Genomic DNA, 282,573 nt, shown 5'->3' with positions numbered 1-282,573 from the left:
ACCCTGTATACATATAACTAGCATATCGTAAACAGTCATAAGAGATGATAAAAATAACTTGAAAAAACTGGCATATTGGATAGAATGTTATTCAAGCTTGTAGAGAGCGCTGATCAAGAAAGTCCTCTCTTTATCTCTAATGTATATTCTTGAGAAGAAAGCAGTACAAAAAAAAAAAAAAAAAAATAAAAATAAAATAAAATAAATGAAATCTTAGAGTTTTACGTCCCACGGATATGCCAGCTAGACTAAAGGAGACGGTGATGATGAGAAATGAATGAAAATGGTGGAATAAAGAAAGTGGGAGGAAACGCGAGAACCCCGAGGAAATGCATGCACACGGTGTTTGTTCACCACAAAGTTCACTTGGCGGGAGCAGGGTTTGAATCCGGGACCCCATGCACCAGAGGTGAACGCTCTACCAGTGAGCCACCGCGGCCCCAGCAATACATAAAGATGTTAATCTAGTATTCAGTATGTCGCGCAAGGGGAATCATTACGTAAGAAAATAAATGGTCACTAAATTATATCTATACTAGCAGAAGTGCCAATTCTTTGTATGGCAAGAATAAAAGTCAGACGTACAATTTATTATTTAGACATATTTAGATACACTCTATATCTCCGTGTTAGAGGCTGATGGTGGAAGATGGAACACCAACATTCACCAGTACTTAAGCGTGATGGTGGGGAAAATTCTTTTTCTTATCACGTTATGTGAAACAGATTATTAGTTATACAAATCATGGAAGATCGTCTGAACTATGGCACAGTAAACAAGCAATTTAAAATAGACCAAAGAATTAACAACCAATAGAATTTTTAATTGTGAAACGAACAGGATAAACCTATTGTTGTGTAGTTACAATTAAATTTACTAATTAAATGGGTTAACATAGAAACAACAATAAAAAGTTGAAACTAATGTGTTATTAGAATCATTTCCCCTCTAATGTCATTTTATGCACGAAAACTAGGATAGAGTTAAAGAGCGGAGTTTAGCTTGACATGGGTCGGAGTAGGAAGAGTGAACCTCATTACCAACATCATAATTGCAATCAGCGCGGTGACAATAATGGTGCAGGCGGACAAAATAACAAATATGGTAAAAAGCGTTGGGCGGCCTTTCGAGCAAAACCACAAGAGAAACGTGATGATGGAAACAGAACACGTAATAAGTACAAGAAACCAGAACAGAGTAAGATGAATCCACCTCTTTCTGTAGATGCATCTGAGCCCCCTCGCAAAAAGACTAAGAATGAGCCTGGCCCTAAATCAAATGATTCTAAGACTCCTGAATCTCGTGCCTCTCATACGAGAACAACTGATGATGAATACAAACATTGCACAGATGACCAATATGATGAAGATGAGGAGGAGGATGCTAGTGATCCAATTGTATTTGATAGTGGTGACGAAAATTTTTCAAGTACTGATGAAGACGAGGCTGTCCAAAAGTTTGAGAATGAACTTTGGCACGAATTAAACAAAAGTAGCAGTGTTGGATCTATCGGGAGTGCCGAAGACTTGGACCCCATGTTTGAACCTGGTAGCTCTTCTGATGATATTGGTGGATACAAATCCTCATCAACATCGCCACCAGGATCCGATAGAGGTAATAAAAGTCAATGCATGAAAACATCAAAGAGTGATATCTTCCTTTTTCTCAGTGGCATAAGAACGATCATTAATTTAAAACCGGCAGATCAAATTTTCAGCTCTGATTCACTGAAAAAGCATCTTGGACCAGATGCAGGAAACGTTCTTCTGGGAATCAGTAAAGGTATCGAATCCGGTACCAAAATATGCCTCAACGCCACAGTACGTTCTATGGTTGACAAAGAAGAAATACAATTCCCTGAATCACACAAGGTCAGCAAAGATGATGCAATACAAGGAACAACTGAACGCATTATGTCTGACATGGTAAGCAAAGGAAATATTAAAGCATTATTAATACATCTGCTGGATTCTCTCTTAAGCAATGACAGCTTCCTCGACTTCGTTGTGGATCTAAGTAACTTGGTTTAAAATCCTAAATTCAATGAAATGCACCGCAACGTAAAGAGATAGGATATTGAAAAGAAATGTATATAAAATTCAGCTTATAATGACTTTTTTAAAAAAAAATATAAAAAATAAAGACTTAAATTTACTTTAATAACAACTAACAAGTTGTTTTTTTTTTTATATAAGTTCGGTGATTTTTTTTTCATTTTCAGTAAATGTATTATATTTCTAACTAATATTGCCCACGAGAGGAGAAATTTATTGTCTTCTATTTTCAAACTCGAGAGAAACGAGATGGGATAATAAATTTCTTGAGTCTCGTGGGGAACATTAGTGCACCCAAATCTTACATCTCTAACGCAGTTATAGAGATTTAAAATATTTAAAAAAGAAATAACAATTGATAAAGTGATTGTAGGGTCACAATCAAGAGCATTTATCAACGTTTAAAGGTACGCAAGTCATTGCACAATAAACAATAAAAAATGTGCTTTAAATGTTATATCGCATGCCTTGTGAACTATTCTTGAAGGATTTTGATTACTTCTAGGTAAAACAAGAAATTCAACCAGGAATTTGTCAAACGAAACGAGACGAGAAAAGCTTTCTGAGAACCGAGATGAAACGATAATTCGAGAAAATTTATTAGACGAGATGAGAAAACTTTATTTCTCGCCTCATCTCGTCTCGTAGCAACACTTTTTAAACATTAAATCAAGTTCATTCCGTAACATGAAAGAAAGATCCTACCTGAAACAAAAAGGTTAGCTGAAGACCGTGATGCGTGGAAGCTTCTGAGTGGCGGCAAGGAACCTGCCAATAATTCAGTGCCGTGCCGTGGTGGGGGCGACGGCTCTGAGCGCCGAAGTAAAGGGGCGCAAAATTCGGGAGGAAAAAGAAAAGAAAAAAGAGAGAGGAAAAATTACTTGGAATATTTTACATCAACAGCAGTATTTTTCAATCTAATATTTAATTTGCATGTGCATATACCATGGTGTAACATAAATGCATGTTCAAAAGGGACGAGTTGATTGCGGACATCCAAGTAAGTAAAAATGTTGCTATAAACATGGGTCCGATGCCGCTTCGTTTCCGAGATACAGGGTGTTCAAATGTCGAGTCCCTCCAATGGCTCACTATGGGAAAGTGAATGGAAGTGTTCATTATTACAGGAATAATACAATCAAGTCGAATTATGCCTGTGCAAATACATTTACACTAACGTAGAGAATGAAATTGATCAACATTTGAGGTTATTGGGTTGCCGGTGTTGCCAACCTGGTGAAAGTGTTATGTTTTCAAATAGCACTAGACATCCACACGTTAGCATATGAATGCTGACATCAAAACCATTCCTAAACAAGGGACAAATTCCACTTCGTCTGCGAAAGACAAGGAATCCAAGTGTGAAGTATCCGTGAATACACATTCAAGACTTTTTTAAAAAAATAAGTTGTTTAATAAGGCACTGAAAAGTGTTGGATTTTGTAACACTCTAACACTTAAAAACATAATACTGAGTGATCCTGAAATGGACACCAATAATTAATTTTGGTCTAGTCTATATTTACGTAATACTTTCAACAGCGAGGCTATATGAAACGTGGGCTTACTAATTAACGTGGAATAAAAATAAAAAAGTCTAGTGGCTAGCGCGAGTGTTTTTGGTTCTTGTAGTCTCGGGTTCGATTCCCGGTAAGGGTCGATTCAGGTTAAATTTTCAGGGGAGTTTATGGGAAAAACGTTAAAAAATATAATTGCAAAAGTCTGATGCCAGTGTTTTGTAAGCTATTGACAAAATAATAGAAAGACAGGAAAGAAATTCTCTTGAGAACTGAAAGTGAACAATGTTTTCGCATTTATGCTTAATTTGCTACTAGCGTGACACATTAAATTGAATTTAATATAAATATTAGACACAAAATTCGCTACTTCACGGTTGATAACATGGTAAATGCTAGGTATTGTTAAACATTAAACGTAACACCTCAATTTTATATCAATAAATAACTTAAATGAATAAATAACAAGACAGAACAATACTATTAACCTATATTTGCATAGTATATAAATTAAAAACACGTTGTTTATCATAACGAAAAATGGCTGAACCGTTTGAAATGAATTTTATTAACATAGTTAACACCTACCTCGGACTGGGTTGTTGTCACGCCATTTTTATTGAAATGCGTATCCAAACAGAAGAGAGAGGGTTAAAATGTATGCCAAAAATAGAATCTCTCACGTTTGTGAGATGAAATATGATACATAAATTCCTTATTTAAAACGAGTGTGCACGTGTCCGACCGTGTTTAGAAATTTCGGTACTAAATGGAGAAGAGGTGCAATTTGTATCGTTTTTGCTCAATATTTAAGAATGATGACATCGAGATTGTGTCTTGTCTTCACAGCAAAACGGATGAAGCACTTGAAATTATCTTTTAAATATACGGTATTTAGCATTTGGTCCAGTCGGATTCATTAACACATATGTCGTAAGAGGAACAGATGGATATAAACACCTTATTTTAAAATATGTGAGCCCATCTTCCGTTGTCCTTAAAAATCCACTTTTGAGGGGGAAATGGGGCAAGTTCCAAATAAGGCGGTCAATATGTAAAAGTGACGTCGTGTTTGTCTGTCCGATCATCACGGGAAATCAAATCAGCCGTTTGAAATAAATATTTGAATACATTTAATACTTGGAAGAAAATGGTTAGCTGACGTTCACTAGAAACTTGACAAAACTTCGATACAAATTAGAGGATAGTCAGCTATGCCTAAATCTAATATTGTAGGTGGAAGTGAAAACGACGAACGAAGTAACAGCGGATTAAAATTTAGCATTAGAAGTCATTGAAAAACAGAATGTGATGCGCGAAAACGAGAAAAAAAGAAAAGGAAAAACGTAACGTTGCCGACGACAACACACTGGATGGTGCTTATTGAAAGACCCATAAACGCTATTCATTAGCTCATTCTTCACGGTTTGGATTGCAAGAAATAAAACTATTTCTTCGTGCTAATACGCCTCTCAAAACGAAATTTTATATTTCTGCAAAATTTCTTTTTCTCACATGACTGGATATTTTTTTAAAAAAATTCTATTGTGCTGAAGAAAACAAAAACATATGACAAGCTGTATTTGACCCCATGATCTTTACTACATGTTGTTATTCATTACATCAGCGAGACGTTGTTTGCAATGACACTGATACATTGAGTGGTTTGTTCGAGAAAGTTGCTTGTCTCGATTTTGTTTACTCTTTAGGTTTTTCGTAGAATACATGAAAAAGAAATACATTTTTCGCTTAGATATCCAGAAATCCTGTTTTAACTGATCAGAAAACAGCAATCTACTGGTGAAATGATATGGGGTAATGTGTAGCATTTTGTTTTCACGCCATCGATAGCAGCAAGGGGCACATGAATTACATAAAAAGGGAGTGTGTTGTTATGAACTACTAATATCTTTTTCAAAAAAAAATCTACGTGTTACTTCGTAGCTCAGGGGATAAGTGAGAGATTACAATACACAAGTTCGCACGATCGAGTCTTGTCCACTGCTATTATGTTTTTTTTTTCATTTTCATTGTTTAACGGTGAAAGTGACGTAGATACATTTTCATTGGCATTCAAAAAAAAAAAAAAAAAAAAAAGAATGGAAGGGAAGGAAATACGTAGCCCTGAAAAGGGCTGTTGTTTATATATAAGCGTCTAATAGGAGGTCCAATGACCTTCTACATCGATGACTGCCTGGAGCCTTCTGGGCATGCTTTCGGTAAATCTGCGGAGAAAGCGTTCACTACGGGAGACTTCCTCCCAGCTGTTTTCAACGATTTCCCATAGTTGATTTTTTGTGGATGGAGGCGGGTTAGGCCAGTTCTCCTTCACCACACTTTTGACCTCTGCCCATACTGTCTCAATTATATTCATATCGGCTCCACGCGGTGGCCAATCTAGGACCTCTAAATCAGCCTGCTGCGAGAGCCAATTCTGAACTAATTGACACATATGAACCGGAGACCTGTCGTGCTGAAACTGGATTACTCCATCGGGGTAGATAAAACGCACAGATGGCAACATAACATCCCGAAGGATATGTAAATATTGCTCATCTGTAAGACGCCCCTCTACCCTATGGAGTACTCCAAGACACTGTGATGTCATGAAACCCCAAGCAGATACAGATACGCGTCCACAGTGACGTTTGTTGAAAAACGTATCTGGGATCATGCCTGGAGCCTCTCGGACGATACACGACTACTGGGCCATTATTTGAGGAAGAAAATGTGCATTCGTCTGTGAAGACAACATGTCTCCAATCACGGTTCACATTTTCTTCCGCAAACTCAAGCCGTCGTCTTATATGCTCTTCCGAGAGGAATTCTTTCACCGCAGCACGACGGGCGTGAAGATTAGCTTCCCTAAGACGCCGTACAGCAGTATCTCGAGAGCCTGGAAAAGCTGATGCGTGCCGAAGTTGTCTGGCGGTCATCTTGGGATTAAGTCGCGCAGCAGCAACAAGCTGGGCATCCTGCTCAATTGTTGTCACACGGCGCCTACCACTACCTCGGCGCCGCATAGTTTCTCCATTCTCTCGAAAACGCTTTATCCACTTCTGTGCTGTTCTTGGTAAAACTCCACACCTTTCAGCGGCTTGTGCAGCGCAAGAGCCTTCTTGCACTAAAGCAAGAACACGCTCTTTTCTATTCTCAGCCATTTCTGACTTCTACCCTTTTCACGAGTTGCACGTTGAATGAGCGCCCCTTTTAGTTGAAGCTATTAAACGACATGCGCAGTTGGTTACTCCAAGAGCTAGTAAGATCGTAGTTTTTATTTGCTAAGAGGCAGAAAACACGTTATTTCGATATATGTTGTTTGACTACAAGGGAGCACTTCACAACTGATTACTGAGTGATAAGATCTATGGTATTCTGTTCAACTTTCCTTTAGGCAATTTTAAACGTAATAGACAATATTTGTCTGATCTTGTCAGTGCCTGAGGCAGAAGACATAAATCGAAAATGTTATGTTGAAAACATTTTCATTGATTTTGTTTATCTCCTATCCGTTTTTGTTACGATTGCCTCCTTTAGAAATATCAGCTCTCTTTTTTTGGCCCCTATAAGGAAATGCTATTGCGGTTTTCCAACGTTCAATATTTTTGGCAAAATTAACACTTTCAAATAAAGCTAAACAAGCATATGTTTCACAGACAAAACAATATGTAAATTTCTACTTTCCAGTTAGGCAACATTCCTTCTAAAATTGCAACTATAGTTTGCATCTCAAGTAATAGGGTAAATGTGCCAGTAGTCGACCATTTAAGGAGATTTTCAACTTTGTTAAAATATAAAAAAATCATTTTTTACTAATAACTTTTACTGCATATGTCATTAGAAAGAACAGTGTTTAAATTTTACGTTTGTGTAGCTCGCATAGGAAATCTTTTATACATAATTACACAGGAAAAAGAAAATACCAGAAACCCTGAAAAAAACAGTAGTCGGCCTATGAAAACCAAAGGTCAGCCATTACTTTAATCAGTACTCAGCCACACTATAGAATTGACTTTTTTAATGGAATTTTAGAGATCAATTCCTCAGTAGCAAATTAAGGGACAAATATATTGCACTCAGAGTTCCTACAAAGAAAAACTACGTGGAAAACAGGCCCGCAACTAGAGGGAGCTAGGGGGCCTGGCCCTCCTAAACTTTTCGTGGCCTCTCCAGACCTCAACACAAAAAACACAATTTAGATATGTGTAAGAGATTTTTAATGACTTGCCCCCCCCCCCAAACCTCTGTGGCTAGAAGCAGGCCTGGTGGAAAATATATTGCGATACAGGAAAAAACACTTTTTGTATGATACTTACCATAAACTAAGAAAAATGTGCCTCGGCCTAGACTAGCCTATTTAAAACTAATATATAGGCCTATTTATATTTACATTTATATTTACATTGATATTTATATTTAGCTATGACATTAACCCTTTAATATGAAGTTCATTAAGCACATTCAGGACACATAAGCACTTGTTTAGCAGGTTCCTCGTACGATAATACACTGAGGCACGTGCATTTTAAGTGGTACCAGTGATCACAAAAGTGACACCCAATATATTTAAGTGTATCGTTCTCAATATCACTTATGAATTCTTCTTCAGGCCTTAGACGGCATTTCAACAACTTCTTGCGTCTCGTCTTTTTAACTACTAGTGCTACTTGGCTTGACAGTCCTTTTTTTTTGTTTGACTTAAAATTTTTACTTTCTTTTGTATTCTCTCCCTTTTTCATTTTAGACATTCCTCTTCTAGTTTTCTTTTCTTTTCATTCTTTACCATCTGATAATTTCTCCATGCTTGGGAGGATATTGCACTTTGAACTTTTTCTCTGGGCACATGTTTGGTAGTTTTGTTTTTGATTGGAGCTAGCCAGAAAAGATGCTAATCAAATCCAGATGATATGGAAGTATTTTACGAAGGTTTTCTTTGAATTTCTTCTGAGATCATATGGAGTTATTTCTGGCTCTACTGACTGTAGAAACAGAAGCAGACCTTTCACCTTGCGTCGCTTCAGTACAAGATGCCATAACGGATATGTTGTTTTCCTGGTTTGAGTCAGACGTAACGTCTATTTCTGATATCGAAGATATATTTGTAGGCTCTAGACGGCCAATTGCTAAAATTTGGTATGTTCCAGGGCTAAGATATCGAGCATTTCACTAGCAAGTATCTACTGATAGCAGATCGATTCTCTTCGGACAGAACAATAGCCTTATATGTGTTCATTAGTGTAGAATAAGAAGACTCTTTGGATAGAGTATCCTCAACGCTCCTGATTGCAAAAACATCTGACACTGAGTCTATTCCAGTAGATGTCTTTGGACTGGTTGAAAGAAACGCTAAATCACGCGTTCTTAAACTGTTAGACATATTTTCCTCACGCTCATAGTGAGTTAGAATGTAAATATTTATGATTATTCTGTATTGTTTCGGCAATCAGGCAACTCTAAGAACAGAGCAGATAAGAACAGATAATAATAATAATAATAATAATAATAATAATAATAATAATAATAATAATAATAATAATAATAATAATAATAATAATAATAATAATAATAATAATAGTTGAAGAGCAATTGCAGCCTTGGAATTAAAAACGTGCAGAAACGCGATATTGTGCGGAGTAATTTAAAAAAATAAATCAATTAGATATGGATAACCCTTACTTCCTCATAGCTACCTTAGATTAAAAGACTAAGCTATGATCAGGGTCAAGGGCGTCGATCCTGCTAGGGCCGGGGGGCCCGGGCCCCCAAAGCTTATGTAGGGCGTATGCTTAGGGTAAAATAAATACTCATTGCCTGTCCTTTTTAAATTTTAGAGAAATAATTCAGACCAGCCATAAATCCTTAACCTTTTTTTCCTCAGTTCTCGAAAAATACAAGAATTGAAATGGTTACAATACCAGACTAATATTAAAGTACGGGACAAAAATAAACGACCAACATCGTCATAAGTTTTAATGGCATTTTTGATCGTTTAATTTTGTCCCGTACTTTATAACTGTATTATACTCGTATGATGCAATTAGTGACATCATAACAGTTACTTTTTCATTAAATCGTTAGAAAAGTCTTCTACGTATTAGTTAAGTGTCTTAGTTGTATGTCATGTGTCATTTAAATTGAATGAATGATAAGTGGATGACTACTGGAGTATATGTATCCAGTAGTCGTCCGTTGAAAGTAATGGGGGGCTGACCATTGGAAATTGAAGTGAAGAGTCATTTCCAGTAGTCAGCCCCTAATGGCTGACTACCGGAAAACGTTATCAAAAATGCAACTTGTAGTCAGCCGCCCTTAAATTTTATTTCTACGCAATATCTTGTTTTGTATCATAAACCACGAATTTTTGATAAGCTACGATACATTCATGCATAGAAAAAGCAATAACTCATGCTATTTTACAATAATATAATTTTAACTTAACTTTGAAGTAAAGCTTCTTATTTTTTTATTAACAAAATGCGCACTTTGCTCACTTGCATCAGCAGACCTCAAATGATAATTTTTCTTTTCTGCCACGAGGAGTCACACCAGGCCAGAACAAATGAGGTTGAATACTGGAGCTCTGATTTAAGTTGTAGTTGATTATTTGTTTGATAACAAGCTACTGTATGTTTATTTAATATGCTTTTTACTGAAAAATGGCTGACTACTGGAGACGGCTGACTTTAGGCACACTTACCCTCCTAACTAACTAACTAATTCTATGGCCTATGGAACCCGGAGGTTCAATGCCGCATTCACAAAATCTCTCCACTGACTTCTATCCTTAGCTAACTGGATCCAGTTTCTACTTTGTATTCCTATTTCTGCGAGATCCACCTTAATATTGTCCTCCCATCTGCGCCTAGGTCTTCCTAATTATAAGCTCAAGTAATATGTAACATAACAATAACAATAACAATAATAATATCTTAGTATCAAACTTTAAGCGATTTTTATATGATGCATATATTCATGAAAATAGTCACTACTTGTTATGTACTCATTTGGTGTTCCCCTAGGGTTACTAGGAATTGAAATCAGGATCTCTGACTGTGCAGTCCAGTATGCTAACTGTATGACCACAGAGCACGGATCTGACAAAAAACATTTTCATAACGTTTTGCTACCCCTCCTTTTCCCGTATCGATTAAAGTGCCATCCGTGAAGGAATTGTTTTCAATTCTGGGTGAAATCAGTCACTTTTTTCTGGAGAATCGAAATGTCCAATAAGAAATGGGGGTCCCACTTTAAAATTTTAAAGTTACCTCTACCGCCAAAGGGAATGGGGATAGCGGATTTTGTTTGGTATAATTGAACTATACATATAAAGCAGAAACATATATTCTCATTTTGGGCGTGTGTTTTCAATTTGATATTAACTTAGAAATCTTTGAACTTTGGTAGTGCTAGCATTTCCATAGTGTCATCTTCGTATACAAACAGATGATGAATAAAAGTGACAGAGGTTTGAAAGCTGACAGTTTATCTGATTTTGTTTTTATAACCAATTCAAATGTTAAAAATGTAACGTTGTATTTAGAAAAAATAAAATATCCTTATATTGAAAGAAAACCGGACTGGGAACCGAACCGTCAATCATTACTGTAATTTCAAGCGCCTCGCTAAACCCACTTATTTTCTTCTTAATTTACGTCGCGAAAGGCGGCCCCGAAGTTCACTTACCAAAGTCTACTTTCCCCTTATCAGTACTTTCTGTATATTTCCTACTCGGTTATACACGTTTTACAGTAACCTTGAATGATAGGGACACAAACACAGACACGTCGAGAACATTTAAAATTCCAAAAGTTCTCCCACCGGGAATCAAACCCGGTACCCTGTACACCACAGACACACATGCTAGCCACTAGACCACTCAGCCAAGTTATAAAGCCGGGTGTTTTAATAATTCTACTGGAAATGCACGAGATATGCACTTGTAATACATTGAGTGATTTATTCAAGAGAGGCAAAGCACTTTACTTTGAATTCATTTCTTGGTTTCGTTTCTACTGTGTTTATTCTTTGTATTTTTCGTACACTACTTGAAAAAGCAAATACATTTTTCGCTACGGTGTCCAGAAATACTATTTTAACTGATCATAAAACAGAAATCTTTCGGTGAAATAATATGGGGTAATCTGTGCTATTCTAGTTTCATACCGAGTTCCTTCGTAGCTAAGCGGTTAGCATACGCACCTTTGACGTAAGAGACCCGGTTCGATTCCCAGTGTGAGCTCATGTGGTTCGGATTTCACGCTAATCAGTAGGTAAACGTCTCATATAACCTCGATGCTGAAAGGGATGTTAAAATCAACTCAGCATTATTTTATACCATCATATGAAGCAAAAGGTAGACGATACTATCCTGTTAAAAGCATGCATTTATTTCTTTGGCACATATTACAAAACATCGGACTATTTGCGACACTTCAAGAAAAATATGCTTTATGAATATTAAGTCGTTTCAAGCGTTCAAATCGCTTTGTAAAAATCCAGATTATGAATTGCAATAACTTTTTACGTTGTAATTAAAATTACAGCATATATTGTTTTCTATCTGTCTCACACACTTTCTCTCTCTCTCTTTCTTTCTCTATATATACACACCTGTATATTACAATAGGTATCAGAACATGAATAATTTTCATTTTGGACGTGTGATTTAAGGTTGGTATTCAAATCAGAAAGTTGTTCCCATTATAACAATGTTAACGTTCCTCATTTTAGCGTCTTCGTATATAAATGATGACAGGGCGGACAAATGTAACAGGCTTTGAAACGTGATAGTTCATCTGATTTTTTTTTTCAAGCACTTCAAAGCAGAACTTTATATTTAAAGAAATGTTTCCATATGTTGAAAAAAATCAAAACTGCCGGGAGGCAGATTCGAACTGCCGCCCTTCGATGCTAGACTTTTAGGAACACTACTAAACACGCTTGACCACCGAGACAATTCATGAAAGAATATGCTGTAATAATGCTCATATATCGCTCCAAGCGCACGTTCACACCTGAAGTTTTAAATAGTCATTTTCTCCCTATATCAGTAATTTCAACTGAAGATATTGACTGATTTTGCATATTGGAACTGTGCATGAAGTGTGAATTGCATATTAAACGCAGAAATACGTAGTTGACTCTTCAGTTCATGTTTCTGTTCAATAGCTTCACATGTTAGTGAGTGTTACCTGTGTCATTTTCCCTCTTTTTTCCCACGGGATATTCTTCGTGTAATTATTTGACACACTAAGGTTTCATAAGATTAAAGGTTTTTTGCTTATAATTTTCTTATTTTGCTTTATTTTTTCTCTAAAATAATAAATAATTATGCATTATTACACTGCTTTGTTAAGGAAAGCACAAAGAAGCGATAATATAGTCAGAAAAGCGAGTTATTAATGAAAATGTGGAAGTTACAGTATATGCGAACTTTTTTTTGCGGATGAGGATACAGTTGGCCAACCAACTAATAGATGACAGTTGGCTAATCACAGTTGGCCAATGATCATTATTCTACAATCTACCAACTATGGTGTGGTTGGGCCAATGTAATGCCTACGAAACACCAACGTGAAAAAAAAGGCCAACGATCATTATCCTACAACCTGCCAACGATATAAGTTGACCCAACGAAGTACCTACGAAATGCCAACGTGAAAATCACGGTTGGCCAACCGTTATTATACTACAATGGTACAACGATGGTTCAACAGTTTGCAAAACAAAGCGCTAACAATATCCCAATGCGCAAGGCAAGGTTGGCCAACAATCATGACACTACAATGGGCCAACGATCATTAATTGCCCCTCATACTCAACCACCCCCTCTCCTCTCGCTCTTTTGCCATGCATTTCAGGCGCTTCTGTAATGCTGTGCAGTACTCTTTTAGTTGTGCTTCATATTTTGAGTGTCCCCGGTGGATATATTACTGGTTATACGCTCGTCGCCTTGTAATCAAGAGGTCCCGGGTTCGATTCCCAGTGGGGACACAAATGGTTTGGATTCCAAATAAAACTGCAGAAGGTCCCTTCCATCATCCCATGCAAGACAATGGCAAAGCACCATGGGTTCACCTTGCTCAGAGACCTTCGGACGGAATACCCATCATGTTTGTGATCTGCGGTGTAGTTAATTAATTTCATTTCAGTAAAACGGCTATATAATTACATCTACCTCGACAGAAGAAGTGTTTCCTTGAGTATATGTGTTGCTGAAATTAAATTAATAAGCTATAGGGGAGGGGGAACATTGGTACGATTTTTACTTACCCGAGATTTTAGAATATATCGTCAGTTAGAGAAACATTATTTTTTTCCTACTTAAACTGTGAATTTTTAGCTACATTTAAAATGTACAATATTGTTTCTGCTAATGTCTTACCTGGAGTAAATTACATTTTATGAAAGGTCTGCAATCTGTACCAATCTTCTCTATGTAGGGACGGATTGGTACTGGCTTGGGGCAGATTGGTACGAGCAAAGTGAAATATCACATAGACTTTTTGATAATACAGATAACGTAGTTTTTTTGCTTTATTTTTCCATGAAATATTTTGAGATATAATATTCTATTAAACTTCCAAAAACTCAAGTATTTTAACAATAGATTTAAGGACCTACAGCAGCAAAAATGGAAAATAAAAACATGTTTCATAGAAAGAATGTGAAGATTTGTAAGAATCTTTAGCAATTCAACAGATCTAGTTCAACCTGTTACAAAAAAATTAAAAATAAAATCAAAAGCCCAATGCTTGCTTGTGAAAAACGTACTATAAATGTGAAGTTCTGTTTCTATAAGGAAAAATAGAACTAAATAATCCAAGAGCTACCTACAGTTTACAAAATTTTGAATTTTTTCATACCTCAACTACTAACTGGAAAAAGCACTATAATTTTGATTCGAGAATCCCCTTGTCTCCAAAGGAGGCGGAGCTTTGTTATTATAAAGGTATCCAAGAAAAGTCTGTCGCTTTTTCACCCACAACCTTCGAAGATCGATATGTCACCTCCCTAACAGCACAAGATGTGCTAGGCATGTGGCATTTTGGTGTCCCAGCTACGTTTTAGGTACCCGAAATTGGTACATACAGGCACGTAGCCAAGGGGTGGGTCCGGGGGGTCCGGACCCCCCCTTCTGAACCAGAAATGTAAAACATTAAGGAAGGATGAAACAATATGAAACGAGAAAAAGAAGAATCAGCGTTAAAAATATAAAACTACAGCAAGCGTTTCGTTACTCTTTCTTATGAGAAGCTTTCTGTGGAAGAAGCAGGGGGGAGTAAAGTTAAAAATTGATATTATTGTAACGGAGCATTCCGAATTCCATGTATTTCCATGTTAATCCTTTGGACTACAAATGACAATCGAGAAACCGGTTCGATCAGATAGACTCTCAGAAGAACTTAAGAAAATCTGAAGATGATTCTTTTTCAGTACTTCTTATATTCTTTTACTCGAGATTCTTAATATTTCGTTATTAAAATACTTACTCCTCATTTTATTGTCCTTAAAACATATCCTCATTTTATTGTCCTAATAAACCAATATGGGTATGTCGCCAGCAAAATAGTTTAGATTGATCGAGCCCCTGGTGTGTAACCAGAGTATTTCATGTCATGCCCCATATTACGAAATCTTGGCTAAAAGAACCAATATATGTTTACAGTAAAATAGTTTAGAATGATCGAACCCCTGGTGTGATAACCGCAGTATTTCGTCACGGACCCCCCTATTACGAAATCCTGGCTACGTGCCTGGTACATATGATAATCATGTGCTAAGTATGTAATTCAGGTACCAACAGTTTTAGGTACTTGTTACGCCTAATTGATATTTGCAACTATGTACCACAAATATAGCATTTATATACCTGACTCAGTTTCGCACTCTAACAGTCATTTGTTTTTATGTCGTCACTTGGGACATATATCTGTCATGTTCTAGGTATGTCCTTCAAGTGCATACTGTTTCAGATACTCCTAAATTTGTTGCTTTTTTTTCTAAAAGACTGTGTACTAGAAGCAACAAACGCATCAACTTTATTAGATGGCAACTGTCGCCGATCATTTGAAAGTGAATATGGAAGAACCATGAAATAAAGTAAATAGACACACGTCATTTTGTTATAAAATTACATGGCGAGCAGATTTTATCTGGTCCCAAATGGTTATCGTCGAATATACGCGGTTAAAGGAGCACTCTGATCAGCCAAATTATAAAGACCTCAATAATTTATCCCTCTACAAGCGACATTGTCTTCATCGCCTGCGTGGCCAAGTTGCCGGTGGCAATAGCCGAGTGGTCTCGGGCGTTCGGATTCGGGTCATGAGGCGCAATCTACTGGGGGTTCGAATCCCCCTGAAGAGCAAGGTCGGAATTTTAACTGTCCTGGATCTTTCTGTGTTTGTGTCCCTGTCGCGTTTGGATTACGCAGAAATTGCGCGAATTGCCAATGGCAACCAGTATCCCGGTTGGGACGAACTTTAAAAAAAGTCGGTAAAGCACGCGGGTAGTAATCCAAAGGTTGGTGGTTCACGCCCACCCTGGAGTACATTTTTTTTTTACTTGTTTAAAGTGTTTTTCAGACTCACCTTAATGTAAACACATTATGAATATATGCGATTTAACATATTTTGGGGGAGTAATTTTATGGTTCATTGACTCTTACGCCATGAGGAACATAACTAGAACATACTAGGTACGTTCTCCAGGTATCACGCGGTCAAATGGTAAACAAACTGTTGCACCAGGACACTTTAGGACGGTTGAGGGATGTTGTGCGCAGAAAGAGGGCTGAATTATGGGAAAACCAGACTTGGATGGTGCATCGTGCAAACGTGCTACTCAGGCTTCGCTTCTTATCTGCTGTTATCTGGCAAAACATCAGTCTCCGTTGTGCCCCAACCACTCTACTCTCCGGACATAATTCCAGCAAACTTTCTCCTGTTTCCGAAATTTAAAATTACTTTGGAAAGACGTCGTTTCCAAACCATAGAGGAGATTTAAAATAATGCGACAAGAGACTTCCGCTCCATCCCAGAAAGTGCTTTCCAGAAGCATAAAAAAAAATTTTAAAAAATGGAAGAAACGTTGGAAAGGGTGTATTGACAGTACAGGGGAATATTTTGAGTGGAAAAAGTGCTTAAAATGTTGCACAATAAGAGATTAAAATGTTATGGCGAAAGTTCGGTTTCTTTTTGAACACACCTCTTATGTATCGTGATGACAATCAGCAAGGGGTATTCTAAAGGAAAGATTTCTTCGATTAGTGTTTTCAGTATCTTAGTCCGTGTGCGAGAAGTTAGCCTGCTTCCGGATTCGACAATTTAGAGCTTGTGTTTAGAGGTTGAGACGTATCCTAGAGATTTTTGTTCACGCAATGCAAAACTTGCGTTTTAGTTTGCACTAGCATAGTAATTATAATTCCTTTTTGCATTCTCGTCTAATAGAATGTGAAGCGTCTTCAGTGACTAAAAGATTTTTTTAAAGCATCAATTGTTTGATTTTGATAAATGAGTGGTTACTGGAATGGACTTCTGTTGAGAAAAATTCGTATTCGAGTCAAACTTGACGAAAAGTTTTAATATGATTGAATTTCAGTTTCAATCCATAGGTCAGTAGAGCAAAGAAGATCTCCTGTAGATAAGAAATAACATATACTCGAATGACGAAGAGGAAGGGGACTGGAATATGTCACTGAATGGAGAAAAAGATTTACGAGTTTATTTCCTTCAATTGTTTTAAATTTGGTACCATTTTCTAATTCAAGTATGATCAGTGTTTTATCTCTCCTTGCATGCAGTATATAATAAGCAGATATATTACACACACAATTAATTATAATGTTAGTGATATATAGTGTTCATTGGGCAAAACACTCCAAACAATACAGATTCATCTTGGCTTGCAGAAATGGATATCCTTCATTTTTATTATAATTTGGCCGTGAAATAAATGCCTGGGAGATATACAACCCCTATATACAACAGTGGTATTGGAATGTGTAACATAGGATATGATGCTTTTTTTTTTTTTTTTTTAAGAATTTCAACACTTCCAGTGCAACCCTAAAAATGTAATAAAGAAACAACGGCCACATTTTTTAAAATTGGAATCGACACAAAATTTGGAATCGACTAGTGAAAACGGTATATTTCTAACACCTGTGGTTTTTGATATTTCGTTGCCGAAAGGATTGGAGACAAACATAAAACTTTTCTTTGGAGCCACCGACAAACCTAGCATTTTAATATATAGGTGAGATATGGTATCAAATGCTTTACTCAAATCTTATAATGTTATCCCAACATGAAGATTAACTTCCAAATTTTCCAGTACTTCTGACACTATATTTTCCATGGCTTTAGTCGTGGAACGTCCAGGCCTAAATTCAAATTGTATATTATGAGTTTTTTTTTTCATATTTTAACATTTGGTCCTTAATAGATTACTTAAAAATCTTAGATATCATTGGCACAAGGAATATTGGACGATAATTAATAAGCTAACTTTTATTTTTCTTATGAATCGGAACTGTAACAGTCAATTTAAGGCAGCCTGGAAATTTGCCTTCAAACAAGTATCCAATTGAGTAAATATACCAAGGGTTCGGCAACTACATTTCTTATTTTAGTATATTGTTAGGGAACCTATATATTTTCTTACTATTCTAACCTTTTAATTTGTTGACCACTGACAATATAATTCACATCATTCTTGTTTATTCGCATATCTTCTGTCAAACGTTCGCGCCTGCCTCTTTGCTGTGCCCCTGTCCTGACTCGGTAAGATAGCATTTTCGCTTATAGTGATCAGTGATCACCTATATCTACTGGTTTATCTTTTTGCACAGTCGTTTTATGGCATACATCTGGATGAACATTTTTAACCTTTGGGGAAGCCCTCTTACAGTTAATCTGCACACTTGAACGCAACTCCTACCCTAAGAAATAACTTCTAATAAGTGAATCTCATGATGAAATAATTGCATATATTATAAGAAGATAACATAATCATTTCTCATTATCTTATTGTAATGCAGTTTGCACGTATATTATCGAATTGTAGGCAATTAATTCCTTATGCGACAGGAATCAAAAAGCATATATATAATTTGACTGACTACTCTTAACCTGCACTCGATATTTCTGTATATGAAGTTCTCAAGTTAATATTTATACCTATCGTTGCTTTTTGTAATTCAACAATAACTAATGGCATGTATGCACTGTAAGTACATAAATCGTGTATATTGTCAACAAGATTATTTGCAATATATTCCAGCCCAGGAACTTGGTGTTGTTTATTGGGATAATGTACACTTTGAACATGATATAAATATGAAAAAAAAATCATAGAAAGATATATGCTTTATATATTGCTTTATAAATCTCTAGTAAAGCTTTTCGCACCGTTTTTTTTTTTTATTATTATTTATTCAAGTATGGAAGCATCAAAGAACATGTTTTATGGGCATTTTGCAGTCACGTGTGCGATGTCTGGGGGCAGTGACGTCACAAACAATGAAGGCGGCTTTTTAAAAAGGGTAAATTTTAGAGCTTTTTTTTAAAAGAAAAAAATTCGTGACGCATCCCTATTAATCTTAGAAACATAGCTTGTACCTCGTTGGTTTCGTTATAAAGCAGTTTCCAAATGTAGCACTCAAATTTCCCTATTATGTACCAGAAGCGGAAAAATCCCGCCCGAAGCGAAAAAAGAGATTTTTTAACTAAAATTTGCTTCTGGGGAAATTTTCTCCCCTCAGGTACACGATAAGGATATGCAAGTTATACCGTTTGAAAGGCCGATTCATGCCGAGCAAGACGAGGTACGATTTATGTTTCTACAATGATTAGTCTTTATGCTTAAGGCGATTTGATAGAAATTGACTGAGAATGTATTATCGAGGGAAAATTGGTAAATCGGCTATAGCGTCAAGACTATTTTTCCCCGTATATTCTTTGTTCCTCATTATTTTCACAATGAAGCAAAGTTTTTTTGGTACCATTCGCATGTGCGTGTCATATACATGAGTGTAGAAATTCGCGATAAAAGAGGATTTTTTCTAAAAATCCCTTTTTCCCACTTTGAACAGGAATTTCTCGTATTTGGTACGTAATAGGAAAAATTGACTGATGCAATTGGAAACTCTGCTTCATTAAAATAAATAAATACATAAATAAATAAATAAATAAATAAATAAACGAGGTACGAACCATGATCCTAGCGTCAATATTGTTGGTACTGTAGCTGCTTGACTGAAAGCCTAAAAAAAATAAAAGGGTTAATTCAAGACAAAATGACGTCAGTGCTGACCTTAATTTTATCAAATAATATATGAGCAAGAATCTTGTTCATGCTTTCTTTTATCGTGCTGAATGAACCCTCTTAAGAATGTGTGAAATCAGAAACACACATAGAATTTCATCAATATAAGTTGAAATTCCCAATGTGGTATATATATATATATATATATATATATATATATATATATATATATATATATATATATATATATATATATATATATATATATATATATATATGTATATATAAGGTATTGTTGGAGGGAGGTTTAAATCTGGGACCTGTCTGGTTACGCCAGCACTGTGAAGTCAATCTGTGCATGGTTTAATCTGGTGCAACATTTCAGATTTTGCCAGAAGTAGAGCAAGATTGTTCACTGACATAGAGTTTCACGTATTTTATGAATATTTTAGTATACAATTTATTAAAAAGCTCTCAAATACACAGGGCAAAGACCCGTGACTTCTTTTAGAGACAAATGTCAGTGATTGGCAACACTGGTCACGCGTATCATGAGTCGATTATTTGTTTGTTGTTGTTTTACTCTGCCATCCTGTTATCTGCTGACACGATATAACGAGTATAATAATCTTGATTTGAGACACTGAATATGGGTATTTTACTTACGGGTAATTATAGCCAAAAGCAGTTTAAAAAAAATATATTATTAAAATAATTGTATATGTGTTATTCAAGAAATATTAAGTAGATTAATTACAGCAATTGAATGTTTTTATGTTTTATGTTTTTCATCAATTGAATGTGTAGCTTAATTGCATGTAATAAAGTGTTCTCGAAATTAATTAGAATATAAGTGGCAGCTGTAATGCGCAATAAAATAGAAAGTGTATGTGGTTAAATTAGATAGAGGAACTAGCATAAATTAAGTCAAATTGTGTTTTTCAATTTTGAATCTAACATGTAATTTAATATGGAAACAATAGTTAATCTATATACATATATATAAAGAAAACAAAAATGGCAACGTATGTGGAACGGGGTGCGGTATAAAAACAAAAAATAGAAAAGTTTGGGAAGGACATTATCAAAGTATAATGACGGTTATAGCATGTGTTTTGTTTAGCGCATAACGCAAGTAATTTGTTTTTATTGCACAGTTGCACTTCTATTGTTTTCATTAGGTAACTCGTGTTTTTGAGATGACTGTAACTTATATTCGTTCTGGGATCATAAGAAGTTATTTTATTTTGGACGTAATTACTAGAAGTATTCGATGTAGAAGCTATTCTTCGCGGATTCAGTGTGGTGCAAAGTTACATCCATGTACTTCATTTATTTCTCGTGAAATACATACATCGAGCGTTTTCCATAAGAGACGAAAGACAGCAGAGGAAAGAAAGAACAGAAATATTATTCAGTATACCCCTAAAAGTAAACAAAAAAGTGAAAAAGTAGTTGGAATATGGAATAATATGACTGTGAGTGAATTGGCTCGCGTTTTAAACAAAGATATTGACACTGTTTTTGAAGCCATGTTGTACGTTCAAAATGCAGAAGGTTACAATTCAAAAAATTCTATAATTGATCAACCGCAAGTGATAAAAGACATAGTAAAAAGGTGCGGCATGAGATTTACGATTATACCTCCACCTGGAAGCGAAATTATAGAAAATAAAAATAAAGATGTAAGCAGAAGACCACCACCGGATTCATCAGTATTAGTTAAAAGACCACCTGTAGTGACTATAATGGGTCATGTTGATCATGGAAAAACAACGTTGTTAGATACACTCCGAAATACTTCTGTAGTTGAGACGGAGTTTGGTGGAATAACTCAACACATAGGTGCATTTTCTGTGAGATTAAAAGAGGGTGAAAGTGTAACATTTTTGGATACTCCGGGTCATGCAGCATTTAGTGCAATGCGTGCTCGTGGTGCTAATGTTACCGATTTGGTTGTGTTAGTGGTTGCCGCAGATGATGGAGTGATGGAACAAACAGTAGAATCTATCAGAATGGCGAAAGAAGCAGACGTTCCAATTTTAGTAGCTATAAATAAAATTGACAAGTCAGGTGCAGATATTGAAAGAGCGAAGAAGATGCTGTTGGAACACGGTTTGCAGCTGGAAGATTTTGGGGGCGATGTACAAGCTGTACCCGTATCCGCGCTGAAAGGTACAAACTTAGACACACTTGTCGAGGCGATAATCCTCCAAGCTGAAATTATGAATCTTCGTGGAGATCCCAAAGGAATGGTGGAAGGTGTGGTCATTGAATCCAGGACTGACGCTAAGAGGGGAAAGTTATCAACAGCTATAGTGCAGCGGGGAACATTACGTAATGGTTGTGTACTTGTAGCTGGCAAAGCATGGGCAAAGGTTAGAGCTATGTTCGATGACAGCGGACGACCTATTAAGGAAGCGCCTCCATCGTCTCCTGTAGAAATATTGGGTTGGCGAGAACTTCCATCAGCTGGTGATGAAATGCTAGAAGTAGAATCAGAACGAAGAGCACAGGAGGTTATGAAGTGGAGAAGATCAGAAGAATTTGAGAAGAAGGCCGAGGAACATTATATAGGAGCTATGGCCAAATTGCAAGAACATCTTAAAGTGTATAAAGCGAAGCTAGAAGAGAAGCGTCGAATGGGACGATTTAGAATGAAACCAACAGGTCCGAGGGAAAAGGAAATTAAGGATACAGATGATGGGCCAACGCTGAATATTATAGTGAAAGGTGACGTAGATGGTTCCGTCGAAGCAATTTTGGATGTTCTGGAAACTTACAATTCTCATTCGAGTTGTAAATTAGATATCGTTCATTATGGTGTTGGTAATGTAAGTGAAAATGATATTGAGCTGGCAGAGACTTTCAAAGCAGTTGTGTATTCCTTCAACGTTCAAACACCTGATAAAATTAAAGTGTTAGCTAAAGATAAGAAGGTGTCCGTTCGTCCTCATAATGTTATTTATCGCTTAGTGGATGATATCAAGAAAGAAATTAATTCTAGACTTCCTGAAGAAGAACAAGAAGTTATCATTGGTGAAGCAAATGTCCTTCAAGAATTCATTGTAACAGAAGGAAAAAAGAAGGTTCCTGTCGCCGGTTCTCGTTGTACCAAAGGACTTTTGAAAAAAGCTGCTAAGTTTAAATTGATCAGAGGGAATGATGTAATTTATGATGGGAAACTAATTTCGATGAGGCATTTAAAAAATGAAGTGGATTCCATTAAGAATGGTGTCGAATGTGGCCTTATGTTAGATAGTACGCAGATTAGGTTTAAACCTGGTGATACTTTAGTGTGTTACGAATTAACAAGTGTTCCTCAGGAAACAGATTGGGATCCAGGATTTTAATTTATTCTCAGGTTATGTAAAGAAAATGCCATCCCTTTCTGTAGAGTGATGATGGTAGTTTGAGTTCAGTTGCTCGTAGACATTCTGCAAAGATTTCGGCAACATGCAATATTGACGTAAGAACAAACAGTTTGAGAGTAGTGAAATGTATAAGTGTAATACTCTCACGTTTGTGTTTCTAATATTTGTGATTCACTCATATTGTTTCATTTCCCTGGTGCGTTCTTTGGTGACATCTAAAAATTGCTACACTGAAAACATACGCGAAACTCCTCTCAGAATTAGCTGTTAACTTTACTCCTCAAAAACTTTTTTTTTTAATTTTTATTTTATTTGATTTATTATTATTACTATTTTTTGTGTGTTCTTGACTTCATAATGTTCGTCACTAATCTTAAATCTAACCTTTCTGTTAATAAAGCAGTAATGGAATTTCATGTAACCGTTGGTCACTTAAACATAAGAGACTTTCTGGAAACAGTATGATTCAAAGATTAAATGGGTAGCTGTCTTTTAGTTTCTCCTGCAATCTTGCACATCCAATGTTACTTATGTCACAAAATATAGCTGAGCGAGCGAAGGCGGTCAGCCGCAGGGCTCGTTGTTTTATACACACACAACGTCTTTATCACAATTCAGGAAAAAAAAAAAAAAAAAAAAAAGGTACTCGCCTCTGGAGGCGTGAAACGAGTTGGGAGAGATTATACATGCCATCCTATTAAATGCTAACTACTAAATTTAAAAACTTCATCCATTTTGTACACGGAGAAATTCTAGATATTTGTAAATTCACATTTATGTTGCTGAGATAGTTTTTCTGTTGTTATTCAGTATATTGAGAGGTCCCATGTAGCGTAGTCGGTAACGCTTTTACTTTTGATGCAAGCACTCTCGGGTTCCATTTCTGATGGGGGACGCTCAGTTGAAAACGTATAACAACTTTATCAGGCCAGCTGTCCTGAGTGAGTTTTTTCATGGAATTTACTAATATACACAATGCAGATGTCAACATGGTACATAACACATACAGGTTCCAGGTCGCTTGCTCCTTTCCCCGCATAGTAAGCTCGGCGAAGGATGTTATCCCTCATACGTAACGGGCAAGCAGCACATTGATGGCATCTCTCTAAATATATGGCACATTGGTTTTTCACTAGTTTTCGAGGAATTAAATTACATACTTCTTTCATCAGGAGAGATCCACAGGAAAGGAAAGATCTTAATAATAAGTGCAGTTTCGCAGTTTTTAGATGTCACTGAAGGAGGTCAGAGAACACTGAAACCGTATGAGTAAATCAGAAATTCGAGGTGCAAGGCAAAACTGTTCTTAGTCCAGCATAAGGCCACCGGCACTTACTGATCCTTTTGAACTAGATAGACAGTTCTAGTACAATCACCTGCATAAGTGCAATTTACGCTTTTTCTTTTGTTCGTAATAATGAATAAACCTATCTACCGTTAATTATACATCAGTAAATAGTGTTAATTTGGCCTTTATTACGAATGAACAGAATGATTGATTAATGAACTAGAAAGACGTTCCAAATTTACATAGATCTAAAACTTTATGGCTTACACAAAACACCAATCAAGTAGTGAATTTCTTCATAAATGGATTCAAATGATGTCTGATTTATATATATATATATATATATATATATATATATATATATATATATATAGGGCGTTTGATATCTTTGTCACGAGCTAAAGCCTCAAAAAGGTTATTAAAAAAAAATTTGCAAAATATATTAAACCCGATATAATAATTATCATGTTTAGCAAATTTTGATGAGCAGTTATTTCGTTCTTAGGCACTCTTAAAAATATATAAACAGAAATTTCATAGGAACTTAATTTACAATATACTTTTTTTAAATAGCAACACAGGGACTTTCCCGTACTGTTATGGCTAGCACACTTGCCGTGATTGAATGTGTTTACAGGTTCGAATCGTGCTGGAATATTGTGTCTTACATAGAAACTAGGTAGATCCCACATTATAGTATGTTCTGAGTTTATATATGATAAACAAAGGAAAAAATCGATTTTGTATCTCTCTCATTTTTTTTTTTTTTTTCACTCTGTATGTCATATATTACTGAGATTCTTCTACCCAATGGTTAATAATATATGAGATCCCTGTTATTAGGATCACTCCTTAATGTCAAGAATTTGTGCGTAAAATGATTTCATTTGTAGGAAATATCTGAATTACCTGTTCAAAATGTTTGCAGGAGCTGCTTTATATATTTCTTTCTTTCAGTGAATCTTCAATTCGGTACTGTGTACAGAAGGTCGTTTCACGTGTATGGTAACTTGTTTGGACGATGTGAAAGTCTTGTCTATTAGCTATTGCCTTTTATCTGAGTTTCCACTGAAGGGAACTGCGTTGAAGAAAACTGATCAAGTTTCAGTTTTTGTTGGCAAACTTACCATCGAGTGTACTTGGTTGTCGATATCCCAAAGCTGGTTTCAGCAACGGAAACTGACAAAAATCCATGGGAAAAGCTTCCGGAAATTTAATATCAATATCTGTAAAAGAGAGTGCGTGAATTCTCGTGACATGTGTCATTCGATTCATGTAAATTACCATTGACTTTAACTTATGACTTGGTGTCTGGTCCTGATGAATGACAACGCGAGGTGTGTCGTTGCCATACGGGGATGAAATCACATAGCGATTCCAAAATGTTCTCATACTGAGTGGCATGGACTGAGCTATTTGTTCACTGCGTAGAGAAAGTTTTCCATTACCCAGGTATATCAGTGACCACTAAAGTCGCATGGAAAACTGTCAGTACATTCATGTATCTAATCAGAACGACGTATGGATTTATTCTTTGCCGAAAGTATAAATTTCCGACTTTTCCCCGCAAGATGGTGTTCGTTCAGCTTTAGCTGTGCGTTCGACTAGTGCGTTTTTCTCTCCATGATATATGAGGGACCCAGCATGTGAACTCGATTCGTTTAAGGGATCTAACGTCCCTTTCAGCACTGAGGTTTTGTGAGACTTGACCCTGAAGCTTAACGTAAGATCCGGACTACATGAGCTCCTGTCGCTAATCGAACCCGGGTCTCCCACGCCGAAAGGTAAACGTTAACCGTAAAGCTACGAAGGAACTCTTACATGAATTCAAGCATGATGTTTCTTTACAAGTTGTAAATTTTTTCATGGGAAATGTTTTACTGCGTTTTCTATGTTCTGAATAAATGAGTTTCACATCACAGCAAGGAACGCGATTGTTCACATCAGGGAATTGCCTGGACTTCCGACCTGTACAGTGCTCATTATTAAAAGTTCCAGCAACAGGAAAGGTCCAGTTTTATTGTGCTGATAGACCTGCCTTTTTCCTCCAAGACTATACAAGTGACATGGACCTCCAATTAAAGGTGGAATTTAAACTTTAATGCGCTCAAGTTGCAAAATTTTCCCTTCGAGATACGAACCCGGAAGCCCGTGGACTAGAAAATGAAATTAAATCTTTAAGTTTAACGTCCCACGGTTATGCCGGTTAGGCTAAAGGAGACGCTGATAATGAGAGATGAGTGAAATGGTGGAATGAAGAAAACGGGAGAACCCCGAGAAAACCCATGAGCACGGTGTTTGTCCACCACAAAGTCCACACGGCGCGAGCTGGGATCGAACCAGGGACCCCAAGCACCGGAGGTGAACGCTCTACCACTGACATTCCCCCTCCCGTGGACTAAATCAGCAGAGGGGGCCCGTTTTATTGCAGTTCAGCACTGTATTGTTTCCTTTTGACTATAATTAAAACCAGTTTTGGAAAGAGCGGAAATATAGCCCTCTCAAAAGGCTAGGCTTTTCGGAACCATATGACCAATTTCAGACACCAGAGCTATTTACCCTGTGATTCACTGTGTAGCACTTTTGAACTACCCTTAGGTGACGCCGCGTAATGTAGTCGCTAACGTTCTCGCCTTTCGTGGGAGCGGTTCCGGATTCGATTCTCAGTGGGATACCCAGTCGAAGACTTACAGCTTTTTAGGCCAGCCATGTGAGCGAGGATTTCCTTTTCTTTTCTTCATTCACATTAGACAAATGCGAGATGATACCTTTCCGTCCTTCAACCTTCCCTAGATAATGTGCTCGCCGAGGGACGTCATTCCTCACACGTGACGGGGTTAAGGGCATAGATACCGATAATGCCGAAAAATATGTATAAATAAAATCAAACTACTCTTATAACAGATTCCTTTGTGCACACTTGCTACTACCAAGTGTTCGAATTTGTTACCGTAAACATGAAACCGTTATAGAACACAGTTTTTTTTTTTTATTTATTTATTTATGAATATCGATGTTTTCATTAGTAGCTCTTTACGATTCCATATTTAATGCAGATATATACTTGTTTGTAGTGTCAAACATTTACTGCAGGGATATTCAAACAAGTGTGTCAATACAAAACACTAACTCTATGGCCTATGAATCCAGGAGACTCAATGCCGCGTTAACAATACCTCTCCATTGGCTTCTGTTCTTAGTCAACTGAATCTATTTTCTACTTTGTATTCCTATTTCTGCGAGATCCATCTTGTCCTCCCATATGCGCTTAGATCTTTCTAATGTCATTTTTCGATTGGATTTCTAGTTAAAACTTCGAAATCGTTTCTACTTTCTTCCATTTTAGCTACGTGACTTGCTCACTTGAGCCTCCTAGATTTGATGATCCTAACAATGTTCGGTAAACGGTAAAAAATTATGCGGTTCCTCATGAAACTTCCACCATTCCCCACTTCCGTTCCTGTTAGGTCCGGATATTTGTCTCAGGATTTTTTCCCCAAATAATTTCAATCTGCGTTCTTCCCTCAGAGTAAGCGACCATGTTTCATAACCATAGAGCACAACAGGCATGATTACCTTTTATATTTTTAAGCTTCAAATTTCTCGACAGAATTCGCGACAACAAAAGATTTTGAACTGAATAATAACACGAATTTCCTTCTTAAGGTCGACATTTAATTTCTTCGTGAATATGATTTTGGTCTGTTAACATTGATCCTAAATATTTGAAAGTATCTACTTTGTCGAAAGTATTATTTGTTATTTTGACACATCCATAATTTGCAATTTTGCGATCTTGGCGAACTTCCTTGTATTTAGCTTTCTCTGCACTTACTTCCAAACCCATGTCCCTTCAACCGTTTAATAAAACCTTTGCATTTCTTTCGATTGTTGTATCATTCCTTATTATATTTACATCATCAGTATATGCCATAATCTGGTGAATACCATTCAGTTCTAGGCCCTGGTACCTGTCTTTGATTTTCGTTATAGCGTACTCTAGAACAGAATTCAATAATAATGGTGACAGCAAATCTTGTTTCAGGCCATTCTCGACGTGAAAACTCGTGGATAAGAATTTTGCTACTCGAACTTTACTTTGGGATTCGTTTAAACACACCTTAATTAAACTAACTAGCTTTTTCGGTATTCCAAATTCTGTACGAATGTTGTACAATCCTCCTGACCGAGTCATAGGCCTTTCTAGAATCAATAAATAGTTGATGTACAAAGATATTGTGTTCCCATTTCTTTTCATATATTTGTCGAATGGTAAATATCTACTCAATAGTTGATCAATTTGGCCTAAATTCGCGGTGATTATCTTCAATAATTTCTTCTGCATATGAGGTCAATCTTGCTAATAGAATATTTGAGAGGTTGTTCAGAAATATTTAGAAAGATTCACAGAACACTTAAAAGGAAAAGTTTCTTAAGCACGGCAAAACGTATTTTAGTCTTGCAGTAAAGTAAGTGTAATATACTTATATATTAGAGAAATGCAGACAAGAACCTATATATTGGTTATAAAAAAAAAGTGAAAATGTGACACAGGGCTGAGGATCAAAACCTGGTTCTTCAGCCTGCTCTGTTGTCAATTACTCACTATACTATTCAGTCCTTTTCAATGTTGAAGGCGGTGCTCAACGTCTTAGATCATGTAGCTGTGAGCTTACCATTACCAACATTTTTTGTGTTTGTTTGTTTGTTAAACCCAGGGAGTATTTCTGAATTGTCATATTTATGTCTGGGTCTGAGAGGTAAACTATGCCAAGTCACTGGCCGAAATTGAGTTATCATATTTTTCTTTAGTTACATTAGTACGAGTGACACTAGAAACGTTTTGAGATGTGGACAACTGGAATGCAGGAAGTGAACAATTTTTCCGTCAATAAACAATCGACGCAATTCAAACAAATATTGTCTTGCAAACACTTTTTCGCTTCTCCTGTGGAATTAATATTTTATGACATACTAGTTTACTTCTCAGCCCCAGATATATGTATAAAATCTGTGATGTCATATATGTAATTCAACCGTTGATATGTAAATGGTTTCGTTCACTACATTTGTCATTTGTACAACCCACATAATCCATGAGATAGAGCACTGCCCACAAGAATGAAAATGCATAGCTGATCTGTGATGTGTCTGAGTAGCGTAGTGTTTGGAGATCAGTCTCGTGTTTTTGCTATGGAAATCAGTGTAAGGTATTTAAATGATTTTATTTTCACATGAAACTATTGAAAAATCAGGCATACTGACTATTGAGCTGTCAAGCGATTAAAATGTGGTCCCTCTATTGTCGAGTATATGCTGTACTACGGTGCTACCAGCGATGCATCAGTTCTTTTATTAGTGATTTAATTCCATACTTCATCTTCTTAGATAAAGGTAATTATTTTGTAGTAGGAATCTGATATTCTGACAATATTTTGCATAGCGATCTTTTCCCTTGAAACACTTTTAATCGTATGAATATACAATAACCAGTAGGAATTGATACTTCTCAATATATATTCTTTAGTCGATAGCTTCGAAGCAAATGACCGATTTGAGTATACAACTCTTTTTGTATATAGGACTTAATCCCCCGTAAGTTATTAAAATGTAAACTCAAAATGGCGTATTTGCTTCTGAGACATTAATATAAAGCACAAAGTTGAGAGTAAGTGTACAATTTTAACTAATACTTACCTGTTATGTGACCTGGAAGTCCTAATCGGATTGTTATATTCCTGGTATAATTTCAATAACCAACCCAGTCTTCGACAGCTAAACACCAATAAAGAGCTACGGCTTCACAAATATTTTACATACCGGTATGTGAAAGAAAAACTAAGTTGAATAAAATATTAAAATATTTGTGAGCCGAAGCTTTTCATCAGCGTCTAGCAGTCGAAGGCAACAGGATTGGTTGCTGAAATCGTATTAGAAATATAACAATCTAATTAGGATTCCCAGGGCACATAAAGGTGATCGTTAGTTAACAGGTGTGTAGATTGTGTATCTGTTACGGTATGTAATTTACTTTTCGACTACAAACTGTGATTAAAAGCAGAAAATAGTTCGTTGTAAAATACCCATTGAATTGTGCATTCTTGAATGAAGTAATTACATAGTTACGGGCTTTATTCAAGTTCAAGTGATAATTAACTTCAAGAAATTTGATCTTCCGTATGGCACCTGACTAGAGGCGCATGTGCCTATAGACGCGAAACAAATTGAATTCACCACTTTTCAGGAAATAATCTTTCCATAGAATAGTAATCTTTTAGTATTCTTTATATACTTTGTATTCTTCCTTATTAGCAATTATTACTGGCAAATTTTTAAGTTTGTAGCCAGAGAGAATTGAAGAATAAGTATTAACAGAAACTTGTTTACCGAATAATAGTAGAATTATATACTATGAGAAGCCAGTATGAGTTATAACGTAATCTTAAGCACTATGCAATACAATTCATGATGATCATATTAAACAACAAAATTGTATCTGTTTACTACTGTGCAAGTTCTGTCGTATTGCAAATGTATGCAGATTGTAACTGTTGTATATTTTTTTTTAAAGTAGTTGACCTGTTCTACGTCAATTGTCTGTATCATTAGTCATTTTGTATTATACTATATTAAGTCCAGTTTTGTAATTGTGTATTCTTCTTTACTAACTGATTCATACTAGCTTTGCTATATTGAATAATTTACACTAAAATACAAATTGCTGAGGAAAGCAACGTTTATTATAAAATAATAAATGTGTGATAGTTTCGCCAACTAACTGAGCATATTGGTCTTTACTGTTTTTCAATAAAACATAAGGGCTGTTTATTAAATTCCCAAATCAATGCTGTAAAAATATAAGGACTGCATATCAACTATTCGTGCTTTCTCCTCTTCAGAATATTTTCGTGCTGCACCTACTGACCGATTTCAACGTTGTCGCCATCTATGGAAACAGTAAGGAAAGCCTGTTCTGGAATGCGCAGTGTTTCCTCGTCGTGTTGTTCTGGCTGGTGTCCAATCGTTTCTCTTTAACACTTTAAGCGCCAAGGGTCAAAATCAGAATTTTCCTCTTGGGACCAACTACATATTTTCTATTTTCCCTTATTTGGCCATGTGCATAAATTGTATGCACAAAAAGTTTTTACCTGTGGGCCATGTGCATATATTTTCTGCATGATTCAGTGTACTGATTATAGGCTTGTGTAGAGATTTTCTACACAATTATCGTTGAAACAGATGTAGAAATATTTAGTACTGGCCCCTGGGAACAGCATATAGTGATGGACCATTAATTACTCAAAAGTTGGTAGCACTGCAGGCAGTCAAAGTTCATTGTTGTTAGAAGCTACATTGTAGTGCATTTCAGTTAACATTACGCTGTTGTGAGAAGCACCTGCTCCGTGTAATAATTCTTTTTCACCTCAATATGGCAAACGAGGACGCAATAAGAGATATTTTGCAAGGAATGGAAAGTGATATGAGTGACTTGAGTGAAGATTTATTTAGTAACATCACTAATTCTGATGATCCTCCTTTTTCACCACCCGAGACTGTCAGTGATTCTTCTAGCAGTGAAGAATATGAAGATATCCTTAAGCCATGCCGGAAAAGAAGACGTAGATCAGAGAATGGTGAATCAATATTTAGTGGCCATCAACTGAATTATTCCGAAGCAGACCCAAAGGAAACCGAATCTGGGACTAGTTCCACAAAAGAAATTGTGTGGTATCCAGTGTCTGGAAACTTGCACGAGTTCGAATGTGATTTCGATAGTGGTGTGACGGGCGAGGTTATTGACATTTTGCAAGGTACAAAAGACGTTCTAAAGTACTATGAGCTATTTGTTGATGACTCAGTATTGGAATTAATTGTAACTGAAACGGACAGATACACAGATCAATGTATTACTACTCACATTGAAAACGAAACGTCAACTGATCATGAACGATTGTCCATGTGGTATGATACAGATAAGAGTGAAATACTCCACTTCTTAGGTTTGATTTTATGGATAAAAAACCAAATATCAGGAAAAACTAGTCTAAAAGCCCACTATACGAAACTGGTTTGAACTACTTCCTAGTATGTTTCATTTCTCTGATAACGAATCAGTGAACAAATGTAACCGAAGGCATAAGGTCAATCCCCTTATTGCCATGCTGAATGAAAAATTCAAGACTGTGTATATACCCGAACAAAATTTATGTATTGATGAGACAATAGTACCGTTTCGAGGAAGGCTTAGTTTCAAGCAGTACATACCAGGTAAGAGACACAAATAGGGACTGAAATTATTCAGGTTTTGTGTCAAGGGTGGATACACTTGGTACATAAAACTCTACGGAGGAAAGGACGCTAAATCAACAAATCAAGCTGTGTCAACAAAGATAGTGATGGAAATGATGAGTACATTATTGAATGCCGGTAGAACGTTGTTCACAGCTAATTTTTATACCAGTGTTGCTTTGGCTCAAGAACTCAACAGCAATCAAACACATTTGATAGGAACCTTGAGGGAAAAACGGAAAGGAAATCCAAAACCAGTAGTTTCAGCGAAACTCCAAAAAGGTGAAATGATCGCTCTGCAAAGCCATACCAATGCAATGTGATTGTGCGGAAGTGGAGGGATAAGCATGATGTTTTATTTCTTTCCACCAAAGATGTGCCAACCATGACAGAAGTTACATACAAGCATAACAAGAACACAAGAAAAAAACTTCCAATTTTGGAATACAATGAAGCAAAGTCGTATATTGATGTATCCGAACAGATGGCTTCTTATGCAACAACAACACGGAAGGAATGAAGTGGCACCGAAAAGTAGCAATAGAACTACTTACTAACACGGCTGTAGTTAATGCGCACGCAATTTTCAAAAAGGTGACGGGCGGAACTTACGAAATTACTGACTTTCGTGAAAAGCTTTCCCTTGCTTTGATATTTCGTAAGAAGAAAGAAGACACAGTTAATCCCGATGGGCAACCTTCTCCAAGAAAACACATTCTTCAAACATCAGATTAGAAAAGGCGTCGTTGTACAGAATGCTATACGAAGCTGTCTCAGAGTTTCGGAAGAGCACATGCAGCGAAACACTCTAAGCAAGTTTTAACCTGGTGTCCCGGGTGTTCAGAGGACAAAACGATTTGCCAAGATTCCTTTTTTGAAAAACACATTGTAAGGTTGAAAAACTGAATATTCCCTGCTAACTTTTGAGATAAACTGTGATTTGTTCTTATATTTTCTTACCAGAAAATCTTTGTTATCTCTTGGTCTATAAAAGTTAAGAATGAATATTTAGAAAAAAATCAGAAAAATGTACTTGTTTGAAATGTTGTCTCCTAATACTTTGTAATTTCGAGCACTATAAGAACTGATTTAGCCAAACTTTTGAAATAAATTTATCGTAAATTTCAATAACATGAAAATTTACTTCTCAATTTTATCCCAGGGGCCACGTGTATATAATTTATGCACACTCCTATTTTCGCAAAAATCATCATAAAATATAATCAAATGTATAGAACAACAACAAAATTAATATTTTTTTAGCAAACAAAGAATAAAAAAAGAGAGACCCGAAACAGAAAAAATGAAATTTATGCATTGGCCTCCAGGAGAAAACAAAAGTGTGCATAAAATATATGCAATGGCCCCCAGGAACAGACCAAGTGTGCATAAAATATATGCACATGGCGCTTAAAGTGTTAAAGTGTATTTTAATATTAAGAACAGAAAGGTCATTGAGCTTAAACTGTACAAGTATAGAGGACGACAGGGGTGATATTTTTGTCCAGTAAGTTAGACATCTTTCCTGCAATGCAACGTGGAGCATTGTCATGTTCAAACATCACTGCCTAGTTCTCCGTTCGTTTATGACACAAAAAATCGCGTAACCGTTGTTACATAGCTATGTAGATTCCTTATTGACACTTTAGCCACAAGAAATAAATTAATGATACACGATCTCGCACATGTCAAAAAACACAAGCAGTGTTACCTTCATTCTCGATCAAACTTGTCTGGGTTTAGGTTTCGGGGATAGAGGTGGCCTCCATTGATACGACTGTACCTTAGTTTCAGGTCGGATTATGATTCAACAGTTATACAATTTATGAATCAAACTTGTAATGATACTGGCTCAAAATGTCGTTGGCAGTTGTTTCCTCTGATTCCCGCTGATGGGGTCCTGTGTAATAATCCTTGATAAAAATTCCGCCGATACGCACCGCTTCCCTAGGTCTTCGTATAGGGTTTGCTAGTATTTAACCATGCCGCAGTTTCAGAGTCAGTTCAACGATTGGATATCTCAAGTGCACTGACTTGAGCAGTTTTCTTTTCATTCCGGGCGACCAAATCGGGAATCATCCTCCCCAGATACACATCCAACTTGGGAACATGGAAACTACTGAAGGGTTGTGAACTACTCATTGATGCAACACTGAATGCTACTTGTAACATTTCATACGTCCCTGTAGCCCTTTTTCCAAGTTTAAAATAAAGTTTAACTAGATTCACTGTCCCTTTCGATCACCCATTTCAGAATCCAATACGGATCACACAGCATGCAGTCACATCTCTTCGAATATTGCCTGAGCTCAGGTAAACGATGACGCTGTGACGTCACCATAAGATGGTACATTAAAGATTTCGAATTACAATTAATAATTTTTGAGAGAAAAAAATTGGGAATTAAATGAACAGTCCTTGCAGAGTGCATTTTTTCCCATCGTGTCAGAAGTAACTCTGGGTTGGGACGAGAATAGTGGCTGGTCGTGTTCCACTCCTAGAGCCAAGGTGACAAAGTAACTAGTACGACCCAGGTGAGGGTGGGATTTATTTATCCAGCTGTATCTCAGGATCACCCAACTTATGTAAAATGAGTAATTGGGCATACCATCACGGGAAAGAGGATACAGGCAGCTGGAGGGTAATGCTACTCTATCGTCTCCTCTAAATGCTACTACATCGTCGTCTCTGAATGAATTAAACTGTGGTGTCTTGCTTTTACGTCGCACTTAGGGCTCATTAACATGTCCAGTATTAGGGGCACATAACTTAAGTTTGACCCCATGTACAGTATTGTTCAAAAGTGATACTAATAACGAAAGCTGGTTGCTGCCTTTCTTTCAAAAGCACTGTGACTTGTAGGTATTCTATCAACATAGCACAGCTTGTAATAATTGAGACTATTTTAAATGTTTTATTCGTGAATTACTTGGTTTTAAATCCATTATACTTATTTTCTGAAATGCTGTTGAACAATTATAGTAATTCTGAATATAAGTACAGTAGATTCAAAAACAAAACACGGATGAAAAAAGAAAGCACAATAATCAGTGAAGGATTTATGAAGTTTGGGACCCAAGTGCAGTATCCATTTTAGGCCCTACAATATTATTATTATTAAGCTCGTGTTTTCATATATAATATACAATGTACCCGATCATTACATGGGAAAATTCTTTTTTAAAAAGAAAGAATTTTTACTTTAACTTGAAGATGTGAATTGAATATGCTATAAAATAAAAATACACTGTAAAATAAAATACACTTTTGATTTTGAAGAAAACTCACCTACAGTTTGTTTCTCCTTGCTTTTCCGGCCGCAAATTGCTGTGTGAGTCCCTCAACTGCTATCCAATGGTTTTTATTGAATTTCTAATAGCAGTTTTTATTCTCTTTAAAACACTAAATGAACGCTCTCCACTTGCATTGGGTGGTAGAATGCTCATAAAAATTTTCAAAGCAATATCGGAAAAGAAAATTTCGGAAAAGAACTGTCAAATGTTTCTTTCGAATAAGTTTTAAGAAGTCACCAATAGATTTTATTTCAAATTCTTTCAAAAGTTCTAGAAAATGGACACATTCTTCAATTAGTTCACTCGATAAATCTTTAGGGTAATTCTTCACAATATTTCGAGCATTTTTTTTAATGCATTCTAAAAGAAGGACCCTAAGACGGGGTTACTGTGCACATCAGGGGTAACTTTGCACAAAATATGAAAAGAGTTGCAGTCATCTGTCGGTAAAACCATGAACTGTAAAGTGCCACCGTAAGATAGAACATCTAACTTGTATTTTGCTACAATGTTGACGGTTAACATCAGTTCTAATTACCCGGAGGGTTTGTTGTTGTAGAGGTATGGAAAGCATTCACTGTAAAGGCCAGGGTTGGCAAAAACTATGGTTTTTATTGAAAAAACCAAAAAACCCGTTTTTTTGGTTTAAATAATTTACTCTATGTATTTATATTAGATACGGACAGAAATTAGTTTGTTTCGCGTTGGTGTTATTAAGTAACAACAAGGTTATGCTGGAAGGGGTCATATAAGCTTAAAGCGGAATCCAAACCGCTTCTCAGCCCCCGCCAAGTGAACTTTGTGGTGGACAAACACCGTGTGCGTGGGTTTTCTCGGGGTTCTCCCGTTTCCTCCCACTTTCTTCATTCCACCATTTCATTCATTACTCATCACCTTTAGCCTAACCGGCATAACCGTGGGACGTAAATCTCAAAGCTTTTTCCAAACCGTTTCTCGTCTTCCGTCCAAGAAAATTGTCCATTTGGACACGAAACCGGGACTAATTGGTCACAAATGCAATTGCAGACTCACTCACGAAGGACTCCTGATAAAAATACGTTGTACTGATCTTTACATAGGCCTACTTGTTAATATAATTGTCAAGAGTCATTTCAGAAGGGCAAAAAGATAAACAGGTACACAAGTAAAAACATTATACAGAATTATATATAAATCGGGAAACTCCCGCCTTAGCCATTGGGAAAATCCTGTTATTACTTTAAATGTATTTTAACAAACAAAACACAGTTCTGACCAGAGCAGAATGAAATATATTAAAAACTATACTTACAATGTGTTACAGTTTCAAGGACCTAACGTCCTCTTCATCAGACACCAACACTCCTGGTGTCTGATGAAGAGGACGTTAGGTTCTTGAAACTGTAACACATTGTAAGTATGGTTTTAATATATTTCATTCTGCTCTGGTCAGAACTGTGTTTTGTTTGTTAAGCTACTTATCCAGAGCCATGGAGTTTGTTCATTAAATGTATTTGTATGTAAAATTTTAAGGTCAACATATCATAATCACTACGCTAAAACTAAGGTAATAAATTACAGATTTGGTATGTAGGTATCATTCAATAAAATTAAAACAAAGTCAAATCCAAGTTGATGTTGGAATCTACGTAGGCAGTTGATAAATTTTGCCAATTTCTATCAATAAGAAGCAAGCTTGGCTCTATAAAACAACAGATAATTTGGTTTCATTTCGTATGTTTAGGCTTAACATCCTTATGAAATACCAAGGTTATCACGGAGAAGACTTTCGCTTAAAGGGACACCTCGAATCGCTACTTGGTTTACACTTGAAAGATGGGTTGTGGTTCTACCGAGAATTGAACACGGGACCCCTTGATTAAAAGGTGAAAAGTAGATAAACGTAATGCGGATGGTTTAATATGTGGAAACGTCACCATTAAGTTCACACGATTTAAAGCATTTTTCGTTTTTTTTTTTTTTTTTTTTTTTTTTGTTTAAACCAGTTGGTTTTTCTGAAAAAAGAAAAAAAAACAGCTGGTTTAAACCAGCCAACCCTGGTAAAGGGCAGCAAAATTTGAAAGATGTCACCTACAAGAATTTCCTTCAAAGTTAAGTCAGTTTTGTAGAATACTACTGTGTATAATGGGACTTCGAAGCAATAGTTGAAATTGAAGTGTGAAACTTTTAAAGTAATAAGAAAATAAAACTGGGAGGAGGCGGTTTCAGCCTCTAATCGGGGTTACTTTGCACCGTTCCAAAGTAACCCCTTAAATATAGAATTACTCCTGCTGGTACGTCCTGCCTTCTAATTTTAGGTAAATTTCCTATTTAGGTAGATGCTGGAATGGATTTCATATTGGAAAATAAATTTCGAACAGTGGCGGATCAAGAAAAATAGTTTGAGAGGGACTTTCCCTCAGAAAAACTTAATTTTTTTAAGAAATCACTATACTTTTGGGGGAGTGGGGGCTTGAAGCTTATACGCATAGGAATGACTAACATTAGATTTAAAAAAAAAAAAAAATGCAATCTGGTTGGGCTTCAGCCTGAAAGCCCCAAACCCCTTAGATATTTCACTGATTACGTTTGGGATGATATTCTTGGACATAATAATCAATTCATGGGGATTTTTTTCCTATTCCTGAAGGCATTTTTGTGGGGTATATGCAAAGCTGTCAAAATGTGATTCCTGTACCGGTACCAGAAAATACATGATTGTCTTTACAAATATCGATAATTCATACTAAGTACTGACACCGGTACCATCATTCTAATATCAATATTTGTAGACTGCATGCAGCATATGCCCCACAAAAATGCCTTCAGGAACAAAAAAAAAAAAAAAAAAAAAAAAAAAAGTGAACTGATTTGCCTTGAATTGTTCATTATGTCCAAGAATATAATCCCAAACGTAATCAGTGAAATATGTAAGGGGTTTGGGGTTTCAGGCTGAAGGCCAACCAGATTGCATTAAAAAAAAATCTAATGTTAGTCATTCCTATACGTATAAGCTTCAAGCCCCTCCCCCCAAAAAAGTATAGTGATTTCTTAAAAAAAAAAATAAGTTTTTCTGAGGGAAGTCCCTCACAAACTATTTTTCTGGATCCGCCACTGTTTATATTTCAATAACTATGGTTCATTATGTTTGTAAGTTGCATGCGATTTTCTTCTTTTTTTTTAAATCTGGTGCAAAGTACGTTACGGTACGTTTAATTTATCGAGAAAAAAAAAGTAAAGTATCAAATTCATGGTAAACTGCTGATTCCTTTCCAATTCTGTTTCCTATTTGCAAATTATCAAATAAGTTGCGTTTTTGAGTAGTTCCCATGACCTCCCCCCAACCCCAATCTATCCACTGACATTTGTATGTAATGTTATGGTAGAGGACTCACTTTTCATCCAGCCACCGTTTTGCCCAGAAATGGCTCACGTCTGTGTCGAGTGAGCAAGGAATTGCAATGTTCACTCGCTGCTGCTTTTGTTGAGGCCTTTACGTGTGGAATACCCATTTGCCTAGTTTCACACATACTCAAGGTCTTGCAGATGACGATGAATGGTCGAATGGATGACATGGAGTCTGCTGGTCAGTTCTTGAACGGTTTGCATTCGGTTTGCGTTTCTCACTGTTCGTGGAACATCGTCGAGCTGTACAGGTCTCACTTCGTGTGGCTTATCGGTGAGGCTGGTATCTCCAGTTCCAAACCTCTGGCACTTCCGTACATCCACAGCTCCCTGACCATGTTGTAAGGATCCCCACCTTCAGCGCAAGCACATGTTACCACAACACGTGCTACTATTTACAAACACCACAAGCAGACGAGAAACCAACCAGGAAGACACGAAACCAAAGCGACGGAGTCCGAGGAGGAACCAGCCACCAGAAGACATCTATAAAGGCGAATCCTGAAGAGAAACGAACGATCAATTTGACCGCTGATCAAATAATTACACCCGCTTCTGAGGTCGCTTCGTACTAGGGAGTTCACCTATACCTAAACCCGAGGTCGCTTTGGACTATGGATCCTAACCACCACTAAACCCGACGAAGCTGCTTTAGCTGAGGAGGTTTTCCTGCAAGCTCACCTAAACCCCGCAGATGCTCTGGAGACTGCTTTGAGCATAGGGGCACCGTGCAAAACACCTTTCTCCTTCATCTTGGTCACTATAAGGAAATATATTACATTGTTCTTTGTAAATTCAAAGATAACTGTATTTAGATTTTATAATAAAATTGGTGAAGGGGAAAACACCCGGACCGTTATTGACTCTACCTCAAAGACATTACAATATTAAATATTGATGTTTCGTGTCGCTGCGCTGGCTGAATGTCCATGTTGAAATTCATAGAGCATGATACGTGCAATATATGATCCTCTGATACTGCCATAATCAAACAAATCATAATTCCAAAACGTGCTCGTAAACCGTTCTCGTTCTACACACTGCTGCAAATCAAGTGCCCTATATGACATAAATATGGAATGTGCCGTCTATTCCCCTATTCGCTCGTTAGATAACATCATTGCAGCGGTCATCGAGAAAACTACATTGCTTATGGGATGAGCTGATAGATCTGGTTTCTTTGTCTAATGGCATGTGCATCAACCGAGTTCAAATGAACGTTCATGTAAACGACTTCAAAACTGAACTTTCTAACTTGAATGTAGTTCAAGGAATTTTTTTGCACCATTAAAAATCTAACTAGGGAAGGTCTCAGGGAGTAACTTCATAGTAATATTACGCTCATTTTACTCCTTTTCACATATGAAACAATTAGGTTACCGGAGAAAATCCTTGATCGCAAGCATGTTCGAATTATGATTTTTAGAAGTTCAAAATTGAACAGATTTTGCGCAATGTTTGAAATAACTTTTTTAGACAGACGCTTTGTTTTTACTATCGGAGCGTGAAGAGTTATTGGGTGGCCAATACACTGGTGAGGTCAAAACGTACGCGTTTTGCTGGGTGTCACTTATTAGGTAGGGGAGGAGGTGAAAGGTAATGGCATCCTGCCACTTTCAGATTGCCTTCCGTTTCGCACACCGGCTCGTTATGTTGATACAATGTATTGGCCACCCATGTTCGATTGTGTTGTCTATGAAATATCACGTTTTTCAGAAATTTTCCGTTTTTAAGCATGATATCGTACTGTAACTGTAGTTACAAATAATGTAACAGTTCTAACGTAAATGTTTATCATTATTTTCGTTTTTATGTTTATACACCGTTTCTCATAACCACAAAACGGTTTAAAATATAACATTTCTTTGGAGCCCCATGACTGGTGAACTAATTGTTCAATACTTATCTACAAACACCGCGCTCGTGGGTTTTCTCGGGGTTCTCCCGTTTCCTCCCACTTTCTTCATTCACCATTTCACTCATCATCACCGTCTCCTTTAGCCTAACCGGCATAACCGTGGGACGTAAAACGTAAAGATTTTATTTCATTTCATTTCATTTCAATACTTTGTTTCATATTTTAAAGAAATATCTTTTTTTAAACCGAAACGTTAATTGGTATGCAATTTTTATTTAATCAAAACTCATGTAGTAATAATTCTTCAATACAGCTTTTCTTTATTTATATTGTATATTTTGTGAAATTGCTTGTAATAACAGTCAACAGTTTACAGAATACAATTTCTATACAGTAACATACTGTACAATGTTCCGATTGTTCAATGCGTCTTTTTGTAACTACTTATTATGTTACTAGATTTGTTAGCTATTATACCTTGGTCGACAATATATATTACGACACTATTAATTATAAATCCAAGGCGTTCTTCATTGAATTTAGTGCTTTTGGCGTGTAAGACCCGGGTTCGATTCCCGGCGGGAGCTCATGTGGTTCGGATTCCACGTTAATCAGTAGGTCCACGTCTGATATAGTCTCGCTGCTGAAAGGGACGTTAAACTCAAAATCCACTCAACTCATTGAATTTAGCATACCTGGCAAAGCGTTTCGGAGACAAATGCCATTCTTCAATTTGAAAGTGGCCACACGGGAAAGTGATATTTGAATGACAGTGCAGTCAGATCGTGGTGGCAATATATTTTTATCAGCATAACGACCCAGTGTGCAAAACAGGAGGAAATTTGCAAATTGTAGGACGCCATTTCCCTTTACCTCCTCTCCAGTAAGCGACCTTATGGAAAATGCGTACATTTTGACCTCACCACTGTGTTAAGCACCCAAGAAAACCCCTTGTTACTAAAAAGAAAGCTCCTATCTTTTTTTTTTTTTTTTTAATGGTTACTTCAAACTTTTTACAAAATTTGTTCAATTTTGAACTTCTAACGCTCGTAGTTCGAACACGCTTGCGATCAAGGATTTATTCGGTTGCCTAATTGTTTCATATGTAAAAAGGAGTTGAATGAGCATAGTATCGATATAAAGTCAGAGTTACACCCCACGACCTTCCTTAGTAAGTTGAATACATTTGGGTCGATCCTGGAGACTAACCAACATTAACGATTTTAAACCCCGAAAATGGCCGTTCAAGGTTAAACCTAGTTCATCCACCGCTTGATCAAAGCTTACCGTTGAACGTTATTCAGTAATTGAACTTCATTGGTGCACACGGTCTTTCTTGTAAGAAAAAAAAAAAGTTTACACCACCCTTAACCCGTCCATATAATTGAAAATACTGAGCTGAGAAATTACTGTTCAAGTCCTATGCATAAGCACTGGGAATACGTTTCAGTGTTAATAGATGATAAAGTAACATTATGTAGCACATAGTTAGAAAATAAAACCTTTCTGCTATTTCTCTGTGTCTCGCTCCTCTTCTTTTGATCTCAGTTTAAAGTTTGTCAACAATTGTGTAAAAGATCCAAAAGGCATCCTAAAGACGATCATGATACTGATGGCTAAGAAATCGAACCCAAAAAGATGTGAGGACTATAGAACTATTAACATTATATCTCGTGCAGTAAAAATTTTGCTTCGAATTCTGAACAGAAGGTTGTATGGAAGAACAAACGACAAAGTTGAGGAGGAACATTTCGTGTTCAGGAGAGGTTAGTGCACAAGAGATGCAGTTGGATTATCAAGGGTAATCTGTGAAACGTGTATAGAAAAAGAGAAAGAGGTGTATGTAATACTTATTAATTTAGAAAAGGCTTTTGACCGAGTGAATTGGAAATTGTTGTTGGAAGTCCTAAAGAAGATGGGTTGGAATGGAAAGATCGAAGACTAATAAGAAACTTACATATGAACCAACAAGTAAGTATTAGAATAGAGGAGAAAATGACAGAGGAGAGTGCAATTGGAAGGAGAGTTCAAAGGGTTGCTGTCTCTCACGAACAATATTGAATATATATCTAGAAGAGAGAATGATTAGGTGTATACGGTTTGCAGATGATACAGCGCTTGTTGCGGAATCTGAAAAGAAAACCAATAAGATGTTAAAAACTTGAAGGGCTGTGAAGAATATGGGATGAAAATAAATGTTAGAAAGATACAAGCCATGGTGATTGGAACAAAGCGGTTGGTGTCAAATATAGAAGTAGGAGGAGAGAAAATAGAACAGGTGACTAGTTTTGGATAACTGGATAGTAGTATAAGTGATGATAGGAAGTGTGAATGGCAAATAAAAGCAAGGATAGGAATGACGAAAGAAGCCTTTAGGAGGAAGAAAATACTATTTTGTGGGCCCTTGAATAAAGAGCTGAGAGAAACATTCAGAATATGAGACGTGTTAGAGGGTATGGTGGTAAGAAAGGGAGAAGACGAAGGAGACGGTCAGAACAGAAAAACCATACGTGAAGACGAAGAGGTTAGTGGAAGACCGTAGAGCATGGAAGCTTCTTAGTTGCAGTGACTTGCCAATAATTGCAGAATACCTATGATGATGATGATGTGTAAAAGGTGACGATACAGAATTTATCTGTGGCATTCAGACTTCTGATGCATCTCCATCATTTGCTACCTTCTTTTTGACACTGTCACGAATTGTAGCTGCCTTATAATCAGTATCTGGTAGCATTTCCTTTGCATCTACTTCGGTCTTTCAAATTCATATCGCAAAGAGAATGCTTAGCTAATAATGCATACAAGTCCGCACATGCTTTTAAGTTCACATCCTTATTTTGTAGAACTTGGCTTACTGTGTGAAAATTCTGCAAAATCTCATTCCAAAAATTCAACAAAATAAAAGATGGGAGACTGCACTAAACTTTCTTGCTCCAGTTTCTTAAAACTAAATCATATTACGCTGCAGTTACTCATAAAACATTTCCTTTTGAAGTACGAACAAAGAAGGTTTTTCGTAGAACTTTGCCGCAGGAAAACAGCCCCAAAAGTATATTACCCTTTGGATTTTATTTTCGTAAGAATGAGTTGTGTCATATGATAGAGTAATAAATAAAATATTTGTTTATAAAATACTTAAAGAAAATCGCGTGAGTTGCATTTGCATAAACTCAAATTAATAAATAAATAAACTCACACTCAAAGAGTAAACTACGATATTTTCATATAAGTGATTGAAACAATATTATAGTATTATTAATGAAATATTTATGAAGTAAATATGAACAAAATCGCCTGACTGCGATGGAAAAATATCCCTACCCGTATTTATTGGAAGAGATGTACCATAAGGATCTACGCTTCCTCCACTTCATTCTTCCACCGCTTGCATTCTTTACGTTATCGATACACCAGTACTAAATCCAAATACCATCCATCTTGAAATTTACGCTGGTGATAACAGCTTATTGGACTTCATCCCACAGGATTCAAACCATCCTTCTGCACCTGGAAGTACAGACTAAAACATTAATGAAGCGGTGCAAGAAATGGCAACTTGGTATTAATGCAAATAAAACATAACTTTTGTCTTCTTTTCATAAAGATTAAGGTACGTTGAGTTCGCTTTCTTACTCTCCATGTTTCGGTCACATATATCAACCCATTACCCAAAGCAAAATACCTTGGACTACCTTCGACATAGACGAAGTCTCAAATCACATACACAATATCTCAAGAGAAAATCCCTTAATATTATGCATCATGTCAAACATCTAAAGAACCGCCATATGTCTCCTGCAGTTATCAACATACTCTACAAAACCGTCATCCGATTTAACATCCCCTATTCACTTACAGTAACAGTGACTGGTTTACTAACTCCACTTCCAGAATAATAATAATAATAATAATAATAATAATAATAAAACATTAAATTCACTAGTATTTCATTAACTTTATTTTGTGAGGAGGAGCACAGTGGCTTAGTGGTAGAGCGCTTACCTTTGGTGCGTGGGGTCCCTGGTTCGATTCCCGTCCAAGTAAGTTTGTGTCCGTGGGTTTTCTCGGGGAACTCCCGTTTCCTCCCACATTCTCATTCTATCAATTATTCCGTCATCGTTCACTTACTTTAATCATAATGTTCCTTAGTCTAAAGGTCATAATCGTGGGACGTTAAACTGAAAGATTTCGTTTAATGAGGAGAACTTCATGGATCTCCTGGAATTACTCTTCAAATGTTAATATAAAAATAGTTAATTAAAAGAAAAACCCTAACTAGTCACAATAAACTGAAAATTTTCAATTTGTGTGTGCACTGTATGAATTGTCGAGTGATCCATGTGTTCTGGGCTGACTAACAATCTTTGCCTCCAGTCCTTCCTCAGCTGATGCAACACCCTATCCACCTTCCTTTCAGACCTCCTTACTTTAACACATACATACACATTATATAAAACTCACTGGACAAAGTAGTCTTGAATAAACGTTATTAACCTCCCTCTTGTCTCTTCAGGGAGATAAAGTTTTATAACAAAATCACCTGAGTTAATTTTGAAAAAAGAATCGTCCGGAAAAATATCCAAGAATAAACTACCCATCGCAGACTTCGTTTTTTAAAGACAAATGAATTATGCCATATCGTCAGGTTATTAATTAAATATTTATGCATTAAATATTAACATCACCTGAGTCGTTATTGAGAAAATAGTCCATAAGAATAAACTACCCCTCGTTGATTTTTCCAGAGAAAATCACTTATATCACAGTATAAGGCAGTGGCGGCTGGTAATATATGTTGCATGGTTGTGCAACCGGATATTTTTTAATACTAAAAATATTTTTAAGTGTTAAAGTAGTGTATCAATAAAAAATAAACCTTTGCTCTTGAGCGCAAAACAGTATTTCATGCATTTCTGAAAAAATTCAATTAAAAAACGGAAAGAAAGATAGAGATTTACGTTGCCACTGGAAGCAGTAACATTGAGCATATGGCAGCGAGCTCCTATCTCTTAACATGGGGAAGTGGATTTATACTTGCAACGCTCCTATCTTCCCGTATTGGTCCCTTACGGTTGCATTTTCTTCCGCAACTGGTCAGCTTCTGTAATAGTTATGAATTCCTCCGCTTAGCAGCGCTTGATTCAATTGATAGGGTGAGGAAGATACAGACGCGTAGAAGAAAGAAGTTATTCACAAAACATAAACTCACAAAGAACAAATATAAGTCTGGTGGTAGCAGGGACGGATCCAGGCTGAAAGTTTGGGGGCGGTCGTTCGAAGTCAATAGATTTTATTTAACATTTATAATACAAAGGTGAAAATTCTTGGGATAAGATTTATTTTTAAAAAATCCTATTCTGGGGGGGGGGTCAATCGAGTCTCCAAGAAGAAAATGTCTTACTACTGGTCTAATTCCTAGCTCTGTGTCTTTCGTGCACATGATTCCGTGTTCGATTTCCGGCGGAGAGCATAAATTAATATCAAATCATTCACTTCCAATACTCATTTGTCTTCTTTAGCCTAATTTGCTGGAATGTTAAACTTTTTTTTTTTTCATTTTCAAAGGAAAACATCTTAGATTTCATGCTTCTTTACAGACAAAAAAAAAAAAAAAAAAAACGTGGTTCCTGAAAATGGACTTTTTTTTCGTATATTTATACAAAGAAATGCTAACAAAATGCATATTGTCGGAGGAGAGAGGTGTTTCTGGACCAGAAACACTAAAGAAAATATTTGCGGTAGCGATGCTTTCTATTCAGAGAAACTTGGCGAGCAGCATTTCAGATTTCAATAAAGTCATAGAAAAATTTGAAGCCCGAAAGATCGAAGAAAGACCTTCCATTCTAAAATAATGCATAGTTTATATAATTTAATAATTTTGTTTAACTGCGTGCATGCAATTTTCTTGCTTTTTTTTTCTTCTTGTCGGATTAACGCCATCATTCATGGCTTACAGCACATACTATATATTCGATTTATCTCGTGTTCAATAACATGAATGTAGAGGTTTTGTATATAAATAGTGTATAAACGTACATTGATAGTGGTTGTTTGAAAAAAAGGAAATAGCTTATATATTAAATTAATATTAGAGAAATAATTTAATCAATAATATACAAATAGATCTTAAAAGACTTTCCTCTTCATATTTCCTGAATATTTCTTGGATAAGGCTCAAGAATGCTGGGGGAGGGGAACACTTGCGCGTACCCACATACCTTTGATATTGCAACATTGCAACTGGTGCTTGTACAGACTACGAGCCGCTACTGGTATAAGGTTGTTACTGAAATAGTAATACACTAAATATATTAAACAAATTGTTAGAACCGTTTTTAAGGAAATCTTAATTTAAAAATGGGAAGACAAATATGGGAAGATAACTGTTTAGTTCAAGGATCAGATTCATAGTTGGAATTTCTTGCATGTGTTAACTATCCAGGCATCTTTCGGGAATTTGCCGGGCCTGAGAAGATGCCATTTGATTGTATAAAGGGGCCTCTACGCCCATGGTCTGCAATTTACAACCATAAAGGGGAAGGGAACACGAGGAAGATACCATTAAGGTAAACAACTGTCAAAGCTTCCTTTGTAGAGGGTTTTGTTCCAGGGCGCTGTTCCCCTTCCCTCTGTTGCCCCTAAATAATCTTAACAGTCAAGTTACAAACTAGCATATTCAGAAACATTCATGCTAGTTCTTGTACGCATAGTTCTTCGATCATTCCTAGTAACGTTTTTAGCCTCAACACCACTAATATATACAGTATATAAATAGCGTAACTCACTCACTGAGTTTTGCCACACGAATAAGAGAAACAATTCCTAGCAACTGTTTGATTGTTGATGTTTTAAGAAAATAAATTATAAAGCAACAATGATGATCTTAAAGAATATTAAAAATTTTGAACATTAAAAAATTCCTTTCTATTGTCTAGTTTTCAGTTTAAATTGATTGATAATATCAAGTATAGGTTTTGTCTGTATTGTAAAGCCATTTTCTTTAGTAATTCATTAACATAATTTCCGATTATAATATTTTATCTCAAATTTTATAAAAAAAAAAAAAAAAAAATGCTAATGCAAGTACGGTATTTTCTCCAGAATCCTAAAACCTTAGAACGTGGAATACGGTCGGAAATCTCGAACAGATTTTGCCTGGAAGGTGAACGCTTCTTTGAAATCCGAACACCCAAACACAACATTTCGTATGTTTTGGCATACATTTCCCCTAAGCCAGTGGTTCTCAAACTTGTTGTTACTGCGACCCACATTAAATAATAAAAAAGTATTCTGTGGTCCACGTACTTTTATTCAAATACACATTCACATTCTACGTAATGTTAGTGTGTTTCAAAGCAATTAAATTTAATAAATCATATCTGTAGCTTATTATTTCCTAGACTAAAAAATAGGAAAAAAATATATATGATATACAAAAAGTTATGGTATAGCAAAATATTTGTACTGCTGTTCATCATGAGACGCATACGATGCATGTACTTGTTTTCGATATTAATAATTGCATTGATATCCACGCTGATACGAGTTACTTTCAGCCGCAAGGAATTGGACACTTACAGTTGGTTTCTGTATTTAGTCTTTATCTCCACGATTGCTGAAGACCCAGCTTCAAATAAATAGGAAGAACTAAATTGGAGTAGCACTTTCAAAGCTTCAGTAGAAAGTTGTGGATAGGTTTGCTGAACAGACAGCCAAAACAGTGCCAATTTCTTGGGGTTGAAATTCGTATGAAGTGAGCTATCTTGTGATAGGACGATTAGTTTATTAGCCTTGACTGATATTCAAGTTAAAATGCCACTGACAAATGGGTTTGCAATCCACTTCTGTTGCTTACATTTTTCCTTATCTTCAAGAAAGTAAGATTCAAAATTTTCTTTCAATACCTCCAAATGTGCGGGTATTCCAGAAATTACGGAGTCGTCTGGATTCACTTCTTTTTCGATTACGAATGTTTGAAATGTTTAGAAACAGTCATAATTGTTGTTTTCAATGTTATTCTTCCACAAGACTTCTCCAGGAAATTAAAGAACACTGAATTACTCATTTTAAAAATTAAAGATGTTTTGTTTTTACAAACATTAAATTTCCAAATTTGCTATCAGGAGGTACAAGGAGGAGCTGTATTTATTCCAGGTAGTTCAATAACAGTCCGTATGAAAGATTAACCTGAAATTTATTTTGGAATGTTGTAAACACCCCGAGCGACCACGAATGTTACAAAGTTAAGCTCGATTCTTATTTTAATAAAGCAAAATTTAGTTGGTTTATTTTATCGTCTTGTAATGTAAATTTTTCAACATAATAGCCATGTTGGTATTAGAATATCACTCGGTGATGATAGAGCAAGTGTAACGTAAATTTCTTTTTCAATAACTTTATCTATATGAAATTATACGCATGCGCATAGATGGTTAAAGTGTTTCCATGGAAAGAGCTAACATTACTTCCGACGCAATGCCCTTCCCTGTGACAGATTTTGACTCACACACTTTCTTTCCATCCTAACCCAGCATCTCTACTGACTATACAATAGGGCAGGGCTTTGAGTAACCACTTACTCTACAACTCATTAACAAATGCTTCCAATTTTCATTTTATGAATAGTACTTTACAACATGTTTCTCCATCAAAATAAAATTTTCATAATTGAAAGGAAAAACACGTGACCCACCAAAAACTAACACGCGACCCACACTTTGAGAAACACTGCCCTAAGCTTCGTCGTTCAGTTTGTTGTTGGAAGCTTGAGCGAAAGGCCTTTGTGCGTCTCGTAGCCTTTGTATCTGTTTTGTTAAAAATATAATGACAACTTAGAATATTCGTCATGAGCTTTAAGAAATTCATTTTTATTCAAATATTATTATTTGTTAATATTTACCTTAAAACAGCGTATTTACGGTTAAGATCATTCGAGTTCGTGGAACCCAGAAAGAGATTAACCAAGATTCTATTATTTTAAAGGGAGAAACTTCTCTTGGAACTCGAACATGGTTCTATAATGGATTTAGTTCGTTCTCCAGGGCATCACTATACAAATAATTATAAAAGGTACGAGCGATCACACGAAACTTTCTCACTATATTACTGAAACATTTATTTGTGAAATACTAACAAAATTATAAGGCGTTTTTTGGGGGGGGGGGTCGGGGGGTGGGGAAACCGTCCAAAGAAAACGCATAACCGAAAGTAATCTCTCTCTTGTGAATATTTTCATAACAAGTAATTAACTTAACATAAATAGGTTATTAATGGAATATTTTTTATGACATATGAACAAGGTTAGGTTAGGAAAATTCGACTATCGGCATCGGGAGGAAGAAAATAATGAGGAAGGAAAGAAGCGACCTCGGACCATTATGGGAGGCTTCATCCTAATATTTGCTTGGTTTTGAATCAGGAATGGCTCACTCAGGATTACTGGCATGTAAAAGCTTTTACATTTTTCGACCGAGTGTCCTCAGTGACAATCGAACCCGGGACCGCTCGCACTAAAGGCAAGAGCGTTAGCGACTACACTATGCGGACCCACGAAATATGAACGAAATCGAGTGAGACGTTTTTGAGAAAATTACCCGAAGTAACTCATCCTAAAAGTAAACTACCTCCTTTTCGTGGACAAATGAGTTATTCCGCGTTGTATCTCGGTTTAAACCGGTTTCAGCTTAATAATCTGACGGCCGTTTCTCGCAGATGCAGTTTATTTGAAGAGTTCTTCTCCAAAGAACTTCCTTATCATATGACAGGTGTCTAGTATTACTGATTTTTGTAGGTTTGTTAGGAAATGTTTTGAGTTATCTGTTCTAGTTGTGTTACAGTATTTTAGGGACAATTGCTGTAATTGAGATAATCATTGGTCTTACTGTAATTTTCTAACATTTCCGTAACTTGTTGATTTCTTCAGCCAGGTCTTTAATTTTGCTTATTTTCATGCTATGTTGTACGTATTTGTGGTACTTGTACATCTGTTGGTTACTTCTTGGTCCATTTTATTGATAATAGTGTTGTCGTGTCTGTTTGCAGGTACCGTTACATCCGTTCTGATTTCTCGATCCCGGTAAAGTTAGCATTTATCGTTTTTAAGTACTGAATTTGGCTGTTATTCGTAGTACTGTATGGCTTAGTAGCGGTGATTAATTCCATGTTATATGCCAAAAACTGGTGAATGTTTTTGGCAGTATCGTTGGTCTTTTTAGATACTGTATGGGAGCCATTATATGGCATGAGCCTGTGATGTGTCTCCGCATTTTCTGTATTTTTCACCCGGTATTTCATGCTTCAATATGTATTTATAATAGTTTTGAGTTGGTAGCATTCAGTCCTGAATAGCCATCATAAATCGTACTGTTTCAGAAGAGAGTCCAGTTTTCTTGAGCCAGGCAGATAATTGTTGTTTATCTGTGTTAGTGTCCTCTAAATGATTGTTAAAGCTTCCATATAGTTCTTTTGCTTTCTATTTGCCATGCTTTTGTTCATCTGATTCATATTGTGTGGTGAACTCTGTCATGGCTAGATGGAATGGTGTAGCTTTTCTACCTGCATCACATATTACATGAAGTTATTATTATTATTATTATTATTATTATTATTATTATTATTATTATTATTATTATTATTTTTATTTATTTATTTATTTATTTATTTTCCAAAATGGTGGAGTATTATTAAAAAATCTACCTTCATACTTATTAGCCGTACGTCAATGAATCTGGGCAAAAACATATTCTAGCATATGTAGTATTTTTCAGATGCCTTTTGTACAGATACCTTACCCTGGGGCCCTAATAGAGGCGCCCAAATTGAAAGATATAACATTTTCAGGAAAATTAGGAGAAATCTATTCGAACTTAAGGATTGTAGCACATGCGTACGGTATCATTCGTAAGCCTGCTTCACTCTGAAGACAATTATATAGCAAAAATGAACCTAAGCTCATTAGAATACAAACAAGAATTTTCTAAGTGAATTTTAAAAAAATCAGAATGGCGGAATATTATTTCGAAGAATTTCTTGTCTTCATACGCCAATGACACTGAAAAAAATTAGCCTCTTATATATATATATATATATATATATATATATATATATATATATATATATATATATATATATATAATTTTTGGAGGTACCAGTTATGCATTCCTAAGTCATATATGTGGTACCGAAAGTCTGATTCATTCTGAAAACTATGGCATACCAACCATGAATTTAATAGATTTGGGGTAAAATAATTAGGAACAGAAACTTTCTATGTGAAAGTCTGTAATTTTCCTTTAAATAAATAAATGAAAAGGTTGTGAATTTTTTCTTTCTTTATTTTTTTAGTGTAATGTCCCACGAGGTTAAGTGGAACAGTGATGATGATAAATGAAACGGTGAAATGAAGAAAGTGGATAAAAACGGGAAAACCCCGAAAAAGCCCACACATGATGTTTGTCCACTTGGCGCGAGCGTAGAAGCCTTACCGAGCGTGTCCAAGTAAGCACGAATGCGCATTGTAAATATACGTATGTATTCTTTACAATATCTATATCTATCTATCTATCTATCTATCTATCTATCTATATATATATATATATATATATATCCTGATAATAAACGGCAAAGTCTTAGTTTTTGAGGCACTCTAATCCTAATGATAAAGTCACGTTAGTAGATGCCGCTATCTGCGCTGTTAAACTGCGAGCAATTTACCGATTTGAAACTGATAGTAATAGTAATTTAAATTTTATTAGGAGAATACGCACAAAATACAATTAATATGTTTCTAAATAGAAGTCACTGGGCAGGAGGAAGCTATAAGGAAGGTCACGTAGAACATCCATCTTTCGCTCCCGGTGACAATCCGGTCGAGGAATGGTCACCTTCTTACGCAAGAGAAAGGTCAAAGTAAATGTTAGGCGCTTTTTCTTTTGGTTTGAAACCCATCGTACACACAGCTTATGAAAGTTCAGTCGCTAGGTGATAAAATCATGCAGCAAAAGGAAGGTCTGTGGAAACTGACATGAGAGTTCGGATATTGTGAATCACTAGTTTCCAGAATAGTTTACTACCATTGATGCTATTCAGGCAATTCGCTAGAACTGGTTGTTAAAATATTCCAAGTTCGCAGAACCGTTTGTTATACCCAGACATACCGTAAACACATATACATCAGCTAGCCAAAAGAGAAAGAAGGGAATCAAACAAATTTGTAAAAACACCTCTATACTTTTCCCGTTCGCTTGCATTGTTGTGAAAACGAACAACGTTGAATTGTTTCAGTTCAATGAGCAGATAGAAATTTGAATATGATACTGGGATTTTGTCTGGGGTACTGGGATCTGTGAGTGTAACGAATGTGATACGTATCTAATGTCTATTACGTATGTTACCTACCTGTTTTGAATGACCGATATCTTCATTAATTCCAGAGACATACGCCTTCGAAGCAGTGTGTACCAAATAGAATGGTCTTTTCATCGACTTCTCAATCGATTGCTTGTCATGACTCATACTATATATATAGATAGATAGATATAGATATAGATATAGATATATATACAGAATCGGCTGTTAAAAAGTTAGAATAGCGCCACTGCTTACTGCACACTTTCTACTAATTTGGGCGCACCATGGACGGTCGGCCACTACGGTGTTGGTCGAGCATTGGTAATGCGTGCTGTAAATTGTCAGCACCATCTTCAGATCACACCTTCACTGATGACATACACTCCATTCAGTTCACACAACTGCTGTTGAATCTCTAATGCAATAGCTTCTTAGCGTGGAGATACCTCATTATCGCGTACCTGGCACTCGGCTGGAGATTATATGTGCAATCATGTTTACTGTACCATAATTTTTTCACCACATACTCCATGTAATTGCGCTCTCGCCAGATTATAGCTACGTGTTTCGCCTCCATTCTGTACAAGTAATTCCCGCTGTGACCACTCGTGCCATCTTGGAGCACTTTCGGAACTTACTCTCTGGATTAATATATTTATTCATTGAAAATTCATGGCTTTATGTTAATTCTTATTCCAATAAAACTGCAATTGAAGGAATAGTTATAAACTATGTTAGTTTCGGCATTATATCAACACGTTCATTAAGTACATTATGTAAGTGAAAATATGCCTGATGAAAGCGTTGTTATATAATGCCGAAATTGTAACACAGTTTTAATATATTTCACCCATTGATATAAAATTTAATAGTCTTTGAAATTTTTAGATTTATTGTAGTGTAGATTGAAATTATCAAATATATTTGTAACGAAAGCCGTACAGCATGAGACTAATTTTACTTTTTGTAGATCGGTGATTGTTTGTTACCGTTTCATCTGCATTTATCATTTGTATAGAGTTCCTGTAGCAAGTTGAGTGATAAAATGGACCTGGTAATATTTGCAGAATCTTTGTTTTGTGGAGTTAGCGTTCTTCTTCCATACTGCGGCTATTAAACCAAAGGTAAAGTGGAATCCGAACCACTGTAATATATTCAAATTTTTAAATGATCTTTCACCGTGAATCAAACCGAGACGATGTATACCAAAGATACACACGCTAGCTATTAGATCAACAGGGAGGGCTGTATTTGAAGATAATTCAAGGATAGAATTAAAGAAAATAAATACATAAATAAAAACTATAAGGATCCTATAATATTGCAGACAGCAACAAACTGTTTCAATAAAGCTGTAGCATCTTCGTCAGTATAGATTGAAAACAAAATACACTTAACTAAATATTTCACTTCACATTATAAAGTTTTCTGTACGTTACAGATGATTGAAACCATGGGTGCCGATCCTGGTGGACCGAAGGGACAAGGCCTACACCCTGAACTTAGCTTGGGCCCCACATTAATATCTTGTTAGGTGTGATAGCTGACAAACCAGAATGGGCCCTCCAAAAGTCATACAGAAATCGGTGCTACTAATAGAAACTATACAGATGGAATACAAGAGTCCCTGAACTATATGCAAGTGAAGTGATTATGGATTCCTTTAATTTAAATAATAATAATAATAATAATAATAATAATAATAATAATAATAATAATAATAATAATAATAAAATAAAGCTTCAACTTGTAATTTCCATCTTAAGTGAATATTTTTTATATGATTCCATATAGCACCAAAAGCTTCCAACATATCACTGAACATAACGTTGAACAAATACTGTATTCTTGATGTGTTGGTTTCTTTCCCACCCATTGTTAATCTCAGGTAGACCACTTAGATACACCGCAAGAGACAATTTGGGCATAAATAAAAAGATAAATAACATAAAGAGATAAATTTTACGAATGAACTCAATCATTTTTTAATTCTGACAAAATTCATGATACGACCAATGGCAAATTTCTGATAGAACCTCCTGAGGTCTAAGTTTCTTTAAAACTATTTGTTCTATGATATTTAAAGATTACACTCACGAAATGACCTAAAAGCACAGAAAGAATTAAAAATTTTCAGCCCACTGGGTATGATTTAATGTAGAGTTCTCTTCTCTGGGCCTTACACGAAAAATACATAAGTATGTGCCTTTAACAGGACATTTAATATGAAGATTTTAATGAAGGAAGTTCTCTTTCCTTAGCACTGTATTTTATATTTCTCTCTAACAAAACGCAGTCAATACTTTTCAGATATTACAAAAACATAGTTTTGTTATTTCACCAGTACTTACTTTCAATTTCAATAATAGTACTTAATTTTTATATTACTGTTTTCGTGAAAATTCAAGAAACAATTTCTTGTGGGCTCCAGGAATAAGACAGTGTTACACTCTATACAATAAATTCTAGGAAGTTGATTATACTTCTCACATCGGCATCTTGGATAATATTTTTTTCTCCCTATTACTCATCACTTTCGAAAGAATCATCACCTATGTGAATTAGTGTTTTTGCGACATTAATTTTGAAATTGAGAAGCTTCATTATCTACTTTATTGGGACTGTATGGGTTTTACAACCTGTCTGCATAAAAGCCAGCTGTTCACAACCAATAAGTCGAAAAGACATTAAAACATCTGTATTGTCAGTTTTTGTCTTCTGACTGATATTTGATCAAAGGATAACATGCAATCACATCATTAGACACTCCGACTGCATACGCATGAGAATGTCCAGTGAAAAATGGGTACCCGGAAACTGAATTGCACTTCTGTAGGTACTTTATATAGCGGGGTTTTCTACTATAAAGATCGCTTCAGATGGCCCTATAGAAGAAATCAAAGAGCGTAAGGTCAGGTGATTGGCCATTCCACGTTACGGTGACAGGTCCATTTCTCGGGGAGTTATGCATCGAACCATTGACGCACCAACCCTATAATTGGGAGGAGCCCCATCATGTTCGAAAATAAGAAGGAAAATCTCGTCTGCGTTCGGAAGGAAAGGAAGCATATTCCTGCAGGAGCGTGAGGTACTGTGGTGTCCTTAGAGTAGCGTCCATGAAAAATAGACAAATGATGTGGGTGTCCCATGCGCCACACCATACCATTTGAAGGACTGTTTCCTATGCGGGTCAACCCAGTTCAGATAATTGCTACCCAATATCGACAATTATATCGATTGATCTTCCCATTTAAACAGAAATGGACCTCATCGCTGAAGAGTATGCCACGTTTAAACGAATGATCCAGTTCGTATTGGTTAGTGGCCTAAGTGCAGAACTCTACCTGTCAATCTTGGTCATCCTTATTTAGTTTATGTTGCATATGAAGCTTATAAGGATGCTAGCGATTGGTATGAAATATCCGGACAATGAAAAACTGGCTGATACCACTTTCCAGTGAGAGACGGCAAGTACTGTGTTTGGACATTCACAAACGACGCTAGAAACGTCATTATCGTCTCCTCATTGATGGCATCTTTGGTTACCCACTATGCCCTATCTTCCGCTTTGCTATTTGACATCACATACACAACTGTGTTATGTGATACTGGATCTCTGCAATGTTTCTAGAACCGCGTTCTCCGGATACTAGAATGATTCTTTTTTTTTTTTCCTTCTTTCTTTCAGAGAAATCTTAGATCACCTGCAACAATAAGAAATTATGTCATTTTCAAACTTTCAGCATTCATAACATACAAATCATACAAGGTATGAAATATATAACTACTCCTTTAGATTCTAGATCTTAGGCGGTTGTTAATTGATATGCATTTGAAATTTCGCACTTGCATTCAAGATGGCGGCCATAGTCGCAATGTACCATATAAGTTGCGGACTTCTCTACTACCACCTTCCATTAAATTATTTCATTCACATTTTCTCTTCATGTTTCAAAATAAAAGAGAATCTAAAAACTTTTAACTCAACCTGCACAATATGAGGGTATATCATGTAAGTACTTGCAATTGCAGATACAAATTAGAATTTTCAGAGCTCAAAATTCCTATTCCTTCAAATACTGTGACAAAGATAAATTTCAAATGAGAGGGAATACATTAGAATCTGCTTCGTAAGTACGTACGTTGTATTTAAAATTCTTACAAATCACTCAAACAGTAAAAAATTGCTGTGTGATGCTAATGTACATATAAAATTGTAATTGTGAACACGGTAATGAAATTTGTCTATATTATTTATTTCAAATTATACTTGGTTCGTGACTTTTGATAACCAATTAAAGCCCAATCTAGAGAGGATTATACATTACTAGAAATTCTACCTTGACTTACACGATACGCAATTCGTAGACAAAATAATTATGTAGAATTAAAATTAATAAACCAGGCAACAAGCACAAAAGGAATTGTTAAATTCCAGCATCTGTAAAGACTTCAAATATATATCTTCCTTTTGAGGTTCATGGGACATTTCTCCGTTTTGTTCGGAGACCTCTTTGATTACACATACTATACATCTATCTGAGTACAACAGATACTTTAGCTAGTGGCAAAAGTGAAACAAAACATCCAAGATAACCGGAAAACATAATTCGTATCGATAGCGTTGCCAGGAATGTAAAGAAATAATATTTAATGTATGTAGAGACCTCTTTACGTGAGGTCTCAGGAGAGTACTACGTAAAATAAATTAACATAAATAAAAATGAAATGGAAGACGGTGATTATGAGAAATGAATGAAATGGTGGAATGAAGAAAGTGGGATGAAACGGTAGAAACCCGAGAAAACCCACTCACACGGTGTTTGTCCACCACAAAATTCACTTGGCGGGAACAGGGTTTGAAGCCGGGACTCCATACACCAGAGGTGAACGCTCTACCACTGAGCCACCGCGGCCCCTAACATAAATAAATTAAATGATGATCATAGTAATAAGAATGAAATACGTCAGTAATAATAACAAGAATCTAGTTTTTTTTGTCCGTTAAAGTGAAGACATATACCATCTCGAGATTTGTCTATTGCATTTAGGTTTGCTCAAGGAAGAATATTTTTATGAATTACAATTTACATACATAGTATAAGAGTTAGTGGCTGCACTAATTGTTAGGTAAATGGGGCTAGACCTGGCTTCAAGGAGAACATTTAGACTGACAATAAGAGATAAATCTCCCTTGGACATGATAGAAACAATATACATATATACACTCGACTATCCGGTCTTGTTTAAAAAAAAAAGTAAGGAAACTGCGTAATAAAACGAGGATTTTTTAAATAATCTACTGGACCGTTAACATGATATCTTCTGCTCGCATAAGTGGAGAGATATTGCGTCGAGGAAGAGGGCTAAAAGAAATTTTATTTTTATGTTATATATTTATTATTATTATTATTATTATTATTATTATTATTATTATTATTATTATTATTATTATTATTATTATTATTATTATTATTATTATTATTATTATTATTATTATTTGTAATAATTTCTACGATACTGTACCTATACTAAGAAATTATAAAATCTAAATAAAGAGTTGGTTTCGGTACAAAAAATGTGTTTTTAATGATTTGAGTGGGGCAGGAAATGAGTAATTATACAACTTCGGCCTATCCAGCATGCCCTTCCGTCACATTAGAAAGCTAGAAGAAATGTGCTTCCATCTATTGCAGATAATTGATCCTTTACACTTACCTTAAATCTAATATAATGCTAAGCTGATTTGTTTCTCAGTTATTGTACCTAGGTAGTTCTGTTCTATCTGACCAATATACCAGGTACTAAAAACATGTGAATAAGTACATAAGGGAATTTAGCTTGAAAATTATGGGATGTAGCATTGTTCTGTGTTAGCTGTACATAAATATAGAGATTCTGAAGTGCGTGGCATCTAGCAATGATTTCTAGAGTGTAGAAGAGAATCTAAAGAAAAGAAACTCAGACCTTATAAATTTCTATCTAGTAGATATTGTTTAGAAATCTATAAAGTTTTTGATGATGTATGTTTAATTTTACGTTTCCTTTTTTCATTTTGGCATTAATGATTATTTTGTGTGTCATGGGAACCACAAATTACGTTATAAACTAAAGTTATCTATAAAATTGGAAAGTTTGCTATTTATTTGTTTTGTATATATTAATTTTGTATTAATTTGGAATATTTTGTAAAATTGGAAGATACATCTTTTCGACGAAGTTCGACCAAATCACTTCTTAGTATTACTGTTTAATTTTATTTCAGAATCCAGGATGATAGCGAATCGTTTCATGCTGATAAGGCACATACATCAACAACTGAAACAAAGTTCCAAAAGAGCCAGTCCGTTCAAGATGATTGAAGATGGGTTGGATAGGAGAAGCCCAGACTTTGTAACCGCTAAACAAAAAAGTCAGGCTGCATTTACGAAGTATCAGGAATTGTTGAAGATCTGTAGTTCTGGAGGTATATTTAGTATGTCATAAATTGTTAGGTAACGAAAAGAATCAATATATATTGCAACAATGCATTCTAAGTACTCTCAATATATGGAACTTTTTTAGTCTAAATCGTGTGGAACTTTTATTTAAGACTTCGTCTGATTTGAGGATCGTTTCTGGTATGTGCTGTTTATAATGAAGAATAAATCATTACTTTCCACTAATGCTTTATCTTCTGGAATTAAATTTGCCAGTATTCACTTTGGACATGTTATTATACCAATTCCTACACTTTTAACAAGTCGTCTAACATACCGTCGTTGTCTGTAGATTGCATCTTGCTTTTGGCATCAACCGCAGAATAACGACATCGAAGCATACGTTTGCTAGGGTTGAACTCTGTGAGAGACAGTTCTCATATTCTGATGAACAACAGAGCAGAATTTGTCGCTACAAGCAGATACGACGAAAATTAAGCTATGATAATAGTGCCGAAGTGTGCTTTAGAGGAAATAGCACGTCCAGGACTTTGTTTTCCTAAAGGTACTCACCATGAACTGCTAGTCTTTCAAACGGCTGTAAAGACAAGCGTCAAAATCTGAACAAGTGGAACGAAACTCAACCCAAGCAACGAATCCGTATTACACCATCTCTTTTACTGCCCAACATAGCTGTAAGAATACGTTGCACAAATGTTCAGTGTTACTAAATTACAAAAGATACCTGTTGCATTGGTATTTAAATACACAGGCTTTTTAAAAGTTTTCAGAAAGACAGAATTCATTTTTTTGCATACCATTTCTTGCATGAAATGATCCGTGCTCTCTATTCTGGCTCGTTGCAATGTTGATATTTTAATTTATTAATTCACACAACTCCTAAGAACCTCTGCCAAGTGCGGAATTCTACCTCTGAGCTCCACGAGGAATCAGAGAAGGTAAATTGGTAACTTCGAGCAAGCGTAAATAGACTGCTAGCATTAGCGTTTTTCTTGACAATTAGCAGGTCCTATGTTCAAATCCGCATTCTGTCATTCTGACTTGAGGTTTTCCCTCAATCCTACTAAGCGAAAGTTGGTAATTATCTTTAAAATAGAGTTTCTCGAGAAATTTGCTCCCCTTCCTATTTTTTATCTTTGTGCAATACTGTGTTATTCTGATTGTACTCTGTGAGTAAATAAAAGTGTGCCATATTAGTTTGATTTCCTTCTGATGCGCGATTTTCCGAACGTGTATTGTATTTAACATCGTAACTGATATAAGCGGAAGATCTCGTTAATTTGAACATACATTCTTAAGCATATCATACTTCGATTAAGTTTCATATAATGAACGGCTTTCTACAATCATTTAAATCAAGGTCTTTTGGTCAAATCAGTCAAAGACAAATTCATTGTCTTTTAAACATGACTATATTAGTGTTTCGCTGAGATGATGAAAAACTGAATTCGCACTAGAATGTTCTTATTTTCATTATTAGTACTATTACCTTAATATAATAATAATAATAATAATAATATTTTCCAGGAAGTGAAAAGGATCATCTTCGACATACAAAGCAGAAGAAAAAACTTTTTGTACGAGACAGACTGAAGAAGTTGTTTGATTCAGGAAAATACTTTGAACTATCTGCAACAGCAGGGCTTGGTATGCAGTATGGAGATATTCCTGCAGCAGGAGTTATTATTGGTGCGGGTCAACTGTTTTATATATATATATATATATACAATTTGAATGGTATAAATAATTTGATATATATATTTATCTCACATGTGCACTCATTCAGGAAGTTTTCACATTTATGACTAGGAATGTTTTACTCTTGTACTTGCTCGTTTTGTCCTCTGTGCTTTGGTATGAGATAAAGAGTGGCGAAAGAACTTGAAACGTAGAAGCAAATTTTGAAAGACGAATCGTGAGAACTGTTTTGTCTTACTTGAGTAAGTACTTTGTTGCTTTTAGACAGGTAAGCGGAAAAAACAATAAAATTGGAAAAAGAAATTTTATTTATTTATTTATTTATTTTAAAAAAAAAAACTTAATTAGTGATTTCTGTTGCTTTGGCAAGTTTCGTATATGGTAAGTTTGTACTGAAGATATATTTTGCTTTGTACCAGTAAGACATTCGAGTAATTAGTACAAATCCTCAATACCAAAATCAGAAAAAAATGTATTAATAATGAAATGTGTATTTCATATTGAAGCAGCAAGCGGTAGAAATTCAAATTATTTTAGATTTGCGGCCTTAGAATTCTGACATTCTAAAAATAAATGTAATATTCTTTGCTTTAAAAACAATTATGAAAAGAGTAGTTTAAAAAAAAAAAAAAAACAATAATTACCTGCATCAGTTAGGTAGTGATCAAGTAGTGAATTAGTGTTTTAAAAAGATTCGAAGATAGATATAAGTTTAAAAAGTTTTCTTTATCTCTTTCCTGACACTAATACATGTAACTATGATGCTAGTACTGCATATTTCGCCGACTTACTCATTTCGCCGCCGACGTACTCAAATTGTCCTTCCATTCTGAAGTTGTTTACGAAACTAATTCCATCGAACGGAAAGAACTTCTATCGCTGACTATACATGTGTCAAATGGCCTGATCCATAGAAGTCGATCCGTGTAAGTTGTATTCAAGAACGCATATTTAGTATAACAGATAGCTTAAATGTACAAGAATCATCAAACAATCATCAAAGAAATTAATAAATAATAATAATGACACACTTTAAAAATGATGTGGGGATAAAATATTTGTCTAAAGTTAGGGTTTCAAGATTTAATACTGCAGCACTCTAGCTCAGCAACATAATGTAGAATATGAATTTTATCATTAGTCTAATTCCCGATATCCCAGCTCGCACCGTGTGGACTTTGTGGTGGACAAACACCGTGTTCGTGGGTTTTCTCCCACTCTTCATTCCACCATTTCATTCATTTCTCATAATCACCGTCTCCTTTAGCCTAACCGGCATAACCGTGGGACGTAAAACTTACAGATTTCATTTCATTTCATTTCTAATTCCCGATAATTCAAAATTTATTAACTAGATAAACATATAAAGCTGAAATAATAAATTTTAAAGAATTATTTAATTTAGTTTTTCTATGTATTAAATTTCAGCAATTGGAAAGATCGAAGGAATTTATTGCTTGGTGACAGCGAATGATGCAACAATAAAAGGTGGCACCATGTTCCCAGTGACAGTTGTTAAATATATAAGAGGACAAGAAATAGCCATGCAGAATAGACTACCATGCATTCACTTAGTTGACAGTGGCGGAGCGTTCTTGCCTTTACAGGTAAGAAACGTACAATATTGTTTGTTTGGTATTATGTTAAAGTATGGAACTTGATTAGTATTGTGGTATAACGTTACATAATTTCTACTTGAAATCTGTCTTTAAGATCGCTTGGATAGGGTAGGTAGTAAATTCAAAGGGGTAGAGATACATACAGTCTTTGCACTGCCATATTGAAATGGGAAAATTCCACTAAGTGAATGAAAGAAAGTACTACGAATTTGTTTTCTGTTGCATTGTTGCATTTGATAATTAACGTTACTCCACATAGTGGATGGAAGAAAGCAGTAGTTGCTTAGTCTTTCATTATTGCGTTCGATAACGTTATCCGCGTAGTGAATGGAAGAAAGTATTACGTATTTTCTTTCTCTTTCATTGTTGCATTTGATGGTTAATTAGATAGTAATATGTATTAAGTAAGAAGTTCAGGTCGATTAATGATCATCCATGTTGCAAGTAAATGGTGAACATGAAACTTCAATTTGCCATAGTGTTAAAGTTACGGATCCGTTTGTATCTTACAGCATTTCAATATTTTATGACAAGTCTTTCTCAAGACTTTTTTACGCATAAGTCAGCGGCGTACAATGACCAAATTTAGCATCCCAAAATGTTCAGAAAATGTCACAGCGGCATAATCTGTTCCACTTCGTGTCGCCATTACTTCGGACTATTGTCCTGCACCGAACTAAAGAATAGAAAGTGGGATCTCCTCCCATTTTTGAGTACTTGTTTCTGGCAGACCATAGATAAATAGAGAAAAAAGAAGCTGTCCTAGGGGAGACCATTAAGGTATTCCCTTCCCTATTTGACCTAGGCTAGATGTTACATTGCCTATTTTTACTTTAAAAGTTCTATTTGGTAAGTAATTTTCAATCCATCTAATTTAAGATAACGATAGGCCTATGTTTGATGACTTACTTAGAAGTAATTTGTGATCAATGGAGTCAAAGGCCTTTGATATATCGATATATATATATATATATACAACATTTACCTTAAATTACTTTTTAGTGCAAAGTATGTAAAATCTGTTAAATGGATAAGATTTGTTGCAATTGATCTACCTTTATAGAAACCATGCTGTGTATCGCTTAAAACATTCTTTACATTGAAATATAAATGTGTACAATTAATTCAAAAATCTTAGAGAATACGCTTACTAAACTAATAGACCTATAGTTTTTAACAATCTCGATCGCCAACTTTTTATATCGAGACAACATATACTTACTTCCATTTTGAAGAAAATACTCCATCTTTAGTGATGCGTTACATATGGTTACTAAATTTGACGTTACTTCATTTCTACAGGCTTTAGTGACATAATATGAAATGTTATTAGGTCCAGGTGTAGTACTCCCCTTAATTTTTCTGATTGTCTCAATTACTTCTTTGTGTGTGATATATGGAATACAAATCGATATATAATTACTACATATTCTGTCAATTTCATGACCTTACATTTTTTATTTTGATTGTAGTCAAAATTAAAAGAATTGCGAAATACAACTTTAAAACATTGTGCTATGTTTATAATTTCTGACACTGATGTATTATTATACTTTATCTGTTTTGGTATTTGTTTGTGTGATTTTTTTAATGTTTTCCAGAAGTATGAACTGTTTTTACAAGTACTGTTTCCCAACATTAAGAAGTAAAATTTTCTATCCTCTAGGTACTTACTTCTTTTTCACCATCTTTCTTAAATCGGAGTACGTCTGGTATCATATTTTATTATTTGATTGTTTAATGTTTACAAAATATTTTGTTTTCTTATCTATTAATAATTTAAGTTTTCTATTCATCCACAAGTTCTTGTATTATTATTATTATATTATTATTATTATAATATAATATATTATTATATTATATATTCGGTACATGAAAATCGAAAACTCATATATTTGTCATACAAGTTTTCAGATATTTTATCGATATTGTTGGTAGATATATCGATATTGTTGGTAGATATATCGATATTGTTGGTAGATATATCGAGAAATGAATGTCATCAATTTCATTTATTTTGTTTATTCCGTAATTAGCGTGCAAGAAGTCAGCTTTCTGAAGCCATAATTGCTGATCTTTTTTTTATTATTATTATTGTTTCTTATAATATTCCGTGAATATACAAATGACAATTACAATAATAAGTGATCGTTTATAACTGCATCAAGATTGCATAAAGTAAAATGTATTTTACTTGAAAGAAAATCTACAAAAACGTGCTCTCGACACCACCTTTTCTTTGTGGAGTCATCCCAATTAGAACATAGGTTAGCATACGCGCCTTTGGCGTGGGAGACCCGGGTTCGATTCCCGGCGGGAGCTCATGTGGTTCGGATTCCACGTTAAGCAGTAGGTCCACGTCTCATATAGCCTCGCTGCTGAAAGGGACGCTAAACTAAAATCAACTCAACTCAACCAATTAGAGCATATGTAGAGGCCACCTTAAACGATAGCATTGGTGTTGTAAATATATATTAAACCCTAAACGAACGTAACGAAAATTTGTAAAAGACAGGAAACTTAAGTTTTTTAAATTCTGTCGTGATTGTGACAGTTCTGGTATTATGTAATAGTTACTATTGTTTTCAAAGAGAAATATACCGTATTTCTTATCAATAATATCCGCATTACGTATAGTTAAACGTATATTTCATATGGGATAACACTGTAGTATTGTTCCCTTCTTTCAGGCAGATATATTTCCTGACAGAAAGCATGGAGGTCGTGTTTTCCGAAATCAAGCTGTGATGACTGCAAATGGCATCCCACAAATCGCTGTCGTATGTGGGAATTGCACAGCAGGAGGTGCTTATATTCCTACCATGTCAGAAGAAAGTATCATCGTACGTGATATAGGATCGGTGTTTCTTGGAGGTCCACCATTAGTGAAAGCTGCAACAGGGGAAATTGTCAGTGAAAATGATCTTGGAGGAGCGGATTTACATTGCAGGTTTCATTATAACTAATTAATATGATGGAATGCATAGCAATACTTAACACATTCCTCTTACCTCAAGCATCCAGCTAAACATACTCCTATAAACTGTTTCGAAGCACTCCTCACTCCGTCATCGGCTTACCAAAATAACATTGGCTGCTACATAAATAATGGTATATACAAGTCTCTCCTTATCTTTCCTATAAACAGAATACGGTGGAATAAACTTAAAAGATTGGTAGTAAGTTCTTCCTCTCGTCCCAATTTTTGTGAAATAAAAACTCTTTAGGACTTCCGTTCACTCAGAAATAATAGCCACTCAACCTTTAAAGCTGACCAAACAGTAAGGAGTACTCCGAAAAAGTTCGCAGGATTGTGTTTTACAGGACGATTGAAGTAAGAAAAATGTTTTTTAAGCACTAAAGCATCATTCTTAATATAATTGAAAGGATCCCTATTTCAGTCAGTAGCGGAAAATTCAAAGCTATATATTTGTGGAATCTTATAGTCAAGCCAATGTCTAAGACTAAAAAGGGCAGATGTGTAATATTTAAAATTTCCGTATCTCTTCTTAATATGAGCTGAGCTGATTTGGACACTGAAAGCTGTGTTGGTAAATGTGTTTTATAATTTTGTCAATACCTATGTAAATGATACAGGTATACAAATTCGAATTTTTCATGTGATTAATAAAGTGTAGTGGATCTAACAATACTGTAATGGAAAAAGAAAGAAGATCCCTTTATCAAAGTAAGGAAAGTAACTTGTCTTTATAGATGCAGAACGATTAGAGAAAGGTTATTCTCTTATACTTGGTGACTGAAGAATACGTTAGGACTGTCTTGATCGTATCTTGAATTACGATAAGAATTGTTTTGCTTCCTATTGTCTGACCCATCATGCACAAGGAAAGATTCCACAGATATGAAACGAATATGTAGTAAGTTACATAACAATGTTTAGATAGAAAATACTCTGAGAATTTAAGGAAAATTAATACACTTGAAGAACATCGAATCCTGCAGTTAGTTATCATCAGTGTATTAAACCAAATTAACTAGCTCGTTGGTCTAATCTCAAGATCCACAATCTGGTGGAGAACGTTGGAACCTCTCTTTTGAGAGTTATCTACTAGAACTAAGTTAGAAATCAGGAACAAACATCTAAATAAATAAATAGTAGTTTACCAAGTGATTTGAATTTCCAGTTACTTTGTCTCAGTTTGAATTCCTTATTTCTAAGTCATGAAATATTGAAATATGCTGACTACCACCATCTAATATCCTATTGTACACAGAATTCTTGTTTTTAGTATACATTTATATAAATATGGCTGGCTATTATAAGAATTATATTACTGACTACTAACTATTACTAACCAGTATCGTAAATTCCAGCATTTTTTAAATTATTACTTTTCATCTCCTTGGTCTACCCGAAAGGTCTTTTTAGTGAAAGCTTTCCATTTAGAACTGAATATAAAGCTCCTGAATATTTTCAATGTGAGGGACGTACCTCGTTCGTAGAATACTTCTCAATCGTAATGTCCATATCACTGTGAATCACATATTTTCTTAAATCTTTTTCCTTTTCAACTTGTTCTTTGCCTTTACTGATATACCCACTACTTTACTGAAACCGAAAAGGCTTTCCCTATCTGGCCCAAACTTGGTACTAAATGGTCCCAAATCCTCAAGTTCTCAATACGAGAGCTAGTTTCTATACGCCACCGAAGAAATTACAGAAACCCAGATGTAAATTTCGTTATATGTTCAACATCATTCTAATTTTTTTTAACATTCCTCTGGAAATATAAAACATATTTTAACATTTTGTTTATTGTGATTTTTCCAATCTAATTTCATTCTTAAATGCACTCGCTATGGAGCCTTGTTGGAGAAACTCTTTGTATCGTCATCAACTAGGGTTACCATATTCTGAAATGCCAAAATTGCGGACACACTTCCACCTGGATAACTGTCTTATAAACATTGACTATTTAGAATATTCAACCACTACTGGTTGATATGCTGAAAGTATATAATAACCACAGTAATAAAAAAAATCACTTTATGCCTAAGTTTAACCATTTAAATATGACAATGTGTTCACAAACCACTAGCATACAAAAGATGCTGTGGCGGCTTAGTGATAGAACTCTCACTTCTGGTGCGTGGGGTACCTAGTTCAATTCCATCTCACACAAATTCCGTGTCCATGTTTTTTTTTTTTTTTTTCTCGGAGTTCTCTTGTTTCTCTCCTACTTTCTTTACTTCACCATTTCGTTCATTACCATCATCAGCGTATTCTTTGGCTTCTGAACATATAAACTTAAAAAAGGTAGCAAAGCTCAACAGAAAGAGCATAGATACGGAAGGAACAGAAAAAGAACGCGCTACAAGAGCGATTGCCAAGCAAAAATAGCCAACATCTACATTCCTCATTGAGCGATGTTACCAGTAGGGTAAACCACTTTAGGAAGGAGGTAACGTGAGCTTAGAAAATATGGACGGAAATTTTTACTCTCGAAATACGGAGATATGTACATGAATGCTGACGTATGGTAACCCTAGAATCAGCAATCACTGATACTTCTTCAGCTCTAAAATTTCTCATTTACCTGTCTCAGAACCGTAGCCACTGACAACAGTACATTCGACCACACTTCGCGATCTCATCCACTCATGAATAAACTTTTTAATGTGTGTTAAGGTGGTCTTTTTCAAACATTTTTGACTAACGACACACGTTACTGAACACCTACAATATCGTGACACACTTACATTGGGTCAGAATTGAGCATCGTTGTTCTCATTCCAGATACTAACTGGTACAGTCTGTCAGGAAGTTGATTTTAACTTATTATTAAAGGCTTCATAGTAAAAATAAAAATGCCCTATTAAATCTAGATTTATAAGCTTTCTTAATGGCATAAAATATATATTTAAATCCTAAATTTCACAACAAGTCCCATAGGGCTGTTTGATACACCGGTTGGGAAAGGCTTGGATATGGAATTACATCCACCTTTATATGTATGTATATATAGATATAGATATATATATATGTAGAGCCTTCGAAAAAAATGCCGGTTTTTAAAAAAATATGTAACATTGAAACCTTTTATGTTAACTGTTTGGTAACTGGTTAACGTAAGTTTCGTTTGATACCCGCCAGAATGCGTAAGCATATATATATATAAAGAATTATAACTGATTGAAGTTGTAAACCCTATAAAGAATCACCCCAGCGTATATATTTGCATGCTTGCAAAATTGTCCACTTTAGTTTTGTTTATTAAGCGTCTCTTCCATTTTCTTCTTTTTAGATTAAGTGGAGCAACGGATTACTACGCCGAGACGGAATCCGAAGCATTTGAGTATTGTCGCTGTGTAGTGGCTTCTCTCAACAGGGCAGAATACGAAACCAACAAAATGTATGACGAGCCATTGTATTCACTAGAAGAATTGGATGGTAATAAATTAGAGTTACTTTGGAATATGTTAAGGTTTACTGTTATCTTATTCACCTACAAACATGTTGAGAAATCAGTAATTCTTGAATTTTTGAAAGGTCCATTGGAGTATAGAAACTTGCGTATAAATGTGGAGAAAAATATAGTATGTATAAACACAGTGTAAGAATCATGAAAAAAATAATTAAAAATCTGTGGCGTTGTGCCTTTTCAGAATATTAGTTGATGAGAAACCTCATATATAAACCAAATTATATTGGTCGGCCTACCAGCAGGATTTTGAAAATTGTTTGATTTTATTTTATTTTCAGTTCAGTGCTCTTTTCAGCAGCGATGCTATATAAGAAATGGACCTACAGCTTAACGTAGGATCCGAACCACAAGAGCTTCCGCTGGGAATTGAACCCGGGTCTCAGTCACCAAAGGCGCGTATGCTAACCGTTTGGCCACGAGGAAAATCATTTGGAAAATGGGAATGAGTCGTTAGTTACTTGGGGAGGGTAAATCAGGATACATTACACATTTTGTAGTAATTTTCTAGCATTATAATATTAATGTCTTCATGAGAATAAGTGTCTTTGATATTGTTAATTATTAAAAATGCATTGATTAATTAATTCTAAATTAAGTCATGAATGCCTCATTAAGAATTATGAGTACAATGGACGTACGTTGTTTGCAATATATAGGTTTGTTCATTGTCGACGATCTACCAATCAAAAGTAATAAATGGGCATTGTAGTTGTATTTCCTGGAGTCCTGATCACTAGCATGATTGAGACGTCCAGACTTACAAGTGATTTTTGATAAAATTATTGCTGATGTAATGTGATAAATAATTAAGAATACTCCTGTCAGACCTATTAACTAACTACGAAATTCATACGATATCACTCAGGATTGGCTTTAATATAATTATTGTATTATTTGAATTTCATTTATGTTGTATCGTTATACAATATTAAGTGCTTGTGTATTACTTTGCAGTATATGAGGCTTAAACGAAGTTGTTTATTATTATTATTATTATTATTATTATTATTATTATTATTATTATTATTATTATTATTATTATTATTATTATTATTATTATTATTATTATTATTAAAAGGTTATTATTTCATAGTTAAGAAGTACTAATTATCTTTTGTATTAACTTCGAAGTGAATTATTGCTTTTATAGAGTTCAAAATTTGCGTTCTGGTTTCGCTTGCAGGTTTTTGTTATTATTATCATTTAAAATGTAGTTAGTTAACTAATTCTTAAGACTTCAGGAAATAACATCGGTCCTTGTAGATTTGACATTTCATGAAAAGGGCGCAATATAAGTGAAAGCAAGTTGCGTTGAGGTCAGATGAATTTACACCTGTACATTGTACCAAATAAATCCTAAGTAAATACAATCTATACTATAAATGGTCTGATCTTGTGAAGTGCAGCTGGATTGAAATGAACTGATACAAGGCTAGTATAAATAATGATCTCCATTTTAAATACATGCAACTTTCTCACGCCTAATGAAATTCAAAATTGGCGTAATTATAAAGAAAATTATAATGAAGGAATGGGCAGTTACAGTTACATTATAAATTTGATATCAATGTGAAAGTTGATACCAATAGGGACAGAAGTACAAAAAGATTTATTGCAATATAGCATAAGTACAATATGAACTTTCTCCCTAGAATCGTTTCTGCCCAAATGTAACATTTCGTAATGAATTGATGCAAAGATTTCTAAGATACGTGCCGTCATATTTGCGGTAAGGATGACATGTAGACTTTGTTGTTGACGAATCCTCACAGAAGAGAGAAGAGAAAGGGAAAGAAAGGGCTTAGAAATTTGGAAGGCAAAGAAGAAGCACAATTTAATCATGACTAGCACGAGTAACTTGTGTGTTTTGTAGTTGATCGTTGAACTCACTCTTGACATCAGTGACAGCGTAGAGATGGATGTGCCGTCCTGTTTTAAAACGAGATCTGGAATTTCCTTCCAACTACGGTATTACTAATGAGTGTAGAACGTCCAGATATGAATTTTACAGTTTTTCCTTATCATTTACTCATAATGCTGTACGCACCCCGACCTTCGCCTATGATGTTATCTTTATGGGATTATTCTCAAAGATGGTCAATACATGCAACCATTTGAACACTATCGTGGCTTATTCATGAGGGAGATTCAAGTTCATTGCCCGGTGGAAGCTCATGTGGTTCAGACCCCACATTGTATTACGTCTCTATATAGCATCTGTGTGTACTGTAAATGAAGTGCTAAACTCCTATCTATCCAACCAACATGCCATCCTTACCAGAGACTGTGCTTGATTACATACCACAGGATTTTTTGCAGAAGGGTCCAAATTTTGTAGTCTTTTGTTTGTTTTAAAAATCATTTATGGCCTAAGCTCCAGATAGGAGAAGGGAAAGGACAAGCAAAGGACACGCCCAGAAGTTAATTTCTGTGGTACCATCCCAGTATTCATGATACAATTTCCAGAAAAAAAAAACTTTTATATTTTGTTGACAGCTAGTAGCATAATAATATATATTTTTTAAACAGAAATTAGAAGCGCAAATAAATAAAGGAGATATTGGAGAATTAAATTTAGAAATTATTGTTCTATCTCGGAAATTTAAATCAAACTGTTGATTCATTTCAATTCCAGGGAGAAATCATGGCCTTCCCCGTTGCATCCCTCCTCTAGCGAATGTCCATGATTGCAGCGTGTCTGGAAGAAACGCGGTTACAAGTTTGCTATATAAGACAGTTTGCATTGACTATCTGTGATTACCGGAACAATTACTCTGTCCATTGATATTATAGCCTGCCACGAAAAAGTAAACCTCGTGCTCTTCATCTTCCAATGAAAACACAAATCTCGTATTCTTTCTTTTCCGTCATTGAACTCTCGATCAGTAGAATGTGTAGCACGTTCTAACCTTCCCGATTCTCCTTGTAGTATTGTGGGCCACGTTGACTCAGTGGTAGAGCGTATACCTCTGGTGCATGGAGTTCTTGGTTCGATCCCAGATCCTGCTAAGTCAGGTTTGTGGTGGTCAAACACCGTGTGTGGGGGTTTTCTCGGGGTTTTCCCACTTTCTACATTCCACATTTCCTTCATTTTTCATCATCGTCTCCTTTAGCCTAGCCGGCCGTGGGTCGTAAAACATAAAGATTTCATTTTCTCTTTGTAGTATCAATATACGTGTCGTAATCCATTTAAATAAAAGTAGAGCGTGGCTCGTGTCTTCCTGGATATTTGTAGTGTTTGCCAAAATTGCTCTGTATATTGTAATATAATATCTTGTAGTTACGGGTTCATAAATGGCTAAAGAAAGCGGATAATAAATGCAAATGAATGGCAATCAAATAATTATGGGATGAAAAGTTGAAAAAAAACAAAAAAACAAAACATAAGTAGCTGCAGAAAAACTCGATTTTTGATTTTGTCCTCTTCAAACTCCATATATGATGCAATCAGTATTAGGGTGCGCGCATACCTTTTTCCCAAAAATGAATACTCTACGAGTCATTAGGGAGGTGTGTGGTTTCCTTTCACACTCTCATTCCACCAATTATTACATTATCATTAATCGTCTGTAGCCTAAAGGGCATAAACGTGCGATGTAAATCTAGAAATTTCATTTTCATTTCTACGAGACAGTAAAAAAGAAAATATTTAAGACGTTGTTGTGTCTTATTTTTTAATTATGTTCCAGCTCTGTCTGCCCTTGAAGAAATGGACAAGAATATTGTGTATCAAGTAATTGCAAGGCTAGTGGATGGAAGTAGATTTCATGAATTCAGAGTGAAATATGGAGAAAACTTAATTGTAGGCTTCGCTCATATATGCGGGTAAGAAGGAATGTAAAATCTTTTAAAATAATTTATGTTTAATGTTAGATGTATGCTATGATTAATACATACATATGCAATATTTAATAATAATACAACAATTTATTATATAATTAAAAATAATAAGTCGAAACTATTGTTGAAACATAAAAACAGTTCTATAAATTTCACGTAGTATATATATATATATATATATATATATTGTAAGGTTCCGCATGTCTTCACACCGGGCTGTAGCCATGTGTTTATTACACATGTTGGCAGTAAATAAATACAGCGCAGACGACAGTACCGAAGAGGAGTCGCCAACCGTCGGCAAGATGGAGATCAACGAAGGTAGCCGACATTTTAGGATAAAAGACACCAGCACACTTCAAGAATCATCTATCTCTCCAGGTTGATCAAACCACCAAAGCCCTAAGGCGCCCGACCATTGGGAACACCTTACCCTCTCACGACGCTTGGTCAATTGAGAAATACCTTTCCTAAAAGCCCTACGACACCTGGTCATTGGATTTCTTTTCTCTCACGACGCCCGGTCACCGAGAGACACCTAATAGAAGGTATATAGGGGGAAAATGTTATTTTTAAAATTCGTTTTGTTTACGTTCTTCTTATCTCAAAATAAAACAAATTCGTTCCATTCCTATTCATTTTTCTTAAAAAGCTATGAACCTACAGTTTAACGTAAAATCCAAGCCATCACAATGCATTCAATACTCTTTCACTAGGAATCAAACCAGGACTACATATAGCGAAGGTGCACACGATAATTACTAGGCCAGCGAAAAGCCTACTTATAACATTGAGAACGATACTTGGAAGCTCTCTAAGCTGTTAATAGAGCTTTGATAGAAGCCATGAATATGGAACAGTCCCTCCTCTTTTAGGTTTGTTTACAGAATGCAATACCTTTTGTAAAAGTCACTGAGTATTCTTCCCCTGAATACACCATTGATTAAAATGTATTGTTCTTGTCTAAAAGTTATACACTTTTATACAAATTCTGAGTTACTTAGTTGAGTATATGGTAGATAGAAGTGAAAAATTTAAGACGTAGCCTCTTAAGTGGAAAAGTAGTGTTTTTAGTAGACAGGCATATGATATGTTCCTTTCCTTTTACCATTTAGTTTTACTTTCCCCTGTGTTACTGTCACGTGCTAAAGAAGCCTGTTTACCTTGAAACATCATGGAGAAGTTAATTAGTAAGTTGGTAATTTTTTTCAGTTGGGAAATTCAACTGTTGTCAGTGAACCAACACTTAATACTCACTACATATTAACAAGATAATAAATAATTTTAAAAACTTTAGCAATTATTTTGGACGAACTCTGTCTCTTACATGATATTTCTTGTCCCTCGGATTAAAGCATCTTACGCCTTTGAAACAAGGTTTGTCAAACGTTTGGGATTTCATGTTTCTTTTTGCATGCAAGTACGATATAATGAAGAAAAAATACACTGATTGTAAGCTCCTTTTTCTAATGAATTTATCATTTAATAGTCTGACGCAGCTAATGACCGCAAATTAGGTTGAAAATTTAGTAGGATAATAAATAAATAAAAAAATAAAATAAAATAGTACGGGCCACCGCAGTAGACTTTCTTGCTTCAAATCCTTGAGTTAAATCATGTTATGCTGCAGTTATTAATGAAACATTTTCGTGTAAAATACAAACGAAATTATAAGACGTTCTCGAAAAATTTCGCCCAAAGAAATACATCATCAAAATGAACTACTCCTTGTAGATTTTTCAATAAGAAAATGACTTATGCCATATATTAGGGTTATTAATGAAATATTTGTGTATAAAATAATTTTTAAAAAAATCAGAGAAGTCGTGTTTCACAAAACTGTCAAGAAACTCACCCTAAGAGTAAACTGCCACTTCTGGATATTCTCATGGAAGTTATTTATGCAACATTATAGGAATATTATTAAAATATTTATGTATGAAATGTGAGCAAAATTGCCTAAATCGTTTTTTGAGAGAGTAGCCTGGAAAGAAACTGACCCCAAGAGTAAATTATCCTTTGTGAGTTTATTCGTAAGGAAAAATTTTCGCAACATTATAACGTTATTAATAAAATATTTATTGATCTATGAGTTATGTCGTTCATAGTATTAATGAAGTATTTGGTTATGAAATATGAACAATATCGCCTGAGTCGTTTTTGAGAAAATCAAGACAAAAACTCATCCCCAAGAATAAACTATCTCTCGTACATTTCTTTTTTCAGGGCGTAGTGATGGTGCTTATCCGGGATAATCAGAATCACATCACTTATCTTGTCCTTCAAGTCTGTCAGATTAACTGGTTTCTGTGCATCACTGTGGTCTTTATGTTCTCGCCAGTAATCAAAAGGTAGAAGTCTCGTGATCTTGTAGGCTAAGTGGAGTTTTGTTTCGGTGCCAGCAAAAATAATAACCGTTGGAACTGTTGAAAAACCTTAAATGATCTCGACGTCAAACAACGTATTTGCGTTTATTGTACTAAAAATCTCGTCCAAATTGATGAGTTCGTTCCGAAGTTATTTGCAAGAGAAACTCTAGGTGTAGGAAAACACTTTTGCTGACCATTTACATATGATATAATAGGAATTAACTTACGTTTTTCGCGTACAAATTTTTCCCGGTTGGTAATTTGATCCAAACGTGTTAAAGCGGGCAGGATACGTCACTTTTATGGAAGCTATGCGCAGGACGCATAGAGTAGTTTGGAATACCTTGGTAAAGAGACTTTTGTATAAGCTAAAAGAATGAGAAGGTAAAATAAAGATTGCTTTTAGAGATCCATTCTTGATTGAGTTGAATGGTACAAAGTAGGAACCAATAGCAGGCTTTTGTGTCTGCAGAGATGAAGTTCAAGTTTCTTAATTTATAAAGTTAGTTATGTATACTACCATGCATATATATATATATAATATGCAAATTAATTCGAAAACAAATGGCAGGGGAAGTGGGTCTAACTTTTTATGATTTAGAAACTAATCTTTTTTGTTTTATTACAGGATCTTAACAGGGATTGTGGTCAACTGTGGTCCACTGACGTTCAGAGATGCTCAGAAAGGCGCACATTTTATAGATTTATGTAATCAAAGAGACGTCCCACTTGTATTTCTACAGAATTCACGGACGTCATTGAGAAATGGAGATCCAGTAGATGATGCTATATTGTTAAAAGAAAAAGCTAAAATGATTTCGGCTCTTTCAACAGCAAGTGTTCCGAAATTAAGTATAAATATAAAATCGTGCATAAACGATGATATTTATACTATGGTAAGTTAATTGGTATTTTACAGTAATACATTAAAAGTAATATGTATAGTCTAAATTACCAGAAAAGAAAAGCTTGTAACTTTATAGAATGCCGTAGTATTCAATATTACTGTTTTGTACCCAGTAGTGTAGGAACAGGAATGGGAGAAGGCGAGGGAAGCAATGTCATAGAATGGCACATTTCAAGAAGCATTAGAACAAAGAATATTTCGGAATTTTAGCTCATACTATTACTAAATTCACTGAATTAAGAATAACATAGCTAAATAATGTACCCATCGGTTTTACGCCTGTAAAATTTATCATCAAAGTCTTAAGTTTAAAGTCTCTAAACAAGTTGGCCAGCAATTATTTTCACAAAGAGCATTTCAAAATATAGAACTGAGTATCAAAAGTCTTAAAATGTATATATTAAGAACAAAACTTGGTATAAACACGCAAATTGTTTACATATTTAATTTTCTGTTTGCAACTTCTGTTTGTCGATGTTGACTGACGAAGATTAGCATTAGGATTAAGTAGAGATTTCTAGGATTTCGCCAGCTATGGCCGTGTTTGGCCGTCCTCATCGATCAGACTACCCGGGAAATTGGGGAAGAAGAAAGCGGTCTGGGACCATTATGTTAGGTATCATTCCGACATTTGCCTAGTCTGAATGAGGAAAATCTCACGAAGGATAAAAAAAAAAAAAAAAAAATCGATTCTCGTTGGGAGCTCATGTGGTTTAGATCCCATGTTAAGCTATAAATCCACGAGTTCATATGACTTCGGTGTTAAACGGGACTCTAAACTCCAAATAAATCAACCAGCCAATTAATCAATATTAGTTCATAATTGAAATCCCAGATTGTAATCAGTATGTTTGCTTAGATTTTCGTTTGCAATGTCGCATATTCAATATAGCTAATATTCTCAACAATATAGTATCTGGCTCTGACAAGGATGCTATAATGTCATTTGGAATTTATGGGAGGCTTGGGAAGTTTGCTAGTAATAGTTCTAACTTAAATGAGATTTTTTTAAAGTTTGTGTGTAAATATTGATTTAGTTTCAAAATAATATAATGATAATAATATTATTTTGTGTCCTATTATTCAATTACTATTCAATTACTTTTTTCTGCATTTAATAACATTTCAACGTGTCTCATTATACTTAAAAGAAGAAAAAGACACGTGCACAATTTTTCGCGACTGCGAAAGTAACAAAGATGTCAGGCCTTGAACCTGACATCTTTGTTACTGTTTCCGAAGATACCCGAAGTTGGATTAGAAAATTTTTAGCTCGAAACAGCCATAATCGATACGCTCATTCTTTTTGGAATAGGGAATACGTATGTATAAATCAAATATATCACTTCCATAAAAATATAAAATTGTTAGAATAATTTATTCGTTGGTTGGATGAAATGTATCATACCAAACAAAACGTGATACTTTACAAGAAAAAACTGTTCTAAATGTTTTATTTCTCTTTCTTTATTTTGCGGCCCCTCTGAGTTCTGCGCCGTTGGCAGTTTGTCTTGCTTGTCTAGTCAGAAATCCAACTCTGATGTGCCTGCTATGTCATTACAGTTAAAACAGCATTCAAGTACTTGAATCTTTAACAATGAAAAAAATAAATCCCGGTGAATTTTTTTGGCATTTACAATTCGTTTGTAGTAAGCTATTTGAGGGTCAGATTACGGTTAATAGGTGGATAGCAAAATTTCGTGTATCAGAAAAGAACAGAACGACTGTTGAGGATAAACCTTGGAGTAGTTTGTGTCTGGAATGTGGATAAATGGGCATATTAGGCCTATTTTAACCTTTTTATTTAATAATTACGACCATATTATGTGTGGAAATGATTGGTTGAAATCTACACGTTGTTTTAAGAATTTGTGAATACAATGCGAGCGATTCTATAATTAATGTATATTTAATCTACGATATTACTGAAACAGTTCCTAGTGGTCTTGTAATCCATCTTGCACTCTCAGAGTGCGACTGTCGGATCTCAAAATATGTTTCAAATCAATTTTCAATGTGTAATAATTGTAATTTGTATGTATTTAAGAAAGGTTTTCTTTACGATAATTAATACTATACATATTGAAACAACGTTACAATTCCCAAAAAGAGAAAAGATTATCAGGTTTCTTTAAATCAAAATCTCTTTTTGGCTTATCTCAAAATTGATGTTTTAAAGTAACAAGAGTCTTATTGTGGGCGTGCGGCTTATGCTGTATAGGTTGATCTTACATGATGGTCTGCGCACCTACTAACTTCACTGCATTCAAACCCCAGTCGTGCTTCGGAGAGCACGTCAATAATAGACCCTATCATTCATAACCTTGGTGTAGCATATGTAAGTAAACAAACACAGAAATGAAACTTTTTTAATGTGGTGCGTTGACAGTACTCAACAAACTCATCGTTTTTGTCTTAATAATTTTTTCATAAAATGTTTGTTTCTTTTAGTGTGGTCCATCGTTCCAACCAAATTTTTACTTTAGCTGGCCGCTTGCTGAATTTTATGCAGATAAACGTCTCAAAAATGATGGAAAACATGATTCAGAACAAGTTTCTGCGGAGAAATCAAGTAGTAAGCCTAAGAAAACTAAATCTCTTTTCGACTTTCCAGTGCATACTTCATTATATAACGCTGCACATGTATTGAACGATGGAATTATACTGCCACGGGATACGAGAGAGGTTTGTTATCAAATTTATTAATTTTTCCTTCTTTTTCAACTTTATCTGGATTCTGTCTTTGTCTGATTTTATGTACATTAAAGATACAGCGAAATCTGTGAATAACTTACACTAATGGTACATAGTTATTTGTGGGTAAATTCGAGATGCCCGTTACGGAGAGGTTACACAAATTTAGATTTCTCATAGCGCATGCAGTAATTGTATGCACTATATAGTGAATATGTTAGTTGTAAATATTGGCTAATATCAAAATGCTGCACTCAGTGTTCAAATTACTGGAGAATATGGAGGAAATCCTCATCTATAAAGAACATAAGTATCACTGGAAGATGTATTTATGTAGGCATATACTACAAAATACACTGCAAGTGTATATTTTTTTCTTAAGCATCTCATTCTCCTGTAATAATTCCTTTAATTTACATACTGGCTGTATTAAAAGTAAAACTCATCGAAAGATTTCTTTACTTTTCAAGGATTTCCACCGAAACGTCATTTATTTTTGACAAAGAAAAAGATTTTTTGTGCTCTTTAAGCCAAATTTTTACCACTAACCTGTTCTGATTAAAAAAAAAAAAATCGTTCTACATGAGGAGGGAAAGTGGGCTTAATCTGAAAATTAAAACCACGTTATTTCGATTCTACATATCATGAAATATAAGGATCTTTGTTTCCATTGCCCTGCGAAGCATGCTTTAAAATACAAAATTTCATATTTTGCCTCTCTCTAGTTGTAATTTTGTTTTTATCCTACTAAAATTACTATAATTCACTTAAATTATTATTGTAAACAAATAAATATAAAATAAATAAATAAATAAATAAACAAATAAGCTCTGGTGCATATGTATTAAAACCTTTGGCAGTAGTACTACAGATTTTCTTAAGTATTTTCATACTAGAAATATCTTTTAAAATTGTCTAGATACTTGAGTAATAGTGAACTTGTTGCTTCAGTTAGGTTGTATGATGGCAGTGTTCAATTCTAGTGCGAGTTAATCCCGAGCTTGATTCCAAGCTGTATCTGTTGAACAATTTTTCCGTGGTTCTCATTCATTGTTAAACTTAGTTTCAACCATTTAACATATTGCGTATGAAAGTGCGTATGTGACTTTCTGTTTGTAATTATCCTGTGCAAAAATATGCGAATTTTGATAAAACGTGACGAATATCTTCTTTGAGACTTAGTAATTATTCCTATAACGTGAGGTTAAAAATTGATCTCAACGATAAGAGGATGGATTCAACCCCAGCTTAGAAGTTGACTCATATTGAGATGTTAGACAAATTGATTTATTGTGTGATGGCATGTGTATCATGTAGGGCTGAAACGTCAAATATACACACAGGAATACCTCGGTTATAACGGTTATTGTTGCCACGAAAAATACCGCAATAATTGGGATAAATAATATGTATGAAATGTGTGGTGATTACCAAGGATTTTTCAAATCTATTTTTATATATGTATTAGGTAAAAAAAAAAAAAAAAGACAGGTATTGAACATGTTAAGTAAAAATATTAAAATTATTTGGAAAAAGATTATTCTTTAATATTCATTTATATGTAAGGAGTACATACATACAGCTATTCTTTCTTGAGTAAAATTTGATGTAGATTTGTCAGATTCGTGGACAATTTCTGTAGACCGTACCTCTCGTGAAAGTTTGGCTTTGGGTATCCCTTCTTCATTCTTGTTTATTACATGTAACTTTTCTTGTAAGCAGATCATTTTACGTTTCTTGTAGATATTTGTAGACCTAATATCATCCTTGTTTCCACTAACAAATCATTGTAGCGGTAAATAAGAATAAAAAATAAAGATCCACATGTACTTCAGACAAAGGCGTACAGTTACTGGTGAGTGTTGAGCAGATGCTGTTTAAAAAAAAAAAAAAAAAGAAAAAAAAAAGAAAAAGCCACCTGAAAAGAGTGGAGATTTTAGCTAAATGTAATTATGGTTGCATATGTAATGGGCTACACCTCGCGTCACGATAATGCGAGTTTGGAGTTCAGTAATTATAAGTTTGAGGGAATTCGTGTTACTATTCGGTTCAAAATCTCTTGTCGTCGCCAATTCTGTCGAAGAATTTGAAGCTTAAAATATATAAAACGATAATCATGCCTGTTGTTCTGTATGGTTGCGAAACATGGTCACTTACTCTGAGGAAAGAATATAGACTGAAAGTATTTGAGAACAAGATCCTGAGACGAATATTCGGACCCAAGAGGAACGGGAATGGGGAATGGCGGAAACTTCATAACGAGGAACTACATAATTTATATTGTTTACCCAACATTGTTAGGGTCGTCAAGTCTAGGAGGCTTAGGTGGGCGGGTCATGTAGCTAGAATGGAAGAAAGTAGAAACGCTTTCAAAGTCTTGACTGGAAGACCCATCGGAAAACGACCATTAGGAAGACCTAGGCGCAGATGGAAGGACAATATTAAGATGGATCTCGCAGAGATAGGAATATAAAGTAGAAACTGGATGCAATTAGCTAAGGATAGAAGTCAGTGGAGAGCTTTTGTTAACGCGGCATTGAACCTCCGGGTTCCATAGGCCATAGAGTTAGTTAGTTATATCAAATTATAAATTTCTATGTTCAATGTATTCCTGTTCTTAAAAAAAATATAGAAATAAAATAAATTGTATAACAAAAAAAATATCATAAAACATTTTTTAAAAACAATGAATCTGATTTTTCTGTTAGTACCTAGTAGTTTACATTAGCAACAAGGTACGTATTAACCTAAATTTTACTAACTCATTATTATTGCCATTATTTATATATCACTTTTTAAAATTACTTTTTCAGATTATCGCATTGTGCATGGATGTAGCTTATCAGTTCAGAATTCAAGATTACAAAAGAAGGTCTGTTGTTAGGATGTGATGAATGTGTCTTATAATGATACTACCGAGACTTCTGTGCATACATCAGAATATTGCATACGGGTGAGATCTTAAACCCTGTAGCAGAAGCACTTGGACTGAAGGTGCACTCATGAATTTTATCAGTCATAGTACTTACTTTTGGTCCTAATTTCTAAAGAATTATTGTTACAGATTGAAGAATTTTATTTTGAGCTAAGTGATACTCAGAGTTTTGAAAGTCTGTTTGTTCTTTAAAACAACCAAAACTTAACGTAGATAAAGGGCAATTAAAAGTGAATGGTAAACGTCATTTTAAAAAAAAAAAAAATACATAGAGTATTGACATAAGAAAATGCTAATAGGAGTTGGCAAACTTTCATTTGTAAAATAAACGTCGAAACCTGGTTTCCCTGTTTTCTCAGACCTGCAGACACTTGACGAAGGTACTTTGGTATTCCATTAACAAGGTATTTTAGCGCTGTTTTGGCTCGGTTAGTTTATTTATTTATTTTTAAATTTCTAAATGTTTGATTATTTTTCTCTGATTTTAACCACGGTAACATGAGATCCCAGAAAAAGCTGAAGGTTGAGTCAGCAAGCTCAACGATTCTGCAGGAGTTAGAACCAAATGTAAATAATAAGAATTGAATAGAATATTTGTTGACGAATTTTGTGAAACATGACTGTAATATTGAGTTAAACCAAGTGCCTTTTATTTGATAGGGTTTTAATCTGTGAAAAGATACCCTCTTGATTGACATTCGATCATCACATTATCCGTAATGTAATTTCTTATTATCCGTCTTTCAAGCATAATACGTCATCATCATCAGTATTTGTAAAATGAAATGGACTATCTGGACACATTGTAAAAGGATATACTTCACAATATTCGTCCAAATTGAGTTTCCTCGAAGAACTAAAATTCAAAAGTTGGAAAAGGCTTTCCGACTAAGCACATTGCTCTATTAAAAGTTAACCATCGAGGAAGTTGACGATAGGCTGAGTGTATACAGGGCGTCATTTAGGGGGACAGGAGGGACAATTGCCCCCCCCCCTCCAAGAGTTTGAGGAATATATATACTTTAATTGATTGTCTACTGATATACTAGTACAAAACGTAAAAGTCTTATGTCAGTGGTGCTCTTGTCTCTCTCAAGCAAAGTCTGAAATGACGCCCCTGAGTTTATATCAGGTACTAATAAGCTAAGTATATCAGGTGTTAATAACCACAAACGAGAAAATAAAATCTTCCTACTTAATTTTATGACCTTAAGGCCGTCTCTAACGTTTGGAGCTGGAATCATCAATCCCTATATAATAACATGGTAAACTTCTTTCCAAAATATTATGAAAACTATTTGTCTTATGCAGTTCAAACTTTCCCAGATGTTAACCTACTCCAATACTACATGTTCACTTTTTTATTTTTAAACTAGCTCTTATAGTTTATAATTATTATTTTTTATAAGTAAATATGGCAGCGTTGTAAGCAGGCTTTCTTTTCCTGTTCGTGGAGGTGCAGATACGTGATCCATTCACATCATTGTTCCTCGCTGATCTTCAAAAAGTTGGTAGGGGAGGGAAACAAGTTACGAAGTGAGATAAGATCGTTTATCTAAAAATAAGGAGAATGCATATCTTCGAAGTTATGTTAGTTGACAACCTGACCATATGGTCGCAAGAACAAAAGCTTGCGGGAGGTAAGACTGGCTGCAGTCAGAAATGAGAAAATCTTATCTACCTACACATCTTTTTACTTGTATTTTGTAACAAGTCTTCTTTTGAATTGTCTTCTCTTCAAAATTTGTTCAAGATTGGTCGAGTGGTTCAGGAGTTGTAAGGTTTTATTTATTTTTATACTACCTCCTCCATCCCCTCCCCTTAGTTCTACCTACAAAGTGAATAGCCTAAAACCAGCCCAGCCTCGAACCTCATTCATGTTAGAAATTTGATCCAGATCTGTCGGACGGTTCAAGAGATTTAGTCACATAGTGATTTTCAATTATATTTATATATATATTATAAGACAGAACATAAGTGATTTTATTAATTTTTAAAAGAGGAAAAGAAAGATAGGTAAGTAGTTAGTGCCCGGCTTATAAACACTTGCGTCGGAAGTAGATCTTCACATTTCACGCTCACCATATAATTTAATTAAATAGAGAGACAGAACGAGGTGGACACTTTTTTTTGGGAAAATTTACGGATAAAACCTGTTAACTCAGAAACGAAGAACTTATTTATGTAGGCGGATAACTTGTAACTCATGTAACTGAGATACAACAGTAAAAAGTTTGTTCCATCACCATGATATTGTTCTATATGAACAATGCAATGAACATACGTATTTAGTAAAATTATGAATTAAAATTATTTATGCATTGATGGACTAAAAATTATGAAAACTATGTTTTGATCAGTGGCATATTTAGGGGCTATGGGGCCAATACCCCCAGGAATAATTCCATTATTACGTTTTCGCATCATGCGTACAACACAAATGATGATATGAAAGCAATGAAGAGAATTTATCTACGTTTAAAATATCCAAGTCATTACAAAATTTATTACAATAATAAGTGTGGGTGTTCGTATATTACATATTCGTGTAACAATCGTGACGCGGAACGGTTGTGAAAACTCCTAGTTGAAATTAACAAAAAAATAAGATATAATTTTTTAAACATACATTAACAAAACGGAGCAATAAAATTTCGAGACAAGAGCGAAAGGAAGTCTTCAAGGATCGAGACGAGACGGGGCCTATTAAATTTAGGAGACGAGACGAGATGAGAAAACCTTACTTTTTGTCTCGTCTCGTCTCATGATGAACATTATCTAAACGAAGCAGATATCATTCTTACTTGTAGTGACTAGCTGGAAAATGTTGGTGCATTTTTTGCAAGAATAATCGATTTTATGGCATATCAACGCTATTATTGGGTATTAGCCAAGAATAAAACCCTGTAGAATGCATTAGGTTATTATTTAGAAATGAAATCTTTCAGTTCTACGTCCCACTGTTATACCGGATACGCTAAAGGAGACTGTGATGATGAGAATGAACGAAATGCTGTAATGAAGAAAGTGGGAGAAACGTGAGAACCCCAGGCGTTTGTCTACCACAAAACTCACTTGGCGCGAGCTGAAATAGAGCCTTGGACAACACACACCAGAGGTGAGCACTCTACCACTGAACCACCGTGGTCCCCGTTATTCTTCATGGCATAATTACTGATGTAAAAGAATTTTTTAATTTCTCAGATTCTTAATCTGTACGAAAATAAATTTGATGAATAATATTTCTTCTATCTGGACTTATTATACTTCCAAACTATGTTGTGCATAAGTATCGGAAGTCTCATAGAACGGCTCTGCATGTTGACAGGTATCAGACGAAAAGCGGTAAGAGATATCGAAAAGAATTTTTCGGAATAGATTTAGCGTCCTAAGAATAGGTTCCACCTCCTCCGTCAATCTTCTGTATAAATCGGAAGTGATAGAGATCAACTACTTACGGGTCATAAATCAAAAACTATAATAGCTAGCGACAAGCGGAATTAGAGAATTGATTCAACGTCTCTCGAAAATGTACCATTTCTACCCCTATCTTTCTATCAAAACCGGAACTGGTAGAAATTTACTACTACTTCCAGTTTCAATATTGATTTTCATAGAGAAAAGACGATAAGATATATCGAGAAGCAGTTTTCTGTGGACTCCATTTAGCACCCCAAAAATAGGTTCCATGTCCGTCTCCTCTAACAACCTTCTATTTAAACCGTAAGTGGTAAAAATCGACCACAACCAGTTTCAACATTAATGGCCATAAATCAAAGACGGAAATAACTAGCGACGAGAGGATTTGGGAAATCGATTCAACGTCAATAACATTTATCACCTCTACCCCTATCTCACTATTAAAACCGTAAGTCGTAAAAATTTACTACTATTTGTGGTTTCAATATTGATTTTCATAGAATAAAAACTGTCAGAGAGCTCGAAAAGTTTTCGGAAATTCGAACGACGTCTCAAAAATAACCTCCCTTTCTTTCGTTAACCCTGTATTGAAATCAGAAGTGGTAGGAATAAGCCATTTTCGGTTTTAACATTGATCGCCATAAAAATAAATTGGTAGTAGATAGCGACAGTTTTCGAAAATCGATTGAGCATCTCAAGAAAAATACCATCTTCACCTATCTCTCTCTACTGAAACCGGAAATGGTAAAACAATTTCACTTTCAATATTGATCCCCACAGATCCATAGAGCTCTCCCGGACCTATGTGGATAGCATACACGTCTTTGGCGCGGGAGACCCGGGTTCGATTTCCGGCAGGAACTCTGTGGTTCGTATTCCCTCGCTGTAGGTCCACGTCTCATATAGCCTCGCTGCTGAACGGTACGCTAAGCTGAAATCAAACTAAAACCAAATCCATAGCTCCGTAGAGCAAAATCGATAAGTGATATCATGAAGCATTTTTTATTATTATTAATGTTAACCCACGATTTTCTTCTGTCTCACCAGGCGAATATCACGAGGATGATATACTTCCCACATATGCTCTGCCTGATTACCACATTTCCTTGTCTTTGTTATTAATGTTTCGGTATAAAATGGCCTTTCGGCTCCATCTGACATTTCGTTTTCTAAAATAAATATTAATTAATACATTTAAATTTACTCGTCAGTTGTGTGTGTGTTTCTAACACAGCAGAAGTCTATTTCTCAAAACTACTCGTCTTGTAATATATATATATATATATATATATATATATATATATATATATATATATATATATATATATATATATTTGGTCTAGGAATTAATTCGTGCGGTTGGTACGCACACATTGAAGCTGTAGTACAAACACAAAATGCATAAATACCTTAAGAAAAATATTGTCCATCGCTAGCCACCACTTTCGCCCATCTGTCAGGCAATGTACGGATTCCGTGGCGAAAGAAGTCCTCATCCTTGGAAGCTATCCAGTCAGAGACCCATTTTTCGATATCTTCTGAAGAAGTAAACCGCTGTCCAATCAAATCGTTGTTCATGCAATCGAACAAGTAGTAGTCCGAAGGAGCAACGTCTGGTGAATACGGCGGGTGGGGTAAAACTTCCCATCCGACATTTTCTAAATAGGTTTTGACCGGTTTTGCGACATGTGGGCGAGCGTTATCATGTTGAACAATAAGTTTATCATGTCTGTTCTCCCATTCTGGTCGTGTTCTGGCCAGAGCTTGCTTCAAACGCATTAATTGTCGTCGATAACGTTCTCCATTCATAGTTTCACCCGGTTGCAGCAGCTCATAGTACACCACACCTTTCATATCCCATCATATGCACAGCATAACCTTTGCACAGTGAATATCTCGTTTTGGTTGTGATGGACCTGGTTCACCTGGTTTCACCCAGGCCTTTTTTCGTTTAGGGTTCTCGTAATGGATCCACTTCTCATCACCCGTAATAATTCGATGCAGAAACCCCTTTCTGCTCTGTCGTTGAAGCAGCAATTCGCAAATGGTTTTTCGTCTTTCAACGTCTCTGTCTTTCAATTCATGTGGAACCCAATGTGACATCTTTTGAATCATTCCCATGGCTTTCAAGCGTTTGGAGACTGTTGTTTGATCAACGCCTAATGCTGCTGCAAGTTGTTCCTGCGTTTGACACGAATCCTGCTCGAGCAATGCTGTCAATTCTTCGTCTTGAAATTTTTTTGGCTGTCCAGCTCGCTCTTGGTCTGCCAAGCCGAAATCACCACTTCTAAACCGTGCAAACCACTTCTGACACATTCGCTCAGCTAGAGCATGGTCACCATACACTTCCACCAAAATACGATGACTTTCAGTCGCACTTTTCTGCATGTTAAAGTAATGCAGCAGGACACCCCGCAAAAATACTTTATCAGGCACAAATTGCGCCATGTTCACTTAACTACAAACTGGTGTTGTTGACGCTTTAATCCACTGCCCTATACTACGAACGATACGCGATGACAGGGGTTTGCAACACATGTGTGGATACACAGAACTGTGGGACGCTCCGTTCGTTGCGCCATCTCTTGTCCACCCGCACGAATTAATTCCTAGACCATATATATATATATATATATATATATTTGAGAATCCATCAAATATCATGAAGTAGAAATACTAGAATAATAGTAAAAATTCATTTCTAAGTACTATTGCTGACATTTTTAATTTGCCGCTTTTTAATAATATATACAAGTGTAAAATACTTGATTTTGAGAAGTATCACACTTGTATTACAAGACTAGTAGTTTTGAGACGTAGGTCCCTGTAGTTTCAAGTTTGATTTTTTTTTTTTTTAAAGGCAAAAAATTGGGTTCTCGATGCCACTCAAAACGCAGATATATAAATAAAATACAGTGAAACCTGTCTTTAGCGGAATCGAGCGGGACTTGCAAAAATTTCCGTTGAAGTCAGGTTTCCGCTTAGTGGAGGTAGACCTTTCCTTTTTTTTTTAAAAAAAAAAAAAAGATACATGCTTATAAAGGAGCATATTTAGAATATATATTGCTGTACGTACATTGTTCGATTACAGTACTTCTTTCTTCTACGAATAAATATACAAAAAAATAAATAAATAAAAATAAAAATAAAATGAATACAAAATATACTATGCACACGTTACTTTATTTTTCTAATAGCCTTGGCTTCTTGACTTTCCGCGTACACTTTAGCCTGAGAAATTATACTAAGTGAATCAGAATCATTTTTCCGTAAGGCAAATTTTTGCAGTAAAACTTCTGAGGGCCTCTTGATATGTATTTATTCTTCACTCTTCTTCGAACTCGGTATCGTATTCCTCTTCTTCCTCTATCTCGTTTTCTTCTTTCCGACATTCCGTATGATTCTTGATTAAGTTGCGGGGATTAAAGACAATTTATGGGGGGTGAATATGAGTAGTGGTTGGGGAAGGGAAACACTGTCCAGAAATATTTAACAAAAGAACGAACATTTTATCGCAGACAGTGTAATGTATATGTCTCACAAAATGTCTAAACATCTTCTAAACGCTGTAGTCCGGAACTCAGAATTTTCCGTTAAATGTTTATTTTTCTTTCCGTTGTCCGCGTAACACAGTTTCCGCTTAGTGAAAGGACTTTTACACGTTTTGTTCTCCAAAATTCATGGGACCGTGAAATATTTCCGTTCAAGACAGTTTTCCGTTTAATAAAAGGTCCGTTGAAGACAGGTTTTACTGTATATATAGTAAAAGAATTGTTCGGACCGTTTTTTATTTTTACTCATTTCTAGAATTATTAGACAATTTTGATGCGAATATACTTAATAGACAGTAAGTACCAGCATTTAGTATATCGTTCGTTTTTCCTAAGACTTCTCTTTGATCTATATGTAAATTTTTCTCAGTTGATGCAACAAATAAGCGAATTTCCTTTACGCTATACAGTTCGAAACTAATTTTATAAGATGAACAGACTTCCCTCACTTGAAAACAATATAGACAAATTTTCTGAAACTTTCGTATATTGTTAGCTGCAATATGCCTGTACAGGTAACTATTCACTGAGATGTTTACGTAGAAATCTACCTGGTTAGCTTCCTATCTGCTGTTCTACACTGTTGCAAAATGCAGCTAATATCTTAAACAGCTTTTAAATGGAAGAAAATTAATTTTTAATTAGCGCGCTCTAATATTACCTTGGCAAGAAAAAGTAAAAGTGAACATGCAATATTAATACTAACAAACATTTGGCCGAATTTTGAACTTTATAAAATAAATAGTTTTCATAAAATTTTGGAAAGAAATATGCCATGTTATTATATAGGGAAATCTTATCGCATTCCGAGTGTTGGACATAGAAATAAGAACACGTAAGATCTTAATAACTGTAGTCGTATTGTCGAACGAAGTTTCAAAGAGTTGACCTCTTGAATGAAAATGTTATAGATACTTGTTAATTTGCATTTGAAACTAACATCTCTACAAGTGCATTGGCAGTTTATACTGGAAAATATTTCACTGTGGCGCAAGAAAACAAAAACTGGATATTGTATCTTTTTACCTTTTTAAATTCGAGACGAGGCAAGAAACACAATTATCGTATCGTTTTCGAGACGAGAAATTTCTCGAGTCCTGTGGGCAACAATAATTCACCCTAGTGTCACATGATTAATATGTAAAATAATAATAATAATAATAATACAAATTGATAAAATGATGGTACGAAAACAATGAAGAGCATTTATCTACGTTTAAAATATACAAGTCATTACACAATTTACTCCAATAATAAATATGGTTTAAATGTTGTTATATCACACTATTCGTGGACCAATCGTGACGCAGAACGGTTGTGATAACTTCCAGTTGAAATTAAGAAAAACAATTCGAGCATTTTTTTTTTTAAACATAAATTAACAAAACGGAAGAATAAAGTTTCGATACAAGAGCGAAAGAAGCTTTCGAGGATCGAGACAAGACAAGACCTATTAAATTTAGTAGACGAAACGAGAAAACGTTATTTCTCGTCTCGTTTCATAGAGAACACTATTTGAACGAAATATGTATCACTCTTTCTTGTAGCGACTACCTGGCAGATGTTGGTACATTTCTTTGCATGAATAATCAATGTTATGGCATATCAATCTGCAAGCATATAATCAATCTTTACGTTATTATTGGGAAATAGAGCACTGTAGAATGCATTAGGTAATTATTTAGAAATGAAATGAAATCTTCAAGTTTTACGTCCCACAGTTATGTCGGCTAGGCTAAAGGACACGGTAATGATCAGAATGAATGAAATGGTGGAATGAAGAAAGTTTGAGCAAATAGGATAACCCCAAGAAAATTCATACACATGGTGTTTGGCCACCACAAAGCCCACTTGGCGCGAGCTGGGATCGAACCGGCCACCCCACACACCAGAGGTGAGCTGTCAGAGATATCGAGTAATTTTCGGGAATTCATACAGCGTCTCAAGAATAGGTTGTCTTTCTTCCGTTAACCTTGCATTCAAACCAGAAGTGGAAGAAATCAACCGTTTTTCGTTTTAACATTGATCGCCATAAAACTAAATTGGTAGTAGATAACGACAGTTTTCAAAATTTGATTGAGCATCTGAAAAAAAATACCATCTTCACCTGTATCTCACTATTGAAACAGGAAATGGTAAAACAATTTCACTCTTCCGGTTTCAAGCTCCATAGAGCCCCTCGGGGCTATGTGGATAGTGTATGTGTCTTGCTGCGGGAGACCCGAGTTGAATTCCCGGCGGGAGCTCATGTGGTTCGGCTTTCACGTTAAGCTGCAGGTCCATGCCTTATATAGCCTCGTTGCTGAATAGGACGGTAAATTGAAATCAAACCAAAACCAAATCCATAGCTCCATAGAGCAAAATCGATAAGTGATACCAAAAAGTTTTTTTTTTAATGTTCTCTCGCGATTTTCTTCTGTCCCACCAGGAGAATATCAGCAGGATGATGTACTCTCCACATATGCTCTACCCGACTTCCATATTTCCTTGCCTTTGTTTAGATATAAAATGTCCTTTCGGCTCCATCTGACATTTCGTTTTCTAAAATAAGTATTTATTAATACATTTAAAATATACTCGTCAGTTAATCTCTGTGTGTCTAACACAGCAGCGGTCTATTTCTCAAAACTACTAGTCTTGTAATGTTTTTTGACAATCCATCAAACATCATGAAGTAGAAATACTAGAATAATAGTAAAATTTATTTCTAAGTACGATTGTCGACACCTATAATTTGCCGTGTTTTTACAGTATACGCAAGTGTAAAATATTTGATTTTGATTAGTTTCACACTTGTATTACAAGACTAGTTGTTTTCAAACGTAGGCCCCTGTAGTCTCGTTTGATTAAAAAGAAAAATGTGTTCTCAATGCCACTCAAAATGCAGATACGTAAATAAAAAATATGTAGTAAAAGAATAGTAGAGACCGTTCTTTATTTTTACTCATTTCTAGATTTCTTAGACAATTTTGATACGAATATATCTAACAGACAGTAAGTATTAGCATTTAGTATATCGTCCGTTTTTTTAACAATAAGACTCCTTATTATGTTATATAACTAAGAATTAATTAATTGAAACTATTTATTATAGTACTTTGAGGAAAGCAGTGTATTTAGTCAGCATTTACCGTACAAGAACTAATGAAGGCCAATAAATACATCATCAAATAAATATCTGTCATGCACTAAATTTTCTATTTAACTGTCGTGTAGATTGTAGTACCGTATGCAAAAATCACAGAACACTAACAAATAAACTGCAGATTAACACAATTGTTACACATCATCTAGTAAATCGGTAGTACATTACAAAATAAATATACCTACTATCCATTTCATAAAGATAGGCCCCTGACTTCGTGGTGCTGCCGTGACGTTCAGTCAAAACTTATATTGCATTGTCGTACCTCGTTGGAATTGCTGAAATGTTGTCTTTTCAATACTTAAGACATAAAAATTTTCTCTGTACTATGTAGTGAGAAAAAAATAAAAATTAATGAAAAAGTGCGTATTTTTTCGTACTTTTTTGGTAGATCAATGTTTAGAGGACTATATCTCAGAAAAGAGATCACGTGAAATAATTTCCTGTGCACAATATGTAGATGCATCCATTAACTGTAAGTTGTGAAAAGTTCAATTTTCATCACTTGATACTTTTTGTGTAATTAAAACAAATGTACGACGCTCTGATCTCCTTTACCATGGTAGTTAGAGAAACGTACAAAACACTGTTCGAAAATTTGGAAGTCTAGTGTTCCAAATATTTGAAACTATTAACATAAAAAGGTTTGGTTGGTAGAGTATTTATTTTTAAATTTTTTTTTTTTTTTACTTCAACATGTTCTCTGCGTTAAGCGGTGAGCCATGTTGCAGCCCAATCTTTAAATTCCCCGCGCTTATATGAAGAAACAGCATACAGTAAGTGGAAGTGCGGCAACGCTGTCGTGCAGTGTTGTCGCGTTCAGGAAGTTTGTAGCGCGAAGCTTACTTCATAAGAATGTAATAGGAAAAAGTATTTATTTTAACCTTTCACAACATCATAAAAATAATAATAATGCATTACACATCTCAATTTAATCGAAATAAAACGTTGAAGTAAAACATCCGAAAACTCATCTATTTACTTCATTCACTTTCGTAATGGGTTTGTTGACTCATCGCTGCTCCTGTTATCTTCCTGTATACTTATTAACAATGGCTCCATTTCTACCTCAAGATCCTGTATCAGTATACACACTTTCCAGCTTACGAACATGTTAAAGGTTAAAAAGAAATGTATCCTTGGCAATCACGTGTTCACCTAAGTTCTGCGATCAATACCCCTGCCGAATGTACAATAACACAGAATGGGTCCTTTGTTTTCTTTCAACGAAAAAAAAAAAAAAAAAAAAAAAAACCCAAAGCAATGAGTAGGTGACGAGGGCTGTATTTGGGTCTAATCACGTTGCACTGATTACGTCTTCAACACTTCCCTTCGGTTCGTAGGCGTCAAAAACTTAGACATGCACTCACACCATATGGGTTCATTGCAATGAGACGGACGAATATGCATTTATATTTTCCTTAGTATATGTCGTGGCTTTTGATTATATATATATATATATATATGGATATTCCTTTACGAGCGGTGGTATTACAAAAAGAAGAGACAAAATTTTTAGGGATAATGAAATTGCAGAACTGATGAATGACTCCGACTCAGACGGTTATGAGTTAGTAATTAATAGTAAGGACATTGATTATTCTGTGCTCAGTGGCGTATTCGGGAGTGAACAAGATAGTAACTCTGTTTCAAGTGAACCTGAGGCTGCGCCGGGAAAGAGAGAAAAAAAGTGTCGTTCCTATTCAAAGACAGATTCTGATGTAGCTTGGAGCGATAAAATTCAAGTAAATGCATACCCCTGTTTAGTGGTATCCCGGAAATTGATCAAAATGCTGGGCTATCTACAGAGTATTCCGCATATAAAGTGTTTCAGCTGTTTTTACCGATGAAGTTTTATAGTAAAAAAAAAAAAAAAAAAAAAAAGTTGAATTGATTTTGAGTTGAACGTCTTGTTCAGCAGTGAGGCTATATGAGACGTCGACCTACTGATTAACGTGGAATCCAAACTACATGAGCTTCTCCCAGGAATAGTAGTAAAAGTTATGAATCAATACGCAAAACAGCAGATTGAGAAAAAGAAAAAAATACTAAAACAAAAATCTTTGTTTTCTAAATGAAAGCGTGTTACTTTAATTAAAAACAAGGAAATTTTTACACTAATTATTCACATAAGCCTTGTACGGAAGCCAGCTTTACGCGGTTTTACAAATCAACTACGCAAGAGCTATTAGTATGTCTGTCAAGTGGTGGAACAGATTTTCTGTGAAGTGTAAACTCAATATTACATATCAACTAAGGTTGTATCATATAATAAAGTTTATGCTTGTATTTGTTTCTGTGCAAGTGTATTTTGTACTGCGTGCAGTAAGTGAAAAACTGATAAAAAGCAACAAATTTTCGAAGACCATCACATGCAAATCCAAACAAAATAAGAGTTCGCTTTTCTAATTTTGAACATTTGGCACATTTTCTGTATATCCTGTTAATTTCTAAGAAATTGGTTTAAAATCTGTGGAGATAAAATTTTAAAAATATCTCTAAAAAGTGCCGGACAGTGTGCGTGACAAGTTTAAATACCCGTCCGTCTGAGAGTGTATACGCGCCAGGAAAATGTGGCAACGTAGTACTCCGTATAAACTGCGATAGCGAAGGGCGCAAAGCTGAGAAAATCATAATGTCATATTTGTGATTATTTATCTTTTAAAACAAGTCAAAACAGTTTGGTTGAAAAAGCTACTTTAAGATCTTTCTAAAAGTTTTTTAAGATTGTTAATACACCGCAGCAATTCAGAGATGTCTCACTTTTTACTGAATAACAAGAAAATTACTACGTGTTGAGTGATGAAATTTTCAGAACTTACAGGTAACATATGCATCTACATATGGTGCACAGGAAATTATTTCATGTTATCTCCTTTCCGAGATATAGTCCTATAAACATTGATTTACCAAAAAAGTACGAAAAAATACGCACTTTTTCATTAATTTCTATTTTTTTCTCACTACACAGTACAAAGAAAATTTGTATGTCTTAAGTATTGAAAAGACAACATTCCAACAATTCCAACGAGGTACGACAATGTAATATAAGTTTTGACTGGACGTCACGGCAGCACCGCCAAGTCAGGGGCCTATCTTTATGAAATGGATAGTAGGAAGTTTTTACATATTGTACATTATTTTATGTTGCATTATTGCTTAGAAGTATAGTACAGTGCACAAAAGTCAAGTAAGCCTAATATATACAAATACACAACAAAACAAATTAAACTGGAACATAGGCCTATTATGTAATTTTCTGTTTCATTATTGTTCGAAAATATTATATAAAAATAATGAGAAATCTCTACACCACAGAGCAAAACCACAACTGTTAAAATAACAATCTTTTTTTTTTTTTTTTTTTTTTTTTGTTTTATCATTGGGTGTAAATTCAGTATTTTGCAAACAAAACAAGGTATCCAAAATTATTAAATCGCAGTACTCTAAACTCTGACCACTCTCCCTCACCTCCTAATCTATCCACAAATACAGTAATTTAATAGTTATAAATCATCCTTATTTTACATTCTTTAAAACTTATTGAAAATAAAGGAATGCTATAAAGCATTCCTTACTTCAAACTTTCATATTTTTTTTCTTTTTGCTTTCTTCTTGCTTCTAATATACTTTCAGGTTCTCTCAAAGGCAAAGAGCGACGTGCACGGGAATCAACTAGTTCTGGTAATATACAATGCATATAGAATGATTCTAGCTTATTAATTATCTTGGACATGAACGCCCTGTCACGATTTATTCTTACAATTGCTAGATCTTTAAGTATAAAAACAACGTAATCACAGCGATTTACATAGGCGCAAGCGAGCTGTGTTTGAATTTGGTAATAATAACTGTGAGAGGTTGGAAGTTGAAACTCTTCATTTACTATAGCGAGAGGAAAGTTTTTAATAGTTTGACAGGCCTCAGCAATAGACGAACAGTAACGTCCATTGTATGGGCATTTGATTTCCACTAAGTAGTCTTCTTCATTTTCTGTGTGGACAATTCCATCCGGTGATGCAGCCACAAAAGGATTTTTTAGGTCAACAAACAGTCCACATCTGTTTACTGTAACGCCTGCTTTTTCTTCATATTTCTGAATTGCTGTCGTTTTATGTTCTCTACCCCAGCTTATGGCTTGGTTTGAATAGGTAGCTGAGTATAATAATGCCCTTACCAGTCAGTGGTGCTGACAGTGTTCCAGTCCGTCTACAAGCTATTCTTTTTACATTAGATGCAGTTATACGTATCATTCTTTCTTCCTTCCATCTCTGATATTTTGCTTGCATCCTTGTGTCCTCTTCTATCTTCCTTCTTTTTTTCTCGCCCACGCTCAATGTATTTACTAAAAATTCACTAATCAGGGCCTGCATTTGTTGAGTATTTGCATCGCATGCACCGTAATCCAAATCTTGTCGTTCAAGTTGCTTTGGAGATTCTGCCACTGTTTCAGAATCTCCATCATATGCATCAATTAACCGTCTACGCGAGTTATATTGCCTATTTCTGCTTAGTTTCTTCGCACGCTTTACTAGTAGTCTTTGGAGTGGTGAACATTTTCTGTCACTGTACTTTGATTTAAAAACGTCTCCATGCCACTGTTGTGCTGGACTATTAAATGACAGTACAGCAGCTGAGACTCTTCTTTTATAGCTTTTGCCTCTAGCTAAATCAATACGCTTTCCGCCAATACACTTAGATACAAGTGACATAAATGATTCTGCTGGATTGTTGGTTTTATTGTAAAGCAGACTATCGGTCAATGCTACTAATCGTATCATTGCTTCACGTATTTGCGTATACATTCCTACTTCTCTCAACAACTCGATTTGCTTTTTATCATTCCCTTCCAAATTGCAATCATTCTTATCTCCACATAATGTGTGATCACCCAACTCGTGCAATGCTATTGCATGTATCGACTGTTTAAATTTGCTAATTTCTTCATCAGTAAACTCATTTGTTTTGGACCCAACATATTTTATGTTGCGACGAATATTTGTTGCAATACTATTTATTCTTGACTTCAGAAGTTTCCGTGCTAGTAAACCACTTTTGCCTGGAAACTTTGCTGTTCTCACTAATTGCAATTAGTTTCTTTTTTAAATTTCTAACTGCATGATTTGCACATTCGACTTTTTCACTAAGTCTGTTACTAGGGAAAGCAACTTCTTCTCTTACCTTTTTTATCGTCGAAGAGTCGCCATCAGCAATAATATTAGTGCATAACACTCCATGTTCTTCAACGAGCCACCTTACACCCTCTGCTATAATATCTGATTCCATTGACGACGATGAAGAATTCCAATTTCTGTGACAATTGTGCTCTTTGACTTGTTTTTTATCGTGTTCAGAGAGTTTGTAAATAAGACAATATTTGTTTCTGACGCCCGCGTATATTACTGCCTTAGTTTGTTCACCAATAATTACGGCAACGCCGCTCTTGGAATCTAAACCATGTCCATAAGATCTTTTGCACCACCCACCATCAACAACAACCGTAACCATGGCATTTCCATTTTCATGAACACTTCCCTTAGTGATGGCCGCAGCCTTTTCTTCTGCAATGGCTTTTTGTATTGCGCCTACTTTCAAACTGTCCATTACTTCTGCACACCTTGCCTCATATTTCTGGTAGATCGGGTAGGACATGTAAGGAGCTTGCATAACTCCAAAAAACTCTTCACTTTGCGCAAACCCAATACCAATGCTTAGTGCTCCCCAAACTGCATCAAAGTGAACAGCTTCTTTGTTGGCTGTAGAAACAGATATGTGTTTTGGACACAATTCCTTACAACACCTGAACTTTAACACACTGACAATACCGTAATGTATAGACGATTCATGCACCATATATCCCCCAAATGAACACTCAATGAAATGCCTTTCGACCTGACGAATCTTTTCTACAAATATACTTAGATCAACTAATCTTCGGCTGTTTGAAATTGGCGCTTCATTAAACAATTTTTCATGTTCAATTGACAATTCAGGTAGCTCCTCTTCAACAGTAGTTCGAAATGCTGGCACATGAGCTTCATCAATCTCATTCATTTGAACATGAATCGCTGCACACTCTTGACTTCTTACAGTTTCTGCTTCAAGTTGTTGTTCCTTCGACCCAGATGGTACGTCATGTGAAAGATGTGGAAGAGATTCACTTCTTACAGAAGATTGTGATCTGAAAAAAAACATATATGAAATTAGACTTGAGTTGCTGTACTGTGAATTTATCACGTACTATCAATGAAATGAAATTCTATGTGAACTCGTTTCGCAAAACATGAAAAAGAGAAATGGTAGCCCACTTGTCAGCTGGATCTTAGGACCTCTTACACTTTTTTTATATTTTTATTTGTTTGTACATTATCAGCGGCAATGTCAACACTACTTTCCTTGCAAATATACAGATATCTATTCGTAGGAAGTCTAAGGAAATAATGAATGTATTTTAGTGCTATTTCCAAGTTAGCGAGCAGAGTTTCAGGAAGTTGTGCTCAAGTAAAGTAAATGACAATGAAATATAATTACTAGTTTTACATCTGACCACAATTGTGCATTTTAGGCTAAAGGAGACGGAGACAGTAAATGAATTATGACATAATTGATAGAACGAGACCTTGGAGGGAAACGGAAAGGCCCCTAGAAAAAACACGACGTTGTCTACCACACTTATGTGACCTGGGATCGAACCAGGAATTCCCTGCTCCAAAGGTGAGCGTCCGACCGCTAAGCCACTGTGACCCATGATCTATTCACATCAGCTCTACGTTCCACAAGTATGCTCATGTTTCAAGCAAATCAGCATTGTGTGATGCTACTTGTGGCCTTCGTAAAAGGTTTTGTATCGCTCTATCCAAACGTCACACCAAATTTGCTTGAAGCTCCTGCAGTAAAGAAAGGAATCAAAATAAGACATATGTGTTTTTTGTATCGGCCAACGTGAGGGATGAAGGAGGCAAACACCCGGTTCGCATGTTAAGGGGTGTTTGCCAACTTCATCCTTCACGTTGGCCGATACAAAAAACACATATGTCTTATTTTGATTCCTTTCTTTACTACAGGAGCTTCAAGCAAATTTGGTGTGACGTTTGGAAAACCTTGCTTGTTAGAAGGGAACAAACATTGGTCGGAAAGAAAAAAAAAAAAAAAAAAAAAGAGGTGGAAATTTCAGTTATTATAATAAGATGTCCATATCTCAAGATCCTTTAGTTTAGCACGTTCGTAGCCTCACGCAACTACCTCACAGAAAGTTGCCAGAAATGAAAATTTTTATTTTTTAGGGTGTCGAAGGGAAAGTAAAAATATCTCCATATTATTTAGATAGGCTTTCTTTTTGAAAATAAAATCTCGTTTTTTTTTTTTTTTTAACGTATTCATCATACTCAGATGTTTTTAGACGTTGCATCTTAGTGCTGCCGTCGTGCTTGCAGACCAACACTCAAACAAATCTTTCTTTTATTTACTAAGATCAAGCTTTTTTTGTTTGTTTCATAAGTTGTTGTTTTGTTCTCAGTAAATAAGAAAGAGAGTCATTTGATGAATACTGGTCTACAAATATGATGACAGCCTTAAGACTTGAACTCTGCAACATTCTTAATATTTTAATCTGATGTCTGATAACTCCTATATGACATTAGTCATATAGCCTATTTTCTGTTGAGGAACTAGGCTTACTAGCTGTCAAAGCCAATATTTAAATATCCGGAGCATTTTATCACAAGTTCCTCAAAGCCTGCCCACGTTTAACACATTAAACCGTGCAATATCCTAATTATTTTATTCTGATATCTGACAACTGATATATAGCATTAATAGCTCTATTTTCTATTGTATTAGGCCTACTACTAGTCAAAGTCTGGATTTTAATACCTCTTCATACACATCATACGTTTTTCAGAAGGCAAATGAAATATATCTCAGATACTGTCAGCCATAATGAAAAAAAAAAGAAACAAGGATATACCCTTTCACCAAAATTTCGTTTACCGATATTTCTGTGCTGCAAAATTTCCTGCACCGAAAGTTTCAGCACAGGGGAGGGGTTGGATTGCTTTCTTCAGTAAAAGAAACTAGTATCCTTTTTTTTTTTTTTTTTTTTTTTTTTGTCCAAATCTGTTTTCAATTTATTATATTTTAATATTCAAAATCTACTTCATGTTAATATTCAAAGTCTAGTCTTATTTTTGTCATATTTTCCATTTGCCATTTTTCCATTGTTTATTTATTTTATTCAGGTTTCTTTTCCTTTGTAATTTAATTAGTTAAGCTATAAATGTCATTAGTTAACATTATTGTATTCTTTATTGCATTAATTAGTTTATAATACAATTATATTATTAGTGGTGAGCTTATGTCCGGTGAGTTTTTTGCCGGTGAGCTTATGTCCGCGACCTCTTTCATTCATTATACAGAGGCCGAAGTGGCTTAGTGGTAGAGCATTCACCTCTTGTGCTTGGAATTCTTGATTCGATTCCAGCTCGAGCCAGGTGAGCTTTGTGGTGGACTAACACCATGTGTGTGGGTTTCCTCGTGTTCTCCCGTTTCCTCCCACTTTCTTCATTTCACTATTTCATTCATTTCTCATCATCACCGTCTCCTTAACTGTGACACGTAAAACTCAAAGATTTCATTTTATTTTCATTGTTCATTTATTCAATAACATAAGCTGGAATATACTATCAGAAAAATGTTCTGTTGCTTCAAAGTACTCTTTTCATGTCATCTACGGTGCAAGAAGTCTCTTCTTCAATCCCAGGAAATACTATTTTGTGGGGAACAAAGTCTTGTCCATGGGTTTTCCCGGTTTTATATCAAATTTTTAGTCCTCAAATTGAACCCTGATGATTCACTTCGTTCATCATCCATATCCTTTAGCCTACAGAGCAGGAATAAAAGTGCGGGGGAACGCGGGGGACGCCGTCTGCCCATTTCCAGAAAATATCTGTGGCGTCCCCTCACTTTCTAAAAAAATTACAATGGGCAAAGATAGGCACGGGGGACGGCGTGACGTCATGCGGCCCCCAACCTTTTCAAATCCACTTTTAACCCTGCTATAGAGTACAATATAATTTCCAAATCACTGAATATAGAAAGCTCCTTTGTCGACAGGTAAGGTCGAGCGGTCCAAATCAAATATATTAGGTCGGCGATCGCGAGATATGCCTGTTGCGGGTTCCAATCCAAGTTAGTGCATAGTTACCTATATCCTTTCATCGCTCATTTTATTATCATCATTTATTTTCAATAATCTTTTCCTACATGCACAATCGTGGAACGTAGAACTCAACAATACATTTTCGTACATTCCACTATCATTTTCGTACAAGTAATAGGTTGTAATTTGTACATAAATTGTACATAAGACGATCCGCCATGCCATTCTCCCTCTCCAATCAACTGCATTTGGCGCTCCACAGTCTTTGTGGATGATATTGTTTATCAGAATCGTGTTATAATAAAATGTCATTGTGACATCTTTAAAGGACTACAAATATATACGTCCCTTTCAGTGGGACAGAAAAAATAACACCAAAGCACAAATGTGTTTCAAAATATCTACTCACTGAATTATTGCACTCAGATAAGGAATTCTTTGCTAACATCCATAGGAGCCGTTCCAGGTGGGCCTACTTTAAACACTAGAATTACTTCTAATACTATTATTATTATTATTATTAATAATAATAATAATAATAATAATAATGAACATATAACTTGTGGAGAAGTACCTAGGTACAACAGTGCAACTCTGCTTACCAGAGGCAAATGATTATCGAACTAAATCTTTCTTATGGGTTACCATTTGGTAGTGCATAGAGTGGGAAAAGGATATTTCACAACTATTCAGAATACTCAAAACATGGATACGCTATTGCATCTTTCTATATACATACACAGTAAGCTATCACGTGAAAAATATATTATGCAAATAACTTTAAAAACTAACACCTACCTCTCTTCAAGCTTTCTTCTTTTTTTCTTCCAATATCTTTGAAGAACAGATCCTTGGCGTGATTTTTTCTCTGGCAGTTTTGAATAATGAATTCTCGACCGTTTTCTTCTTACACATGTATTACTATTTTGCAGTTCGCTATCCATCACAATAGAGTAAATCCTCTGATTTCTATGCAAACTTTTGTCAGTTGATGCGACAAATAAGCGAGTTTGCTATTCAGTTCACTATACAGTTCAAAACAATTTTTACAAGATGAACACTTCCCTCACTTGAAAACAACACAGAGAGCTTTTCTGAAACTTCCGTACGTCGTTAGTTCTAATATGCCTCTACAGGTTACGATTCGCCGAGATGTTTACGCAGAATCAATGAAATCTTTATGATCTGTGAAGAGAGAGAAAACTGACTTTGCTCTTATCTGCATTCCATTGGTATCTTCGTCTGCGGGGACAACTCAGAGTTCACGCACGTGACCTAGCGGGGGGCAGAGAATGAAATTACCTGCTTATACATCGGGACAGCTTTAAAGTGCTCTTTCCCCAACCACTGCTTCTTTTCACCCCCCACAACCCTCGGTTAGTCCTCGCGAGCGTGTAATCTGTCACCGCTCTCAGTGTTGCCGTACCTTCGATCAACTTGTGTAGTTACAAGTCCGGCAAAATAAGGAGACAGCTTTCCTTCCTATTTTCAGTTAACAACAACAAAAATTAAAAAAAAAAAAAAAAATTTCAACTAGGAAAAAAAAAGAAAGAAAAGGAATCGAGGCAACATTGGTTTTTAGCCAGAAGGGATCATAAATCTCTACCACGTGTCGCGAAGACTAATAAGGAAAGGTCCAGAGGGGTGAACAAGGTTTTTAGAATTCCTGGAAAAAGAGCCCTCTCTTTCTGTCCCAATGTATAGCCTCCTATTTGCTGTTCTGCGTTGTTGCCACATAAAGACTATAAATTAAACAGCTTTTAAATGAAAAAAAAAAATAATTTTTAATTAGCGCGCTTTAATATTACCCTACCAAAAAAAAGTAAAAGTGAACATGCAATATTAATACTAACAAACATTTGGACGAATTTTGAAATGTATAAAATAAACAGTTTTCATAATATTTTGGAAAGAAATATGCCATGTTATTATATAGGGAAATCCCATCGCATTTCGAGTGTTGGACACAGCCTTAACCTCGTGATACGAAAGTAAAAGGGCAAATGGGATAAGGATTTGGTTGAATCATTATTAATGATATTACATATCTTTTAAATGGCAGATAGATGGTACTAACGAGAGAAGATATTGTTTGAAACCTTCTTGTTTTAATTATGCTAAACATACGAGGTGTGTTCAAAAAAATGTCAACCCTTTGATTGGCAAAAATACATTTCTTGATTTGGAAATCCGCAAAACTAATCTCCTTCAAATTAGTCTCCTTGGTAATGCACACTCTTCTTCCAGCGCTCCCGCCATTGTTGGAAACGCATCTGGAACGCAGTTTTTAAAATGGTGAGCAACCGTGCCGTCGCATTCTGCACGATGTCTTCTCTTGACTCAAATCGGGTCCCTTTTAGTGGCATTTTCAGCTTGGGAAATAACCAAAAGTCATAGGAAGTTACGTTGGGTGATTAGCAGCCTGACGACACACAGAAATGTTGTGTTTGGCGATGAAAGCCTGAATCAAATTTCGCGGACACACTGCTCATGCCCAAATTCTCGTTCAAAATTGAATGGTTTCCGCTTGGGTATCGCCAAGCTTTTAGCAAAATTTGATACACTGTCGCTGTTCAAGTTTTTCTGTCATTTTACGAAAAACTGAAATCCGACGACCGCTCACTACACGTCTTCACTCGTTGACCGACTGCTAGCAACCGACGTTTTCTGCAGGCGGGAAAAAATTTACGATTGTACATGAGTGTCCCCTCTATAGCTACACTGAAGAAAGTCTCCCGCGCTTCATTGGTTTGCACGGGAAAAAACAAGGTTCGGTACTTTTTAAACACCCCTCGTATATGGGTTTCTTGTGAATAATTCAGTGACGAAATTAGCGATAAAGGTCAAGTCTTGATAACATGGCTTGAAAACATTGCCTTTGTCGAGTTATAAGCTGTCAAAACTATATGAAAATAATTTCTAATGAAATTTCGCGTGAAAACTAAAAGACCCAGCTAAAGTGGTTCGGTAAATTATGCGAATATTGAATAAATTAGTAGTATCACCAGAAATACATATTTGAAAATCATAGGCTAAATTAACCAAAAATTTCTTTTTCCATTTTTTTATGTACAGAAATTGTTTGATTTCAAACTTCTTTTACCAATCCTACTACTGTGCCCTTCGTGCAATATGTGTATTTTTCGTGTGTGTTTGGTCTCGGTTTGACCTCCCATAGTGGATACCTCGGTTTCTTTTACTTTCTTTCGCTTTGTGACTTTGACATTTCGTACAATAAACATGTAAAAGTAGCAGATTCTCTTTCGTGGTTTCCATTGGGCTACTATATAGAAGAAGAGGCTATCTGATTACGTCAGTAAAATATCTACTATTATCCTGCCAAAAGAGCAGATTATTTCCGAATCAAAAGCAGATGTAGTACTTACATAGAACAAAAAAATGAAATGAAATCTTTGAGTTTTACGTCCCACGGTTATGCCGGTTAGGCTAAAGGAGACGGTGATTATGAGAAATGAATGAAATGGTGGAATGAAGAAAGTGGGAGGAAACGGGAGAACCCCGAGAAAACCCACGCACACGGTGTTTCTCCACCACAAAGTTCACTTGGCGGGGGCTGGGATCGAACCCGGGACCCCAAGCACCAGAGGTGAACGCTCTACCACTGAGCCACTTACATAGAACAAAAGATGGATGTTGCATGGACGGTCTGAAAGGTTACTTCATCATTTAGAGGTTGAGGAATACGAAGCATTTTTCAAAATAAGGTTCCAGTTAGAAACCAACTCTGACTGTATATTTGGAAAGAACAATTGGTAATACCTCACAAGTAACAAATATTTAGCTACAAAAATTTCACAGTAACATTTACGTTTACATAATGTTTATGCTTGTATGCAGTATTTTGTTGCTTTGCCAGTTAGTAATGAGTAATGCACACGTCAAACGAGTGTTTAGTGTAATGAAAGGTTTATCGACAGAGGATAGAAAATAGAGCTTCTCATCACGCAGCAAAGACCTCCAAACAATATAAATAATAAGATAGATGTCAATAATTGCTAATTTATTTTCTTTAGTTGAATACAGCATGGTACACGTTTGATCAGTAGTAGTATTAATAATTAGTAATAGTACGCTTAAAATATTAGAACTAATGATGGTGACGCATTAATGTGCAAAAATCTTCAGTTTCCTTGTGTCTCCAATTTTACAAATTCGGTGGTCTCTAGGTTTGCATCCAGTTTAATCTGGCAACGCTATTCCGAATTATTCTTCAAGTTTACAACATTGTAATAATTGAATGAAATTTGTTTCTAGTATAAGGTATTCAGTGAGCTTACCCACAACTTCAAACATATCATTATCAAATCGCATTGCGATACACGCGCTTGAGTGTGTCGTGATAAATCTTTGCTCTAAGGTCTGGATGTTCTGGCATAGTTGTTCTAATTTGCCAAGACACTCTAAATATGTGCAAGCAGAAGAGATATTTGTGTAATGAGATATTTCATAAGTAAACGCTGTGGGCAGAGGTCGAGCGTATCTGATACAAAAATATGCAATGTAAATACCATACTACAGCAGGCTAAATCATCAATCATTCACCTGCCAAGACAGAAAAATACAACTCTTTAATTTTAACCGTGGGTTGCGTTATGTGTTGAACACTATGCACAACGTTCTAAGTGATTAAGACGAAAAAGTGAAATGAGAAACCCTCGAAAACAAATTAAACAGCTGAGGTCGTCTACGGTAGTAAACGCGTGTTATAGTTGCCCAGCTAGGTCTTACTTAAAACCAGTTTTCCACATTTTTGGCAGCTTATTAATCTAAATCTGTAAAAATGCTTATGAGAACTTTGTTTCTTATTCTAATGAGTTCTTTTTGTTATTATACTATTGTCAATAATTTTCTTTACCCTGGTATCATCTGGTTCCTGGTGGAAATACCCCAATTCGATTGAGCTTTTAAGAGTATCGAGGACTTTTTGAGTGACTTTTTTGTCTAAGAAGAAAACAACTAATCTGAACTTGTTTTATATCACCCTTCACAGAAGAAGAAAAATTGTCAGTCGTGAGAGTTTGGTAACTTTATCATTAGAAATTACTATATTATGACTGCCTATAGTTTATATAGCTCCTCTGAAAATGAGCTTTGATATTTTCACCAGGAACTCCACGATATATCACCAAAACTACTAGTGTTAATGTTTGATATATATATATAAATTTTAAATGTATATATTATTGTGAAGGATTTATAATTTTATATGGAGTTAATAAAGTGATAAGAAAAATAAGCTGAGAATGGTTTTGTTGATCTTCCTTATCACCCAGACGCATGGTTTTCAGTGTCAGTCTAGTTGCTGTTCATACTTATTGACCAGCTTTGAAGCTATTTTTTGAATCTGATTTATAACAAATAATGTTAGTTGATATGCATCTATTTGTTAAAACTTTCATAGCTGATGTTATTTCATGTTTAAAATGGAATTTGCAGTACATTTATATTTTAATGTTCAATGCATTCCATATATCAGTAAGTATGGCTAAGTTCTGTACTAAGCCTCTTGTTAGAAGCGAAATTGTATAATGAGGAAGCACAAGCTATAATATAATATAGCATATGTTTCTGTGTATATATATAATATGGTGGAATAAATAGTAAATGGTCTTGGAAATGATCCTGAAAATCTGGAATAATAGTCTTTCAAAGAAGATTAATTATCGTCCGACCTTGACGATTCTAGAGAGTGACTTAGACAAAGGTCTGCAGTAATCACATTATTAAAGAAAACTTGAAGTTAATTCTATTGCAAAAAATTGTTTACTAGAACAGAAATAGTTACTCTTAATACTTACCTAGCAACAGAGATGAATGATTAAGCTTTTGGATGTAATATTTGGAAGTTCCTGGATTCTAATCCCACGGCCCACCATCATGGTTTGGATTTTACACAGTTTTCTTCGTACTCAATAAGCATGTTAAAGTGGTATCTTAAATACAGGGTGTCTCAAAAGTCCCCTGCCATAGGGTAACTCTGCTATTATTAGAGTTACAACAAAATGTAAGAGGGGGAAACCGTCTCCAAATATAAATGTTTTCAATCTAAAGTGAAGGATTTTTTAAATCGAACGAGCCGTTTGGGCTATACACTCTTTATACGCCCAATGTTAAATGAAAGTACAACGTTGCCATTTACCTCGGCCCATAACATAAGTGAGTGAAGTTACTGTTTGAAATGGGGGTTGGCCGTCAACACTTAACGTAAAAGGCAGTAATTTCATTCACTCAAGTTGTGGGTCCAGGTAAATGGCAACGTTGCGTTTTCATTTATCATTGGGCGCATATAGAGTGTACAGCCCTAACGGCTCGTCTGATTTAAAAAAAAAAAAAAAATCCTTCACTTTAGATTGAAAACATCATATATGGAGACTGTTTCCCCTCATACATTTTGTTGTAACTCCGATAATAATAGCTTACCCTATGTCAGGGGACTTTTTGAGACACACTGTATGTATATGGTGGAATAGTAAATGGCATGATCCTGAAAATTTGGAAGACTGTTAATACTTACCTAGCAACAAAGCTGAAATATTACCGTCTGCGTGTTATATTTGGAAGTTCGTGAATTCTAATCTTACGGCCCATCATCATGGATTGGATTTTTCAGAGGTTTTCGTAATACTAAAAAAAGCACATACTAGAATGATATTATTATTATTAAGTATTCTACCTTTTGGCAGGTCCTGGTTCTAATGAGTTTTTTTTCACTCTTAATTTTCAGTTTGGGTCTCAATGGGAGAATGGTATCTTAAATATACAGATTTGGCCTACTTCTTTCATGAAATCTCTTCCTGTCTCGCATTATTAATATTTATGGCATGCAGTAACTTTTTCTGGAATTTTGTTAATAAATAATGGAATTTAGCGGAATCGATTTTGCAATTGTACTTGTAAAAATATCTTAATTTATTAAGGAAATGAAATTTATGTTAGTATTAGTTGTGAAAGTTTCTCCTTTTTTCTTCGGTACTTCTCATAGATGCAGTAGAGTGCTGGAATATTGAGAAACAGCACAACTGACATTCCGTTCCCTCTATCTGGCTAACACTGAAAGTTTTGCTAATAGAGATATAGAACGTCCATTAACTTACGTTAGAATTAGAGTGCGAATTGCCTAAGGTATGAAGAGATCTCTCCCCAAAGTAACTAACACACATCCTTGCCGCGGATGCTTGTTCTCATTGGTCTAAGTGTGAAGAGTAGGTTCAGAAAATAGAACCTAAACAAACCTAACCTAAGCCTTAACATCTTGACCTACTCTGTGGCACTGCCTTGTATAAATGAATCATCTAAATGATACATACAAGAGTGACGAAAGCCACCATAACATACTTCTGAAAATTTCTTGGCTCTGTATAATTTTTACTGTGTATAGGCAATGTCTTAAAATTACATGTTATTATTTATTATTGCCATATTGAAATGTTTTAAAACCAGTTCGTAATAGTTAGAATTACCTGATATGTGCTAACTCAAATACATAATATTTTCTGTGTATATTTTGAGTTGCGTTTTTCTAATATGAACGGTATAAAGATAATTCAATTATTATTATTAGGTGTCTAAGAATATAAGTTGTCAGTTATAGAAATCAGAAAAGAGGGCACCGTAAAAGTTTGCCAAGGGCCGCGAAGATTCAAATAGTGAATCACTTAATGAATTGTTTCATAGAGAAGAATTACAACCTGTGACGTTACTAAAGACTTTTTACATAGATAAAAATCATACATACAAGAAGAAAATGACACAGAATGGAATATCTTGTTCACTGGAAAATATGTGCGTCTTCTTTTGATTCCTAGATATCTGCATCCTCTTTAAGGACCAAGAAAAACAATGCAGCCTGACTAAAGATTTTTGCATTACCTTTCCAACTAATAGTTCCATGAACTATTTTGCAGATAACACCTTATTATTAGAGCAACCAACTTTATGCTTTATGCAGCTATATATTATGCTTTATTTTTCCTTATATTATGCTTTTTTCCCAAATTATGCCTTAATATACTGTTTCTTGAACTGTACTTCATTTTTTTTACCCATTCATATTACATATTTGCTTTATTTTACTCGTTTTGATTACACAAGCATTAAAAATGTATATGAAACTATTCATTTTCCCACTAAAAGTTACAGCAATACAACATACCACCTCATTTAGTGCAGTTTTCCTTAAGCGGTGTTTCGAAGATACATGTACCTGCACAGTAGACTTCTCATTTAATGAATTCAGAACAAAGAGTACAAAATAGATTACCGCCTCTACTTTGAAATGGTCAGTTGGGAATTCTCTTACTCCCTGAGATTGATTATACTCTTGATTTTGTCATCTTGGAATAAACACAACCAGTCTTGCCTGTCTTTTAACACAAAGTGAGAAAGCTAAAGAAAAAAAAATCTTTCTGAGCGGAAGTTGCGGAGGGAGGAGGAATTCCAACTTTCCATCGTTACGCGTAAAGGTAATTGGCAGTTGATTTTCATTGTTTGTGGCATTGATAACAGCCTTTCTTGATCTTTTTTTTTTCTTTCTTTGACACAAAATATATCAATAATTTTTCTTTATTGTACACATATACAGGGTTCTGGAATAAAAAGCATTATGCTTTATTTCTGTAAATTATGCCTGGTTATGCTTATAAGATTAGCACATTTGGATGTGTAAAGTGGTCAAAATCACAGATATGATACCAACCATAGGTGAAAAATTCCATTATGTTTTTACTGCTTTTTATGCTTTATGGTTGCCCTACTTTTATCTTACACTACTAAACTTCGAAATGGAATTTCGGGAAAAGTAGGAAGTGACTATAGTGGACATTCATTATCCCTATTTACTATTAAAACTCAACGAACAAAGCTATATATATATATCTATCTCCAGTGTGACTACAAAATTTACGGGAAAGAATTCCCTGACTTTCCGGTTTTTCAGTTCGGATTTCATCACAAATGCTTCTTCGTTCAGTTGAAAAAACAGTGTTGCCAGTTTAATTGAAGGTATTACCAGAAGACAATTTTGATTTGTGAATGCACAAATATACATCGGATTCCCTTAAATATAGATCGGGTAGCATTTAATGCTCTTCGTACACATATATCGAACACACCCGAAAGAATATTCAAAAAGCTGGTTTAATTAGTTATGTATATGTCGCCAGTGAAATTATACGTGTGGAAGGCAAGTGTATGTAATTTTAAAATTGATTTACAGGTTCTTTGATCGACACATATTACTTTGCGTTAAGAGTAGTTTTGGATTACTTGTATTTGAAAAATAATAATAATATATATATACCTAACGTTGCAGCGACCCACTAGTTGAGTCCTGACGCAATTTTTGCGTGTGTAAAGAATGAATTTTTCTGAAATTTCGGATGAAGCTTTTGGTAGCTGATGTCACTTTTCACTATATGACTGGTTGAAACAAAAAGTTCTTAGATCCAATTGAAAGTGAAATTTAACTGATTTTTAGCATTCGGATTCTATAAAGCCCATGAGTCATTTTCTGAGTATAAAAGTGCATGATTTTATTTGTTTATTCTAAAGAGCATTGTCCTTATACTTGTATCTTCCGTGAAGTTTCAGGTGAGTACAGAGTGGTATGGAAATCGCGATAGGTATTGGGTTGTAGTGAAATTAATGTAGGATTTTGATTTAATCACAAGCTCAAACTGCCATAACTTGCCTGAAACTGAACGGAATTAATCGAAATTAAAGTATCTATTATCAATACATTTCAGTCTACGAGAATTCCATTTATATAAAAATTTGCGATTCTGGTGCGAATAAATTCTTCGAAGGAGTACTAGGCGCTCTCTTGGTTGTTAAAGACGTGTCCGTTCAAGAGTGTGCCCAGACACTGGAAAGGGTGAAAATCAGTGGGCGAATTTGGTGAATAGGCTGGCATTTCGTATTAAAATCCATGTAACTTCTGTAGCATCATTTATTTACATTATTGTCATGTAATATGATTAGACCATTCCTGTTGACTAATGGTCGAAATAGACGTTTCCGTTTTTGGAGCATTTTGTCAATATTCTGAATTTTCGGACGTGATGAATTAGCATGGATTGAGTAAGTCGAAGTGCAGCTACAAAGCATCTCGTGGGCACCATAAACTTCTCTTAGTGGAACGTCAGTTCTGGAAAGGTTTTAGGAGTAAAGTGCGATTGAACCATTGGTTGAACGTGTTGGTTGCTGTCCGTACAAGATTCATTTTTTCCTTTATGTGTGAATTGTTCGTTTTCATAGCGCTAGAGTAAGAATAGAATTGAAAACACTGATCATTTATAGTCTAGAAGGTATAACGTCGTTGGCTTCCTGTACTTGGACGTGCTCGTCAGTGGGGGTGTGGTAAGAGGATAGCCAATCACCACCAACTGTCTACTGCGCTTAGCGAGCCACGAGTAACCAAGCTGGCAACTCCGCGTAAACATCACTGAAACTTTTCATGGGAAGCCAACGACGTTACACCTTTCGTACTATAATTCTCGGTCAATTCGTGTGACATCCATTTATCCGTCTCTCTCCATTTATTCATAGTTTCCCCAAATGAAGAGCGACGGTCAAATGAACAACGCTGAGTTTATCTGTAACTTCTCGTTTCATTTCCACGGATTTGCTTCTGTGACCATCTACCTTCAATTCGTCGTTACCAACAGCAGAATGACGTCTGTCACCTTGTCTTCCAAATATACGTCACCATAATAAAATTTTCAAAGCTAACTTTGCATTGTGTATTGGCTCACGCTATTCACAGTTCGTTAGTGATTGTTTAGGCGATTCCTTTGCTTAAAAAAATAAAATAAAATAAAATAAAATAAATAAATAAATAATGTATTGGTATCCTATTTCTCTGCCTATATATTTTGGCAGATTTTTTAGAGTTGTCCGGGGTAAAATAGGCTACTGGAATTATTACCCCGAACAATCTCAAGAGTCACGAACCCGAGAAATTTCAGATTGGAGATATTTTAAAGAATTTATTTACCTCAGGTTTTTAAGGCTTAGAGAGAATTGAACATAACAGAACAAATGCAAATTATTATTAATGATTATTTATTTAAATAAAATAAAAATAAGCAAAATATTGAGAGGAAACGAACAATAACTGACAATGGACAAAATGACTTAAATAAAACGAAACAACATTTCAGAAAGGATATAGCTTTATATATATATATATATATATATATATATTAAATTTAAGATCCTTTAAAGCAATATGATTAGCAATATGTATATGCCAAGTGGCATCTGTTTTAGTATTCGTACTTTGAAATTTTGTAAGTCATGGCTCCGAGAAAATTTTAAAACGTTACTTGAGCCATGACAGAATTAATGTTGTTTAGGGGAAAAGAAGTTGCGATAATAGTAACTTACCACTATAACAAAGTGAAAGACATATTTACCTTATATCTATAAGGTGACGTCCCACGAGGATCAACCTCGGCTGCTGGTAGGTGGAGAGTGGCCCTCGAATTTTGTAATTTTTTAAATATATTTTTGGATAGGGTGTTGGCCAGAACATACAGTCACACAATGTTAATTGACGTAAATAGTAAGAAAGGGGGGATCGAATAGTATGATTTGGCGGAGTTTATGGTGATTCATTTGACATGTGTATTTGTGATTAGTTATGAACTTGAGTATCAGAACATAAGTAGGATGGCATAGCGATGTAGAGATAGGAAGAATATCCGTTTTTCGGATTTCATTATTTTCCCTTTTTAGATATATATATATATATAATCTGATTACCACTATCGATGATGAGAAAATTTCTGTGGTTGCTACAACCACATTTTCCGTACAATGCGTTTCCCGTAGGAAACCACAACCATCAAAATATAACTTAGTGGTTTATGCATTTCCAAGATAATATCTGCCATTGTTATCTGGAGCGTCAAACAAATGGAATTTCATTTCTCATTTGAAATAATAATGAAATTTAAGTTCAAAACCAACCAAGAGAAAACAAGTTTTTGTTATAAGAAAAATAATGATTTAGTTAAATTAAAATTATCTATAAATTATCCAAATTAAAAAATATCCCTTGCAATATCCAGAAAGTGCAAAAACATAAACTTATGAATGATGTATGACATAGTTTTATAGAGACAGTAAGTTTTATAGCCACAACTGTGTCAAAAGTGAAGAAACTCGAAATTCTGCATTTTTTTTCAACAACTCAATACGTGACAATATTCTATTAGTTATGCAAACAATCAGAAAATAATATGGTTGGAAGCCTCCAAGAAAATGGTCACTTTCCTTTGAACTGCGCGAGTCATGCCATATTTAGTCACGAACAGCCACTACCTTTGCTTTTCATGTGACTTGTTACCGCTTGCCGTCCAAAGTTACTCAGCGAAAATACTCTGGTAAATGTTGCAGCAAGCAGAAAATTTGTCATTTGGTATCTCCCGAATCCAGGACAGAAAGTTATTTAACAACACACAGTATACGGAAAACAAATTATTAAGATTGTTTTACGATAATTTGAATCGCAAATTCCAACCATGCTTTTTTTCTGTCTTTCATTTCACTGCGAATTGTTAAGTTCTAAAAAATCAGTTTTTTTACGTATTTTTGAAAAGGAAGCTAGCAGGGATGTCCTCATAGAACACCCTTCAAATCCTAGAACAGATTTTGTGCCTTCTGTATCTAATTACAAAATATTTTTACACTCCTTTTCTGAAAGAATATTTTTTTAGCAAGTTGGCAATTAAAATACTTTGAATATTTAATATTAGCATTGAAAACAACATAAAAATTTAGTTCAAAGAATTATTAAAATGATAGGAAATGAAATTTATTTGAACTCGTGTATCACAAATATTGTTCGCAAATTGCTGCGTCATATTTAATGTCACAATAATTTTAAAATGAGAATAAACTTTTTTTTTCTAACTTATGAAACGCATCTTTACCTATGTATTATAACTATTGATAGAAATGATTAAATATGTAGTTATAAATATATAACTATTAATAAATATTGGATTATAAGCACTAAGTTGAAAGTATACTTTGATATCTATAAATATATCCTATATTTAAAGATCAAAAGTCCGATGAAATTAGTCCGGCTATCTACTGAATATTGACTTAATACATACAGTGATGTGCAACTTTATCAACAGTGTCCAGAAACTCACAAGCAATTCTGAAAACCTCTTTGCGAATTGAAATACATTATAATAAAAGCACAGAAGCTAAAATACGAGTGATCATATTCCAAAATCCTTTCACTTGCGTGATTAACTACAATCACTTAATGTAGGATAGGATGCGATAAAATCAAGACTAGTGGGAATAAAAGCGGATACGGGCATCGAAAATTAATATACCATTGAATCATTGATCCAACTACATTTTGTGGATGATTCACGAATATAATATTCCTTTGCACAAGCTAATGCAAAAGATAAAGCGTACAACTACAGTTTGTGACACATAATTAGTAGCAAACACATAAGTTTCTAAGTTTGAAGTTGGCAATTAAAAAGCAAGCACTCAGCCACATATGAAATCATCATAGAATTTTTGATTTAAATGTTTATAAAAAAATTCATTCTTCAAAATTCCCTGACTCTTAACAGACTTCTCTGACGTTCCCCGGTCTTCTCAAAATCCCTGACTTATCCGGATTTTCAGGCTTCTCCTCACCCTGTAATATGCACAACAGAGTGGTAAACTTACATATTTCACATAAAGTGAAAATAATGTTTGTTTTGTAAGACATCTTCATAAGGACAGATATGTGTCAGTTGTATTATCACCAAGTGTCTTGTCTTTTCTTCTTTATCCTTAATGGGTAATACTAACTACGGTTGCTGCTTTCATTATACTGAAAATTGTTTTTATATTTTAATTGATTTCACAATTTGCTGTTTTTACTGCAAATAAAATGGCACGAATTAAGCAGAAATCGCCTGTCTTTACATTGAGTTATCCACCAGTGGTTAATTGTTAAAATACTAATGATCTGACACTAGATATCAGGGTATAAAACTTTATACAAAATAGTTACTTCAAAAATAAATTTGCCAAAAGTATAAAATGTTTCTGAATAGAAATCGATTTTTTAAAATTACGTTAATTAAGAACTTACTATCGCAGCGCCATTTTGTTTCTTCCTTTTTTTTTTAAATCTTCCTTTTTTCAAATGTACGTCCCATATACAATATATATATACTGTTAAGTTGTTGGAGATACAGTAACACCATTATTGTGTATAATAAATATGAATCCTGTGAATCATACTTCTGAAAGTAATGCTGTAGAAATCTTTAATCCTCCACATCATGTATCTACAGAAAACACATGAAAATATATTTCATTACGTATTTCATTTTGAACACATGAAAATAGATATATGAGATAGTTCTGTCTCTACCTTGGCATTTACCTTCGGATGTGTGTGCATTAAAGTACATTTGCGACTAGTTGGAAAACAAGAGCTTACATGAATAATCCATATTTATAGTACTGTGAAAAACAAACTCATTCTCGAACTGGAAACGTTTATGTTGGATCACATTATCAATTGGATATAATGTTTATGGTTTCATAGGAAAATAGTTTCGCTCAGTAATTCCCTTAGTGAAAAAAGGTGCTAAGGGAATTATTAAAATCTGGAGGAAAGGTTATTGATGATATCACCATTGATAATTAATTCTATTAACGAATCCTTTCACTAACGAATATGAGAAAACCATCTTACAACAAAATGCTGAAAATAAACTCAAAACTGTATGGGTCTAGATATCAACGAAGAAAAAGTCCTGATATATACATAAGCATATCTAAACATAACCTGAAGAAAGCTATTCGCGAGGAAGTCACCCAAATCGACAGAGTTATGTTGGAAAGAAAAGATACCAACTTCGGAGAACGTCTTCAGAACTGTACAAATGATAACGGACATTGCATGTCAGATGTTGTTTTCTATACTTGATTTTGTAAAATGCTGTTTTAATATGAACTCAAATCTGTTAATAGAATTCGTCTTCGTAAAAATTAAGGATTTTATTGATTTTTTAAAAAAACGTCCATCCTTTCTCCTTCATCTTAAAAATATGTTTTCGTATATAAATGTTCTTCAGTTTTATGAAAAAAGCCTCTTCATTTTCACTTCATATTATATTGAGAATAGCAATTGTCACTGATTAGAAGTTTCATTGTTCACTGATTTCAGTTTTAAATTTAATAAGCAAAAATGTTTTATTTCACAGAGAAATCCAGTTTCAGTTCCAGTTACCTACCTTACGGGAGATTTATATAAAGGAAGTCCCAGCCTTAGAGCCCTGTGGACTGTTTTACTAATTTTGTTTTAAATGAAAATTGTTTGAAATAAGATTATATATTAAGATGGCTCGTGTCAAAATGGCCGAATTAGCCTGTTTTAATTGTTTTTTTCACACTGTTAATGTAATAAGGAAGTATAAGCGGCGCATGAACATATTGAAATTGAATCACAGTATATTAAAATTGTAACAAATCACAAAATTGTCAAAAATATTGAAATGTAAATAGTAAAAATTGAATAAAAACAGAGCAAAACTCCCCAATACTTAGTGTTTACAGCGCCATCTCTTATCCAAATATTTCACAGAGAAATTCACTTTTATAAAAACAAAGTTTCTAAGCATATTTTTGATAATGATAATAATGAGGTGAATTTTAATATTTTTCCTTGTCTTTCTCTAGTCACACAGATGATTATCCAAACTGCTCTTTTTTTATCGATGATAAGGTGGAAGGTTACGTTGTTTCTTTGCCTTCTGAAATGAAGAAAGGGAAACGAAAAATTAAAATTATCATTTATTGAACAAAATAATAATATTAATATTAGCAGAAAATTATTAAAATATATAATCTTTATTAAAATCTTTATAAATCTTTATTAAAATATATATATCAGATGTGCATAATTCACGTTAGATATTGATCGAAAAGATTTGGTGAAAGGCATTTTAATTTTTCTGTAGCTCTATCGCACAAATATTGATATGAATATTGATCCCCCCCCCCCAAAAAAGAAAGGAAAAATGATTTGGATTTTTGTGTTTTCTTTTGTTAAAAAGATGATAGAAGAATTTTTTTAAAAAATATTGAATGTGTTCATCCCAGAGCGAAGGAATCCAAATATGTTAATATAATTACAATGCTCTTCTACACTGCTATCCACTGTACGCCTTGTTTTGTGAAAGGATAGGTATTTACTATAATATCTGAAGGTGAACAAATAGAAATGGTAATTCGTCCGCAGCAAACGCCTACGTAATGATTACGAAATAAAGAATTCATTGTAAGATCTCTTAATAATTCCACAGTGGTGGACTCTTTCAGAGAAATACATTCGCATATATATGCGATGTACTATTTAAATAAATAAGTAATAATAACGTATCTTCATACTCTTTCTAAAATCTATGATGGTGTTTCTCCGGTGATCCAATTCTAATAAGGGAAGTACTTGAAATGGTACGTGGGGATCTGCATGTGTTATATATCGTTGGAAAGGTCACCGAGTACACTTAACATGTGAAATATCTCGCTTGAACAGGGCCTGTAGGGGGCGTGGTGACTATTTGAAGATCATAACAAGGCACGCTCCTAAACACCAGAAAACTTGAACAAAAAAAGGAGCCTATGAAGTAATTGTTTTGAGACGTGGTGTATATATAGGTTTAAAAGGTAGCTGAATACGAATCTATCAAATGCTTATAAATCAAAATGGCGGACACAAATTACAAAAAAGGGTTATGGATCTGAAATTGGTTATATAGAGATATTCGACATCGCTACGTATGAATCGGATACCAAAAGTGTACAATTCAAAATGGCGGGTCCAAGATGGCAGACAAAATACAAAACACTGCTATGAAAGTGAAAGCTGGTAGGTAGAGGTTTTCGTGGTCGTGGAGTATGAATCTATAACGTTACTTCTGCTACGTTACATTCCCTGATTCCAAATGTATATATTGAATATTTATACAGATCACGAGATAATTATGAATTACACAACACAGTTATGCACTTATATGATATTCATATATAGGAGTTATTCACTTTCAACATATATGGTGTTTATCACATTAAAAATATTATACATTCAATCATTACAAGATGGCTCTTCGTTCTATCTATCTTTCTTAGTTACCATAAGAACGACATCAAACAGATAAACAAGTTGTCATAGCAACGAAATTAAGAATTATTTCTTTATATTTTCTTCTTCTTCTTAATTGCTTATGCCTTTAAAATAGCACTTTTGCCCGTAAATATAAACAATACTTAGTAAGTACATACAAAAATAGACACTATCGTTGTAAATCCAATGTTAAAAGTGCAAAATGCAATATAACGGATCCAATGTGGCGAACAAAAAGTGCAAAAGTATGTGTATCGAGACGAGCCTGGGCTCCGTCTCGGTCTCGTCTCGATTTGGAAAAGCACATATCAGTCTCGAATTAGAAACGAGATCGAGACTAGTATTGGTGTCGTAACCATCCCTACTCATGAGAGTGGACATTTGCCATACATATGGCTCAAAAGTATACACGGCATAATGTGAAACCGGAAAGACAGTTGTGGAAGCATAACGATGTTTTAAACTCCAATGCCCACTTTTCACTGTCATTCTTCGGATCTTCAGATGCTATCTGCAAGTAATCGCAACGTATCCTACAGGCTCCATTCAAGCGAGATGTTGCTCGGTGCTAGCTTTTCAACGATATATAACACATGTCAATCCCCACGTATCTCTCCTGGAGCGGGGGAAGAAATTAGTAGTAAAATAATGATTGTATCATAAATCTGTTCGTATCATAAAACTTTCATGTGCGCTACAAAACCTGCCCTGCATTCCGTGCCTTATTTCTGGTATGATTGTATAGCAAAACACGAACAGATCTATGATACAATCATAAACAATCATTATTTCACTACTAACTCCCTCCCCCTCTCCAGGAGAGATACCCGGGGATTGACATGTGTTATATATCGTTGAAAAGATCACACCGATTACACTTTACATCTGTAACATCTCGCTTGAATGGAGCCTGTAGGATACGTTGCGATTACTTGCAGATAGCATCTGAAGATCCGAAGAATGACAGTGAAAAAAGGGCGTTGGAGATTAAAACATTGTTATGCTTCCACAACTGTCTTTCCGGTTTCACATTATGCCGTATACACTTTTGAGCCATATGTATGGCAAATGTCCACTCTTATGAGTAGGGATGGTTCAAACACCGAGACTAGTCTCGATCTCGTTTTAATTCGAGACCGAGATTTGGTTTTCCAAATCGAGACGAGACCGAGACAGAGCCCAGGTCCGTCTCGATACACATACTTTTGCACTTTTTGTTCCCTACATTGGATCCGTCATAGTGTATTTTGGACTTTTAGCATTGGATTCGTACTGCACGACCACGAAAACCTCTACCTACCAGCTTTCACTTCCATAGGAATATTTTGGATTTTGTCCACCATCACTTTTGGTATTCCATTCGTACATAGCGACATCGAATATCTCTATATAACCAATTTCAGATCTATAGCTTGTTTATTGTAATTTGTGTCCGCCATATTGGATCCGCCATTTTCATTTGTAACATTTGGTGTCAGGTTCGTATTCAGTTACCTTTTAAACCTATAACGTGTCAAAACAATTACTTCATAGCTTCCTATTTTGTCCACGTTTTCTGGTGTTCCGGAGCGTGCGTCGTTCTGATCTTCAAATGGTCACCACTTCCCCTACAGGCCCCATTCAAGCTAGATATTTCACATGCGAGGTGTATTCGGTGTGACCTTATATTGATGTTGGTCAATACCCAAGAGGATGGTAAATATTTTGGTACTAAATAGTAATTGGTGGCCACTGTCCCACTGGCCATCAATTAATATCAGTACCAAAATGTTTACCATTCTCTTAGGTATTGATTAACACTAATATCATCTCTCTATGACTCACCATTGCCGTGATTTTGGCCAGAAAATAGTTCCGATTTCGAGAGATTTAAGGAACCATATCTCGGGAACCGTAAGTTATAGAGAGATCATATTGGTGTTGATCAATACCTAAGAGAATCGTGAAGATTTTGGTACCAAATAGTAACAAGTGGCTACTGGCTACTGGCCAACTGGCCACCGTTCTTCAAATATTGGCCCAAAAAGTTCGAATTTCGGGAGATTTAAGGAGCCGTATCTCCGGAACTTCAAGTCATAGAGAGATGATATTTTGCTAATTTTTGCGAAAAACAGAACAAGATGTCGATAAAAAAGATTTACTTTCACATCTAGGAACAATCACAGTTATCCTTCCCGCTCCATCTCTCCATTCTTTTTAAGTTCGTTCTTGCAATGCTCTTGGAGCATTCTCAACTGGTTTTCTTCTGTTTTCAGAATTATTACGTACAGTCTCATTAGGAGGTTAGAATAGTATTCTCCAATTATTGTTTTACCTTTTTCTAGATAATTAATCAACAAAATCGCTTTCACATTCCAATAACCGAAGCCATGATCTTTCCCACCGATGACATCGGCTTTGCCTTCTTCGGAGCTGAAGAATCGGCCTCTGTTCACTGCATCGATGATGTTGTTGTTGTTGTTGTTGTTGATGATGATGATGATGATTATTATTATTATTATTATTATTATTATTATTATTATTATTATTATTATTATTATTATTATTAATTCTAGTATGTAATGGTGATTACACGTTTCATCCATTGTCACATATCAACACAAAATCACTTGTTCTTTTCGAAACGCCTAGCATTGCCCGGAAAGTCTAATGCGAAAGCATTTTTAGTCCACAGTGAGCAATCGCGGCACCCATCTTGCTCAAGCTTTTTCACGTGCAATTGCTCATGTAAAATATAACCAATGAGTTCCTTTAATATCCTTACAGCAGCAGCAATTTCACGTATTCTTGTACGCTTATTTTCCAAAATTATATCGCGCAGCTTTTTTTATGATTTCCAGTGTGGTTGCACCTTTCTGATGTCTCTCACGTGGATCACCTTCACGGCCACGTTTAAACTCGGCTGGTCATTTTTTCACAGTAGAAAATGAAGGACAAGACTCGCCAAATCTTTTTACCACCCTTAAATGAATTTAGCTTGGCGTTAAATCTTCTTTTACGAAAAAAATTAATTACTGCACGCTACTCGATTTTTTTCGATTTCGAAAAATACACTCACAACAACTTAGTCAAATGACTATTCACAGGCAACTACTGGCTACAATTACTCGCAATTTTAGATGGCATCTACTAAGAGTCCTACCAACATGAGAAAAAAAAATCATGAGTCTAGTGCTACCATTTATGGGTGAGGCCGAGAACTTTTCAGACCACTCACGTAAATGCCACAATTACTTATTTTGGTAACTTTCCATTAATACATTATTTATTGTTTCTGATTGAAGATTCTTGGAAGTGACGGATGATTTCATCTGCACTTTTGTGAGACGATATTTTGCATGTGTCGATTGTAGTAATTTGTTGTATGATAGTTTTACTGTAAGGCTACTAGAAACTTCTTTTTTTAAGTTGTAAAGTAGCGTCTAAAGTATTCACTTTTGCACAGAAGGATCAATGCCGATGAGAAATAATTGGCTTATCTGGAATCAGTTTGATGCCTAGTTCCACTTCTTGAATTAAAAATGTATTCTGGTTAAAAACATCACAATGAAGATATCCAAGTATAGTAAATTCATAGTGTTGTTGAAATCTTATACTATCACTTGTTGCTCAATTCGTTTGTCCCGGGAATTGGAAACCACTAGGGATGCACGCGAGACGCGAGAAGTCTCGTCTTGTCTCGCGTCTCGTCTCGCATTTGTGAGACGAGACTGAAAATTTTATGCGAGACGCGAGACGAGACTAAACCATGCGAGACGAGACTCGGTTAAGTCTCGCACGAGAAATCTCGCGAGACTTCTCGCAGTCTCGCAACATTTATAAATTACATTTAATTGTATATTTAGTGATTTTACATTTATTGAGTTTTCTAAGTTGAGCGTTAATGTCTCCAGGAAAAAAAAGTGATTGGGGCAATAGACATTTTATGAGATTTATTATTATTCAAGGTTGATTTTCAGAATTAAAGCCTTCTTTGTCTCTAAACATCATTAAAAAAGAAAAGCTTTGTAAATTGGAAATTTATTACAGCATCGATTTAGGACTTTACTGGTATTTTGCGACACAAACACATACACGCAGGCGCGCACGAATACATGAACAACTGTTTTTGGTCTGAAAAGCGAATAGGACTCCCTATTGCTGCGAAATGTGATATTTCTGTTGTTTCTCGCTATTTCACATTACTGCTAACTATTAATGTTGGTGGATGGCGGGGAAATTCCCTCTCGTTAAAGTTTATCCCCGGTCCGGCTCGCAGAAATAACATGATATTTTTACATGGAATAAGTATTTTCTTTCTATATATTTATCAAAATCATCCCCCTCTAGTTCTGAAGTTTAATTCAAATATTGGTTTGGTAGGATGGCCCTATAGGTTTGGTGGGAGATGGTAGAAATAGCCCTATATGTGTCAGTAATTTTATTTTCTGCATCACCATATAAGTTGAAAGCGAAAGTTGATAAAATGCGATAATGCAACATTGCTACAAGCGCGAACGAATCAAAAGAATTGGGCCGTATTGTGTTGTGAGGAGTTCTTTGGTTATCTACAAGCGCTTCTGGTGGTATAAAAACATCTTTATAATGGAAAATCACCCTTCAAGGAAACGACCAAAACGTGTAAATGTTGATAGTGGCGACGATATTTTAGTAGAGCCAAATGGGGACCCAGTTGAAAGTGAAACGGATTCAGGTACTGTTTCTGCAAGTTCGAGTCTTGAATCACCCAAAACAGCAGGGCGTAAAAGTAAGTTCCAGGATTACTTTGAAATTGCGACGAATGCTGAGTTGGCTATTTGTAAATTATGTAAGCCTAAGAAGATAGAATTGAAAATGCATTCTCGTAATATAACGGGGCTGAAGAAACACTTGCAAAATATTCACAAGAAAGAGTACGCGATTCTCTACCCCGACAGCGACAAAGATCAGAAGAGTAGCTACAGGAAGGAGGATATAACAATATATTTCCCTCAGAAGAAGGAAACTAAGGTAAGTGCATAGCATACTTGACAGTGTCTAAAGTGTTGAAAATTAATTATCAGTATTCCCCGCGGCACTCCGGTTGCGAGCCATTGATATAATTATTAGCATTTTGGGGATCCTATGATACAATTTGTACCATACGGGTGTTTCATGGTACATTGCGTTATAACTCTTCTATTTGAGCTTTTTCGTCCGTTTTTTTTTTTTTTTTTTTTTTTGTTTGTTTGTTTTTCAAGTCCAGAGGCATTGTAGAAGACCTTACGTATGGTTTCACTCCTTCCTGCCTCCAAACATAGGAGGTGATGACGTCATAATTTTAAAAATATATATTTTCCCTTATTAAGCCTATGTTCATTATTTTTTGGCGGGCTTATTTTTTCACGTAGAAGATTGAAATTTTGCACAAACATTCAGTCCACCGAGTTGTATTTACCAGATTTTTTTCCGATTTCTGCATTAAAACAGGGGGAAGCCAGAGGGGCAAAGGGTTGAAAAAAGGGATATTATTACCCGAAAAATCCCGTTTTTCGGGATTTTCCCGCCTCACATACATGATGGAGACACGTGAGTCATACCGTCTGAAAGGCAGTTCCATTCTGAAGAGAATGACGGTCGGATTATTATCCTAGGGTAATTAGGGATGTCTCAGGGAATTTTTAGGGAAAAATGGGACATGGTCAGTATTTTTTTTGGCGGGCTTACTTTTGCACCTAGAAGATTGAAATTGTGCATAAACATTCAGCCTACCTAGTAGTATTTATCAGATTTTTTTCAGATCTTTACGTTAAAACAGGGGGGATCCAGAGGGGGAAAAAGTTGAAAAAAGGGATATTTAGACCCAAAAAATCCCGTTTTCGGGATTTTCTCTCCTCACATACATGATGGAGACACGTGAGTCATACCGTCTGAAAGGCAGTTCCATTCTGAAGAGAATGACGGTCGAATTATTATCCTAGGGTAATTAGGGATGTCTCAAGGAATTTTTATCAAAATATACTTCTGTATAGGGAAAAATGGGACATGGTCGGTATATTTTTTGCAGGCTTCTTTTTGCACGTAGAAGATTGAAACTTTGCACAAACATTCAGTACACCGAGTAGTATTTACCAGATTTTTTTCGATTTCTGCGTTAAAACAGGGGAGTCCAGAGGGGCAAAAGTTGAAAAAAGGGGTATTTAGACCAAAAAATCTCTTTCTTCGGGATTTTCACGCCTTACATACATGATGGAGACACGTGAGTCATACCGTCTGAAAGGCAGTTCTATTCTGAAGAGAATGATGGGCGAAATATGACCCTAGGGTAATTAGGGATGTCTCAGGAATTTTTTCCTTGAGATCATGGTGTTTTGCGGTAATTTGGGGCATTGTGGGGATTCTTGATAACATTTCTCCTGCCCTTACTATTCAAGATAGAAACTTGAAATATGGTACACACATTTAGTCTACCAAGTATTATTTATCAGATTTTTTTTGAGATCTCTACGTTCACACAGGGCTGCTCCAGAGGGGCCCAAAATTTGAAAAAAAAAAATCCCTCAAACTTTTCCCTTTGACATCACTTTTCCCTCTCCTGGTATAGGCAAGCAAGTGATACCATTTGAAAGCCAGCTCCATTCTGAAGAGAATGAGGTATGAACCATGATCCTAGGATAAATAGTGACGATGCAGTAGCTGCTTGACTGAACGTCTAAAAAATAGCCCAAAAAGCCAGGATCTGGATAATTATGTTGTATATCAGTTATTTAGGTTAGTATTTTAGTATATGTTATCCACAAGTCCGTTGACACAAGTAATGTTATTCCTTGGTGGCTGGTGTAAAGGGAGATAGGCGACAATCGATGGCAGCACTGTTCTCCTACACAAGTAACGTATTTTTATATTTTCTCTGTTGCTTCCACAAATTTAACTAGAGTTTTAACTTTCTGAAAAGACAGTTCAAAACTATTCTAAGGGAACAATCCGTGTCAATTTTGGATATTGTGACGTTAGAGCATTCCTCGGACTAGAAGCAGGCAAAGACAAGGCTGAAATCCGGCTAAATAAAGACGAAGAAATTTACATATAGATATAGTAAAAGGATCCGGGTTTGGTTCAATGAGTTCAGATAAACATATACGGAAACGTTATATTCTTTATATCCTAATTACATTGGCGACTTGTTTTTCGGGGCAAAAATGTGCCCGCATGGCATACTGGAAAATATTGCTGGAGACCTCTAAGCTGGAAAACAATGTTGGATCCAGCAACAATTTATGCTGGTTTTGCAGTAAATTATGCTATTAATTTGACGAAAATTAATGGTCCAGCAATCAAATTCCAGCAAAACTTTTCTTTTAATTTGGAGCGGAGGGAATACAAGTTCGGATACCATGAACTCTAGGTTCCGTCTCCTTAGGATGTTATGAACATTCATCCCATGGAAAGCAATGGCAAATCACCATGGATTCACCTTGCTAATGGACTTTTAGGTCAAATACCTGCCTTCGGACAGAATATCACATCATCATTCATTAACACCCATAGAATAACACATTGCAAAATTTTGACCCAGAATATATGCCAGACTGCGAGACCATGCGAGAAAGTCTCGCGCGAGATGCGAGACGAGACTCAAAATTTTATGCGAGACGCGAGACGAGACTTCACATTTACGAGACGAGACGAGACGCGAGACGAGACCAACATTTGAGGCTGCGAGACGAGACGAGACTTTTCCATTTCTCGTCTCGTCTCGTCTCGCGTGCATCCCTAGAAACCACATTGTAAATGTGTGTTTCTAGCAGAATCATATATATGTATATATACACAGTGGCGGATCCAGGATATGGCCAAGTGAGGGGCTAAACCATAGTTTGCAACTTCATCCATTGTAAAGCAGGATTGAAGCCCATTTTATCCAGTGTATACCTGAGCGTCAAAGGGGCTATAGCCCCTATAGCCCTCATTGGATCTGCGCCTATATATATATAATCGATACTGATGATTATGAGATGGAAATTAAATCAGTTTGTTATTTAAATACACTTCCACTCCACTTAAAATAATGGCACATACAAAAATCGTTAACAGAATACAGTAGGACCTCGATTATCTGACACAGTTTCCGAGCCATTTCTCAGCCCCTATTCAAGCCATCTGTTTCAAATTTTGGACGACATAACTACATAGCGCTAGAAGCTTATCGTCCAAATTTGCTGTAAATCGGTTCAATAGGGGCTGAGAAATATTCCGAAAACTGTATCGAATAATCGAGGTTGTACTGCACTGATTTTTCTCCTTCTGCAAACATGTTCCATCAAGTTTAATAATTTCAGCTTCAATATAGAGGAGAGAGTGTGAAGATCTATATAATGACCACTTGTTCCTGGAACGACAAATTCAATAGGTACGTTATGAGCTAATGAACTGATTTATTTATAGCCGATAACATAATTATCTAATATAGTAGTTTGTGTTGATAATATTGAAAAAATATCTAGTAACCTTTCAAAAATTCATGCTATTGATGATTTAAGAAAGTCATGATAGTGATGATTTAATCAAATATATCACCTGATAGTTTTATTTTCTTGTAAGATATTTATTCGTTTTTTGTGCACTTTTCCTCTTCCTACTCTTGTTCTTCTTCCTCTTCTTGTTGATGTTCAATGATGAAGGGAGATGAATATGAAATGATATGCCTATATAGACGTGCTATAACCCAGGGGCAGATCCAGGGGGACGATCGGGGCGATCGCCCCCCCCCCCGAGTTGAAGAAACTTTCTTATTTTATATATATAAATAAAACCCATCCCAAAGTTTGGAGCCCTTAAAAGTAGCAGTATGACAACCCATCGCCCGCCCCCAGAAGTCGGTCCTGGATCCGCCCCTGCTATAACCCCACATGAAATAATCGCACTTGGATAGGTCAGGGGATCGACGAAAGCAATGAATGTCCCAAATCGAGCAAAGACGAGCAAAGAAGAGGGGACGAAGCATAGCTATTGGTACTCAAGTTGTGTAGGCTGTTGCGTTATAGTGTTAAAACCAAACACTGCGAATGGAAAGACATTCGTTGTATAAAGGTAACCAAGAAAATTCTGTCTCTTTTTCATCCACCATCTTCGAATATCGATATGTCACCTAAGACGTACCCGGAACATCAAAAATAGTCCGCAACAGCATCGACGACTTTCTGCCAACGTTCTGAAAGGACATGGATTCCATCGCGTTAGAAATTGGTGGGCCGTGAATCGAAGAAGGTATCGAGTGCATTTTGCACTTCTACTACGGATCTCAACTGACGTCCTCTAAGATGATTATCCAAGGAATGGAACAGGTGATAATCGGACGGTACAATGTCCGGGGAATATGGCGGATGCAATAGTGTTTCCCATCCAAGGCGTAGAATGGTGTCTTGGATCATCCTAGCCACGTGAACTTAGCGTTATCCTGTAACAGGAGGATCCCTTTGTGATTCAGAAGTGCTGGTTCCAGGGTTTTGAGTTCTTCTTAAACATGACTCATCTGCTGACAATACACAGTTGTATTGATGCTCTGACCAGCTAGTAGCAGTTTCCGATGCACGATGCCGCGAGCAGTCCACCAAACACACAGGAAGATCTTCTTTTGGAGCTGTGCTGATTTTGGCTGTTTTGGAACTGCTTAATAGGATGCTAACCAATGTGACGGCACCTTGGAGCTTCGTACTGGACCCATTTCTCATCACATGTCAACACCCTGTCCAGAAATCCCAAACAAGACAGCAAAGAAATAGATGTGTCAGCTCACGTTGCCTTCTGGCCCGGAGTCAACTCATGTGGGACCAATCGATGCAACTTGTAGTGCTTCCCAAGTTGACGGAGGCGCTGTCGAATGGTTTCTCGACTCACACTCAATTGTAGTCCCAGCTCCTCACATGTCTGGCCACTGTTCGCCTCAATTGCTGCCTGAAGATCTTCATTTTGTACATGTGTTGGTCTTCCGGCACGTGATACGTCTTCTAGTGTCTCGTCACTTGTTAAATCACCGCAGCACTGTTCGCGTAGTCACGACAATCTCACCAAAGGCCTGACATAGCTTCCACCCCGTTACAGCGGCGTTTGCCTCCAGTTTGAACTCATACAGCATACACGCCCTTATGACGATCTGTGAAGGACCCATGTTCACTGTGTCCTTACGCAAGTTCACGGTGTAACTGAACTACTACAACCAGGTAGTATGTTGGATATACCCACACCAACAACTGACCTTCGCCTTATCTCCATTCGCATTCAACTCACGGTGTGAGGGCCAATTGAACACAGACTTCCATAAAAAGCCACAGGACTTTCTTGATTAACTTTATAAATGCGATATTTAAGTAAGCGTACCATCCGTGTTCTTCCTTATTTAGATCACTGATATATATATGGTAAACGCGCCTGAATTCGACAAGCACCCGAATTCGACATACCTGTGCTTAAATGTTGTGAAATAAGTGTAAGATGTCATCCCTGCGATCGTGAATAGAAGTGGCAACATTATGGGAGTGTGTTTTCTCGTGTCAAAAGTGCGGTTACAGTAGATGAGTCATATGTATGGAGAAAAGAAGTACATTGTTGTGTGTGTGATACACTCTTCGAGAAAAAACACATAATCTTAAGAAAATCATAAGACGGCAAGTTATTTTCGTAAGACTTTTATTAAAGCTAGGTTTGCTTCAAGCAAATAGTGGTACTTTAATGTTGTAAAGGAGTTTCAATCAATGCATTTTGTTTTCTTCTGTGGGGACAAAGGTTGTGATGTAAGATGAACGGGGAGTTGTCGAAAATACGAGCCTTTATTTGTAACGTGAACCGGATTTCGACAAGGTTGTCGAATTCATGCTCAGTAGTGCAAATATAATTTTAACTGAATATCTAAACGTACAAGTATGTTCAAAGTCTTTCATAAAGCTATTTGTTGCATAATTCTCCGATAGTTGCAACCTTAGTTCGATATGGAATGTCGAAATCAGGTTCCTGCATGTCGAATTGAGGATCATCGAACTAACTACTCAGTTCAGAAAATTTAAGTTGTGTTCTTTTGCCCGTCTGATAATTTCTGCATAATAATAAAACAACATTTGAAGCTGAGAAGAGATTACTATTACTAATAATGCCGACTTAATGTTTTACATGGATATAATTGAAGGTGTCGAATTCAGGTACCGCAACTGTCGAAACCAGGTGAAGTGTGTCGAATTCGGGTTCCATTGGCGAGTTCCAGTTTCATAAAAAATTTTAACATTAGCATTTGAGCCTTGAAGTGACTTTTAGTATTAGTAGAGACTGTACATTTCAAGGAAAAAAATGGGCCAACACCGACCAATATTATGGCCACAATAAGCAATTGATTTTGAAAAAGGTCCTTAACCTGTCGAAATCCGGCGCGTGGGCTATATATACAGGGTGACCGCGTGACTATGTTACAAAATTTAAGGGATGATTCCTGACACGGAAACAAGAAAAAAGTTCAAATAAACTTTTGTCCAACGTACATAATTTCGGAGCTACAAGGTGCCGAAAGCGTGGGAAACTGACATTCAAAGCTCTATAGCTCGACTATGGTGAATGATAGAGCTAATGCGGCATGGTCACGTCAAAGACACCGAAGCTGCTGTATTCAAAAATGCTTAGGTCGAGATCGTGCAATTCGTGCACAAGGCATTCCCCAAAGTAGCGTAGGGATTCCCGGATAATCTGTCAAGAAAGATGGGTCGAAAAGGATACGGATGAATAGCTGTCCCAACTGCTAGCAATAATGCGTCTGTACTAAGTCGATATCTCGCACAAGCACAAAATGGCGAACAGTTTTATACGTGCCATGTGTGGTTGCATAACGCGCACTAAATAAGAGTGGGGAAAATATGAAAGGAAAATGTGAATAATTTAGTACAAATGGTAAATACATGATAGTACACTGTCCTGTTCATTGTACGTATAGACGCGTTTAATAAAGGGAATAATCATGAAACGTACTAAAATGTTGTACAAACATCACACTATCATTGTTTTCTTTCATGTAGTTTTGTCATTGAAAGCAAGTAAAACTAAGGGGAAAAAACGGGGGATATGGGTGCTTTCTTCCAGGCAGAAACTTTATTTCATTTGATGATACGAGCCGAGGATACTTTTTACGAGAGGGGGATTTTTCCGCCATCCCATGTTAATTTGACCACTGCCAGAGAACAACAGTAAAATATCCGTTTCTTATCATTAGCCGTAATGCGCGTTACCCGAACATTGAAAAAGAACAAGGAAAAACAATTTATCAGGACGTTTGTTTTAGTCGCTGCTTCCGATGTTTTGCAGGACTAATTCCGAGATTTTATCTAGAATGCTTAACATGTCGTATTGTTATCGTTTAGAAGATATTTTGTTTTCACAGACGGTGCTATCACCTGAAGTACACCACAGTTTGCAGGTTCGATCACAAGCATTTGTTCTTCCTTCTGTCGTAGAAAACAATCGAAGGTAAGGAAAGTATAAGACAACCCTACTAGAAGGTGTTGTGGAAGGTGGAAGGTCATTCTTCATGTGGTTTTGTTCGTAGCGTACGAGTTCCTTAGTGCAGTTTGTGCTTTGCTTGTTCGAATGTGAGATCAAATGGAGTATTCGATAGCAGAACTTGCGCACATGATATTTGTATACGGTCAAGCAAATGGCAACAGTCGACAAGCTAATAGGTTATATCGACTGAAGTATCCAGAAAGAAGACATCCAGCCCATACTATGTTTGCCAGACTTTTTCAACGCTTACGAGACACGGGGAATTTACAACCTCAATACTACGACCAAGGAAGACGAAGAACCACAAGTACTCCGAACTTTGAAGAACAAGTGCTTGACCGTTTCACCCAAGACCCAACAGTAAGTACCCGGAAAGTAGCACGTGAAAGGGGAGTAGCACAAGACACTGTTTGGAAAGTAGTACACGAGCAACAGTTACACCCCTATCACCCGCAGAGGGTTCAGGCCTTACGTCCAACTGACTTTCAACCTCGCGTTCGGTTTTGAGAGTGGTTTCTCCAACGCTCTGTAATTGATCCACAGTTTGCTTCCTACCTGCTTTTCACCGACGAAGCTTGTTTTACGAAAGACGGGATATTTAATAGTCACAATAGTCATGTATGGGCAGACGAAAATCCTTATGCAATTGTGGAAAGGGGCCACCAAGACCGATTCGCCATAAATATGTGGGCGGGTATTATCAATGATCAGATAATAGGTCCATATTTACTACCACCACGATTAACTGCACCAGTGTATACGAGATTCCTGCGAGACATACTTCCAGAGTTATTAGAGGATGTCCCTCTCGGTGTTCGTCAACGGATGTGGTTTCAACATGATGGCGCCCCAGCCCACTTTTCAGCTAGTGCTCGAGAGTATTTGAATCAAACGTTTCGTGACAGATGGATTGGAAGAGGCGGTCCTTGTAATTGGCATGCACGTTCCCCAGATTTGAATCCACTTAATTTTTTCTTGTGGGGTCATGTCAAAACACTTGTCTATGAAACGTCTATAGACAACGCAGAAGAACTTAGCACGAATACTCGCTGTCTGTGATACTATAAGAACAGATCCTGGGTTGTTACAGCGGATGCGTCAGATCTTACTGCGACGCTGTAACGCCTGTGTTGAAGTAGAGGGATGCCATGTCCATCACCTATTGTAAGATAATTGGGAGATTTGTCTCGTTTACAGGTAATTGATGATGTTCTTGGCTGCATTCAATCCTGCTGTAAAATGTTGATTGAAGACATTATTCCCATTCTTGTGACTTTTGTTTTTAGGAAACAACCTCTTTTGCATTATGGTTGTTTCGCTCAGTTTTGTTTATTTGTTTTCAATGACAATACATGGAAGAAAGACTAATAGTGTGATTCTTTTACAACATTTTAGAACGTTTCATGACTATTGCCTTTTATTAAATGGGTATGTTCAATGATAGGACAGCGTAATATAATGTATTTAACATTTGTACTAAATTATTCACATTTTCCTTTCATGTTTCCCATTCTTATTTAGTGCGCGTTATGCAACCACACATGGCACGTATAAAACTGTTCGCCATTTTGTGCTTGTGCGAGATATCGACTTAGTACAGACGCATTATTGCTAGCAGTTGGGACAGCTATTCATCCGTATCCTTTTCGACCCATCTTTCTTGACAGATTATCCGGGAATCCCTACGCTCCTTTGGGGAATCCCTTGTGCACGAATTGCACGATCTCGACCTAAGCATTTTTGAATACAGCAGCTTCGGTGTCTTTGACGTGACCATGCCGCATTAGCTCTATCATTCACCATAGTCGAGCTATAGAGCTTTGAATGTCAGTTTCCCACGCTTTCGGCACCTTGTAGCTCCGAAATTATGTACGTTGGACAAAAGTTTATTTGAACTTTTTTTCTTGCTTCCGTGTCAGGAATCATCCCTTAAATTTTGTAACATAGTCACGCGGTCACCCTGTATATATATATATATATATATATATATATATATATATATATATATATATATATATATATATATATATATATATATATATATATTTGTAAGGTACTTCTATTTTTAGTTCTGATATTTCGTACTGTATAAAGGATGCTGATATACACTAATCACTATTCCAAGTAAGATGACCCCTGATAATTCATAAATATAGTATTAAGGTTTGAGGTTTCAATATTCTTTGCAATAAATGTTTACCCTGTTCGTTTAAGTATAAAATGTTATAATTAATGAAATTTGATGTATAGTATTTCTTTTTCCGAACTATAGATTTCTGAATGGTACCACATTTGATAGAAATGGGGCATTAGTTTCCCATACCCTCTTTAGGGATAGTCATTTCTAAATACCTTAGAAATGAGCTGTAAAAAAATGATAGGAGTAAAACACCTTACAACGCCTAACCTAATACCAAATAGGGCCTACCTTACCTAATACCTTACAGTCTTGTAAATGAGCTCCATACCCTGTTGTTCATTTCGGCGAAAATATTAATAGCTCTTTTTTTTTTTTTTTTTTTTTTTTAATTCAGGTACCCTACAAAGCTTCCACACCAAGTTCGTTATTGTAAGTGTCCGTAATTCAGAGAATGTCCGTAATTCAGGAAGTGTACATAATTTGTCACGCTGTTCGTTAAATAAGTTTTCACTCTTTTCAGGGCACTCAATGAATGTTTTCAAAAAACTGAAGTTGATGGAATACTCAATACCATATTTAGCAGCTTTGTTGTCTCCCTGATGTACGCTTTGAAGTTCATTACTGAGAATATATTTCAAGTGTTCGGGAAGAGAAATGTGTTGGTTACTATCGGAACATAAGTTGATAAGTTCATTCTTAAGCTGATCTGAGCAAAAAATGTTAGGAAAGGTGGATATCAGGTCATTCAGTTTGCCGTATGGAAGAATTTGTTGATACTAAATTTTCTATAATTTATTAGTTCTACAATGACCAGGTTTTTGTATTTTTCAAATCATTCATCTGCACAATTATTGAGCGAAGAATCTAATATAAATAAAATTGAGTTTGTTTGTGAGTTTGTCTGTATTTGTGTATGTGTGCAGCCTGGGGGTCAGGCGAGTGGACCGAGTTAACAAAATTTGGTCACGGGTAGCTTGGTCTAGGCCCCAGACCAAGATGAAGCTTTTTTAAAGAAAAAATTCGAACCAGGTGGTCTCAGGGAAGGGGGGCGTTTACCGAGACATATAAAACTACTTGTCACTCTCGCGAAAAACATAAAAGTGATAGAAATGCCAATACGTCTCGACTTTTCGTTAGGGGGGGGTCTTTTTTATTCTGATGTTGGAGCAGGGGCGTCATTTAGGGGGTAGGAAGGGGCAATTGCCCCCCCGAGTTTGAGATTTATATAGATTCTATCAATAAAATAGTAGGAAATCAGTGAAAACCGCGAAATTTTACTTATATTAAGGAGTCTTGCCCCCAAACAAAATCTGAAATGACGCTCCTGTGTTGGAGACACATAGGGACAATATATATATGAAGAACATATATATATACTAATGTTCTTCAAGGGTGCGGTCTGCTTCTTTCACTTACAAATCCAGCTTAAAATAAACAAGATAGGCAACCCTCTAAACGTAGACAAAACAGCAAATGTCTTTTCGCAGGTACTACTACACAGCGCGAGTCTTTGGACCAGGGGCGGATCCAGGACCGAGTTCTGTGGGGGCGGTGGGTTGTCATACTGCTACTTTTAAGGGCACCAAACTTTGGAATGGGTTTTATTTATATATATAAAATAAGAAAGTCTTCCTCTTCTGGGGGCGCTATCGCCCCGATCGCCCCCCCTGGATCCGCCCCTGCTTTGGACTTTAACTTCTCACGTAGCTTTTCTCCTACGCTTCTATAGGTTGATGCAAGTTAAATGGATGCAGCATAGAAATAATGTTCAAGGTTTCGCTAGACGCTTTTCTTTTTGTCTTTCATATGGAAGCATTAAAGAAAAAGGAAATTTTAAGTTCAGAATCTTTAAACTACAAAATTTTAATTTAGTAATTTAGACTTAATGGCTTAATACATATAAAATTCTAAAGGGTAGACGCTGTCTACCCTGTCTCCTCTCAAGCCTCGCCACCAGTGTTTCTTCCAGACCTGTTCTTTTGGGGGGGCACTGCCCCCCGGAGCTCTGAGAGTGCTCCCCGGAGGGGACCGAAATAATACGTCTATAATATAATAAAAAATAAAATAGTATCAGCAGTGCCCCCCGGAAAACTAAGTGCGCCCCCCGGAACATTGTTTCTGAAAGAAACACTGCTCGCCTGTGCTCAAACAAAATCTTAGAAGAGCAAAATCATTTTATAAATATTTATTTTTGCTGGGCTGATGATAGTGGGGAGTAAAATATATACTATATTAGTCCGCACTTTCTCTCTCTCTCTCTCTTCAAAAATGGTGCAAAAATGTCAGGAGTAGAGATGCTGTTTAGTGTTCTGTCTAAATTACTGCTCTAAGGGATTATATTTGTTTCATAACGTCACATCATCTGATGTCACTTTAAGCACTGATCGTGGGATATAAAACTGATTTTTTTTTTTCATTTTTACCTGTGTTGCGGCCAGAACCCAACAAAAAATACACTGCACGGAGTATAACTTATTCACGGGACTAAGGTAAAATGTACAGTATACTATACATGGTTTTTCCCAAATACGTTTATAATAATAACGCATAACGATAATAATAACGTCAAATAATAACGCAAATAAAGATAATATGAGTGTTATTTGGCATATAATATTCAAAATTAGTCTTCTCCAATACACAAACGAGCAATTGTTTATTTTCATCAGCCCTGTTTACTCAGTAGAAACACAATTTTAAAACACAAGAAAAGCACAATTTTCACAAAGCACAGACAGTGCCAAATTAGTAGTTCAATGATTGATCAACAAATAGCAACACTATCTATGCACAATCTTCAATGAACACACACACACACACACAAAGGTGACTTTTAGGCGGTTTTCTTTGTTGAAAACTATTTACAGTATACTGTACATTTTTCTTCAATGAGTGTAAAAAAGAAAACGTAAATTTCCCACGGAGGAGGTTAATTTCATATTTTATGGGGTACGTGCCGTTCATGTAGCCCCTGGTTGTTTTCGTTTCATTAGTGTACCTTATGTACGAAGTGCTTTAACACAACGCAGGGTAGTGTTACGAGTGGATAGTTACGTAGGATAGTCAGCTTGATTTCTGTGTATATTGAACTGGCGGCAAAACTCACCCTGAACTGCGATAATAGACTCGTTATTCTTGACGAAACTGTCATAGGCAAAACCACGGTGTTTTATTGTTCGTGGCTCCATGGCTTAATCTGAAAAGTAAATTAAATTACAGAAGCCACTCGCAAACTAAAATACAGGTAATAAAATGAAATTTCACGAACCTAATGATACCTTCCGCACATCTTCACTGCACCTAGTGCAGGATTTTAAAAACTTCCGTCCTTTTTGCAACACCCTGTATCAATAAAATAATAATATCGTTTCTTTCCCACAATGCAACTGTTCGGTTACTTTGCGCCAAGTAGTTCCCTCCGCTCGCCGTATAGTCCCATGCTTATAACCGCTTATATATAACAAATAAAGAGATATTTCGAGACTCTTATATATTATCAAGCACACAAACGATCAAATTATTCATATCTTTCCTGTAAATTTTAAAAAAATTGCTAGAAACGGACGCCCAACTTTGGAACTTAACCCATAATAATATAATAATAATAATAATAATAATAATAATAATAATAATAATAATAATAATAATAATAATAATAATAATAATAATATTATTATTATTATTAACCTTATTTAAAATGTTTTCTTTCATAATGTAATACCTGTTTTCGAAATAGAACTATGTTTTATATTCGATTTCTTCATTTATGTCCAGCATAATGTTTACATCGAACTCAAATAAATGTATTAATTTTACTTAATTAATTAATCAATATTTGACTTCAGTGCAGTAATCATACAATAACTCACATACATGTAAATACATAAACAGATATGCAAAAATGAACGTAAACGAATCTTACATGTGTGTAATTAAAAAAAAATATATATATATATAAACGGGTGGCCCAAAAGTAGGTTTACACTCCTGCATTGAACAAGCATAACATTTTAGCTTATGGGTTTATTTGCTTCGGCTGTTCCGAGCTTAAAGTATAAGTAAAAAAGGCTTTAAGAACAAATAATCAAGAAACTGATGGATGAAACTGATAACACTAAAAAATGGTATGAAATATAGTGAGCTGATCAGAACGGAACTGTATACCTACTTTTGGGCAACCCTAATGAATTCAAATACTTCCAATAATTTTTAACTCAAGTACGTGAATTCATTAGTACTAAAAAAAAACAATAAAAGGAAATTAAATACCATTAATTATTTTAATGATGTGATTATTATTATTATTATTATTATTATTATTATTATTATTATTATTTATTATTATTATTATTATTATTATTATTATTATTATTATTATTATTATTATTATTATTATTATTATTTAAATTAAGTCATTTCATTAATGAGTTTCAAGGGTATTGTTGTAAGTTAGAAAGCTCAGTCATATTTAAGAGGATCACAAGTGTCAGTCGCATGCCGTTTCGGTCCTATGCTGTTTTGGTTCTATGCATTATGGATCGCATATTTGCAGATCTCAAGCGCTTTAGGTCTCCTCTGATCTTATTGGCCGATACAGATAGGACATCAAGAGTCAATATAGCAGAAAGCAAACGCAAACGGCTCTCGGCCTTCGTAACCGAGCGTGTTAGTGAGGGGGCTATGGGAGTCGCTTTTGCGTGTGTTCAAACCCGATCCAAGAAGCTTTCTTTTAAAATTATTTTTTTAAGTTTCATTTTTTCATTAAAATAAGATAGAAAATAATACTCAAAGAAAGTGATTTACCGAGCAGGTTAGTAATGAAAGTTTCTTTTAACGTAGGCTCAAACCCGACCCAAGGAAAGTTTTTTTTTTATTTTCTAAAAAAATTCATAACACTTTTTTCATTAAAATAAGGGTGCAGTTTTACCATACGGATCCATAGTATAACTAGTAGGAACAGGTTAGGAGCCCCGCAAGGATTGGTTGGGTTCTGTTCTCGAGATCAAATGGGCAAATTAAAGACGCCCAAATTTTTCTGTACATTTTACGTGACCAACTTAAAACAGCTGGCTAGGGTAGCGCATGAATACTGAAACGCTTGGGGTCGGCGACAATGCTTTTCGGTGCTATGTTGTTAGCGTACTACGCCGTTTGGGTCCTATGGTGTTTCGTTCGTATGACGATTTTCCTCTATATATCTTCAAAAAAATGATTGGTATTTAGTATTGCGTGATTACAAGATTTTTTAAAAATATTTTAATCCTATATATGTAACTGTTCTTAGTCCTATGCCGTTTTGACGTTTCGGTCGTACGCCGTTTCGGTTCTACGCATGTAACTCACATAATGTAGAGTCAAATTGGATACGTGGATATCCTTTTGGTACTCCTCGGGAAACAATAATTATATGGAAAGGAATAGAAAAGATTATATCTACCAGAAACAATTGGCCTTATACAGAGTCGGTCTGACACGTAATTAGTCAAATACTAAAGAAGTTCGGTTAACATATGTTTCTTGCAGTAGTCAGCCCTTTAGTACGACCCTAATGAAACGTCAAAACGACTCTGCATAAGGTGGAATATATTTTCATGTTTTTATTTGCTTATCTTTATTCGAAAACGAGAATAATTCCATCAGGTTCTATTCAGAGTATTTTGTTTAGCGTCGTCTTAAAATAAGAGAGATTATTCTATCTTACCTTAATTTCTCTTAATGTGCTTAGAAAACCCCACAGAAAAGTCATGGCGGGCTTATTCGAGTTCGAGATAAATCGTTGTTAACTTCACTAAATATGGAAGCTAATATCATGCGGTAGTCAAACTCTTAATACAACACTAAAACCGACTCTGTATTGAGCCCGATCAACTTTTGGTAATAATTCCCTAAACTTGAACTCGAATTCATTTAGTCGCTCAGTTATAATTGCTGGCTATAGATGGCATTAGATGTTTGCTACTGTGCAACATTGATAAAGCGGAAGTTCTTAGCAAATGGTTTATGAATCACTAGTAAGGTGGCTCTACTTTCGTATTTTCATTCCCATAGTTCAATGCGATTTTACTGTGTTTGTAAGTTCGCCATTTTGCTGATGTGCTGTGATTGTAGTGTTTGTGTGTAGTGCAAAATTCCATAGTGAAATTTACGTAATGTGAGTTGAAAATGACATGTATTTGTACTTGAACAATATGGCGCGATAGCACAGTGTTAAAAGTGGTGCGGAAGTGTACCAAAATACTTTACAAAATGGCGTAATATAAAAGCCAAATGATTGTGTGATTGAATGTTGCTCATGCACGTCTGCTGTCACCAGCTTTTTTGGTGCTATATAGGAAAATTATTTCCTTAATAAATTGCCATCCACTTTACGCTTATAGTGTAAGGATACCTCTTGCTTTATAATTATGACCTCAAAAGGTATTCCAGCAGACAAGGTAAGTTACTGTTCACCGCACCCGTATTATTTTGTAATTGTTCGATTCACTTTGTTCCATGGCTCCTTTTAAAGTTCAAGTTTGAACATGACATTAAGTTAGGAATTTAATTATTTGATTGTATCTCTGCAGAGATTTAATTTACTTTCGTAATCTGAGAATGATTCTCTGGGGTAATCCGACAAGAGTTCCTTTGATACTCATTCCAGAGCTTGTAACACAAAGGTCAAAGAAAAAAGTAAATAAGGAAACGTCAAATTATCGATTACACTGTAAAACTTCAGGTGGTCAGCTGTTTAATTTTGCCACATAACCTAATATTGTTCCGACTTAACTGCTGTTCGCTATTATGACATAGTTTCGATGTTATGTGACGAACCAACATGGCCAAACAATTTCATTGTTAGAGTTAGTAGTCGGAATATTATTATAATTAGGTATATTCAATTATATTTTGTACTAATTTCCCATAATTAGCATATTTATAGGTGCAGGTTCAGCACTTACGGAAGCGTTTTTGTTAAAGTATGGTGTTTTAAAGACTATATGAGTGTCTTAAATTAGTCCGTTGTTTAGGCCTAGCTTGAAATGCGTAAGGAAGGAGTCATTTTACACAAAACATTGTATAATGTAAGGACAGCTGTACACACAGCCAATTCGTCATAATAGAATCACTGCACACGGTACACTCGAAAATATGTTGTGAACCAACCGAACAATTAGATTTATGCATCTACTGTGCAAAAACTTCGAACAGTGCCCTCTTCTGTCTCTCCTGAGATTTAGTTCACTGTTCTGCTGGCCTGTCTACATTGTAACATTCCCCAATGTGTGATGACAGATATTCCCTTGTGCAGTTGTCGGTGAAAAAACGGGGAGTATTTCACACCAATCAGCGCGTCGCAGACAATGGAAGCGTATTTAGTAGAGGCTGAGCTTTTACGAAGATTCTTTCGTACTACTTTACTTTTAAAGCCCCACTAGAAAGAATTGTTGCAAACTTATAATTCTTTCAGTAATCACTTCTTGACCCCTAAAATGTTTCCACTGGGCGATATGAAAATACCTCACTTGGCATAGATAAGATTAAAGGGGGCAGCCAAAGTAGTTGTTGAAAAGTTAGTTATTTTACGATTTGTGTATAAATTCAGCTTCCGGGTGTGGTATAAAAACTATAGTACGATAATCACAAACAACCTGTGCTGGGCAGTAGCTAAAAAGCACGTATGCTATCTAACAGATGGGGCAGGGCGAAGTTGGTGGTCCTGCGTGGATGTGCGTCCGAAGGGAGCTGGCGCGTCAACGTTGGTGGGTATGCTAGTTTCAGTAGCACTTGTCATGGTTCCATAATAAGGTAGTACGGCTCCACTTGTAAACATACCAGGTGTGTTAGTTGAAATTTGCCGGTTTTTTCGAGAAAGAAAACCCTTATTTTTCGAGAAAGAAAACCCTTAATATTGAGGGAATCTCACAATTTCTTTATTCAAAATAATGACTATTGGATTCTACACACTTTGCCCATCTTTTAGGCAAATCATGGATACCATCCCCAAAAAACTTTTTCTCTTTCGAGCCAAACCATTCGACGAGCCATTTTTCGACGTCTTCAAAATTAGCGAAGCGCTGCTCTGCAAGTGAGTGTACCATCGAGGCGAAAAGGTAATAGTCCGACGGGGCGAGGTCTGGAGAGTACGGCGGGTGCGGTAATATTTCCCAATTAAGTGTTTTTGATGTGTCCTGCACCAGTTTAGCGGTATGAGACGGCGCGTTGTCATGTTGCATGATAACCTTGCCATGTCTTCGGGCCCATTCCGGCCGTTTTTCGATCAACGCATGATTCAAATTAATAATTTGTTGTCTGTAGCGATCCGTATTCACTGTTTCACCAGGTCTTAATAACTCGTAGTACACCGCACCACACTGGTTCCACCAAACACAGAGCATTGTCTTACGGCCAAAGCGATTTGGCCTTGCCGTCGATGGGCCGGCTTCACCAGGTGCAAGCCATGATTTTTTTCGCTTCGGGTTCTCAAAATAAATCCATTTTTCATCCTCCGTGACAATTCGATGCAAAAGTGATTTCCTTTCGAACCGTTGAAGCAGGATTTCACACACAGTTTTTCGCTTTTCCATTTGTCTATCCGTCAGTTGGTGTGGCATTCATTTTCCATACTTCTGGATCTTTCCCATGGCTTTTAAACGTTGAGAAATTGCTCCTCGAGTCACATTTAGTGTTTGTGCTAATGTTGCTTGCGATTGGGTTGGGTCTTCATCTAATAACGCCTGCAATTCCTCGTCTTTGAACTTTTTCGCTGCACCGGGATGTTCCTTGTCTGTCAAATCAAAATCTCCACTTTTAAATTGACGAAACCATGTCTCGCATGTTCTAATCACTGGAGCATGTTCACCGTAGGTTTCTACCAGCAACCGATGAGCTTCAGCTGCTTTTTTCTTTTGATGAAATAAGAACAGCAATGCATGCCGCAAATGCGATTTACTTGGAATGAAACTCGCCATATTCACTGAGGTAAACAACTCTGACGCTATTCTGTTGGCCGAATGTGACTTGTGTATTTTTGAAGGTTAAGGTTTATAGAAAGAAATGACGTACATGCCGCATCATAGAAATGTATACATATTGCTAGAGACATCTAACAGTAAAACCGGCAAACTTCAACTAACACACCTGGTAAATTGCATGTTCTGTATACTGTGCAGAAATATACCGCCTGTGGAAGATAGCTTCTACTAGAGTCATCTTTCATATACATTCACTTCTTTTATCTATCGTAAAGCACTTGTAATGAGTTTACACTAGTGACTCTATTCTTGTAAACTGATGTATTGCTTGTATTTCATTCTGGCTTCTACAGAAATTCGATCCTTATAAACATATCTTTTCATGCAGAGTATTGAATTTTACCTATATATTTTCCATAATGTAGTGCGCCAAAACTACACCATCATTTTTTAAAGATTTATTTATTTTTATAAGATTAAGTTTAGGTGCAATACATTTTGCGAAATGGCTAATTTTCCGCTTCTGGCGGCACTAGATTAGAACCACATGAATGTCCTTTTAACGTTGAATTGCTGTTTATTTGTTATTTTGATATACCTTACCTAAAATTACTTCTTTTTATTTTTCTCATTCACTCTTAACTGTTATTACAAATATTTCTTATTTTAATGATTTCTTTGCTCTTCACTAGATACGTATTCATCTGTAGTGTATTACTATACAGAATTAGTACGGCCTATATTTAGCAGAAGGGGTCCAGCTCTTTAAAAAATGTTACAATTTTGGTAATTTCTGTTCACATTCGGTTAGTTTAGGGTAGGTTAATTTAGTTTAGTTTGTTATATTAGTGTAGGGGTCCCACATAATTTTCCAAAAAGTTATAGAATTTCGCTTATTTCTACTAATATTAAGTTAGCTTAGGTTATGTTAGATTTGGTTACGTTGTTACGTCTAAGTACTTATATCATTCTTTTCTCCTGTAAATTTTGTTTTTTACGTGCTTCTGGACCCCTTGTATTAAACATGTAAAAGATATTGAATCCTTACCTTACCATATTTCCAACCAGCATGTTTCTTACTACAGTAGGCTACTATGTAAATTAACTTAAGGAGGGCGCGGAGATCCCACCAATACTTGTCACCGGGACAACAAAAGGGTCAGTGTTTAGTTGAGGGGGGGCAGAGTGTTTTTCGGATCGAAAAAAACGTTACATTTCTGTTAATGTAAGGTTATGTGTGGTATTTTTAATTAGCACAGTATGTCCATCTAAGCATTTGGATTCCTTGATCAGAACATAAACCAGTCCAAGATTACAGAACTAGTATGGAAGTACTTCTTTCCTATACCGTACTAGGTTGCCACACTAAGGGATATCTACTTATATTGATGAAACATGGATTTGCATTGATGGTGTAGTTTGATTTTAAGATGGCTGGGTATAACTAAAGCGTGTGTACGTATGGCTTAAAAACTGCATTGCATAAAACACAAATTAAGTTGTAAACGCATAAAAACTTGTGCTACATGGCCACTGAAAGCATGAATGCTATCTGAGTCGGAGCAAAGCGCTGCAGGATGACCCGAGTGTTAACGAGAGGGGTACGTCAGCGACAGTGAGTATACACACAAAGCGAGGAGTGTGGAAAAACACTTAATTGCCATAATACTCGTGTCTTGTATTTGGCACAGCTTTGCAAAACTTCTATTATCACTTTGTACACTCATGTCCAAAATTATTGTCGCATGTGTATAAATATGTTGTTGTAGGTAGGTATATAATTTGATAACGAATTCGCCCGGTATTTCTTATAATGTTAGTATATGTATAATAGGCAAAGACATGTATGTGACAAATTTCATGTCAAAAGAGCAGTAAATAAGAACAATTAGACGAAAATAAAACTTTCTTATGCATTTAGCAACATTTTGTTTTACTCATTCTAATTTTCGTATTTATATTTCTTTTCTTATGAAGTTTGCCACAAATATACATTTCCCGATTATACACATAGTATCAGTATTAAAAGTACCCTGCAAAATCATTATCAAATTATATTGTTACAAGAAGACAGGTATAGATATGCGGCAATCATTTTGGGCATGAATGTACATTGCCTTTACATAGCACTTCATTTCATTTCATCAAGTCTTTGTTATACTGTATTACACGAAGAGCATATTCCATTTTGTATTTCTATCTTATTATATAGCTGTGTAAGAGTTAATATCCCGTTATATTTTGATTGGTTAAATCAACTAACCAACCTTAAACCTTTTTGTTACTCTTATGCTGACATTCCGTCCGATTCTGTTCATTCCTCCCTAAATTTTTTAATTTTGGGGCCGCCTTTTGTGTCAATTGACCCTCCAAAATTTATAGGTAAAGTTGAACATACTGCATAGAAAGACATGTTCATAAGGAAGATATTTCTGCAGGCGACTGATTTGAATAATAGGTAATACGACTGTACTTTGTGTGCAAGTGTAGAATTACTAATGTAAAATAGTTACAAGTGTTGTACGGAGGTTAAAATAAGTAAGTGCATACGGAAAAATACTGCGTTTCTTTTTTACAATTGAGCGTTACTAGTCAAACCGTTACAAGTGACATAGAAACTCGCATCACTGCGAAGAATATGTGTTTTTATACTTTCGCGAGAATACCCATCATCGTTGATGGGCCTGCTTCTTAGAGATGCGTTACAGCGCAGGCTCATCATCTTTCCATTGCCTTGACTCGGTTAGATAACATTCATGCTTTTTAGTTGCCGGTTTGTGTTTTCACTTCTATGGCGTATGTCCAGACGCTGTACTTAAACGCAAGATAAGATTTTTCAACAATTACTTCTGGTACTGCAGTCCCCTTGAATTTGATGTATGCCTGACACGACATTGTCATGTCGCCCAGCACAAATGTTTTGAAGGGCAGTTACGAAAAAATTAGTGAAAATATATATATAATTTTTCGACATAATACAATTGATTGTTGAGTTTACGTTCAGTCTCCGTAGAGCATGACTTTATCTGAAAACCGTTCAAGTACAGACAATAGATATGAATCATCCGTCCGATAAGTTCTGAGACAGAAACAAGTACAATGTAATAGAGTAATCGATTATTTAATGTGAGAGATTTTTCACACACATTAGTCGTGCTGTCTTTATCATAAATCGACACTTGAAACTCCTTGTCTTATTGTACTAGTATTTTGGAGTTTGAACTTGCATTTCGACAGCTCTTGTGTGTGTTGGTAGATAAGATTATTTTCATTTACTGTTTTGCTGTAGCACATGCAGATTGTTTAATGTCTTCAATGTGATAAATTTGTAAGGCAGAAAAAAGAAAATATGATATTCATCAATAACATTACGGTATGTTGTCTTTGAGGAAGTTTAGACCCATTGTGCTCTTGGTGACCAGATGAAATTTTATACGCAATCAAATATTTTAGGAAGCACCCGATAAGATACTTTTAGTATCCCTTCAATAGGGGCATGGAGCCTTGGGACAATCCTGCAGCTACTTAATTTTGTGATTTTCTCTGATACAAGTGTCTATATTGATGTCACTGATAGTAACTTTCGCGTTGATTCTACGGTAAATACCGTGTATTTTACGACACCATCGCCATCAGTTATACCTTGGGATGCCTGGAAGTCTTATGTTCTGGAAGATAATGTCTTTAATGAGCTTTACTTTTGTTCGTGAAATTGACATTGCTAAACGCTCTCTGATGTTTTTCTAGTCGTTTTACGGTGTGTTCTAATTTTTGTATTTTTCTTTCTTTCTTTTTTCATACTTTGATTTGGACTACGCCCTCTTTAAGAAAGTTTTATTTTCAATACTTAATGTACAACATGTGTTGCCTTTATCTTGACGGGGACAAATAACCTCGTTGCTACATTCACTCCCTTCTGCATTAAATTATAACCGTTCATCAGTCATTCGCCATCTATTAGAACCTGCCACTATCCATGCTTACTTGAATATCACAGGTTGGAACTCAAAGCAGGAGGAAGTCACTAATGAGAGTGGTTAATCTGGATATGCCTTGTGCGCGGAGAAAAATTTTCCCTCTCAGTCTTACTGGTAGAAACGACCCTCGATGAGTTTACTACTATTGCTTCCAGGGAAGAAATATGATTATTTTACGCGGAAACTGCTTGCGACATTTGTCTAAAACTAAGGAGGAGAGGATTTCTGAATACGTGATGTTTTAAAGGCTGCTGTAAATTTCACTGGACATATGCCGCTATTATTGTTTCCGAAACTCTCTTATGGTTTGCGTACTAGATCCTTTTAGTAGTTTCCATTCAATGAAGCATTTTGAATATCGATGGAAATTCTATGAGATAATTAAAATACAATCTTATCTACGAGATTGCATTGCTAGTACTAATAAACAGTATCGTTATTTACTTTGCTATGCCTGAAGTTAATGTTTAATGATCGGTTTGTTACATGTATTTTTGTTCTAAGTAGCAATTAGAGAAATGTTTTTGAGTAAATTTGACTGAAAAAAGGAAAAAAAAAAACTTTGTAAATTGGAGACAAAGTCCTGCACACCATAGTATTTCGTAATGCACACTAAGCTCATCAAAGTTTAACACCATATTGAATTCGGTTAATATCGGATGAGTTTCGTTTACCGCATACATCATCTAGTGTCGATATTAGTGTTTTATTTATTTTTTTTTTTTTTTAACGAAGCCTACATGAAGCATGAAGACATTCAATCAGTATATGATTTATTTATTTTTGGAGTGATTAGTTCATTATTATTATTGTACTAAATTGGTAAAATTGACATGTGTTTTGCAAGAAGTCAATAAGTTAGGAATGCCAGTTATTCACTTAATAGAAGAACTATGAGGAATGTACGTAACAAGTATCTCAATGTCGGAACAGTTTGGCTTAAAAATGAGGTCAATGTATAAGAAATACTATTAGCTTAGTAAGAGTAATCAAAGTTCTATAGCAAAGGTCAAGAAATGTAGGTTTACTGCATTAGCTGGGAAATATACGTGGTAGTGCTAATGAAAATTCACTTAGAATGGAAGAACAAACGACAAAGAAAATGAAGAAAAAAATGAAAACTTTGAGTTTTACGTATCACGATTATGCCGGCTAGGCTGAAGGGAGCAGTGATGATGAGAAATGAGTGAAGTGAAGAAAGTGAGAGGAAACGGGAAAATTCTGAGAAAACCCGCGTACACGGTGTGTGTCCTTCACAAAGTTCACTTGGAACGAGCACGGAAATGAAGTTTCATGGAGATGATACATCGCGCGCACTATTTAATACCTGTTTCGACTAATAGACGATGTTTTAGTATGAGTAGAGGTAGGGATATGCGACCTGAACAAAGATTTAGCAAATGTTACGATAATTTGAAGAAACTCATGATTTACAGATACAAATGAAAGAAATTAAGGGATGTACCAACTATTGGGCAGGAGAAAATAAACTTTTTGGTACAAGTGAAGGTATGAAATTTAAATTTAAATGAGAATAAAGGCAAAGGTAGGAAAGCAGTCTTTATGAAAAAAAAGTGCGTTTCGAGGGTTTTTGAATCAAAGATTTCTGAAAGGACTTAGATGTTTCGACGGGATGGAAATATAGGCATTACTCAGAAACAATAAAAGCGACTAGACACTTTCAAAACATGGATGAGAAGAAAGATTGAGACAGTTAAAGGGTTCAGAGGGAAAACAATTGAGGAAGTGATAGGTACGGTAGGAGATACTATAATATTTTTGGTCATTAAAGATTGACAATTTGTCAAAACTTTGAGAAGAAATTGTGTTGTTGTGGAAATAATAGAAGATATGGTGGAGTTTGGCTGAGTGCGTAGTTGGAATCGAGATAATATAGTGCACTGATGGCCATTTTCCAATCAAGGCTATTCACTTACAGAAGTTGTGCTCGCTGATTGTGTTCAAAGCCGGTTGAACCCTAGAGAGGGACTCCCCAAGTTTTTACATCCCTGGTGTGGTGGGGAAGGTTTTGTACTATGAGGGTTGCATGATACTTTGTGCACCTGGCAAGTGCACGTAATTCAAGCCCCGACTCAGAAGTAGAGCACTTCCCTCTGGCGCGGGTGGTCCCTGTTTCGATCCCAGCTTTCGCCAAATGGGCTTTGTGGTGGACGGAATTGTGTGCGTATATTTTCTCGAGGTTCCGACCTCTATCTTTATTCCACCACATTATCATCACTGTCTGCCCTACCTTTAGAGCTTAATGTGGGATGTTGAACTAAATAAAAGAAAAATTAAGGCCGTGGTCATAGTTGGAGCCATGCTAGTACGTAGTTAATTTCATCTATCCATCTATATAAATAAAAATGAAAGTGACTTTGTTTGTGACTTAACTCTTGAACCACCCGACCAATCTCGATCAAATTTTCAGATTAGATGAGGTTCGGGCCTGGGATAAATTTTATCATTTCACTTTGACAGTGAAACTTAGGGGAGAAGACAGATATTTGGAAATGATTGAAAATGATCAATATTAGTGCCGGTGTCGCTGAAATGAACAGTGACACTTCTGATACTGTTTAGATCCAAATTCAGCCCTGGAACTTGGGGGGGGAGGATATATATATAATAATGAACGAAAATGACCGATATTAGAGAGCGCTTCAGTAACAGTAAAAAGTGACTGACTACGGAACATATCACTGGTTTATCTTATTTTAACCCAGCGAAGCGCGTATTTGACGTTCGTTCCTGTATTGCAAAAGGACTCAAAATATCAAGCTCAAGATACGATGGAAGGGAAGAAAGTACTACCGTTGAATGACAGTGTAAAAGCGGATAAGGACTAGATGAATATGAGAATCACAGTGCGTGAAAGTTTCTCAAATGACCTGCAATGTTACAAGAATAATTCTGACAATTATGTAATTTTTGGTTAAAGACAAAGAAACATAAGGAATATTTCCAATGCTTCGACTAGATGCGTACTTGTTTGTTCGTGTATGATTGGGGGAGACAATGTCTTTAATCGAGTTTCCATAATTGATCCAGTACCATTTGATTTCAGATAAAATTTCGTAGCACTATCAGAGTTGCCAGTTTTCTTCCAATGTAGAATTAAATACTATAGCAAAGATTAACCCAGTCGACATTTACTTTATCTTGTGATAAACGTCCTAGTTCTAGATTATTTTTTTTCCTTGTCTATCATGTGTATGATGTAACATTTGGCAGTAATAATTCCTTGTCTCGATCAGAACAACTTCAGACGTCTTCGTACACACAGAAGTACACAAGTTCGCTCTTTAATTAAAAGAATGTCGTTTTATTTCTTTTCCATGAATTAGCCTTTCGTTAAATTAAAAACTTAATACATCGTTATAATATCAGCTTTAGGTCATCTATGTTAACTTCTAATTGCGATATAATTAACTTAATACAGGGTGGACGTAAGCTCAATGCCAAATAATTTTTTTCAGCAGAGAGAGAACAGAATAATAGGCATAATTCGAAAAGCACATCCTCCCTAATAGTAAAGAGATCAGTTTTAGCGTGCAATAAAGTGTGTCTCAGCCAACTTTCGAAGTCATCTCATTTCTTCCTCCGTGCTAATTTTCGAGATTACGCGTGAGGCTTCTTTCATTCGGCTAAATTTTATTTGTAAGAAAATGACTTAAATATCGTTTATATCTTCTCACATCTCAAATCCTAATACAAATGTTGTGCACTTTTCGACATAATATTCAACTAGAATTTCATAACTGAGATTGATGATGTAAGAGTGAGTAACACTCAGTGATGGTTCCAGCGGTGCACCAACGAAATTAATCGCACTAGACTAGTAAACTGGGGTTCAAGCTCGCTTTGTCATGTTCCCATTGAAGCACGAGCTTTTTTTATTTAATTTTTTATAGCGAAATGCAGTATTCAGAGTGTTACTGTCAAGTGTCAATATCTCATTCTCTAATTAGTCCAGGAACATGAAACAAATAGCATAGTACGCAGAATTGAAAATTTATAAATAGTACGATTTACACCCATGCCCACTGCAATTGAAAATATTTATTATTTTATTTAGTTATTTATTTTTTTTTATCATTACGCTCTGATTTTTTACCTTTCTGGACCCGTTCTCCGTAAAAGCAGGGATAGTTCTGAAATGTGATAGGCATACCGCATTGAAAGAAACAAAGCGTACCTTCTGAAAACCTTGCAACTAGCACTCAGGAAGTGAACTTTTTTTTTTTTTTTAAAGAAAGTAAAAACTCCATTCACTACGCATTCCCATGTTGATACATTTTTTTCAAACCTAAAATCATAAAAACAGTAAGAGGGATATAGTTGCATCCCTTTTCCCCCATGCATCAGCGAAGAACTATGTTGTACGAATAAAAGAATACATAAATGAAAAATAAAATTAGTCCTACTTAGACTTCAAGAAGGCGATCATGATACCAATTTTTAAGAAATAGAACCCAAAGAGATGGGAGGGTTATAGGACTTTTAGTCTTATATCTCATGCAGTAAAAATTTTGCTTCGAATTCTGAACAAAAGGTTGTTTGGAAGAACAAATGAAATTATTGAGGAGGAACAGTTTGGTTTCAGGAGAGGTAAGGGCACAAGATATGCAGTTTCTTATTAAGAGTGATCGAACTGAATAGGGGGAAAGGTGTATGTGGTATTTATTGATCTAGAAAAGGCTTTTGACTGCGTGAATTGAGTTGTTGATGCAAGTTCTAAAGAAAGTTGGGATAATGGAAAGATTGAAGTCTCGTAAGAAAGTTATATATGAACCAACAAGTAAGCGTTAAAATACGAAAGGAAATGACAGAGGAGAATACAGTTAGAAGGGGAGTTCGACAGGAATGCTTTCTCTCGCCTACATTATTTAATATCTCTAGAAGAGAGAGTGAAAAAGAGCTTACAAAAAGAAGACGGCATTTCAGTAAAGGGTAGAAGGATTAGGGATATACGGTTTGCAGATGATAATGGCGCTTGTTGTAGGATCTGAAAAGAAATCAATAAGATGTTAGAAAATTTGAGAAAGGGCTGTGAAGGATATGGGATGAGAATAAATGTTCAAAAGACAAATACCATGGTGATTGGGACGAAGGGGTCGGTGTCAAATATATAGTAGGAGTGGAGAAGATAGAACAGGTGACTAGTTTTCGATACCTGGGTAGTATTATTAGTAATGATATGAAATGTGAACGTGAAATAAAACAAGGATAGAAATGGCAAAAGAAGCTTTTAGGAGGAAAAGGATACTATTTTGTGGAACTTTCGATGAAGAGTTGAAAGACTCATAATATTCTTTGTGTGGAGTATTATACTGTATGGGTCCAGAAACATGGACATTACGCAAAAATGAGAAGAAACGACTGGGAGCTTTGAAATGTGGGTGTGGAGAAGAATGGAGTGAATCAGCTGGGTCGAATGGAAAAGGAACGAGAAAGTGTTACAAATGGTGGGGGAATGAACAATTTTAGGTATTGTTAAGAAGAGGAAGATAAACTGGTTGGGACATTGGCTAAGAAGGAACTGTACCAGTAGGGACGTGCTAGAGGGAATGGTGGCAGGAAAGAGAGGGAGGGGGCGAAGGAGACTACAATTAATGGACGATATCAAAACAGAGAAGTTGTACGTGAAGACGATGTAGCATGTGAGTTTCTCAGTTGCAGCAAGTGCCCTGCCAATAATGGTAGAATGCCTATGATAATGATGATCAGTATTACTATGTTCAGCGGAAGTGTATAATTAACGGAGATTTATTGGATCCGAGATCCTTTTTTTCTCTTCTTACTTTTCTGAACGTTTTGCTGTGTGTTCTGTGAACTAAATTGTTTTCTTTTTCTTGCAGTATTTTCTCCACAGAGGTGTACCGATAAATAGCGTACGAAAAATTAACGGATCCTCTTCTTTTCTTTATGGCGCCCCAACTTTTTGTTAGAACAATTTTCATATTTTGTAATATTATTTTTTAAAGAAATCAATTCCGATTATATACTTATATATTATTAATTTAAACAAATTTAATTATAGAAACCGTCACATGAACATAACAAATGATGAAATAATAGTCTTTTTTGCTGAATCTTGTTCCGCGGTATTTTCAGTTAACTTTATAAGTGAGTAGGGCGTATTGCTTCTTTTATTATATTCCTGCATTTTTTTTAATATTTTAATTCAGCGCTGTGTTTGTGTTATTTAAAGTTAAACCTATGTTTGAGATTCGAACATTGTTTCTGTAATCTAAAATTACTCATTGTCATACCCGGAAATGATGGCCACGCGCGAATAATATCTCAATGATTCACTTATCATCGTCAATTTAGGTTACTACATAAAATGCCGTTTTTTTAAATATCCTGAATACTTTGCTGACACGCCCCTCCCCCCTTCTGCCTTCAAAAAATTCTGGATGCGGTCCTGCATGAAGTTGAAAGAGGGTTTGAAAAGTATAATTTCTGGCTTTTCAGTATTAAAGGTTTTTATTTCATAAGCATGTTTTCATGTATCGGCTTCTGAAGATTGTTATCTGTCACTTGTATTTTATAACAGTTGTCCTTCCTATTGTTTTCCTAATATGCCTACGTCTGGTAGTAACCTTGTTAGTCATTGTTTGGGTAACATGTTCCAAGAGAGAGGAAGACAGGAGTGGTTCTCCTTGAGTCAGCGTATGAAGCGATATCCGTAATCGCATGATCTTACTGTAGATATGATAGCCAGTGTGCGTGGTGTGATGTGGCTACTAACGTTCGGAACTTACTATGAAATGAAGATCGAGGACCAAATGCTCCGAGTTTATTGTCTCATTAAGATGTAGATTTGATGATAATACAGATTTAACAGTGAATATGGAAAAGCTGTCTGATCTAGTGTTTTGCTTGAATGTGAATAAATAACCATTTTGTTTTATCATACTGCAGTTTTGTGCCGTAGGATGGACAAATAATTTGGTTTGGTTAGTTTGGAGTTTTGCGTTCCTGTCAGGTTACAGGAGGACTCTACGAGTCTCACCTAATTTCTTTGGGTTCGACACCAAGGTTTTATCAGGCGTGGACGTGTAGCTTAAGATGGGGTGCAAACCTATGTAATATTCCTAAAATCGAATCGATCTGTCATATTTGAGAAAGCAGTTTAGCCCCGATGAAGCTGGGCTACGACGGCTCACGCTCACCTCTGGTGCGAAGTGCATAGTTTGATTCCGTATTGGTTTTGAGTTAGTGGTAGATAGCATCCTGTTTATGAGCGTCTATGGAGCAATATGGGTAGCGTATGCGTCTCCGTCGTGGAGGCTTAGGTTCTAATCCCGGCAGTATCTCATGTGCTTCGAAATCCACGTTAAACTGGAAGTCCACATTTCAAGTAGCCTCGGTGTTAAATGGAACTCTAAATTTCACTCCAGCCTATGAACATCGTGACCATGGGTTTTCTCGGGGCTCTCCAGTTTTGTCCCACATTGTCATTTGTAATTACATTCATTAATAATCCATCTCCTTTAGAGTTGGGGCTTAATGGTGGTGGTGTACGTGATACAAATATTTCATTTTCATCGTGGTTAAAGACGGCAGTCGTATTGGCGAAACCATAGTTCCTGACTCGATCCAAAATAATTATGTTTTAGGGAGGTTTACTAGGACTATATATTTGAAGCCCCTTGGAGCATTTGCTTGTTGGAGCCAAAGATGATCCTGACAAGTCCGCAATCAAGATTTTAGCCTGCATCATTTCGGAGACATTGTTGGATTTGGTGACACAGACGATATAATAAAATATATTAAAATATGTAGGTGGTATTTCTATTCAAACATATAATATTATCGAAAAAAGGCGCATTTATCATTATCTCATTTACGCTTGATTACAGTGAAACTTCTGTTAGACGCTGTTGGATGCTGTCCCAAGTCCCATCTCCAAAATATTTCCCACAATGCAACCAATTTGGCAGTTTTTAGAATACCTTCGCACAATTTTTAGTAACCTATTAGGAAGAAAAAGGTACTGACCGCACTCTGTTATAAGAGTCTTGTTTAGATGGATCATCCAACTTTGATGTTCAAAGACGGTAGATACAGTCGTGGGCAAGAGGTGTTACAGCAAAAATGACTCCCTTTCTTCTATATAGACATTTATGTTATTTTACCTATCTTGTGAAAGAAAGTTGTTCGAAGTTTAGGTAGCCCTGGAATCTACAGTAAGAGGTTGAAGGTCAATGCTAACCGGTCGTATGAGATTAAACAAGACTCGCTCATTGAGAAAATCGTATAGGAAAGCGAACAAACGTGCGCAACGTTCAGCTCTGTTGAAAGTTTTTTGTATGTGTTTTTCTTTCTTCTTTGGCATGTAGTGTTCAGGAATTCACTTTGTTGACGCCCAGCTACGGTGTACATGAAACAACTAGGTATCTTTTGAGTTTGCTGGGATCTTTTTTTGTTTGTGGTTCCACTTTTCGAACTAATCTATATATTTTGGTACTTGTATTTTCTGTTACGTAAAAAGTACTGAATATGAATCCATTAGGCTTGGATATGATGTCATCATTCTCGCCATTTCGATGTGTTACTTCCGTTGTTCATGCGTTGTTCGAAAAACAGCCATATAACTGGAAGTAGTCGTAATCAGATCGAAAATATCAGCATGGTTTAGTTTTAAAGATCCATAGAATTTAAAACTTGTATACACTTTAGTTTTAATCAGTGCTGTAATGCTAGAATTTTTAGTAGGTGTACGTTCGATTGTTTTCAAAAAGTATGGCGTATACGCAAGACTACTTGGCGTATACGCACCCCAATGCACGCTCATTGTTTCGTAAATTTAAGGTGAATATACCCTGGATTATAAAAAAAATTTAGGTGGATATACTCCATATTACATCCCTGATTTTAATAGAATGAAGAGAGCGTAAACGAAGAATTAATTTCCTTACTTTTAGAGTTGGGAGGATCGAGTTAGGATTGTGTGTCCCAGGATTTATCCAAGTGAGAGCAGCTTCCAGCCCGGAAACATCCAGTAGGGACTTGAAGAAAGATAGAAAAGAAAAAGTCTTTAAATCAGCGTGATGTATTTTCATAAGTATTCATTTCGGCGCGGGATAGATAGGAGACATGTGACTAAGCAGACTTAGAATATTCGAATTTAAAAGTACGTGTATAATACTAAACTTTTTTTGACCGGTTTTTAAACTTTCTTGCCGTATCCCAAAGTTGAACAGTCCTCTACGTTGGTTTAGTGGTTAGCGCACGCCCCGTGCACGTGATGACAGTTTCAATTCCCGGTGAGAATGCATTGACATTTGTACGCATTTTAATAATTTGCATTGTACCTTAAATATGGATCCATATCTCGTATATTTTGGGTGCTAAAAAGAGACCACTAAACTTCAATAGAGAAATAAATGCTAAACACCAGTGGAGCATGGAATTCAGCCATTAGAGTTGAAAAGTGGAAAGTCTCGCCAAGAAGTCCTTATCTATCAATGAACAGAAAATTGTTGTAAATTATAACGATGGTTTTTTCTTCGTATATAAATAACAGTATAACTTTTTTTTTTTTTACCCCATAGAAACTTAAAATGATAATAAGGAAACAGTTAAACACGAAAAACCCAAATGTAGGTCGGGTTTTTTCAGACCCTGTACATCCATGTCACATTTTTCATTTTTCCCCTTCCGAGTTCCATCACGCCATTTAGTTAAAATCTATAAATATCAGCTCTAGTCGTTCCCAAGTGTTTTCTGCAGTATAGTTGTATCTCTAATCTTATTATTGCCGTATCTGTTGAAAAAGTAAGTTAAATAAATTTCAAGGCAATAGGCCCAGAGCAGCCCGATTAGCATTATGATTGCTCTTTCTTCAGTGATAAATATGCTGGCAATATCTTATGCCACGATCCTTGACAGTATTTGATGAATTAGTTGTTTCCAAAGCTTCTTGTCATACTTTATTTTTTCTTTCTTTCTTTTTTCTTTTTTTTTTAAGTTACACTAAATTGCTTCATTTTCTAACCTTACCCATGTTGTAATTGGGAAACCATTTTAATATTTTCTGTCCCAATACCCGGGTAATTAAGTGTATGTTGATTATCTAATCAATCACGTTCTACATAAAGTGGTTATATTTTAGTACGTTTCAGATATTAAATAGTCGAAAAAAGTAAATTAGGTAGAGAATAGATACACTGTATTTGATCGATATCCACTTATTGTACCAGGTTATACTACAGATTTTTCACACATTAGATATGGAACTATTATAACATACGAATAAACCGATTAAATACTGGAGATTGAAATCGTTTTTCAGGCTGGAAGTTTACAAGTGTGCTTCTGGTTTTGTTTATATATTCTCCACCATCTAAATCTCACATATGTTGGCAATTAATAGTTTTGTAGAGGTATTTCATTATCCTATAGTCACTATGTATTAGGATTTTTCCGCGAACATGATTTTTTTTTTATTTTTCATTTAGTATTGGTATATATATAAAAATGGATATAATTAATTACTGCTAGTGTAGTTAAAAGAATGTAATTAGAAATTCGGTTTTTGGGCTTTCGACATAATGACCATGTTAGCCCGTCACTTATGAGGAGTGATGTCCCTTGGCGATCACACTGCATGCGGAATTTCGGAGAAAAAAAGGAATGGGGAAGGAATAAAGTGGTATGGAACTATTATGTGAGCTACATTCCCAGAATTTCCCTAATGTGAATTAGGAAAACTCCAGTTAAAGAAAAAACCGTAATGTGAAATATGTATAATGCTATAATGAATTGATTTCTACAGTAACACAATTGCAATTCCAGCATGTAACGTGACACCGTGGCAAATATGAGCAAAACACTTAAGTTTGCTTCTCTTTTCAAGAAAATAGTGTAGTATATGTAATTCTGGGGACAGTGCTATTTCAGGCCAGGCCCGTGCTGGCTCACCGGGACATGTCCCGGTGCGCCCTCCGCAACATCACTTTATATTATAAATAATGGTATATGTTTTTATAATAAATTCTTACAGTTGTTATTGGTAAAGGACCCATAATAAATACAGTGCGCTCTTTACATAAGGCGCTCTTGCGAAACCGCATCAAAGATAAACAGTTTAATTTATTTTTCTGCATGGCAAAGTTCTATACAATGAATACGTACTGTTACTATTGGAAAAGAACCCATAAAGAGTACAGTGCGCCCTTTACGTAGGAGCCCTTGAGAAACCATATAAAAGATAAACGGTTTTATTTATCCTTCTGTATAGCACAGTTGTGTACAATAAACACATAATGTTACTGACGACGATAATAATAATAATAATAATAATAATAAAAAACGTGAAGAGTACTATGCGCCCTGCCAAACATCACATTATAGGTAACATACCAGTTGTTCTTCTGTATACCAATTCTGTATAGTAAATTCATATTGTGGCTGTCGGTAACAGTGGCGTAATAGTTTTGCTGCGCCGTGGATCGATCGATCATCGATTTACTCATACCCGTCCCCCCTGCCACACGCATTTCAGCTGCTTCGTTTTATTAAGAAACCTAAAGTTTTTACTTATCTTTTTCCTAAGTTATCACTACATACTTAATATGAATTATGTTCATAGGAACTTAAATTAAAATGTTTTACTGTACTTAATCCAATTTAATAAAAAATAATGATATTAATAAAATAATACAATAATAAAAAGATGGTAATAAGATTTTTTTTTCATGGTAATCCTGGATTCTCTTGTATTGAACAACATGACTTTCCTCAATGCCGCCTCCAGAAGGGCGGAGGTAAATACGTATTATGAAGCTCTGCAGTCTGCATTTTTAGTTAGCGAAATAAATATCGAGAAATGTCTCAAGTTTATTTTTCAGACCTGCGCCATCCTCAAAAATTCCTGGATTCGACCTCGGTATTGGCTGTTGCCAATTAGCTGCTAATAGTCATAGTGTACCGTTTGAAATGTTTTCTAACGTTCTTTGCATAAGGAACAGTTTTCCGTATTCTTTTTCCGCCCTTGCGCCCTGGAGCAACTGCTCCACTCGCTCCATTGTAGTTACGCCACTGGTTGGTAAAGGACCTGTGAAAGGTGTAGTGCGCCCTTATAAAAGGCAGCCTATGAAATATACTTTTTAAAAAATTATTCTGTATTATACATTCATACAGTTGCTATTGGCACAGAACAGATAAAGAAATGAAATGAAATCTTTGAGTTTTACGTCCCACGGTTATGCCGGTTAGGCTAAAGGAGACGGTGATGATGAGTAATGAATGAAATGGTGGAATGAAGAAAGTGGGAGGAAACGGGAGAACCCCGAGAAAACCCACGCACACGGTGTTTGTCCACCACAAAGTTCACTTGGCGGGGGCTGGGATCGAACCCGGGACCCCAAGCACCAGAGGTGAACGCTCTACCACTGAGCCACCGCGGCCCCCTTGAACAGATAAAGAGTACAAGCACTTCTCAAAGATATATGTATATGAAATCATTAAAACAATTAGCATAAAGGTCTATTTGGTAAGATAGTAGTTTCTCATGCGGCTACTCATTTATTGCCAAAAAAATTCAGAACCTAAGTGCAATCGATATAATGCAGTTTAAACAATTAAAGTTTTTTTTTATTTATTTATTTAAAGCTCTTTATTTACAAATTTGATTGTTCTCTGTGCTTTAGAGCAGTGTTCGAATAATCAGTGCCTATCGTATTTCTAAAATATAGCTATATTGATTTATTGGTGTATATTTAGCTTCATTTTGTTTGACAAAATATTTATTACAAGAACTAAAAGTGTTTCTCTAATTAAGAGTTTTCACATTAGTGATTTTAATACATAAAATAATGCCCGTTATTAATTAATATCTAACAAACATCGGGAGGTGATATCTGACTTCGAGATAAAACGAAAGTGTACCCAACCTGAGTGTAAAATGCCTCCTTTCGGCGCCTTGATCACCCGAAAATTTGTCAGAAAAATGTAAAATCAGCTAACTAAAGAAGACAACGTCGCATCGAAGTCGGGTAAAAGAAAATATCTCTTATTTTTAGTCATAGATTCTGTTAGTGTACAATCGGATGCAGTAGTGCAGTGGCGGCGCAAGGGTGACGACTCGCAAAGAAACTGGAGTATTCAGTTCAAGTTAGAAGAACACTTAAAATTCGGAAGAAAGAGAGATACACATGTGTGATTGATCTATTTTGTCTCAATATACAATAAACTCCCGAAAGAAGAATTTAAATAAAACGAAGTCTTTAACGTATCACAGTTATACAAGGTATGTCCTGAAAGTAACGTCAGTGAATTTATTGTGACGCGATTGTACGTTGGAGCGCGGTCTAACCGTTTGAAACTGGTAGTGAGGAACCCAGCTAAGCAGCGCTCCGTCGCTCAGTGAGCTCCGAACATACTAAGAGTGAGGACGGGCCTGACCCTGAGGGTTGGTTTTTGATCTTGTGCAAGTGAAAATGCAGCGCTCGTTAGAACAAAGATTTGCGATCAAGTTTTGTGTGAAACTTGATAAGACCGTTAAGGAAACTGTTACTATGATCAAGACTGCTTACACAAAGGATATGCCCTGTCAGAGAGGTCGACGACGAGGACCGCGCCGGACGGCCATCCATGACCTCCACGGATGACAGTGTGACGCGAGTGAGGGAACTGTTGAAGTCAGACCGACGATTAAGTGTTCGTTTAATGGCCAACATGTTAAACATTCCGGAAACTCAAGTTCATGAAATCGTTACAAACCATATCGGCATGCGAAGGGTGTGCGCAAAAAATGGTTCCAAAAGTGCTCACTGACGACCAAAAGTCACTTTTGGAACGTCACTTGAACGAACACTTAATCGTCGGTCTGACTTCAGCAGTTCCCTCACTCGCGTCACATTGTCAGCCGTGGTGGTCGTGGATGGCCGTTCGGCGCGGTCCTCGTCGTCGACCTCTCTGACAGGGCATATTCTTTGTAAGCAGTCTTGATCACAGTAACAGTTTCCTTAACGGTCTTATCAAGTTTCACACAAAACTTGATCGCAAATCTTTGTTCTTACGAGCGCTGCATTTTCACTTGCACAAGATCAAAAACCAACCCTCAGGGTCAGGCCCGTCCTCACTCTTAGTATGTTCGGAGCATCGACCAATGTGGTCCTCGTCATCGACCTCTTCCCGGCCTTCCAAAAAGACCTTGTGCCACCGAAACACTTGCCGATCTGACAGGGCATGTTCTTTGTAAGCAGTCTTAATCATAGTAACAGTTTGCGTGTGGTTTTGTCAAGTTTCACACAAAACTTGATCACAAATCTCTGTTCTAACGAGCGTTACCTTTTCACTTCCACTCTCCGGATGCTCGGAGCACACTGAGCGACGGAGCGCTGCTTAGCTGGGTTCCCAATACCAGTTTCAACCAGTTAGACCGCGCTCCAACGTACAATCGTATCACAATAAATTCACTGACATTACTTTTAGGACATACCTTGTATCTTCTAGGCTAATGGTGACAAATAATAAATGAATGGCTTCCTGTCCGAGTGTGTAAAAAAAAAAAAAAAAAGTATTTGATCCAGATTAGGTTTAAAACTAATGTGCATAGGACAGTCAGGCGGCATGTAAAGAAAATAACATGTAATATCAAAAAAATGCAAAAATCATATGCGATGAACGAGCTTACAAGGGGTTATCCACATGACAAATTCCCAAATATTGCTTGAATTCATAATGGACAGAAGTAAGCTGCATTAAAAGGTTCCCTCCTCGTAATATGTGATTCCGTGGAATATGATACTTCTGCACAGAAGAAAAAGAAAAGAAAGAAACACGAGATGATGTACAATCATGTCCAAAATTATTGTCGCATGTCCATAAATATGTTGTTGTAGGTATATAATATGATCACGAATTCGCCCGGTATTTCTTATAATGTTAGTATGTGTATAATCAGCAGACATACATGTGACAAATTTCATGTCAAAAGAGCAGTAAATAAGAACAATAAAACGAAAATAAAACTTTCGTGTGCATTTAGCAACATTTTGTTCTACTTATTCTAATTTTCGTATTTCGGCCATTCCATGCAAAAGTAAACCTTGTAGTGAAATTTTCATGTTGTTGGTATTTAACTGAAAATATGCCTTAAGTTAGCGAAGAATGTGCAACATTGAGTGAAAAAAAAATAAACGCAATTAAAATTTGTTTTGTCCAATTTTGGCAGTTTGAATTTACTGAACTGCCTGTGCATTGCCGGGAAATATTTCAGGCGTTTGTTTGGCAACACTTATTTATCCATGTTACTGACTTTGAGAAAGAAACGCTTGGAGGGAAAAAGTCATTATCTGTTGTGTGTATGATGCAGTGTTCGGCAGTGGATTATCACTTCTGATTCTCCTAGAAATAGCTCAGCACTTAAAAGTGTTTCGGATGTCCCGTCCGTAAGAAAAAAAGTAAAGAAGTTCTTTTTATGTTCTGTAGAAAAATAATAACGTTCTGAAAACACATATGTAAAGGAAGAAATGTCATTTCAATTTAATTTCAAAGTGTGATCAACCAGTGATTCATATTTAACAAATAAACGAATTAAGAAAATGTGTCCCGTCCGTAAGATGTACTCAATACAGTTACTATACAAAAGGTTCAAGATTTCTACAGCCGTGACGACATAAGTAGGCAAGCTCCTGGAAAGCGCAATTTCAAGAGCGTTAAAACTGATAATGGAAATTTTTTTTTTTTTTTAAAGAGAGACCTTTTAATGACAGTAAAAGAAACATTTGCTTTGTTTCGTACAGAGTATCGTGAAATTAAAGTAAAAAAAAAAAAAAAAGTAGTTCTACGAATTTCACTCAAGAGAATGGTGTGGGAAAGGGTTAAATCTCGACAGATAGATGTTTCTACAGCAAGGGAATTTTTCAAATGCTGCACTGAGATTTGTAAGCCCGACGGAATTTAGTTATTCTTCGTTGGTGAAGAAATTGTGAGTGAACACAGGAATATTCTCGAGAAAAGGTGGACCCGCGTTTGTTCTATCCCGCAAGTTCAGTCTCGACATTATTTTCGCCCTGTTGATGAGCGTCAGATTGAAACCGAAAGAACTGTTCAATCTGAGGCAAGTTGTTACGAAGTGTGGAAGCACGCTGAGCTAGAATCTTCAGATTTAGATCCAAGTGAAGAGATTGAAGGCCGTCCGAAAGGAACGCGAGTGAAATTCAGTGATATTTACTCGGATTCCGGATAATAATGTGATAACCCCCAATAAGTAAAGCAGAGTGACATTAAAAGTAGCCAAATTGGTTAAAGTGTTCGAAGAAATTACACACACACACAAACAATTGTTGTCACTTAAGGTGGTGTTGAGAAGAATGATGTTATTGAATTTTTGTACGTGATTCCGAGTTTGCTAAATATTTTAAAATGTAAATTCAACTGTTTACATCCAAGTGAAAAAATCTGTGAAGTTACAAGTCTCATCCAATCTCATTGTCTTAATATCGTAGGCCAGACGGAATATTTGTAGTTTTCTAGTAATATTGCAAATTTAAAAGAGTATTATGCTATGTACTTGTTACATGTAGTTGTGTTAATTTTTAAAAGAGTTCAAATGCATAATTCCTTTCTGTTTCTCGAACCTGTAAACAGTATGTCTAGTTTTAGTTCTTTTGTGGGTAATAACTAAGTTCAGACAGTAAAGAGTGTTCCAAGAAGTCCTTTTTAGCAATTATTTTTTTGTCCCGTCCGTAAGATAATTCTTGGTCCCGTCCGTAAGATTACTTACTCTTTTTTTATTGAGTGAAATATAAATTTTCTCAGATGAAACGTGGGCAAAGTGTAGGTAAATAGTTTAAACCCAACAGAAAAAAAGAATAAGCTTGCTAAAATTTTGCAATTCGCAGGAAATGACGCTCAAGTTGACGTCTACAACAACATGTGTCCAAAAAATGTCCCGTCCGTAAGTTTAGTTACTGATCATCATAAAGACGGTAAAATCGATTTCTGTTATTAAAAAATAAGACTAGATAAAAAGAGCCCAGCTACCAATCTTAAGATATATAAACAATCCTGTATATTTTTTAGAATTTTGTTTTTTTGTTACAATCGTGAGCCAAAATGTCCCGTCCGTAAGAATGGAATGGCCGATTTGTAGTTTTTTTTTTCCTATGAAATTTGCTACAAATATACATTTCCCGATTATACACGTAGTATCAGTATTAAAAGTACCCTGCGAAATCATAATCAAATTATATTAAAACAAGAAGACAGTTAGATATGCGACAATCATTTTGAAATATAGTGTACATATATTACTGTAGCTTTTTTTTTTTAAGGAGTTAAAATATGCATTTTACAGAACGAATGTTACTTCTCAGCTGCTTAATCTATTTGTAGCTGCAGTCTAGTTTGAAAATTTTAGAAAGTAGCATTGATTCCATTCAGTGAAGACAGAGTAGGATATGGTAACTTCGTGAACACTCTTTTGAGACTGAAAGCATACTTTCACTCAACACGAAGGCATAAAGCGTATATTTCTTTGTGTTGATGTCTCAGATTGTTTCATGGTTGTGCCTTGTTTAGACTATTAGGAGATCATTATAGTAAACTACGTCGTGTTTCCAGAGTTAGTGCACGTACATATTCACTAATACGTTCTGTTTTTCAAAGACATGTGTATTAGTCACTCGCTATCGTTAAATGATATCATTTGGTTCTGTGATTTTTTTCTGCTGTGGTATTATCGTGGATTTCAATGGTCTTTGTTTCCACCTTCGCTTCATTCCGGGAGGCATTGTATATCGAAATTTATATTACCTTCGTGGTTACGCTTCGTGTTAATTACGTCAGTGAGCGTTTACCTATATATCTTTATATAACCATGAAAGTAATATATAAAATTTTAAAACAGACCTTATTAAGTTATTTCGCTGTTACATTTACTTCAGAACAGTATTACTCTGTCATGTGTGTACTGGAAGGTCGTATCTTCCAGGGTAAGAGCGAAAAGTTAAATAATTTGAATTACACAGATTAAATTGTTAGTTGGTTATGTCAAATAGAGAATATTCGTAATAGAAGAATTGGATTTTTAAAAAAAAGTTTTATTATCTAAATATCGTAGAACTTGGGTTAGGGTGGCTAGAAGCGGACATCGGGTTCGTGACCTCTTGTCATGTGATGAGGACCTCTTACTATTGTCTCCATCGCCACTCCTGTACATTTGTTTTAATATTACATTATTGCGTTTGCCATCTAAAACACATTTTCATCTGTAACTTACAATAATATTTTTTATCTATTAATCGAGTCCGCGATCAGTGCCTCAGTAGTAGAGCGCTGACCTGTGGTTCTAAGAGTCCTTTGTCGGTCTAAGAGCCCATGTGAGTTTGTGGTGAACAGCAACGTGTGCGTGGGTTCTCCCGTTCCATTCCACTTACTCATTCCATCAGTTCTTTTATTAAGCATTCCCTTTCATTAATCATATGTTTCTTTAGCTTAAAGGGCATAACTGTGAAACATTAAAGATTTTTTATTTTGTTCAGTTGAACCCATAACCTATCCTATTCTTGTTACGAGATAGGGCACCATCTTGCCCTCCTTGCACAGTGAAGTAATGGTCACACATTTGTCCTAGAAGTTAATCGAACCCAATACCTTCTTCAGTCTCCATTAGTGCATTTTCTAATTTAATTATTAACGATAGCTAGGATATTGCATAGTAATTTATATGCGTTGATTATAATTATTTATTTATTTATTTTTGCTTTGAAATATTTGCCATTTTTAATTTTCAAAATAACGAAAAAGGACAATATTAATTTCATATTTTGCTAAACATCGCAGATCTAGAAAGATAGTTTTTAAACCCAGCTGTTCAAAAGTGTGTGTCATTATGAATGGTGATTTCTCTCTGGAATATTAAAATAAGTATACCGTTGTAACCAGGGCCGCCCACAGGGGGGATGTATGGCGCAAGCTGCGGCATTGAGAAAAATTTTGGGGGGGATTTTAGGCTAGTTTTAGACGGAAGCATTTATCATAGCATTTCTCGTAGCAGATGTTCTGCCAAAAATTTCATATAATATTCTATGGTATCAAAAGTATATGGTGGTTTTAAATGGTAGCATTTTGATAAGCATCTGTCGTGACTTACCAAACAAATCACTGGAGAAGAGCGCAATTATGGCTCCGAAATTAAGCGTAAGGTAGCTAAAGCTATAGTAATTGTAACAACAGTTCTCGCCGGTCATATTAAAAAACGAAAGTCACAAAGAAGTATGTGGACAAAGAGCATCCCTACTCCAACTCATTTTTCTTTACTACAATTCAATTTCCCACACAAAACAAAGAGCATGGATATTTGGCACAAAATCTTTCGCTTCTTTTTAACACACCACGGCTCTGCAATCGGACCAGAAATGCTAGGGAAAATGCTACGAAATAGAGCAGGTTCTATCGACAAGAAATGCCATAGAATATGCCATGGCATGGGAAATGCTATAGCATTTGCTACTTTACACGGTAGGATATCGATGATACGATTTTTGCTACGATAAATGCTTCCGTCTGAAACTAGCCTTACTCTACTTTCGAACTAGCAATTTTACTGTCGGAATAGCATTAAAACACGATTTTGAGAAGCTAATTTTCAAAAATTTTCCGGGGTGAACCCCCGTACCCCCTGCTTCAATACTCGATGAATGAAGTACCGCGCAAGTTGCTATATGAAAGGATGGCGCCAAGTTCTGGTGAACAACAGTTACAAACACTCAAGGAATCACTTTCAAATTTAGATTTGAAACTTGCCTATGTTGTCTGTTGAAAATTATAAAGTAGTTTGACATGATTGTGAGCTAGTGGTAACCATACAGACAACAGCCAAGTTTCGAATCTAAATTTGAAGTGAGCCAGTGAGTGTTTGTAACTGTTGTCCACCAGAACTTGGCGCCTATTTTTGTGATTTCAATTCTTTTTAAGGCCACTCGTACTTGGCTCTTTTACAGGAATGTTTTTTGTTGGGTATCACTTCTTTTTGTAGGCTAATTTCGAGGATAACATTTTCTTTTGGTATCAAACTCAATAACTTGTAATTTGCTCTTACTTTTCATGTACAAGGGAATTATATCAATATTTTGTAAAGAAAAAAAAAATACTATTTGGTCTAGGAATTAATTCGTGCGGGTGGACAAGAGATGGCGCAACGAACGGAGCGTCCCACAGTTCCGTGTATCCACACATGTGTTGCAAACCCCTGTCATCGCGTATCGTTCGTAGTATAGGGCAGTGGATTAAAGCGTCAACAACACCAGTTTGTAGTTAAGTGAACATGGCGCAATTTGTGCCTGATAAAGTGTTTTTGCGGGGTGTCCTGCTGCATTACTTTAACATGCAGAAAAGTGCGACTGAAAGTCATCGTATTTTGGTGGAAGTGTATGGTGACCATGCTCTAGCTGAGCGAACGTGTCAGAAGTGGTTTGCACGGTTTAGAAGTGGTGATTTCGGCTTGGCAGACCAAGAGCGAGCTGGACAGCCAAAAAACTTTCAAGACGAAGAATTGACAGCATTGCTCGAGCAGGATTCGTGTCAAACGCAGGAACAACTTGCAGCAGCATTAGGCGTTGATCAAACAACAGTCTCCAAACGCTTGAAAGCCATGGGAATGATTCAAAAGATGTCACATTGGGTTCCACATGAATTGAAAGACAGAGACGTTGAAAGACGAAAAACCATTTGCGAATTGCTGCTTCAACGACAGAGCAGAAAGGGGTTTCTGCATCGAATTATTACGGGTGATGAGAAGTGGATCCATTATGAGAACCCTAAACGAAAAAAGGCCTGGGTGAAACCAGGTGAACCAGGTCCATCACAACCAAAACGAGATATTCACTGTGCAAAGGTTATGCTGTGCATATGGTGGGATATGAAAGGTGTGGTGTACTGTGAGCTGCTGCAACCGGGTGAAACTATGAATGGAGAACGTTATCGACGACAATTAATGCGTTTGAAGCAAGCTCTGGCCAGAACACGACCAGAATGGGAGAACAGACATGATAAACTTATTGTTCAACATGATAACGCTCGCCCACATGTCGCAAAACCGGTCAAAACCTATTTAGAAAATGTCGGATGGGAAGTTTTACCCCACCCGCCGTATTCACCGGACGTTGCTCCTTCGGACTACTACTTGTTCGATTGCATGAACAACGATTTGATTGGACAGCGGTTTACTTCTTCAGAAGATATCGAAACATGGGTCTCTGACTGGATCGCTTCCAAGGATGAGGACTTCTTTCGCCACGGAATCCGTACATTGCCTGACAGATGGGCGAAAGTGGTGGCTAGCAATGGACAATATTTTTCTTAAGGTATTTATGTATTTTGTGTTTGTAGTACAGCTTCAATGTGTGCGTACCAACCGCACGAATTAATTCCTAGACCAAATACTAATTGTAAAAAAAGAATACCTGTGCCATACACAGTGTGTAGAATCCATCCAGTGTGCCATATCCTTATAGAACATATTTAGTATTGTACACTACCAAGACTACTAATAAAAGTAATGCCATTTTTTATAATACTGCCCCTACTACTACTACAAGCATTCTATAATACTACTACAGGAAATAAAAACAACAACAAAAATAACAATTACTAGTACTATAAAAACTACTGCTACACTGGGCAATTGTTTTTAGAGGACTTGAGTTTTGAGGAGGGAAGAGATTATTAGTTTTGAGGGGGAGTGCGCCATCAGCTTTGGGGGGGATGGGCACGCCTGGTAGTAACTACAACTCTGGAATGAGCAAAAGTACGTATGTCGATAAATCACTTACGCTTTCGAAAAGTCACCCAGTTATATAATGGTTTACTTCTACGAGGTGTGATAAAACAAAGTGATTAAGCTTACATGAAATCAAAGTATTGTCCTTCGCTAGCAATGCACTTATCCCAACGTTGAATCCATGACTGGAAGCATTTTTGGAAGGGCGTTCACTGCTCTGTCGTGGCCCTCTCAGTGTCAGGAATGGTGTCAAGACTGTTTTCCCCTTTAAGCACAGTTTTAATTTTTGGGAAGAGCCAGAAGTCGCATGGTGCTGCATGTGGAGAGCACAGCGAATGTGGACAAACAGGAGTATTTTTTCGGCCAAAGACTCGCGGATCAAAAGCAAAGTGTGGCACGGTACGTTTTCGTGTGAAGAAGGAAGCTATTTGTCGATTTAATCGGCGGTTAAAATGCTTTTCACGGACTCATACGAGATGTTTAGTTCTTTGGAAAGCACTCGAATAGCAGGGCTCATAGCGAGTCACTTTTCTTTAACTAAAAGTTATTTTTTTTTTCAAGTTGGTCACTAAAAGTTACCTTTTTTTTTTTCAAATTTGTCACTAAAAGTTCCTTTTTTGAGAGGTAAAGTGACTTTTTCGTGTGATTTGTTTTGCATTTTCAGTTTCCTAAGAAAAATATAAAAATAAACGGAAAAAGGCAGACACTTGTTACTCATTACTCTTCTGAAAGCTTCAGTACTTGCTGCCACATGTGAAACAGCTTTATTCTCACTTCAGCTTTTATTCTTTCTAAAGCACAGTAGATGGTTTGTGAATGCTTAAGCTCTCAAGGTGCGGTTGAAAACCCTTCTGTGTCTATTCTTTCTTCTATCATAATAGTCTTTAATTTTTCTCTCGTAATAGTTAACGCTCCGCTCAACGTTGTGTGTGTGTGTGTGTGTGTGTGTGTTGTGGTTCATCATGCTCGTCTTGTGTTATGCCTCTTGTATGTTCTTCTTAAGAGTATGTGATGAATTTGAATATTTCATGGCTTTGAGAACTCTCATGGTAAGTTAAATATAATGTCTGGAATGAATAAATTCGGAAATAGGCAAGAACTGGTCTCACTTACTCAGAAGCTTCTTACATCTTCTAAATCTGCTTACCGTAACTACTAAACATACTTAGAAAACCTAAGTAAAGAGGAAGCTCAAAAAAAGTAAAGAAGGAAAGGTGAAACAACAACAAACAGAGAGGGAGGTGATGGAGTAATTGGCAAAGAAAAAAAGAAACATGATGAGATTTTGGTCACTTCGTGTGTTTTTGGTCAGTTTTCAACTATTTACAAGAGACCAGACCACTATGAGCCCTGGAATAGTCACTGCCTGTTGGAACAAATCATTTGTGCCACGTTTTGCACGTTTTCATCTGTTTTTGACGTCAAAGAACGTCTCGATCGTTGCTCGTTTTCAACCAACTCCTTGCCGCTCTTAAATCGCTCATCAGTGCTACCACTTCATCGCCATACTTTGACATTTCGTGAGCTTCTTTGGCACTTTTTTGTAGTTTAGAACTTAATGTTGGCGCGACAGACACTCTTTTAACACATCATTACTCTTATGCCTCTGGAAGCCAACTAACATGTCACTACTCGTTCAAACTCGACACTGACTGTACCAAAGGATTGGGCTTCTGGGCTTCCTAGTTAAAATCGACGATCAAACATCGATAGATGGCACTGTGCATCGGTATTCACCGTACTTTTTGATCACACCTTGTACAGTGTTACCACAACTGACAAAAGAGAAAGCGATACGATAGTTGCTGTACGTTGAGGGCAATTGTGATTGTGGTGGGCAACATATCTGGGAGAAACTAAAGAATACATAACTAATACTTTCAAATCCCGTTTCCAAGTTTTGGAACGCCATGTTTCGACAAATGTGCTACAATCGTTACTTACGTTCGACGTCCAGTTGAACGTGTAGTTATATTGTCTGTATGTTTGTGTGTTTTCTGTCCTTACGCAAAGCCGAGATTATGAAAAACGGAATCTACTATTAACGTGAGCTTTGAATCACATCAGGTCTTGAATCGGGTGAAGTGGGCGGATGTGCACAATATTTTGCCTTCAAAAAAATCTAAATTAGCTGGTTAAACATGGAATTAAAACCCCTTGAGCATTCAGTGGGTGTCGAACCTAGGGCCAATAGAACGTGAGAAGCTATCTTATCAAAAAAGGAGTTCTTTCTCTTCGCCGTGCCATTCGAAAGAGTAAATGTTACGTCAAAAGATTAGGGTAAACTTTATTTGGTATATGAGCTATGTTTGAGCGACCTAGTAAATTGCTTCCAGTATTATTGCTTGCAAAATTTGAAAATGCTATTAACACTAGAGTAAAATAGTTTCTCTTCGAATGATATACATGAGAACTACACGGATATATATGTGTGTCAGAGATTGTTTGTTATATTGTGAATCATTCTTCTGTGATGAATAGTGTGGGTGTATCTAGCGCTGTGACATTTTAAGCTAGTTATAATGTAGAGAAGTAAGGTCACTTCACACAGGCTATATGTTTTGGACGTTTGCCAATGTGTCCATTCCTTAGAACGTTACGATGTTCTATCAGATTGAATTCTCAAAAAAATAAAAGTGCACAGTGTTATTTCTGATAGCTTAAATGCTAAGTGTAGTAATTAGGTATTAAATTATTTCTGTGAGGAAAAATAAGCTGGGCCTTTGTTAAAAGTACGTAAATAAACGATTAGCATTTGTTCATAACCGGAGGCCCCGGCTTCAAATCTCGCGTTATTATCCATTGTTACACGAAAACTTGATTTTGTGTGATTGTTTGATCGTTACTTATTTCAACGTAAATTATTTTCACAGCGGGAGGAAATTATTTTTTTTTTAATGTGTTCCAGCCATGTGGTTAATTTTTTGCTATTGTAGCTAACCAGGACAGTAGCGTTAGGCACGCACCCTGATAGGAAAAATTAGAACTTTACTATTTTTACTTCATTTTTGGGATTAAAAATATCTAGAGATAAACCATTTTGATTAACGTACGCGCGTTTGGCGTGGGTGACCCGGGTTCAATTCCCGGCGGAAGCTCATGATTAAACAGTAGGTCCCGTCTCATAGCCTCGCTGCTGAAAAGGACGTTAAACTCAGCATCAACTCAACGATAAAGCATTTGTTCGTAAGATATTTTTATGACTATATAATGTTACGGTCGCGAAGTGCACTTACAGTGGAATATTACTATTATCATTGATAAGAAAAGATCAAAGTTGGTGCAAAATAATTTATGTATATAGACCTGTAATTTTCACCTATATCATTGATCCTGCAACTTCCTTTTGCTCCAGGACTCGTAAAGCCAGGAGGCCGCCCTAAGGTAAATAGTACGTATTCTAGTGCTTTTTAACGTCCTACGTTATGTGCCCCGAGGCTAAGGGAGACAGTGATGATATGGATAATAATGGTGAAATGACGAAAGTAAGAGGAAAAGAGATAACCCTGAAAACCCACGCACATGGTGTTGGTCCACTACAAAGCCAAATTGGCGGAAGCTGGAATCAAACGACGGACCCTACGCGCTAGAAATGAGCGCTTTACCACTGAGCCATAGTGTGTTTTGTTCGTATTTGTTACAGTGCGGCTGACAAGGACAGTAGACTTAGAATAAACTTGCATAAATACAGGGTGTCACAAAGTCCCCTGACAGAATAACTGTTATTATCAGTGTTACAACAAAATGTAAAAGGGGAAACCGTCTCCAAATATGATGTTTTCAATCTAAAGTGAAATAATTTTATAAATGGAACGAGCCGTTTGGGCTGTACACTCTTTATGCGCCCAATGTTAATTGAAAATGCAACGTTGCCATTAATACAGACGTGTGCAATAGCTGACCCGCGGGCTATATGCGGCCCGCCTAACAGTGTCGTCCGGCCCGCTGTTCAGTTATTGAAAACAATAATTATTTTCTTTTTTTCTTTTTTACAAAACATGTTAAGAGTGAATTGGAAATTTTCCATCGATCACAGTGCGAAACGTGGTAACCCCTGAACACAAGCACTTGGCAAGCGCAGGTACTTGGGGGAAATTTCCCTCGGTATAAGGATTGCTAGATGTACCGACAAAGTTCTAAATACATTATTCTGCTCCTCTTTAGTGAGTAAATATTTTGGTTACCAGTATAACAGTTGTTTTGTGTTATTGCGATGTAAATTACGATGAACATGTTCCATCATTTAATACTATACTATTCAATAGTCGTAAAAATGATATACCTACAGTGAGGCGCGCGACGCCATTTAGTGCTCTGTGATTGGCCCGCCCACTTTTCCAAATTTTGCACACCCCTGCATTAATAGAAGAGCTGGGGGAGGGACGGGAGATGGATACATTTTGTAAGAGTATGGTGAATAGGGGCATGTTTGCAGTGGGGGCTGGCCATCGATACGTTAGTGTAAAAGACTAACTTTATTCACTTATGCTGTGGGTCAGTTAAATGGCAACGTTGCATTTTTATTTAACATTGGGCGCTTAAAGAGTGTTCAGTCCAAACGGCTCGTCCGATTTTTTTTTAAAAAAAAATCCTTCACTTTAGATTGAAAACGTCATATTTGGAGACTGTTTTCCTTCTTATATTTTGTTGTAACTCTAAAAATAACAGAGTTACCGTATGTCAGGAGACTTTTGAGACACCCTGTCTATCGAAACTATGGTAAAGTAATACTTAAAATGTTGACAAATTACCGCTTTGTAAGGAAAGTCAATGAAAGAGTGGTGATTCTGTATATCAAACGAAAAAAAAGAGGTGTAAACATAAATGCATTGTAAATTCCTTTATTTACTTATTTATGTACTAGTTGAAATGCTGGTTCACATACAGAATTATTGAACATACCTATGTTTATAGAAGATACATGGAACGTACATTTGAATTATTTTTATATATTGATAAAAGTACTATAGAAATTGTCCACTTCCTCCCGTTAAAAGCTATTTTTTTTTTTACAGTGCTAGAGTACACGTCGTCTTATTTTTAATAAGCTTGCATATCAATCTGTAATGGGGGGGAGTATATTGTGCTTTATCCGCATTTTGAACCACCTTTTCTTCTTGGAATGTGCACTTATACAAAGTTATTGAATAAAAATCCAGTTTGAGGTAAGGGTGATATTAAACAACTTGATCCAAAAATGCATTTCAGATAATTCAGCCGTTTATATTAAATATGCACATGAACTACTTCGTCCTACAAATGACATTGTTGTCTATGTTGTTTTTAGTTGGATGATAAGCTGTCAGCTTACTTGCTCCCATTATTGTTATTTCTGGTTTTGTAGACCATAATGAACTACTACTTACTTCGAGACACTCTCTCCAATTTCTTTACAATCATGAGCAACATTGGAAAGTATGTTGCTTTCTGAGAATCGAACTCGAAAAAGCTTTTGATTGCATATATCAAATGACGTATTTTTAGTTAAAAGTACTTAAAATAGTCTATGAATTGTTACACAGTGACGTTTCCTTCAATTTTGGTCTGTTGTAATTATATAATATGAAAAATTGCCTGTCACTTAGAAAGAGCTTAACCCTCACAAGAAAATATAAAGCCTTAAAGGTCCTGAGCTCCAGATTCCGGCACTTATTGAATTTGTTGTGAAGCAGGAAAAAAAGCTATGAAGCATTTTAGATTTATTATGAAGCAGGATAAAAGAATTCGTCAATAGATAGAGACGGAAGTCTATATAATATTTTAGTTGTATTATATTCTTAACAAGGCGCCGGCTATTTCATATAAAATTGAAATAATTATGTGCTACCACACATTATTAAGTTCAGCTATGTAGTTGATATGAAACTTCTGTAAGCAGTTGTCAAGGACGAGAAGCTCTATAATTAGCAGGAAGGAACGAAAGCAACGCTACGGCCTTCAAATTTCTTATTTGATATATGTATTTCTAAATAGAGGTATAAGAAAAAAATATGAATGTGATACTGATTTTTTAGAGAAATATTTTGCCTATTATTCCCTTTTGCTGCCGATTGGAAATTAGTAATTCACTCAGTGTGCACGAAAGGAAGAAATCTTATAGCGGCCATACAATATCTTGAATTTATGTTGTTGTTTTTTTTTTTTCTTTGCTAGTCTTGTTAGCAGCTCTCAAAACGGTAATGTAAGGGTTTCTATATAATGTTCATCCGTAATATTCTACAGTCGTGTACGGTTCTTGTGTGACTTTCTGAGTTACGTAGCTTTTAGTATCATAAACGTATTTTTTTTTTAAGTATACTTCTAATATTTCGTTATTTACTTTGTTTTTCATATATTGTAACGTAGAGATTGTAATAGTATGACGTTTAAAGATCTTACCTTCCGTTTTGATTTTTTTTAAAAGTAATTACTAAGTTTCATTCAGTTCATTTTCACTTCTCAAGTTTTTATTTATTTTATTTTGTCAATTTTATTAACGACCGGATACAGCCTATGAGGTCAATTTACACTGGAGTTTTTAAAATCAATGATAATAGCAGTAGAAAAACACGACCGGGGCCCGATGCAAGAGCGTAAACCATTATTCTACACAGCTTGGTAAATGTAAAATATTAGTGCTTATGTTTGCTCATGTATTGTTAGAATCTATAGGATGATATAATGGCTAACAGTTACTGGTAAAGTGCTCATCTCTAGTGCCATGTATGTTCTCACATGTAAGATTATGGCGGGTAGGAATGTGCGATATATCAGTCGATCGATCGATATTTTCAGATTGAAATATCGATATCGAAAATATTTTCTAACCGATATTTTGATATATTTCATATATGGATATTTTTCGATACTTCAATATTTTGACATTTTTCATTTAAGAGAGTATATAAAAATGAAATGACCTTGTGTAGGATCATATGTAAAATTGGCTAAACCGTTTGAAATGAACTTCGAAATATAAGTATCCTCTATATTTAACTGAATATATGGAAGTTCAAAATTTATGCAAAAAATAATAGCGTCTAACAAGCCTTTCAAGTAAAACTGTGAAAGGCTTTAAGACTATATACCCTGATTTCCACTCCTTCTATGATTTCAAGCTAGTTTTACACGGTCCTTGTTGTCGCGGGTCCATTTTGACTCTGTCCTTTTTTTCTTTGCCCTTTTGTCCGGGCCCTTCTAACATTGAAACCCTCGTTTTAGTAATATATAAAATCTTTCTTTTCTCCCCCACCATTTCTAAGACCCGCTCAGTCGTTTTCCTCTCGACCCAGCTAATTATCTCCGCTCTTCTCCACACCTACATTTCGAAAGCTTCCAGCCGTTTGTCACCATTTTTGCGTAATATCCGTGTTTCTGACCGATACAGTACAATACTCCACACAAAGCATTTTTATGAGTCTTTTTCTCAACTTTTTATTCAGTGGTAGTGATATGCCATTATAAGTTTGCGTCACGACATTAATACGTATTATGTAGTCGTAAATGTGACTTACAGGGTGATGGATTGATTGTTGATGATTTCTGTGTATTTTGAATCCCAAGAATGAATCTGAAATAGTGAACTCGTTACTTTTCGTGAAGGGCCTAACAGTTCTATGGAGCTCCTTCGTGGTTACATGGTTAGCATACGCCCCTTTTGGCAAGGGAGGTCCGAGTACGATTCCCAGGGAATTTCCGTGATTCGGACCCCACATTAAGCTGTAGGTCCACGTCTCGTATAGCCTTGCTGCTGAAAGGGACACTTAACACCAATGCAGCCAACCAGCCTTTTCTTCTGTGGCACCCGCATCAATTGCCACACCCATGGTACAGCCCTGGTGGTGAGTAATATTGTTCGTCATTTCCCCCGTTTCCTACACTTTTCTTCTTTCCACCGGTTCTTTTATTTTGATTCATTTATTTAATACCCATCCCCTTTGAAGTATTTCACATAACGCGGATGTTACATATAATGTTATTAATGTCTGAGAAAATTCAGATCAATAATTTCGAATATAGTTGCCTTGCAAACCACGTATATTACTAATTTTGATCATACTTCGAAACATCAGAAAATGGTATAGTATTCATTTTATGATTAGCTAAAGGAATTAAAGAAAGTCTAGGGATGTTTATTTAGAATATTTTAATGCCGTTGGAAACAGCTCATATACGTTATTGTAATATAGATGTCCAATTCGTAACCTTAGGTCATTACACGAAGTCCAAAGTCACGTGCCTACATTATCTTAAAACGTACTTGATAAAACTAGAACGATTCACTTCTTGTTGGTAAGTGCGAAATGTTATGTTTTGGAAAGAACTCAATTGTCAACGTAATTCATGTATCATTATGCACATTATCATTATTATAAATTCTTATCGTGTCAAAATTTCCTTTTTCTGTTTTTAATAAGTCTATCGAATTTTGTTTTGTATGTAGATAAATTGTGTAACATTCTTCTTGACACCAATAGTTTTACTTGAATTTAAACGCCGATTTTTTCCTTCATGTAAAAAAAAAAAAAAAAAAAAAAAAGTAACTATTGAAATATTTTACTAAATTGGTAACGTTCTCAGTATTGTAGGATATATATAAAATAACTGTCAGCAAAAATTCCATCAACTTATGCAGAATATAAGGGATGGTTTCGTGCAAATTACTGGTGGTACATAGTCAGATAAGGGTAATATTTTGATACCAAAAAAAGGTATAAAAATTTCAGGTACAGACTATAGTACAGTTAATCACAACTCGTCACCAGAGATAACCAAAAAAAGTTAATAACATAATAGAAGAATCTTGGCTCCTTTATACTCATTATTGTATTTTAAAAAAATGACTAAATATGTTACTAGCCATGTTTAATATAGATTATAGTTGTTCAGTAGAAACAAAAAATCGCTCTTTGGTCAATATGAATAATTGTAAAGCAAGTGCATATCAGTCTCTTAGTATACAAACTTCCAATACATTTAGATAATTTTACGTAATTTCTATTAAAATTGCAAGACTCTTCAGTCTGTTAGTCATGCTAAATAGTTGTCGCTAGTGTGCAGGCAATTTGCAAATGAAGCAGGATTTCAACCGACCTGGAAAAGTCCGGGAGTTTCACGAGAAATTGCTAAACTTGGAAAAGGTAGTAAATTTTAAGTACGGATTGTTACTTGTCAGAGCCCACTTCTCTTTTTGCCTTACCTGACCCGACTATTTGATGTTGAATAATTTATAAAACAAATTAGTTTATTTTTCAAAACTTTTGTGTCTACACACACGCGCGCACACAATATACGTATGCATGTAAAGTAAATAAGGAATCCTGATGGGTGTAAAATATTATTGCTTTTTTACATCATATGTATATCTGGAAATTTGTAAATCATGACCTGAAAAAGTCACGTAATAAGTTGAACCCTGTCAAAGCTTTGGTGCAACAACTAGTATTCTTAAAACGTGAAGTAAATAAGTATAATAAACATCTACAATTTCGTACCTTTAAATTTAGCTATTGCTTGTACTCAAAATTGGCTAAAAAGTAGTATATTCTTGGACTTAGTAAAGAAATGAAGGCGGTCCTGTAATTTAGCTGTCTTGGAGGTGAAATAGTGTGGAGAGGAACTACCTATACTGCAGTGGTTGAACTTGGATGATGGTTTGTGCACCCATCAATAGCACTGGATTCAGGTCCAGTAAGGATGCAAAACATAACTCAAATTCGAACTTAGAAATTAATGAAATTACCAAAATTATAGAGACTAGTTCTTTTCAATTTGAGGATAAAATTTAAAAACAAATACTAGCAATGGGCAGTCTCTCATCACACTTATTAGCAAACATTATGAAAGTACTATTTTCAAATAAAAATTCCTACAAAAACCAGAATTGAAGTTCTTCGTTGCAAATGATACACAAATTATTTATACACTTGAAGAAGCACATGCTTTCAGTGCCAGTACATCAGTGAACTTGTATTGTGCAGTTGAGTAAAAGTGGTCGTATATTGGAAATGTGAGGCCGAGCTGCTGTTCCACAGAATTGCCTCTCGTGTGGGTTGTGATGCTTCAATGATAAATCGGTATTGTACAGCACTGGAGGTGGAGGGTTTCTACAGCAGATGTTCTTCCCAGTGTATTCTCGGTAAACCTGTTACAAGCGTCTTGGCAGAACAATCATCATAGACGCAGATCTAGCTCAGAGACTGTGTCCACCCGTGCAGTTATAGCTATCGTAGTCCGTCATGTGAGTGCGCGAACATCAAACAATCGATTTTGGAGGCAGGTCTAGTTTCTGACATTTCTCTCGCATAATTACCCTTGACGCCTACTCATAATTGAGAATGCCTTCTGTAGTGTCGGATGAAGATGAAACTGCGGATGGCGAGGTGAATGGAGAACGGTGGTATTCAGCGATAAAAGTTGTTATAGTCTTGAGCACAGCGACGATCGTGTGTACGTGTCCATAGATTAACCCTTTTATGCCAGAGGTCTTTTTTTGTCACATATTTTGGTAATTTTCATGTTTCTGGGATACAATGATAACATTCAAACTAATTTCAGGATTATTTCAAAATTTTGTTTGTTGAAAGGAGTTAGAGGGCGACCTACATATAGGACGCTAGGAAAATAAGGTATGTTTCGAAAGCTATATACCATAAATACATGGAAGTAATACAAACAAAGTTCCTTTACATTTATTGTACTGATTATCACTCCCTTCAAAATAGCATATTCATAAAGCTTAAGATACTTTCATATGAAACAATGTTTTCTTTTAAAATTTCGTTTTTTCTTGTGGAATCAATGAAACATTTGACATGAACATGAACATTGCATTTTACACACCTTGTAGTTTTCGTATGACAATTATAACATCAAGTCTGCTTTTCTTGTTGGGTGACAGTGTTGATACCCGTCATATCTTGAGTCTTGCTCCAGAAATAATGAAAAGGGATGGCCTTTGTGTCATTTCCAAGCTTCTCTCCCGTACCCTTGAAGATAATATGTAGCAAATTTTCTTCTTACACTTAGATCCTTTTTTTTTTTTTTTTTTTTTTTGACACTTCTGTAACAGTCACGCATTTTGAACTGCTAAATCAACCATATATATAATAAAACGACTGTGCCACCTTTCGCTTCGTACTGATGTTCTTTATTGTCTTACAGTTTAGTCCATCCCATCGACTCCTCCCATGTTTTGATTGTACAGTTTTACCATAAATGGCTGGTGTATTTCCACTGCCTTCTTTGAAGATTGAGACCAGCGTTTAGATTTGAGAGTTGTTCCACCCCTACAGGATTAGAAGCTATCAAAACTATACTATTTTCATTCCACTTACATGCTGTAATTTCTGTACCCTGGTCTTTACGGCTGTGTAGGTTTCTTTTTCATAGTTCCATCACATTCTATTGGAGCTTTGAGCAACCTATTCTCCAGGCACGTAGCCAAGGGGGGGTCCGGAACCCCCCCTTCGAGACCAGAAATAAAAAAAAAATAGAGAAGGATGAAACAAAATGAAATGAGAAAAAGAAGGATCAGCGTTAAAAATAAACTGCAGCAAGCTTTTGGTTACTCTTTCTTATGAGGAAATTTGTATTATTTGCAATACATGGTTGCGAGGTGACCGATATATCCTGGAAGAGTCAGGGAATTTGAAATTTCTAGAAAAGTTGAAGAATTCTCAAAATTTCTGCTACTAGTCAGGGAGATTTCAAGCTTCCGAAAGCATAGTGCCGTTGTGTAACAGCGTGGACATTTTTTATCATAATTTTTCGTCATCGCATCCTTGTAATATCAAACATGTTATTTCAAAAACAATTTTCTACTGCTTCTTTAACCTGTCATTTGGAACAGACACTAGTTGACAGAATAATAAAAACAAAAATATATGTGGAAAGAAAGTTCTGTTAACATTTGATTCAACAGAAAAAGTAACTCAGATATTGCAGAATATTTTACAAGACATTATTGAGTATGTACTTTTATAATAGTTGAGGTCATAATGAAAGGAAAATTGTTATGTTTAAATAAAGAGAGGAAGGATGTAAATATTGTATAATCTTTTTCAATACTTTTTTTTTATTATTATTTTACTCGAGATTTCTTCATATTTTATTAAAATATTTACCAACATATCCTCTCAAACCAATATAAGTTGATAGTGAAGTAGTTTAGATTGATCGAGCTCTTGGGCCTTCAGAATTCCATGTTACCCCCCCACCCCCACCCCGTTACGAAATCCTGGCTAAACGAACCAATATATGTTCCAGTAAAATTGTTTAGAATGATCGACCCCTGGTGTGATGACCACAGTATTTCATGTCACGGACCCCCCCCCTTCACGAAATCCTGGCTACGTGCCTGTATTCTCCGTAATTGTACCCGTTCCGTTTGTATTCCACTTTTTTAGTTCAGCCAAAATGGGGATAATTGTAAAGAAGTTATCCAAAATAAAACGATAGTTCACTTGATTTTCTCTATCCAGTTTCCCTGCGTATTGAAGTATTACAGGATCCGTAGCCAGCCCAAACAGTGAGGAAGGGTTTTTCAAAAATTTGTGGGGGTATTAAATTACATTCTCCTGTAGGGCAGCAGGCAATTTAAGGGGAAGGGTTCGCTCTAGTATCACTATGGACCAAGTTGCAGACGCTATTCAGAAATATATACATTTCATAACACCATATCTTCCTAGCGTCCTACATAAAGAACACCAGCAAAATTGGTCGAAAGCAGTATATTTTCCTAGCGTCCTTCATGTAGTACATCCATGTTTCTAGTAAAAGACTGATGTCTTAAAAAAAAAATCGTTCAGCCTTGCTATTGCAACACACACAACAGTAATTTATTGGCAAGTATTCTTGTAGTTTTGTATTAAAAGTGTTAACCACGTTCCCTTACATGTATTATACCAGCCATACACTGACGTATTTTTCAGCCGTAGCCATAAAATTTCTTGCGCTAGTCTTGTTAGCAGCTGTCAATACGTTAGTGTATGGGACCTGGCGTACGTTTACGTACCGAATTTTCATACGCTGGAAAAGTCTGGGTGCTTTTAACTTCGAGCGTAAATACGGCGCGTAAAAACGGCTCAGATGAAAGGGTTTTCAAGCAGCGGGTGGTCTCTTGCCCTTTCCACGGCCTTCTCCCTCTTCTGGTCGTATTGTTTTCAGAAGAGAAAACCTGTTCTTGTGTTGTCCTCGCGAATCGTTGCTGAGGTTTGCTGGTAGACTCTCCAGAAATAATCATTCCAATCTAGTTTCAGTCTTTCCATACAAGATACGATTTCGGCTGAACTAATATTTCCTATTGCACAAAACGAGACATTATTTCCTATTAAAATTCATAATTAATTTTGAGTGCACAGAGAAAAAGGTATTTAAATCCAATACTTCCTAATCTGAATTCGCAAATTATGAGAGCTCCTCCGTGGCTATATAGTCAGCGTACGCGTCTTCGGTGTGGGGCGCCCTGTTCGATTCTAGGCGGGAGCTCATGCGGTTCGGGTTCTACTTCTCATATAGGCTCGCTAAACTTATCTAACCTGATGCCTTTCGACTAGGAATTTAAGATTTAATTTAATATTTGGACATTAGTTTTTTTTTTTCACACAGGTAAAGGCGCATATAAAGATGAAGTCACAGCTTCAGAGTTACCCATGTTGTGATACTGAAATGAAATCTTTGAGTTTATCTTCCCACGATTATGCCATTTAGACTAAAGAATACAATAATTAAGGCAAGTGAATGATGATGAGAGAATTGGTGGAATGAAATGTGGGAGGAAACGAGAGTACCCTGAGAAAACCCACGGACATGATGTTGCCCACACAAACTTATTTGGACGGGGATTGAACCAGGGACCCCACGCACCAGAGATAAGTGCTTTAGCACTCAGCCGCTGTGGCCCTTTGTTGTGTTTTTTTTTTTAAAGTATGACTGTCAATAGCATTTGACCAATTCTTGCCGAATTGAAAATTATCTATAAATCATATGTTGCTCCCACTATTGAGTATTGTTCTCCTATCTGGTCTATGGCCTGCCCTACTTATTTCAAAAATTAAATTCCGTAATTTCATTTTAGCCATTGTATCCTACCGAGTACCTCACCTCCGAACACTTCCAAAAAATAACGTTTTAAAATCCCTCAATATCAAACCTCCCCTAGTGAGAAACAAAATTTCTGACCTAATATTTTTGCAAAAAAATTGTAAATGGCCACATATCATATGAACAGTTGTTAAGTCAGATCAATTTTCGCGTACCCGCTAGAAGAACACGGTCCAGTGATCTCTTTTACACTTGAGCTGTGAGAGTTAATATTGTCCAAAGGTCCCTACTAAACAAAATTAGATCAGTACCTATAATCAGTTACCAGAAACTGTACACGTTTTTTCAAGTGAGTATACTTTCAGATCATCTATAAATAAGCTATTTTTGTAATGTCGCTGTTGTCTTGTACCATCTTGACCTCAAATTGTAATTAAATTTTTATCAAATTGTTAAAATGTTTCAGAGTAAAATGGCCTAGTGCTGTATCTGTAAGTTTAAATAGTAGTAATCCTGACCTTGAACAAGATACTATCCGATATTTCCCTGATAACACGGAGCAAATAATTGAGTTTGAATATCGAAATTCGATGACTATTCTTGCCAATTTGACAATGTGCTGCTTGTTATTTTAAGTACTTTCTCAACTTTACAAGAATTTATAGCGAAATAGGTTCAGAAAGTAACTATTTTTCACGCGATGTTGACATTATTCTCGTAAAAAAAGAATTAATAAACCACGAGATATAATGTTTCTTTCTTCGTATATTGTTCCAAACCTCAGTTTGTGCAAATATTTAAATCTAATAATAATCCTATTTCACCATTAATGCTTATATACTAAGTCAAATAGCAAATCGTTGTACAGCTTTTTTTTTTGTGTGTGTGTGGTTGATTCCCAGCCGTAAAAGTTCTGGTTCAATTCGAGGTACCGGCCATGTTAAATATTTTTCAACATTGTATTATATCTCATCATGATGGGGATATGTTTACGAACACTTACCTGAAAAGTGCAACAGATATAAGCCCAAAAGAGATCATAACTAAGACCAGAATTGAAAATTACACCTATTTACAGGAAATACACTCATAAATTTATATTAACTTATTAAAGCATTTCTCAATCTCAGTATTGGGAGTACTATTAAACCTTTCTAGATAAATGTCAACTTAAGGTATATTGCCATAAAATGTTATGTAACACTCAATACTTGTCACTTAAATAATTTATTTCACGAACAACTCAATCGTTTTACTATGTTTGTAAGTAGTGTATGCATCATTATTAGGAGAATTGACATAGTTGATGCAATCTGCTACTTAATAGTGTATATTTTTCATAGAATTACACATTGAACATAGTAGAAACTCATCTTCAAAACTGCTTCGTGTGGATGTTTCCATATTGCAGGCTATTAATTAAACATTTATTTATGAAATATGAACTATCACCTAAGGCGTTTTTCAGAAATTCGAAACAAATTCTCCCTCAAGAGTAAATTACCCGTTGTGGATCTTTTCAGGAAAAAAAATAGTTATGTCATATTGTTCGGTTATTAATAAACCATTTATTTATCAATTACGAACAAAATTAACTGACTCGTGTTTGAGAAAATATCTCGAAAAAACTCACAGGCAAGAGTAAACTAACCTTCTTGTATTTTTACCACAGAAATAACTTATGCCAGATAATAAAAGTGGTAATGAAATATTGATGTACGAGAAGAATCGTTAGTCATTTTCGGTAAAATCGCGTTTGTCTTTTTATTTTCATCTATCAGTGAACTTCCTTTTTTTTAGGGGATAGGAAGAAAATTCGAAAACCTTCCCTTGGAAATCTGATAAAAGTATTAAGTTTAGAAACTTATCACTAGAATTTAAAGAAAATTATCCGATGTTGAGTTCGCTCTTACTTACTACTCAATTGATTTGTATGTATATGTGGAAACCCTCAAGTTCGGGTGGATTTTACCCTGATATCATATACTCGACAGCAAGAATGAAGAAAAAGTCATTAAGTTTAAAACATTTTTTTACTACAGTAAATTACTAAAGACTACATTTAAAGAAAACATGAAAATAAACAGTGATAAACTGGCAATAAACGAAAACCAGAGTAGAACTGAATTTAACCTGACCCCGCATGCTAACACCGGGCGACGGTAATTTTGTCACCGGAAAATTCGTCACGGTAATTTCGTCACCGGTACTTTTGTCATCAAAATATTACCATATAGGTAATTTCGTCACCGAAAATAATGTCACGATAATTTCATCACCAGTGTCTTTTAGAACATAATACAAGTACAATGAATGAACTCGAAAAAGTTTTTGGAATTGTTTTCTTTAAACTTAAACTGCCAAAACTATGCAGCATAATAAAAATAGATTATTATTATTAAATAAAGAGTTACATATTTTACATATTGTATTTGAGACAAGAGATAAAAGTTTCCAGTAATTCTATCACAGAAATATTGTCATATAGGAAATTTTGTCACGGTTATTTCTTCACCTTTGTTGAATTAAATAGAGACAAAGCAAACGATCAAACAACTTACGTTATTTTAATAATACTTAGAAAACAGTTCAGTTGGTGTTGAACTTTGCAAAATTGAAGTTTCTGGTACTCGACACAAGAACAAGCACCAGTAGAAGAAAATAATGTCTGCTTGAGCAAATGTTAAAAGCACAGGCAACATGGGGAACTAATGGGTTCATTATTCACTATTTACAAATATTAAATTTCGTGAATATCAAAATTTCAGAACAGAAAATAGCAAACAAATTTGGGAAGATACGCCAATCTGTTAATTTTCCCGCAGAAAATTTTCATCGTTTTAGTACCGTTCTCTGAACCCAAACTCTTGGACCTTCCAAGTTAACAGTCATTTGAAAAGAGTGGCCTTTTTTTAAGAGCTATTAAAAGAATTATATTTCACCTCTGAGTAAACATTGGCAAATTGTTATTGGATATATGTGAAAAGAACAAATTTCTATAAAGGAAGAAAAACGTATAAATATTTCTGGATGTTTTCTTTAAATATAGCCTTATGAAGCTATTAAAAAGTGAAACATGGATGGTGAACGCAACTTTTCAATGGCTCCAAAAAAAAAAAAAAAAAAAAAAAAAAAAGTGGATGTTATTTGAGGTGATACTTCCTTTACTAGGTATACGCCCTAATGTAGACCAAGACACAAAATTCATATGAAGAACTGTTTCGTGCGGTGGTGGATCAGTGCAGTGAATTTAGTGAATATCCGGACCTGTAACTATGGTAATGGGTTTTGATATAGTGTAAATGCAACTTTTGGAGATTCAACTCGTTTATAGCGTTACTTTTTTCACCTGACTCAGTCAACATAGAGGAAGGTCCAAGACCTTGGACTCTTAGAACGGTACAAGAGCAATTAAAATTTTCGTCTATTTTGCGAGAAAATAAACAGATTTGCATTTCTTCCAATAGCAGATGTGCATCGATTAATACAAGTGACTTTGGAGGAAGAGCTGGAACTTCTGGACTGTTTTGATAGCACTTGCGTGTCAAACACGTATCGCCGTGTTAAAGCTCGATCTGGGAATATTTGTTTGCGTAATGTGCCCCGTCTATATCCCCAGATAGTTGGAATGTTCACCAAGCTACCTTTAACAGCAATTCTAGGATAAATAATATTTGTGAATTGTGGAACCAGAAGTTTCATCATCTAGTAGGAATGTCCCACTCAACTATTTGGAAGCTTATTCATGAAATTCAACAAATTGAAGCAACGGTTTCAGCTGTGCTTCAACAAGATGCTGTGGGCAACCACCCAAACAGCAAACTAGAAGAGTGTTTGAGATTTTTCAGAAACGGCTCTAATCTTTGTGCTTAACGTATAACACTGGAACTAAATGTTTGAAAAAAAAAAATTGCTTGTTGTTTCCTATCATGTTATGAAGAGTAGAAAATGAACATGTAAACCATTTATTGTATTAATACAAGCTATATTTTGTTTGCTAATTTTCTGTTCTGAAATTTTAATATTGCCAAAACTTAATATTTGTAAATAGTGATATATAAATCCATTACTGGCCCATTTTGCCTGTGCTTTTAACATTTGCTGAAACTGACATCATGTTATTTTACTGCTGTTTGTTCTTGCTTCGAGTATCCGAAACTTTGATTTTCCAGAGTCGAACACCAACTGAATTGTTTTCTAACTTTGATTAAGATAAGGTTAGCTGTTCCGGTCGTTTACTTTGTCTCTACTTAGTTCAACAAAGGTGAAAAAATGACCATGACAAAATTTCCTGCATGCTAATATTTTGGTGACAAAATTACAAGTGACGAAATTACTGTCAAAATTTCCGGTGACGAAATAACCTACATGCTAATATTTTGGTGACAAAATTACCGGTGACGAAAATTCCGGTGATGAAATTACCTAAGTCCGCTAACACCCAACCTTTCAATAAATAAATATTTAAATGATTTTTAACAACTAGATAAAAAAAAAACTAAATGGCAAGATAAACTTTGAAATAAAAAAAAGGTGGGTGGAAGCAGTGGGGAGGATCCGTTCAACTTACAAAAGCCGAGGTAACAAGGATCAAACTATTTCTAAAGAATGGGGCTGGAGGTAGTTGTATAAGTCTTATTTTTCCTTTCTGGCCTATTTTTGAGCTGTGGATAAGGTAGTAAAAATTGGTATCCTGTGAGGGGATAAGTTATTCTATTTGTTACTACTTCGTTAATTTTGTAAGAAAGAAAAAAAAAACGAAAGCTGCAACCATTAATAAATCATATTTTCTTTAAATTGAATTTATCATTCAGTAGCCCACTTTTTAACGACCAAAGTCAGCAGTCTAAAACATTGTATAACAAAATAATCAATCAATTATTCAACTATCGGAACACTCCTTGACTCCCTTATTCTTTGTAAACTGCAGTTCCAAACAATAGGCTTATTTCGGAAGGTAAGAGGAAACCACACATCAAGCTCGTTCATATTGTATTAAATCATCATTGTGTCTGTTTTGAAATTTAAATGTTTGCAATTTACATCGTAAAAAATTGAATATATCTTTTTCCCTGTCCTGTGTTCTCCTCCTTCGAAGTACGATTTATATAAATATTTAGTGATCTCAGATCACTAAGTACAATGATCTAAGATTGTACCAAAAATAGGCCAATTGGATTGAGCTGCTTGGACGTAATATAGATAAATGTGAATTTTTAATCCTCTTCGGCGTGGATCCCAGTCTGTTTCTTCTATGCTTTCTTTTTATTCTTTCTCATGTGGTTCGGATTCCACGTTAATCAGTAGGTCCACGTCTCATATAGCCTCGCTGCTGAAAGGGATGCTAAACTAAAATCAACTCAACTCAACTCTTTTTATTCTTTTACTTAACAACACAATGTTTATAGCACCTGCACTTAAAACCATGGCCTCAGATAGATCCGTCTTGTTCAAGCAACTTGAGTAAACTGGAAAACGACCATGTGCTCAAACAACAGGCAAGAGGAAGAGCGAAAAATGACCGCTTCTTTTTCTTCTTCTTTTACGCGCCTATTTTTACGCTAGGTGTATGGGCCAACTTACGGACCGAAATTTACGACATCATTTTACGGACCGAAAATGCGCGCTGAAAATACGCTAGTGTATGTTGCCCTTTACAAGTTCACTGTTAACATTGGAGCTTCAAAGTGAGATTTGTGTGGTGTGAGATCCATCTGTTTGTATCCAACGTTTTTACGTGGACTAAGAAAAAGATGGAAATTGCCAGAATTGGCTAAGTGGGAAGAACAACTTCACGGTCATAACATGACCGTTCCTCTAGCGCGTTGTTGACAGATTTATCGCAGCGTTTTAACTTTGTGGGTGTTCGGATGAATAACATTAACCGCAGGGGAATATCACACATTAATGGGAATTTGTGAATTTCAGGTTGAAGTGTGTTCTGTTCACTTTCGGAACTATACTTTTGTTGTATTAGTTTTTTCTTTTCTTCTTCTTTTCTTTTTATGAATGTAAACTCCTAAGATGAATATATTTCCGTATTATCCGGTATAAAATGTGTTTTGTTATATCAAAATGCCTTTTTTTGAGTGGTGAAATTCTTCAGCACGAAGTTTTCCCTGTTCTTATTTGTAAGAAAGTATATATATATATATATATATAGTCTCATCTAGCCAGTGTTTCTTTTTTTCTTTTTTAATTCTAGGGTAACTACATCAACCTGCCTAACAGTTGGCTAAATGAATACATTTTTGCTGGAAATAAAGTAGATCAAATGTGTTGTGAGAATAGGACACGAAACAGAATAGTATGGTGTGTAGAAACGTGATCTATTCTCAATTTCCAGCTTGTAATTGCAACATTTAGTTGTTTTATTTTAATAGTTCGCTAACTGTAATAGGTGTTTCAAGTGCCTAACTAGAGCTCCTTCGTGGCTAAACGGAGCGCCTTCGTGGAGCGGAGCGTATGCGCCTTTGGCGTGGAAGACCCGGGTTCGGATTCCACATTAGTCAGTAGGTCCACTTATATAACCTCGCTGCTGAACGGGACATTAAACTCAAAATCAACTCAACTCCAATGCCTAATAAATACGACTGATAAAAGAACTCTCAAAGTCTCAGAATGGGTTGCAACATTGTGTGGTTCAATTTCATACTCGACACTTTATCCTAAATAATAGTCATCGGCGACTATATATATTGTGTTTGGAATTTTTTAAGTACAAATTTAGTAATACTTAATGTTTTATATGCCGTACTGCTTAGAGAATATGAGCCAGGAAAGTTTTTTATTTGCTGTTAACTTCGATGGCATATTAAATTATGAATTCGTACACTGTCAATAATATGAAGCCATGCGGATAATTTGTTTGGAAATGTTCTTTTCTTTACGCTTAATGACATGTGCAGGCAGTTGTTTTAAACTTTAAATTACTATGCATATGAGCTCGTCGTCATTGCGTTTCTTTGTTGAATATTAGATTTGCATTTCCCATAACTATGTAAAATATAATTGATACACGAACTGAAGATCATCCACTGATTTTTGTTAGTTAAAAAAAATAGAACAGAATAAAATGCTATATAAGCCAACTTATGGAAGCGCCACGCTGAACCTTTCTCACCTGCAGTGCTTGGTTCGGGAGGAGCTCAGTGATGAAACTGTGTCGGCTGAAAAGCAGAAATCATGCAATTCCACTGATCACGCAGGCGTAACTAACCACCTGCAAGTGGTTCAAGAAAGGAGAGAGAAAAACTGCGTTCAGCGCCGTGCCGCTTTCAAAGCCGGAACTCATCCAAAGATAACGGGAACAGGCAATGTTTTGTAACCCATTATACGTTGCACGTATGGTAAACCATCAGCAACACTTCATGTTTACATTGTTGCCTTTTTTATTTCCACGCTTTCATTGTTTCACATCATTAAAAGTGAGGGATAAAAGATTATGTAATAGTGACGAGATAATTAGTTTTTCATACCATCGTTTTGGTTAACTTCAGTTTGCTTTGACGAGTAAATTCTTCTATTTTAAATAGACCTTGTCGATTATTATTTATTCGTTGCTTTGTTTATCATATGATTCTTGAAATAACATTAATTAAAAGAACAGTATCAAACTCCCCCGTGGCTTCAGTACACAGGAGTTCGATTCCGGCTGGGTGTTCATGTGTTTGGGATTCCATGTAGCTCCTCATCTCATATATAACCTCGATGCTGAACGGCATGCTAAATCCAAATTAACCAAACAAAGGACATGAAAATTTCGACAGTATTGATATGTAGTCGGTCATGTGCATGTACAGAATAACAAGGACTAGGCTTAGTATCTGTGCTGTTAATAACAAAGCCATCAATATGCATGTTAGTTTTTTTTTTTTTTTTAACAATACAATACTTCTTAAGCAATATTTAATAAATCTTCTTAGTAATTCTATTCAAGTGCCTAGATATTATTTCCTTCCTATTGCAAAATTTGCAATTCTTTGCTATTTTTTTAGTTAAAAATATTTGTGGCATTTTTGCATTTAAGACAGATCCGGATAGGAAAAGGAAACAGATGTCCAAAGAAGTCACAGAGAGCCTAATTTGTAAGGTACTATCCAGGTATTCACAGTGGAGTTTTGACCAAAAGTACATACTTTTGTATTTTGCGCGTCACATAATACCATATTTTGATAGTTTAAGCTGGAAACTTAAAGAAATCAGTACAGTATTGGAGAATTTAGAAATATTGCTCGTGGCCGGAGTCATCATTCAAATCATTGATTTGAGCTCCCACGCACGTAAGCGTTTAACGTCCGCGTCTTTGGCGTGGGAGGCCCGCGTTCGATTGCCAACGGGAGCTCATGCTCATGTGGTTGGGATCACTCGTTAACACGTTCGCTCCGTTACGAGTCATCAGTGGCTCGTGCAATACATCATTTCTGTGCTGTGCTGTTCTATGTATTGTATTACCTCTGTGCGTTTGTGGTATTTTCGTTTGTACAGATTTTTAACATTACTAGCATCAACGTGCTACATAGCCTCGCTGCTGAAAGGGACGTTAAACTCAACTCAACGAGTCACCGGTGACGCGTTCTGCTTTGGCGTAATGTAGCTTCAGATTCTGTTAACAGATGGATGAAGTGTGAATTTGAAATACCGTGCCGTCATCTGTGGAGAGAAGATCAAAGTCAGAAGTATGTACGAGTCACTGCTGACTCGTAACGCACCTACGGACAAACCTTCAATGAGAGACACGGTGACTCGTGTAGCACTAAGATCTAAACTCAGTTTTACACTGCCGCAGCGAACGTGTTGAGCTGTAAGTCCACATCTAATATATTATCGCTGTCCAAGGGACGCTAAACTAAACTAACATCAAAATCAAAAATTATTGGTTCACTCAGGGTCCCATGGAAGAAGAACCACGGCCCTACCTTGTTCTCCTTTCGGACGTCCATAATAATAATAACAATAATAATAATAATAATATCGAAAACTAGTTCTCTTCTTTTCCTATAATTAACGATTCCCTTCCTCCTACTTACATCTTCTTTTTATTTTTTAGTTTTATTTCCATTTCTTCTTCACCCATCCTCTTCTTCTAGCATTATTATTGATACTAACTGAGCCTGCGCTCTCTTCATAGCGCATCGTTCACATATGAGCATAAATCTCCTTGTCATTCCTCACAACATCTGTACATGTCCCTTTACAGACACAAGTGAAAGACGTCTTAAAAATCGCAAGGGGTACCATTAAGGGAAGATTTTTTCAATATCTCGCACCGTTTGCAAGGTTTGAGCCTACTTCCGGTTGGAGTTCCTAATTCATGTGTGATCAGTGTTTTCTTTCTTCTTGCGTGCAGTATGTAATCAGCAAATACATTACACACAATTATAATACCAATGATATATGGTGTTCATTGGGCAAAACACTCCAAACAATATTCATCTTAACCTAGAGAAATAGTTATCCTTCGTTTTTTAAAAATAATTATTCTTTGGCCATGAAACAAATGCCTGAGGGATATACAACCCCTATATACAATAATGTGGTGTTGGAATATATAACTCGTAGGATATGGTGCTTTTTTTTTTTTATTTCAACACTTCATGTATACCCCTAAAAGATGTAATGAAGAAATAACGGCCATGTTTTTCAAATATTCAATTAGAACTGAACAATCTACATAGAATTTGAAATCGACTAGTGAAAACGACACGTTTCTAGCACTTGTGGTTTTCGAGTTTTCGTTGTTGAAATGGTTGGAGACAAACATGTAAACTTTTCTTTGGAGACAAACATGTAAACTTTTCTTTGGAGACAAACATATAAACCTAGCATTTTAATATATATAAACTAGCTGAACCTGCGCTCTCTACACAGCGCATTATTCATATATGAGCATCAATCTCCTTGTTATTCCTCACATCTGTACCTGTCTCTTTACAGACATAAGTGAAAGACATCTTGATAAAAATTGATATGAGATACCATAAAGGGGAGATTCTGTCGATTACTTGTTCAATACCTCGCACCGTTTGCAAGATTTGAGCCTACTTCTGGTTGGAGTTTTTAATTCATGTATAATCAGTGTTTTCTTTCTTTTTGCATGCAGTATGTAATAAGCAAATACATTACACAGACAATTAATTATAATGCCAGTGATATATTGTGTTCATTGGGCAAAACTCTCCAAACAATAAAGATTCAGCTTACTGTTAGAGTGAAGAAATGGTTATCCTTCGTTTTTCATTATCAATTGGCCATGAAATAACCGCCTGAGAGGTATGCAATCCCTGTATACAATTATGTGGTGCTGGAATGTACAATGTGTTGGATATGGTGCTTTAGTTTTTTCTTTTTTAATTTCAACACTTCCAGTGTATCCGTAAAAATGTAGTAAAGAAATAATGGCTATGTTTTTTTAAATTTCCATTAAAACTGGACAATCTACACAAAATTTGCAATCTATCAGTGAAAACGTCATCTTTCTAGAGCCTGTAGTTTCCTAGATCTCATTGTCGAAAGGATTGGCCACAAACATATAAACGCCCACAAACGAATAGTTGAAAAGAACTCCAAAAATGGCAGCACAATTCATTTGCATTGATTTTTGAAAAGGCTTATTAAAATACAAAGGCTTTGAACAATAATTTAAAAATATAAACTTTATATGAAAAAGGTCTACTTAAATACAGGGGATAGACAAAAAATCTAAAAAACACTTCCTGCAGGACACGTAAGTTTAGCCCTCCACTCTACAATACATGTTGCGGTTGCCGATCTTTTTATTATTATTATTTTTTTTTTTTCAATGTGTCTTGTGGAACTTCCTCTTCCGTCAGCAGTAACCAGTTCACTTGTGAGTGTCATGGCGTGAAAGGGGTGCGGTAAAATGGTGCGATCTGATGGACTTCCAAAGAGGCATGATTGTTGGTGCGCGTCTGGTTCGAGCTTCAGTGGCAACAGTGGCGAACATTGTGGGGGTATCGAAAGGCAGTGTGTCCAATGTCACGAGGGCATACACAATTCATGGGCAAACGACGTCTGGAAAGCACAACATTGGTCGAAAGACAATCCTGTCAGATAGGGACCGGAGGGCATTAAAACGGATTGTAGTAGCTAAAAAGAAGACCACTGCAATGAAAATTACGTCTGAACTCAATTCCGGCCTACAGAACCCGGTTTCATCGAAAACAATGCGACGGGAACTTCATAAAATGAAAATTCATGTCAGGGTCGCTATCGCCAAACCCCTGGTCACAGCAGTAAATGCGAAGAGGTGTATCCAGTGGTGCAAGGACCACAAGGCGTGGACTCATGAGCAGTAGAAACACGTAATTTGGTCCGATGAATCGACCTTCACCTTGTTTCCAACAACCGGTCGTGTTTACTTATGGAGAACACCGTCGCAGGCCTATGATGCAGACCGTCTGCTCCCAACTGTAAAGCATGGGGCTGGTTCTGTTACAGTATGGGCAGTGATACCGTGGTTTCCTGCAGGTCCCATCATTGCCCTGCATGGAATGATAAATGCTAAGGCGTATAAGGCCATTTTGGAGGACCAGGTTCTATCCATGGCCCAAATATTGTTCCCTGATGGTGATGGCATCTACCAAGATGATTTGACACCCTGTCACGCTGCAAAAACGGTGAAATCATGGTTTGAGGAACATGACCAGGAGCTATCACACCTCCCCTGTGTCCCACAATCACCAGATCTGAACATCATTGAGCCATTGTAGTCTGAGTTAGAAAGGCGTGTTCGGTCTCATTTAGGGATGGTACCGAGACCGAGACTAGTCTCGGTATCGTCTCGGTATCGTCTCGAATTATCGAGACGAGACCGAGACCGAGACGGCCTTTTATATACCGAGACGAGACCGAGACCGAGACGGCCTTTTATATACCGAGACGAGACCGAGACGGAGCTCTATAAATCGAGACGAGACCGAGACGAGACTTAGGTCAGTCTCGGTCTCGTCTCGAATATTAATATAGACAACTATTAAGATTGACCTTTACTCAAAATTTCTTTCGTTGCTGTATTAGGTAATATATATGGGAACGGTTGACTAATGTTCAGTGGCGTATTTAGGGGACGGCTATCTGACTGGAGCCCCTCCCGAAATAGAATTGTGATCATTTTTTTGCATTGCACGTACAACACAAATATTTCTTACTCGTTCTCAAGCCTCCCCCGAAACAAAATCCACTGCTGATGTGTATAGTCATCTATGTCTCTCTCTCCCTCTCTCAACACACACACACACACACACACACACATACATATATATATATATATATATATATATATATATATATATATATATATATATATATATATATATATATATATATATAATATATATACCAGCGGATCCAGGATATGATCGAGGGAGGGGCTAAACCATAGTTTGACATTTTATCCAGTGTAAAGAAAGAAGTAGGATTGAAGCCCAATTTATACAGTGTGTAGCTGAGCGTCAAGGGGAGGTATAACCCCTTTAACACTCCCCTTGGATCCTCGCCTGTATATCATATCTAATATAAGTAAAAGGAAGAGTTTGTTTGTCTCTGTGTGTCTACGTGACTGTCTTTCTGATTGCCTGTGTGCGGCCTGGGAACCAGACGAGAGTACAAGAGTTATGAAATTTGGGTGACAAGTGTCATGTCCCACGCCTCAGAAGAAGCGTTCTTTTTTTAAATTTTGAATGAGGAGGGGCGTTTACCTGGACATGTAAAAGTAGTAGAAAAAGACCGATATTAGTGTCGAATACATAGTTTTTGCAGTCGCTGAGATCAATGATGATGCTTCCATTAGCGATGACTTTCAAAGTCAGCTACCAGTGCATGCGGGCCGTGGTTCACTTGCGGGGAAGGGGTGTACCGAGACGTAAAAATAATACAAAATGACCGATATTAGTGTCAAATAGTTTTCGCGTTTTCTGAAATCAATGGTGAAACTCCGATCGCATTAACCACCAAATTCACCCCATTCAGCTGTGTTCCGGAGTTCACAGGAGGGATACCGAGACATGTAAAAGTAATCCAAAATGACCGATATTAGTGTCAAATACATAGTTTTTGCGGTTGCTGAGATAGTGATACTCTCACAGGCCTTGACTTCCAAATACTGGTCCCATGCGAAAAATGGGTATTTCATCTAGTTATATATAATAGTCATATATATTAAAAATGCTGATTTTTTTTTAACATGCTGTGTGAAATATGGAAGGGGAAATTCTTCTAGATACTCTGCAATACCACTAGATAAACAAGCAATGTTGCCAACGCAACATAAATTTGTAATTTCTCAAATTGCACTACGTTTGATATTACATATTTCTCTTCAGTTAATTTAGTTTAGTGCGTGGGTTTCCTCGGGGTTCTTCCGTTTCCTCCCACTTTCTTCATTCCACCATTTCATTCATCTCTCATCATCACAATCTCCTTTAGCCTAACCGGCATAACCGTGGGACGTAAAACTCAAAAATTTCATTTCATTTTTTTAATTGAGTTTAACGCCTTTTTCAGCAGCGAGGTTATATGAGACTGAACCTACTGATTAACGTTGAATCTAAACCACATGAGCTCCCGCCGGGAATATAACCCGGGTCTCTCACGCCATAGGCTAACTGCTTAGCCACGAAAGAGCTCTACATATTTCTAATTTAGATATTAAATTAAACCACAAAAGCACATATATTATTCAGTGTAACAAAGGATAATACATATCACTAACATCAACATTTTGGAGATCTCTAATAACTCAAATGGCAGGAACATTATAACATTAGTGCTCAGTAGTTTTAATTACAACAAGTCGCAGTTACATTATTTTAAGCAGTGTTGCAAACTTAAATAAATTGCTAAATATTATTATAAATATAGTGTAAATAACGTAGCTAAAGTGCAAAGTATTTTAAAATTACTCGTAATTTGTTTTATGGTGCAAGAATGTTTTCAAAACACGATGTTTTTCATAGTCTTTGGGCTACTTACAATGTTAATGTCAAAGTTTTCGTTCCAGAATACATGTAAAAGCAAATTGTAACTGAAATTAAACGTAACTGACAACTTTTCAGTAGCACTAGTTGTTCTCCCTAAGCCTTAGGCCTAGTGTATTTTTTAGATTAAAACACTGCTTTATTAAAACTTTAATTACACCCTAACTGCATTTCATTTGTTATATTTTGACAACCGACCACCTCAAACTCGATCCATACCATATAGCTATATGCAATTATTCAAAGACTTACTGTTAGTAATACACATTGTGTTGATTTTTTGTTTGTTTTGTTTTAGTTTAACGTCTCACGATTATGCAAGGGCGGCTAAAGGAGACGTAGAGTTACTGATCATAGTGGAATCCGAAAAACTTTGGTCGTTGAACATTACCACCACCGAGAATCGAACTCGGGACCATGCGAACCAAAATCAAGCGTACTAGCCACTACAGCAAATGGGGGTTCTTACATTGTGTTGATTTAAATAATTGAGTCAGTGTTGCCAGATCCGAAGATCAAAAAGTAGCGTGTCTGTGCTCCAAAAGTAGAGGATATGAACTATTTGTAGCCCAAATATATAGAAATGAATTATTTGGCAACTAATGACTGGTACTAATGAAATAATGTTTAAAATAGACCGGGAAATGTGATGAACATATTGCAAGACGAAATTATGATCGATAGACGAAAACAATTTTAGATTGGATACCACGTGACAAAAACAGCCTAGGAAATGTCCGCATACAAGAAATTGTGACAAAATCAGGAACCACTTGGGAGTAACCTGGAAAAGAATTACCCAAGATAGATAGTTGTAGAGAAAACTTGGGAAAACTTCATCCAGCAGTGGATTGATAATGCTTGATTATGATGATGATGATTTTATATCGAGACCTCAGAGGTAAACTAAACCAAGTCGTAATTTCTTAATTTTACAGGAGAAGCGAAAAACCGGTTTCTTAACTAAGATTTATAATACTGTTTTTCAAACTATACTAAGTAGTTACAAAGTAATAAGATGGCTTTAGACTTACATTATTACACCACTAGAAAGAACATACCGGTAGTCTATTAATAAAAAGTATTCTAACTCAATTTGACCAAAAGTGACTTAACATAGTCTACCACTAATGTTCATATATATATATATATATATATATATATATATATATATATATATATATATATATATATATATATATATATATATATATATAAAAGGATAAAATTGGATCCAAAATTTAACGAAAGTCATACAGCAAAAAAAAAAAAAATATATATATATATATATTTGACTATTTAATACTTCATGTTGCTGCAAAACTACGAAAATGAATACAAAAGAAAACTAGAAAGTTAAGAATTACTTGTTTTGGCGAGAGAGAGAGAGAAAATAGATACAGCTAGCTCGAATTACCTATATACTTATATAATATGTATGTTCATGTTTCGCAAGTAATTTTCAGTCAATATAAAATTTCAACGTAATGAACGCACGATTGGTTTTCTCGAATAAAGATCACATGCACCGCTAAGAGCTCAGGAATAAGCTTAATCTATGTTACGGCAGGTGATATACGTATGCGTATGTAATGCATTACAACTTTAGGAACTAGTATAAGAAACAGAATGTACTTTAATTTAGACGCGAACTATGCGAAACATCTGATTTTGAATCAAACTTGTTTCGTGATGCAACCCGAGGCCGTAGCTCCCACCACAAAGTTCAGGAATTTCGTGTTATAAGGTGTCAATTAAACACGTAGCTGTGGAACGGTAATAAAGCATTTGATCAATTTTAAACAAAATATATTGTAGTAATAATTTACTCTATTTGTTCAGATAATGAACGTTATATTTTGTTTTTAAAATGACAGTCAAAACAGAATGTACTGGATAATAAATGAGAAATTGTAAAATTTCAATTTCGGTACGTTAAATACATTTATGCTGCTATGTGTTGCGTTATCCGCTAGAATGTATTGAACAATTCTTATTCTAAGGAAGGAAATAAACTACTGTATAGTACTGAAGTTAATTTAATAGAGTTTAATTGTATAGGCAGTACTGAGGCCATATGAGAAAGTCTTTTGCTGAAAGTGAAATATGGGTTACTATTAGAATTTTATCCCAGATATGATATACCCACTGATGATTGAAACTGGAACACACGCATGGAAGGCATCAGCGCTAGCAAATTAGCTCTGAAGAAGTACACCATACTATAATTCTAAGTCAAGAATAAGGCCAAAAATAAGAAGCAGAAACGACAGACTTTAGAATAATAATACTTTTACAATTTTAATTTCACCTATTTATTTCGAGACTTTCGAGACGAGACCGAGACGAGACCGAGATTTGGCCCTCGAGACCGAGACCGAGATCGAGACAAGCATTTGTTAACCGAGACGAGACCGAGACCGAGGCGGCGATTTTTGACTCGAGACGAGACCGAGACCGAGACAGCTATTTTTAAACCGAGACGAGACCGAGACTGTACAAAGTCTCGTCTCGTCTCGTCTCGATACCATCCCTAGTCTCATTACCCTCGACCAGCATCCCTTAAGGAAGTGGAGCATGTTTTGGAGGAACAATGGTACAGTATTCCACACACCACGATTCAGGAGCTATATACGTCCATTCCTCGTCGGATCCAAGTTGTTTTGGTCGCAAAAGGAGGCCCCACACCATATTAGGTATGATTTTCACACTTTTGCAAACGTTTTAGATTTTTTTTGTCCAATCTCTGTAATTTAAAGTATACATAGTTTAAAATATTTGTTTCTGTTAAACGTGAAATCACAAATAACCGTAAATCAAAGGTTTGAAATCCAGAGATATAGGTTGGAGCTCAGACGCTTTTCTTGCTATTGTAGCATTTTAATAGATAGATAATAATGTGCGAGTGTGTTTGTTCGATTTAATTTTAGAAATTCATCAACTGAAATAGCTTATTATTTCAGCACTGAAAAGTTACCCGAATTATTATGTTCTGCTTATTATCACTATTTGACTCCACGAATCAGTTTCCCCATCTGTGGTACAGGAGATGCAGATTCGATTAAAGTTGTAAGTGGTAACATAACTAAAAATGTTTTGGATCTCATTCCGAGGACCTAAACAAACGTTTTAGTTCGGTGCGCTTCATTGAAAGAGCCGAAGTAAATTTCGATATGTCGATCCTTTTCACTAAACAAGAAAACATAATTTAGTGTGCTTCGGGAATAGAACCTAAATACATTTTGACATATCGGTTCTGTTCACAGAACTGAAAACCATAATTCATTGTTTCCAGAAGAGAGCTGAAATAGATTGTTACAAGCATCTTTAGCCAGTGGCAGTTCTAGAGTAGGCCGGGTAGGCACGCACGGGCCTACATAAAATGTTTGAAAAGTATATACGTAAATGCTAAAAGATACAATAAAGAGTAAATATATTTTCCACTATTTATATTAATGGTAGATACAATAAAGAGTAAATATATTTTCCACTATTTATATTAATGGTAGATAATTTTTAAGAAATAGCATGAAACACTAGTGTAAAAGTAATTTCCTACTGTCATTAATGAATCAAATCTGTATATGTATCCATAAGCGAGGGAGCGGGCCTACCCAAAATTAAAAACCTGAAGCCGCCTCTGTCTTTAGCACAAGCTGCAAACTATGTTGAGCATCTGTGAAATAACTCGAGGAATTTTTTATTTATTTATTTATTTTAAGATTCTTTTGTGTGTAATTTCGCTTCCACTTCAACGGTTGGTTTCGATGCCAGAACTTTTATAAAAATAAAAAATCAGCCTCTGATACGTGGTCCCGCGTTGGATTCTCAGTGACAACTCAATTCACAATAATTCAGTTTCATTTATCATCCACTCTTTTAGCCTAAAGGGCATAACGGTGGGACGTTAATCTAAAATTTCATTTCTCAGAAAGTCAAATTCGGCTCCAGGCTCGGAACCGATTTTCACAGAAAGCTAGTAGAACCCATTTGCACCCATCGGTTTTGTTAACTTTAATTTCTCTGGATTCGATTTCTGGTGGGAGTACCTTAGATAAAATTCTTTTTAAACGCTGCTAATCAAATCGCATATAATATTGATGATGAAAAGATGTGCTAAATTTCAGTCAGTTTATCCTGTTTTATCACATGAAATCATGATCCTAGGTGAGCCAGAAGTAAGGGCACGCGTCTATTGTGGGAATTGAAGGGGAATGAATGTTTTATTATTTCCATAAGGAATAAGTGAGGGAGTCATCTTTCAAGGTATGTTCGTCAAATTGGCACTATCTTGTATATTTGCTACTTGGATCAAGTTCTAATTTTTGAAACTTTGAAAGTTTAGGTCAATGCAACGGCAAGGCATATGTCAACGGCAGGATGTGTGTGTGTGTGTGGGGGGGGAATAAGGCGAGAAGTCTGGATTTGTTGTAGACAGCTTCGGCATAAATGTTGTGTTTCAACAGCTAGGGATTTAATTTGTTTAACCTTTTTCACTGTATTTATCATTTAGTACGTCTTAAAAAAAAGAAATTCTAGAAGGTCTGTTCCGTAATTCTTCATGTGGTATGGCATGTCGCCGCCAACCATCTGAACATACGAATAAACATTGACGTAAGCTGAAGTATTGGGAAAAAAAAAAAAAAAAACAAGATTTTAACTTTACAAAGGGAAGACCAATAATATGAAATAAGACGTGTTTGGAAAATTAATATTTCCCATCAGAAGTAATAATCTTTTCTTCAACGCTTTTACAACTATGGATTCTGTAGTGGTAATATCGTCAGAATAATGGTGGTCGAAAAAGACGAATCGATGACAGGGTTCACCAAGCATTGAAGAGGATTGTAACCTAGGAATGTAGAGCGAATGCTGCAAAAGTGACTGAGAAACTGCTGTTGCGACAATCAGTCTTACGCGATTTGTAGTCCAACTTGCGGTTGGATTTAAATTTGGAATCGCCATCAAGAAATTGGTGCTGAGAACATACAAAGTGGGCCACCGATGGAAACACATAATATGATCCAATGAGTCTTCTTTCATCTTACTTCCAACAATAGACTGTGTTTATGTATATCGGACCGTCAGATAACCTTATGGTTCGAACTATCTTCTCCACACGAAGAAGCAAAGCACCACCTTTGTAATGCTGTAGGTCACCACACAGGATGCACTACTGGCAGTGAGTATGTTAACATTTTTTAAGTGTCCACGTGCATCCAGTAGTCCAGATGTTTCCTGTTAATGACGTAATTTTCGAAAATGACATGTATTTATTCAAGACTACTGGAACTGGTGACATATGGCCTCATGAACATCAAGATAAAGTATAACACCTTTGCTGGCGCAAGAGATCTCCTTACCTCATTGGTATTGAACACTTGTGATCAATTCAGCTATAGAATTCAATGGGGAGCAGATATCCTCTATACTCAATGACGGAACTGAATGCTGTACTACATGAGGAATAATAAATATTCCTCTGGAAACTGTTCATGACTTACATGCGCCTCCATTCCACGATAAATCAGAGCTTTTCAGCAGACTAACGGTAGTCCCACGCCATATCATTGTTGTTTGCATTGCTTTGATAACAATCTATATTTTATTTATCCTTCCGAATCCGACTTCGGGCTCCTCATGCAGTTCATTTGTAGTATTGGAAAGTGTAATAGTACTCATTCACTTCAACAACATAGAATATCATTACATGTGAATGTTCACATAATTAACGAGCACAATATGTTTTTTATTGTTCTTATTAAAACTCTCGCAATAAGTACATCTTTATTTCCTGTCACTTTTTTCCACTGAGTTAGATTAATATGCATCAGTTAGCAATATCTACCAGTTAATCAATCAATACAAAATAGAAAGTATCTTTATACTTAACAGGAGCAATAATAATGGTGATATAAGTAAGGATTTTTCCTTGTTTGTAATTATGTTACCATAACTACTGCATTATTGTTTTCATTATGAATTGCATAAGCTGATAACAAGTAAGATAGTTATATCGAAATGATTAACGAAATTCTCTGTATCTATTCTTGTTACAAAACATATTTGTTTCTGTTGTTTCGTTGCTGTATCTACGTTTTCTCAATGCGTTCTTCTACATTTTATTATCTTGATGTTAGATTATTTGTATCTTGATTATACGATTTTTTCAGTTTGTTTATATCCGGTTTTTTTTTTTTTTTTTTTTTTGCAAGTAAGTCGTATATTTGATAGTATATGTACTATAATTTAAATTATTTTCTAGTGTTGATTGTAAATTGTTTTTATTAAGGAAGCAACATGACCTTGATAGGCTGAAATCTAGTGGGAATTGTATTACAATAAAATTGTTTCAAACAAGATAAAAACTGCTTTCCAAGTCCAGAACTAATATGAATAAATATAAAAATGGGAAAGAAAATAAAAGTGGATCGATTAGAGCCTACATTTAAACAAAGCATTGCGACTTCCGTCTGATAAAACTGATAAAATTTGAAAGTCTCAGTAAATGGCTGGTCCCGGATTTCCAACGTGGAACTCCCAATTGTGATTCAAGAATACTTAGCATTAGTCTACACCTGTTCAGTGCTATGTAGATCATACCTCAATACCAGATCCTGAAAATTCCTGCCCTTTCATAGCGAGCGTGCAGTAGCAAGAAACAGTTTTGAAATTACTCCATTAAAGTTTAGAATGTGTGTTATGAAAAAGTGAAATTACAAAATTGCGTCGTAATGGTATGTTTTAATTATCATTACCATATGAATAACTTGATTTATTATGCTACGTAAGAATATGTTTCATTTTATGGCCTTGCGTGAGTGATTGAGAGCTATACAAGTCACAGAGTGCATAATATGATGATAAACGCAATCTCTTCGTAATTGCATTTCGTTTTATAACTGGCAGAAAACAATAAATTGTACTGTAGTACTCAGTTTTGTAGCAATATTCATGAGGTATATGAGGTAGTCTTATTTTTATTTGATATTAAACATAATTAATATTTTTTTTCTTTTTTTCTCACATTATGAACTAAGGTAAGCTTTTTTAAAAAAGGAATTGTCCGAATAGCTTTTTAAGGAGTTAGAGTAATACTCGCGGAATCCCAATACCCCAGAACTCGAACTGAATGGGAAATGTACACGAAAAACTTGCTTGAGGTTTAGATTCCAAACCAGCATTCATATTTCGGAGTATGTTTATATAGGGTGTTAATGAACTATACCGACAAACTAGAAGAGGTGATTCCGTACATCAAAATAAAACAAAAATTCCTATGACCTGTGGGGAAAAGTGCATAGTTTCAGAGCTAGGACTGTTGAAAATCGTGAAAAAGCTCAATTTCAACATACGCTATTTCGAATTCAGAAAACCATAGAGTAGCTATACATCAGCGTAAAGAAAAGCCATACATACGCAATCCAAAAATGAATATTTCATCAATGTGTAATGCGTATGCAAGGTATTCCCGACAAGGTATAAATCCCAACATGCTTTCAATAGAATTCTCAAACATAGTATGATTTCAAGGTGGGTCCAAAGTAGGCAAAATGTAAGCCCACACAGCAGTGAACACGGAATGCTTCGTCAGGAAGTCGGAAGTATTACGGACCGGCAGCACACGGTCCCTCGTGTTCAAAATATCGCGTCAGCAATGTTCTGTTTATACGTGAAAAAAAATGTGAAATATACCGTGGACAAAATACATTGAGGACGCTTTATTCCGAACACGAGGAACCATGATGCTGGCTGTCCCTTTCACGTACAAGCATTCCGTGTCCACTGTTGTTAAGGCTTTTCTTTTACCTACTTTGAGTCCACCCTGAAATCACACCATATCTGAGAATTCTGTTGTAAGCATGTCAGGAAATTGTACTCTGTAGGGAATTCCTTGAACACTCATTGCACATTAGTATTATTTCTGGATTGCGTATGTATGACTTTACTTTACACTAATATAGAGCGCCACTTCATGGTTTTTCAAATTCAAAATAGTGCGTTTTGAAATTGAGCTTTCTACGATTTTGAACTTTATCCATTTTTCCCCTCAGGTCCATATGAACTTCTTGTCATATTTTTATGTGATGATCCTTACAGTTCGTTCGTATTAGTTCATTAACAACCAGTATATATACATACATATGTATATTCGCCGTGGGTCTTTAAAATGTTCCATTTATTCAAGTACTATTATTATTTGTTAATATTTGAACTTGAAATTCAGTAAATTCACCGTTACAATAATTGAAAATTCGAGTTTATAGGACCCAGCAGAGGATTAATCCATTTTATATTATTTTAAAGAAAAAGAAATCCTGGGATTCGAATAGGGTTTTAGAACGGATTAAGTTCGTATTTCAAGGTTTCATTGTATATTTTTAGATATACATTATAGGTTGAGAAACTGAGAAGAGTGGTTCTTATAGCGTTTCAGTTCAAAATTAGAGCTGTTTCAGAAACCAGTGTTAAGGTAGATTCCTAAAGAAAGCAGAATACATTAATTCACCAAATATACATTATTCATTTCCTGGTAAAACTAAGAAAATCTAGTCATGTTCCACTTTATGGTATAACGTCCAGTTAGCAGTTTACTATACTAACAATCAAAGATCGGTAAACTAGTATATCCATGTTACGTATTTATTAATGTAGTATTCTGGAAAGAGTTCCTTTGACGTGTCAATCAGGCGTTGATTTGTAATCTGCAAATTCCTGTTTCGAATTGAAATTAACTCTCATGGTTGAGGTGTTTCATGTTAGTTTTCCCTGTTTTTAATGATGCGTTATAGTTACAGTCAAAAAGTTTACCAATATTTACCTCTGCTACCAAGAGAAATTCACGAGGGGGTGCTGATCAAGATCGAGCCTTACCAAGAAAAAATTGAACTAGAAAGCTGAAACTCCCACACTATTCCACATATTCCCCTAATAGATGAATGCATGTGCGACATCTGTCCTGCAACTTTTTGAGTTCTTGTAAATAGTAGTATTTTGTCTGTTGCTGTAACTATTCATCTGTAGCATCAGTTGCCGCTTGAATCTGAAAACTGTAACCTCTGAGATGTTTTTTTGAGATTCGTGAACAAATGATAATCAGATAGATCTAGGTCTGCTGAATAAGGGGGATGAGAACACTTGAAAGCCTAACAGTTACCGCTTGCACTCTCTGAAAACGGTGACATTTGAGATGTTTTTTGAGGTTCGAGGACAGATGATGATCGGATGGAGCTAGGTCTGGCGAATAAGGGGAATGAGGCAACACTTGAAAACTTATGATGGCCAATGTGTCCTATTTCAGATGCCATGTGAGGGGGCATTGTCGTGCAAAAGCAGAACACCTTTGAAGATATTACCACGAAGTTTAACCTTGATATTTTCCTGCAATTTACTCAAAAGACCACAGTAATATGCTGCGTTAATGGTTGCACTCACTGGAAGATAGTCCACCAGCAGAACTCCGTCCTTATCCCGAAAGATTGTTGCCATTTGTTTCTGTGCAGACCTCTACACACGGCACTTTCTTGCCCGGGGAGAAGAAGTGTGCCTTCGTTCCTTAGACTGTTCTTTAGTCTTGGGATCATAACAATAGATTCACGTCTTATCACAGGTTACGAGTTAAAAAAAAAAAAATCTTGCAAAATGTTCCAAAACTGTTCGCGGAGTTCTCACTCTTTCGTTCCTTCGTCAGAACATCGGGGATTCACTTCACTGCAACCTTCCTCATATCCAGATCACCATGAATAATGGTACCAACGTTTTCACGTGATATGGCTAAATATGGAGCAATCTATTTGGCTATTTGCAAATTGTAATATAGGAACTTTGAGAAAATGAATGTGTTGCAAAATTTTAAATCTTAATCGCTTGTATTCACATATAAGAATAGTACTAAACTAAGACTTGACAATTCAGACCGTTACACACGTTATAGGTCAACGCATTATACAAGTGAGGCAATGAAGTTATTACAAGATTAAAAAAAAAAAAAAATCCACTTAATTACGTTTTGTGATTGTCTGCATCTGAGGGTGTGTAGTAGTAGTAGTAGTAGTAATTGAGTTATTTTGATTTTAATGATCCAATGATATTTGATTTTATTTAGCTAAGACAACAACTTAGTTATTAAAAAGATAAGTATCAAAATACCCAAGTTGTCTGCTGAATAAATTAGATATATTTATAAGAATAAAATAGCTTGTATTCGATGTGTGCTTTCTCCACACGTTTTCGCTCTTTTCTCTTTCCCTCTTCACGATAACATTGAAGTGGAGAAAGTGTCCACTTTCTCTATTCACAAGTGACTGTTGTCTCGAGGTCTCTGCCAATGCCCCTTGTTTTCACGATTTTGTTGTCAAGTACATATCGTCGAGATACAAGAAAGAAGGTAGTATGTGTCGATAAAAAAAAAAAAAAAAAAAAACGTACAATACAGTATAGCGCACGTTCTTTCGGAAATAGTAATAATCAACAAGCGGGACTATATGAATCGGTAACTTTAGAAACACGTAAGTCCAAAATGCTTAATTTTTCAGGAGAGAGAGAAAAAAATACAGGAAAGGAAATTTACAAGTATCTTCAGGATAAGTCAAAAATATGGTCTCCTGCAACATTGTTATGTGATTTACATTTTGGTATCTTTTTAAACAGTAACAATTAATGTTTAAATTGCTTAGACTTACGTTGTTTATAAAATTAACGCTGCTGATGGAGAATCAAATGTTTGTTGTAACATTGTTAGTTGTATGGTATATACAGTGTCTTCCAAAAGTCCTGCAAAAAAGTAAAAAGCTGTAACTTTGTAACCATTTATTGTATTTGTACAAAACTTTTAGTGGACTTGTAAGAAAGTTTGAAATTTTGTTTCCAAGCATTTTTTCAACGCCACACCTCCATCTGAGCACCATTTACGTCCAAACACTGCGGAAGTCTTTTCGGGAATCCAAGAATGGCATTTCGACGTGCTTCATCCGTAATATTCCCAATCACATCACGTATCTTCTCCCGGAGGTCCTGAACATCTTTCGGTTTTTGCTTGTAAACTTCTGTATTATTTTCTTACGAACGATATTGTGTAGCGTTGTCATTGGCACTCGCAGCTCCAAGGACCTGCACGATTTCTTTGGACTTCGCAACACGCTTTCCTGCACGGACTGAATCACATCAACACTGGTTGTTGGTCTTCCGCTACGAGGCACTTCCGTTAGCTAGGAACTTATATTACCATCTCTAGATACTTGAACGTGCAGGTGGTTGTTTCTGAAATTTTTGTCGGAATTTTCTTCTCACCAAAACACTAGATTTTAACTCTCAAAACCATGCCACACACTGCGCTTTCTCTTGAGTAGATGCCATCTTTGTCACGTGATTTGCGGTTTTGACGTTAACGTTTACATCCGCTCATTGTTGCCAACAAAAATTTTTAACATTTCCACTAAACACTACAAACAAAATACAAAATTGTAAGTAGTACTTTCAAAGTTACAGCTTTTTACTTTTTTGCAGGACTTTTGGAAGACTCTGTACATATATTTGAAACTGTTAAAAAAATAAACATTTACCATCAACGGAAACAGTTAGTTCCAGTTAGGTTGTCACAATTCGTTACAATATTACATGTTGAGATTGTTACAATGTAATGCATATTTTCTGAACCATTCTCTTGAAAATATTGATAATTCACTTGAACGTCTGTATGTTTCTCTTTGAACAGATTAAACACGAGTTTCACTGACAGTCTTCGATTATTATTTTTTTTTAAATAATACAGAATAGTGATATTGTTTTGTAGAGAATGACTCAGTATGCTTATGAAGAGTAATTTCTACCTCAGCAGACTTTGCATTCGCCGTAATAGTTTTACCCCTTTGGTCAGTTGGACATTTACCACTGAGCAGCAATTCCCTTATACGTAAGGTTGCCATAATTTTTTGATCTAAAATACGGACAAACCTCAAAATGGCGACTCATCAAAGAAACTGTGTCCAAACACAGAATAAATATTTTAAAATTTCTTACCTAAAAATCACTTTTTTAGGTTATATCACAATTGTTTGCTGTAATACTTAAAACACAATTGGAAACTAACATGTTTTTTTCTTTTTTTCATTAACATGAATATAATAAATTACGCCATTAGATTACGCATATCAAACCTAACCAAAAGAACCCTGTAATGGAAAAATGAAACACTTTTTAAAAACATAATAACCTACTTTATTGATAGTAGCTAAAATATAAATTACCACATGATGAAAACACAATTATTTTTGCTCGAGATTTTAGCGATTCCCGACTCGGAAATTTTCGGGTAGCTCCAAAAAAATGTCAGATACGGACATTTTCCTATTTCTTGCTTTGTACGATACAAACACGGACACTGATCCAAAAATACAAACTGGGGCCGCGGTGGCTCAGTGGTAGAGCGTTCACCTCTGGTACTTGGGATTCCGGGTTCGATTCCAGCTCCCGCAAAGTGAACTTTGTGCTGGACAAACACTGTATACGTGGGTTTCCTCGGGGTTCTCCTCATTCCCTGCTTTCTTCCTCCCCACTTTCTTCATTCCACCATTTCATTCATTTCTCATAATCACCATCTCCTTTAGCCTAACCGGCGTGTCCAAAAATGTTGAGAACCACTGATTCAAAACGTGGAGATTAATAATAACCTTTTAACACACTTCCTTTGTTGATTCACTTACTACAATGATCTACACTTCAGTACACTTTTTTCTTTCCTAAGACGCCTACAAATAGGCTGCCATTCTACTTCGCCATGTATATAGGGATCTTGTTCGTGTTTCGTTTATAGGCTGTTAGTGTACATTCGGTATTAGTGTTTGTTGTACATCTTCTATGTTACTAAAGCAAGTTTTCTTAGGCCGACCACACATTGACCAGAGGAAAAGATAACCGGGTTGAGGTTCAGTACTATAAATAATGCAACAAAGACCGAAGGCATTCCTCACAGAGAAGAATATTAGTGTCATTCCATGGCCGGTGATCAACCCGAATATGAATCCTATCGAAACCGCCTGGGGCTTCATGAAGAAAAGAGCTCAAAAAGATGATGATACGTTTAAACGTCAGTTGATTGAGGACATTACTACTGTCTGGGCCACAACAGCAATCTGAAGAGGGAGTGTACAAAAATTGTAATAAGCATCCCACACAAACTTCAGACCTTGATCAAAAAATTGTTCCATACCAAATACTGATTGTGACTGCTAATGGTATTGCTATTGAGTTGGTCGGTATAGATGTGAAAATATGAGTTGTTTGTGCATCATTATCATACTTTGTGTATTATTCGTACTACAAGAATAGTAGAGGAAAACAGGGTTATGGAATACCATTTACGTATGTGAAAATAACTTTCCGAGGATATGTGTTAAGTAAATAGTTAGTATATAGGCTTGAAGGATATTTAATAAGGGCTATAATATGACAACTAGAAGTTCCTAGCAGGCATAGGAAGAACATAAAAATACTAAATTTAAAAAAGGCAGGGGATAATGGAATAGGGGTGGGTATATGGAATAGTAGCGAAGTACATTAGAAATTGCTGTCTTTCTAGGAAGAAGTACATATAAATTGTGCAGCTTTTCGCAACTCGCATACGCTTCACGTTCTCATGAGCAGAAATCACATATATAGATGTCCTTGTCGGATACAACACACTCTTCATGAGCCCACATTGTACAAATCACATACTGAATCCACACTTCCCCACGAACATCGTTCGTAAACGTACTGTCACAAAAGGTGCACGTAACATCTCAATCTTCTGATTGGATGCACTTAGCCACAACCTCTCCATCACTGAAATCTTGAAGATGGTTCCGTTAACTTCTGCACCTTCTTCGGAGAAGCACGCCTTTTAAAAGGACAGTTGGCTCCACGCCTGGATTCTCGTCTTTCATGCGAACGTGCTACGTGTTCCTTGTTAGGCGAAAAAGTCAGAACTTGCGCTGAGCCCTTTGGACGTCTGTATGTGGATGGTTTGCTTTTCTGCGATGGTAGTGGTGAAATGTCATAGGGAATGATAGATGAGCTTCTCGACAGTCCTGAAGATAAGAGAGAAAGCTTTCAAGTGATACATTATTGAGAGAACTCTTCATGAAGCTACCTACTGTAACCTTCACCTTTTTATTGAAATCCAAGTTAAACTTTGAGCCTATTTCGTCCGTGAAAATCGCCACAGTTTTGTGATGCAAAATGTTTCTGGGCATGAAGAAAAACAACGTCTATACTAAGTTTCAAACCTCAAATAAAACTTCAAACAGTGGTTCGGATCCCACGTAAACAGTAGATCCCGTCCTATATAACCCCGGTGTTGAGACAGAACGTTAAACTCCAAATAAATAATCAAACAGTTCATTACTACTAACAATAGAAGTATTTCATAACCCCCTCCCTTGGCCATTTTGTGAAACACTCACACTTCAAATAAATCGTGTATCCAACGTGACATTTCGTTCTGTTCCCTAGAAACACAACACAATGCGCACACACTACTGTAGAGTTGGGCATTTAATTTGTAAAATCATTCTACGAAATAAATAACGAAAACTTAACTACAAAAGTTTTTCGTGGACGCAGATTTTAAAAAGACGAACTGCAGCAAGTCATCCACCAGTAACAACTAGCACAATACTGCCACGTCGTGAAGTTTCTTCGAGGATATAGTTTCGCTTATCTCCGCGAGTGTACAGCACACAATAGAGGCAATAAGCCACGATTCCATAACCCCCTGTTTTCCTCTACGTAAACATACAAATGCAATGTAAAGGTGGGGGAGAAACATGATTTTCTGTGTACTATTCTAAACTTAAAGTATTACTGAACATAGATGAGGCAAACGTGTATTTCAATGTATAATTGCATAAATAGGTGTATTTAAGTTTAGTAATTTAAACTCGTCTATAATTGTACACGCTGCTTGAATGGTGTTTCTCGAGGTCCTGAAAAGTTAATAAACGAAAAATCAACGTTTCAATGAATTTTGTGCTACATAAAAATATACATAAAAGTAACGTACATATTCGTTTATACATATAAGTACCATGTTCGTGGGTTTTCTCGGTGTTCTCCCGTTTCCTCCAGCTCTTCATTCAACTGTTTCATTAATTTCTCATTACCGTCTCCTTTAGCCTAGCCGGCATAAGCGTTGGACATAAAACTTAAAGATTTCATTTCGTCTATATAAGTGTAAAATTTAATCGCAAGTTCATGACTTCTTAAATTTTGAATAGGACAACATTTAAAGATTTTCATTATCGAAATTAATTATCGGGACATTTGCAGTGAAATTAGCCAGTCAAAGCGCGTCTTACGCTAATTTACATTGCAGCCATCATATTTGAACCTAGTGAAGAAACTTCATGTACGTACTTTGAATTTCTCGTAAGAGTAATTTAGTTATTCTTCGTGTCATTTGATCATATTAGTATATGAATGTGGAACATTCAAATATATTATTGATTATCTGAATCCCCTTATGTAAAAAATGGCGAAGTTAGCAATATCGCATTTGACTATTTTAGTAACTGTAGAGGAATCAGTATAGCTACATACTTTACTCTTTTTGTTGTTTTTATAATTTCAAAGACCAATGGCCTTTCTAATCACTCGACCTAACTTCTCTGATATTTTATTATGGGTCTGCCTCTAGAATATGATATGTAGGAAGAATCTCCTATATATAAAACACAGTGGCGTGTGGTAAAGGGCTTTGTTTGGGTAAGCAATCCTAATTATAAAATTATTACAACGATTCCCCTCCCCCTGTTAAACTGAAGCCTGTCCTCTCCGCTGGTCTAACGGCTATTAGATGCACCAAAAGTGCATGGGGGCCCGGGTTCGATTCCCGACGGGAGGGTATATAAAATTTAATTTCACCATTTTTCACTTTCATAAATTATCCGCCTTCTTTAGCCTAAAAGGCATAATATGGGACGTTAAATAGTAAAAAGAAGTGATTTCATTTTATATTGAGAAAATTTAATTGCAACTTAAACTGTATTGTTTCAACTTAATTATTTGAAAATGGATAAAAATGATTCTGAATATGAATGTTTGGCTGTTTATTATTAGGACAAGTAAAGAATTAGAGCCATTAATTAAGCATGGATTCATCCTACAGTGTACAGAAGGCCGAAGGGTTGGGCACGACTAGGCACATACGCAGAAGTTTTGTTGAGAAGGGACCAAAGTTTGAAGATAAATTATATCACCTTTTGTAAAATCACTCCCAAAATTAGACTAAATTTACAGAAAAGTCGGAATTTCGGGGTGCCCGGACCCCCGGATTCACCCTCTGTATACGTCCCTGAGCACAACAACTAGTAAGAGATAAAATGGGAGAAATAAACATGAAGCACGCAAATACAAGTGAAGATAAAATTCTACCTCTTTTATTTGAAGTGTAGGTGAATCCTCCTCTCTGTTTTTGCGAAGTCTTCTATGACACTGTCGTGTTGTGTGTTTTTGGAAGTTCTTCGCATTGAGTAACTCCAGAAAATGCAGGGACTCCAAATTACTGAATCTTTCTCTCAGTTGCTGTAATGTTCAATACAGACGTTTATATTGCGTTTTGCAATCCACACTACCGGCGCTCTTTTGATGTTTTGTTGGTGGTTCTTGAACTTCACGTATTTTAGTCCAAAATTCCTCAAATACTTCTCTCTTGTTTTGCAGGACTCTTTCGAATTCCTTCACTTTATCTACACAATAACCAATGTCAGAAGCTTTAGTCTGCAAGTTATCATACCGGTAAAGGGTATCCGTAACTGGGAAAATACAGGCAAATACTTCTAAGAGAAATATGAAGCTGAAGTCACCCGTTGTACTTAAAATTCCCCGAGCTGCTATAAAACACTCTTGGCCCCAATTCTCTTTGGAGCTGGAAATAATTTCGAAAAGGTCCATAAGTTCTTTCTTGTGCTCATAGATCGTTTGAACAATACCAGAATTGTAATTCCAACGTGTCTGTGAAACATGTGGCAGTCTCTTTTGTATCTCTACATCTAGAGCGTGGGTTCTCTTTGTAGATGTAGAGAAAAATGCAGCAATTCCATTAAGAGTTAAGAAAAATATCCGACACTCTCTAACTTGAGCTGCTGCCTGAGATAGAACTAGATTCAATCTATGAGCAAAACAGTGAACAAACAAAGCCTGTGGATATGCCTGTTTTACTCTAGCTTGTAGACCGTTCAAATGACTCGCCATCACAGCTGCACCATCATAACTTTGCGCGACCAACTTTTCTCCGCAGTTATATTCTTTCATGAGGTCACTCACAATATTGTACAAGGCTTCAGCTGTCCTATTCTCAGAAATATTTAAAAATCTAAGAAACCTTTCGTGAATTTCCCCTTCTACTGTAACGTATCTCTTGATTACAGAAAGCTGAGCCAATCTAGTGACGTCTGTAGTTTCGTCTACAGATATAGCTATAAACTTTGTTTCTTGGATTTCTTTTTTAATATGTGTCATCATAACATTACTGATTGATTCAATTAAGTCATTTTGTATAATATTTGACAATCCAGTGAATACTGTTCCATTTTCTACGAATGTTCTCAGCTTCTCATCGTACTGCCACAACAACTTCACAAGCTCGACATAATTTCCTCTGTTACTAGAATCAGATGATTCATCATGTCTCCTCAAAGCCAGTTCTTGTTTACCTAAGAAACATACGATGTCAATAAGGCGTTTCATTATTTCTCTGTTTCTTCTTACAAGTTCGTTGTGCTGAGAGTCCCTCACTTTCTTCGGAGAATTAAACATATATTCTATTCTTGCTTTTCCAAATGTTTTCTCATTTATTATGGCCTGAAGATGATTTTGAGTTAAACTATGCTTTTTTATGGCCTTGTGAACGTTTCCCATATCACTGTAACCACAACTTGACCACACACTTTTCTCTTTTGAAAAAAGAAGACAACACCAACAATAAAGCTTTCGTTTTTCTGGGCAAGCGGTCAGCCATTCGTTATATTCAAAAAGTTGAATATGTTTTTGAAGCAGTAGTTATATTAATGTCGGGCGTCGGTCTTCCTGCCGTAATAATGTTTTTTCTTTTCTTTAAAGTTCCGCGAAGCAAAACTCTTCACCAATATATCACAAATCACGCGCTTCTGTCCTCCGTCGACACCACTGTATTTAGGAGAGAGATCCATGTTCATTCTCCCTGCCGAACCACTTGCGAACGCAACTTCTTGGATTGCTTACCTTTGAGTACAACTCGCGAGCATGTCTCCCTTATAAAACGTACAGCAATAATAATTGAATAGATGCACTGGAACTAACACGTATATACAAAAATGTACTATACACTAAGTATTACGCACTTAATATTATACATACACCTATAAGAATTAACCACTAAAAGCCACAATTTTTGTTTAAAACACGGTTTACGATTAAACTGAATATGCAGCCAGGTTCCGCAACTAAGAAGGTTGCTGGTCTTCACGAAAGGAACCGAGCTAACACGATCGCATCCGATCCACCGGACGATTTCCGCTAGCCTCGCCGTAAATGACCGTGCAGTGCAGCTAGAAAATGAGAAATAGAAGCAAGCAAGAGCGTTTCATATGGTAACGTATAACAATACAAAGCTTTCGATAAATGAGATAATTTTCATAGCAAATGAAGTGGTAATGATTGCTTTAGATTTTAATTTATAATTTAAAGGTAAGCAGTGCTTACCTTGCGTATGTTAAGAACACGCCACTGATAAAACATTTCCCTTGCGAAATCATGAGGAATGAAAACAAAAGTGATTCAACAGAATATGAGACGGGTTTATTTGTGTTTACAGGAAAGTAGGGGACGTTTCATGTGACAAAATTATTTTCACATTGGTTTAGTTGAGAATTGGATATGCAATTCATTCAAAAGTTACGTTAATCAAATTGCGAATCGTTAAATGAGTCGCCCTGTATAATACATTAGTAAGTCAGTCTGTTAACAAATTTCAGTTATAGTAACATGTCTAGCAATAATAAAATATATGCTGTATATATTGGCATTTCTATTTGAACACCTGTACTTACTTACGATATATATTCCTATAGTGAAGAAACGATTATGTAAAATCGTATTATGGTATAAAATACACAGAAATTTATACGAGTTCCAAAGAACTTAAAATGGGATAACTTCGTATCGAGCCACAAATTTCCTTTTTCACCCATTTCTATGTAAGACGCTATATTCGTGATTATGGATAAAGCTGTCAGACTTTCTTGGGCACCTTGCTGTTGAATTTGCGTGTAACTTCGCAAGAGAGTTAGTTGGCTCTCTGCTTAACACAGTACAAAATGGAGTTATACACGTCAGTCACACACGCGTGCGTGAACTGGCAGTGAGTAATATATGATTCACAGTTTATAAGAGCAGTGAGAAAGCCTTGCTTACGAGAATTATTGGGAATATCGTGAGAGAAGGAACTGCACACTGGGCTCCACTTTCGTAATTTATTGTTATTCGAGTTAAGCATTGTGCTAGTAGTTAGTAATGTCTGTTAAGTTTCACTGCTTGCAGTTACCATGATTTTCTCACATCCAGTTCCATAAGTACCATGGCATATATGTATAAAGTTTTCGTTTAATATGTAATGACTTATTAATAATTATTACATAGACTTGAAATATGTAACAGCTTCACGTAGTGGCATTTGAAACACTTTATGTTGGGCAACACTGTTAACCTGGTCTAGTGCAATCTGCAGATTATCAAACAATGTCATGCTGTCGATATGTAAATTGTACGATATTTCAGCCTTTTCTGTTTATTAGTTTAGAAGTTAAAAGGGCGTATCATAATAAATGGAGCACCCTGCATTTGTACAAATAACAATCTTCTCTCTTAATTTTCTATTCAAACCGGAAGAAGCAAAAATCAGCTGCTTCCGGTTTCAAGATATAGCGCTATTGAATAAGAATTGTAGTATATAGCTAGAAATTGTTTTCGGTAATCAGTTAAGTGCCCCAAAAATATTTCTATCTCGCTACTGAAAATGAAAATGGCAGAAATCAACCACTTCCGGCTTTAACGTTGATCGTTATAGACTGTAAACGCTAACGGGGTAGGACGTTTGACCGCAGAAGTTTAGGCGCAAAGCAGTCCACGATGAGCCGCTTCGGCGTAGTTGTTCGTTCTTGACTGGTCATTGAGAACCCTGCCATATTGTCATACAGATTCCACATCCTTATTGGAAATAATGCTGTTCTTATGCAGCCCAATCGTATCGTTCCTTTACGTTAGATATATTATAAAAGACAGAAATTTGTTTTGGGGGTGTCACAGGCTGCCTACAGTAAATTTTATTTGGCCTATTCTTCCTATTTCAATGTATAGCTAGTGCCTATAAGTGCCTATTTTTATGAAATCTGAAATAACTTTTTATTAATACAATAGAGCATCAAATATCCGGCCTAATGGGCAGATCAAATAACAAAAAGCATTCAAGTACTTACATAGTACTTCCTGAACCACCCGTAGCATTAAAAACACCATTTTTATTCCAAAACTAGCTCTTATTCGTTTCTCCTGACCTCTTAGTACAGGCCAATACTTAATAAACACTTCTTATGTTTTGTATCACGCATTTTAATAATTTATTATACAAAATGAAAGTATGTACGATATTGTACACATTTTAAGATAAATTTAATATCTGACTTAAAAAAATCAAGTACATTGTGCAGTATGAAGATATAGTCACAACTTTAAAATAACTAAACATTTAACGAAAAACGTACGTTTTTTTTTTAACACAAATTACACATTTTTGTTACATATGTCCTTTATTAAAAATAAATATTGTTTTAAAACTAAGCCGCATAGGACGGAGACCAGATACTCGCGAGTCTACTGCAGTTTTTTCCCATTTCTTTTCAACTGGTAGAGACAAGTTGTGCATGATGTTCAGAAACATTGATGTGTTCAAGATGTTATTTTAAATTTTTTGCAAAATTATTTGTGGAAATTTTCCGAAATTTTCAGCGACTATTTTCATATTTTAGTGCCTAAACGTCCGGGCTCTAGTTACGAAAACATTATAACATATGTAGGTAGGTAAACCTATTCGGATAGAAGGTTTTGCCCCAAACGTCTCGCGCCGAAACGGCCGCGTCCAAATGTCATGGACCCAACGCTAACAGATAGAGATGCAGTTTTCTGCAATGAGTTGGGCGACTGAATAATACCTTACGTACCCATTCATAAACTTCAACTAAAAACAAAAGCGTAGAAATCCATCAGAACGTATGTTTCAATATTGATTTACATGGAGCAAGAATAGTGAGAGATCAACGAGAAACTATTTTTAAAATTGATTTAGCGTTCTAAGAATAGATATGATTTCTCTTAACCTTCAAACCTAAAGAGGCAGAAATTACTACTTCCGGACTTAGCGTTTATTGCCATTGAATAAAAACTGTAATAGATAGCGAAAAGCGGATTTCTGTAATCAACTAAGATCCTAAGAATATATTCCATTTTCATTCAATTTCTCTACTGAAACCGGAAGTAGCAGAAAACCACTTCCGGTTTTAACGTTGGTATTTATAGAGTGAAAACAGTAACAACCAGCAAGAAATGATTCTTTGCAATCAATTAAGCGTCCCAAGAATAGATTTCTATCCTTATTTTAATCCCTCTATTAGAACTGGAAGTGATACAAATCAACTACTTCTGGTTTTAACGTTGATCGCCATAGAATTAAAACCGTAATAAATAGCGAGAAGTAGTATTCTGTAATCAATTAAGCGTCCTAAGAATGCATTCAGTTTCGACTTTAATCCGTCTATTAAAATTGGAAGTGGGAGAAATAAACCATTTCCGGTCTTATCGGTGATAACTGTAAGTGAAAATAGTAATAGATAAAGACTCGGTTTTCTGTAGTCAATTAGGCGTCCCAAGAATATAATTCATCTCCATTCTAATCTCTCTATTAAAACCAGAATTGGTATAAATCTTATTAACACTTCCGGTGTCAGTAATAACGTCATAGAAACCAAACAGCTTCACGTGGTATCAGACCCGTATTTATAATTATGCGCCCCTGTGCTCTAAATAATCCCCCCCCCCCCCGCACAAACTAGTCTCAAACAAGGAAACAAGCCGGAATTTTACAAACATACCAGATCTCGTTGAGTAGCAGTTTAGGTATTACAAGTCATAAAATTTACAAAGTATTTTTAAATGGACTAATTCTCTAAATGATGATTATGATACAGTGTTAGATGAGCCATAATAAATAGAAACATGAAATTTTAACATGTTCTAAAGATGTCAGAGAAATAATCCAAATGACCTGTTCCAGATCCCTAGGTCACACTTGAGCTGACATATGGGGGTGTAAAGTCCCCATAAGAATAACATAGGGGCATTTTTAAAATATTCGAAAACGACCAATATTAGAGTTGAATTAATAGTTCTTGCGATCGCTGAGATTAATAGTGACAGTTTTAATCCAATTCAACTTCAAGGTCATACTCCATTCTCCAGAGAGAGGGCGAGATTTTAAAAGTACTCGAAAATGACAGATATTAGTGTTGGATTAAGTATTCGAGGTCGCTGAGTTCAACGGTATCAGTTTACATGATGATTATCCTCATTCCTTGGGGTGGGGTGGAAGAGGATGACTTTTTAAAAATAATCAGATAAGATAGCTAATTAGTAACTATTGTAATTGGAGCGAATTAAACATGTTAACATATTTTCTCGCGCTTGCACAGGGCTCCGCGAGTTGCTAGTTTTAAATATTACTTTATTGTGAATCTTTAAAAAAAAATCCAAAATTTTGCCGCCCCCTAAATTCTGCCGCCCTGTGCTCGAGCACAGGATAGCACTTACCTAAATACGGGCCTGCATGGTATAGACGTGACACTGCTATATGTTGGGAGTGTCCGTTTCAACCGTATTGCCGTGCGAGTTGTTCTTTTTAAAGTTGTGATAATATCACTGCGATAAAAGAGGAAATGAGAGCGCCCTAGAGTTCGAAGTACGGCATCTCTGGTGCGAAATATGGCATTCCTTCAGTGGTTGTTTCGCGTTGGAACAGATTAAAGTCACATGGATATATGTCTGGTAAATAGAGTGGGTACTCTAGAACCTTTCACCCTCATCGTGCAGTTTCTTCACAGCAACTCACTTCTGCCTCGAAAGCTCTTTGCTACGATCCTAGGTCGTATGAATTTTAGACATAGTTTTCATGAGTTTTCTCGGACTGTTCCCGTTTCCTTGCATACTATCATGTTGCCAGTTCTTTCATAATTGAATCATTTTCATTAATTACCCGTCTTCTTTAGCCCATATAGCATAACTTTGAACGTAAAAGTTTTAACTTTGTAAAAGATAAAATATACATAAGATTTAACTATAATTCTTATGTTAGAATATCAAAATTGTTAAAATACAATTTATATATGTAAGATTTAGAAATCAAGCAGTATTTCTTTTAATATATTATCTGAACCCTTTTTCGTAGAATTTTCAGTGCTCATCATACTTTAAAGCAACATTACGGTTTTTAAGATTTGTTAGTTTTCTTTCTTGGTTTGAATGAATTTCGTTTGTGCACGCCATTCCGCCGTTTATATCTGCAGTATGTTCAATATCCTACCTAGATAACCTTCAGGAATTGTTTCGTAACTCAAGTGCAGTTTTAGGGCAAGAAATGATTATTTGTAGGGAAAAGTTTCTTTCTTTCTTTCTTTTTTTTTTTTTTGTTTCCTTTCCTTTTTCCATATGCTTGTTTAAATATTTTTATGTAGACTGTGGACGCATGCATAATCATTTCGGTAGTATATATGATTATATCTTTTCGCAAATAATTTGTTTTGTTTCTCGTTTACTGCTTTATTTATTTGTTGTGAGGGATATGTAGGAAAAATCTTTAATCACCGATCTTTTTTTCTTGTTTTGTTTTTACATTGAATTTATTGTGATACAAAATTAATTTTAATATCGCTACGAAATAGGTGACTGGGACCTAGATATGGACCTGAAGATGTAGAATTCCATTTGATGTTATAAAAGAAAGTTTGTCTTGGTGGCTTATTGTTTGCGTAATGTAATAATAGTAACTTTTTTCGTTGTTTTAACAGTGGGTTCATTGGTAGAGACATAACCTCTAGTGTTGAATCTCATAGTTTTACTCGATCAAATGAAAGAGTGGACAACATTGTCTTCGTGGAGTTCTCAGAGATCTTTTTGTTTCCTGTCACTATCTTCATTTCAGTATTTATTCCATCGTTCCCTTAGCTTTATCGTCTGTTTCATTTTGAGAGTTTTGGGAAAATTTACGTTTTCAGAGCCTTAATTAGTAATGATACCTGTTCAGGAATTAATCATAGAATTCCTAAATAGCAGATTAGTGTATTTATGACGTGCTACTGAGAATCCTAATATAAATGCATTTTATTTTGGATTTTCCCCTTAGAAAAGTGTTGGGAAACTTGAGTCTTATGGAAGGAAAACTAATTTTTAGATCCCATGAACAACAGAATAAATGTGTTTTAAATATACATTGAAACATAAGTACTTCGGAAAATATACTATTCTAGAATGATGTGCGACAAAGATGTAGTTTGACCCAGATTCTTACAGCTGAAGTGTTCTTAGAATTTCCGATTTCGGGAAAGATGGTAGGATTTGGAAACACTCATAATGCCCACATATTTACCAGTGGTACTCACCGCATTATTCCCCAGGATCAACCTTAACTTGCGTGTGGCATCTTTGGCTTTAGAAGTAATTAATTAAGTTGGCTAGCAAAGTCTTTTGACAGTTTGTGACCTTGGTTATCACGACCAATTTTGCCTGGCGTGCTCTTCGTTGGCCGTGACCCAAGTCGTTCAATAGCATGCGCCTCAGCTCAGACCAGCTATTCTATCTATTGATTGCTACGTCTTTCTTTCTCTCTCTCTCTCTCTCTCTCTCTCTCTCTCTCTCTCTCTCTCTCTCTCGTATCTGACCTCCAGTGAAAGGTGTGGCGAAGATTTTATTTTACTTAATAGTTAACTTTCAGTGTGTAATTCTTGATACTATATACACAATTTTAATCTTATTTAATCATTGAAATTAAATTCAATGTAACGAAGTCATAGCAAATGAGAAACAACGGTCATGCATAGGTTGGGAAATATATAGAATTGCATATTTCGGAAAGCGTGAGTATTGTGGAAGAAAGGGAAAAAGTTTTTGATAAATGTAAAAGATATTCAGAAGGAAGCCAAGCAGTTTCAGTTATAGGAAGGTAATGTCATTGCGACATGGTCCTTGCTGGCAATAAGAAGAGTAGGTATATTAAGTTCCTGAATATGTTAACAATTTCGTAAATAGCAATTGGGAGACATGAAAAATTCCTACGGTTATTCTTTGTAGATTTGAAAGAATTAGAAGAATGAGAATGTGGAAGAGGGGAACGGGAAAATCCACGAACATGTCCACCACACTTATTTGACGTGGGTCGAACCGAAAACCCATCATTCCAGAGGTGAGCGCGCTACTACTGAGCCTTCATGACTCAGCATAGCAGTTAAGATTATACGTAGAAACACATCACTTATTTCATGTACATTTTCTATATTATACCTAACATGATTTAAATCAGTAGTAGCCAGATGGCGGACCGGTTACGACCCGCGAATAGAGAGAGATGATGTGCGATTTGTTCTCTTTTAACTCCAGGCGTAATAAAGTCTGTAGCTGGCCATAACCTGAATCGAGTGTTGATTTTTAACTGTGAAAATATTTTCTTAACTCTTGGTTACCAAGCCTATTTTGCAAGATAAGCCATTGGTACTGGTCCGATTTTTAGAAAAATTCAAATTCCGTATAATTATTTTCAAAAGACTACTAAATATTTTTCAAAAGCTAACAATTTTTCTTTTGTCAGTTTTTCGTAAATGAAAAGAGTTAATGAAATGTAACTTACCTCAATAATAGATAATGTTATTCTACACCCGTAAATATGAATCGGGAGAATTTTCAGTGTTGCCATCCAAAGAAATTACAGTGTGACCAGAATATGAACTACCCAAAAATCTAGGTTAAGGCAACGACTAGAAAAATGAACTCAACGGTAATTGATGACTTATGCTGTCTGTGTTCCTTGTTAACTACTTTTTAAATAATATTTGCATTTGTTCTGTAAATTATTACATACATTATTACAAAATAAATAAGTTATTGCAAAATAAATACAAATATTATTTTTAAAAAAAGTAGTTAACAAGGAACACAGACAGCATGATAAGTCATCAATTACCGTTGAGTTCATTTTTCTAGTCGTTGCCTTGACCTAGATTTTTAAGTAATTCAGATTATTCTGGTCACACTGTAATTTCTATGGATGGCAACACTGATAAATCTTCCGATTCGTATTTTCGGGTGTAGAATAACATTATCTATTATTGAGGTAAGTTACATTTCTTTGTCTCTTTTCATTTACGAAAAACTGACACAAGAAAAATTGTTAGCTTCTGAAAAATGTTTAGTAGTCTGCCCCCTTAAACTCTGATTGGTAGACACGTGAAACAAGAATCAGGAACAAAGAATACAACAGATATATATCTAGAAAACCGCACATAACCCATAAAAAGACCAAAAAAGAACATAACATGAAAATGCGTTTGAACAATTTTATTTACAGTAGGGGCTTACTGATATAATTTGGACTTAATAAACAGTAGTTTTCTGTGCAGGTTTGTTTGTTTTTACTTTTTCACACACAATCGGTCATTTTTTAAATGTCAGAACACCTGTTCTTTATTGTGATTGAATTTGAAGGGTAAGGGAAAAGAAGGAATGTCACAAAATTGCATTTTCGATAAAACTGCGTTTTAATATTGAAAACAACGTAAAAAGAATAGGATTAGTCAAATTTTGTGCCCCTTTTTACATGGATATTTCTACATCTACGCATGCATGGTATATACCAATCAAATAGTACCAAGAGTCACCAACAGATAGGACAAAGTACCCGAAAAAGCACGCACATGGACATTCCTTGTTTTTTTTTTCCCTTACCCTTAATTTGTTTTTAACAATATTTTTGCAAAAGAATGGAAGAGCGCAGATAATTCGCAAAGCGGATAATCGAAAGTTTAGTGTAGTTAGAATTAGCATTAGGCGAAACTGGCCTGCATTCTTGAGGATTTTACTTGCACTTGTATTTGGATGACCTGACCTAAATGCACCTCCGTTTGCTGAAACATCCCTAAGAAAATCTGAATCCCTACTTGTGTATTTCACACTTTCACTAAGAGACAAAAATCTAGAAGAAATAGCTGTGTACTGTATCGTAATTTCCAGTTATTAATAATAGTTTTCTTCATATCGCCATAGAAGGAATGGAAGGAAAGCGAGGAATGGGAAGAACACAACTGATCGATGGTTTGAAAAATAGAAGAAAATGTTGGGATTTAAAAGAAGCAGCTAAAAATCGTAAACTTGGAAGAAACGTTTCTAGGCCCAAATCTTAAAATAAAATAAATTATTAGTCCCAGGACCTGCCAAAAGACAGAATATTTAATAAATTAATAACAGTTGGTGATTCTTCTGTAAATCTGGAAGCTCCATGCCTCCTTGTTGGTCTAGTATCATATATGTCTTAGAAAAGTGTTCCGCAGCGTTTTTCTACTTGCGACACCATAAATTATCCAAGACACCAAAAAGTCATTCCTGTTAAAAATTAACTATATGATTGTTAATATAAATGCATATTATAATTGACTCATTATTATTATTATTATTATTATTATTATTATTATTATTATTATTATTATTATTATTATTATTATTATTATTGATATAATGTATGAAGATTAGTTAAAATTTGTTGGTGGACAAATGCAGTGGATTTAAGCTCCATAAGTTATTCTACTGTGTACAGTTCTGTTTCTGTTAAAATAAATATTTGTAGCCATACGTTTAATGTGATGTATGTGCCTGTATAACTGTACGTAGGCAGCTGATCCATGGAGGAATCGTTGACAGTGTCAGTCTCATTTCATCATTGATGGAGGGGCCGCGGTGGCTCAGTGGTAAAGCGTTCACCTGTGGTGCTTGGGGTCCCGGGTTCGATCCCAGCCCCCGCCAAGTGAACCTTGTGGTGGACAAACACCGTGTGCGTGGATTTTCTCGGGTTCTCCCGTTTCCTCCCACTTCATTCCACCATTTCATTCATCACTCATCATCACCGTCTCCTTTAGCCTAACCGGCATAATCGTGGGACGTAAAACTCAGATTTCATTTCATTTTTTTCATCGTTGATGGATTTGAATTTCTTTCTTTCTTTGATGTTTTAATTTCAGCCAACGTGAGAAACACAGTTCACACAAATGTTAGTTGAAAATGAACTCGGTGATTGATTCTATCAGAAGAGAGAGGAACTTTGAAATGAAACGAACAGCTTCTAAATCCAAGAATATTTTCACTATCTCTTTGCAAACTATTGTACGTGGTTTCTTGGCCCTTACGATAAGCTCGGCTAAACTAACTTCCTGTAGATTCCGAAATACGTACTGCAGGATTCCTTTTTTTTTTTTTTTTTTTTTTTTTTTTTTTTTTTTTTACGAAACCCATGAAAATACTGTATGTACTATAAAATACGGCAGATAATAAAATACATACAGATGCTAGCAAGATGCACCAAATTTCTATCATAACAAAAGTATGTAATTGAATTACGTACAACTTTTTTCCAAAAATATTTGTTACGTAGTAATGAACATTTGCAGTCCGTAGGCCTAATTTTTTGTATCATAATATTTATCAGTATAATACATATTTTATAAAAGGATCTACAGCCACATTACAGGTTTCATATATAATAAATAAACTCTGCTAAACACAGTTAAGAGAGCTAAAGACAATAAAGTGAATCACGAGCAGCGTACGTTTATAAATGAATGAGCTTGCGATTATAATAAGAATTAAAAATATCTGAACATTTTCGCCTAGATGTAAAGGAACTTGCAACTTAAATGTTTTGAGGGTCGCATATTATTAGTGTTACGAGAAACGTACCTTTGTGAATAAATGGCATATGGATAGCCACTGTTAAAGTCAGTTACCCATGAGGATGTTAACGGACAGTCTCAGACTGGGGGTATAGGGCCCCGGCAGGAAACTCATTGAAGGGCCCGATCTTCAATTATTATTATTATTATTATTATTATTATTATTATTATTAGTAGTAGTAGTAGTAGTAGTAGTAGTAGTAGTAGTAGTAGTAGTAGTAGTAGTAGTAGAAGAAGAAGAAGAAGATGATGATGATGATTAACAGTCTTGTAAAACCGTGGCGAATGGGGACGGGTGGCTTTTCTTCATAAAGCTGTCAGCATCAGGGCCGGCGCTAGCAGTTTTGCCGCCCTGGGCGGTACTTTCAAATGCCGCCTCTTTAATCCGCAAACCTTATTTTGACAGAGGACGTTCAGGTATTAAGAAAAAGTAAGATACCCTATTTAAAAATATGTATGAAAAGGAAAAGTAAACAAAAAATTAAACTACCTCTCTCGAATGCTTACGTAATATTTAAATGACTCCATACATGACACAATATTAAGTATGATCGATTTCGCTGTATGTGATATACAGCAGGGCATACAGAAAAAAAAATTATATATATATATATAATATATATATATGCTTTAGTCCGACTAAGAATTTTAATTTTTAAGCTTAGTTTATATCAAAAGGTGTTTCCAATAATGTGGAGCATGAAAATAATGTAGTGAATCAGATATTATGGCAAAAGTAAGTGATTAGCCTAAACCTTATAGCGTACTAAAATACAATAGAAATACACAAGTTTTACATACCTTAATTGAAAAAACTTCTTGCTTTGATATAATCAAATTCGTTTATCACATTCGCGTAGTCCAATGTTTCAGCCAATTCGTGTTCCATAGATATCATCACTAGGCTACCTAAGCGTGTTTCAGATATGGAAGAACGTAGACAGTTTTTAATAAGCTTAGAGTAAGTTTCGAAAAACTTCTTTCTCTACTTGCCACTGTTACTGATAAGGTAAACAAAATCATAAGTGCAACACTGACATTGGGAGCTAAGTCATATTCCTTAATTAATTTTAGTCTCTTTTGTTGAGCTTTTAGGCTTAATTATAGCCGATAATAGTTTCAGTTCGCCTTTCAAATCACTGGGGTTAATATCTTTCGATTCTTCACATATTAAAATGCAGGCACTTTTCAGACTAAAGTTCAGGTGGCATATCTTTAAGATTACTTATATCGTAAATAAAATCGAAATACTCGCTGTGATGTTTAAGTTGCCCAAATCTTTTTCTTAAAGCTAACACAATGACGTCCAGAACTTTGTAATAAAAACCGATCTTGTATTTTGTTTTGCGAAGCTTCAATAGCTTCATCCTCTGCCTCGTACTGAAACTCTCTCTTCTTCTTTCGATTCGAGCTTGCACTGTATTACCTATCCGTGGAACATCCATATCTAATGCTGATGCCAACTCCATCGCATCAACTAAGTAAGGTTGAAACTATGCATAATTTCTGCTCCTCTCAAAGTATTTAGATATATTTTGAAGCAACTCGACTACATCCGAAACATGAGAATCAATGCTTTGGAGACTTTTGCTTACTATGTTTATGTGGAGTGAAACGTCATACCAGATAACGAGTGAGCAAAGAAAGTAAATCCACGCTGGTTTGCTATACATAGAGAATCGCAGGCGACCATTCTGTTTGTTCTATTGTCATTACTTATTTGAAGTAAGGCATCATGAACCTCTCCTATTTGATATCTAAGTGGAGTTAGAGCATCAATTCGGCTCTCCCACCGTGTGGTGCTGAATAGTTTTAAAGTGAGGCTCCTTATATGTTCCTTTAATATGGCCCAACGTTGAACTGACGCAGAAAAGGAGCCATAAACTTTTTTTTAACTATATAAAAAATGAAACGGTGGACTGAGGTGTTCTGGTTGCAACGACAAAGTTTAGTAAAGGAACATAAAAGGCTTGGGAATTTACTTCTAATATTCTCTTCTGAATACCTGAATGTTTGCTTTTCACATTGGAACCATTGTCATATATTTGACCTTTCTTAACTTCGATAGAAAGTTCAATTCCTTTAGCTGTTTAATTATTACTTCTGCCAGTCCTAGACCAGTGGTGTCTGTTACTGGTACGAAACCAAGAAAGTGTTCGCAAATTTTTACAAAGCACTCTTCATTATTGTATGTAATTTGTACAAAACGATTGTTGTCATTAGCTCTGTACCAGAAATATCTGGTGTACAGTTTAGTATTATACTATAATATGTTGCAGCTCTCAACAAAGGCAGTATTTTACTTTCAGTTCACTCACTAAGAATTGGAATGGTGGTATTTATTTTGTCCTCCCATGGTTCTTTCAATGTGTTCGGCCATGACGCTGTCAAACTTATATTGCTTAAATATAAAAACAATTATATATAACGTGTTCTCTAAAATATATATTGTTGATAAGATATGAAGAATTTGTGAATTGGTTAAAAACTCGCTGCTAGAACCTAAATGTCTCTAGGTGTTGTAGGCTAGAACCGCTTGTCTCAAGTGGGATTGTACCTTTTGCATATTTGGAGTGGAGCGTTAGAATATTGCTAAATAGAATATATATATATATATATATATATATATATAAAGACACTTGATTATCTTTCCTATTTGAAAATCTTATCTACGCCGCTGCAAGGGAAATCTTGAAAGAGATACCTGTAGCTAGTAGTTTGATCATAGAAAATGAGGGGGAATGTTCTGAATTTCCTGAGTGAGTATTTTCCTGAATGTTCTCAGGTGAACAAAATTTTATTTTTCCAGTGGGCCTATTACGAACCATTATATTTTGATACTATTCTTTTCTTTTCCAAATTTTGCCGCCCACTAGACGTGCCGCCCTGGGCGGTGGCACGGCTCGACCCCCCCTCGCGCCGGCCCTGGTCAGCATCATTTACGCGAGGTAATAAGGCCCCAGGGTCCGTTTCTTTATGGTGTTGCAATAGTTTGTCAAAACTAACAGAGGCCCCAGCATGGGTGCCCGAAGGTGGGGGCAGGGTGAGGCCAGCCCCTTCTGGCTCACGAAAATGTATACGTAATATAGCAAACCACGTATATTAATTACCAGAAATACCAGATTTAATATGGAAATGGGCAACCCTAGAAGATTTTATTCGGACGTCCCTGGGCTCCTGCAGGACTTGATAAAAGTGAGTCTCACTTCGGTATTCATGGGGCCCAATACACATTTAGACAATATGATGCCAGGGCCCCATTCTTCATATTGTTGAAATATATTCTTACTAGGCCACAAACAAAGGGCCCCGAACAGGTCTTTATAATACTGTTAGTTTCATTTTAATAATGGGACCTCAAGACTACATTCAATGCTGGAGCCACTGAACTCTAGAAACGAAACAAACTACTTAGAGAGGGCCCCGGCCAGTCCGAACCTGTTAACGGATTAACTCGGTTAACGAACTCGGCAAAAACAATCGCTCTAGCTGTTTATATATTTAAAAAAAAATATATATATATTTTTGTTGAAGAGTTACTATGTGAAGTAATAGACTGACTGGCGGACGTACCAACAATCGTATAAAAGCCACTGTCATGATTATAATAAACCGTTTTGTAGTGTTGCTTAATGTCTTTGTCATTCTACGGACTTGCTTTCAATTTACCATGTTCAAGCCATTAGCAGACATATATACATAATGTGTGTTTTGTTTTTATTTCTTGGTGACTACTTGCCAAATCTAAACCAAATTTGGCCTAAAATTAGCCTATCGTCCTAGGAATATAGATCACTATATTTGATGACCGAACTAGGTCAGAGACAGGCCCATAGCTCTGCACGCCGCTAGCTTTTGATTGTTCTCCTTGTTTACCAGCCTTTGCTTGGGGTGGGAATAACCAAGAGCAATTCCATACCGCGTCCAACTTTCATTGTTTTATAGTTGAAGCTTCTATCCATCCCAATAGTTGTTTTGATCCTCAATATATGAGAACTGAGTTACGGGATGTTGAGTTAAACGAAAATCAAATTTCAATTTAAATCGTGAGTTAATAATATACGTGGAAATTTTTAACTCGATCTGTTTTTAATATGGTACTTTTGAATATGTCTTACATTGCTCAAGTGCTTCTTGATTAGTAGTAAATATTACTGTTGGTCTTGAAGATAGGGTAAAAGTACAACATATGGACGCTAGAACAGAGGCTCTCATATTGTTCCAACATTTACACACTTTTTATTTTTCAATATGGACTACCACAAACTTGTTCATACCACAAAAAAGTTACTTTTTTTATAACAATTTCAGCCTTTCGTATGCTATTGTGATAAAACGCTTTTTTTTATTACTATGGTTATTATTTATTTGTACTCTCTGCCGTAGGTCTTCAAAAGTGATCAAATATACATAGTGTAAATGGAAATAACAAATTCCACGCATGCATTATTCTTTTGCATGCACATTTCACATGCAAGCAATGTTCGGCCTGGAGCGAAAGTGATACAACAAAAGAACAGCAATAATATCAAATTGTTTAGGTAGTATAAAGGTTTCCAGTAACAGCATTTTCTTTGAAAAAACGGAACACAACTTCCGCTGTTGATTATTTAGTCAAATGATTTTTCCTTGTTCCTTCAATAAACAAGATAATGATAGTTAGTCATCAGATTGTTTTCTTAAGAATGGCAATCATGTTAGTACTGTGAAATTATATATAGGTCGTCTCTTACATCAAAAGGGATTTGTTTATCTAGAATCGAAATTGTACTCTTCAATAGGTTTTCAATGAGTGAATCAAAATAGTACACTTTCTCTGTACATAAAATGCAACATAAACCACTAAACTGTTAAATCCTGTGTACAGTTGGATCTTTACTAGTTTGACAGATAAAGTCACTTTAGTAATAAAATTCAGATCATAATCTTTCACCCAGCTGTATGTTTCAAACATATTAGACAGTGACACATTTCTGTGCTCTTTTGTTTTCGGTATATTATTTTCTGAATAATCTATTTATGATGATGTCCGTATGTTTAAATTTAGGTGAAAAAGCTTAAATTATTTTGCTATACTGCAAATATATATTTAAATTTCAGTAGAATGAAGCAGTAATGTATTTTACTTAATTACGTGATAGGATACATACATATCTATCAGGAAAAAAAAAAAACACCAAAGCAATTTTGACATTTCGACACAGCCAATTACCATCATCTGCGTTCATTGAGAAACCAAACTACTTGTAGAACTATATATTCTGACGACGATTGTTTGTTGAAAGGTTAGCGTCGAAGTGTTTAAGAATGCTTTGGTGAGTATTATTTTTAGTAATATCTCTCTTAATAATATCTTGGTTTACATGTCCAAAAAAAAAGTGATTTCGTCAAATAAACATGGTTTCTAAGTAATAAAATTATTTATTAATTAAAGTAGCAAATCCAGACTATTCTAACATTATCAGAAGTAAAGGCCAATCTAGACAGAAGGTCAAAGACACAATACAACTCGGAACATCCATTCAAATTTTAGGACGACGTAGGGAAAAAAAAAAGTGATTGCCCTGCAGCAGATACATGGTTTATCACGCAACAACGTTGCGTGTTTCTCTTGTTTCTCATGTGAATCCTTAAAATGACCATTTCGCATATACAAGTATATATATATATATATATATATATATATATATGAGAGAGAGAGAAAAAAAAGAGGAGAGTTAAAACATTATCAATACGTCTTTACTCAGTAACTGGCCTTTTAAAAAAAATACAAAACTTGAAGTTATTACCTTTTTAGTTTGATTCTTTGTTGTAGTCTGAGCATGTAAGTCATGTAAATGTTTCATTTTTATGTTCTGTCACTGTCTAGTCTCCAAACACCATAAGAAATGCTCTACCTTACATTTTTTTTTTTTTTTGAGTACTTACAGTAGTAAAATAGTTTATTTTGTATTTATTAAACAAATGAAACGGTTCGCCGCTAGAGCTTGAGACGTGATTGTTTATTTTTTTATTGTTTATTTAAAGAAAGGTACTGGTCGACTTTACTAAACATTTCAGTAAATTGTATTTTGTAAGTACCGGTACTAGAAATTACACAGAAATCATAGCATTATTTTCATTCATTTTTTTTTTTTCGCAATATGTAAAGTACGTCCATGATCAAGTTAATTTTAAGTAACTGGTTGGCATTTTCAGTTGTTTTGAAAATTGTAATATCTCGCATTTTTGGAATTTTTTATGAAGTAACTGTATTAACTATTATAAATAAAGTTCATATAACTTCATAATAGTTTCTGGCGGGATTTGAATATCTAAGGCGAATCTTTTATGCTCTTCCTTTCAATATTCCGGCACTGTTGTCCCTTTATCATGCTGTTTCCTTAACATGAGTTAATATGCTAATCCCAAATAGATGGCAGCACATTTCCCTGTCTTTCCAATGTACTTAATAAGGAGCATGAATTTTCAAACAATTCAACCAAATTCAAGAGATGAGTGTTGGAATTTTGCCCAGAACTAAATTGGATTAATAATCAGAGGATGATCCGTCCAGTAATATACACTACAGTGTATATATTCTTCCGTTATTGAAAGTCATTGTTTGAAGCATGTTTCTGAAGATTAAAATTAAATGCTCTAAACAAGAATAAAATAAAGTGATTATAAAGTTCAAGACTTATTTTGTGATTATTTATTCAACTTGTCTTTAGATAAGTTTGAATACGCATTTCCTGTATTTGGTTAAATTATTTTGAATATTGTCGCTCTCTACAAAGTACATGGAAAGGTAGGTAAAACGTGGTGCCTTGTATTACTTATAATCGAGCCTTTATATTCACCTTCATTAGATAGCAGTTTGTTTCTTTGATATGTTTAGCAGTCCGAACTAGCTCTTCACTAGCTGAAAACTAAAGGTCCTAAAAGTAATAAAGATATGACAGTTGGTATATAAAGTCACTTAAAAACTCGGTCGTATTATGATTATTTTAATAAATTTATTTGTATCATTAATTGCAAGAACTACGTCACATTTAGTAAGCTCTAGAAGTATCGAAAAATTATATCTTTGACATTTTAAATCTTTCTATGCCAAGTTCGGGTCCACCTCAAGTCACTTGCAGTTAGAATCTGTGAGTATAATCCTTCCTGTCTATTCATCGACAGAAATAGCATGTTTCATATGTGATCTGTTTATAAAAATAGGTTACATTATTATTTTTTTTTTTTTTATGTTATAGGGTGTTAATGAACTAGACCGGCAAACCGTAAGAGGTAATTCCTCGCATTAAAATTAGAAAAAAATGTTCATATCGACCGCGGGTAAAGAGTGCATAATTTCAAAATATATTCCACGAGTTATTTTGAACATAATGTGCCATGGAGCTGGCGATCCATAACCACGTACAGGAAGTCACACGTACGTTGTTCAAAAATGCATATTTCAGCAATGTGCAACAGGTACGCAACGAATTTCCCACAAGACAAGGGATTCCCGGACATTAATCTGGTCAATTTCTTTTCGCTTTTCCTGTTGTAATTTCATATGTTCCCGCCTCAAAGAGGGAGACTTGGAGGAAGGGGGATATTTTTCCAGAATAGATTGTACTTATTGTACCAAGATGTCCATAGTCTCTTCTGTGATATTTTAAATGGTGATATTAATCTGTTCTTGACCATCGTATCAAACCAGCAATATTAATCATATTTCCTATTACTATCTACAACGTGACCCCACATGCACCACAGGACAGGGATTTTTCGTGTTTGTTATGGAAATGACAGGTGTTCTAGATGTGGATCAGTCGGAATAGTAAAGTTGTCATCCCGTCTTCTGTTGTAATGCAACCACGCTCATTTGCTTAAAATGCCCTATCTTGCTTCTGCTTACGGTAATGACTTCCCGCGAAAGCATTCGTTGTTCAGTAATTTCAAGGCTTCCTTTGTGCCTGCTTTAGACACATTTTTACATCTGATCATGTCTGGGAATACCTTGTGCTCTATGGGAAAGTCCTTGCGCACTTATTTCCCTGAAATACACATTTTTGGACAGCTAGATGTGAGTTCCTACAGGCGGTTATGGACCACCAGCTCCATTGTACCTCACATTTGAAATAACGTATGTTGGAATGTGTTTTCCCATGCTTTTGGACAACTCTAGCTTCGAAACTACGCACTTCTTTCTCCCCACAGATCGATATGAACATGTTTTCTTATTTTGATATGCGGAATAATCTTTGACAGTTTGTCGATCTAGTTTATTTTATTAACATCCTATTTGAAAAACAAGTTAATATTCTTTTTTTTTTTTTTTTTCGGATGGATTATGCCAAACTGAAAGTAATGATACATAAATTTCCATTATAAGGAAGTGGCATTTTGTAAATAATTTGATAGTTGCTTGTGCAAAATTTAAAGTTAATGTTGAAAAAATGTGTGCTACATTTTGTTATTAATTGATCTCTCTTTCTCTTTCAGATCAATCTACGATTGATCTTAGTTAGTGGAAAGACAAAAGAGTTCCTTTTCAATCCCAGTGACTCAGCGGGCGACATAGCACAACATGTCTTTGACAATTGGCCTGAAGGTAAATATGTTTATTTGAATTTAAACATATTCATTAGAAAAGTTAAAAGGGTATGTGTAACTGGTATATACTAACTCACATTTGTCTGTAATAAATTGAACGCATATACTGCCATTATGTGATGTTTTCAAATGTATTACACGTAAAAGTTTAAAAATGTAAGAAATTGCTTTTACGCTTTACTTACGCGTGAAACCGTGTATCGTATTAGCGGTATTATTGTTGTATGTTATAATTTTGAATAGCCATTGGTTCTTAGATCAGACTATGATCTTTTATTGTTTAATTTTCTATTTAGCAAATGTGTTAATTCTTTGTGTTTTTGAAACTAAACATTTTATATTGATGTTTCAGGAAACTTATGAACATGAAATGTAAATAATCTAATGACCATGAAAATTTCTTTCTTCATGTTGACTAAGGTTGTACTAAATTTCCGTAAAATTTCATACTTTTGAATAACTAGCCGATTTCAGACCTGAATTGTTTGTCGAGCAATCTTCAAATTTCGTGACAAATAGGAATGGAAAGGATTAAGATATCCAACTTTTACTGGAAACATTAGCATCTATAGTACATGTAATATTGTCTAATTTTTTATTTATTTGTTATTCTAACCATTTTATATTGATACCGTTACTGGGGAACGTACATGTATTCTATATCATGTCCGATGAGTCCCACACTAAGACAAATCCTCAACTTGAACCCCATGTTTGAATTTGTCTAGCAATTGTCCGTTGGTGATGTGTAGGGCTTGGAAGTTGAAAACATAAAAATTGTCTAAAAAGGGCCTATAAAAAGACCTAAAAATATATTTAAAAAAGGACCTAAAAACTGGAAAAAAGGACGTGAAAATAAAACCAATTTAATTTGAATTACATATTTAATGAGTATAATGCTCAAGAAATACAAGCTTCTGGTAGTATACAATATACAGTTGAAAGAAACTTTATCAATGAAATGCTTTGCTTTGTCGTTTAATTTGCATTTTTGTTATATTGTTTGTGTTGTTCAAGTTAAATCCTACGTTTTGAACACTTTCTGAGGACAACTAGAAGCCAGACACTTTTGAGAAGGCCACCACATTGACCCGTAACACACTGAAATTATAATTAATCTGTGTGTCAGTTGGCACGTAATAAAAGAAAATATTCAAATATTTTATGCTTTAAATTGCAGGTAAAGAATAAAATTACTTCCCCACCGGACGTGAATTCGGAGCCTTGAGCAGCAAGACATACGAAAATAATTTTTTATTAGGCCTTTTCCAGGAGCGGCTCAAGGCAAAATTTTCATCTGTGTTTCGGGGCTATATGCACTACACAGGTCACAAAAGCTCCATTTGCAGATGCGAGAAAATTTAAGGACTTCAGCCCAATAGTCCCCCTAAATGCGCCACTCCAAACAGCCGTCACGGTCTGCACGAATTTCCCGCCATTCAGCTCTAAACATACAACACATACCGTAGTGCTACGAAATTAACCTTTTTTTTCGTGGTGGGAAAAGATCAGCAACTGTTCAGAAAAGTACAAAACTTTGTAATTTTTTTGTTCCTTCCCCCCTGACGAGGGCGGCCCAGGCGAACCGAACAAGACATTATATAAATTTGGACACATGTTGACGCAAAAAGGAAGTTTTACTAGGCTTAATTTTAGGCATGTTAACGACCTATCCTTCTTCCACAAACTGAAGTCCAAACTAAAATAAGAAAACTTCCCCACCCTCACCCCCTGCTAGAGGACATGGTTACGCCTTGTTATCTGACTTGAGATTGTTGCAGATCTGGTCTTACCAGTCCAGTCGTTGAAAAATGTCTTATCTTTTGAATTTTCTTTACTAAAGAAAATATGTTTAAGAGGCGGTGGTGATTCGAGTTAATGGCCAGTAAATTTATTGTCGAAAGGTGAAGGGCCAAAAAAGACCTTAAGACCTATAAAAGGCTTTTAAAAAGACCAATAAAAGAACGCAGAAAAAGACAAAAAAGAACAAAATCCACCATTTTCTGGCCTACAATGACCCAAAATAAACATATGTTAAGCCTCGTTTTTGAGCACTGTTAAAGAAGAGGATTTTTCCTCAACTTCCGGGCCCTAGTGATGGGAAATACTGATTGTCATTCGGATGGCGTCGGCTGAACTCGCTAGCAATATCCCGGTGAGTAACCATCCACGCAGCAGTATTGTGTTATTTACATACGCTCACTCTCTAAAATCAACTTTCACAACAGTAAAATAATGAAAAGATAGTTAATTTTTATTTTTCCTGGGGGTGCGGGACTTTTCGGACATCCTGTAAATATATTATTTATTGTTATCTTAATGTCGTTAATAACATGTTCGAAATGTCGTTAGTACACTTCAATATCATTGTTTAATAAACCTAAAGTTCATAATATTTGATTGTTGGATTTGTACTTGCGGTATTTTGCAGCAGCGAGGCTACTATGTGTATCTTCAAAAGATATACAGATCATAATGCTGGTTACCGCAATTTGATGTATCAAGCTTTTCTGAAGATACGGTAAAGTTTGCAGCATCTCTCAAAATTATGTAACTTCGAGCACTAACTAATTAATTACATCCGGGACATTCCATGTGAAATCAACCAATGAAATGGCAAAATCTGACTGACGATCTTAGATTTTTGTAAAAATTGGTGCACAGCTTTATTGCGGTGGGAGATGAAAAAATCCCAAATATTACCTCGCTCCTCGTAGTGTCCACATACACGGTATTCAAAAATGCCAAAAAAAGAAAAAAATGCTTTCTTTTCAGTTACAGTGATTATTAAAAATTGTCATAAAATGGTTAATATGTGCACTAGAGACATGGAACAAACACCATTGGAAAGCTTAAAGATTGCTCTACAAGTTGTACGATATTGAAAAAACCTGTAAAATAAATTAAAAAAAAAAAAAAAAAAAAAACTTCAAAAACTCAAATTAAGATTTGAATATTGAATTTCGCATAGAAATGTCCCTCTGAATTTGTTCAAAATTGTCTAAATTGTAGTCTCATATGTGTACTAAAACACCACGAAGTTGCATTTTGGACACTCAGTGGGATTCGGTTCAAAATTCAACATAACGAAGCGTTGCACGATATTGACCATGTGAATATCTGGGTTCAGATCGATAACCATTTGCCTGGAGCTATTTACCTGCAGCATCAAAGGAATTTATATTCAATTTCATTTTTTCTTGATGTATTCATTTGAATTTATTTATTTATTTATTGAACAAATTCCCAGATACAGCATAACTTAGCCATTTTACACAGGGACATGCTAACAAAGGAAAGAAAAAAAAAACAACAACAAGACAACAATAACAACAACATAGAAAAAAAGAGTGTAAAAGTAAAACTATTCCGTCAAAGCTCGTTTAATTGCTCTTTCAAACACTGGGTAGCTCGAAAAAATGTCCACATCAGTTGTTACTTAATTATAACAGTTTGGTATTCTATAAAAAAGAGACCTCTGTATAACAGCCAACCTAGGACGGGCAAGATAGAATAGGTGGGTATTCCGGGTGATGCGGGAAGGGACACGTAAGGATAGTTCCTGAAGTAATATTTCCGATCTTAAGCTTCCATTAACTATTTTATGTAGATATTTCAGGTCAGAGATAATTCTGCATACTTCAGGAGTCTGAATATTAAGATGTCGCAAGAGCTCCTACTTAGATAATATTCGAAGTGCAGGAACACGAAAACGGACTATAGCGATGAAGAAATTGAGAACAGAATCAAGTCTGGAGAGATGTGTAGGTGCTGCCATGGCCCATATGGGAGAGCAGTATTCGATCTTGGGCGCTATTAAAGTCTTATAAAAAGTTGCTAATGAAGAAACAGTGCGTAGTTCGGTGAATCGATAAAGAAGTCCCAACATGCGCATTGAATTCTTTAGTATTGAGGAGATGTGATCAGAGAAGGTGAGTTTTGAATCAAAGATGACACCAAGATCGTTATGACTAGCAGAATGTGTGATAGGGGAATCGTTGATATGGTATGTGGAGGGGCCAGGAGACTTTTTCAAAGTAATAGTAATACTGTCACATTTCTTACTGTTGAGTTTCAAGTGCCACATTTCACAACAGCCTGTAAGGTAATTTATGTCATCCTGTAGAGCAATTGTGTCATGGAGACACGATATTTCTCTGTATAACTTACAATCGTCAGCAAAAAGCAGAAGGCCACTAGGTTGAGCTGATAAGTGCGTGTAGAGATCATCCATATACAGGACCAACAGCAGAGGCCCAAGTACACTCCCCTGAGGCACCCCTGAGATCACGGGTTGGGGGTTAGAAGTCGCCCCTGAAAGAACAACTCTCTGTTTACGGTCCTTCAAGTAGCTTGTGATTAGAGAGAGAAATTTGCCATGTACATTAAATCTATTGGAGAGTTTATGAAGAAGATGAATGTGACTGACAGAATCAAAGGCCTTCGAGAGATCAAAGTAGATAACATCTAATTGAGTATTGTTATTCATACATTTGACTGCACAGGAAAGAAGAGTACTTAAGTTTGAGAGACTTGAGCTTTTCGGTAGAAAGCCGTGCTGTGAACTATGGATGTAAGGTGAGGTGAATTTAAGTAGCCTGTCTTTGATTATTTTTTCGCAGATAATTGATATTACAGAAAGAAAAGAGATTGGCCTATAGGAGGATACATGATCTTTAAGTCCTGATTTATATATTGGGTTCACGTGAGCTAGTTTCCAGCTGGTGGGATAATACCCTTCCTTGAAGCATCTATTGAATAAGATAGATAGAGGAACCGCAATAACTGAAGCAGTTTTGTTGGGAAAGAGAGGATTTACACAATTATCCACCGTTTGAGTTATTTAGAGAGGTATTACGTTTCCAAACAGTACTTAATACAGGTCATTATTCTTGTTAGTCCATATGGATGTTTCTAAATTTATGTTGGCTACATTGATACATGTTATTTTCATTCCTTTGTTTCAGGATTGCTATTACAGAACATATTATGAAAGGGAGGGATATATTTTCCTCCCTTTCACAATATTTGTATCAAATGTGTTATGAAACACAGTGACACTGCTCACAATCACTTCACACACTTTCAGCACAAACAATTAGTCAATAAATTCTTTTTCCTATTTCAATTATCCACTTCCACATATCTGTGACACATGGATCTACCTTTTTCCTTTTTCCTGTTGTTTTGCCTACAGCATTTATTATATTCAGCAGTTACAAATATTCTCTCTATGACTTGCGGTACCCGAGATATGGCTCCTTATATCTTCCAAAATCAGAACTTTTTTGGCCAATATCTGGGGAACGGTGGCCAGTGGCCACCGGTTACTATCTAGTACCAACTTGTTCATCCTCTTAGGTATTGATCAACACCAATATCATATTTCTATGATTACAGTTCCCGAGATATGGCTTCTTAAATCTCCCGAAATCGGAGCTTTTTTGGCCAGCATCTTGGGAACGGTAACTCATAGAGATGATCTTGATCAATACCTAAGAGGATGGTGAATAGTTTGGTACCAAATAGTGACCGGTGGCCACTGGCTAGAGGGTTAGTGCCTACTTGCGTTACTCTTGTTAATTTACTTAATAAAGTATGAAATACGAAATACGGTATTTTAACTGAAAAACTATCATCCTATTATACAACCTTTCGTCAAACAAAGTGTGAGAAACAATCAGGAAAACTAACATTGATATACAAATATTCAGATCATGTCTTGCTCCCTCTACTTTTAACGTCCAATGCCGCCACTGTATGTATGTAATAGAGACTAGTAAATGCAGTGTAACTATCAAAGTACATTATCACTAAATATAATCACTGACTCTTAAGTTTACACTATATAAGGATTTGCTGGTTTTTAGTGCATTTCATATGAGCTGGATTAAATTTAGAGGAAATATATTTTTTGTGCGGAACCTAATATGAAATTCTGTTTTTTGCCTTTGTATGTCAAATTTGGCCTTGTATCTAATATACCCTATTACAATGTTGATCATTTAATTATTCTGAAAATTCCTGATAATATATAAGAAATGTGTCCAAAAGTATCGGTATCGGTGAAAAAGTCGTACCGGTACATCCCTAACGTCCATAAGCCATAAATTGTGAGACACTTAAGTTCTCTATTGAAGCAGGTAATAGAGATATCTCTAAGGTATTGGGAGGAACATCCAGTTGCAGAGAGATTGCATGAACGGTCTTCAGTCTGTGATTCTGTGGATGGGATCGCGCTTTGTTAAACGTTCTTTCTCTCTTCTTTATGTTTTTGCATTGCTTTCTCCCGTTCCAAGATCTTGGCCGTCATTATCTTTCTCCATCATCTGACGATGTTGTAATTCGTACCTTTTGTTTGTTTTGTTTCCTTTTTCGAGCCTTCGCAATTGATCCAGTCCAAAATCGATCATCGTCAAAATTTGTGATACTTGCGTATTACCATTTTTATTCGAACACTTCGGAAATTTCTGTGTTCTCAAAATCAAAATTGTCACTTTGAACTTGACGTAATTTACTAGGTATCTTTCAAGAAATGGTAAGTGCCTAGGTCTATGATATTATATCATGAACCGATATTTCAGGAAGACCTATCTGGTAAGGGGACCTCACAGATGAGCAGAGTGAAGTTCCGGCGTTGTTTTCATTTCATATGTTACCAATAGTTCATACATTTCTAATTTTTCCAACAGAACTATTTAGCAAAGCTTTCTCCTTAATAATACTTAATACTGTTTCAACATGTACACCATTTTCATCAAGTTAATTTTTAACATATGAAACTATTAACTGAGGTGTTTTAAATGCTCCTGATTTAATGTCAACTGAGGCACTGCAGTCTTCTTCCAAACATCTCCTTTCTAGGCTATATTTTAATGAATTTAAAATAGTCCACAGCATTTGGATTGAAAGGAAACAAACCACATTTAATGAAACAATTCCTGCTAAAATTGGAGAGAGAAAAATCGTTTATTACTATTGACAAAAGTGAACAGAGCTAGATTTTGTAACATAGTTGTTTACTTTCCCGGGTAGGCTTTGACAGTCACGAATTGTCTTCTTTCATTTTTCCTTTAAGCGTTTGAAGATACTAACAAATGCTTGTTGAAGAATGTGTGTTGCATTAAATGGTAATATTGTGCGTGCGAAATTATTCAGTTTTCGTTGAGAAATACACTAAGTTCCATAGTTAGATAAGTATGATGTTCTCCAACAAATACAAATTACTTTTTTTTTTAACGTTATCTTATTTCAGTCATTTATATGTACACCATTTACAATATACTCATGAAAAGTGTCACTCACATTCAGTCTGATTCTGATCCTTCGCAGAAACCAGTCATTTGACATAGTTTCTATTACATCATATTGTGATCTAACATAACAAAAAATAACCATTGAAATCAGTTTCGCCATATGCAGAGAAAACTAGAAGACCAGTGACTGTTTCTTTGTCATTCCCACGATGGATCAATGAAAAAATTCCAATCTTTGGACACAATAACTCCACCAGTTTGGGGAAAAAGCTAAAACTATAGTAGTTTCATCACCATTAAAGGTTCGGGTGGCATCTTGAAGAATATCGAATTTGTTAACTCTTCGAGTTCTTTAAACCACTTCCTGATATATGAATTATTCAGTGACTGTTGTTGTTGTCAAGATAATACCTTCAGGAACTTTGCAGACAAATATTGGATTTCTTCGTAAGAACAATTTATACAATTTCTGTCCTGGATAGCTATCTTTGAAAGATATCTTTCTATTGTCATGTTTTACAGTATTGTACTGTATTCAAGCTATCCATTTTATATCTCCCAAATTCAGATTTGGCGATTTGAATAATTCGCTCAACTAGCCTTTTTGCTATTGTTAACACCGTCTTTTTCAGATGCTCGTCTATGAATTCTATCATGTATTGTGCCACGAGGAACATGTATTTCCTGCTTGCGTCACGTATAGTGGGGCTCCCAGACGCTCCTGTTAAGCCGTGACAGTTCCACATTTACATAATCTGTTCCTCCAAAGTGCTCAAATTTCTAAATGTCCCGGTTTCCCTCCAAAACAGAAGTTAACATCATTCGTGGAATATTTAAACAAAAATTACGTTTTTAGTAGTCATCAGTACTTAACTAATAAAGATAATCTACTCTCTGTTACACACTTTTGGTGATTGATAACTATTTTTATATTTATTCTGATATTTCAGCAAGAAGCAAAATCAGCTATGAATGAACTGTAAATTTTCATAGTGTCCTATCTAGAAACCTGGGAGCCGTACGTATAGTCATTCGATTTTCCACAACCCTCAGTGTATTGTAAAGAGCATTTTCTGAATACTGGTAAATTGTCCTACATTTTCCTTTGAAAGCTTCCGTTTTCTTTTCTTTTACATTTATTTCTGTGTACTACCTGAAAGGAGCAAGTGAATAAATAAACTTCAGGAACTTTTGGATATTGATATTTGTAATTATCGTAATAATAAGGTTGACTTCTGGCTTTCGAGACAGCAGTACTCGCCCTGTTCACTTTTAGGCGGAGATTTCTACTGGCAAAAATTAGATTTTATTGATCTTACTCTGTATTATTAACAAGAGGAAAGATATTGCTCGGTCTTGGCATGTGATGAACGAAATTTCACGCAAATGCGATAATTCCAGTACTCAGCCCCGGGAGCTGACTATTAGAAAATTACTGAGTTTATTATTATTATTAATATTATTTTGTTTCAATATTCGGCCCCTTACACAAAAGAAGTGTTCAGGAATTCTAAAATTATTTTTGTGGTATTCGTTTCTTACAGATACAATGTATTGTGTTTTATTATGTTTATTACATTTGCTATGTTTTACATAGTTGATCCACGCATTACACCAGTGTGCCTTTTTCGTCCTTCTGTTGCCGCTATACTAGATGACATTTCAGTGCAACACGTGACCGGCTGATTACAAGACAACTGAAAGCCATGGTTCACGTTGCTAAGATCGTAACGTTTTCTTATTTTCTTTCGACAATTTGTAAATGATTATCAGTAAAAGCTTGGCAAGTGACACATTCACGCTACTATTAATGGCATTATTTTCAAACTGGAGAGTACCTGATCAAAACTAATTTAAGATTCGGTTTTAGGAGCTTGGAAACTGTAACGAACACTTAATTGAATGCAATAATATTTTTCACTGTCGGTCAGTGTTATTGACTTTCTCAGTGTAGAGTCAGAAGCTGGACAGTACTTTTTGGAAACATAATAATTGCATTAATTAGACGATCATTGTGTTGCTAAGTTTGCTACCTAGTGGCGGAATCACTTTCAACAGTACGTATATTTACATTGCTTTCAAGGTGACTAATAAACCCCCAATTCGCGTGCTTCAATATCACAGTTTGAAAAGTAAAAAGTCAAGTTTTCATACAAGATTTGTATGAAATACATAGCTTACATAGTACTGAAAATGATTATTCTTTTTCAGATTGGGCAGAAGAAGCAGTGGCCAAGGCAGAAATTCTTAGACTGATATACCAGGGTCGGTTTCTGCATAGTAATGTGACTTTAGGGGCGCTAGGTTTACCAACAGGGAAAACTACAGTAATGCATCTTGTACCCAGGGAGAACCTTCCAGAGCCAAACTCACAAGGTACATTTGACATTATTTCTTGTTTTTAGTGTTTTCATATTTCAAGTGTTTTATTTGTGTCAATTTTTTAAATTGAATATTTGTGGTAATTAAGTATATTCTGTTGGAAATGGGTACAATGGCACCTGTAATCTTTCAGACTAATGTTGTCAGTGGCCAGCTTACGAAAATGATTTATGATACTTGGGAGAAAGTAGATAATAACTGATAGTAGTGTTCGTTTAATGAGCTGTTAAAATAAATATATGGAATATTATAAAGAATGCATAGTGAGATTTAAAAAAAAATAATTACGTACTTTAATTTTTAAAACCAAGGCCAATTTATATATATATATTTACAACTTGTCATTCGATAGTGACCTGCTGCAAGTTTTCCCCAGAAACGAAAACGCTTTGAAGGAAATAAGCTTAAAATAAATAAATAAATAAATAAAAAGAAAGAAATCCTATAGTTCAACAATATCCTTAAAACCGTCTAGACTGTCATTTGGTAAGGTGGATTCTTGCTAATGGTAAAATATCAAAGGAAGCTAGGAATATGATTCACAACAAACTCCGTCTGTCTGCGATGACAAATGTAAAGTACACACACTCTTGTATTTTTGTATAGGTTAGTTTAGCTTTCTGCTTGCTTTCATGATCAAAGCACCTTGCAAAATACATTAGAATGGTTTGAGAATGCACTTCACATTTCAGAGATTTTTTCTTCTTATATTAAGTCCAACGCCCCACGATTATACTCTGTGGCTAAGGGAAACTGTGACAGTAATAATGAACGAAATAGTGGAATGGAACGAAAGAAGATGGAACGAAATGGGAAAACCCACGCACATGGTGTTGTTCCACCACAAAACCCACTTTGCTCGATCTGCGGTCGACCCAGGAACCCCATGCATCATAGGTGAACAATCTACTAGTGAGCTACCCGGCCTTTCAAAGAAATGTACTATGATCATCACATATATATATTTAATTGTACACACATTTGGTTATGTGCCATTTCAGGCAGCGAAGCTGCAGAGATAATTCTATCTAAATTATTTCATTGGAAAAAGTCAACTTCAGAAGGCTGCGTGTTCGTACTAGCCAGCCATGTATAGGTATCACATCTTTCGAAAGAGTCATTGTATTGTATGTTAAAATTTCTAGTTAAATTTGTGTAAAGACAAACTACATATAAATTTTGAAGAATGAGCATAGCTCGCCTGAAATTTGTAACACAACTAAATACGATAATTTGTAAATTATCATTATAATATTAGTGGAGGTTTAGAAATAAAAATAATTAATCTAGGCACCAGGGTTGGCTAGTAAAAAAAAAGTTTAAACAAAAAAAAAAATGCTTTAAATCGTGTGAACTTCATGGTGACGTTTCCACATATCAAACCATCTGCATTAGTTTTATCTCCTTTTCACCTTTTAATCAAGGTGTCCCATGTTCAATTCTCGGTCGAACCAGAACCCTTCTTTTATGTGTAAACCAAGTAGCGGTTTAGATGTCACTTTAAAGCGAAAGTCTTCTTTATAACCTCGGTATTACATAAAGATGTTAAGCCTAAACATACGAAACGAAGCCAAATTGTATGTTTTGCTTGCCTGAATGCTTGTTGCTTTATAAAGAAGCAAAGGTTGCCTAAATGTATTGATAGACATTGGCAAAATTTATCGACTGCCTACGTAGCTTCCAGCATTAGGTTGGATTGGACTTCTTTTTAATTTTATTGAATGATATCTACATACTAAATTTGGAATTTAATACCTCAGTTTTAGCGTACTAATTATGATACATTGACCTTAGATTTTACATGCAAAGCAATAACAGAATTTGCTTTGCATTTAAAGTAATAACAGGATTTTCCCAATGGCTAACGCGGGAAATTCCCGATTATATGTAATTCTGTATAATGATTTCACTTGTGCAACTATTTATCTTTTTGTCCTAAAATGACTCTTGACAATTATATTAACAAATATGTAAAGATCAGTACAACGTATTTTTATCAGGAGTCCTTCGTGAGTGAGTCGGCAGACTCACTGCATTTGTGGCCAATTAGTCCCGGTTTCGAGTCCAAGTGGAGGACAGTTTCTCTCGGATGTAAGCCGGGAAGCTGTTTGGATCCCGCTTTAAGCTTATAAGACCCCTTCCAGCATAACCCAGTCGTTGCATAATAACAGCAAGGCGAAACAAACTTATTTCTGTCCATATGTAATATAAATACATAGAGCAAATTATTTAAAAAAAAAAATGGTTTAAACCAAAGAAACCAGGTTTAAACCAAAAAAGCCTTTTTTTTTTTTTTTTTTTTTTTGTTTTTCAATAAAAAACATTTTTTGCCAACCCTGCTAGGCACACTTGAGAAACATTAAGCATCACTTCACAGCAATCTACGACACAAATTAGTTGACTGGATTGGCCTTCCTAATTATAATGGCACAAAGCTTTAACTATTATAGTTGTCCCAACATAGCAAAGACAAAGTGACGTACTTATGAGCAGCGATGATTGTTTGCTTTTCAACTGTCTTTATTCAGGGTGTCTGTCGGTCACGAAAGTCATGAAAAAGTCACGAAATCAGAAAACGGTCATGAAAGTCAAGAAATTTAGCTTTTGGGTCACGATTTTTTCATCTGTACAAATGTAAGTATAGACTGGAAAATTTTGTTTTACAAAACATCAAAATTCACCACCAAAAATGTCTGTGGTCGGCTTTAGCGCTACCAAATCGCAAACAAAGCACACTTTTATCGCATGCATGAAAATTCGGCTCAGTTCTCACCCAAATTTGCTCTTGAAAATGTTACTAAATTTTAAGGTTTGCGAAAGAAAAGGTTACGAAATTTCATTTTGGAATTTTAGTAGACAACCTGTTATTACTCCAAATCCTGACCCCTATTGTTTGTTTGTAGAAGTATAGCGTTATTTTTTCAGCACCGAAGCTATATGAGACGTGGACCTACAGTTTAAAATGCAATCCGAACAACTTTAATGGGTTCAAATGCTCTCCCACCAGAAATCGAATTTAGGCACAAGAGCCATGTGTAGATGCATCAAAGGCGCCACGCTAGTCACGAGACTAGCGGGGAGGGCATCCTGCTTTCTAGAGCTAACTTCTAGCACCTACAAACCTCCTTTTCCAGAATTCTTAACTTCTAGTCCGTAGTGCTTAAGTCCATATTATGAAATACCTACGTTTCTGTTTTATTTTCGTAATGAAAGCAAGTTTGTAGCTTAACTTAATTGACATTGTCAAAATAAATTAAAGAATAATTATGGATTAACTTCGGATACTTTATAGTTTGATGGGCTATACTGGAAATGTTCTTATTTCGTTGTAGTAGTATATTATTGATACAGAGATGAATTTCATATTAGAATAATATAAATAAAATGACTAGAGGACAATTTACAGAGAAATTATTCTCACGTTTCTTTAGGAAGTTGCTGGCTCCACAGAAATGGGGCTGTGTTAACAGTTTTACTGTAGTACTGTGTTTGATGAGGGCCAGTCAGCTCCTAAACAGCATATAAAATAACAGCTAAGAGATTTTCTGTAATATCAGATGCACAAATATGCATTAAAGGCATACAGTTGTAGCGAGAGAAGAACTTATTCTTCATGTTTACTCACTAGAATATATATGTATTACTAAAAATATACTGAGATTATTTATTATTTCGTGAATGAAAAAAATGCAGAATTTCATTCATCCAAATTCCAGCTTAAATAAAATTCATAGTTTGAGAACCTTCATGAACCCCATTGTCTTACGCAAAGGAATAAAAGGCAACTCAAAACATAAAACTGCAATTAAATAGACAAGAAAATTAACAATGATAGTAAAGGATCGAAATAAGTAATCCAGTAGAGATCACGTATTTTTCGCAGTAATTCTTGTGACTTCTTGGTATTAGCCACCAACTTGGACTCATTCCCTCTTATACTTTTTGTCCATTTTATTTATTTCATCAGTAAAGATTTGTTCAGTACTATGTATGTTTTGTGCCATATTTTAATTTGAAAATATAGAGCGCATAGGGAATTTCCATAAGAATATCGTAGCTGAGATTGAACGGAAACACACATATTGTTCACGTTTTCGTATAGATTGCACGAAAAAATAATAGTAATACAATGTTTCAGAATTTGACTTTCGGATATGAGTGTCTTAATAAATGCTGTACATTTCCTATATGAAATAGTGTCGGAGAACGTAATAAGGAACGGGAGATTTAAAATTTCATTTTAAAACATAAGTATGTTGTATAATCTTCCTATTTTGTAATGTCTTTATCTGTGTAATCAGTATAATTAGTGATATTACACTTTTAGATTGGTATGGATAAGTTATGAGTTAGTGTGTGTAGAAAGGACTTAGTTGAGTAATATATATATATTTGGTATGTTCACCGTCTTAATTTGTACCATTTCCTTTAGTCTTCAAGAATATGAAATTACCAATTGTTACGTGTCATTTTCTTCCTCTACTGAATCAGCTTCCATTTAGTCAAACCAGTTTCCATCATATGTCAAAATACAGTACAGTAGAGTGATGCAAACTGGAACTTACAAGTCTGTCTGTACCCGTTATGGATCATCATTAACAGGAATCAGAGCAGACAATAACTTTATTAATTTGATTGTAAAACTATGATAAATATTTACTTCGCTTTATTTAGAAATTTTAGTACTATGTTTGAGGCCAATCACATGCTTTCATTCTCGTAGTTAGTGTAATTAAAGTTAGAGCAAAAATCATAGCAACTGAAGTTCTGATTTCTCATAGGTAGTATGTGGCTCCCCTAAAGAAGATTAAGTAAAGAATTCTGCATGGATTTTTAGAGTACTTTTCAACAACGAAGTTAAAAAGAAATTCCATCTTGAAGTCAAGAGTTTATATTTGTATTGACGTCTTTAGTGTGGGCTTGTGAATACATTTTTTTTTCTAACAATAATTTGTTTGCAGTTTGTATGAAAGTAAATAAAAAAAAGTAAAGAGTGAATGAATTGTTATTCAGTTCACAGATAACAGAAATACTACAAAATATCAGATAGAATATTTTTACAATTTCTGAATTGTTAGTTACTAAACTGCAACGATTTGTTCTGTCTCAATGTCTAATTACATAATGGAACGAAGAAGAACTCTTTCCTACTTTTTAAAATTTAATTATGCATGCGTTTATGTGAAGACACTTGTCAGAGAGAAATACCCGAAAATTCACTTCGTGTATTTTTCTACACTATCATTGCACCCGTTCTTCTCAACAGTCCTTCTTCAAGGTATAATTACAATAAAAAATTCATGGCTGTGTAGAACTCAAAACATACACTGAAGACACTAGTGTGTCGAACGCTTGTAATGAAGAAATCAAAAGAAAAACGTCATAGAGGAAGCCTCAAGTGTAAGAATACTGTAAGGTCAGTGGTACACGACAGGGTTCTTCTTTAGTATAGTAAAATATCGCTAGATCGAGCGTCAGTACAGCGAAATGTTCAGAATTACGATCGAACTTTAAATATAACGGATGAAAATGTCGTCTCTTTGTCTATTTTCAGAATATAATTGAAATTCATTCGGTTTTATAATATAACTATTGTTCTTATTACATTATATTATTGCTCTTATTACATTATATTATTATACAATGATATGGTAAACATTTCTTAAATGTCTACGCAATCTGTTGAGCATGATAGCTATTTTTCAAATAAACTAATGAACGTTATTCCATTAAATAACTTTGCACATCTTCCAAAGCAATTAATAACAAACTAAGTCGACCCTTGCTTAATACAAAATACTATAAAATATTAAAAATTAACTGTAATTATCAGAGATTTATTTTACTTATGCTCATTTTATGCTCATTTTAACTTAGCATTGTCCTCTAAGAATTGTTTAACATGGACCTGTATTTAAACCAAACAAGTCCACAATGAATAAATGAATAAGTACTGAGCGATTACTATTCATGCTGGTACACTTACACGCTTAATTGTACATTTCATATTTTTTGTCTGTATATTCATGTTAAAGTATTTCAAATCTGGCAGTGGATATAACAGCAGGTGAGGGTTCTTCAGAATTGATTTATTTCATTATTACAAGTTGATTTTGGGGATTGAAAATCCTAAAAGGATTTTAATATTTCTAGTATAATTTTAATTGTTCATCCTGTTGCATTTGATTGCGAGACAGTAATGAACAGATTCGGCTTCAAATATTTTTATATATATATATTACTCAACTAAGTCCTTTAGACACACACTAACTCATAACTTATCCATACTAATCTAAAAGCAATATGCAATGTTACTCTTAAAACGCATTTGATATAATTTGAAATGTTTCACTTCACTTCGATCGCTTTTTTCTTCTTCTTTAACCATGTATAGGTAAGCTGAATCTTCCAATTACTGTCAAGTTGTCGAATGTAGCAGGATTAGTCGCTGAAATTGTACTAGGAAAGTAAAAGCGTTCCACGATTATTTTCCGAGGCTAAGGGAGACGATGATGATAATGATCGAAATGGTGGAATGAAGAAACTGACAGGAATAGTATAGTGCAATACTAAATAGTCATTGCCACTGAGTAATTTATGATCATATTAGCACCTGAAAACTCAGTAATAATTGAATTAACAGGACTTCAAATGTTTTGTCTTATTTCAAAATATACTTCTACTTAAATCAAATTAGCGACACATCTCAAGATAACTCAGTTTGGAAAAACATGAGATACGTCACTGTTTCGGTCAGCCGACAAGTTTTAGAAAATGCGTATCCATCTTCAACTTAATTACTTTTTTATATATAATGCTAGGAAATAATCCTTATTCGGAATTGTAGTAATTATTAAAATATGCATGATATTTTGGTATGAAAACGCTACACATGGAGAGTTTTTCCCATAAATAAAAACTAACTTAGAGAAAATTTCCATGAACATAGTCTAGTTGCTCAGAGGGCAGTGGAAAATTTTATCAGATTTTACGGAAATATTCAGAAAGTTCCTATTATCCAATCTGTGTTAACAAACATTAGAGCTGCCCACAGAAGATATGAAGAACACCCCAAAAAAATCGTGGTAGATTCAAAGAAATTGTTAACAAGAAATATCTTCGTATTAACTTGTTATAAAGTATGCTTACTGAATGTATAAACGCTTCTATCTGGATATCTTTATTCTAAATCACTTTAAAATACTTCACAATTCATCTGGAACTATAAATCTGCAGCCTATCATAAAAATCTTCAACGCAGAATGAAAGTTTTTCCATATAATATAATTTTTCTATTTGCATAATCTAAAACTATGACAACTCTTTTAACAGTTACGCATGTTACATTATCTTTAACATTCTCCGAACTCCATTCATCTAACAAATGTAATAAGAGAAAGGATGTGGAAGAAAATTATGTTTAGAACTAAAGAAGCTTGAGAAACTCCGAAAGATACTAAAACTAAGCTTCAAAAGAACAATAAATAAATAACCTTCAGATGCTACAGAAAAAAATAAGTAAGGTTTCTCTGTTGTATATAATCCGTAAGATAGGTCAACGTGTAGTATGTTTACTCGTTTATGTTCAGGAGTGTATTCAGAATGCAGACATGTTAATGTCGTTAGTGTATAGTTAATGTTTGGCGTGAGTGTTTTATTGTATTTTAAATACAGGAAGTTTGATTGAAGTATTTGCAGTAAGAGAGTAAGCTTATACTGTATAATAAAAAAAAAAGTACGTTGGACGGCTATATGGGGATGGTGGGAGCCGATTTATTTATTTATTTATTTTTAATCTAAACATACATTAAAATGTACGTGGGTCAGGGAAAATGTACTTATTGCATCATGAAAATTCAGGGAAATCAATATCAGGATCAATTTCATTGTTAGCCGTGTATATTATTTCAACCAGATAATTATGCGTTTTCACACAACGAATTTTGGTAACAGTACTCGCAATTCTGCCTGTAGCACGTGCAACTCTTCTTGTTGCCTTGTAATTGCAATATGAGCCATGGCTCTCCTTACCTTCGCGCTCTCCCTCCTGAATTTCAAGACTATGTGTGCCTTTTTTAAGTATTAAATTGAAACATTTGTTGTGATGATTATTTTTCGCGTTTCAATATTCATTTTAATACCATCAAACCCATACTATTGTATTTTCCATTATCTAAACACAATAGTAAAATAAAAATATAAGTGACAATGGATTGGATATGTAGCTCCTCTGGTCTGACAGCTGTAACAGACAGTGCAAAAATCCTTCACTTTTGCCCTACCAACATACCACTAGCCTTTTTGAACTCCACTCAAATATAACAGCAGCAGCTCAACAAAATAAATGCATTCTCTGTTCAGTATGTTACTGTATCTACATTAGGGTGTTGACAATGCTGATCTTGAATTCAGTTTGGTGTAGTATAGTTAAATCAATACATAGGTTGTTTCCGATTTATGGTGACGAAATTACCTTGTGCAGCACCACCAAACGGAAACAGAAGGAAGCTGCCAATCGTGTAGACATCTTGGACCATTGACTATGCGTAACAGGTGTGGTAAGTGCATATCGGGACAAATGCCGCCGAAAATAGATGCTTATTTGGAGAGTTATATAACTGCTCTTTGCGACGTGAACTACAGTTACAGTGCCATTATCAAACTGTGCAAGGAGCGTGGATTCACTGTGTCCAAAAATGAGATATCACGGGTGTTAAAAGGGGCAGGTAAAGTAAGGCGTGGAGATTCCTGTAGGGCAGAAACAGGCCAATCCCTGGCCTGCCACCAACTACACACGAGCTAGAATACGGAAAGTCGGGGCTCTGGCCACAGGGGGAATCCATCCACACCCAGGAGCATCGCGAACCGATTACAGACATCATTTGCACACCATCATTTACCGCGATTTGAAGTTGGTAAAGCGACGGAAGGGGCGTGTTCATTAGCTCTTGCCAAAATACATCCGTCTCACAAACTAGAAAGCTGCATGAGCGGTACCTGGTGGGTGTTGGTTTTAACATTGGACGACGTATATGTTTATCTGGATGACTATCACAAGCCACGTGTAATTTTTTACCGATCGATAAGTGCGAGGGACTCTCAAAGATGGTTCACTGAATGCAAGGAAAGTTTTGGCACAGGTTTTATGATCATTGCTGGATACTCGTACGAGGGTAAGCTGTCCATAGATCGTGTAGCGAAAAATACGAAAATGAATTCGGATTATTATGAAGCTAACCTCCCATGACATTTCCTATCTCTATTGGAGGGACTAGAATCGCGTGTAGGTGCACAAGACTAGGAGTCAAGTCACACATCTCGCTCAACCAATCTCTTCCTCGAACAAATGGCAGCAGAAACTGGAATTCGCACCATTCCATTCACAGACATTCCAGCGAAGTCCCGTGATGCGTCACCGATGGACTTGGGTGCCTTCGGCCTCCTAAAACGAGCTTTGTCTCTCATGAGACCCCGCACCGTTGAAGGATTATGAAAGTCCTGTCAGGAGAAGTGATTGCGGCTTGATATGACTATACTGCGTGCCAGTCTCCTGCAATGGAAACTTCGCTGTCGGGCAATTGCCTAGATGCAGAGCCACCAAATAGAGCACTCTCGATGGTAAGTGTAGTTTGAGATCACCATAGATCGGAAACAACCTCTGTAATGTGAAATCCGTGCACCAGCGACCTAAATTTTCGATGTATTATAGATTCTAAATTATAACAGTAGCTACGTTGTCTTTCTTAATCGTCATCAATCAATTTTAGCAGTCACCGGATCACAATATTATAAGTATCAATTCACAAAAATTGATTTGAAGCATTTATTCAACACCTTCTACACCAGTCAACACCTTCCACGAACACTTCAATCAATATCCATACAATATTATTTAACTTGTAATTAGGCATGTCGAAATACGCAAAGCACTTCCTACTCATTATTTGTTAAACTCTTATCGTATCAAACCATCAATAAAATAGAAAGTGATCAGAAAATCAACGTAATTCATAGGAAAACAAATCTATGAGACTTTTTTTTTCATTTGAACGAACGGTTCAAAATTTAATTCGGTCATATGCACCCTGGACAGAAGTTAGAGTAACGTCATTGTTTCCATCATCAACGTCAGAAGCAGTACAGATTTAAGATATGTGTTCTGTGGAACAGGAAGATTTTTTCTTTACCAGTATTTATATCTAAGGAAAAAAAATAGTCATTAAACTAATTTTCATAACCTAGATTTCACAATGTTTAACATGATTTTTTTGAACACTATATAATGCGATGCAGAAGAGCAAGCTGGTTTATTGAACATGGCAGTCTTCAGTAAATTCAGAAAGGGCAATGAGACAGGAACGTCTAACGTAAGAATCGTAGAATTGGTGAACATAGAGGATAAACTTAAGCAAAATATTAAAGCTTGAGGCCATAGTTACACTTCCAAGTAGAGACCTGCACGGGCCGGGCCGACTCTGTTATTTCTTTGGGCCGGGCCGGGCTTGGGCTGGCCGACACTGATTTCTCTTCGGGTCGGGCTGGGCTGGGGCTGATCAATTGCAATTCTTTAGTAATTATTGACTTTCGTTAAACGATAATTGGAATAAAGCCAAACGTTGAAGAAGTGTGTCCGTGAAAAATGTTACAAAGAATGCAATAGCTATTTACAGTTTGTGCTGCTTAGCGGTTCCACTTTCACTATAGAGGATTGCAGGCATTATACGGTAAATTAAGCTCTGACCTTGACCTTCACTGAACTCAAAATATAACAAGAAGGGGTGGGAATGTTTTGCCTGTCGCTAAACAATATTGCCATCTTCACTTTATGCTAAAAATCAATTAAGTTAGATTTTCGTTACAGGGAATGGAGTTTTTGTTCTCTCGATGACAGGCAAAGTTCTAGGAGGCAATGGTACCATTCGGGAGGCAAGCGTCAGATTGTAAACCAGAGTTTAGTAAATGTGTCTGAGGTTAGGTCAAATTTAGTACTAAATTTTGAGAAAGATTGGGTCTCCAGCTAATTTTTTTAAAAAATTATCGGGCCGGGGTCGGGCCAAAAACTTTTAAAATTTATCGGGCCCGGGCCGGGCTTGGGCCAAGAATTTTAAAAAACTTATCGGGCCGGGCCGGGCTCGGGCCGAAAATCTCCAAAACTTTTCGGGCCCGGGCCGGGCCGGGCCTAGGTACGTTCGGGCTGGATTGGGCTCGGGCCGAAAAATTCGGCCCGTGCAGGTCTCTACTTCCAAGTAATAACATTGTGATCAGCTGTTACATTCTCCTCAAAACTAAATGTCACAAATCTGAATTCCAATATACTTTTGAGTGTAAATAATGTTGTAAGATTGAACGTGTTTCTGTATGCGAAAACTCATATGAATGTAAATTAATGACATTGATATCTACTGCACCAAGTGTTGAACTATTTTTCGCCTTCTGCCTGTTGTTGAAAAAAAGAGCTAACTATAACCATGTCGTCTGTATTTGAATGCTCTTGGGTTCTTTTTATACTCAAAAAGTAAATAGGGTACATATTTTTGGGGAGGAAGGTAGGATGGGGTCAATGATTTTTCCCCTTCTTTTTTCCGTTAACAACGGAGTATTCCACCAATACTTTTTTTTTTAAGTATTTTATTTAAAATTGCGAAAATAATACTGAGATGATCAACATTTTGTAAGATATTTCGTCCAGACAGCCACTTTACGTTAGTTTTTTCAAACTCGAAATAGCGTGGAAATCAATAATGGGAACTATGTTATTCAATCCGTTGTGAAGTTGATTCTGTCTCCGGGAAACATCCATGGAGTGAGTAAAAGCCGGTACTTCTTGTTTATATGCGTTTCCCAGCTAACCATTTCAGTTTTTACAACTGTTGCTACAAACTTTGATATTCAGAACAGTGGAACCGTTGTAATCCTCATTTACAGTGAAAAGTAATATTAAAAGTTATTAACTTCACATTAAATTACTCACTACATCGATATGTTCTCTCTCTCTCTCATATACCGGGATGGTACCTAACATACTGCTTCCAGGCCGCTTCCTTTTTTTCCCAATTTTCCGGGTAGTATGATAGCTGAGAGACATAGGAACGGGCTCACATGGCCATAGATGCCGAAAGTCCAGAAAAGTAATTTCTAATCCTAAACTGTATATAAATTTATGCTTCACTTTCTCTGATGTGATGTTCCGATTAATTTAGTTGCCAAGCACTACGAGTCATCCAGGACCTTAGCTTGGCATATTACATACACTTTACTTGAATGATGTGTTTAGCGCTGGCTTCTAATACTGTTATTTCTAGCGTGAAGTTAGCTACTTTGAACTCAAGAATCTTCCAGTCCTGGAGTCAAGCCGAAAGTTCTTTGCCCCATAAGGAATCGTACACGAGATCTTGAATTTAAGTACAGGGCTTAGGCGTCTGCCAACATTCCATTGTGTGGCTCCGTTACTTTTCTGATTAATTATTGTAAAATAATTTATACCAGTTTGTAGCCTGATACCATGTTCGAAATCCTACACATAATTAGTACTGCACTTCAAAGAACAAGAAGAATAATTTCCTTGCTGTTGATTTCAGATACAAAATTTTAAAATCAGCAAACTATTGGATTAGGAATTAGATTCCCAGGTTTTCGCCATCCATAGCTATGGTAGCCCGTCACATATGAGGAATAACGCCCCTCGGCGATCACATTGCATGTAGCAGTGAGGAGAAAGAAAGGAATGGGGAAGGAGAGAAGCAGTCTGTTACCATTGTGTTAGGTACTATCTCTGCATTTGCCTGGTGTGAATGAGGAAAATTTTATTCAGGATGGCTGGCTGGCCTGAAAATGCTGTACTATTTAGACTGAATGTCCCCACCAGGAATCGAACTCGGGGCCGCTCGCGCCAAAGCTGAGGGCGTTAGTGACTACACTACGCGAGACCACACCAAACTGTCAAACTTCACAAAAAATATTAAGTATATATCGCTGTGTATTGCGAACGGTGATTATATTTGTAAAAATATAAGTAAAAAGCTTAGTACTCACCCTAGACCATAGTATTCCATTAAGAAGCACTTAAATATTTTATGGTAAATGTATATGATTAAATATTTTTTCTTCATTATGTAGAAAGAAAGAATGTAATAAGTATTAAAAGTTCCACTGTAATTTCATTTAAACGAAGCTCTTGAATATGGAATTAAATGAGTTTGGTAAGGGTCAAGTAATGGTTGAGCGGAACTTTTCTCACTGCTGTGCGTATGTTTGAAACGTTTCTGATGCTGTCTTCCAAGTATGATTTTGAACTTGATAGTTGTTTTCAGATCGTGATTCTTAACTTTGTTACTAGATGATGAAGGCTTTTCGCTAAGCTTCCCTCTTCTTTTTAAATTTGTATGAGTAATTTCTAAATATAAGACAATGACATATATTAGAATTGTAAAAACTGATCCATGTAATACTTACAAAAAGCTATTAAAGTAAGTATTTCCAAACTTTTCTTATAGCCCAGAAATTGGCGTGTGCAGTTTATGTCGTAGTTGTTAGGCACCTAAATTTATACTTTATACAAAAGATCTTGAAAACAATTATTAGCTTATGTAAAAGTATTTTGCAGATAATATCTGACTCACTTTGTGAGTTATTGATGGCCATCATGTCTTTCTTTAAGTTTTCTATGAAATTGAAAAAAAAAGAAGAAAAAAAAGTATGCTGAATAGCGAAGAGTGTTACGATATCGAATTTCAGTGAATAAGCTCATAATAAATTTCAACTTATTATTATCCAATTCACACTTTTGTCGTAGTCTTTTGGTGCTACTTCCTACTGTAGGTTTGAACAGATGACCGCTCTGGAAGGACAGACTCGTTTCTTTGTGTTTAACCACACTGAAATAGAATGGGTGATTCATTCTTTTTCCGTGTGCGGCATTTTATGAAGCACGTCTGATGATCTTGCAATCATTTTGCAATTACATGATCATGCAATTACATTATTCGTCATCTAAAATAAAGTCTCTTACGAATTTTCATGAACTATTTCAGGATGTCTATATCGGTCACGAAAGTCACGAATGACGAAATCAGAAAATGGTCATGAAAGTCAAGAAAAAGTCACGAAATTTAGCTTTTGGGTCACGATTTTTTTATATGTACAAATGTAAATACAGATTGGAAAATTTTGCTCTATAACACGTCAAAATTCACCACCAAAGAAGTCTATGTCTACTTCAGACGCAATCAAATCGCAAACAAACCACGCTTCTATCGCGTGGATGAAAATTTGGCCTAATTCGCACCCAAATTCGCTCTTGAGAGTGTTATGAAATTTTATAATTTGGTAAAGTCACGAAATTTAATTTTGAAATTTTAGTAGATACCCTGTATTTGTTACACTGTTCTGAATTCTGAATTAAGATGCTTCAAACCATCTACTATTGTTATGGCCTGTATATAAGCGAAGAGAAACGTAAGTTTCCGTAAGCTGTTTTGGTTATATAGTTAACGTATGCACTTTCAACGTGAAAGGCCTGATTTATTTCCCAGTGGACGCTATATTCCTCATAAATCAATCAATGTAAGGTTCCATGGTTAACTAACTTTTCGTATCCTTGGTTTATTTATTATTATTATTATTATTATTATTGGTATACGCTCGTGAAAAATACACTGATGGTGTTCATGCTTTTTGTAAGTATTTTCAAAAGCGTGTAATCATATTTTATGTACTATAAAATAAATTATATTTTATTTAGTATAAAATACGTATAAAATAAGTTCCCATGGACTATATGCTGTTTATACAAGAGAGAAACTTAGTTTTTGATTTATTCTTGTACGTACTGACAGTGTTGCAAACACAGTTATTAAACTATTTAACACTGGGAACATTCAGGACCTATATTATTAAGAATACCATTCCAGAATTCGCTTAATAGAACTTGAAGTAAAACATTGGAAATACTTAGGTCAGGCTGATCAGTCGCGGAATTAAAATTTATAACCTCCCGAAAACACTTCACCATTCACCTGCACCCGCTTGTTAATACATAGAATATAATCACGGGATTCGTGGTAATGATGAGACATTTTTAGAAGAAAAATATCAATATGATTATCATGTTTTTCGATTAAGATAATGTGTGTATTCCTAAATTCACAGTTCCAAAGCAGGTAGGTGATATTTATGCCACAGTATAGTAAAAGATACATTCTATAGCAATAGGGTTGAATTGTCAGTTTCGTTTATACTTTCCAAAGAAATTTAAACTATAAATAACATCATTTTCGTTCACATACATAAACAAAAAACTAATGTATTAATGACGATTCGGTAAATTTATTTTTACATAACGAAAGCAAGGAATTATATGTGGTCATGATTTTCGCCTTATTAGTTTGTAATAATAATGGTGTAAACTATTCATTTCAAGGGTCATGGCCAGCCAAGCGGACACGTAGAGTTGGGTGTATTTACCGCGTTCAAATAATCACCAGCTTGCTTCCTTTGTACTCAAGCAGAAAATTTATCGTAACCGCATTCATAAATAACATTCCAAACAAGTTATGAACGGCAGGAGTGTGGTATCGACGGAATGCATTGTTACCATTGCTAAACTAAACTTACATTAAAAATGAATACATTTTGCTAATATGTATCAATAATAATAATATCACTAGAGAAAACCCTAAAGTAGTTCTTTTAAAATAATTCAACATATTAAATATTGAGCTATAAACAGCAAACAATGTGTTGGATAAGTTTATGCATAGCTTTCTGTACAAGAATGTCAACAAATTGCAACATCCGTATCCTTTCTTATCCGGAAGACCATCCTCAACTAGAAAGCCTTGTTGAAGTGCTCCTCTCGTGTAACAAAGAAACATGTGGGTTACTTCAATGGTGTTCCACTTCTTTTAAAATCGTCTATTTGGCCGTGCCAACTTTCATGTGGGCTTGTAATCATTTCACGATTAATTTAATCATATTTCATTTCTTATAATTTATTTTGGCCTGTAAACATGGCCATAAACATAAAACTTAAAACTGTATGTATTTACGTTGATTTCTCAGCTTTTAAGCCTACTGTACAAAGTTAGTCCTAATTATTTGGATACTGTCGTTCGTTAATATTAAAATTTATCCAACCATACCGTGCCAAAGCTTTCTCATGATTACTCCGCCTTTGGGGGGCGGAAAACTCATGATTGATTTGTGGTTCATATCCAGTGCTGGAAAAGCAAACATCACCAATCATCGATATCATATGTTGAATTTATCATTCAATTTAGTATCTTGGTACTCAAATTTATTTCTGGTAAACTAAAGTGTGGGTGTAAAGGAAGGGAGCACAACTTGTTATACTCTAGTAGAAAGATTCTTCATATTGCTGAAACTTTCTGTAGAAAGATTGATTAGCTTTAGTAGCTAATACCAAGAAACTACATCTATAACAGTAAAAATTATTGTAAATTATTCTTGTCTATACGACTGTCCTTTAGTTTGTAGCAAAACAGTTTTGACAAAATACAGCTTCCATCCGATTATTATGGTCAAAAAAGTTTCTTAGATGTAACAAGGAATTTTGTACGTCTTTGGTCTATGGTTATAGAGCAGTGTTTTCTCCGTACCCCCCCCCCCCCCCATATATAGTATACAGAGTCGAGGTGAAAAGTTCTCGGCCTGACAATGAAAGACTGCGAATTTCAGTTCAAAAATGATCTTATTTTTCGACATAATCTCCCTTAACTTCAATATACTGGGTCCAGCGTTCTTCCAACATCAGTATTCCTTCCCGGAAGTGAGAGCCGGAAGGTTGTGAAAATAGTCATTCACTTCTTCATTCAATGTGAAGCGCTTCCCAGAAAGAATTTTTTTCAAGTTTGGGAACAGATAGAAGTCCGATGGTGCCAAATCAGGAGAATATGGGGGATGGCCGAGTAAATCGTACCCCAAATCCCGCAGTTTTCCCATCGCCAACGCACCCTTGGTGAAAGATGATCTTTTCTTCTTCAAGCCAGGCCTCTTCTCGGGAATTTTGGCATCCAGCTGGTCAAGAAGGTTAGAGTAATATTCGCCTGTAATTGTTCTCCATTTTGCAAGGTAATCAATTAACAGAATCCCTTTCGCATCCCAAAACACACTGGCCATGACCTTTCCAGCCGATACGATCGTCTTTGCTTTTTTCGCCCTTTTGAATCGGTCCAAAGATTGCTGCGAAAATCGTTTTCGTATTTGCTTTTGGTCGGCAATCAGCAAATGCGGCACCCATCTTGCGCAGAGCTTTCGCATCCCTAGTTCTTTGTGCAAGATGTTTCGCACCCGTTCCTCCGATATCCCCACACTCTCAGCTATCTCATTCACCTTCACTCGCTGGTCGTCCAACACGATATCATGCACTTTTTCGATTGTTTCCGGTGTGGTTGCGGTTTTAGGCCTTCCTTCACGTGGGTTATCTTCGAGAGATGTGCGACCACGTTTAAATTCAGCTGCCTACTTTTTAACTGACATGGAAGGAGCAGAGTCCCCGTAAACTTTTGTCAAATTCGGATGAATTGCCGTAGAGGTTAAGCTATCCAAAATGAAAAATTTGATTACCGCACGATATTCAAGTTTTCACCTCGCCCTTGTATAATATATTCAAGGGCTCTTTATTCTTATCTAGAAATACGATATATAGTCTGATATTTCTCAAACTTCTTGTAAAGCCTGATCTATTATATTAAAGTTTAGGTATTAATGCATATGAGTAGAAAACTTGGTGAAGAGTGTTAAAATTGCTTGAGAAGCATTTCTGATTCTACCGATTAGGAGAAATGTTGTTGCTCAGGGATTTTATATTACGAACGTGGAACGATATGGCAAAGTTGTACCCTTAATGTAGAAATTCATTACTAATATTTTTTTATTATCGTTATTTTTCTGGTTTGTTATGGGTGTTTATGTTCTTGAAATTGATTTTTTCTTGTCTTGGTTTGTGTGCTAATTTATTGTTGTTCAAATCATTACGCAAACGTTCATGCAGGTTAGAAGATACGTGACTTAAAAAATTGTGTAAGATTTTCACTAAAATTATTATTAATCATTAGTGGAAAACGTAAATAATAAGTAAGTGAATCTGTGGGGAGTAAAGAAGCTACTTAAAAATCGTAAATTGGATGAAAGTGTAAATATGAAGAGTATTCGAGTTATTGTGCATTTGCAAGGTAAAATTATGGAAATATTCTTCATAATGTAATACATTATTATAATTAAAAATGTTTAATAGAAAATTCAGAGCTAGAGTCAAGTAATGAGGCTAGAAAAGAAACACAAAAATTCATGGTATTAGTTTTAGATGCATGCTGAAAAAGGTAATAATGTTTTGCTGTACTAATGATGTTTTTTCTTCTATTCCAGATCAGCGACAGAAAAGCAAGGGAGGTGGGAGTACTTGCTGCTCGACATCGTGTTGTATATTGTAATGTGATGTTCTTGTAAGAAATTACTAGAAGTTTAATAGTGAAAATTCGATTGGTTAGTGCCAGTCATGTGACCAAATTACTGTAGTAACAGTTACTTCTGGCATATCATTGCATAGTCTCTCTTTATCTCCTAGAAGAGAGCGCATATGAACCATAAAAGCAAAAGCAGCCAGCATGAAAGTGGTGTGATGTTTAGTGCTGAGGTGTGCAAATCAGCAGCCCAGTGTGGCGTGCAGAACCTCATTGAAATCTGTAAGATTTTCATATTGTTGTGATACTTGATTGTGTAAAATGTGCCAGGCACTGTTGAGCCAAGGTGGACCTCGTGCATCTTCATGGCATCTTCCCTCCTCCTCCTCCCAGCTCTACAAATATATATATATTATATATATAAAGAAAACATTAAAAAGTTAATTTTTCAAATAGATTTTTTTTGCAGGAAGTTTGTAGATATTATTGAATTTGAGATGCTTCTGCTTAACTTTCTTCTTTATTTTCTGATATATTTGAAAATATATTTATATATATGTGAATATTCAGTCGTACAAAGTTTTGTTGCGATATCGATTTTATACGCTATTTTAACTCATGAAACGCATCCGATGACAAATGTGTCTTTTGCATGCTGATTATTTAAATCTTTTATTGCCAAATGTAAATACATTGCTGTATGTTAAAATTATTCGGTGGTTTTAGAATCACCTGTTTATCAAATAGTTGAACTTCTAAATTATGTTTTGTAAAAAGGCTTGGGTAAACAAAACTGGCATTAGAAAACTTCGGACACAAATTATTAAAGCAATGGCAGTGAATTAATCAAATAATAGAGTTGCTTTTACAAAAAGAGCACTTCTAACGTTGAACAAACACGGTAGTGATCATTATTATTATTATTGTATTAGACACAGAGTAATTTTCTACACAACAGATACAGTTGAAAATAATATAATGCCTTAGTTTTGTTGTAAGCCTTGGCATATACTCAGAAATATTTCTCGTTATGAACTAAGATTATATAGGTATAAATAATATGTATATATCTATTCAAATGTCACTGACAGGTTTAGTAACCACTAGTTTATTATGTCATGTTTGTTGCAATGTAATCCCAGGATCATGTTTTTAAAGAGAAAAAAATGATGTTTTACCCAGAGAATAAATTGCATGTTTGTTCCTGTTATTGTGCAGGAGAACGTAGTTCAATGGTTGAAGATTATCGGCAAAATAATATACTGTTAGATTAATTTAAAAAGTAAACTTTAAAAAAAAATAACTTTTATTTTGTATGAATATATATATAAAAAAATTCATTTAAAACGAGAGAAAGATAACGGCTATAATTAGGTCATGTTTCAAGTGTTATTGACGCTGCTGCGTTTTTGGATAGTGATTCATTGGACTATTTTCCAGTAAAAGGCGGGTGTGTAAAATAGGTAGATATAAAATAAGAATGAAATTACCGAGTGGCCTACGGTGTGCAAGCTAACTATTCCAGTGTTGTAATGTCCATAGTTGACAGACCAAAATATTCAAGGGAAAGTTGAATAAAAAAAATAAATAAAATCGCCTAGAGATATATATATACAAATATATATATATATATACTTTATAAATAAATGATATATATATAAATACACAATGTACGTTAAAAATCTGTATGATAACCTGCATGATATTTCCTAAATGCCAAAAAATGGATGAAAATTACATGCATTTGTTTATATATAATTTTTTTGTGTTCTTGATTATGTATCATCACATTGGCAACTTATCTTATGTTCAGATACTTCTTTCTCTTTTTTAATACAAAACAAAATTGACGTGTAATTAAAGCACCATTTCCCTGTTTCTCCTCAGGTGTATTATAACTGTAGTTTCAGACACAAAAATATAATGTACAGAAGAGAATCAATAAAGATGATGATGATTCTAATATATTGAAGCCAGTAAGTTCTATTTTGTAAGCTCTTGTAATTAATTACGTTTCTTCTTTTTTTTTTAAAAAAAAAAAAAGAGGTTAACAAATAATTATCCAATATAAAACATTGTAATTTTTCCTTTTTTTTTTTTTTTTTTTCTATGTTCTACTGGAAATTAACTTCTAGTATTTCTGCAGAGATATATTTCCTTTCACGAAACAAGCATCTTTGAATATTTTTCATTGTGTGTTAATCAGTTAACTCATTTGCTGACAAGACGTTTGTGGATCGTTGACACTGTGTTATTATTACATGCGAGTTGATTTCTGTGTGTTTCTAAAATATTACATCAAGATAAATTGTAGCTGATAATAAAATTAATTTGCTCACTTTGTCCCCTCGCAATTTCAGTTGGGTTTTTGAGGTTTTTGAAAGCAATTTCAAGTATAAACAAAAAATAACGGAATAAAATTCAAAAGGAAAAGTTTTGAAGAAAATTTACCTAAATGAATATTTTTTTTCTGCTATAAAATGGTAAATTGATGATTATATATATGTGTCATGTGGACCTTCCTCTTTCGTCAGCAGTAACCAGTTCACCTGTGAGTATCGTGGTGTGAAAGTGGTGCGACCTGACAGACTTCCGAAGAGGCATGATCGTTGGTGCCCGTCTGGTTGGAGCTTCAGTGGCAACAGTGGCGAATATTGTGGGGGTATCGAAAGGCACTGTGTCCAATGTCACAAGGGCATACACAATTCATGGGCAAATGACGTCTGCAAAGCACAACAGTGGTCGAAAAACAATCCTGTCAGATAGGGACCGGATGGCATTAAAACGGATTGTAGCAGCTAAAAAGAAGACCACTGCAATGAAAATTACGTCTGGACTCAATTCTGGCATACAGAACCTGGTTTCATCGAAAACAGTGCGACACGAACTTCATAAAATGAAAATTCATGTCAGGGTCGCTATCGCCAAACCCCTGGACACAGCAGTAAATGCAAAGAGGCGTATCCAGTGGTGCAAGGACCACAAGGCGTGGACTCGTGAGCAGTGAGTGGAAACACGTAATGTGGTCCGATGAATCAACCTTCACCTTGTTTCCAACAACCGGCCGTGTTTACGTATGGAGAACAGCGTCGCAGGCCTATGATACAAACTGTCTGGTCCCAACTGTAAAGCATGTGAGTGGTTTTGTTACAGTATGGGCAGTGATATCGTGGTTTCCTGCAGGTCCCATCATAGCCTTGCATGGAATGATGAATGCTAAGGCGTATGAGGCCATTTTAGGGGACCAGGTTCTACCCATGGCCCAAATATTGTTCCCTGACGGTGATGGCATCTACCAAGATGATTTGGCACCCTGTCACGCTGCAAAAACGGTGAAATCATGGTTTTAGAAGTATGACCAGGAGCTATTCCTCCCCTGTGTCCCACAATCACCAGATCTGAACATCATTGAGCCATTGTGGTCTGAGTTAGAAAGACGTGTTCGGTCTCATTACCCTCCAAGGAACTGGAGCATGTTTTGGAAGAACAATGGTACAAAATTCCACACACCACGATTCAGGAGCTATATACGTCCATTCCATGTCTGATCCAAGCTGTTTTGCACGCAAAAGGAGACCCCACACCACACTAGTTATGATTTTCACACTTTTGCAAACGTTTTAGATTTTTTTGCCCCACCCCCTATGTGTATGTGTATATATATATATATATATATATTCGGAAATCAGTTCTAAATACCTATATAGGGAACTGCCATACATTTGTGTAACTAATATTTCAGTTTCCTTGAATTAATATTATTATTTTTTTGTTAATATGTACGCACAATATTTTGATTTGCAACTTACTTTTTTTCTTTCTTTTTGATTAAGAGCCAAACATACTAAAAACAGTACAAAATTTACTATTTTTCTTTTGCTTGTTAAGGAGATAATGAAACGCAACTTACCACAATTATGGATAATGTTACTCTACAACAGAAAATATAAACCTGAATAATTTTCAGTGTTGCCATCCATAGAAATTAGCGTTGCCAGAATAGTTTCCCCCAAAATCTAAGTTAAGGCAGCGACTATAGGAACGAACTCAGCTGCATTTGATTACGTATCATGTTGTCTTGGTATCCTGTGAACTACTTTTTAAAATAATAGTTGTTTGCTGGCAGCAAAAAGACAACATATGAACAATGGTCTTTCGCAGGTCAAAATGTAGTTCCGGAGGTAAAATATCTCCCCATTCGGATCTCCGGGAGGGGGATGGCTTGGGAAGGACTATTGGACGAGAAAGTAATAATGGGGGGAAGACAAACAGAGAAAGAAAGACAAGGAAGAGCAAAAGGTTTAGGATAGGGACATGGAACGTACGTACTATGTTACAGGGAGGAAAATTAGAAAATCTTAAAGAAGAAATGAAACAAAATAATTTAGATTTGGTAGGCGTTTGTGAAGTTAGATGGGAAGGTAATGGGGTTTTGAACAGCGAAGGATATAGAATGTTTTACTCAGGTAATGAAAAGGGCGGTCATAATGGCGTAGGAATAATTCTTGGAAAGCGCTTAAAGGAGAAGGTAGTGAAAGTAGAATTTATTGATGATAGAGTTATGATGTTAAGACTTAAAGGGAAAACGAAGGATCTTGTGGTGATACAGACATATGCACCGACGACTTCGCATACAAATGAAGAAGTAGAGGAAACTTATGAGAAAATAGAAGAAATTATAGATAGGGAGAAGAAGGGTGCATGCATCATTCTAATGGGAGATTTCAATGCAGTTGTGGGAGAAAAACAGGAAGGTAGTATCGTAGGCAAATATGGTTTAGGCGAAAGAAATGAAAGGGGAGAGGGACTGGTGAATTTCTGTAGACAGAATTCACTAGTAATTGGGAACACTTGGTTCAATCAGCACAAGAGAAGAAGATATACATGGAAATCACCAATAGACGGCGGAAGATATCAGATAGACTACATTATGATTCAGGACAGGTATCGGAATAGCTTAAAGAACGCGAAGACCCTTCCCGGGGCTGATATTTTCTCTGATCATAATCTTGTGCTGGCCGAAGTAGATATTCAACTGAAAAATGTAGGCAGTAGAAAAGTAGGTAACAAAGTGTTGAATACTGAAAAGTTGAAAAACGAGGAAATAAGAAATCTCTTCGCTGAAAAATTCGAAGAAAAATGTTCAAACGAGGAAAGGGTAGGCGCAGGTAGTAACGCACGGTGGGAACATATTAAACGTTGCTTACAGCAGGCTGCAGAAGAAGCAGTAGGTTACCGCGAACACAAAACTGCTAAGAAACCATGGGTTACAGAGCAGATGTTGCAGAAAATGAGGGAGAGGAAGATGTGGAAACAGGTTGATACAGAAGAGGGCAGAAAGATGTACAGAAAGTTAAATAATGAATTACGAAGAGAAACAGACAGAGCGAGGGAAGAGTTTTACAAAAGAAAATGCGAGGACATAGAAGAATTAGAAAGAGTGGGAAATATGAGGAAATGTACAAGGAGGTGAAATCTATGGAAATTCGGAGGAAACAAGGGAGTATTATGATGGCAGTAGAAAATAAGAATGGGAAGGTAGTCAGCGAGAGAAATGAGGTCATAGGAAGGTGGAAAGAATACGTTGAAGACTTATATGAGAGTAGGGATAGACCGTGTGGCCTAAATGTTGAAGTGGAAAATGAAGTAGGCGAGGATGATAAAGGATTTAGTATTCTTCGGGATGAGTTTGAAAAGGCTATATCCGAGATTAGGAATGGAAAGGCAACAGGAATAGATAAAATACCAATCGAATTCATTAAAAATATAGGAGACAAGGGAAAGAAAAAATTGTGGCGACTATGCAATGAAATATATGAAACAGGAGAATGGCCAAGAGACTTTCTGAAAACGATCATGATACCGATGGCTAAGAAATCAAACCCAAAGAGATGTGAGGATTATAGAACTATTAGTCTCATATCTCATGCAGCTAAAATTCTGCTCCGAATACTGAACAGAAGGTTATACGGAAGAACAAATAAAGATGTTGAGGAAGAGCAGTTCGGGTTCAGAAGAGGCAAGGGCACAAGAGATGCTATTGGATTATTAAGGGTGATCGGTGAAAGATTTATAGAAAAAGGGAAAGAGGTGTATGTTGTATTTATTGATCTAGAAAAGGCTTTTGACCGCGTGAATTGGGAATTGTTGTTGGGAGTTCTAACAAAGATAGGGTTGGAATGGAAAGATAGAAGACTCATAAGAAACTTATACATGAACCAACAAGTAAGTGTTAGGATAGGGGAAGAACTGACGGAAGAGAGTGCAATTGGAAGGGGAGTTCGACAAGGATGCTGCCTCTCGCCAACACTATTTAATGTCTATCTAGAAGAGATAGTGAAAAAGAGCCTACATGATGATGATGGCATTTCGGTAGGAGGTAGAATGATTAGATGCATAAGATTTGCAGACGAAATGGCGCTTGTTGCAGAATCTGAAAAGAAAATCAATAAAATGTTAGAAAAAATGAGGAAGGGCTTTGAAGAATATGGGATGAAAATAAATGTTAGAAAGACAAAAGCCATGGTAATTGGAACGAAGGGGTCTGTGTCAAATATAAAAGTAGGAGGGGAGAAAATAGAACAAGTGAATAGTTTTCGATACCTGGGTAGTATTCTTAGTAATGACATGAAATGCGAACGTGAAATAAAAGCAAGGATAGGAATGGCGAAAGAAGCCTTTAAAAGAAAGAAAAGTCTGTTTTGTGGGACCTTGAGCAAAGAGTTGAGAAAAAGACTCATAAAATGCTTCGTGTGGAGTGTTGTACTGTATGGGGCGGAAACGTGGACATTGCGTAAAGGTGACGAAAATCGACTGGAAGCCTTCGAAATGTGGGTGTGGAGAAGAATGGAAAGAATTAGTTGGGTCGAGCGGAAAACGAATGAGAGAGTGTTAGAAATGGTGGGTGAGAAAAGAACACTTTTAGACATTATTAGGAAGAGGAAGAGAAACTGGTTGGGACATTGCCTAAGAAGAGATTGTATCATGAGGGACGTTCTAGAGGGTATGGTAGCGGGAAAGAGAGGGAGGGGGCGAAGGAGACTACAATTAATGGATGATATTAAAACAGAAAGGTCATACGCGAAGACGAAAAGGTTAGCGGAGGACCGTGGAGCATGGAAGCTTCTCAGCTGCGGCAAGTGACCTGCCAATAAAGGCAGAATACCTATGATGATGATGATGATTAGTTTGTAATGAACAAAATACTTTTAACATTCAGTTATTAAAATTAAATAATGTTATTTAAAAAGTAGTTGACAGGATTCCAAAACAACATGCAGTTGAGTTCGTTCCTGTACTCTCTGCCTTAACTTAGATTTTGTGGGAAATGTTATTATGGGAACACTGCAATTTCTATGGATGGCAACACTGAAAATTCTTTGGGTTCATATTTTCTGTTGTAGAATAACATTATCTATGATTAAACAAGTGAAAGAAAAATTGTAAATTTTGTATTATTTTTAGTATGCCAGCTCTTAAGTATGACCAAACTACCGATATTGTACAGTCCGCAGCAAAAAACCTGCAACATGAGCATGTAAGTTGACTGTGAAACGACGAAGTCTTTTGTTCCACAATAAATGTGCAGGAAAGGACGCCGAGGTTTCTCCTGGCGTGATTCGTGCCACTTAGACGTTATGTTGATTCCCTGTGCTGTTAGGCGTAGTTTCACATTAAAATACGCTCATTTTGCAGGTTTTTTGCTGCGAACTGTACAAGTTACTGGTGCATTTCGTTTCTCACTTCTTCGTAGTATGTATCTGAAGAATTTTTGTAACTAATTAATGAAAAGCTTCAATACTACAGAATCATTTTGTTTCTTCATAAACGTAATTGTCGGGTGAGTTGAATCATCTTCACGTTACACGAACTATTTGCCCTGTTAAAACTACAGAATCTCAGCTACTATTTTTTTTTTTTTTTTTTTTTTAAATCTCTCTGCCGGTGATTGCCAACGAATTTCAACGCACGTTTATAAATTTTTAATAAGCATTAACTGAAAATTGCAACTGTTTGAACTTTTTATGTTGTTGGTTTCAGTGCACTGTTATTCGACCTTCTACACGTTTTGAAACAGAAATCAGCAACTCTTAAGTTGCTAATTGATGAAAAGCTTCGAGAGAGAAACAGAAACAACACGAGAAGTATTCAAAGAATCACTTCTAAAACATAAACACATGGGGAATTTTTTGTTTAAAGCAAAGACCGAAAAGAAATACAGGATGTCCGAAAAGGGACTTAACTCTGCAACATTCAACAACACTACTGTGCAGCAGATGCGAAATAGTGAAATCCTTTTGATACCTTTGTGTTACTTTCATGTATTTACGTATTTCCTATATTGATAGTTTAATTAATGAACATAGACTGAACGAAATAATAATGAGCTCCAAAGGATAATTTTGTTTTTGGGTAATTTTACTTTTCTCATTTGTATAGAATCCGATAGCATCCTTGATAGTCCACGTACAGCCATAAGTTGATGTTTATATATAAAAGACTAACTATGCACTTACTACTTCAACACACACCATTTGTTAAAACAGTAAGCGTATCATGCTTAGAAAACAGTGTACATGATAGGGAAAATCAGAAAATCAAGTTCTGAATCTTCAGAAAGTACCTTTTGCAATCACCTGAGGTAGACTGAGAAATTGTTGTTCTAAAGAAAAGCAGATTGTCTTGACAAAATATTCCCATTAACTTCACATCCTTGAATTTATACTTTATTATTACATATAAAATTAATCTAAGAAAGAGGTTAAACTTTTTCGCTTTGTAAAATGCAGAAATCTTGACGTGCTACTGATAGTGCGCTTTTCCTCGATCGTATTGTATTTTAATTTGTTATACTGAAGACGGTGTACTACATGAAACAATGTGTTTTTATTGTTGAGGTGTCTATTCTTGCAAACTTATTTGTAAATATGGAAGTTGAATTTACCAATCATTCCTGGTGTTAATGTTCCAAATAATATTTCGCCTGATTCGTAACTTTAAAAGAGCAGGGAATGTTATGAATTATTTGAAGCCACGGAAGTCAATATGACGTGGAAGTGAAATACCACGTTACGTAAAATGCGCATGCTTTACCATATTACCATAAAATAATCCGATCGCCAGAAGCGCTTTCGCTTCTATCAGTGGTTTAAGGACATATTTCCAAACCAGCTTCATTAGATCATTCTTATTGTCCCGACGAAGCTTTATTTTTATTTGTCAGATTATGTAAATAGAACTAGATAATTTGGTCGGCCGTTTATGAGAAACCTCTATATTCACAGAAGATTGGTATTTGGTGTGCCAATCTAGGAAATGTGGTGTAAGACCCATATATTTTGATGCAACTATACATTACCTGCTGTTTCATTTTTTATTTTTTATTTTATTATTATTATTATTATTTTAAGAATGAAGGACATATTAGTTTCAATGGAGTGATCGTACAGCCATAAGTTGAATGGAACAATATATGTGCTTTCCATCCCCTCGCCTGCTTTCTTTAATTATTTTTTAATAATGGGATTACAACTAAGGAAATAAGATTTACCCACATCGGGTTTTGTCAAGAAAGGGAGGAGATATTTGAAGAAGAAAGATTGCAACAATGACTTTCGTGCTCTGCAGAAATATAGCACAAACAGTTGCTAATATTCTTCACTGACCAAGAAAGTATTTCGTAACATGAGAAAGAAGTTGACTAGGTGTTTGTAAGCACAGGACAGTCATTTCTAACATCTGTTATGAATCAAGTGGTATGAATGTTGTCAGAAGATTTACGTTTCGTGAAAAATATTTTTTCACATATCTGCCATAGTTTATTCAGAGTGGGACTCTATCTACTAGATATGATTGGAAAAGATAATGTTCAAAAATTTAAGTATTTTTCGGATTTTTCCTCTTGGTCATAGCTTTTTCTCTTTAAATTTATGTACTTTCTGTTCTTGTAAATATGAGATCTTAGTACTACAGGGAGTCCATAAAGTCCTGCAGGAAAGTAAAACTCTATAACTTGGAAACTATAACAAATACTTTTTGGTGTACTTACAGAAAGGTTCAAAGTTTTGTTTCAGCTAGTTAAGTTTCATCGCCAAACCTCCAATTGTGCACCATTCACCTCCAAACACTCTTGCAGTCTTTTTGGGAAACCAAGAATTGTGTGTTGGCGGTGCTCGTCTGGAATGTTCAAAATCACATCAGTTATTTTGTTCTTGAGATCGTGCAGATTAGCTGGCTTTGCGAATACACCTTGGCCTTCACGTGTCCCCACAGCCAGTAATCACAAGGCGACCAATCTGGTGATCTTGCAGGCCAAGGTGTGGGTCCTCTTCGGCCAATCCATCTCTCCTTAAATTCTTCGTTAAGAAACTGTCGAACTTGAAGGGCATAGTGCGGCGGTGCCCCATCCTGTTGCATGCAGACCTCATTAAGGATGCCTAACCAAGTAAGTTCTGGCAAAAGGAATGTCTGTAGTATGTTCAGATAATTGTTAGCATTTACCATCTCTTCCTCGAAGAAAAAAGGGCCGATAATGTGGTCCATTGAAACAGCATACCACACATTGACTTTGGGACTACCCCGCTTGTGTTCCTCGAATTCACGTGGATTTTCCACCCCCCAAATTCGGCAGTTGTGCCTGTTCACTTTTCCCGACACATGAAATGCGGCTTCATCTGAAAACAGATATCGAGACAGAAGGTCACCTTCTTCTTGTAAGCGAGTAAGCATTGAGTCACAGAATTCCATTCTCATGTCACAGTCTTCCTCTATCAGCTCGTGCACAAATTTTAACTTATAGGGCCGGACCTTCAAATTCTTGCGTACGATCTTGTGTAACGTTGACTTTGGTATTCCCAGTTCCAATGACCTACGTTTAACCCTCGCACTACGAAGGTATTTTTTGTAACGCGGACTACCAAGGAGGGTATTTTGGGCCCACCTTTTAAGATTAAGTTTATCTCACTACAGACTTGAATAACATCTATATTTTTGGACTTACATTCGTAATACACAATTACTAAACACATAGTACATACATACTTCATAACTGTGAAAAAAAGCAAGCAAGAAATATGTGGCATAATAAACATTCTAAAGTAGTATATACTTATTGTATAGCTCTTTTTCGACTGCGAGTTTTCCTCGGTTCTACACATCATTGTCTTCAGATTGCGTGTTTTGTTCACAGTTGTTACAGATCACTGTTTTCTTACTGTGCTTTCCACAAGTGTGTCTTTTACACAGACTACAAATAATTGTTGTTTTGTTGACTTTGTTGTACTTCATCTTCTTCGTAGGTGCTTCTCAAGCGCACATATGGCACCTTCCCCCACCACCACACACTTCCTTGCTTTGAGCAACTTGTGCCACCTTCCGATCTAAGATTTCCTCCATGGCAACAATTACCCTTTTCTGAAGACCTGTAGCATTATTTGATCTCTCTTCAATGGATGGCATTGTGAGTTGCTTCGCAAGCTATTGAAGGTACAGACGTCTCTTGTTGGATTTCTTCTCATTCCAAGCTAGAAAATTGAGACGAAATATAGTGAAACCATTCACTCCTGCTATATCGACCAACGTGTAGAATATGGACATAGGCCATCTAGTTGAACGTTTTACTGAATATTTCCTTACCATTTGGTCAATTACATCCACACCTCCCTTCGTTTCATTGTAATAAAGATTGATCACGGATTTCTTCTTGGGATCACTAACAGAGGCAATTGTTGCATCTGAATGTTGGGTAGACAAGAAAAGTAGCACCTTTTTTGGTTTCTCGCGTGGAATGTTTCTTTGAACTTCTCGTACCACCTCTTGATACTTGTTTCTGCTGGAGGTGTTTTCCCATACGTTGTTTGGAACTTTCTCCGCACTGAAACGCAAGATTTTAATACCACAAAACACACTGTGCCTTTTCTTTAATAGACGCAATCTTAAGTCACGTGATAACCAGCGCAAACGTCATCGAGCATTGTGGCCAGAACAAAACTTTAAACTTTCCTTCTTCCAACCCCAAAAATGTATACACTTAAACGTAACGGTTTCCAAGTTATAGAGTTTTACTTTCCTGCAGGACTTTATGGACTCTCTGTACAACAGTTGATTATGTATAGATGGTTTCAATACATGGCTTTACATGGGCTATAAGGGATATTACTGAATTTTATGCAAACGAGGAAGTTCAAATAAAAAAATAATAAAAAGTGCAATATTAAAATAATTGTCCAAAGATGAGACCTACATCAAATAACACATCTTATTCAGCTGGACAAAATGATTAAGCTGGAGTGCAAATATTCATTGTAGTTTTCGAGAAAATCGAGGAAAACCTTTTTTGTAAACCTAAAAACTGACGCTGTATGAGAGCCATGCCACTCATTGAGATGAAGCTGATACTGAAATCATTCTCTTATTAAACTCTTCATTATGGCACTAACAAGACGATATTACATAGTATGATTAATGAGATGTAGTCTAAAATTATCATCAGCTCTTAAAATTTTAATTTCTTTGTTACTAAAATATTGTACAGAAGATACGACATATCAATCGAAGGTTACATGCGTAGAATCGAAACGGAATAGGATCCGAAGCATAGATCGAAATAATATAAACAGTAAAAGAAATAAATAAATAATAAGTTATAATCACGCAATATTAAGTAACAATCATTTTCTTGAAGATATATAGGAGAAAACCATCATACGATTGAAACGGCATAGGTCCGAAACTGGATTGCTCGGAGTTACCCTGTTTCCTCCCACTTCACTTTACTATTTCATTCATTCTCTTCATAACAGTCTTTTTTAAGCCAACACGGCATAATCGTGGGACGAAAACTGAAAGATTGCATTGCGTTATAGTTAACATAAAAAATTTAGAAAAATTAAATACCTCAGAATTTATCAGGAATACTCTTAAAGCTATTATTCTAATTTACGTCCCTTTATTATTAGTATTTTTAGCAGCAAGCAATTAGATACTTTACCTCGTTTTAATATAATCATAAAATCTTTGAATTGGTGTGTACAGGTGAGAGATTGCCGTAGTCTTTAATTCTTTCTTCATCCGGAGTCTCTGTACAAGAAAATGATCTTCACATACGTAGAGTTTAGTAACAGTATAGTCAGCAAATTTTTGCTTCATGTTTTAATATGTCTGGTAGAGCACGTTCTCGTTTGATACTTAAAATAAATAATTCTATCTGAAGTTATTTCTTTAAGTGCTCTATTGCACCAATTATACACTCTTATTCCGACACTTTCATCCAAAACACTTACAGTTTGAAATTTGTTCTGTTCTCCAAATATAAATATTACATGAATACTAGGAAGGTGTGTTGCACAAGAACGTTCTACACTATACTAATGCAAAATAAAGTAACATGAAATAAAAAAATAGTAAAGACACGTTACGTTGGGACGTACTTCACTCAAAATATGTAAGGATCATATTACATGGAATCGATGTTGCCTAAATGTACCGTGCGAATGCTAAACTTCTGTATCCGTATCAGCCGTATTTGCTTACGCGGGAACGACATTAACGCATTGCACTGCAATTACGCATGAAACCATCAATAACCAATGACGGCGCTGTCTTCTATTCCACAAGGTAATGGAACAATGACGGCGCTGTCTTCTATTCCACAAGGTAATGGAAGTAAGTTCATACAAACGATATGAACCAGAGAAGAATAACTAGGAAATCGATCGTTGGATAATAAAAATAAATAAACACGATGATAAAATACCAAGACTACAATTGTCTGGTAAAAATAAAGTATGATGCCTTTTTTCTTTATTTTCCTTTTTCCAGATTTGGTAGTGTCTCCTCGGGAAAAATTGTCGTGAAAGAGCAGTCTCGTTTCGAGAAGTGTATCTATTTCGGTTGAAAGAGACGTCTTGTCTTGATAATTGTATAGTTTCATCTCGTCTCGTGGATATATATAGATCCTTCCAAATGAATATAGCCTATCTACGTCACTCCTTATTAGGAAAGAACAACTTGTACTCAGTACTTGTTTACAGAGCTAGAGCAGAGCAAGAAGCACCAAAACCATGATTATAGTTTAGTAATAACGGTATACAGTAGAAGCAGATTTTATACGAAAATTTCATGTTCTTGGGATGTCCGATCTAAATATGCAGTGTACAATTTATTCTTGATTACTTTACGAGGAAGTAAAGTTGTTTTGGATCTGTCAGGAATTATTTATTCATAAATTTGAATATGATGATGCACATAATAATAATAATAATAAAACCAAAATTTGTTCCTTTGATGTCCTTACAAGTATTAGGACTGTCGCTCCTCTTCATCATCTTACATTTTAACCTGTTTCTGTATATTAGAAAGTAAAAAGTAATCAAAACTCTCTCTAACTTAAACTATGTTTCATGGAAGGTTATGGATACACATATTGTGCAGTCAGCAGAGTGATGTGTGGTCAACACATCGGATTCTACGCAACATTACTTCTCACATTGTAGGACGTAGATGGAGCGGGAAATGAATAATGACAGATAAATTTCTCCCAAAGTACAGTAATTAAAAGAGTCTGGTCTTAGATGTGTTCCCTGCACTACACAGAGAAAAAAGCACGACTAAAATATTGAACATGCGACTTCACCAGGATGTGGCAACATGCTCTGTAATCATGTACCGAACATGTAGTACTGTATGTTTCGTATGCATTCAGGAAGTTACAACGCAAGTATATGCGTGTAACGTCCAGAATACGTAGGGAACATATCCTATTAGTGACAAATATTATAGAAAAGACGAGAAATATTAATGAAATAGAAATATCCATAAATACGGAAATGTAATGTTCTTCACCAAGCACACAAGAAATTATCATTAGCAATTAGCACTGATTATTTTGTCACTCACAATTATTCATATTCATGTGAATATGTTGTAATTTGAAATTAATTGACAGAGCTCTGGTTGCTTTCTTAAGAGAGAAATCTTTGCTCTAGTCGACCCTACACAGTGTCAGTTATGTGCCTTTTCGGCCTTATGCCATTTCGATCGTACGTAGTCTATGCATATAACCTGCACAAGCATGGGATCGACAAGAGTTTATAATGTACAGAAACACAGATTAAACATAATAAAAATATTGTTTTTGTTTAGACTCAGGATTAAAAGTTGAATTATTTCAGAGCACCGGCATAGGACCGAAACAGGTTTCTGAGCTGAAGTTTCGGCCGTATGCCGGTTGAGAGGCTTTCGGTCCTACGACGTATTCCGTCAGTCGATAGATCACGTAGAGTGAAACACAATAACACTTAGCGGTAAATTTCATGGCATTAAAAGGTGTATCATTCGTTGCCAATGTCAATTGACAATTTTTATTTTGTTGAAGGAATTATTTATTTATGTTCTATATATGCAGAAAAATATCTGTTAAAAGCAGATTGTATCTATTGTTTGTTTGTTGTTTCCCAACGGTGACACACACACATGTTCCTTTACGCAATACTACTTGTATTATACACTTTAGAGAATCCATTACTTTGTTCAGTCTGTCATTATAGAAAATACGTGTTAGGTATTGAGAAGAGACAAGAAAGAAGGAAAGAAAAAACTGTATATCTTGCATCCTAGAAATTGAAACTGTACGTTTTGATTTCTGACACTCTCTCTAGAATTTGTCTAGCCCCTTTCTCAATTTTTTTTTCTTTCTTTCGCTACACTATTAAGACATTGTAGGTTTCTCTATCTCTATGCTTCAATAGCAAACCTTTGCACAGAGAAGAAGGCTCAATCCGCACTTTCTAAATCCGTTGATTAAAGATGTAGAATCAGCATCTCGCATAAAACCGTTATATAAGGGAGTAAGATGTTTCACATCTTGTATTTTCTTTCGAAGTGCCGAAGGATGTGATATCAATAACAGTATTTAATAATGAAATCTATTGCATAAATATAGTATATAATATCCAAGGAAAACTACACCAACAGTCGTTCATTCCTTTTGGATATAATTTCAATCTGGAATTTTTCTTACCAAGGGTATCTTTTGTCCTTGCTTTCATCCTGAACGAGCTACGTTTCATTGAAAGTTGTCGCTCATCATTTTTCTTCTTTTCTATAGACAAATAACAGGAAGATGACACCACAGCACATTCAGGCATTTCGAAGAGCAATTGTGCGCTTAACGGCGCTTCACGATTTTCCATATAGACTATTCACTATTTTTCTCTGATCACATTACCATCTGCCTCTTCCCCAGCTAGTCACACACAACACCTCACTTAACCACTGTCAATTATAAACAAGTAAACGAAAAAAAAAAAAAACAATAAATCCTAGCTTAATGTTGAACAGAAGCTTTAAAAAAATAGTTTTAGCATATTTTTCTCTTTGAATGTGTGCAGAAAGGCGCCTGTTCGACACACCGGTTTCCTTTATTTTTTTTTGACAGTTTTCATGGAAGTTAACAGTTCTTCTTTCAGTTAATTTCACATCAATAGTGAAGGTTGACGTTTTTGTCCAAATGCCTTGACTCTGGCCGCCGCCTTTGCTTCCCGCCAGTTTGGGTTTCCCTTTGTTCAGGTAATAGAAATTGTCACCATGCTTCATAGGTCGTCAGCTTCAATCTAGTGAATTCATGTAATTTCACCCCATATGGACACCTTTGGTCTTTACGTCTTCTTAGATTCGACATTGTCATTTATTGCACAGCACCATAGACAACCCAGAATAATCAACACTTTGGTTCTCACAGATTTGAGTATCTTTCTTTCTCTCACACACACGAACTATCGTTGCACTTACAGAAAACTGCTTCTTGCTCGACACTATCTAGTACCGTTTTCACTGTAACGAATGCGTTAAAACTGGAAATATTTTTATTATAATATATATATAAAATATATATATATATACCACTTTCAGTTTGAATAGAGGCTAAGGAGGTTAGAGGAGCTGTTCTTGTGATGCTGAATCGATTCCGAAAAACTGCTTCTCGATCTTTCTTACCGTTTTTGCTTTTAAACCCGTCGGTAGATGGATATAGCTGTTCTATAAGACTGACTTACACATAGCATAGTTTGAAAGTCTTAAAGGAACAGCATTTACAATTTTTCTAAGATGAGTTCAATAAGACTGATCTAAAATGAAATTCACAGTTGAACATGAGAGAGAGAGCAATATTTTTTTGGGACGTCACGTCTATAGGCATAACAATAAACTCGTGGCAAAATCTACAGAAAACCCAGAGCAAGTTATTCTTATTTACCTGAAGAACACACACACATACTAAGCTAATTAAATCGAAATTCTTTACCTAATAACACAAATTGCTTATTAAATAATTAACCTGAAGATTTAAGTATTCAAAATTGATTTCATATTTTCCTTCAGCCAGAAAAATGGCTAAAAGTTAGACACTATTAAAATGGCAGTAGATGATACAAGAAAGGGTGCAAATCGGAATATATACGAAGGGTTTTCCAATACTATAAAAGCCAAACTGTCTCAGATACAACCAAACTTTTTATTGTATTTTTCAAGTACATTTGGCGACATTATGTTTGAATAACACGCCATTTAAGTGTTAACCTCGACCGCGTGCACACGAGTGAATTCAATAAGCCCGATTTTGGATGACTGTGCAATAACTCGGGTTCAATGTTACGAATACAGCGTGCGGTGCTCACTCGCAATTCACCAAGGGTTCGTGGTTAGTTTTCATGTATATTTCAAATAACCCCACAAAAAGAACCTAAAGGAGTTAAATTACAACTTCTGGGAAGCCAACAAACAGTTGCACTTCTCGAAATTCTCTTTCACCGAACTTTTTTTCTCAATGCGTCAATAGTAGCGTGAGTAGAGACATGTGGTGCAGTTTGTTGCAACCAAGTGGTGTCATCCAACTCAATTTAACCTCAATTTACCCACAAAATCTCGGTTAATATCAAGCAATACCCTTCACCACATCATTTTGGAAAAAATATGGTCCGACGATGCCATCATGCCGTAAGCTACACCATACAGGACCTTTCGCGAATGCAAGAGCTTCTCGTATATTTCCTTTGGAATGTGTACGCACCAAAAACGACAATTGTATTTGTGAGCATGTTCACTTAATCAGAAATTAATTTCATGTGAGAAGTGAATATTTTCTCCCAAATTGCGATCCGTTTTAAGTTAGTCTAAAGCCCAAGCAGCGAACACGGCGCATACCATGGTTCACTGTCTACTGTTTTGGGGTCAACACAATCTTATACAGATGTAAATACAAATCCTTTCGAAAAATACGACAAATTATCGTTCTGATAAGCCTTAATTCTTGAGCACGACACGCAATCTGTAAATTTGACACCTTGCAAAACTCTCACGTACAGCAGCAATATTCTCTACTTTTCGCATATTGACGTCTTTGTCTTGTCGCAGAGTGAAAAGTAAACACCCTTTCAAAATTTTCGACGATTTGATGAATAACAAGTACAGAAGGGCGATTAATTGCTCCATAGTTTTCGCGAAACACACGTTGATTATTCAGGAAAGAATGTCTATGTTCATAAAACTTTTGGATAATAACCAAACGCCCTTGAAGTGTGCATTTATCCACAATGATCTGTCACAGCACATTCGCCATGGTTGCCAGGTCATCTCCAAATCGTATCATTCTTGATGGAAAATCCTTTATGTGTATGTATATAAAATAACTTTAAAACCTGATGGTAAATGGATTTCATTACCGGTATGGCGTGGCTTATAGTATGTTTAAAATAAATTAAAAAAGAAGTAAATTTAAGTTTGATAAGTTAATTAGATTTGAAATACCGAAAACACTTTTACTGGTTACAAGAACTATTTTGTGCAAGTTTTCACATTCAAAAATCTATGAAGTGAACTGCAAGTGTGATAATATTTGTATTGGTATTACTTATTTATTGATTTCACGAAGGTCTACGACTCTGTTAAAAGAGAAGCATTGTACAACATTCGTAACGAATTCGGTATACTCAAAGGATTAGTTAAATTGAGATGTGTTTAATTAATCCCAAAGTCAAATTCGAGTAGGAAAATGCGTGTCAACGAGCTTTCAAGTCGAGAATGACCTTAAACAGGGAGATGCGTTGTCGCCATTATTATTCAGTTTTGTTCTAGAATACGCCATAAGGAAAATCAAAGACAGCAGACAGGGTCTAGAGCTGAATAGCTTATGCTGATGTAAAACTGATAGACGATGATATGAGAACAAAAGAAATAAACGCAGAGGTTTTAATAGACATCTACTGGGACATTAGTTTAGAAATGCAGAAAAAATTAAATACATAAAAATTCACCGTGACGTAATATTGCAAATTGTGGATACGTTATAATATCAAATACTTTCGACAAAGTGGATACTTTTAAACATTTAGGATCTACATTAACAGACCGACCAAAACCATATCCACGAAAAAATGAAATGTCGATTGAAAGCAGGGGACTTGTGTTATTATTCAGTACAAAATCTTTTGTCTTCGTGAATTCTGTCAAAGAAATTTGTAAATCTTAAAACATATAAAATTATAAATATATAATTATGCCTGATCTACTGTATGGCTGCGAAACATAGTCGCTTACTTTGAGGGAAGAACGCAGTCTGAAAGTATTTGAGAACAGAGTCCTGAGGCGAATATTCGGACACGTCAGTGGAGAAATTTTTGAATGCGGTATTGAACTCCAGGATTCCGTAGGCTATAGTCAGTGAGTGAGTGAATTTATTTATTGGTATGACTAAGCTTAACATTAGGACATTAGGATGAGAATTAAAGAACATATTAGGAAGAAGAACCTTTAATGTCAGATTTGTCTAAGCATAGTATTAAGGATGTCTAAAATTTTAAGTAAGACTACTTTCCATTTTGAAAGAAGTGTTAATGAATCATACTTTCATTAATAACGGGTAAGGAAGATTTGGGTAAAGAATGGGATTTCGTGTTAAAAAATTGTATTTTAAAAACAATAATTTTCGATATTTTAACATCATAGTTACTTTTTCAGCAAAACTGTTCATGGCTTTATCAGAATTTTCTTTTGGATTTGTTGGGTGAGTAAACTGAAGTTTAACGTCCCTTTCAGCAGCGAGGGTATATGAGACATAGACCTACAGCTTACCGTTGGGTCCAAACCACATGAGCCACCGGAAATCGAACCCGGGTCTCCTGCGCCAAAGAGGCTTACGCAACTATACAGCCACGAGGGAGCTCCTCTTTGGAAGTGTAACTACTGAAAAGAGGAGAAAAATATAAGGATCTGACAAGAGTTCTGTAATTACGTAGTCTGTGAATTGAAACGAACTACGATTTGATTGGGGAGTTTTGCGGTGCATGTGATAGTGTCAACATCTCTGAAAGTGAGATGCGGAAGAGGAACTTTTTTCATTGTACACTTATTTTACACATCTACAAATACTCGTGAAAACACCTACATCCATCTACAATTATTTTACACGCCTTCATTTT

The 282,573-nt window shown here is 35.7% G+C and overlaps 3 protein-coding genes across 3 annotated transcripts; all 3 read left to right on the top strand.

Moving 5' to 3' along the window:
- The first annotated feature begins 20,383 nt into the window (after positions 1-20,383).
- On the top strand, positions 20,384-83,856 carry LOC145670358 (methylcrotonoyl-CoA carboxylase beta chain, mitochondrial-like). The gene is made up of 10 exons (XM_081738932.1): positions 20,384-20,509; positions 59,941-60,141; positions 61,643-61,804; positions 63,242-63,420; positions 66,123-66,382; positions 69,699-69,844; positions 73,568-73,703; positions 76,716-76,983; positions 79,446-79,679; positions 82,502-83,856. The coding sequence occupies exons 1-10, from the start codon at positions 20,491-20,493 to the stop codon at positions 82,577-82,579; spliced, it is 1,683 nt and encodes a 560-aa protein (XP_081595058.1). The 5' UTR covers positions 20,384-20,490; the 3' UTR covers positions 82,580-83,856.
- On the top strand, positions 21,024-23,201 carry mIF2 (mitochondrial translation initiation factor 2). Its single transcript, XM_081738931.1, has one exon. The coding sequence runs from the start codon at positions 21,041-21,043 to the stop codon at positions 23,192-23,194; it is 2,154 nt and encodes a 717-aa protein (XP_081595057.1). The 5' UTR covers positions 21,024-21,040; the 3' UTR covers positions 23,195-23,201.
- A 55,904-nt stretch (positions 83,857-139,760) lies between the features above and the next one.
- UBL3 (ubiquitin like 3) lies at positions 139,761-264,067 on the top strand. The gene is made up of 4 exons (XM_081738930.1): positions 139,761-140,150; positions 233,935-234,043; positions 243,513-243,677; positions 262,068-264,067. Exons 1-4 carry the CDS (start codon positions 140,121-140,123, stop codon positions 262,130-262,132), a joined length of 369 nt encoding a protein of 122 aa, XP_081595056.1. The 5' UTR covers positions 139,761-140,120; the 3' UTR covers positions 262,133-264,067.
- The last annotated feature ends 18,506 nt before the right edge of the window (positions 264,068-282,573 follow it).

Source organism: Thermobia domestica, chromosome 14 (genome assembly GCF_964235325.1).
Source record: "Thermobia domestica chromosome 14, izTheDome1.hap1.1, whole genome shotgun sequence".
NCBI lineage: Eukaryota > Metazoa > Arthropoda > Insecta > Zygentoma > Lepismatidae > Thermobia > Thermobia domestica.
Note: the sequence above shows the minus strand (reverse complement) of the source record. Positions and strands in the feature narration are given on the sequence as shown.

Excerpts from the sequence above, each read along its gene's own strand:
- LOC145670358 (XM_081738932.1), top strand. Across the intron at positions 66,383-69,698 it reads GGAGCGGATTTACATTGCAG|ATTAAGTGGAGCAACGGATT; the intron begins GTTTCATTATAA and ends TCTTCTTTTTAG. Across the intron at positions 69,845-73,567 it reads TTCACTAGAAGAATTGGATG|CTCTGTCTGCCCTTGAAGAA; the intron begins GTAATAAATTAG and ends ATTATGTTCCAG.
- UBL3 (XM_081738930.1), top strand. The coding sequence starts at position 140,121 with ATGACCTCAAAAGGTATTCCAGCAGACAAG. Across the intron at positions 140,151-233,934 it reads AAGGTATTCCAGCAGACAAG|ATCAATCTACGATTGATCTT; the intron begins GTAAGTTACTGT and ends TTTCTCTTTCAG. Across the intron at positions 243,678-262,067 it reads TCCAGAGCCAAACTCACAAG|ATCAGCGACAGAAAAGCAAG; the intron begins GTACATTTGACA and ends CTTCTATTCCAG.
- mIF2 (XM_081738931.1), top strand. The coding sequence starts at position 21,041 with ATGACTGTAACTTATATTCGTTCTGGGATCATAAGAAGTTATTTTATT.